This window comes from Panthera tigris, chromosome B2, assembly GCF_018350195.1.
Source record: "Panthera tigris isolate Pti1 chromosome B2, P.tigris_Pti1_mat1.1, whole genome shotgun sequence".
NCBI lineage: Eukaryota > Metazoa > Chordata > Mammalia > Carnivora > Felidae > Panthera > Panthera tigris.
The window spans coordinates 68,034,389-68,322,746 of NC_056664.1; the positions used below are offsets into that span (position 1 = coordinate 68,034,389).

General features: G+C 38.2%; 2 protein-coding genes and 1 pseudogene across 9 annotated transcripts in view; 1 reads left to right on the forward strand and 2 right to left on the reverse strand.

Moving 5' to 3' along the window:
* The window catches only part of MYO6 (myosin VI), a 143,253-nt gene extending 126,365 nt beyond the window's left edge, over positions 1–16,888 (forward strand). For 2 of the 7 annotated variants that reach the window (XM_042986692.1, XM_015541063.2), the window contains 5 exons: positions 7,998–8,101; positions 9,024–9,155; positions 11,509–11,535; positions 14,345–14,569; positions 15,085–16,888. In XM_042986692.1, coding sequence (XP_042842626.1) covers positions 7,998–8,101; positions 9,024–9,155; positions 11,509–11,535; positions 14,345–14,569; positions 15,085–15,284 — 688 coding nt within the window. In that variant the 3' untranslated portion in view covers positions 15,285–16,888. The remainder of the gene's footprint in view (positions 1–7,997; positions 8,102–9,023; positions 9,156–11,508; positions 11,536–14,344; positions 14,570–15,084) is intronic. The other 5 variants (XM_042986693.1, XM_015541065.2, XM_042986696.1 and 2 more) reach the window with 3 other exon arrangements.
* A 5,856-nt stretch (positions 16,889–22,744) lies between these two features.
* Positions 22,745–152,882, reverse strand: IMPG1 (interphotoreceptor matrix proteoglycan 1). 2 transcript variants are annotated; one of them, XM_007090131.2, is made up of 17 exons: positions 152,816–152,882; positions 127,766–127,999; positions 118,689–118,855; positions 118,393–118,421; positions 113,634–113,698; positions 112,961–113,040; positions 107,140–107,292; positions 101,348–101,406; positions 96,765–96,785; positions 94,862–95,109; positions 93,399–93,475; positions 92,449–92,527; positions 52,261–52,760; positions 49,099–49,318; positions 30,112–30,307; positions 24,268–24,340; positions 22,745–22,893 (listed from the first exon to the last, which is right to left on the reverse strand). In XM_007090131.2, the coding sequence occupies exons 1-17, from the start codon at positions 152,880–152,882 to the stop codon at positions 22,816–22,818; spliced, it is 2,346 nt and encodes a 781-aa protein (XP_007090193.1). In that variant the 3' UTR covers positions 22,745–22,815. The 2 variants fall into 2 exon arrangements, with proteins under 2 accessions (XP_007090193.1, XP_007090194.1); XM_007090132.2 differs by lacking the exon at positions 127,766–127,999.
* A 20,188-nt stretch (positions 152,883–173,070) lies between these two features.
* Positions 173,071–174,953, reverse strand: LOC102950700 (annotated as a pseudogene).
* Between the last annotated feature and the right edge of the window lie 113,405 nt (positions 174,954–288,358).

Genomic DNA, 288,358 nt, shown 5'->3' on the forward strand with positions numbered 1-288,358 from the left:
TTTGAGTCCAGTATTTGAGCTCTTTACTAACATTTCACCATAATTAAAATATTTTCCTGGGCTGTGGCTCTTATAACTGCAGACTCAGCTCCGCTGCTCTTCTCTTCCTTGCACCTGTGTTATGTTGGAATGGCTGGGAGCCTTTGAGTGTAACTGAGTAGTAGCTGTGGCAAGCTCCTATGAACCAAGCTCCTATAGCTGCCCTCTCTGTTTGTGAGGAGGTACTGCAGTTGACGGAGCTGGCTTCATTACAGCTGAAGTTTGTTTCTAATACTCATTATTGCAGTCAGTATTGGTATTCATGGCCAAGCTTTATGTTTAAGCCTTAAAAACATTAAACTATATCCAGTTCCATTCCATATAATATGTATAAGATACTGGCTCATAAGTGGACTCCTTCTCATCTGCAGAAAGGTGCACTTCTTAGGGTGCCTGGGTGGCTCTGTTGGTTAGGCTTCTGACTCCTGATTTTGGCTCAGGTCATGATTTCACTGTGAGTTTGAGCTCCACGTCGGCTTGGGATTCCCAAGCTTCTGGTTGGGATTCTCCCTCTCCTTCTCTTTCTGCCACTCCCCTGCTCGTGCACACATGCTTTCTCTCTCTCTCTCTCTCTCTCAAAAATAATTTAAAAACTCAAAAAAACTTATTTTTAAAAGGTGCACTTCTTCCAAGGGTGAGTGGTCTCAGAGAAAGAGTGGATCATTCAGGACATTTAACATAAATGATAAGTTACCTGTGGTTTATGTTAAGCAGAATTAGCTATGTAATGGGACCACTACTAAGTAATTGGGACATATTCAAGCAGTTATGACTTGAATGGCAAAAGAGTTAGTTTTAGTTTTCCTGTGAGACAGTTTCTGGGTTGGTGTCCCCTCCTCTGGAATGCCCCTTTAAGCTCTTTTCCAGGAAAGCTTTTCCTGACCCTCATATCCTCATGAGCTCCTTCCCTTCAGAACCTCCTGGTTATTTTATACTCTGTACTACAAGCATTAGCACTTCATTATGGATGATGTCCTATACATATTTTCCATGTTTGATAATTTCATTGTACTCCATGGGCTACAAGTAAATGTTTTTGAATGTTTATTTCACCTTTGTTAGCACTGAATTATTTCTGACAAATTTACGAGTAAGAATTCTTCAAGTAATCCTGTTCTTCATATATAGTATGAGTATGTCATTCTTGGGTTTTGTGGTGCATTAAAAATATATGCAAATGGATTCTGTTGCATTAAACAATTTCAAGTTACTTTTCCAGGTTGGATTCCCATCCAGTAACTTCTAAGTAAGAATTGTTTTCTACATAATATGTTGTAAAATATGATCTTAATCAATAATCACACATATGATCCTTGATGCAAAGTGATGATTTCACATTACCTAAAATTATGAAATAATATTCACATTCTGTGAAAAAACAAGCACACTTCACACTCCATGAATTTTCTAATCTAGATGTAATATATTTGCTCTTTAATTTTCATTGAATGCTTTTAATATGCTTTTCTCATAATTTTTAATGAAAATTTTAAACATTAAAATTTTGAGTGATCTCAGATTAAATAAAGGTAACAGTTTTTTGTTTTTTTTTTTTTAATCAGTAAAGTCATTGAAACAAATTTGGCACAATCTAGATTTTCACAATTTGGAATTGGTTTTGACATTAACTAAAATACATTATTTTTCACAGAAACAGTGGAGCAAGACCCAAAATGACACCGTATGTCATTTCTCTTTTCAAAATTTGATTTAGTCATACAACCTTTTTTTTTTTTTTTTTTTTTTTTTTTTTTAACAAGTTGTGGTTACTTTTTAGGAGAAATAGTTTCCTCATCGGAGTAAATTTTTGTTATTTTTTTGCTTATATTTTATGTATACTATATATATTTTAATATGAACGTGCTTGCTCACAACTGGGACAAATACTCCAGATGTTTTTATTCATACATAGCATCACCATAAATGCGACAGCTACAAATGCAAATTGATAAAGGAATGTTCTGTTGGTGCCATGAAATTTTGAACAGGACTTTGTAAAGTTCTGAACAGAGTTGAGTTGTCTCCTTTCCATACAGTAGTTGCATTTCTGGAAAAATTCTGTGAATATTAAAACCATGGGGAAAAAAAACCCCTGTATGTTTGTGTATATGTGAGTTTCACCTCTGTCCGGTGGACATGCCAATGTCACATGGGACACTGGGCAGTTGTTCCTTGTGCAGGACATTTGGCACCCCTGGCCCTTCACCTCCTCAGATGTCAGCAGTATACTTTCACCACAGCATTGATACCACAGGGCACCAAAAATTTTGAAAACATCTCTGGGTGCTATTTCCCTCCATTAGGACAACAGCTTTATAGTTACTGTTTGAGCTGGAATTAAATAAACCCCGCAACCAGTGTGTAAGGTGACTGTTTGCATATAGTTTGGGAAAATTAGAAGGAAAAAAGCACCTGGGTGCAGGAACCATTGCTGCCTAGTCTCTTTGGTGCAGCTCCTAGAGCAGTAATACAGGGTCAGGTGAGATACTGAATCAGTAGAGACTGCCATCCAGGGTAGTGTTGGGGCATATGGAGAAATCTGTATATCATCAACAGGCCACATGGTAACGAGCTTAGAAAGGCCATGAATTCCCTTAAAAAACCTGCTGTGGGAAAAGAAATGGAGGAAAGTTTAGGAGAAAGAGATGGTAGAAACAGAGATGCTCTTGGATACTAAGATAGAAACCTTGAGGTAGGGTGATAATAGAATTAAAAATATTTATTAAAATCATGCTGAGTTTGAAAGTTAGAAAATTCTGACTAGCCTAAATGGAGATTGATAAGTGAATTGCTCAATATATAATTTAATACATATTTCTGTTTATTACTTTGTATTTATTATCCTTGATCATCAGTTTTGAAAGATTACTTTTTCTTTGACTGTGCTTGCTTGGATAGTCCTCCTGTCAGCCCCTAATGTTCATTACAAAGAAAGAATTACAAAGGTCCTTTACTCCTTTAAATCAGGGTCAGAGCTCCTGATAGGCATCCAGGAAACTGCGCCCTGATGCAAACATAACCATTTTCTTTTCTTACGATTTTTGTTGATTTGTAAGATTTTGAGGCTGCCAGAGTCTGATGAATGGAATTAGCTGTGAGAAAATGATTAATTATGAAGGAAGAAAGAAAAAAAAATAGGAGAATAAAATAATGAAATTAATGAATTGTTGATGAACACAATGAAACATCTATCCCATTTCACAGAATTAAACAAATATTGAGAAAAGTTATACTTCCCTGAGGAATAAAAGAAAAATAAGTTTTGCCTTCAGGAAATGTTTATCCTTGGAAAGTCAGAATACTTCTGGTGTTTAATTTAACAAGCACTTGGTGCATTTGAATTCTTTTATTTTTTTAAAGCATGCTTTGATTTAGAATTTTAGAGTTTAGAATATATCAGAGTTTAAACTCTGACACCATAAAAAAGATCAGCTTGGTTTACCACTGTTATGCCTTGTCTAATATTTACTAAGCAATCCCAGTGTAAAAACCCTTGTGTAGAATCTATATCCTGCCAAGTTTCTTGTGTGCATTTAGAACATGCTAATTACATTCCATACATAAAGCCTGGCTCTCATGAGATTTTATCTGAAAGTTCCTACTGCAAAAATGGAGTTCAGACAACTTTAACTGTATTTAAACAAAAATTTTGCTGTATTTTATGGTTATATGCCATCTTGAAAAGTATGTTATAGACTTTTACAAAGTAAAATGATAGTGAATGGTTAAATCAATAATCCTGTTAAAACATACATTTTAAATTATACTTTTAGATCTTTTAGGTAATTTATATAGTTGTCTTTATAAAACTATGTTGTATTGTCATTTTTCTTATAGGGAACAGATGGCGAAAGAAATGTCAGAATATCTGAATAGGTTAGTGCAGTGGAATTCGGGGAAATGAGTGTCACCTCAAAGTCACATTTTTTAAATCATTCTTCATTATTTGGACCGGAACCTGTTACATGAATAGTCTGTTCTTCCTTGCAAATTTTCTGTACAAGAAATGTCACTTCACCCTGATGCCACCCTAACAGAAAAAGCTAAAAACCAGGGTTCTTCTAAATGGGTGATACTCAGTGGGGAAACGGTTGGCATTTTGGATGGGACTGTTCCTTGTTGGTAGTACTGCCCAGTTTGTCACTGGCCCTCACCACCTCAGTCTCGGTAGAGGAACCTTTCCTCTCAAACGGAATGAAAGTTTTGAAACTCTCCATGGAGGTGGTGCTGCCCCACAGCCCCTGTCCCTTCCCTGGTGGGAACTTCTGTGCCTCCTTGAAGGGGAAGTAGAGGAAGAGTGTGAGAGCCTTTTCACCATAGCACATGGTTTAAAAACTACTGATGTAAAAATTGAGCCACCAGAGAATATGACTTCCCAGCAGGATCTGGTCCTTTATAAGAGGATATAAACAGGTAACGTTTTAACTGTCAGTTTTGAAGTTACAGAGTTAATTGAAAGTGTTAAAATTAATATATTTTTAAAAATCGGAAGTCAGTTTTGCTACTACTCTAGCATATCATTTTTATGATTGTCTTTGTAACAAACCTAAATAAGCAGTAAACTCCACCTTTACTTCACTATTTTAGTAATTCCAGAGATGGGAGAAAGCATTTAAATGCATTTCGTTCATGTACTTGGGATGCTGAATATGTTTTTTAGCAGATGTATTTTTGTTTGACATAATATGAATGAAAAGGTAGTAATATTAAACCATATTTTAAGCAATAATAATTTGAATTCAGTGTTATTTTTTAAGTATCAAAATATGCCTTATGTATATTGACACCTCATGGGTATTCTGACAATCTATAAAACTACATTATGTAAATTCACTCTTTTTCAAAAGAAATTAACAAAAACCCATAATAATTTTCAGCTGCTCTCCTCGAAAAGACTCTTAGAAGACCTAGGAAGAAAAGAGAATTTTTTTTTTGTTAGTTTACTGAATGGTGGCTTAGAGATATAGAAGAGTAAAAAGAATATTTGAATAATGTTAAAGCTTAATTTATTGCTGAGGGTAATAGAGAGACCTTGCTGACACGCAGCTGGCTCTTTTTGAGCAAAGCAATTAAGAAGAAAAAACTACATGGAAAATTGCCAGTCACACAGCTTATGAAAAGGATAGATTCTGCAATAAATCTAAAACAGGTTTGAACCGTAAAAATGCAAGACCTAACTGGCCACATATTCTTCTTTAGCCAGGCTTATATGTTACTAACAGTCATCATGTCTAACAGTTATTAAGTACATAGAGTGAAGTGTGCTATTTTTTATTCTCTACAATGAAAGCATAAAGAGGCCTTTTAAAGAGGCAAAAGTGCCTTATTTATTTCATTGTTAAGCTTAATATTAAAGGAATAATTTACTTTATTTCAGGAAGAAGTATACATATTTTCAAATATCATTTCTCATTAAGTGGTAGTGTCTTGACTGCCAAGATTGCAGTTATCTTTCAGAATGTAAAATAATGAGAAAATATGACCTCATTTTCAGGTGTTATACCTTGATCATCCCTCTTTAAGAGGAGATATTTTCCTCTTATGTGGAAAGAGGAAATGATAAAGGTGAAATTTCTGTGTGATACCTGAGAAGCAATATTTTAGTTCTTTAAAATTTAGGTCTTTTCATATTTGTGCCATCTTTCTTTTTTTTTTTATGTCTTGAAATGTGATGTGTTTAAATTCTTCCTTTGTTACATTGATCTTACTTATAGCTTATTCTAAGTGTCTGCTGTGTGACAGGTGTCATATTTTGCTGAAAAGTAATGTTTATTGTTAACAGAAAAGAAGTTTCCAAGTTTTCTGAATAGTTATTTCAAGTTATGTATATAGAAACAAGTTGTAAGCCCTGAGTAGCACTGCTATGAAAAAGTTGAATTTATCCCATTTTATTTTTTAATTTATTTTATCTTTATATATATATATTTTCTTTCTTTCCCTCTTCTTTCTTTCTTTCTTTCTTTCTTTCTTTCTTTCTTTCTCTCTCTCTCTCTCTCTCTTTCTTTCTCTTCTCTCTCTCTCTCTTTCTTTCTCTTCTCTCTTTCTCTCTCTTCTTTCCTTCCTCCCTCCCTCTTACCAGTGTTCCTACTATTATTTGTGCCCTTTGAAATCTCTGTTAGGCCTCATGAATTAAAAAAAATCTCTTCCTTTAATTATTATTATTTTTTAAATTTACACAGGTCTGTGTCAGCAGGTCCTAGCGTGAAGGGTTGGCCTAAGTGGGTGCTCATTAATGTTTGTAGAAGGAATAAAGCAAATAAAAGAAGGTAGAGTCAGGACTAAGACTAGGACTTCTAGAGTCAGAGCAATCTGGGTTTCAATCCCAGGTGCTACCATTTACTAGCAGTGTGGGGACCTTGGGCATAGTCTTTATCTCACTGCTCTCAGTCTTGTCTACTGATTTTTCTTTTTCTTCATCATGGTAAGTGTACTCTTTAATCCCCATCCCTTATTTCATCCAACCCCCACCCCACCACTCGGTTAACCATCAGTTCTGTGTAGTTAAAAGTCTGTTTCTTGGTTTGCCTCTTTTTCCACTTTGCTCATTTGTATCTTCAGTTCCAAATATGAGTGAGATCATATGGTATTTGTCTTTCTCTGACTTATTTCACTTAGCATTATACTCTCTAGATCCAACCATATTGTTGCAAATGCCAAGATTTCATTCTTTTTTATGGCTGAATAATTTTCCAGAGTGTGTGTCTGTATGTGTGTGTGTGTGTGTGTGTGTGTGTGTACGTACGTACCATATCTTCTTTGTCCATTCATATATCGATGGATACTTGGGCTCCCTCCATAATTTACTAGTTGTCATATTACTTGCTGAATATGAGGGTGTGGTTTTATCTTCTTAGAGAACTTTTTTTTTTTCTTCAAAAAATTTTTTAATGTTTATTTATTTTTGAGACAGAGACAGAGCATGAACGGGGGAGGGGCAGAGAGAGGGAAACACAGAATCGGAAGCAGGCTCCAGGCTCTCAGCCATCAGCCCAGAGCCCGACGCGGGGCTCGAACCCACGGACCGTGAGATCATGACCTGAGCCGAAGTCGGACACTTAACCGACTGAGCCACCCAGGCGCCCCTTAGAGAACTTTTCTAAGTGTTCTTTAACACAGGGGTTTCCCAACTCCAAGCAGCTCTTTTAGCCCATCTTTCACAACTAACGGCAGTGGGTTGCAGTTTGGCTACTCACCTATGGACCCTGCATCAACCACATGCCCAGGGAGGTTCTGAGCCAGTAGCTTTTGTTGGGACTTGGCCGCCTGTAGCTTCTGGTAGTCTGTGGGTGATTGTACTGTGTGCCTTTATGGCTCATAAACCATTAATGTACTTCTAATGATTTTTAGGAAATCAAGAGGATTTTCTTTCTGATTTTGAGGAATATATATAAATGTAATTTTTAACATTAAGTGTCCACTTATCCATTAGTTGGAATATTTAAACTGAAGTCTGGGATAGGTCCATGGTACCAGAGTTTTAGAATCAGAAGTTCTGATTGAAAACATAATATGGCTATTAAATGGCATATTGGAAGATTTTAATTTACGTAGGAATCCTGTAGTATACCATTCTTTAAAAAAAAATTTTTTTTTTACATTTATTTATTTTTTGAGAGACACAGAGAGACAGAGTACAAGTTGGGGAGGGGCAGAGAGAGAAGAAGGCACAGAATCCGAAGCAGGCTCCAGGCTCCGAGCTATCAGCACAGAGCCCGACGCGGGGCTCGAACTCACAAACTGTGAGATCATGACCTGAGCCAAAGTTGGATGCTTAACCAACTGAGCCACCTAGGCGCCCCCGTAGTATACCATTCTTAATCTCACCTGTTAAAGATACAAAAATATATTTTTTAGTAGTTATTTCCAGTTCTCAGACTTAGATTCACCTTCTTGCCCCTTTAGTCAACATGTCCTTTGTGCTTCTATTTTAAACATGTAAAAATATATAATAATTGCAGAGGTCCTGCTGTACAAGCCACCAAGGCAGCTGCTGGTACCAAGAAATACGATCTCAGTAAATGGAAATATGCAGAACTACGTGATACCATCAATACTTCTTGTGGTAAGTGTATGGAGAAGATGAAAAATTGGGAAGCTCCATGGCTAACAGGTAAAAAAGAAATACTTAGACTGGAGCAAATTTTTTTTCTTTTTTGGCATATAAATTAATATAAACCATTCTCTTTGTTATTCTCACCTTGAAATAGCGACCTAGTTTACTCACAAAAAAAGACTTTATGTTAAATTCATTTTGCCTGTCTCTTATATAGGTCTAAGAGGGAAAACAGAGAGAAATTATGATTTGGTCTGTATTAATGACTGACCCTTCTGATGCTATTCATAATACTTAAATACCTATATATCAGAGTCTTGACCTACATATGCAAAGTAAAAAATGGCAATGCAGTACTTTCTTTTTAAAGCTATTTTTCTTCCAACAAAGCAGTAAAATACTATATCCATATGATTCTACATAATTGTGTTCTTGTTTAAATCACAGTGTTTGAGTTTAGGATGCTAGGCCTATGAACTCAGGTGCCATAAGCGTACAGAGCTTGTTATGTTTTCTCCCTCCTCACTGACTTTGCATAATTACAAACATAAAAAATCTGTTGCATTTAAATACACCTTGCATTTGAGCACAGTGACTCTGACTTTGGACAAGTGACTTCACCTCTCTGATTCAGGTTCACTCATAAAAGACTTATTTATTTAGCCCAGCGTTCTTACGTAGAACAAATGGTATAGTAATAATGCATAAGAAAATGCTCTGTAAATGTAAAAGATAATATTACTGTAAAATGCTCATCTTTATCAATAATATACTTACTTTTGATTTTGTACTATTTAAAAACAAAAAATGTATTTTATTATATGTGTAAATATATATAAGTTTATGCCACAGAATAATTATGTTAGACAACTAAATTAGGATGCTAATTCCTTTTTTGGTGGGGGGGGTGCTTTTTCTATATAATCCATAGATATTGAGCTCCTGGCAGCTTGCAGAGAAGAATTTCACAGAAGACTAAAAGTGTATCATGCTTGGAAATCCAAGAATAAGAAGAGAAACACTGAAACAGAGCAACGTGCTCCAAAGTCTGTTACTGATTATGGTAAAAACAAATCTGTACTTTTAAATGCTCCAGAGTATCTATATATAAATATATGTAACTATACATAAGACATTTGGGTAATATATAATACAGATTTTCTTGTACCATGCAGCTGTGAATCACTGAGCCTAACACAACCACGGTGGCTTATCTTTCATAGCATTATTTCTATTAATATGTCTTTAAAGTCATATTTATTGAGAAGTATTTGAATTTAGTTGTTAAGTAAACTCTGGAGGTAAGAATATTCTTGTCTATACTGAAGTAGTTGTGCAGTATTGTTGTAAATATGTATTTTTTCACATATATGTATATACACATGCAGAACGATTACATGTGGAAATGTAAAGAGTTTCCATGTTTAATGTCTTTATTTAAAAAGTGTCATTCCCAATAGTTGACAGTATAGTTTCACAATGCATGACCCAAGTTGGCTTAGAAAATGAACTCTCAGTTATATTTTGCCTTCCTCACTATCTTCCAAGTAAATAAAAGAAAGCAATGTTTTATTAACGTCAATTAAGTGGTACAATTTTAGTATTTCCAAGTTGTTGCAAAGAATAGATTGAGTAAAGGAAGTAATTGTTAATTAGAGAGATGTAAGTGCTAGTGATTGCTTGGTGGGGGCGGGGGGTGGGGGTGGTGGTGGTGGTCATCAGTCAGAATATAATGCTCTGGAAGGGCAAAGAGAGAGAACCCAGAACTAAGAACTGGCAGTTTGAAGGCCTTCTACACAATTATATTCTTGTGACCACCACTCTCTTCTCTAACTTACAGATTTATCTCTGGGATTTGAATATATCAGGATGATTCCATTACCTGTTTACTGTAACAAGTTTCTAACCACAGTTTCCTTTGTTTTCTAAAAATGTGAATAGGCTATTCCATTTAGGTATAACCTTTTTGGCTGTCATGTTCTAATTATGGCCTTTAGCTGATAGGTGTTTATTATGTTTTTTTTCCCCCAAAATGTATACATTTGAATGATTGCACTTCTTAAAACAAGAAAAGTAATGTTGTAATATAGGGCACATATATTTTTAATGAACACACAAATATTTCTTATAGTTTTAAACCAAACTTTGGTACTGTACTCATCCAGCTTTACCCCCAAAGGGGCAAATGACACATGCTTACCTTGTGTGAACACACCTTACTGAGTGTGTTCTTACACTGTTTCCATTCATAATAATACTATTTGGAAGAACAAAAGAGTAGATTAAGAAAATTTCCCAAGAGTCCCATGTAGGTATATGAACAAATTTATGGAATTTTATGTGAACACACAGTCCACATGTATGTAGCCTTCATTAAATTTGGTTATGGGACATTTTCAGGATAAAATGTAACTTCTGCTCTGAAAGTAGTTATTGTTTTCTTTATTTTTTTTCCCATGTAAAATACATTCTGACACAGGAGTACAGTTAAAAGGAGGTGAGGTGTACTACGATACTTTTAACAGCTCAGTTGAGAAAATTCTGTACCTAGGTAGTTTCCTAGAGGGGTAGGTAATAAACCTTTAAAAGGAACTACTCTGTAGTTTAATATTTACAAGGATAAGAATTCCTTAATTTGAGAAAATAAAGTGACAACTTATGATTAACAAAAATATAAGTAGCTGTTACTTAAGAATAATACTTGACAGATCATAGTAAAGTCTTGTAACTGGGAGTAGAGAGAATCAGACCCTCCTCCTATATGCTGTACTGGGTGAGCACATTCTCATCACATTTACTATGGAAAGAGATTTCCAGAAATAATTCTTAGGGCAGTGGCAAATTACCCGGTAATGATTTACAGTATTTAGTTGCTTAAGACAGTAACTTTGGAGAGTAGTTTTGTTTCGTAGTTACTAAAATAAAAATTGAATGAGTTTAAGATTCAGGGAATTGAAAGAAATTAGAACATACTGAGTGTGTATAAACATGGCAGTGCTTTTTCTCTAAGGCATATATTTTTTTGATGAATTTAGAAGTTTTTTATTTCTACAAAAATTCTAGTAATGCTTTGAAGGTACTATAATATCTGTTATTGAGTCATCATGTTGGATTTTTATTTGAATATTACTGTATCCCAAAATTACAAATGAAATATATATTTTTTTGAATTTAGATCCTCTTTATATGTCCATAAAGCAGAATTTCCTAAAATATTATCAAAATAGCTTTTTTTAAAAAAAAATCAGAAAGGAGCATATACTTGTAGGTAATTATGAGAATATTTGGCTGTGGATAGGATATTTATGTATTAGTCACCTCCTTGATTGATGGGAAGGCTTTATAAATGAGAAGAATGCTCATTTAACAGTTTTGCCACTTTTATGTTTTCTTCAATGTAAAATATTTATTCACAGATTTTGCACCATTTTTGAACAATTCACGTAAGTCATTGGGTTGTAACTTATGAGCTAACTGGAAGATGGGTTAAAAATACTTTATAAAGTACTAACTTCTATTAAACTTTGTTTTGCTACAATTTTAAGTGGAGTTGTACTACATTAATGTTGGTTTGGCCATACTAAGATATTTAATTTGAGATTATGCTTTCATTTGGATCACTCCAAAATACATATGCAGAACAAAATTAATCTGTTGTTTTATGAAATCGTTTCCTTTAAAAAAAATAGCACTTTAAGCTGTGAATATGCACTGTTCTTATTGTAGCAAAACTCAATAAGCAGCTGATATTTTAGAATTAAGACTAACTTTAGGTGCTGGTTTCGAACACTGTTAGGGTATCAACATTTCACTCCAAAGACATCTGAATTTGTGTGATAATCTATACAGGTTTAATAGGGCGCCCCCTAAGAGAAGAAGGAGATTATTCCGTGACTTGTATAGTGTCCTGTGATGCATGTTTTTGATAATTTAAAAGCTTTGAGTCATCTTAGCATACAGTAAATTTTTTTTGCAGTCAGTTGAGCAATAATGATTTGGATATAATGCCATATTTGTTTGCCAACTTGTTGGACCTGATTTTTTTTAAGTGCTTCTTGTAATTTATAGGGCCACATTTAAAACATTTCATACTTTAGGGGCGCCTGGGTGGCTCAGTCGGTTAAGCGTCCGACTTCGGCTCAGGTCATGATCTCGCGGTCCGTGAGTTCGAGCCCCGCGTCGGGCTCTGTGCTGACAGCTCAGAGCCTGGAGCCTGTTTCAGATTCTGTGTCTCCCTCTCTCTCTCTGCCCCTCCCCTGTTCATGCTCTGTCTCTCTCTGTCTCAAAAATAAATAAACATTAAAAAAAATAAAATAAAATAAAACATTTCATACTTTAAAGGTGACACAATTGGATGTGAAAAAAAAGTCGTTTATTAGTTTCAAACTTTAACAAATGTTTATTTCGACAAAGAGAGAGTGTGGGAGGGGCAGAGAGAGAGACCCAAGCAAGCTCTGTGATGCAGAACCCAGCTTGGGGCTCAATTCCACGAATTGCAGGGTCATGACCTGAGCTGAAATCAAGAGTTGGGTGCTTAACCAACTGAGCCACCCAGGTGCCCCTAGTTTCAGACTTCTAACATCCGTATCTTTGTACTTATCCAGATGAATATTTGTGGAAATTAAGGCTTCCTTAATGCAATGTTCAGTTCTCAACATTAGTTTAAAAAAAAAGAAACTATCAAAGACTTTCCCTTGGATTTCTAAATTTTACCCAATATATTAAGGTACAGGAGGCTGTTATTTTAAAAGAAAAAAGGTTAATTTAACAAGTGGCCATCAGTATCCTAGTAAGTTCCCTGTCAGTTCGGTATTCTGTTACTGCTTAGGATGGAGGGAAAGTTTTTTTTTCTTATGCTTTTAAAATTTCCTAATTTGGGGTTAGTATATTTTCTGCAAAGTAGGAAATTTTTAAGTTAAAATGGAAACACTAAACTGTAAGTAGTTTGGAGGAACAAAGAGTAAATGAACTCATGTCTATGAACATGCTGCAGGCGGTGTGTCTCTTTAAAGTCACTAACAAAACTGGGCTTTGGTGTCATTCTTTCCTAGGCATGTGCAGCTTTGCTAACTGCTTTTTGCTTTCTCTGGTTTGCACAGAAATAAATTCAGTTGCTATAAAGCCTTTGCTGTTGGTGTTAAAAGTAGAATAAGAGTGTTTCCATCCTTTCAGTATTTGGAAATTCTTACAAAAGCCATGTGGCCTTCTTGACTTACATATATTCTGTAATTTTTCATTGACATACTTAAGCGTTTCAGTGAGGTTCTTAATTGAGCTGCAGTAAACGGTTGGTCTACTTTTAAAGTTGTGAGTAAAAAGCATATTAAACAGACTTTCTGAAATTATGCTGCTGAAACTGCAAAATTATTGCCCAGGGAAGTGTTTGTATTCGTAGATAAAATAAAAACCTAACTGTTTTGTAATGAAAATTGAGCAAGGGGAAAAAATTGATATGAGTGCCGGGTCCAGTACTAGCAGAAAAGCAAGGGTTTTTCTTTCTCTTTCTCTTTTTTTTTTTTTTTTTTTTTTTTATGACAAAAAGAACCAAATATTGTATACTTCCCACTTATTTCAGTGGATTTTATCCCAAGAGAAAGAGGATTTCAGGAAAGTTCATGCTTACTGTTTCAGTTTTGTTGTTGTTGTCATGAAGTTGTCTAGTAGTGCACTGTAGTAGTAAAAGATCTGTTCTGGCCACAGTTTAAATCCCAAAATCAGTTGGCAAAAGAGCAAACTTTTGTCTTCCACTTCCACTTCTGAGGAAATAGTAATTAGATTGACAGGTATCTATAATTCTTCACGTTTGTGAAATTACCATTCATTTGTTTTATCATGGGTAGTCTCATGAAAGTTATTCTGTGGCCTTCAGCTTTGAACTCTTTGGAGGAAAATTGTAAATCCTAGCAAATAATACTGGTTTGCTTTTCTTATTTTAGGTTACTGATACAGACATTTGTGGGAATCTGCTTGGGCTTGTTTGCTGTTGGTGTTACGGTGGGGGTGAGGGGGAGTGGTGTGTGTGTATGTGTACTTGCAATGTTAAGCAACATCTTTAGGGAAAGAAAATTCTAAGAGATCACACTCTACGTTTTATTCACTTCTAAGTAATTGATATTTACATGTGTTTTAGATTTACTTTTAGGAACCCCTCTTCTTCTCTTACAAAATGTGTGGTGCATTTTAGGAGTAAAGGCTGTTTGCGTTATCCCCTGGGCTGCTGGTGTAACTTCCCTTGCTTGTTCTTTGTAATAGCTCAGCAGAACCCAGCGTCTCAGCTTCCTGCCAGGCAGCAGGAGATCGAAATGAACCGACAGCAGCGCTTCTTCCGCATCCCATTCATCCGCCCTGCCGACCAGTACAAAGATCCGCAGAATAAGAAAAAAGGCTGGTGGTACGCGCACTTTGATGGCCCGTGGATTGCCCGGCAGATGGAACTCCATCCTGACAAGCCGCCCATCCTGCTTGTGGCTGGTGTGTGTGAGTCACGTGGAAAAAGGATTATAAACCCTCTGAAGGAAACAGCCTAATATACAATATTAATAATCCATTAAATTTCAGGACTGAGGGATGGAGTTTTGCAGTTAAATTAGACTTCCAGTTACTTGAGGATTAATTTATGATGTGAAATTGTTTGGATTAATTATGTCCTCGTAGAACACATAGAAACTTGTCTGTGTCCTTAGAGCCTTATCATTGGTATTTAATTATATCAGTTGATTTATAATTGTTTAAAGAAATGTAGCATTTTTATTAAGGTTGATAACGTGTTTGATCAACTGCAGTGTTAGTACTTTCTGAAAGGGTCCTTGGTGGAAGACAAATTTAACTTGTTTCTGGTGAACTTATTAAGGAGATTTCTGTCTTAGAGGAAGAAAACAAAGTTTTAAAAGTTCTCGATTCTGTGAGAATTGGTAACTCTTTCAGGTATAAAGTCTATAATAAGTGCCTCTAAAGAGATACATGCTTAATTCTCTGATGTCTCACCTGCGCAGGGAAGGATGACATGGAGATGTGTGAGCTGAATCTTGAAGAGACAGGCCTGACTCGAAAGCGTGGTGCTGAGATTTTGCCAAGACAGTTTGAAGAAATTTGGGAACGCTGTGGAGGTATCCAGTACCTCCAGAATGCAATTGAGAGCAAACAGGCGAGGCCCACGTATGCGACGGCCATGCTGCAGAACCTGTTAAAGTAGATGGTGCACCTGACCTGACAGCTGGGAGCCAGGCTGGGGCACTAAGTAGGGTGTGTGCCCCCCGAGATTTGACCTTTCTGTGACCGTGTTAGAACTGCTGATACAAAGTGAACAGATTTTATTAATCATGGCTTTTTGTTAATTTAAGGTAAATTATGGTAGTGAACTTGGGACCTAAAAATTGTTTTCGTGTATCCAGCTGTAACTGTTAAACCTCTCCTCCCTCTAATACTGGTTAACACTTGGACAGATTCTGACATTTCTCATTCTTTGCCAACAGACTGCCTGAAGTCCATTGTAATTGTTCTCTAGGAAAGGAAATGTTTTAAAAACTCAAAATACTGACTTTGCAAGGATGGCACAGAACCATATAACTGGAATAATGAAACCTTAGGTTAAATTTTCTTGTGAAAATTAAGTCACTTAATCAAGGCACTGATGCTTTGATCTGGAATGCTGTGTACTTTTTTAATTCACTTTTTCAGAAATTGATGGATATTTCCATTGAAAGTGGAAAATTTTTTTTCCTCCTCCTTTGTGGTGTGGCTTAGTTTGAGTAAAGCAATTCACCTGAACTAGAATTCTAGAAAAGAGCCTGAATGTATTTGATGTACTCTGCGATAAAGAAGGTACTCACAGATTTATTTTTCTTTTCTATCATGTTTTGTTGCTATATAAGAATATTTTCTTACAGTCCGTGGACAAATAAAGGAAATTCAGGCCATTTCAGTGCTTAAAAGTTTTGAGATAACTTGTTTCATTTAGAAAAGGAAATAGGTTTTCGGTGGCAATGTGGCTTAACTGGACTGAATTCAAATTATTCTTTCAACTTCATCTCAGTTGCAATTTTTGTATCAGAATCTTGTCCAAGTTGTTTCGTATGATTTAAGCTAGTGTTCTGTTTCAAAATATCTTTGTTTTTGAAAATGTCTAGTGTCTTTTTTGGCCTTGAGATTTTGGTAATTATAGAACTGTTTTGTAAGCTTTGTAATTTAAAAGCCCAGTACTTGGTAATTGCTTATTTCATGTAACTGACGATTTAATTTTTTTCTTTGTGTGTTAGTTTTGATCAAATGTCAGCAGTTTCAAATTTAATATTTATGACGTTATATTAGGAATTTGGAGACAAAAATACATCATGGAGTTATGCTGATATAATGATAGTGAGTCGTGTTTGTATTTTAGAATAAAATTAGAAAAATAAAATTATTCTCTGTACTTTTCCCCCTGATTTTTAAAGACCCTAGCCTTTGAAATGATTTCCAGTGATTGTTTTTTCTAGAAAGAGTACCTCAGTCAGGAAGATCTTTCCCAGCTGATTAGATTAATGCTTGTGAGAGCCACACACTTTTTTCTGAATTGTTTTTCTCATAAGATGTGTCTTAGTACAGAAATATTTATTTATTATGATACTGTGCAAATGATTGTCTCCTGTTAAAGAAATTAAATTGTCCTATCTGTGCTATTGGGAATGTGAATAGGATTATCTTCTGAAGGCTGTATTACTGTGGAGATTCACCCACCCTTGGGTCATTTGGTCCCTGTGATTGGTGCAGAAGGTCTGGTTACTGAAAATAAACGACCTGTTCTCTCTCTTCTCATCACTTGCCTTTAATTGGTGTTTTTATTTGTATAGGATAGTGAATGATGAGCTTAACTAGTAGCAAATAAAGTCCTTGAAGAAAATTTAATAACCAAATTGACTTTTAATGACTTATCCCTTTAGTACTGTTTTCAGAAGGAGTTTTATGTATCTCCTAGATACATTTAAGCACTAGATGGAAAACCCATCAAACAGGTTAAAATTACTGTAATGAGAGAACTTAATGTTTGAAAAATTTGTAAGACACTTATCACAGCAAAGCATTGTTGCAAGTCTTTCATTTTTTATTTTAATAGCTAATAAAATTACAGTTTTAAGCCATTTTGTTGCTAATTATGTCACACAGCTGTCCTAGAACTTATCTATTTAAAGTTGTCTCCTGAGTTAATTTTGGCTACCAGGAGAATTGCCCTAATTCAGATAGATTTACAGTAACCTACATATAATAGACACACACACACACACACACACACACACACACACACACACATTCCCCTTTGCTGGAAAAATTTGGGAGCCTGTCAGCCTTTAAAAGAAGTAGCAGAAATGGTGTTCTAAAAGATGTGGATATAGCTGTTTTACAGTGTTCACAGTCAAACCCATAAACGTTGTGTGAAAACTATAGGAATCAAAAGTCAATTTCTATTTAATGTCATTTGAATTGAGATTTAAAATTTGAAATTTCAACCAGTGTACTGTATATTAAGAACTAATCTCTTTTTTAAAAAATTTTTTTGAATGTTTATTTTTGAGAGAGAGACAGAGCATGAGCGGGGGAGGGGCAGAGAGAGAGGGAGACACAGAACCTGAAACAGGCTGCAGGCTCTGAGCTGACACAGCACAGAGCCTGACACAGCCTCACGGACCGTGAGATCATGACCTGAGTCAAAGACGGACACTCAGCTGGCTGGGCCACCCAGGCGCCCCAAGAACTAATCTTCTCTTAATGGGTTTTCTTACTCAGTACATGTTCCTTCCTTAGTGTATACTTTACAAAAGTAGACATACATAAAATACTAAGAATGAGAAGGAAAAATTCAATTTGATTATAATGTAATTCCTAATTCCACTAACACATTTGAGATCTGTATTATGAGCTATGGGTATGCACTGAGAGAAAGGAAGTTTCTTTAATACACACATGTCAAGAGAACAGTGAATTTTCTTTGTTGTAAAGTTGAGTAGATGGCACCTTCTCAAAGGATTATGTGAGGAAAAAATAAAATAATGCACGTAGGAGTATAAGCCTACACAAGAGACATTCTATTGTAACTTACATTCTGCTTCCTATAATGTCTTTTTAATAGGTCATTCTTTCCTGTAACACAGTGAACACTTTTGTTTTGCAAACAACAAAGAAAATATAATCTTACATGGAAAATAGGCAGGTGGTATTTGTGGGAGCTTAGCTAGAGAATAGAAGAAACAGGCAGGAATAATAATGAGGATTAATTGTAGAGCTCTATTAATTGGGTTTTTAAAAAAATATTTTAATTCACAGGTTATTACTATGGTTCTCAGGGGATCCAGATACGTAGCTCTTTGGTTTCTTTTTGTGAAGGACTGTAAGAGTACTTGGATAAGTAGAATAAATATTTATTGAATGAATCATCAGTTAATACAATGTTAGTGGTTGGTCTGCCTCCTTTTACAGAGGAGGTAAAAGAAATCCAGAGGGATCAAGTAATTTAATTCTAGACCATGAACGAGATATAAATATTTTTGCTCCAATCATGTGGAACAAAAAGAATAAAAAAAAATTGTTTTGAGTAGCCCCCTGTAGATTTACAAAGGGTTGTTCCTTTGTCATTCCACATCTCCAGAAGGTGTGACATATTCTATGTTTCATTACCAGAAATAACAAGTATTGAGAGTTTACTTCTCCCAGAAGACTAACAAGGGAGGAGAGGGCAGAAGATACTAAAAATGAGAATAAGGACAAGTCGAGGGGAACGGTTGTAACAATAAGGAAAGAGAAGAGGAACAGTGATGGAAGAGAAAGAAATGGGTCTGCCCCTGAAAACTCTACTTCCCCAAGTTGAACAACACTGATACATTTTGGGTGACAAAGCACTCCTGATCTTTGCTGAGTTTTAGAGTGAATTATATGTAGTATAGAAGCAGAACCTGTGGTTATTAAAACTTGGGTCACAGTAGACCTGGTGTATAAATTCTTAGCATATAGAAATGGCACCGCCACACTGGAGAAGATGAGCAGTGAGTAGACATTCTGTGCATAAGCCTCATGGAGGGATAGAGTTGGACAGACTCTGAGAGGTAGAGTCTACCCACGTCAGTACCAGATCATTGAATACAGTTACGTTCAGTTCACATCAGTGTATTCTTCCTTCCCCATCACCAACTTAATAGATGAAGTAAGTTTGGTTGTCAGACTTCCCAGAAATCTTTCAAAAGATAATCAGGAAAAAAATGTACATTAAAATGAGAATCTTTAATCCTAATTTGTATCTATGCAGAATCTCACCTTCAAACCTCAGATTGGCTTATTGTCCATTTTCTTCTCACTTTTGAAAATCCATCTAATTGCAACTGTTACTTAATTTTTCCTCATTTCCTTAAAAATGTATATCTGATTATTTCCTAAAATACTGATGTACTGGAAATAGAAATAATAAATGCCGTCTATGTAGAACTTCCTCTTGCATCTTGTGCTTTTAATACAGTTACAGCGTGTTAAAAACAATTATAAGCATTACATTTGTTGCCCCACGTCTCAGATGGAATCAATTGGAGAAGTCTGGGGTCCTGAGCTGGAACCCCTGTGCTAGATGGCTGTGGGAAGAGGCAGTGGAACTCAGGTGACTGACTGGAATATCCTTGAGTTTTGGTCCTAAACTTTTATGGGTTTCCCATCCAGGGAACAAACAGGACTAACCATATGCGGTCTACAACTACTCACATTGACTATGATGAAGTTTTGGGGTAATGGGGGTTCATGGGGTCTAGAGCCAACGGCCAAGAAAGAATTCTTGAAGACCTCTTTGGTGCAAGAAAAGGTGATTTACTAGAGCGTGGGGGCAAGATCCATGGGCATGAAGAGCTGCATGGGGTCATAACAGGTAACTCCTTATATACCCTCAGGTTGGGAGGGGGTCAGGGATAGAACAATCTCTAAGGAATTTTGGAAGCAAGGTTTCCAGGACCTTGAGGGGGCTAGCTGTTGCTAGGGAAACACCATTTATTACCTTTTAATAAAACCTCAGTCATGAGACCCCTAAGATGTATATCAGGGGGCTTGGAGTATGATTGCTAGCATATATCTTTGGGCAGTTGGGATAAAGGAAGTAGACTTACAGGATCCTTGAGGTTGGGATAACGTTAGGCCAAGATTCCCTTTTGCCCCCAGCAAAATGTCATCATTGAGGCAGCTGAGCTCCTAGAGGGAGGTCAATGGGCTGTAGGCAGTAAGGGAATTTGATTTTACCTTTGCCTTAGTTTCCCACATTACCACGGCAAGCACTTAAATCCCTTTCCTTGGTTCTTGGGCAGCCAGGAGTGTCCGAGGAATATCACCCATATTCCACCTGGGGGTGGGGTGCTGTTAGACTGTATTTTGCCCTCAGCTTGCCCCACGCTCCCTCATCAACTAGAGAAAACCCAAATCTTGGCTACCTTTCCCCAGGTCCTTACCAATCTGTCTGTGACATGACAAAGGAAGTAAAATCTAGGGATCCAAAGAAGAGGCCTTCTTGCTGAGACTTTGAATGTAGCCTCCATAGGCTACTTCCTGCCTCTCATTTGGAACCTAATGATCCAGGTGGGGTTTCTGAGAGTGCAGGTCAACAGCTCTTCTCTGGCTGGTTGGAAAAGACCAATCTGAAAAGTGGGTGATCCAATGAGTGAGAGACACTGGCTTCAAAGCAGGACCCTTTTAACAGAATGAAGTGTTCGCCTACTTCTCTTTCCCCATCAAAAACTACATTCCTTACTCTTGTTAGAGCACAACTGAAATGTAGAGGGTGGAGGGCACATTATGAGGAGGTGATAGTGTTAGAATTTAATTTTTTCTCTTGATGGAATCGTTTTCAAGTGCTTTTGGTTGGCCTATCATGCTTCTAACAATCGTGTTTTCCCTTGGGTTCCAGAGATAAGTGAGTAGGTACGTCTCCTACCACCGTTCTTTGTGGCACTTGATCACCATGTCACAGTTTGAATTCCTTCTCCCAAATCACAGGTCCTCACTTTAGGGGACGATTGGGGGTGGGAATAGGGTTGAGAGCCATGCATTTATGAGGCCAACAGGAGTGAATTTGCAAGGGTTTGTAACCAGGAGGGGATACCACTTCCCAAAAGAATATGTCTTCATTAGGAAATACTTGTTTTTATTCTTGAAGTTTTACTGCTAAAATGGTGCTGCCAATGTTGAATATTTTCTCATCTTTTGATAGCATTAAAATCATGTGTCATAATCCATAAAGCAAATCCAGGGAACAGCTACTAAAACACAGATCCATTTTATTAAAAATCTATGAATATAGTGCTTACATTTTATTGAAATTAAGGTTTTGCAGCAAATATATTAGTAGTGGAACATTTGAAATAGATACAGAGAAATCATTTTTCATTAAGTAGCACGTTTAAAAACTGACTAAACTGGATTACTTTGATGCCAATCTACCTGTGCACACAGCAAAGTTAATGTCAAGAAGTATTCAATAGAATTATTAAATTTTAGGAAGACAGTTCTCTGTGGTGGAAAATAGGAATTGGTTATGTCACAAAGTACAATGTAATTTTTCCCCCCAACATAGTGTCTTCCTTTAAAATAGCTTTATGCAGGGGGTGCCTGGGTGGCTCAGTGGGTTGAGCGTCTGACTCTTGGTTTTGGCCCAGGTCATGATCTCACAGTTTTGTGGGTTCAGGCCCCACACTGGGCTCTGTGCTGACAGCATGGAACCTGCTAGGGATTCTCTCTCTCCCTCTCTCTCTGCCCCTCCTCCACTCATGCTGTCTCTGTCTCTCTCAAAAATAAAGTTAAAAAAATAGCTTTATGTGGTAACAAGAAAAGTTAGATTTCCCATAGTATATATATCTGAATGCCAGTTCCTTTTTCTATCAAAGGAACAATTCAGGGGCGCCTAGGTGGCTCAGTCGGTTAAGCAGCCGACTTCGGCTCAGGTCATGATCTCGCAGTCCATGAGTTCAAGCCCCGCGTCGGGCTCTGTGCTGACAGCTCAGAGCCTGGAGCCTGTTTTGGATTCTGTGTCTCCCTCTCTCTGACCCTCCCCCATTCATGCTCTGTCTCTCTGTCTCAAAAATAAATAAACGTAAAATAAAAAATAAAGGAACAATTAAGAAATTATTGGCAACAAAACAATCTACTGTGCAAGCACTAATTTCTTGTAAAACTAGTGTGCCGAAGAACTGAAGGTGTGTGTGTGTGTTTGTGTGCATGCGTTACAGACATTAAAGTGCAGAGCATATATACCCTCACCACTGTTTACATACTGGATACATCTGTGTTTCAGAGAGACCTGCATCTCCTTGCATACATGTATTTCACGTGCACTGTAACACATGAAGAGCTTTGCTTCCTGATATATTGTTCAGCCTCCCCAAAACAATAGGTAAGTTGCACTTGTAAATGATCTGTGAGTAGTGTTTTGAGGGCAGCTGGAAGCAAACCTGGTTTGCTGTCACGACCATCGGTCAGTGATTGTGTTTTGCGCTTTGATAATAAGCATCTTTTTTATGCAGAAAGTATCAGTCATCAAGTTCACAATTCTTCCCTATTTGAAATATGGTGTGTGTTGTTTCTCAATGTTGACTATATGCCTGGATTCGGATGACCGGTAAATATGCCTGCCTATGTTTTCAGAATTTTCACAGAGTGGACACAATTTTCCTTGAGAAAGCAATCCATTTCTCTTGAGACAGATTAAATTATAATCTGCATAGTTTTAGTTTTTAATTTCCTTCCCAATCTTGATAGTTAAATTCTTCATATCCGTCAGCCAGTAATTCAGAATCTCTTTTCCTGATTATCTGGAAGAGAAATAGTTTCAAGAGCTTACGAAATGCCATCTGAGGTCAAATCAATATTTCATTCTAATATTGCCTCCGCTGGTGTTTGAAAGAGTATGCTTGCCATTTAGGATATCTTCTTTGAAAGGTTTGGGGATGCCCTCCAAAATATTCCTAACTTTATAACCTAGTAGGAATGTATTCCATCTCTTCTTAAACCCATTTAGATTCTCAGGCTGAAGCATCTCTTAAAGCAGAGGGGGCAGTTTGTGAATTAAAGTCACCACCTTCCCTTCCAACCTCAGCAAACATGATTATTCCATGCTGCTGCTTCATTTGAAATGTGGTCCTTAAATCTACCTGGCACTCTAGGATTTACTTAGCGTTTGCTTCATCCTGGACATTTTATTAATAGCAGACATGGTGTTTCATTGTTATTTTATGGCTCACGACTGAACTTCTTCTGTCTTTCCAATTTCCTTTGTTTCAGGAAATAAATACGGCACACATTAGTCCCGTGTGCACCTGGCTACACGGAATTATGATTAGTATTTGGTGTGGTTGCCTCAGCATCCTTGATTGTATATTGATGGTAATAACTTGTTTCAAGTACAAGCTTTGATGTGTGTGTTTCCATCCAACACTATAGATCTCGGGTAGAGTGGGAACTGGCTGATTATCACTCCCTTTTACAAAACATCAAAGACTAGGTACAATTTTTGAAACTAGGCAATTTTAGGATAAGAGTTGTCCAAGGTATTTTCTCGGAAGGTATTTTTTTTAATCTCTATATTTAACCTGGTTAGAGATAAGTTATTTCCCTTTGTAAAACAGAATTATTTTAGTCAAATAAGTTGGATGAATACTTTGAAAGGGATACCTAGGACACTGGAAGGAATATTTATCTGAGGATGGAATTATAGGAATTTTTGAAGTTACCCATTGTTCACAAATCATGTGTCTTCTATATATTTCTCTACATAAATTTTTGCTTTTGCTCATTGTTTGAAATCAAAAGAAGATACAAGAATATGCATAAAATGATTCAGTTCCAAGAATATGAGTTATTATGAAAATTTCAACCTGTTGCAATGCATTTGATAAATGGCCTGTATATTTTTATAAGAAAAAGTGAATAAAATACTTGGCTTGTTTTTCTGTTATTTTATTACTTTGTCTACACATTTCAGATAATGCCAGCCCTCTGTCTCTATCTTCCTTGCACCAACAAATCCCCTTACAATACCCCCTGCCCTTACGTACTCAATTAAAAAGCCCGGCAAATAAAGGCAAAGTGCTCTTTCTTATCTCTCTTTAAAACAAGAGTCAGACCTAGACATAGTTTAAATTTTCTTAAAAATTCAGTAAAACCAACATGTAAAAGTATTACTTTACCTTGTTATTTTGCTGATGTTGGAATTTTTTAACACTAGTTTTGTATGCTTGATTTTTAGAGTGACCTGGTGACCTACAAAAGAAAGCAAAAATATGGTATTTTATTTCCTGGGCTTATCAACATTGAGAGCAACTACAACTTGCTACTATTTTTGCTTTAAAATGATGACAACAATGAAAATGGATTGCCCATTCTTGTAGGTGCTGCCAGTGAGAGCTGAAGAAGTGTGCTCTCTGCTTCTGCCCCTGAGTCCCACCTCCCAGTTGGCTCACCGTCCTTGGGCAGCGGTCTCGGAAGGCCTGAACAGAGCTCGAGAGAAAGATGAGGGATAACTTCATCTCGCAAAAAGTGGAATTATTTATTTTCTGAGTTATTTTTAAAGTCGTGAGTCGTGGTTGTTGAACAACAACCACGTGTAATGACATTTGTTTGTACAATTTAAAAACAAAAGTTACTTTATAATTTGATGTATATAATTCCACATTTTTTAACATACATATTATATAATTTCTGGTAGTGTATACACCTTTTGCACCTTGCCCTTTCCCTCTCTACATTATAAAATGGGTATAATATTTGGGGGATGTTCTGTGACATATATTCATTCCCTTATCAGTAAACTGTTTTCTTTCTCCCAACATTCTGTCCATAATAATTTCAGGGAAAGGCGTAGAGATGGTATCACTATAGGAGGAAGGAAGCTGCTATCCTGGAGGTGTAGTCTGAGGAAATAAGTTCCTTGTTCCTTCAGCATGTTTGGTTCCTACTTGCCCTGGTTGGGTGATTTGGAGGCTCTGAGAATACTAAGGGATGTGTAGGTGTGTGGGGTCAGAACTGAGAGATCACAGGTGAGGTAAATATGAGATAGAGGCTTTCCACAGGGCCTGGTGAGGCAGGGAGAGTCTCCACCACCCCCCCCCCCCCCACTCCCCATACATCTAGATACCATCTTGGAGAAAGGATAGGAAGGGAAAAGATTTTTAAGGCTGATTATATATTCCAAAGGAACTGAGTTGCCTAAAGTGATTGCTTCAATTGTTAATCAGATGAAGTTTTAAAAATTAGATTGGACTATATTGAACTCTAACTCCTCCCTCTCTTGGCTCCTCCCCTCACCCCCACTCCTGCATCCAGTGGAGAAAGTGCTCCTAAGGGAGTTAGGAACAGCTACAAGAGATGAAAAATGGACCCCTCCCCCATCTGAGGTGTAGCAAGTGAGTAAATCTGGGATCTTACTGTAGTAAGACAAGTACTTCCTTATTATAAAAATCTCCTCAGAGATGTCACTTTGCATCATCATTTCCTTAATCTGGCTCCTGTATTAGGAGCCTATTAAATTAGGCCCATTAAGCTGAAGGACAAAGTGAAAAGTTTTAGATCTGAGGAGGAAAAGTCATAATTTATTTACTATTAGATCTAGATTTGTATTTTTGGAATATGTATAATAATTGTGATTAATGAAAGTCAAACTCATTAAGCTTTTAAAAAAGAGACCTTTGAAAATGAAAATTTTGTTTATTCTTGGGAGAATTTTTGCCAAGTTCCATACAACTCAATCTATCTACAGAACATCTACAATTGAAGGAAAGGAAAAATGTATGGAGTACAGTCATAAATACTGAATGGAGGAAAAGAAGGAAGAATAAAGGTGAAAATACAATGAATGAAGGCCTGGCAGTGGAATGACAAAGAAAACAAACTGAAAATGTTTGTTGTGACTCAATGGACTCATCTGTTCAGCAAGGCCCTTGCCCTCAGTACAATTTCCCATCTCTCCCTTCATTTTCAGGTAGACTAACAAAATCGCAGCTGAGTTTACAATTCTTGAGAGGGTGCTGCTTTTGGTGTTACATCACTTTCATGTCCTCCACAGATGTGCTTCTGCGTTTAGGCTTGCATTCCAGACAGGGAATCTCAGGTTGTGTTTAGGGGGCTGCCCTTTGTGGATAATCATCAACCAGCTCCAACCATGCTAGAGGCAGGGTCGTTTACCCAGAAGAGCGTCTCATTTATCCCTCACCTAAACCAGTGGATGTATTCTGATTATCCCCCTTATCTGAATGAGAAATTTGAGGTTTAAGGTTGCCCAGGGTCACAACTAGTTGGGGTAGAGCTGGAATTTTAATTCCAAAGCCTCCAGACTTCATCACTGTCTTTGTCTATGGTTGATAAGGTCTTAAATTGTCATGTAAGTAAACCTCATATAAGTAAACTGTCAGAGTCACATAAACGGTGGCATCCTGTGAGGAGCAGGAGGAGGTGGTGAGGATCCAGGGGGGCCCCTCAGCACCACTATGCTCAGGAGTCTTCCACGCTGTCTGAGGCAGCGCGCGAGGGCAATGGGAATTGTCCTCATGCTGAGGAGATCCGAGTTTAGCATTTAACATTGAGCAATTCTTGAGGCACCTGGGTGGCCCAGTCGGTTAAGCGTCTGACTTTGGGTCAGATCATGATCTTGCAGTCCGTGAGTTCGAGATCCACATTGGGCTCTGAGCTGTCACAAGCCCAGCATCAGGTTCTGTGCTGACCGCTCAGAGCCTGAAGCCTGCTTTGCATTCTGTGTCTCCTGCTCTCTCTGTTCCTCCTCTGCTCATGCTTTCTCTTTCTCTCTCAAAAATAAACATTAAGAAAAAAAAAACACTGAGCAGTTCTTCTTTCCACTGTTAACTGGAATAGTAGCTGAGTGCATCTGTCATTCCACATATGCGCTATGCTTTTCCTTACATCTTTGAGTGAACCATACAAAATTGCCAATATTTGATGATTTGTTAACTGACAGAATGGTAATGCCACACAGTTGAACCTACTATACTTATAAGTACATAGTTTAATTATTAGGTTATTACATAAGGTCTATTCTGCAATTTACTTTTCTCATTTAATCAAATGTCTTTTTTTTCCCCTATGGCAGCTCCAGTAGAGCTATATCATTGCTTTCTAACTGCTGTGTTCCTTAGTGACTGACACACTATGCACGATTTAACTCTTTCTCCATAGATGGGCATGATTCAAAGCAATGATGCTGCAAACATTTCTATAAACATATCTTAGTGCACAAATGCAGTTATTTTTGTAGGAATAATTGTCTAAAAGTAGAGTATCTGAATCAAATGAAAACTTTTATGGATACTAACAAATATTTCTTGATAAAAGGTTTTTCTAATTTATACATCCACCAGCAATGCTTGATAAACTCGTTTTCCTTGGGGGTGCCTGGGTGGCTCAGTCGGTTAAGCATCTGACTCATGATTTCCGCTCAGGTCATGATCTCACGGTTCTTGGGTTGGAGCCCCGCGTCGGACTCTGTGCTGAGAGCTAGAGCCTGGAGCCTGCTTCGGATTCTGTGTCTCCCTCTCTCTCTCTCTGCCCCTCCCCTGCTCGCACTCTGTCTCTCTCTCTTTCTCTCAAAAATAAAATAAACATTAAAAAAAAAAAAAAAAGAACTCATTTTCCCTGACGTTACCCATACTGGATATTATTATTTATTTATTTATTTATTTTTACCAAACTCACAAACTCACAAATGCTATCTCTATTGTTTTTGGATTTCCCTGATCATAGTGAGAGTGAGCATCTTTTCCTACGTTTTCTTGGTCATCTGGATTTCTTATATGAGTTTTTAAGATATAAAATAGGTTGTAAATATTTTTCTCCCACCTTCTTAATATGTTAATTTTATTTGTGGTGACTTTTTTCCTGTAGAAATCCTCTTCTTAATGTCATCTGGGATTGGTATCTTAATTAGGGAAGGTTTTTTTTTTTTAAGCCCAGGATTATTAGAAATGGTTTTAAAGATAGTTTTCCTCAATTTTCATAGTTTTGATTTTAGATTTGAATCTTTGATATAGAATGATCTGTGTAAAAAGTAATTTTATTTTTTTCTAAATAGGAGGTCAAATTGTACTCTTACCATTATTGACCAGTCCATACTTTCCACTGATTTGAAATGCTCAAAATAAATTCCGGTGCCTGTGTGGCTCAGTCGATTAAGTGTTCAACTTTGGCCCAGATCATGATCTCACAGTTCATGAGTTTGAGCCCCACACTGAGGTCTCTGCTATCAGCGTAGAGCCTGCCTGTCTCCCTCTCTCTCTGCCCTTCCCTGTCCCCACCCCCCCCCACGCCAAAATAAATAAACATTAAAAAACTCCCTAAATATAAGGATCTATTTGGGTCTTATATTTATTCTGTGTATTTATTGTCCTAGTGCTCTAAATATTATTTTATGTATTATTCTCTTACAGAGAAATCTCTCCATCATTGTACTTCCAAGATTTTCTGTTGTTCATTTTCACTTCTGGAGGATTTTAGGAACAATGTCAGATTCCATTTAGAATCCTGTTGTGATTTTAAGTGAGATTAACCTGGAGAAAGTTGACAGCATTATCGTAACCCTCACTCATCTAAATGGACATTCTGTGCTTTATGTTCTTTGTAAAGATGCTTTATAAACGTAATTTCATATGCCCCCTGCAGGAACCCAAAAGGTTTGATTAGTCTCAAAAAGGTTTGATTCAATGAGGGAATCGAAATTCTGAGAAGTAATTGGTTCAAGGTCACTTGATTAGTAAATTGCTAAGCCAAAATTTTAATCACAATTTGACTCCAGAATATTGCTTCTTAACCATTATTGGATAGTTGTCTTTAATGTGTCTTTAACTTTAAAAGAACAGGGTTATGTTTCAAGAAGAGAAAGGCTAAATCTTTCTAGGTTCTTTTTTTTAAGTTTATTTATTTTGACAGAGAGAGAGAGAGCAGGGGAGGGGCAGAGAGAGACTGAGAAAGAGAATCTAAGCAAGCTCCCTGCTGTCAGGCTCCATCTCACAACTGAGATCATGACCCTAATGACTGAGCCACCCCGGCGCCCCTCTCTTGCTTCTTTATTGAGGAACTGATGACCATGAGCTCCCTGGTGGGAAGTTAGAGACTGTGGCCACTAGAATGAATAAGAGGACAGTTTTAAAAAAAACCATGATGATCTACTAAAGTTAGGGGTACAAGGTGGTCTAAAAGCCTGAGGAAATGTTCAGGTGTATGTATTTGGAAATTCATGACTGGGAAAGGTGAGACAGGCTCACGAAGAAACTCTCCGAGGTCAGAGTGCACAGTGTGGACCTTATCTGGGTATCACAGGATTTGGAGAAGAATCGGGAGGCTTCATGTTCCCTGACCATTCACAACGCCACCTACACCCTAAAGTCTGGGTCATGAATCCCTCCTCCTTTTCCCTCTTCTTAAGAGCTTCTCTTAACCTTTCTGTTGGAAATAAAGATTGACTAAACACAGCAGACCTAAAGAAAGGACTACTATGTAATCATTAAAGATGACGGTATGGAAAATATTTAATGCCATGGGGAATGTTCTAAGTACAAAAGCTGAGTATAAAACCAGAAGCCAGTCTGATTCCATTTTGCTTTAGAACATTCTATGTAAACATTCTGTATAAACATATACATCAAAAGATAATAATAGCTAATAGGGTGACTATCACATGATTTTTTATCTTCTTGCTCATAATTCTGTATATTTTCCAAATTTATTATGATGAAAACTGTCTTTACAAATAGGGGGAAAAAACCAAATACACACACACGCACGCACACACATGCACACACACCTCAACACCAATTAAGGTGGTACACCCAGACGTACTGCATCAAAAGAGAGCCTAGCAGGGTCCAGCCATGTGTTTGAACAAGTCCTCCTCTGGAAGATTTTGATGTTCACTGGAGATTGAGAACCATGTGAGTTTAAAGGGCCATATGCATTCATTCTAATGATAGGTTTCTCAAGAGCAAGAGTAACAAATCCTTGGGTCTATAAAGTTACTGTACTTGACCTACCTGCATGGAGCTCCCTTTCCCTGGATGACCTCACATCCCTCTATGGGGGTGCAGAGGCCAGAGTCCCGGTGGTCCAGGTGCGCCTGGCTCTCATACCCTGGTCTGCAGCGACACTCTGCTTCCTTGGTCCACTCATTTTTTACACACTGGGCAAATTCGCCACAGGCCAGGAATTTGCAAGGGTCTGCTTGATCAGCTGTAAGATATGGGACAGATTTAAAACAATTTTTTTTAATGTTTATTTTTGACAGAGAGACAGAGCATGAGTGGGGGAGGGGCAGAGAGAGAGGGAGACACAGCATCCCAAGCAGGCTCCAGGCTCTGAGCAGTCAGCACAGAGCCCGGATATGGGACGGATTTTAATGAATGCATGGATTCCTGAGCAGTGGAACAGGCAGAAGTCAAAGGCAAGAGACCAAATATATTTGCCATCACTCCATTTTGGACTGGTTTGTACAGCAGTGATAACAGACTGGAATGAAAAGGGAAACACACATTTCTGTGTCTTTGAGTTTATGACAATGATAACATATTTACTCTGAATATAATCATGAACAAACTTGGTGGTGCATCAGAATCAACTAGAGGCCTTGTGAAACACAGATTCCTGGCCCCAGCCTCAGAGTTTCTGATGCAAAGGGTTTGGGATGGGGACTGAGAATCTGTAGGTCTAGGGAGGTCCCTAGATGATGCTGATGCATCTGATCTGGAGAGCACACTTTGAGAACCACTGCAGTAGAGAATTAAGGTTTTTTGTTTGTTAGGTTTTTAAAGTAAGCATTTTCTGCAGCAATGAGTTACGAAAGTATATATTTAAGATCAGGTGTATACCTTGTAAAGTAGTCAAGTAGTCGTTTATGTGGACAGTTTTGAGAACTCAGGACAATTTACTGCTTTAAAAAATATCTTTCTCTTAGTCCCTTGCTGATCCCTCTGGCCCCAGTGTTAGAGATCTTTCCTTTGGGTTAATCGTTTTTCCTCTATTAAAATTCAAGTGGATCTCTAGTTTCTGTTTTGTTTTGTTTTGTTTTGTCACTGTTCTCTTACTTTAAATTCTGTAGCTGTGTCTCAATTTTTTTTTTTGTAAATGAGAATCTCAGAGTATTTAGCTCAGAAGGCCTGTGGCCCCTGCCAGCTCTTCCCTGTTTTTATAGAACTAAGCACACTGAACTCTCAGGCAGAGAAGCAAATGGCCTGCGTCCCCCAATGCTGATGGCAGAACCAGCCTTTGGGCTGAAGACACTTCTTCCTTCTGCCCTGGAAGGAGCTCCTGCTGAATCACAGCAGCCATTTATCTTTCAGATTGTTCTTTCAAAAGGAACATACTCCATGCAAGGAGCTAAGGCACAGGTAGCCGTGCATAAAGCTATTCTTCCAAGAAGCCTAGGGGAAGGTAAGAAATACATACAGATATTTCTATAGGAAAAGCCCCATACCTTGTCCAGTGTAAGAGCTGTAAGATGAGCTCTAAATACAAGTTAGAGAAGAGATCGTTGTTTCAATTATTTAAAGTGAGTTGCATTTGTATGCGCAAAGACTAGGAAAGGCATTCCAGCTGGACCCAGCAGCATGAACAGAGGCATAGAGGAGGGAGAGCAACAAATATGAGAAAAGAGAGTTTGGAGGCAGCAAAACCTTGTGGACTGGAAGGAAGGGAACTAAGACTGGAAAGGTAAGTTAAGGTCAAACTCTGGTAGGTCTTGAATGCCATGCTAAGGAATTTGGACTCTCCAGGCAGGTGGGAGCTATGGAGGATTTCTGGGCAAGGGAAGGGTATGATCAGAATTGTGCATTAGAAGACATGTAAACACAACTTAGAATTGTCAGAATTAGGATGATTTCAGTGATCATCTTGTCCTGTATTCCCCAAGTGGGAACATTTGCAGAACTCTAAGTCAGCAGGATTTAATAGGTTTTATACTAGAAAGAGGTTGGTGCCTAAATAAGTACTTTTTGTTTTCGTTCTTTGTTTTTTTAATGCAGGGTGAAATAAATGTAACAGGTTTCTTTCTCTTTCCCTGGTTTCTCTCTTTCTTCCCTCCAATCTCACCCTCTTCTCCTTTTACTTTTAAATCTCTTTAGGGTCATTAATAAGCTAATGTCTACTGTGAATCTTCAAGTGGAGAAGAACATAGCTGCTTTGCCGAATTTGTTGCCCACATAAGCTCTGTGTAGGGTCACTGGGGGGACATGGCATGGGGTGAGAATTCCAATAAACACCTTCATTCACTAGCCTGATCCAGTGCCTCCCTGTGGTGGAAGAAGTGATAGTGAGGTAGATTAATAAAGCCAGCCCAAGCTGTGGGCATGAGCACTTCCTTGAAAACATATACCTGGGTCTCCCAGCAAGGTAGACAATGCTAGAAGACTTTACGTGAAGTTCTATTGCTCTGCAGCTTGAACAAACAGGCCTGACTACTGTGAACTGGCTTTCTCTGCTTCAAAGTTCCTAAAGTTGGCCATGTTGTGGGATCCTTGTCATTGTTTAGAAAATGATTCAGATTTACCCTGACAACCCAGGTGATTCTCATGCAGGACCTGGTTTAATAAATAACAGCTGTCAGCAACTTTACACTCAAGACTTTTAGTCTTGAAAACACAAGTCAGGGAGGAATAGAGGCTCCACTTCCTTCTCTCTGCAGTGGAGAAATACACTAACTCGGAAAGCTGACTCAATGTACAGATTCTAGTCCTCTGAAGAGTAAAGGTGTGATAACCAAATGAGTTTCCCATTGAAAAAATATTACCGATTTACCGTAATTTCTTTCGGCCCCGCCCGACATTGTCTACGCGCCAGTAAGGCTGAACAGAATGCAATCAGGCAACGTTGGGGAAATAAATTTATCCAAATTTGGGGGCCCTGGATCAGATATATTTGAAGAACAAATGCACCTTGTTTATAAATAACTTGCTTTTCCCATGGTATTTATTCAGGACAGGTCTAGAGAGAAGTAGGAGACTTCAAATCACTGAGCTTAGTTTTTGTTTGCTATGTATACCTTCTTGGGTACTAAGACAACATTCACGGATTCAACAAATACCAACTGGGCCCTTCAAAATCTGCAGCAGGAAGAATTTCAGACAAACTAATTGCTTTAGATTTTTATTTTAGCCTTATATAAAATTTGACATGTTAGAATGTTAGAGCTGAAAGGTATTTTAGAACCTTCTCATGAATTTGTTCACTTTGCAGGTGAGGAAGCTGAGGCCCCAAAGTTGAGTGTTGCAAAGACCACAGGCTGTTTGTGTTGGTCATCTGTGTGAGAGCAAGTCCCAGGGAAGGAAAGAGCCAGGAGGGGTAGCTGTGGGACCACAGCAAGTAAAGGCAATTGCAGCGAGTTAGAATTGTACCAGAAGACACAGTATTTACAATACTAATTTGCAAAGCAGCCCATACCGCTTCCATTATTATACCTTAAAAATACTTTTCCTTGGTGTGCTGATGGTCCTCTACTTACCACACTTGGAGGGGCACCTACAGCTTCGGGCTTCAGGCAAAGACTGAGAACTGGCTGTGAGCTGACTGTGGGAAGGAAGTGCCACGGAAGAGAAGAGACTGTATTATGAACAAAAGTTTAGTAGAAATTTCTTTTTTTTTAAAAACTCTTTTCAACATTTACTTATTTATTTTTGAGAGAGAGACAGAGCGTAAGCAGAGTAGGGGCAGAGAGAGAGAGAGGCACAGAATCTGAAGCAGGCTCCAGCTCTGAACTGGGGCTCGAACTCATGAACCTCAAGATCATGATCTGAGCTGAAGTCAGATGCTTAATCCCCTGAACCACCCAGGTGTCCCTAGTAGACATTTCTTAAGTAAAGCTTTCCCTATGCTTTGATTATTTTCTTTCTTTGTCATATCTTAAAGACATTTCTCCTTAGAATGACGGACTCATTCATCATTCACTGTAGGCCACACGACTCTTTTCCTCCTCCTTAACACATCCCCAGTGCTTTGCACAAAACAAAAATAAAATCAGTCTGAACTTCTCGCTCTCTGTTCTTGATTTGGTCAATACTGATAATGTAAACATTATGTAGTAAAAACCTGAACTGCTCTGTTCTGAACGCAATCTGTAGCTTGGAAAGAGAGAGTTCAAGGAGATTTGAGATCAACAGTTGATTAGGAAGAGAACAATTAGATGTCATTTTCTAGAAGAATATTTTCAAGTCATAATCAAGCTGTGTGTGGATTAGAGGAAGGGAAGTCTCCATGATTGGTGTATAGCCTAGTTGGTCTATAATTGCCCTAGCTTCCTGGATTTGCTTAAGCCCTCTTTAAATACATTATTTTTATGGTGGGCTTTATAGAGAGGTTTCTTCACGAGCCTGTATCATACCCACCAAGTATGACTTGGTGTAGCCCCTGGGCTTACTATAATTGCTAGCTGGCAAAACGACCTAATTTTCTGTCCTTCACGTAGGGAGCTCTTCTGCACAGCAAATTTGACAATCTCTGTCCAGAGTACTTGGTCTTAGTGTGTTGAGCAGTGTCAGGGTCTGCGAGTTTGCAGATGGTGGGAAAGTTCCATGTCCATCCTGGCACCAAGAGGTCCTAAGCCTAGTCTTTAGCTTCCTATGTGGATGCCAGAGGTAGTCAAGGCACTGTCATTCCATTTCAGGACTTGTTCCCAAAGTAGTCCTAGGGATCATGATCCTGTACTCCAGCTTCACCAGGAGCGCAGTGACAATGATTTACATAAACAGGGAGCTCACATTTATCTACAGCCATTTTGTGTTTGGCATTGTGTTGGGCACTTCAAACAAGCCTTCATTAATATTCACAACTTTCCTAAGTAGATACCACTGGCCTCATTTTCATAAGCAAGAAAACTCAAGTCCATGTTAGCTAGTAAGTATAATCCCAGATTAACATCCACATGTCTGCTTACAACGTTCAGCTTTTGATATCATTCTAGTGGTTTTCAAATATGGGGTTTCCAGGAGAGACCTTAGGGCTCCAATGGGCAAACAAGGGATGGGGGCAGGCAAGCATGCCAGCATGCCCACTTGTACGGGTTTACATATCAGACTTCCACGAATGCTTTGAACAAAGGCTCTCTTAACTAAACCGAAGTTCAAAACCATCGTCTGCCAAAACTCCTCCACTAGACAGAATGTTTCCTTGTACAAAGTACCGTCTGACACCACAACTCCACATTTGTTTCTGTTGCTAAAATGTAACAGCAATAAACATGGCTTGAAGTAAGTGAGCTGTCACATGGGGCTTGGAAATACTTGTATCATTCTGAGATTTCCAGTGTAAGCACATTTTATGTATTAGTTTCTTACCTGGATTTGCTTATATAATGTCTTTCGTCTGTATGCCAAAGGTCCTGAAAAGCATTCCCAACTGGTTGTGGAGGAAGGATGTCCCCTAGCTCTTCATCATGTGATAAAAACCATTTAAATAAATGTTCTTTGCCTGCAGGGAACACTTTGAGGAATTTTACAGTTCACATTAAAAGTCCTGTCCTCTCAATAGATGCTAAAAAAGCACTGGACAAAATACAGCATCCTTTTTTGATAAAAACCCTTAAAAAAGTAGGGATAGCAGGACCATATCTCAAGATCATAAAGGCCATAAATGAAAGTTCCACTGCTAATATCATCCTCAATGGGGAAAAACTGAGAACTTTCCCCCTAAAGGTCAGGAAGGATGTCCACTCTCACAACTGTTATTCAACATAGTGTTGGAAGTCCTAGCCCCAGCAATCAGACAACACAAATGAGTAAGAGGCATCCAAATTGGCAAGAAGAAAGCCAAACCTTCACTCTTTGCAGATGACATGATACTCCATATGGAAAACCCAAAAGACTCCACCAAAAAACTTCTAGAGCTGATACATGAATTCAGCACAGTTGCAGGATATAAAATCCATGTATAGAAGTCAGTTGAATTTCAATACACCAACAATAAAGCAGCAGAGAGAGAAATCAAGGAATAAATCCTCTTTACAACTGCACCAAAAAACATAAAAAACCTAGGAATAAACCTAACCAAAGAGGTAAAAAATCTATACACTGAAAACTATAGAAAGCTTAGGAAAGAAATTGAAGAAGACACACACAAAAAAATGGAAAAACAATCCATGCTCATGGATTGGAAGAAAAAATATTGTTACAATGTCAATACTACCCAAAGCCATCTACACATTCAATGCAATCCCTATCAAAATAATATCAGGATTCTTCACAGAGCTGGAACAAACAATCCTAATATTGGTGTGGAACCAGAAAACACCCTGAATAGTCAAAGTAATGTTCAAAAGAAAACCAAAGGGGTGTCTGGGTGGCTCAGTTGGTTAAGCGTCTGACTTCGCTCAGGTCATGATCTCACAGTTCATGAGTTTGAGCTGACAGCTTGGAGCCTGGAGCCTGCTTCAGATTCTGTGTCTCCCTCTCTTGCTGCCCCTCACCCGCTCACTCTCTGTCTCTTAAACATAAATAAACATTAAAAAAAAATTAAAAAAAAAAAAAAAAGAAAACCAAAGCTGGAGGCATCACAATTCTGGACTTCAAGCTATATTACAAAGCTGTAATCATCAAGACAGTCTGGCACAAAAACAGCACTCTGATCAATGAAACAGAATACAGAACCCAGAAATGGAGCCACAAAGATATGGCCAACTAATCTTTGACAAAGCAGGAAAGAGTACCAATGGAATAAAGTCTCTTTAGCAAGTGGTGCTGGGAGAACTGGACAGCGACATGCAGAAGAATGAACCTGGACCACTTTATTACACCATACACAAAAATAAACTCAAAATGGATGAAAGACCTAAATGTAAGACAGGAAGCCATCAAAATCCTAGAGGAAAAAGAGGCAAAAATCTCTTTGGCTTTGGTGACAGCAACATCTTACTTGACATGTCTCCAGAGGCAAGGGAAACAAAAACAAAAATGAACTATTGGGATCTCATCAAGATAACAAAGCAAAGGAAACAATCAGCAAAACTAAAAGGCAACTGATGGAATGTGAGAAGATATTTGCAAAGGACATATCAGATAAAGGGTTAGTATCTAAAATCTATAAAGAACTTATCAAACTCAACACGCAGAAAACAAATAATCCAGTGAAGAAATGAGCAAAAGACATGAATAGACACTTTTCTGAAGAAGACATCCAGATGGCTAACAGACACATGAAAAGATGCTCAGCATCACTCATCATTAGGGAAATACAAATCAAAACCACAATGAGATATCACCTCAAACCTGTCAGAATGGCTAACATGAACAACTCAGGCAACAACAGATGTTGGCAAGGGTGCAGAGAAAGGTGAACCCTTTGTACTGCTGGTGGGAATACAAACTGGTGCAGCCACTCTGGAAAATAGTATGGAGGTTCCTCAAAAACTTAAAAATAGAACTACCCTATTACCCAGCAATTGCACTACTAGGTATTTATCCAAAGGATACAAAAATGCTGATTCAAAGGGGCACATGAACCTCAATGTTTATAGCAGCGCTATTGCCAATAGCCGAAGTATGGAAAGAGCCCAAATGCCCATCAACTGATGAATGGATTCAGAACATGTGGTATGTATATATAACAGAATATTACTCAGTGATTAAAGAGAATGAAATCTTGCCATTTGCAACAATGTGGACGGAGCTAGAGTGTATGATGCTAAGGGAAATAAGTCAGTCAGAGAAAGACATGTATCACATGATTTCATTCGTATGTAGAATTTAAGATACAAGACAGATGAACATAAGGGAAGGGAAGCAAAAATAATATAAAAACAGAGAGGGAGACAGGCCATAAGAGACTCTTAAATACAGAGAACAAACTGAGGGTTGCTGGTGGGGTGTTGGGTGGGTGGGAAGGGCTGAAAGGGTGAGAGGCATTGAGGGGGACACTGGTTGGGATAAGCACTGAGTGTTATATGTAAGTGATGAATCACTAAACTCTATTCCTGAAAAAAACTATTTTGATTAAAAACAAAAAGATCATGGTCCTGTTCTCCAAGCAGCTTATACATTCATAGGTTCTTGATGGTCCAAGAGTGTCTTTTTCTAGTCATGTTTGTCAGGCCTGAAAACAGACTCTCCTGGTCTGCTAGGCCTTTGAGGGTCTCAGGAGCTCATGTTACCAACTCCAGTTCCTAGCGCACCGCCCTCTTCCCTCTCGCTGCAGAGTGTCCTGTCACTTGCTCGGAACCTTGGGGCTGTGAATTGATTGACGGCCTTTCTGCCCTGTTCTTTCTCTTCTTTATAATTTCATTCTGCCCTTCTCTTACACCCTGGCAACACTCACGTGTGGGACAGGAAGTGAAGTATCCCCTTTGATAGGGTCCTGTCCTAAGGCAGAATTTCAGCTCTGTTTGGCTGAAACTCAGGCTTCACCTGGGCTGAGGGCCCCTGAGGTCTTTTTGTGGACTTCCCCTCCTCCACCAGGCCCTTTCAATGTGATGAAGGCTAGTGTTCGCTAGATGGCGCTCAATAGCAAAGAAGTAGGAATAGATTTAAGGGATGAAATTTTAAGAGCCGGGACTGCTTCCTCCTTAAAAACCACTGTGCGGTGAGCGCCGGTGGAGGAAACAGAAGTCTGGAAGGAATTGGCGCGGTGGCGGAAGGAGCTGCAGGGGACGGCTGATAGAGCCATTATTACTCTGTGATTACCGCGACAGATCCGGCCTGGACGCCTGGGGGAATGTGGTGGAAACTCCTGGATCATCTTTTCCCATTCCCAAAAGGCACAGCTTGGGCTGCGGAGTTCCCAGGCAGGCGGGCCCGCCGCGCCCTGGCGCCCAGAGTGACCAAGCTTCACACCTGGACGCAGTGACCAGATTTCCCACGAGTCGGCATGGGAGTAAACCTGGCCTCGCGCGCGCCCGCCCGCTGCGGGGGCGGGTGGGACGGGGAGAGGAGGGGGGGTTGGGGTGGAGGGGTAGGAGGAGGGGTAGAGGTCGGGGCAGCTGTAGTGCCCTTTCTCCAACCCTCCCCGCCAGCTCTTAGCCAAGGCTTTGAGGTCCTGGTTTCATATGTGGGGAGGAGGGGAAGCGTCATTTCTTTGCGTCCCAGTCACTGGTAATCTGCAGGGCCCAGGACACATGGCTTTAGCCCAGCATACTCTTAGGTGCTGAAGAACGTGTTTTAAATTCTTTTATCAGAATAAAAAAAAAAAAACCCACCAATTAATATAATCCAAGTTGGATATATTCATCTTTATACCAATGCAGTCATAGGATATACTTTTCAGTATTTTTATTAATTAATATTAGTATTTTTATTACTATTCATGAAAGGCCTAGTTAAGGCAGAACTGGTAGTCTGTTTCCTTCTCAAGATGTGAATATTACTTTAATACAGTGCTTGGTGCTTAGCACTTAGTAATTTGAATAAACATGGCCCTCCCCTGAGGGTTCCTTTGAGATACGATGCAGGGGCCTCACCTTCCACACTGGCCCACCTGCTTTATTTTCCCAAATCCTGAGAATATTCTGGGATTTGCTGCACCAGCAGAGGGAGTGAGTCTGCTTATCTCTGCTGTCAGTGCAGAAGCCTCCAGGAAATGCTCTGGGCACTTCCCAGTGACTGGCTGTGGTCTTGGGAAAGTAGGTTAGCATCTTTAGGTCTCATTTGGCCCTCCTATAAAATGGGTTCTTTAAACCAGACGATCGCTAATGTCCCTGCAGCTCAAATATAAATCTCCCATTCTAGGTGTCCTACTGGAACAAGACAGCAGGAACATTAGCTGGACACGCTGGCACAAACCTCCAGAACTGTGGATGGAATTCAGTGATTAAAAGAACTTTAAGCGGCACCTGGGTGGCTCAGTTGGTTAAGCATTCGACTCTTGATTTTGGCTCAGGTCATGATCTCACGGTCCTGAAACTGAGCTCCACATAGATTCTGCGCTGATCATGGAGGCTGCTTGAGATTCTCTCCCTCTCCCTCTGTCCCTCCTTGGCTCTCATGTGTGAGTGCTCTCTCTCTCCAAAAAAGTTTAAAAAAAAAATAAAAGAACTTAAAAAAATCTATATATAAGTTAGTGCTTCATTGTTTTATTATTTTATTATTGGCCAAAACATGTTTAGCTTATGGCTTCTTGCTGAAGGGCTGGATTAGGGTGAGAATAATCATTCAACAATGAATAGCACACAGCATAGCACCATCCATGTGCTTGAAGCTTAATACACATTTGTGGAATTAAATAAATTAGTAATGGGAGTTCTTTTCTGGTTTAAACGGACGTGTAATATGAAAAACCTTGAATTTCACTTTAATTTGCCACCATTCTCAAGAACAACCACTACCAACTATGTATAGTAGGCTCTCAGTAACTCTTTTATGAATGCATGTGTGAATGCCTTTCCACATCTTGCCCCGGATGAGAGGTTCCAGAATTATTTCTGCTCTCGGTCATTATTTATATCTACCAAACTGAAATGTTTTGGGTGCATGGGTGTTAGGGCCTGAGTGTCCCAGGATCAGCTGGCAGAGGGAGCGCTCAGATAGCAGGGGCTGTGGGAGGCTGTGCAGCTGGGCTGAAGCCCAGGCTTCCCTGCAGGGTGTGCATTAGGGGGTTCCATGAAGGACTCTAGGAGCATCTTCAGGAAGCTCCATGGGGAGGCTCAAGTGTGGGATGAGGGCATGAGTTGAAACTCGAGAGGGCAAAAGGTATCTGGCAGTCCAGCCAATACTGGGGTTCCTTAATGAAAGCAGGTGTTAACGGAAAATCCCCGGGGATGGCATCCCAGGGAGCACAGGACAGCAACAGAGTAGAAACAGGAGACAGAGACACAGGAGATGGGGCCGGGGCAGAGGCTGGGAGAGTATCCTGGAAGGAGAATTCCTGTGGCTGCTTCAGCTTGGAAGGGACCCCCTGGCAGAGCCAATAACTCAAATATAGGGGACATTAGGAAGTTTGGGACTTTTTTCTCTCCTCTCCTCTGTTTCTTTTCTTTTTTCTTTTCCTTTTCTTTCTTTTCTTTTTTCTTTTCTTTTCTTTTCTTTTCTTTTTGTTTCCTTTCTTTTCTTTTCTTTTTCTTTTGGTATTCTAAGAATGTAACAAAATATTATAGGATATTTCACTTGGTGAAATGTGACACCTAACAGTTCATTCAGGATTAATTAAACTTAAGTGTGTTGTCACTTTTTCCAAATACATTAAAAACCCTTTGTATACCCAGCAGGAGGGTTGATAAGGCTCTTTTTATAAAGAGGCAGTAAACAGACTTGAAGCAAGCACACAAAACTGCCATTGAGTTCCGGTGACAGCACTTGGTGACTGTGTGACCCGTAAAAGGCAAGTTACTTGCACTCCTCTGAAACACAGTTTTTCCAACTGTGGAATGGGGAGAAATCATACCTACTTTGCATAGTTATTTATTAAGATTAAAAATGTCGATAGTGGCTATTACTGTTTTACTGTCATTGTTGTGATAAGTGACATCTACCACTTTTCAGAGCTGGCAACTAAATGCAAATCTTTCAAATTATGCAACTTTCCAGAGAAAATGAGTTTGCCGATTCACATTCTGGCTGGAAGCATCCTGGATGCCAGAGTCTAATTAATTTCAATGTTTACCATTTACCAGCCTTGAAATCTGCCCATATTTGAGGAGACTTCTTAGGAATTCAAGGAGAGAATAAGTTAGAATAAGTGTGTGTAGTTTTGCATGTTTGAAATCTTCAACCTGCACAGCTAACTGGCATAAAAGCCCTACATGCTTCTAGAGAATTTTCATAGCAGCCTAAATGAAAGACGATGCTAGTTGCCAGAGATGCTGGCAGAATAGTGAGCAAGCTGTGATTTATTCAGTTTTTCAGTTGATAAATCACAGATAGTTCTAACATTGGTTTATACTTTCTATATCATAGATTCATTTATTCAGGTTGTTTTCAAAAGGTGAATGGCAAACCACACACAGTAATGACACTGTGTCGCTTCTACTCCATGTCTGTACCTCTGCAGATATTATTTGGCCTAACTGATTAATAGCCCTCATTTAGAGGACACATCCAGGAATTCAGATGCTGATCTGAATGTGGAATGATGCCCCCCTAGTAGTCTCATGAGAAGTTTCACAATGTCTCTTCTCTTTGGTCTAAATGTAACAATGGAATAATACTTCCCCCTTCTCCGCATTACTACCACAAACTACATTTCCACCCTGACGTTAGGCCAAAAGAAAATAAATGAAAAAGACTTGATTGGATTTTTTGTCAAATTTTGCAAATAGAACTAAATAATTGGTCTGTCTGAGCACTGCCTGTAAATATAATAAACTCAGGGCATAGAGAGAAATGGTAAATCCTCTGATCAAGACTGCCTTCCCCTTGCCCTCTGCTTGACTAACTCTAGACCCCTGACTTCCCCTTTCTTAGTTTGGAAAACTTGTAATTGTAAATTCATTCTCTGCTCGTTTGAGATGTCCATCATCTTTGAAGCTTCTTGCCAGTATTACAACTCAAGAGTGTCTTTCTCAAGGACCGAGGAGCCTCTCTTTTGAAATGTAACCACCAAAGAGGATAGCACCCCCTATCTCCAGTGTCTGTGGGAGGGTAGGAGCCTTGCTCTAGGTTGTAAGACAGGAGGTGGACAGGGCATGCTGACCTTCCCATTTTCCATTTCATCCCAACCTCACTAAAATCTGGCCTCAGCTCTTGCCACTCTAGCAGATTGTTTCTGCGAAGGGTTCTGATGACCTCTGAACCAACTTACATGGCCTCTATCCACTGCTCTCCCGCTCTTCTCTTTCCTCGGCTTCTGCAACACCGTCTTTGGCTCCTTTCACCAACAATCCTTCTATTCCCCATTAAGTGTTGGGGTTTCTCAGAGATTCAGTCCTGATTCTCCTTTTCTCCTGCCCTGTACATTGCCCTGGGCCATTTTTTACCTGTTCTCTGATTTCGACTGAGGTTTCCCAAATGTATACTTTCAGCACTGGCCTCTGGTCTCTAGACAGCTACTTCATAGGATGGAGGGCAGTTCACCAAATGTCCATTTCTGTAAAACTCATCTTCCCCAAAACATTTTTGGAGTATTTTTATATCCTTAAGATAGTTTATTAATTTTTGCTTTATTTTTTGCATTAAAACATTTAAATGAATTAATGTATCCACCTTTTGTAGCTACCTGTATATTTTTGCTAAGTAGTTTCCAAATTGGAAGTATTTGATGAATGATAAACTCTACGTTTTTATTTTGTAATTTTGAGAATACTTTAAGGGCTGTTTAGTACTTAGTTTGAAGACATTTTGAGTTTTACAAGATTTTATTAAAGTTTAAACTGTAAAAGACCAGTTATAAAAAAAAAGAAAATAAAGAAAAGAAAAGAAAAAAGAAAAATAGGACACCAAAGTAGATATAAATAGATTGAACAGGAGCTTTTAGACAACCTGGCTTTAAACGTGCTGGCTCAGCACACCTTTCTCTTCCTTCCAGGCTGAACTCTCTTCCTTCCCTACTTTGTGTCCCAAGCTGCTATCACAGTGAAATAACTGAAGTATCCTGAAATTTCCAGAAGTGTCTGCATCTTCCTCCAGCCGTTTTTGGAGGAGCCCCTCCTCAACCTTCCTGCCTGTCCTCTCCCCCCAACCCCCCACTCCCAGGATTTGCCAAGGTACCACACTCAACATCGCCATCTATCTAGGAAGCCTGCCATGACATTCCCTGGCCTCTATAGAATTAATTGCTCTGTTGTGCTTCATAACATTTCTGTTCATGACCTGATTATTGTATTTAGTAGACCTGATTAGAACTTTTTGTATATGTGTCTGTTTCTCTTGGTTGGTAGGCTTTAGCTCCTTGAGGGCAGGGATTCACCCTGGGGGTTCTGATGCCTGTAATAGTATCTGACTGGTACCAGATAACCCCTAAGTGTTTACTGAATATATGAATGAACAGGGTCTCAAATCATGATTGCATTGTCATTGACTTGTCTAACTTCTCTGTAACAGCAAAAATAAGGGCCAGAGGGAGTAAGAAGCTGGTGGTTTAAGAAAACCATCCAACATTTGGAAATAAGGAGAGCAGTTGACCACATAACCTTAAAAGTCGTGCTGGAGCACTAACAATCCCCTCTAGTAAACAGGGATCACCTGTGGGCAACCTTGCCAGCTGCCTACATTTTTATGGTTTCTGGGCTAAGACCAGTTTTAGTTACATAAGTACCTACATAATATCCTCGATTTTGCCTTTTGGCTCCCAAAGCCAAATATTTACCATCTGGCTCTTTAAGACACACTTTGCCGACCTCTAAAAGGCAGTAACTTTGATTTACCATTTACTTTTGGTTATAGCATTTTACAACTCCATAGAGTTAGAAGTTATTGTATAGAAAATGGGTAAGATAAGATGATTATACTTTCTCTTCTCTATTTAGCATACCATTCTTAACTCACCATTCTCCTTTTTTCTCTGGCTATATAAAATTCCCATTTCCAGAGCCTCTTTAGACCAGATTCGTCACCCTAATGATTCCCTTATTAATGAGTGAAAGCAAACTTTCACACCTGTTTGTATGAAAATTATGTTTTTTCATGTTTTAAGGGTTATGCTCTGATAAGGGTTGGAGGAGGAAGGGATGGTGGGGCTGGAGGCTCCCAGGATGGGGCAACATTGGACACTCATGAGGCAGGAGATCCTCCGGTGTTCTATAGCCTAGTTCTGATCTCCTGTTCCTCCCAAGAAGATGGTAAGGGAAGGGCAAGGGATAAGACACATAGTAAATGTTGCTGTATTTGGCCATCCTGGTTGGGAGAAGGTTAAAATTATAGGATGCCTTCTCTGTTTTCCAAGGATAGATTCCTGGGATTTTCTTCCATAGACAAAGCTAGGTATTTATTCCTGGCATACAGTATTTCTAGCAGCTGTCCTTCTTCTCTCTAAATATTTCCTCTTTAAGTTTTCTTTCAACGAGAGTTTTCTCAACAGATTGGGCCAGTACTAGTGAGTTCAAGCAAACACTGGCAAGAGCAGACCTGAATCGGGGAAGTTTCTTGTATTTGCTAAAATGACCTTCCAGAATTATCTGGGATTTTGATTATAAGTGCCCCTCAGACCTCTTTTACTACATGCTGGGGGATGGGTACTGCTGTACCCAAGCCTTAGACACTAGAAAAGACTATGCCAGCAATAGAGCCACGGACTGTGTAAATTGAAATTTGAGTCCTTGTTGTCCAACCTATGTAATTATTTTCATTTGGGGTCCAGGGACCTGAGAGGAAACACGATTAGTTGTTGTACTAGGAGGACATTTTAATCAGCTTGCTTGTCAATCACCATGACAGCTTACACTCCAATATACCACCAAAAGGAGAAAATCTGGATCAGCCAGTCACATTGAAAACCTGGGAGCAAAATACCTGTCATATTCTAGATTAAAGAAAGAAAAAAGGAAGAAAACTATTGAAAATCATCTGCGTTTTAAAATCTAGACACTCATTTTTCTTTTCTATTATCATAATACTAATATTGTACCTATTTCCTCAAACTAAAATTATACAGGATGATCGATGCTAGGAACACTTTACTGTAACTACAGGGCATTTGTTTGTTTGTTTTAGAATAGCACTTAAAAAAATTTTTTTTTAATGTTTATTTTTGAGAAAGACAGAGCATGAGCGGGGGAGGGGCAGAGAGAATCCGAAGCAGGCTCCAGGCTCTGAACTGACAGCACAGAGCCTGACACGGGACTTGAACTCACAAACCTTGAGATCATGACCCGAGCCACTCAAGATGCTCAATTGATTGAGCCACCCAGGTGTCCCTGGAATAGTGTTTTAAAACTCAGCTTCAAGAACTTTTATAAGATAAGGAGATTAATAGATGTAAGAAGTTCATTAACTGTGTTCAGAAGCAATGGTTTTGGGTGTGTTAGGGTCTGGACTGTCCCTGCCTGGATTGGACCAGGGTGTGAACAGGGATAATTGAGGATGAGGTGCGAGTGTTTGCGTGTGTGTTGTCTAAGTGGGTGCCTGATGGCTGCTCGCTCTTGGGTGGCCCCCTCTCCCTCCTCAGACCCTCCAATGGTAGCTCTTGCTGCTGCCACTGACACGTGTGTGGCTGGCATCCTGCCTCTCCAGCTCTGGTCTGACAAAGTTTCTCCTGGACCAAGCTCTACTCAGCCTCCCCTGAATTCTCAGCTTGGCCTCCATTTTTGGGCTCTAGTGTTTCTCTTTGTTGTCCAATTTTAGCAAGAATCCCGCTGAGCTGGCTTAGTTAGAATCCCCCATCCTTTACATCTGATCACCCTCAATGTCTAATCAGGTTTCTCATTCTCCACCCTCCCTCAGGTGATGTGCGATCATCCTGGCCTGCCTTTAGCAAGAATCCTTTTAGGTTGGGTTAGCCAGAATTCACCCCTTACCCTAGATGTTTCCTCTTGGTAAGTTTCCATCTATTGCCCACCACGCTGCTCTTTGGCTATAAATTCCCACTTGCCCATGCTACATTCAGGGTTAAGTCCATTCTCCCCCACCTCAAGGCCCCACTGCAGTGGTTCCTACACACATCAAGATGGCCGTCCTTGAATAAAATCTTTCTCGCCATCTTAACAAGAGTCATTGAATAATTATTTTTTGATGGTACTGGCTGTCTTCATGGATGCTCAGCCCTCGCCACCACCAACTACCACAGGCTGTCTTTCACTGCCCGAGACCAGCCCAGAGGGACTAGAATTCTCTACTTTTTAGAGACCAGGTCTCAATGAAATGGGACTTAAAGGAAAACTGTGCTTTCTGCATTATGCCTTAGTGATTTCCAGACTCATGGAAATTTGCAGCTAAGTGTGGCATATCAGAAAGTGCTCATTACAAAGTCTTTCTGAATAAAAAAGACATATGTCTGATCCCAGCATCCTTCTAAAGTGTCCCTCTTTGGTCATCCTGCAAGTTCCTTTGGGCAGGGACTGACTTTCATTCATCAACGTGTGATCCGGTGGTGGATGGATGTTTATTGTTTTGGATCAAGCATGTAGAATGTAAAAGATGGTCAAGGTCTGATAATCAAGCACTAGCTGGTTACCTGGGTGAGTCTACCCTTGCCTTTGGTGAAATAACTAAACCAGGATCTCTAGCTTCAGGTGGAGAAGCGCACCTTCACTCCTTGCCTGTCCCTCCTTGCCTGCTCATACCTTCTACTTTCCCCACCTCCCCACTGTTGGGAAGGAATGCTTTTGGGGGCAGGTGGACCCAGTGGCCTCTCACAGTAAATAGGAGCCCTTTTAGATATTGGATTTATCCATTTTGATTTAGATAGGGAGTTCATAAAGTTTCTTGTTATTTATTTTTAACTTTTATAAAATCTGTATTTGGCTTTCTAATTCTGCTGGGTGTTGCAAATATTCTTTTAGTTAATCCTCATGACTGTTTACTATCTCTTTTCCAGTTGTGGAAATTGCTGATGTTAGTACATAGGATTCACATTCAGGACTATGGCCCTCCAAAGTCATTGCTATGCTGTGTTTCCTTCCAACGTCACTAGGGCCTTATGCATCCGTGGCAATGTACCGCCAGCTTCCTGCTCTCTTTCTAAGGTACTACTTAAGTGGCACCTCCATTGAGAAGCCAGCAGGACACCCGAGTTCTCCCCTGTCTCAACTTGGCTGTTTATATTGACCTTCTCATTTGTCGGATGGGTCTCTAAGCAGATTGTCAGCTCTCCAAGGGAGGAAGGAAGAGAGGAAATTGGCCCCTCACCTCTGTTAGGCTTTCCAAATTCTCCTATGTAAGTCCCTGTTCGTTGCTTTCAATTGACGGAGGAAATTGGTCTCCTGACCCTAACTGCCAGGCACTCCCTGGTTCCTTCTCAGTTCTGAGGTAGTTTTTAGGGGGAGAGGCAGTATATTACCAGCATTTAGGAGGTTTTTGATTTCTTAGGGGGTCCTCAGGGCTTTCTTAGCTGCTCCTGTTCAGAGGTAAGCACTCCCAGGCTCAGTGCCGAAGGGTGATCTGTCTTTTTAATGACGCCTTACTAAGATAGGAGGCAATTTTCTTAAAGTTGCTCAAAGTTCTGCTCTGTCAAAATATGTGTCTCCCAACTGAGCCTCTTTGTTTGCATTTTGCCCAAGGCCTTTTCCCTCTGCCTTCATTGTTAGTTTACAGAAAGCCAGAGAGGATGTTAAAGATTCACTTCACTAATTCATAGCCAATTAGGAAGCTTTGTGTTGAACCTGACTGGAAGGTCTCATTGGCCGTAGATTTGGAGCCTTGCCCCCTGGCACTCCAGGGAATTTAAAAAAACTTCCCTTGATTGGTTAGAAAACAGAATTCTGAAACTAATGGTAGAAACAGTTCCCAATTTGGGCATAGCTGGTTACAATGGTACACACACTATGTTTTATTATCAGAATGAATGCTTGCTTTCTATTAGGTAGCTCTGGGCTAACCCCCATTATCTTTAAGAGTCGTCTTCACATCTAACACTTCTTTGTTTTAACCCACACATGGAGCCGATCTGGGGTGTACAAATGGGAAGGGACATTATTTTCTTCTTTCTTTGGTGATAGTGCAGTGGCTTTTTCCCAAGTTTGCTCTAATGATTAGTTTTCTTTCCTCAGGACGCTGTTTCAGTTTCATCCTGAATTGTGTTATTACGAGGAAATGCTGATAGTTAACTATGACTGGAAGGTTTCTTAGGTAGAAACCCTCCAGTTGTTGCAGTTTGCTCAGAAAGTGCTTCTGCCTTCCAGCAGAATATAAATTAGGTTGGCTGTGGCAAATGTTAAAAACAACAACAACAAAAACAGTCTCTTAAGACACTGCAGGAGTTGTGTTCTGGGGGGGGCGGGGGAGGGATTAAAGCTCCCAGATTGTGAAGGAAGAGGTATGCTTGTTCCCTACTTTTTGATGTAAGAAAACTTGAACCTGCATATTTTAGGGCCCCACCTTTCTAACAAGGTGATCCATTAACTTCCACAATGTTATTTTATCAAGTGTGACTTTAATTTGAATTTCGTGGCCTCAAAGTTGAACTGTTTGGTAAACAAACAAACAAAACCAAAACCTCCCACAATTTTCTGGGTTGGAATATCTTACCTGGTTCGATGTTGAGAGAGTAGCTGTCTATCTCCAGGTCAAGTTGTTGGGCTGCGGCAGAACGAAAATCCTCCAAGACCCCCTGCACAGCCTTGGTGAGGTTATATGGCACCGACTTAGCAAACTTCAACTTGCTATTCACAATCACACTCCCATTTCTGAAGTTAAGAATTTCAAGTTGCTTAAATCCCGTAAGATTGGAGCGTAGATATGGAACCAGCTGCAGAATAAAAGATGGTTGACCCTTAACTGTGTTCTAAGTGCTCAGATGCCGCTAATTCCATTTATACTCACTTCTCATTATCTGAGGCATACATTTCGACTCCTGTTTGTTTTTATTTTTGTGTCTGGATTTAATGTGAGACCAGAACACGACTATTTAATGATCTGTTTGCAGTGATTATGTACCATATTTCCACCTTTCTATTTGTGTATTGAGATGGATGGGCAGTGATTTTCTTCCTGATGAATTGTGAGAACAGAGGATTTTTAAAAATCTAGGCCAATGCTATCAGCAAAGCAGGACTGCCAGGTTCCGTTATCAAAACAAAACAAAACAAAAAACCAAGTAAATAAAAACATGTTCCAAACTGAGCCCAGGAGCAGACTGACCTGCTGCTGTATAAATGGGACATTTATTTAGAAGCAACCAATTGAAATGACCCTATTGAAATAACAGCTTACATATCAGCTTGTCTGTCCATGCAGGACATGTTTCGTGGTCAACTCATATGCTGTGTAGTAGAAACAGCAGGGAACTGGCAGTCAGGAGACTTGGGTGTCAGTCCTGGAACTGTCCCCAGCTATCTGTGTGACCTTCATCAAACCATTTCTCCATTGCATTGTACCTCAGTGCCCTTATCTGAATTGTGAGGAAGAAGAAAAAGTGGTTCCCTAAGGACTTTTCCCAAACTGTAATTTAATAATCTGAAAAGTAGGCCCCAGGGCATTGTGTTTCAGATTCCCACACCTGCCTGTTGGGAGACATAGCCATCCCTGAGATCATTTTGCAGAAATGTCTGAAGCTCAGCAGTATCTTGCCTTGTTCTTGGCCCTGAAAGTTGGTCCCCTCATTCATGAAGTGACATCTACAAACACAGCACACAGATGCAAGCTAAAATCTCCCGGGCTTGGCCCAGATCTACTTTTTTTGCTGCCTGTCCTCACCCCACCAGGATTTTAACTCTGACCCTGCCCACATTCCAATAGCCATGATTCCCCAGCACCCCCCAACCCCCACAGGTTATTGTAAAAATAAAATGAAATTTTATACAAAATGTAGAACTTCTTTTCTCAGTCTACTCTTGGTACTCTCCTACTTACATTGACTGGGCTCATTCTTTGTGTCTTAGCATTGCGTTGGCCTCTGGTGGGATTCCCTGTCTTCATCTGGTATGCAGATGACTAGCTGCCCCCGTCTCCCCAATCCATTTTCTTCTTCACTGGCATGAGGCTGCCTTGCTGGAGACCACATTTCCCAGTCTCCCTTGCAGCAAGGTGTGGCCTTGTGACTAGTTCCCATCAACAGAATATGAGTGGAAGGGATGAGGGTAACTTTGGTATCACTTGCTTAGGAAACTGCTTGCCCTGGGCCTCTTCTCTCAAGTGGAAACAGGGATTTACCAATGCCTCAGCCTTGATTGTGTGAATGAAGAAATAACATTGGGGGCTGGCAGAATTATAAGATAGAGGAAATGTGAGTCCCTGGATGGCACTGTAGAGCAGAACTGCCCTATCCGTCACGTTGAAGACAAATATATAAACTTGAATCTTAAGTTACTATATTCTTTTTTTTTCTGAAGTACAGTTGACACACAATGTTATATTAGTTTCAGGTGTACAACATAGTGATTCGACAAGTCTATGTTATGCTGGCCACAAGCGTAGCTATGATCTGTCACCACACTTAAGTTACTATATTCTTGATCTCTTCACTATGGAAGCTTAGTATGTACCCTCATTAATACACCTGAGCTAGGTGCACTGGGTCTCTGTTCCCTGAGATTGTCCCAGTATCTACTTACCACACTGGGGTGTGTGTGTGGGGGGGAGGGGGGGGACGGGGGCGGGGAGATAGCACAAAGTCTTACCTTAAAACAAAGTTTTCTTTTAGAGTTCACTTGAAGACTTGGTTTTTATGTGGCTTTAATTTGCATGGTTACTTAACTTATATGAAGCTTACAAATATTTTTCTGGTATTTTCAGAAATTCTACAATTTTTGTGATATGCATTGTGTACTTGACTTTAATTGGCTGTACAGAGGTTATCAGAGAGTTGAGCCTTTCTTATTATATACATTTCTCTTATTGTACATGTAGAAAGAAAATAAACATGAGTTTGGGGGGTATTTTATAATCAAAGATATATGCCATCATGATCATCATTTCACTTTCTTTGTTAGGGATCAGGGATGATAGCCATTTAGCTATTTTTTAGTTTTACAGGAACTTAAGAGCTAAGAAAAGAGTCCTTACACTTGAAGTCTTGGCCTCATCTGTTGTGGACCTTTCTAATTTTGAATCCTTCCATTTTGATGGCTAGAAAATAGCTTGTGGCGTTATAACCTAGGAAAAGTTTGCTCCTATTGCTTTTAAATTCCACATCCCATGCTTGAATGGCTATGTACTATCCCTGGGAAAACTAAAATAGTAAGAACTATAATGGGGGTGCCTGGGTGGCTCCGTTGGTTAAGTGTCTGACTTTGGCTCAGGTCATGATCTCACAGTTTGTGAGTTTGAGCCCTGTGCTGGGCTTTGTGCTGACAGCTCAGAGCCTGGAGTCTGCTTCGGATTCTGTGTCTCCCTCTCTCTGCCCCTCCCCCTCTCACACTGTCTCTCTTTCTCTCTCCCTTTCTCTCTCTCTCTCAAAAATGAATAAACATTTAAAAAATTTAAAAAAAGTAAGAACTATAATGAAAAGACCTTAAGGGTAAGATCTCATGAGGCTGAGTGGCAGTGTCTGTCCGGAGTGTCTACCACAGAACTTACTTGCTTATTGGATCTGAATCCATCCCCACACTTTAGCTGAATGCCTTCAGCCACAGCTATCTCAGAGGCTTGTCTCTCTCAACATTCACTGCTCAAGACAGAGAGTGATTATATTATAAAGTAACAACAGAGAAAGGAAGAACACACAGAGAATCGGAAGCAGTGCTTACTCACCAGCTGTGTGAATTGTTGCTCCAGAGCCTGGTACTCTAGAGAGCTCTTATTGAACAGGTTGTTGGAGAAGGGCATGTTAGCGACTCGCAGACTGAAGAACACTACCAGCTCTTGGCCCTTGCTGGCAGTGGTCATAGAACTAGTGGTGATGTACTGTAAAGCTGGGCTAGGTGTGATATTCTCCAAGAAACGATCCGGGGTAGAAACATACCCACTGAATCTTGGTAGCTGAGAGGAGGCAGGGGCATCAGATATATCCATTACATCTAAGTCTCTCACTATTTCCTGGCTGCCTGATGATGCAGATGGCTGTGAAATTTCCAGAGCCGATTGGCTGATGGCAGAATAATCATCTGTGGGGATGGTTAGTCCTGGGATTAGTACTGTTTGGTCGACGGGCATTATGTCTGTGACACTTTGATTAGTCAGAGAGAAGATGCTTGAGGCAGTAAAGAAAGGTAGAGTGTCTGATAGGGAAGCAGGCGGAGACCAAGAACTGTCTGTGGAAAAAGCTTCCGAGTCCAATTCATTATATCCAAGTATTTTCCACAAAGAATAGAAAGAAAGAAAGGAAATCCAAAGTCAGACTTAACTTAAACAAACAAACAAACAGCATTTGCATTGATTGTTTTAACGTTTAAGGAGTTGGTATAGAAAGGATAGATAGTCCCTTGTCCAAACCTAGGGAGAGAAAGGGTGGGTCCTTGTACCCATTTTGTTCAGGCCCAAATAGTTCTGGGAAGATGACACTAAAAGACCACCAGTAACCAAAAATTTCGGGAATTTCTGCCTAGCCAGATACAACACACCTAGGGACCAGCTGGTAAAAACTGACAAGGTCACCAGGTGTTGCCAAAACACAGATGGCATTGGAACATATTTGGATCCCACACTGCCATCTGGAACTCCCAGCCAATTAGCTATGCAGTTTGGGCCCAGAAATTTTATTCACCTTCCAGTCATGCAAGCCTGCATTTTATGCATCTGGATTTTTTTGGATACCAGTGAACACATTTTGGTAGTTTTACCACTTAAAACTTAAATTATGCTTTTCCAATATTGGATAATCTGACTGAATAACTTGCCAATTTGCAAAATGATTTTGCAAAAGTAAAGGTGTGGGTGACACATAAAATGTGAACATTGTATTGGCTATACATCTTGTTAAATATTTGATAGTATTGAAAGATCTTTTCACTTTTACATGAGTATACCTTGATAATTTCTACCACCACTTTGCATTTCTTCCTTGGGTAGGAACACATTGAACCACCAAAGTCTACTCCCTTTTGGGGACAAGATTAAAATCAGTAAGTATTTATGAACTAAGAAAGTGATCATATGAAACTTTCAGATAAGAGATTGGTGGGTTATTAAAATATTTCAATAAACCTAAATCCAGAGCCACTGACAATATTTAAGGCATTAGGCAGATCAAAACAAGGAGCTTTCTGTGATCACTTCAGCAGCATTTTGGCAAATATGTGGGAAAGCCGAGTTGAAATCCAAATGCTAAGCATGATGAATGGACTGTCTGGAGGCAGATATAATCTTTGGACTCTCAGTCAGCTAATTTACTAGAGTGCAATCACCCAAACTGAAACTCCAAGTGATAAACAGCTCTGAAAGGTAGAATCATATTATATTTATTAGTTTCTTAAAATAAAATCTGCCTGCTGGTGAATTGTACCCAGATTTCAGAGAAGTACCCTCTTTTCTCTTGCTTGGGGAGAATGCTTAGGTGTGTTTACCCATACTTCATTCAAGTGTCATAAATGGTGTTTTCTAACATCCACGATCTCTCTGGATATACACCAGTTTTATTCAAATCTTCATTGCCATGGACTAAACATTTGTATCTCCCTCAGATTCATACTTTCAAGCCCTAATCTCCAATATGACAGCATTTGGAGGTGGGTCTTTGGGAGGTATTTAGGTCATGTGGGTAGAGCCCTCATGAATGGGATTAGTGCCTTTATAAGAAGAGATGCAGAGACACGATTTCTCTCTCTGCCACGTAAGAGAAGGCATCCTTCTTTCTGCAAACCAGAAAGAAGTGCCTCACCAGGAACCAAATCAGCTGGCAATTTAATCTTGGACTTCCTGGCCTCAGACACTGAAAAATAAATTCCTGCTATTTAAGTCACCTAGACTATGATATATTGTTAAGGCAGCCTGAGCTGGCTAAGACATCCATAGAAGGATCTGGGATGAGTAAACGAAAAGGCTTTGAGGGCTATCCGTGATTTGATTGGACTTCTTCGTGTCATGGGGAAATAAATGCTTACAAACCTGTGTTCCTATGACGTGATGTTGCTGCTTCTCTAGATGATAAGGGTCTGGGAAGAAGCACAATGATAGAAATCTGCATTCTGTTTCTGGGACAGCATCTTATTACTCACACTTTTGTTACTGTATAGATGTTAGCCAGATTAAAATGGTCCACTGCCTTATGTCATCAACCAGTAAAAGTGAATTCCTAACCCCTTCCCTTTGTAGCACCTTAACACTCATCTTTTACACTCAAAATAAACCTAAACAAGTCCTTTCACTGACAGAACAGTTGGCTACTTAAATGTAGGATTCCTAGATGAAATACTAGATGAAAATTGTTCGTTATTTATCTGAAATTCAAATTTAGCTGGGCCTCTTGTATTTTTCTTTGCTTATTCTAGCAGTCCTACGTAAGTGTGGTTTTAAAAAACTCTACTCTCTCTTGGCTTGAGACTGAATCTATTAAGGCTATAGGTCATTCTTTTGAAATAAAAATATTGTTGCATCTCAGCACCACTTCTAAATGTATTTTAAATAATGATCTTTTCATTAGATCCTTATGTAGAAATTAGACATGGCAGTGATACAGGCCATTTCAACATGAAGTTTTTACACTGCAACAGAGAAGTCAAGCACTGAAAGCCATTTACTTTATCATGAGGTATGCAAAATGAGCAGACTCATAATAACATGACTTTTAGCTTTTATATTACAGTGTGTGTGGGATTCCTGTGAGGGTGTGGGTTGTATTTATATGTCAGTGTGCATGGTGGGGTTGCTGGTTAGAATCCCAGCTGCTGGGTAGAGAGGAAATGGTTAGTTTGGTCACTTTCTGCATGGGAGACCTGTCTAAAAGCAAAGGCTGCAGAGACATTGGTCTAAACCAAAGTAGATGAGCTCAGGTTAAGCTGAAGTCCACAGTGAGAGAAGCCAGTAATGGGTTAAGATGGGCACAGTGGGGGCAGCCAGAAACCCTACTGGTAACCAGAGGAAGGCAAAGCACAAAATGAGCAAAGTGTGACAGACAAGTGCAGATGAAAGAATATTTTAAATGTTTCTAGGAAAAGATACACACACACTTATGTCATAAACATCAGTAGCCATCTATTTTATGTTTAAAAATCTAAAAAGAGATTCCACAATCTCTTTCAGATCTTCAAGTGGCATGACCAGCAATTTCTTAATTCTATATCAAACAAATCCATTCTTATTTATCATGACAAGAAAGTTACTACCTTCCTTTTGGCATATTATAGGGACAGGAAATAAGTGTTTATTATACATGCATTGAACAGATAAATACTGATGGACTACTATGTGCCAGGCACTGTTCCAGGTACTGGAGTATATCAGTGAGCAAAAGAGTTGAAAGTTTTGGCCCCAAGGAGCTTTCTGTCTAGTAGAGGAAGACAGAAAGTAAACAAGTAAACAATAGGAAATATGTAGTATTCCAAGTGGTGATAAGTGCTATGGAAATAAAGTAAAGTGGGAAATGGGTGGGAATGTTGGGTTGGCAATGTATACACAGCGGTCACTGAAAATCTAATATTTGAGCAAGATCTGAAGGAGGTGAGAGAGTTTAGCCATGCGGCAAATGCAAATGAGCAAGCCAAAGAAAGAAAGGTGTTTTTCATGTTTCAGTAACAGCTGGCTGGGAGGGCAGCATGGCTAGGATGGCGTTCTATACTTTCAATTAAGTGTGAGCGTGACAAAAAATATTTTCAAACACTCAAAGCCTCAAAAAATCCCTCCCAGATACCCATTTTCAGGATGTTTTCACCTAAAACAATGGTAAACCAAGAAATAGGAAGAAATGGGATACTGAAAAAAACTTAGGGAAACCCTGAAAGGTGGTGAAGGGGTCTCTCAAGGAGATAGGTACCCCAGGTGTCTCAAGAGACAAGTATATAGAATGCTTGTATCATCAAACCTTCTGCTATTGCAGTCAATTTTTTAACTTGACAAAACTGTTGGAGGATATGCTCCAAAAGACAAGATAGTAAACACAGAGAGAGGAAGCCTGAAGTCTAGGGATCAGGGAATCCAACTCAGAAGAAGGCCAAGGAAATTCTAAGGATGATAGCAAAGGGAATTTTCAGGGGACAGCTTTCTGTAGGCTTAGAGAGTAGCAGTCTAGACAGAAAGAGAGGAAGGTCTCCAAACATTGGAAGTGATACATTACCCGATGTGGAAAAATATGTTAGAAAATTCAGCGGAAAGTTTGAGAATAATGACATTAAATACAAAGAAAACTAAGCAAATAAAAAAATCAAAGAAAACATTAACTCTAGGAAAACAGAAAGGAAACATAGAGCAAATAGGTCAGTGGTGAATATGTAAGTGATGAATATTGATTTAATAAGTATTGCCATATTGGGAAGATGGGGTGGTAGAAGAATGGTATTGTAAGAAACATAAACCTTTATTGACAAGAATAGAAAGACAATAAATGATATACATAACTGATGACTCAAAAATGCATAGCATTTAAAATTATGGGAAGAGTAAATTCCAGAAGAAATTGCTAACTGAGTCAAAAGACTACTTTTGGTAAGTGGGACTGCACAGTGGGGAGATGTGAAGTAGGGAATTGCTGTATTTTTCAGAACACTTTAATATGACTTGATCTAAAAAAATTAAGTGCTTATTTGGGATAATTGTATATTCAAATGCAGTTCTAAGAAATAATAGTGACATCAGTAAAAATGGCAGAGTAACTCCAAAAGCCAAGTTGACCTTCACATTTGAAAGTTACAGCTAGTAAGTAGTTGTGATATAATAAGAAATATACATTTGGTCTCTTCTTCCACTTCCTAACACAGAGCTCCTAAGTCCCTTGTAATTTACTGGGTGATAGGAACATCTTTCATTCTAGTGAGGTGAATGTTGGTGGGTTCCTGGATAGCATCAGGATGGGGGCTGGCCACTGGAATGACCAAGACAGGATTAGAAGTTGGAAATTTCACTTCTATCCTCCATCCTCTGAGGAGAAGTGAGGGGCTGCAGATTGTTAATAATTGATCATGCCTATGTGTTGAAGCCTCCATTAAAATTCCTAAACTGTGGTTTTTGTAGAACTTCTGGGTTGGTGAATACATCCATGTGCCAGGAAAGTGGTGCACTCCAGTTCCACAGGGACAAATGCTCCTGCACTTGGGACCTTTCCAGAACTCAGCCTATGTATCTCTTCACTTGCCTGTTCATTTATATTTGTTAGTATGTCCTTTATAATGCCTTAATGCAGCTAAGGGTTTCATTGAATTCTGTGAACCATTATAACAAATTATGAAACTTGAGAAGGTGCTTGTTGGAACCCCCAATTTATTTTCATTTTTCTAAATTTTATTTCTTTTAATAAAAATTGTATATATTTAAGCTAAATAACATGATTTGACATACATATACATAGTGAGATGGTTATAAGAGTCAAGCTAACTAAAATATTTCCTCACATAGTTACCATCTTTTTCCTTGTGAAGAGAAAGCTACTGAAATCTACTGCCAGCAAATTTTCAATATTAAATACAGTATTATTAACCACAGTCAGCATGCTATACAGTAGACCTCTGGACTTATTTATCCTCTATAACTGTGACTTTATATCCTTTGATAAAATAGTCCCATTTCCCTCACCTCCCTGTCCCTGGAAACCACCATTATGCTTTCTGCTTCTAGGTATTGACTTTTTAAGATTCCACATATGAGTGAGATCATGCAGTTTTTTTTTTTTCTGTATCTGGCTTATTTCACTTAGGACAATGTTTTCCAGTTGCATCCATGTTGTTGTAAATGGCAGAATCTCCTTTTTAAAGGCTGAATAATATTGTGTTGCGTCACAGTTTCTTTAACCATTCATCCATTGACAGATACTTACAGCTCATTGATCAAAAGTACAAGTAATAGTCTGGGACTTGCATCTGAAGTGGGGGGCAGTCTTGTGGAGCTGAGCCCTTAACCTGTGGGGTCTGCGCCAACTCTGAGTAGTTAGTGTCATACTAAAATTCACAATAGCCAATTGGTGTCTGAAGAGTTAGAATATTGGTTGATATTAAAAACTCCTCCACACAGTTGATGTTAGAAGTATTGTGAATAGAGAAATAGTTTTTCTTTTAGTAGCTAAGCCCTCAGGAACTGTGACATGCATGAGCCCTTCTTAACACAATTGGAGCACCTGACTGGCTGGCTCAGTGGGTTGAGCATCTGACTTCAGCTCAGGTCACCATCTTGTAGTTCCTGAGTTTGAGCACCACATGGGGCTCGCTGCTGTCAGCACAGTCTGCTTTGGATCATTTCTCTCTCCCTCTCTCTCTCTCTCTCTCTGTGCCTCTCCCCTGCTTGTGCTCTCTCTCTCTCTCTCTCAAAAATAAAAAAAATTAAAGAAACCCCAATTATATCATGATACATCCCGGCTAGCTAAACGACACATCAAAACAGAGAACTCAGGAATATAGAAGCTATGGTAGAAGGTTTGAGAGAGAGAGTGCTAAATCCACTTAAATATGGAAATCTGCCAAGAAGCCATAAGAATTGTGACTGCAGAATCAATTCTAAACTTAGGAAATGTGACAATTGTAAAATAGTCACCTAACTACCAAAACTTGGGATGTAGGGGGGTGAAGATGGCTGGACTATGAGTGTTTTTTTCTAAAGCTTACTTATTTTTGACACAGAGAGAGAGAGAGAGAGAGAGAGAGGCAGGGAGAGAGAATCCCAAGCAGGTTCCACACTATCAATGCAGGGCCCCACGTGGGGCTCCAACCCACCAACTGTGAGATTAAGACCTGAGGTGAAATCAAGAGTCAGATGGTTAACCGACTGAGCCACCCAGGCGTCCCTGGACTATGAGTGTTTTGATAAATTTATCTTTCATAGCAGTACATCAAAGATGCTGCCTAGTGTTGGTATATATAATGTAAATGATAATGACTCCAAGTTGATATTTTAGGTAGTCTTTCTTTAGGGATCTCTTAAGAATGAGTATGTCATGAAGTAAGGAAATATTTATCTAAAACTGAGCAATTTTTTGCTCTTCATTTCAGTTTCTTTTTCTTCTGTTAAAGTCAAGTAAAATTACGTGCAGTCCATTTTATTAGGATGGCATTACAGAAAAATTCCATTTTTGTACAAGTACTTCAATCTATCCTTTTATCTTTTTAATTGTATTGAGAGATATCTGAAATGATAGGTATCATTTAATTATTTCTGAGTAGAAAAATTGCAGCATCTTTATTTCACTTTTTTTTTTGTAATTTTCTCCATCCTTTAACATTTTAAATAATAAGCATGAATTATTTTTTGGAAAATAATGGTAATTACCATCTTAAAAAGCCTATTGTTTAGTCATTCAACAGAAATATATGTCTATTGTTTTTCTCACAGATATTATTTTTAGGTTTTTGTAAACCTCAGATTAAATAATAGCTTCGTGGTTATCGAGAGTGAATGTGAAATTTCAAATGTATCTACATTTTATTTTATTTATTTTTTAATGTTTATTTATATTTGAGAGATAGAGACAGAATGTGAACAGGGGAGGGACAGAGAGAGGGAGAGAGGGAGACAGAATGTGAAGTAGGCTCCAGAATCTGAGCTGTCAGCACAGAGCCCGACGCAGGGCTTGAACCCACGAACTGCGAGATCATGACCTGAGCTGAAGTCAGATGTTTAACTGACTGAGACACCCAGGTGCCCCTTTTAAAATTTTTTTTCAAATGTATCTACATTTTAAGTAAAAGTCTTAAGCAGAGATACGACAGAAACAAAATATTTTACTATCAATTCTTTACGGTTTTTAATAATGTTAAAATAATATCTGGATTAAAACTGAAAATGGTAAGAATCTTAATTTGTAAACCCTGGGAACTTTATTGTGTTTTCTTACTATTTTAGTTAGGTGTTTCTATGAGGGTATGCCTCAAAATCTAGTCTTAGGGGCCTTCTGGGTGGCTTGGTTAAGCGTCCAACTTTGGCTCAGGTCATGATCTTGGTTTGTGAGTTCAAGCCCCGCATCGGGCTCTGTGCTGACAGATCAGAGCCTGGAGCCTGCTTTGGATTCTGTGTCTCCCTCTCTCCCTTCCCCTTCCCTGCTCATACTCAGTCTCTCTCTGTCTCTCAAAAATAAATAAATGTTAAAAAAATTAAAAAAAAATCTAGTGTTAGAATCTTGGGTGGCAGGATTGAGGAATATTTATTTGGCACCTGTTATGTTCTAGGTACTATACAGGCATATTTAAAAAAAAAAACAACCTTTCCATTTACTTTAAGCCATTTTATGTTTTCCAACTGATTATACACTTTATATTGGCTACTTGATGTGAATTACTGTAGTCTTGAAGTATCTAATTATGTCTTCTCAAATGATTTGATTTAAGTGGGTAATTAAGAGAGGCAGCCTAAGGCTACAAAGATGAGCGTCCCCTCAACCAGTGGTCACCATTACAATGAAATATGCACATCTGTGTATTCTATTATGGTGCGTTCTTCTTCCCAAATCATCAATCAAAAGGTACATTTTTTTTTTTGCAATTTAGTTTATTACACCTTTCTCTCACTTAAATAAAACCTGAATCTGAGAATTCTTAGACTTAAACTCTGCCTTATATAATATAAAAACTACACAGCTTGGGGCTGCAGCGCACCTGATTACCTTCTCTCTTCACTGTGAGTAACCTATCTCTAACAACTTTCATTTTAAAATCAGTCCTGTAGGGGCAGCACACCTGGGTGGTTCAGTCAGTTAAGCGTCTGACTTCAGCTCAGGTCATGGTCTTGTGGTTCTTGTGTTTGAACCCCGCATTGGGCTCTGCTGATAGCTCAGAGCCTGGAGCCTGCTTCAGACTCTGTGTCTCCCTCTCTCTATGCCCTGCCCCCTCCCCCCCATCTCTCTCTCTGTCTGTCTCAAAAAATAAATAAACATTAAAAAAAAAAATTAAAGTCAGCCCTGTATAAGGCGATTGTGAAGATGCATTTAGAAAAAGCCCATCTATGTCTTTCCTTCATTTGTTGGTGTCCTTAATAAAATTTTTGATTGTCTTCTCTGAATACATAAACATTTTAGGACAAATGAAGTAACTGTTACATGGTTATGACATGCAGCGATGTTGTAACTTCTAATAGCATGGTCATATTTCAATTCTGAAGGACTTCTGAATTATTTATTCCAAGATTATTGAAAAGGTTGTGTTTTTCCACTTCTGGCTTGCAAGTGAAATAATCAATTTATTTTTCTCTCTATTAATAACTTCGTATATATCTAAGGAAGTAATAAAGATTAAGATAAAATAAAATGTGAATTTAGAACTATGGAAAGCACACAAAATATTATATTGTAGACAGTCTCTAATATGGTCACTGATGACCCTTAATTTCTGTTATTCATATCCCTGTACAGTAGTAAACTGCCCCATTGAAAATTACTGCTGACAATGTTGAACTTTAATCTGAACTTTTCCAGAAAACAGCTATGGTTAACAAGCCTTCATCTCAAACCTTTTGCTTTCCGAAATCTCCCCACCATCTTTTTTGTTCTGGGAAAGGGCTAACTGCAAAGAATCACCTTTCTTCATAGGACTTAGGGAAGACTTGCTGTCTACGCTTTCCTAAGATTCCCATAAGCCTCACAGATGACTCCCTTAGATTTTATAGAACTCCACCTGCTTTGAGACAACATGGATGGACCTAGCGGGTATTATACCAAGTGAAATAAGTCAGACTGAGAAAGAGAAATACAACATGATTTCACTCGTATATGGAACCTAAAAAAGAAAATAAAGGAATTAACAATGGAAAGCAGAACCAGACTATAAATACAGAAAACAAACTGATGGTTGCAAGAAGGAAGTAGACAAAATGGGTGAAGGAAAGAGAGAGATATAGGCTTCCAGCAACAGAATGAATAAGTCATGGGAATAAAGGCATAGGATAAGGAACACAGTTAATGACACTGTAATAGTGATATAATAAGACAATGGTTGCCACACTTGTGGTGAACACAGTATAATGTATAAACCTGTCAATCTCTAAATTGTGCCCATGAAACTAATGTAACATCGTGTGTCAACTATACTCAAATAAAAAAAAAAAAACCAACAGCAAACCCATCCATGCTTTTCTTTGAGACATTCCTCATTAATGAAGTGCTCTCCCTATTGTAACAGTATGAATAAAATTGTGTCCTTAATTATCTGGTATATTTTGTTTTACACACTGCTCTAAGCTCTAATTTTATAAATTATATGTAGGTATGCATTCTTCATTGATTCTCTAAACCAATCATTCCTCAGTTATTAAACACCTACTATGTCCCAGTATAAAATGGTGATTTAAATGAATTGCTAGAGAGGACTTTATGGTTATTTTAAAGGCACATTGCCTTTAAGTCAAGGACTGGAGCAGCAAACCCAGAAAAGAAAATTTCAGTTAATCCACTGATTATTTTTATAGAGAATCAGTGGAATCATTGTTTGATAATTTAGTGGAAACTTGCTTTCTAAAGGTAAGTTTTCTGTATACTCAAGAAAGCACAGAAGGGTAAAAAGGCATTAGACTTAGAAAGTTTGAATATTTGATTCAGTTCTTCCTTTACTTCACTCAATCATTAATTCATTTAACACATATTTATTGCATATTGATATGTACCAGGCTTTTTGCTAGGTCATAATAATAGCTCCTATTTTTTTGTTACTTAGTACATACCAGGCACAGTTCTAAGCATCGTACACATTAACTAAATCTTCACAAGAAGCCCATGAAATAAGTACTATAATGACCATTGCACAGACGGAAAACTGAGGCACAGACAGAAGTTATTTAACTTGCCCAAGGCTGCAAGGCTTTGAGCTGGGGTTTGGAGGCACATAGTTAGACTCCAGAACCCATCTTCCTGGACTGCTGACGGTGGGATGATGAACACAACAGACCTGGCCCTTGTCTTCAGGGAACATTCAGTCTTCAAGCGTTAACTATCTGATCACAAGTAGGTGTTGTGAAAGAGGACACTCACAGTGCTTTGGGAAGCATAAAAGGGAGACCTGATTTTCATTTGCTGGTAGAGCTGCATTTGTGAAATAAAGCTGGTAAGAAGACTTGTGCTCATGGCCTTAGGGATGTGGTGAGGAGCAAAGCCAAATATGATCTAAGAAAGCAAAATTAACAAGTGCAATTCTTTAAACCACAAGCTGTGCTCATTTGCAGAAAAAAACTGGTGTGTATGTTGGAGATGCCAATCTGGTTTCAGGAAAGTCTCTTCAGAGAACGACCTTAAGCAATTTTTGATTGTGAACTGCTAAGATCAAAGCAAGTGTTATTTCTTAAAATAAGGCAAACATTTCAGTGCAAATTTGGAAAACTGGTTACTTCACAAAAAATTTTCGTAAGAATATCATAAAAATACTGAAGGTAAGTTTAATGATGATTTTCTTAATTGCAATAAATATTCAATAGTTTAAATGAAAATAAAGTTGGTTTAAAAGTTAAGCATGCATTTTATTTACTTATTTTTTTAATGTTTATTTTTGAGAGAGAGGTGGGGAGTGGGAGGGGTAGACAAAGGGAGACACAGAATCTGAAGCAGGTTCCAGGTTCTGTGCTGACAACTCAGAACGTGATGCAGGGCTCGAACCCACAAGCCATGAGATCATGACCTGAGCCGAAGTAGGACAGTTAACCAACTGAGCCACCCACCCAGGCGCCCTTTAAGCATGCATTTTAAAGGATGATCAGACTTGGTTTTACTGCAGAGTTGTTTTCCTACCAGTCAATGAAAGCAATGCACTATGGATAGGAATTTTAGAAGGATGCTGCATTTTCCTTTGGGAAGGTGGGAAGCTATAAAATCACAGATGAATTGGACCTAAAATGGAGTATCTCTATTGGCTTGGAAATGCCTGTCCCAGGAGTATATGTTCTCTGAGGGCAGAGTCTGGGTCTTTCATTTGGGAGCATCTTAAATAGAGTACTTTGCACATGCCCAATAATGACTCATGTTTGGTCTGTGAATGAGAAGCTGGAAGTCAGAGGTCAGTTAGTGGTGGTCAGTCACTGGTGTGTGCCAAGTTCCTGAAGCAGAGATATGTGATGAAATAGGGCCTGGCCATGCCCTAAGCATATTGGAATAAAATGAATTCTGTTCAGAGTAGATCTCTAATGTCCTAAAAAAGTTAATGTAGTTTAGTTCACGCTGGGAAAAATTGTGAAAGATTGTGACATGAGTATAAAAGGTTATTAGATGTCGGGATGCCTGAGTCAGTTAAGCGTCTGACTTCCGCTCAGGTCATAATCTCAAGGTTCTTGAGTTCGAGACCCGCATCAGCCTCTGTGCTGACAGCTCAGAGCCTGGAGCCTGCTTCGGATTCTGTCTCCCTCTTTCTCTGCCCCTCCCCCACTCATGTTCTATCTCTCTCAAAAATAAAAACAAACATAAAAAAAGATTATTAGGTGTCTTTTCAAGAAAATACTGAGCATCACCTGGCAGACCTTTGGAGGTTAGGTACTTTTAGAGGGTTCTGTGCTTTTTATGGTCTTTGGGCTATTTTAAAACTCTATAAGCTATACAGAAGTAATGGCAATGCAAATAATTCGAGTTCTCAGAGATGCAAGCAAATTTTACTTGGATGGAGATGCCATTGATTTCCCTCCTATGGGAGAGGTGATTCTAAGCTTTCTATTTTATTGCTGGGTGGATTTTGACAAGTTTTAGATCAATTTGCAAATTTGTGTCAGCATTCTTGATTGCCTGTATCATGGATTGGCACATTTTTTTTTCTGAAAAGAGCCAAATAGTACATATTTTAGGCTGTATAGGTTCTATGGTCTCTATTGCAATGACTTAACTAAGCTGTTGTAGATCTAAAGGAGCTCTAGTAAACCAATGGGCAGGGCTGTGTGTGTGGTGAAATTGAATTTCATACAATTTTCATGTCACAAAATATTATAATTCTTTGATATTTTCTAGAAACAAAAATAAAAACATGTTTATCTTGTTGGTTGTGCAGAAATAAAAATAACAATCTGCTTATCTTGCTAGTTGTGCAGAAACAAGCATTAGGCTGGACATGGCCTATAGGGCTATAGTTGGCTGACCCCTGGCTTTAAAATTTTTTTTTTTTTACATTTATTTGTTTTTGAGAAACAGAGTGAAACAATGCGTGAGTGGGGGAGGGGCAGAGAGAGAAGGGGACACAGAATCTGAAGCAGGCTCCAGGCTCTGAGAAAGTGGTCAGCACGGAGCCTGATGTGGGGCTCGAACCCACAAACTGTGAGATCATGACCTGAGCCGAAGTTGGATGCTCAACCGAGGTGCCCCTGATCCCTGACTTTTATTTGTCTGTTCTGTGCATTCTCCTTTGAACCAGTTGTAACATCTTATTGGTTCCCTCATTAACTAACGAGTTAAAATCTTCGACATGTGTTCATTTTATATTTGAATGAGAGTCTTGGTTTTATCCCTTTAAAAAATTATTCTTTAACGTTTGTCAAAGGCAGTTAATGGAATCCAAATGAGTTATTTGGAGAACATGAATCAAAAAACTGATTCTCTGCCCTGAGTAAATATTAGAATTCTGGGAAGTTTTCAGACCTGTATCAGTAGCTGGGCCTTTTTGCAAAGGAATTAATTTCATTTAGAAGAGGGCCCTTACAGTGGTATGTTTGAAAAACTTTCCAGGGCATTCTAATGTGCAGTCAGGACTGAGAACCAGTAAATCTGAGGAAGTTGCATGTAAAAAAAATTCTTGGTGGGGCGCCTGGGAAGCTCAGTCAGTTAAGCATCTGACTCTTGATGTTGGCTCACAGTTTCGTGAGTTCAAGCCCCACATTGGCTCTGCGCTGACTCTGTGGAAGCTGCTTGGAGTTCCCTCTATCTCTTTCTCTCTGCCCCTCTCCAGCTCTCTCTCTCTCTCAAAATAAACAAACTTAAAAAAATTAAAAAAAAATTCTTGGTAAGGGGTGCCTGCGTGGCTCAGTTGGTAGAGCATGTGACTCTCAAGCCCCATGTAGGGGATAGAGCTTACTTAAAAAAAAGAAAAAAAGAAACTGCCCAAAAAAATTTTTTTTTGAGAGGTGCAACTCTTTTCTTTTTAAGTTTATTTAAGTTGAGAGAGACAGTAAAAGAGAGAGTGTGAGTATTTATTTAAGTTGAGAGAGACAGTAAGAGAGAGAGTGTGAGTGAGGAAGGGGCAGAGAGACAGAGGAACAGAGAGAGAATCCCAAGCAGGCTCCGCACTGTCAGTGCAGAGGCTGATGTGGGCTCCAACTGACAAACCATGAGATCATGACCTGAGCTGAAATCAAGAGTTGGACACTTAACCGACTGAGCCACCCAGGCATCCCCTGCTAAAAAAAGTTCTTGGCATATGGAAGGAAAATTGTTACTTTATGACATACAACATACATTAAATAATGGCTAGAGTGCCTGTGATATTAATAAGGTTGTGTAATCTTTTAACTTACAGTATAATAGAAAAATCCAATTATATAAAATTATACATTATTCAATTAATTTTTAAAAAATTTTTCAATTGTTTGAAAATTGGCAAATTAAGATTATTGCCAAAGACTTAAGCATAAGTTTTCACTTATTGGAAGTTCACTTTATTCAATAAAGAATTCAAGGTGGACTAAAGACCTAGCAGTGCTAATAACAACCTATAAAGTGTTATGATTTTCTACTCTTTCTCATGTTTTTTATTTTTTATTTGGATGAGAAGACCTGGAGAGACTTTTTAAATTTGTTTTTAATGTTTTTATTTATTTTTGAGACAGAGAGAGACAGAACATGAGCAGGGGAGGGGCAGAGAGAGACACACACACAGAATCTGAAGCAGGCTCCAGGCTCCGAGCTGTCAGCACAGAGCCCGACGCGAGGCTCGAACTCATGGAGTATGAGATCATGACCTGAGCTGAAGTCTGACGCTCAACTGACTGAGCCACCCAGTCAGACTGACTGAGTCTCCAACCTGGAGAGACTTTTTTAAAGTGGGAACTCTAAATTCTCCAAATCTCAAAGTTTCAAGTGACTTTGTGGCACACTCACTAATTGTGATAGCTTAGCTACAAAAATATCAAGTAATTTTATTGTTATCTGACATTTTATACCTTGGGAAGTTTTTTCCCACATTTTATCCAAAATCATCCTCAAAAGTTTTAGCAAATATTGTAACAGGTGATTACAGTGCATACAAATTTGTAATTTATTTCCCATAACAAACCAAAACTTTTCCCATTATTTGACTCAACATCAGTTACTTAAATAATAGATACAAACCTACAAACCTTTCTTTGGCTTTTTGCCTCTGTTCTCCCTTTCCTCCATCCTGTGTGGTCTGTGTGTGGCCCCCTCTTTCCTGACTCCACCATTCACATACAGCGAAGCTGGTCTGCTGAGGCAGGGAGCCTTTGTATCAAAGATTATGAATTTTTGTTCTTTCTCCATCTTTCCTTTTAATAAGTCCCAAAATACTCTTTAATTTCTGGCATATTTTGTTATTGCTTTCTTTTCCCAGGGCTCATTCTTTATGTCATTTATGTCTGTTAACATCCCTTTGAGAAATGGGGTTGTTACTCTAGTTACAGACAAAGAATCTGAGGCTGAGAAAATTTAAAAGTCCTACTCAAACTTAACTTATGACACAGCACTAAAGTTCAATTTTCGTAACATACCCATTTGATTTCCACAAAACCCCCAAAGTTATTGATGTTGTCCTCTTTGCCAGGGCTTTATTCATTCAAGTATGCATACTTGCATTCATTAAAAAAAATCACTAAATATCTGGGGCACCTGGGTGCTCAGTTGGTTAAGAGGCCAACTCTTGATTTTGGCCCAGGTCATGATTTCATTGTTGGTGAGCTTGAGTCCCCGCATCGGGCTCTGCAATCACAGTGCAGAGCCTGCTTGGGATCCTCTGCCTCCCTCTCTCCACCCCTCCTTTACACACGCATCCAAGTGTGTGTGCGTGCACTCACTCTATCTCAAAGATAAATAAATGTTAAAAAAAAGATCACTGAATATCTACCATCTTCCAGGTACTTGTAAGACACTGGGGCAATAGCAATGAACAAGATATATACATTCCCTGCCTTACTGCTTATAGTAGCTAAAAATACGATAATAGCTCCAGTTTACTGAACATCTTCTATGTATGTATGTATGTTATTGTACCTAAAGATCACATCCAAGTTTTAAGGTGCTATCACTCCGTCTGAGCAGATAAAGAAACCGAGGTATAGATGAATAAATTTTTAGTATAACTATCAGTGCATGAGTACTTAATAAAGTTGTTACTCGGGCAATATAGTCATGGTCTCAAAGAATAATGGGTAGTTTGGCACAGTGCTAGATGTAATATATGTTGTGAAGAGTTGGATGGAGAAAGGGTGGGGGGTGGGGACATCCAATGAAGTGGTGCTGCTGAATCTTTGTGAATTATAAGCTATTTACAGACAGAACAACGACCCTGCCAATCAGCAGCATATGAATTTACTAACACATGACATAAAACAAGACATCAGCTTTTCACTTTTCTTTTTTTTTTAAATTTTTTTTTAACGTTTATTTATTTTTGAGACAGAGAGACAGAGCATGAACGGGGGAGGGTCAGAGAGAGAGGGAGCACAGAATCTGAAACAGGCTCCAGGGTCCGAGCTGTCAGCACAGAGCCCGACGCGGGGCTCGAACTCATGGACCGCGAGATCATGACCTGAGCCGAAGTCGGATGCCCAACCGACTGAGCCACCCAGGCTCCCCAAGCTTTTCACTTTTCAATAACGAATCATTAAACCACTTAAACCACCATTTTCCAGGTGGCATAACTATCTTTACGTGCTGGGAGAGGCAGCCTACTGACAATGCCATCACTTCCTTTCCATTCTGGTTAGGGAGAGTCTGGAAGCTGAGATTTGTGTAACTTCTAGCAAGGAGTCCAGAGAGACCTTTTTGTCATGAAAACACTGTAGAAATTTCAAGTTAAGGAAAATTATGTCAGGTGCATTTTAACAATTGTGAGTCTGACAATGTAGCAAAACCCTTGTTTATATTCTCATAAAATATCGTAATAAAAGAGTAATTATATTTACTAGCAATAAACTTTTTCTCAGAAGAGCAGCTTACCCTGTTAAACCCCAGGCCCTGATGAGGCGAGTGCTGAAATTAATGAGCCAAATGGAAAAATTCAAAGAGTGAAGAGTCAAAGTACTTATGATAAGAAAAAACCTATTGAAGTGAGTATGAAAAATGGGAGTCTGATTCCACACTGTATTGGGGGATTAGCTACTTGGGTTTCTACCTGAAGAGTAGGTCTCAGCAACCATGCCTCATGGGTTTCAAGCAAGAGAGTTTCAGACACAATCACACGCTTATGGAATGGAAAATTTTAAAAAAGATCTACCAGAAAATGAATAAATTTGAAGGAGAAATTGGGTTCATGAATACTAAAAAGAGGATAAAATAGATATGTATAAAAGACTAACTTATCCTGATTTAATATTATGTATCAAATCTTGTGAGACTTTTTTTTCCAGAAAAATTTAAACATGAGTATGAGTATGTCAGGGAGAGAAAACAATATATCCAAAGTCCCAGAAGTGGAAGACAGCAGGGTACCCCTAAGATAGGGAGTAAAATCAGCATGGCTTGGGCAAGGGTTGGATGGGTGGAGAGAGAGAAGGGAGTCTTGGGTGACTTCTAGGTTTCCAGTTTGGGCACCTTCATTGGAGGTTGTTGTATTCATTGAGACCAAGAACAGAGGTAGAGAAGCCTCAGTGTTTTTCATTTACAATCCACAAAATGGAGAGAATCAGCTATCCTGTGCATCTTATGGGATGGTTTAGAACTGAATTAAATAAAAAGGCATGAAAGAGCTTTGAAAGTGGTGAAGCCTAAGTGTAAGTTCTAGTTCGAGCTCTCACTTGGAACAGTAGTTCTCTAAGTGTGCCCACAACCCCCCAACGGCATGAATCCTCTGAGAGTTTGTTAGAAACGAAAATTTGCCCCCCCCCCCCCACCCCAGACCTACAGAATTAGAAACTCTTAGGGAAGGGCCCAGCAATTTGTTTTAACAAGCCCTCCAAGGGATTCTGATTTGTGGAAAAGTGTGAGAACACTGGTAAAGGAAAGGTTCTACAGTTCATTATGGGAAAGTTTCCAGTGACTGAAGTACTCTGATAAAGCCCAGCCCAGATCTGCCCCTGAGGAGGATGTCAAACAACATCGTTCTTCTTCCTTCAATCTTTCCAGTTCCTCAATCCACAGGTGTCTCTTTATTATATTTGACTTAGTTAGGTCAAGAAGAGCTATGTGAAAATTTATGTTTAATACCCAAATCTGTGAAGTCTGCAAAAGGGGAACTCTTCTTTAGAATTAATTTAATTATAGGCAGAGAAATTCAATTTTAGGCAGTAGCTTTGTACTCTACAGAATAAGAAATTCATAATGTAATCACACTGAAGTTCCTTTAGAAATGTTCTTTCATTTGACATTTAAAATGCTTTTTATATCAATGAATGCCATTTTGGAAAGAAATGACATTTTCTGCTGTGTATCTATAGAACTTGTTAAAAAGCAAATACATGTTAAAAAGCATGTTTGAATTTCCAGGATGTTGTCAATTCAAGCTGGTTAACACCTTTCTTTGCTTATTTCTTAATGGAATATAAATCTCCCATAGGAAGAGAACTAGTTATGATCATTTTTAGTGTTTTTGGCCAGGTTATGGTTGCAGAAGATATTTGTATTTCAGCCACTTAAAGCAATCACTTACTGCCTCAATGCATTTTGTAAGTTGCTTCTGTAAAGACATATTTTGAGGATATTCTTAGAGTACATCAAATTCTATCGGCTAGAGGGAATCATTACGTGCAAAGAAGGGAGGAATGAAAGAGACTGGTTCTAAATTTCTGATTTTAAAAGACAGTTTAGAAGCATGAACTTTTTTTGATACTTTAATCATTCCAGTTGGAGTTATTTAAGACTTAAACTTCTCAGCATATATTCATCCCTAAGTGATCTACAAACACTCTTGAACTGCTTTTAGTGCATTTTGCTAATTTCATGTTCTTGGTATTGATAATTATACCTAAAATATGATATTTCATATGCTTAATTTTACAGCAGAGTTTGAAGAATTTGCAAGATTTATTAAGAGCAATGAACTTTGCTTGAAGAACTTGTAGACTAATCACACATTAACATTAATTCATAAAAAAATTCAAGTTCATAGGACAGTGCAGATGGTGGGAAGGGGGGCAGGATTTATAGCATCCTGCAAAGCCTGAATGTGGGAATGTGAACATTAAAAGAAAATCTGAATAATTCAGGCAACAGTTTATTATTTATTATCTGAATAAAGAAAATGTAGTCAAACTCTCCCTACTTGTAGTGAAGAATGCCCGAATCATTACTGTCTAAGCCAATTGTCTCCTTCTATTTTTAACATCTTAACTATGGTTAGAAGATAAAACATTACATTAATGAGGTTCACATTTTGCATCTATAACCCTGTAGTAACCAACCGTAGCACTCTTTGATTCCCACTGTCACACACACACACACACACACACACACACACACACACACAGCTGGGAACATCTCCTTATTTAAAATCCAGGGACATCATCATTATCATTAACATCCATCCATCTTCTATCATCCATCCACCTCCATCCATTTTTCCATTCATTTATCTAGACAGTGTCTCCGGGGCAGAGGAAGACAAGATAATGGTTAAGAGTTAGTATAGAAAGATAGAGTGAGATCGCTTCAATTCAAGGACAGCTGAAATGGACCACTGCATCTAGATGCTAGCACTAAATGAGAACTAGCCCAGGTGATTATGCTGCTTATTTGTTGAAAATGACAGATTTGGGTATACATGAAGTCATTTCCATGGGAAAATAAGCAATTCTGTAGCAACTTTAAAAGTACTTAATACATAGGAAGAGAGCCTCCTGCTTTTAATTAAGTTCAAATAATAAGGAAATAATTTTGAAGTACAATGACCTGTGCGTTTGTGGTTCTTGCAATATTGGAAATGTAGTGACTGGGTAGCAAGAGCTCTTGGTTGATGCTGCTGAGCAATGTTTCATGATGTGGCTACAAATGCCATATTGCTACCTGGTGATGGCACCCCTTATGAATTGGGCTCTGAGCTAATCCTGAGCTGGGTTTCCCTCGGTCATTCCTTGCCCCCTCTTCTCTTAGTTTCAGGAAAGCAGAGCTTCGTCACTGACCCTGGCTCAAAGACCTCTGTACCATCTGGTTTCTGGGTAGGTTTGGTCAACGTGAGCACTGGCAGGCAGGGGTCGGAAAAAGTGGGGGCTATTTCTTTTCCTCTCCGTGGGCTTCAAGTCACTGTCCTGGCAACAATTCTCTCTTCTCTGTGTCTCCAGCTCCGACTGGATTAGGTACTCCAGGCTTCCAGCTTTCCCCAGATAAACTGGATTCTGGTAATGCCACTTGCTGCTTTTATCTCTTTAGGCTAGGGGCAGGAATGGTGCCTGCCCTTCTTAATCTTTGGGTAACCTTTTTGTTTGGCCTCTTAGTCTTCCTCTATATGAGTAACACATTCCCTGCATTAAAGTCCCTTTCTTGTAAATAGTTTGAACCGTTATAAACTACTGATGTTTGACTCTTTTGACCTATAAAAATGGCAACCTCATGCCTGAAGTAGTTTCTGTTTCTTTCTGGTTGGATTCTGACTGCTATGAGTCAAGTAAGGAAGGGATGCTCCCCACCAAAAAGGGACTTTAAAATGCTGGCCTTGGCAGAGAGGATGCAGTGAGCAGAGAGCAGAGAGGCCCAGGACACAGGACTGCAATGAGTGAGGAGGCATTGGGCAACAGAATCACCTGGCCAATCCAGGAATGGGCACAGGGAGCCAGCATTTTCCAGGTGGGACCAGATCAGAGATTATAATCTTAAATAGACCAGTGGAGTCATTAGGGAAGAGAAAATAGAAAGCTGATTCTAGAACCCTACTGAAAAGTATTTATATTTCAATAAATGCATGGAAAAATTAATACATTTCTCATCCAAAATAATGCTTGATTGATTTACAACAGATTCTTTTATCATCCTTATAAATGCCCCTGTTTATATTGTTTATGTCATTATCTGGGCTCTTTCAACCCTACCACTCTGTTTTCTGGCCCTAGGATGCTAGACAAAGCTTGGAGAGCAATTCTGCTTGTAGAAAGAACATGGTTTTAGCAAGGCTTAGTTCTGTGTGTGCTGAGCCTACTGGATCCTGAGGCAAAAGGAAAAATGGGCAGCCCTGCACACATTGATCATAATTATCCTCCCAGATTTTAACCACCTAGACAAAGTTAATAAAAGCACTACAATCCAAAAGCATATGTGAAGCCCCATGTCGTTCCAATCCATTTACAGCTATGTCAACCCTTAAAAGTTTGCCTGAAGGGGTAGACAAGGGCAACACGGGCAGGAACAGTGGTGGACTAGAAATGACTGTTCATTTAATACAATGATGCAAGGTTGTAAAATAAACAACAGCTTTCTTCATTTAAAATTTTGATATTTTAGTGTGCCTGGGTGGCTCAGTCAGTTAAGCATATGACTTCAGCTCAGGTCATGATCCCACAGATTGTGGATTCGAGCCCCATGTAGGGCTCTGTGCTGACAGCTCAGAGCCTGGAGACTTCTTCAGATTCTGTGTCTCCCTCTCTGTCTCCTCCTCCTCTATTTGCTCTCTCTCTCTCAAAAGATAAACACTTAAGAAAATTTTAAAACATTTTTGGTATTTTGTTCATCATGACCTTTTGAATTTATTTGGTTTTGGAAATTTTACATTTAAATATGACTACCAAGTTTTTTTGTTCCCTTTGAAATTTTGTGCATGAGGCTAGTGTCTTACTCACTGAACCCTAGACCAGCTCTGCTTGGGTTCTACACATTACACATGTACAGAGGGGGAGTTGAGATTAGGTTGAGAGGAAGAAGAAAGAGAAAAAGTCAGGTGAGTCTTGTAGGAATTCATGAGAGGGGATTCTGAAGAGTCCTGATATTCCAGTATAGGCTGGAGGTCTCAATAATTATTACAATAAAGTCTGAGGAAAAAACTAGGTCCATCAAATCCTTGTAAAATGGGCTTTGAATTGGTGGTGAGGCCACTGAAGATACAGATAGAGATGGGAGTCTACATAAGGATATTTTATTGTAGGCCACGGGTTTGCCAAGAAAATTTGAAATTGGAAAAGTGGCCTCAGAGTACAAGAGAATGACACTGGTAATACAACTTGTTATTACCAAGCAAAATAATGAGGGCTGAAAGATACCCTTACAGGCATGTTGCTACAAACTGTATATCGTGTCACACAGGATCTCTTGGCCAGCCTGTGCTTTGTTTTTTGTTTTTAATTCTTTTAATGTTTGTTTATTTCTGAAAGAGAGAGAGAGAGAGAGAGAGAGAGAGAGAGAGAGATCGAGGGAGGGGCAGACAGAGAGGGAGACACAGAATCCAAAGCAGGCTTCAAGCTCTCAGCTGTCAGCACAGAGCCCGACACGGGGCTCCAACTCATGAAATTTGAGATCATGACCTGAGCCGAAGTCGGATGCCCAACCCACTGAGTCACCCAGGTGCCCCAAGCCTGTGGTTCGTAAGAGGAAGCAAACAGTTCCATCAGTGAAGAGAGAAAGTGAGACTTCCTGAGGAGAAATGAATTGAGAAATTCATTTGTCTGTGTGTGGAGGCTGCAAACTGCATGAAAACAAAACAAACAAAACAAGCCTACAAACCTCCAAAACCTCAGATGACTCTCCTGAAAACAAGAGTTTCATATCTTTTGTATATGATGAAGCAATGGATTACATTGCTCCAGAAATGAGGCTTTTCATGTATAATTAAGTCTCAGGAAAGTCTTTTCAAAATCATTTTTTCTTTTTCTTTTTTTAGCTAGGAATTCAGGGCACTCATCCATGAGTCATGAATGCCAGGTAGAGATTCCATTTTCCATAATGAATATTAAGGCAGTTAGGGCCTAGATATTGCACTACTCCTGTTTTTCTATGGTTATGCTTAACTTCCCTTTTCCAAGGAAGAAAAACGCTCATTGGGAGAGGTGTTGGGTGAAAAGGTTTGCCTGAATGAAATACAGCTGGGCCTTCAGCAAGGGTCTCCCACCCATCTTCCCCCCTCTGATATCCCCCAGGAAGATGGGTAGGGTCACCTTTCTGTACTTCAGTCTAACATTAAAATCTTGCCTTAATTTTTTTACTCTCACTTCCATGGGCAGTCATTCCAAATACTCACCCGCTTAGGGCAAAGCTGGAATCATGAGTAAAGTTTATAAGAAAGTTAGCAAATTACAGGTGCACAGTGCAGGGGTTACTGTGTCTATGTCCAATTTACAAGATGAATCTGCTTCCTTGAGTCAGTTCTGCTTTTCTCTTTTCCCTGAACTAGGAGATGCTCTGTCCCACTGCTGATCCTCGATCAAGCATTACTCTCTTGATTGCATTCTCCCAGGGAAATCCTCCAGCTGCAAGCCGTCCTCCCCTCTAGGAGGGCCCTGTATTGCCAGTACTGGTGTTTCACCCTTCCTGCCCAGCACCTCCCACTGCTGTTTTACTTCCAAGGTCATTCTTCTTATTCAGAATCTCTTTTGCTGCCCTCCAGGTCCCATGGTTAAAACAAGTATTCCCAACAATTAAAAGGCCCTTTTAGCTATTTCAGTTGTATTCTTTCTTTTTTAATGTTCATTTATTTAGTTTGAGGGAGAGCAAGTGAACAGGGGAGGTGCAGAGAGAAAGAGAGAAAGAGAATCCCAAGCAGGCTCTGCGCTGTCAGCACAGAGCCCCATGTGGGACTCGAACACAGGAACCGTGAGATCATGACCTGAGTAGAAGCCAAGAGACACTAAACTGACTGAGCCACCCAGGCGCCCCTCAGTTGTATACTTTCTATTTCATTTTCCTTCTAGGCTTCCTCTTCCTCTCCACTGCCCAGTCCTTGCAGCTGTAATACCTCTTGCCCTGCGCCTTGAATACTGTAAAACATTATAGGTACTGTAACCACTTCTTTCTAAGCGTAACATTCAAAATATGCTTAAACAAAAAGTGGTACACATCATTTGCTTAGTACCCTTGAGTCACTCTGGCTTTCAAAGTTGAAGAAATTTCCCAAAAGATCATTAAAAAAATGTCACAAATGTACCACTAGAAGACCAGATGAAAATTATGGCAAACTCTCATGTAGAGACTCTAATCAATAGGAAATGTGTCATCATACACAATGAAGGTCTGGATGGAGATTCTAGAGAGATAAATTTTCCTACACTCTAAACATATGCTCATTCAAAACAAACAAACAGATAGATAAATACAAATATATATATTTATTTCTCTTTCTGCAAATGCTTTTTAATTTGTTCCATTTCTATAAATAAAGTTTGGTAAGTTTTGTACATGCTGACTTTGGATGATACGTACTAAGCATTTTATTAAAATTTTGTGGACTAGCACTTGTACTAACCTGACAATACAAAGAACTTGCCAACTAGCAATGGAGAGTTGTTATTTTTCTACCTTGATCATTGCCAAGCAACAAAAATAGAGGTAGGAGAAACTGAAAATCCTCTTATATTTTGGTTTACTCAGTGGTCAAAAGATGTTCTTTTTTTTTTTTTTTTTTTCTCTCCTGAGAGGAATAGGATCTATTTAAAGATCAGGGGCCCATTTTCCTGACATTTGCATTTTTAACGTCAGATGCAAAGGAGGATGGGACCTGCCACTTTGAATAGAACTCCACGACAAGTGCGAAAGTTTGCTCAGCTGCCTGTGTAGACTACCCTTGTATAAACTGACCACAGCACCTAACTTGTAATCTACGGACACCTTTAGAAATTCAGTTTCATATATATATATATATATATATTTTAATTTTTATGTTTGTTTATTTATTTTGAGAGAGACAGAACAAGTGAGGGAGGTGCAGAGAGAGAGGGAGAGAGACAGAATCCCAAGCAGGCTCCTTGCTGATGGCACAGGGCCCGATGTGGGGCTCGAACTCATGAACTGTGAGATCATGACCCGAGCCAAAACCAAGAGTGGGAAGCTCAACTGACTGAGCCACCCAGGTGCCTCTGCAGTTTCATCTTCTTAAAACTGAAAACCTACAGGAGACTATTCATGGGAGTTTCTATCCATGTCCTCCAATCCCCTTACAAAATGCCACTCCTATTTCTACTTGAAGATTGCTAGAGATGTCATTTTCCTTCAGCGCAAGAGTTGCTTCTTTGATTAAAGTGCTGATTATTTGGTAAAACTGTGATTCTCCACAATTGAATCCAAGGTGACATTCCTTCCCCATAGTCTCAAAAGTGGCTTTGTCTGCTCCTGGTTACTCTCTGGCCTCAAATTATTTGCATGACTGGTGCCTCATATTCTCTGTAAAGGCAGACAAAAGAGGGGCAGCATCACTTGCCTTCCCCCCCACCTCCCCGCAAGTTCTATCACCTTACATGAGTCCAGATAAAGGTGTATGAGACAGAGATCCTCGTAGCTATGAATGCATCATAGCCCAGTAAGTTGGGAAGGGATACATGGTGGAAATGGGTGACTGTGAAATTGGTTAGATGCCACTCTGCCCATCTAGCCTTGTCACCCTGTACCTCTCCTGTCATGGTTTTCTTCTGGACAGCTTTCCCTTTAGTCTCATTCCATTGCGAGGTGTGTATTTCTTGCCCCTTTTTCTTCTACCATAGGCTCCTTTCAATTCTACAAATACTGAGTACCTATTATCACTAATGACATACATCTTTTCCATTATTATTAAGGGCATTCCATCAGGCAACGTGTTTTTCCCTTGTACCAGATGAATTGTCCAAATTATGACCTGATTCTACCTGTTCTAGTTCTGGCTTTGCAATTTTTTTTTTGGCAGATCTAATGTATGAAGCACCCTCTGTTTTTTAACCTACTATGCAGAGCTCATTCAAAACATACTGTGATGGTTAATTTTATGCATCAAGCTGGCTGGGCATAGTAAACAGATATTTGGTAAAACATTATTCTAGATGTTTCCATGAAGGTATTTTTTAGATGAAATTAACATTTCAACCAGTAGACTCTGGGTAAAGCAGACTTCCCTCTCTATTGTGTGCAGGCTTCACCCAACCAGTTCAAGGCTTTAATTAAAAATAACCAAAAGACTGGGGCACCTGGGTGGCTCAGTCAGTTAAGCATCTGACTTCGGCTCAGGTCATGATCTTGAGGTCCGTGAGTTAGAGCCCCGTGTTGGGGTCTGTGCTGACACCTCAGAGCCTGGAGCCTGCTTCAGATTCTCTCTTTGCCCCTTCCCTGCTCATGCTCTGTCTCTATTTCTCTCTCTCAAAAATAAATAAACATTAAAAACATTTAAAAAATAACCAAAAGACAAAAAAAATCTGTCCTTCCCAGAGGAAATGGAAATTCTGCAAGCTTACTTCTTCCCTGGGTCTCTAGCCTGCCTATCTATCTGGCAGACTTAGACTTGTCAGCCTCCATAACTGCATGTCGATTCCTTAAAATAAATCTTAATCTCTGTCTGTCTCTTTCTATGTCTCTCTCTCTCTCTCTCCCACTCTGCACACACATACACACACACACACACACACACACACACATACACACACACACACACCATATTGGTTCTATTTCTCTGGAGAACCCTGACTAATACCGTAGTGAACATTTAACTTACCTGTATGTAAGGTTCAATTTAGCTCTGTGTAAAATTCTACTCACTTAAGTGGAGGCTTCCTAATGCATACTAGAAAACTCCTTTTCTCGGACTTGTATTGATTTTCAAAGAGAGAAAGAGAAGAAGGGAAGGAGAGGGAAGAAAGAGACACAGAGAGACACATACAGAGAATATATTATCCTTATGTTCTATTAGGCTTTTAATTCTAAGGTGGGGAGAAATTTGGTATCTCATGAATAACATGGATGACCACGGAGGTGTTCAACTCTGTGATGATCCAGACCCTTTAATCCATCCTTCTCCTCTACCCATCAGTATCTAAAGTAGTCCCTGGTTTATGTTATGCTATGTTATGTTATGTTATGTTATGTTAAAACTTTATTTTATTTTTAAACTTTATTTTAGTTTTTAAAATAAAATCTTTCGTATCTCTTCTTTCTTCCCCTCTACCATGGCCCTGAAGCTTTACATCAGATATGGGACAAAATCCCTCACTACTTTTCATCCACCAAGCTGTGGCCAGACTAACTTTCCTAAGCCCCATTTTCATCATTCTCCTTTATTTCCTGAAAACTCAGAAGAAACTTTTTTCTGACTTTTAAGGCCCTGCTTATCTGTATCCTTTATGTATACAATTCTCTATATCATACCCCAACCTTTGCATTTTTTCCCATGAAACGTAATCTACTTGGAGGGTCATCTCCCTTTTCTTTGGCAAAGTCCTATGCTCCCTTTGGGACCCATGTACAGCTCTGTGTGTGCCTTCTTTAATGCCTCTGCTTCTCACTGATTTTCTTCTCCTGTGACCTAAGACAGTTATATTCAAAAGTTTCGTCCAGAAAAACATTTTAAGTAGTCTTCATATGTTATACATAAAATCTTACACTGTTCCTATTTCATATATGAAGGTCTTGAATAAAGAAAATAATGGAGGGGCACCTGGATGATTCAGTGGGTTGAGCTACTGACTCTGGCTCTCGCAGTTCATGAGTTTGAACCCCACAAAGGGCTCACTGCTATCAGGCTGTCAGTGCAGAGCCTGCTTCGGATCCTCTGTGCCCCTCTCTCTCTGCCCCTCCCACTCTGTGCGCGCTCTCTCTCTCTCCCTCAAAAAATAAATAAAACATTAAGAACAAAAAGAAAATATGAAAATAATGGAAAGTGCACTGTCATCTAGTGTGAACTTAATCTTTTTCAGAACTATTCTCTCTGCTTGAACAACCCTGCTGAAGTCCTGGTCCTGTTGTAATTAAGAGTTGTCCAACAAGAAATTTTAATTTACCCCTAAATCTAGGTCTTGGAAACATTGCAGACATATGTGGCTGTGTGTCCTTATCCTAATGATAGCATTGCGTTATTGATGGTGATGTATTTCCTAAAATATTTTCCCCATGCATTGTCACCTTAATCTTTCTTCTTTTTGCCTTACTTTTCTTTCTGAAAACTTTCTCTACTGTCCACATGTAATGATGGAGTGATATGTTTTTAAGTTAAGATTTCTGTTAAAGTTGCTACAATGGCTTAGTTTTCAAATTCATTTCAGGGCTTATTCATGCAGAGACATTCTCCTAGTCATTAGAGCTCTTTTCCACTGAGGGATGATCCAGGGACCAGAGCTCACCAAGTTTGTTCTCATTGTTTCAGGGCCACCAAGTGTGAAAGGAAACAGAAGCAAGACGGCGTCCAGATCATCTGTGAAGGGGCCGCAGTGCTCGGTGGTGTGGGGCACACTTCTTGCTGAGCCAAGAGCTGCTGGTTTTCTGGCACCGGTGCGGTGCTGCCATTTCAGCTACACTGAGTGAAATACAAATACAACTGCAGTGTGCGAGCGGCCACTCCAAGAAATGAGAAGGGGCAAGGCAGATGCTATACCATAAGTGAAAAATATGACAGATACCAAAAACTGAAAGTAAACAAACAAAAACCATGGGGTTGTTAAAATGGAACCTTTAAACATTTTTTTCAATGTTTATATTTGAGAGAGAGAGAGAGAGACAGAGTGTGAGTAGGGAAGGGACAGAGAGAGAGGGAGACACAGAATTCAAACCGTCTCCAGGCTCTGAGCTGTCAGCATAGAACCCACAAACCGTGAGATCATGACCTAGGCTGAAGTCGGACGCCCAACCGACTGAGCCACCCAGGCGCCCGTAAGATGGAACCTTTAAAGGGGGATCAAGTCCACATAGATGCTACTAGCTCGATAGATTTAAAGTAATCTGGAGGGCACCTGGGTGGCTCAGTCAGTTGAGTGTCTGACTTTGGCTCAGGTCATGATCTTGTGGTTCGTGGGTTCCAGCCCCACGTCGGGCTCTGTGCTGACAGCTCAGGGACTGGAGCTTGCTTCAGATTCTGTGTCTCCCTCTCTCTCTACCCATCCCCCATGCTCTCTCTCTCTCAAAAGTAAATAAACATTAAAAAAAATAAAGTAATCTTGGAAATAGTTTCCTAAAGCAGGTCAAAAAGAAAATTCCTGAGTCCCTATGAATCATTATATTTACTTATTTATGCAGCATAGTTTCCTATATTTATTGGTCTCTTATTTTCTCTGTAAAATACTGGACAGAGTAATCAAAAGCATTGCCAATAGTGGATACTTATCAATCTTCCTCTTTATGTAAATGTAAGCCAACAAAAATGGATGGGAGTGATAAAAGTGACCACGTCAAGGATCTGAGAACCAGCAAAGGCTGGCTTCTGCAAGCATGTGCTTGCTACTTGCATGACCATAAAGTGGTGACAGGAAGGAAATATTTGGACACCTGAGAGTTCACTAGCCTAGTACAGTCACTCCGGACACATACATAACCACTTCCCACTGAGAAACCTGTAACAGACACTGCTCATTAATCAGGTCAGGCTTTCTTGCTGAACCTATTCATGGCTTCAGAATTCTTCATAATGATTTTACCTCTTAAATACCACTCAATCAAATCACTTTTGTTCATCTCCCCTTCTATCACCCAAGTCCAAGCTATCAACATTTCTAGCCCAGATTGTTAAGACTCTTCTAATTGATTGCTTGGATTTTCCCACCTCCGGCCAATTTTCCATAATGCAGTAAGATCTATTTAAACTCAGATTTGATGTATCATTCCTTTTCTTACAACCCTTTAATGATTATAAACAGGGCTTATAAAGCTCTGCACTGTTTTCTAACTCTCTCCAACTCCTTGTGCTCTAGCTACATTGGCTTGGCTTTCCTTCAATTTGCCACACTACTTCCAGCTTCCCCTACTCCCCTCAGCCCAAAACATTCTTCACCAGGCCTCCCCAATTTTTGTTTTTGTCTTCCTGTTATTCATATCTCAGTTTAAATATTATTTCCTTAGGAAAATCAGTTGACTATGTAGAATTGATAATAATAATAAATATACATATACATATAATTCATAAATTGTGCATCCTTTTTTTTTTAGTTTATTTGTTTTGAAAGACAGAGAGAGAGAATGCATGCAGCATGAGTGGGGGAGGGGCAGAGAGAGAGGGAGAGAGAGAGAATTCCAAGCAGTCTCCTCGATGTCAGCACACAGACCTTGACATGGGGCTTGATCTCATGAATGATGAGATCATGACCGGAGCCAAAATCAAGAGTTGGACACTTAACCAACTGAGCCACCCAGGTGCCCCTACACAGTATTTTTTGTATCAGCCAAATTTTGTAATAAACTTTTGTGTGCATATATATCCCTGATCCCCCTTTTTAGGATCGGTTATTAAAAATTTACCAACATACCTTTGATGAGCTCCAGTGGTCACAGGGCTAATTGTCTGTATTGGTTTCCTTCCCTTTCTTGTTTTAGTTCCCTGTTCCTTTACTGGGATCCTTGTTTCCTGGGATCATCTCCAAAACACCTCTTTATAATCAAATCCTCATCTGAGGATCTGTTTTGTGGGGGACTCAAACCATGACAGTCATGGAGTGTATGCTTTATCTACCATTTTATCCCCTGTACCTAACAAGCATGGCATAAATAAGCACGACATCCCAGAGAGCCACTGCTAACCAGGTGAACTTGTTGAAGTCTTTTCACTCTGGCATACTGGCACATGGAGTCGGCTTGGGTCTGTGGCCTACAGTACCCCTGCAATTCATCTGTGATGGGCCAGTCTCTCATGTAAAGAATTGTAGGGAATCTATATGGGGCCCTTGGAAAAGAAAAATCAATGTGTACCAGTGCCAAATGAGGTAAAACCAGACAGTGAACTTAAGTGATACGAAGGAAAAAGAGAGCTCCCCTGAGGAAGGAGGAAAGAAGAAGCAGTGGTGGCAGGAAGGTGAGATGAAGTTGCTGAGAGTTACTGAACACTGCTTGGAACCTAGCATCCTCTGAATGTGAGCGAGTGTGGTCAAGGGACGACTGTGAGGGTGGAAGGAAGGGAAAGATGAAATTTCTTTTTTAAAAAGAATGTTTTACTTATTTTTGAGAGAGAGAAAGAGGTGGGCAGGGCAGAGAGAGAGGATCAGAAGTGGGCTCTGCACTGACAGCAGTGAGCCTGATGCGGGGCTTGAACGCGTGAACCAAACTCACGAATCATGAGATCACGACCCGAGCCAAGGTCTGACACTCAACCGACTGAGACCCCAGGAGCCCCGAAAGATGCAATTTCTAATGGCAACTGCTTCTGCCTGCTGTTGTTTTTGCAGGATTGGCGGAATTTAAAACATGTGGTCTCAGTTGAGGCAAATGATAGAAAGAGATTAAACAGATTACTATTCTGCATAAAACGGTAGGATCATAATTTGAAGAGGGAGTTGGGAAGAGCCTGGAAAAGGAATAGTCCATGAGGGACGTTTTGAGAGAGTAGAGGGCTGACCAGTGTGGTGCAGCAGGGGAGTAATACGAAATCCTTAGAAGGCAGAAAGTCAGAACACAAATTTTCTTGGAAATTGCCGAAATTTGGGGCAGGGCACTGAATTTCCCAAACTTAAGTTTTGTAGGGCAGTACTATGTCACCTGACATCTAGGTTAAATCTAGAATGACCGGATTTGAGAGCTGGAAGGACTTCAGTTCACTGTTGATCTTTCCCCAGGCATTGTGAAGATTACATCTATGGACAAAGTGTAATCGCAAGCCTTTGCTGAACAGCGATTCTGTCCTTCCTTCAGATGGTATGTTCCTCTTGGATCCTTCTGAACAATTTTTATCAGCAGTGTATTCCTATTACGGAAGCTTACTATTTGATCCTCAATTTAGACGTACAAGAAAGAAAAGGAAAAAAATATTGACCACAGTGGTTTAAAGTTCAGCTGAGTTTTTCTTAGAAATCTTTCCAAGTCTTAACCATTATCCTTTCATCCTAAAGTAGAGAGATTTAAATAACATTTTTGCCAGGCCTTCATGATTAAGAGTTAGGATATGAAAAGTTTTTGGCTGGCAGAGTGGCTGACTACATATTTCTTTCACTTCATACCTACATGTTAATCTTTGTGGTAGTTAGTACATCGTACATGGTGGAGCTGATTAAAGTTCTTCAGCCCTCTTATTTTGATAAAAGTATTTACCTGTGAGGAATATCACTTTACATCACCTTACATGTAGGGTTGTCTTGAGCTGTGTGAGGACTGACACAGAGTGGGGCATAGCTTTAGTCTCAGTTTACAGTCTGAGACTAAAAATAGTGATAGATAGGTTCATTAAGTTCAACAACAATAACAAATAGTTATGAAACCCCAGTCATATGCCAGACACTGTGTTAAGTGCGGTTAGAGGCAGGATTTTTAAAAAAGTTTATTCATTTATTTTGAGAGAGAGAGAGAGAGAGAGAGAGAGAGAGAGAGCAAACAAGCAGGTGAGGAGCAGAGAGAGAGGGAATGAGAGAGAATCCCAAGCAGGCTCCACACTGTCAGCGTGGAGCCTGATACAAGGCTTGAACTCAGGAACCATGAGATCATGACCTGAGTCAAATCAAGAGTCAGTAGCTCAACCAACTGAGCCCCCCAGATGCCCCAGGATATTTTTTTTGAACATGTTGTTTCATTTCAGGAATTCAGTCTTGGGGGGATACCAGACATGCATATATATAATTTCAATACTGAGTGGTAAATGGTTGATGGCACTATATATACTTTTTCGTTATGGAGTCAGGGAACAGATGGTAATTATGAGTCTTTTCAGAGAGCAGTTGGGAAAGCTTCACAGAGGAGGTGGCATGTTAGCTGGAACTTAAAGCATGAGTAGGAGATCATCAGGCTAAAAGAATGGAAGGGAATTATAGGCATGAGAGAAAAGAATTTGTGCAAAGTCACAAAAGCATAAATATGGAGGACGTATTTTGGCAGTGGTGGGTAGTGTGAACAGAATAGACAGCAGACTACTGTTTCTGGATCACTGAATTGGCTCTCTCAGAACTTCTTAGTAGGTAGGGCAAAAAGGGAAATAATCAAATTATTCCTATCAACTCTGACTTCCCTGGAGGTATTATGATACACAAATTCATTCATTTATTCCTTCAGTCACTCAACATGTATTAATCGCTTGCCTAGTATGTGCCAAGCATCTGGCTGGGCACTGATGATATTGCAAAAAGTAGAGACAGACTGAATCCTTAACCTCGTGGAACGTTAGCAGCTGTGTTCTCTGTTGAGTTCATTCAGTTTAGCTCATCCCACTGACTCCTGTCAAAGGAGTCAAATGCTGTGTGAGATTAAGAAAACTTAGAAATGTGTGGTTATTTTCATGTATTACCTAGATGGGATGTGACAGCCAATTTTATGTATCAACTCGACTGGGCCACTGGGTGCCCAGATATTTGGTTAAACATTATTCTGGGTATGTTTGTGAGGGCATTGCTGGATGCAGTTAACATTTGAATATGTAGATGGAGTAGAGGAGATTGCCCTCCCTAATATGGGCCTCTTCTAATCAGTTGGAGGTCTGACTACGGACAAAAGGCTAAGTGAGAAAGAATTCTCTCTCTTTGCTGGACTGAACTGAGGCCCTGGTTTTCCTGCCTTTGGACTTCAACTCAGACTGGAGCTCATGCCATTGGCTCTCCTGGGTCTCCAGCTTGCTGGAGTGTATACCTTGGGACTTCTTAGCCTCCATAACCACATAAGCCAATTCCTGATATTAATCAGATATAGATATTGATATAAACCTATTGATTCTATTTCTCTAGAGAACCCAGACTAATATAGTGGAATAAAAGACAAAACAACGTCCAGTAGCAGAATAGCTCTGCCTGAAGTCTGCTTCTTCACCATTTAAAATACCGCAATTTATTAAGAGATCTGGCTTACAACTTAAATGGAATGTCCAGCAAATGAAAATAGTGTAACTTGGAAGACAGAACACTGAGGAGATAGACCACATGATGATTCTAATGAGTGAAAAGAAAAATGTATTGCTGCCTACACACATCTAAAACAAATAAAACCACACCAAACCACAAAACAGTTGATAAAACTGGGGTGTCTGGGTGGCTCAGTTGGTTAAGCATCTCACTCCTGGTTTTAGCTCAGGTCATGATCTCACGGTTTTGTGGGCTTGAGCCCTGCACTGCACTCTGCACTGACATTGCAGAGCCTGCTTGGGATTCTCTCTCTCTCTCTCTCTCTCTCTGTCCCTCCCCTGCTGGCACTCTCTCTCTCTCAAAAAATAAGTAAACGTAAAAAAAGTTGATAAACTTTGTTTTAAATGTTTAATTTTTCAGAAAGAGAGAGCACAGTGGGGGAGGGGCAGAGAGAGAGAGAGAGAGGGAGACACAGAATCTGAAGCAGGCTCCAGGCTCCAAGCTGTCAGCACAGAGCCAGATGCAGGGCTTGAACCCACGAACTGTGAGATCAGAACCTGAGACAAAGTCGGACACTTACTGACTGAGCCACCCAGGTGTCCTAATAAAATTTTTGGGTGAATGCATGTTATGAAGAAGATAAGATGCTGGGCTTCTCTGATACTTTATACTCTCATTTTTATGAAATAGGAGTGATCTTAACAATTAATTGGCTCTGTAAGAAAAAATGGCTTAGGATCAACTACCACAAAAAATGTTAATAATGAGAGATCTCAGAAATTTATACAAGATAACAATTCATTTAGTGTTCTAGAGGCATATTTTGCAAGTACTTTATCTCAAGGGATTAACTACTAAACCAAACTGCTTAAACTGAGAGATTTCTATGAGTGTTTTATTGAGATTTTAATGGCTTGGTGGGCGTTTGGTGACACTAACCTTAAAAATTTTCCAGGCTAAAATTATCTCAGTTCTGCACCATGGTGCAGAACTCTGGAGTCCTAGTTGTCATTTTACTATGCATGGGAGAGACTAAGAACTGTCTTATGAGGGAGGGAAGCTTTGGTCTTGTCTAGAGTGTTCATCCCCCCCCCCCCCATTTCCATGTAAGTGAAATGCCTTTTTATCAAGATACTTCTTAGTTAGAATCTTCATTTTTCACTAAGACATGGCATTTCTCTTCCCAGCTGAGCTGATTATGAAAGCATATGGGTCTGCCTTTAATTGGCAACAAGAATATTTGCACTTTAAGCCCATGTCAGCAAATGCAGTGCTTCTTGGTCAATACTAATCAAAAGCTGAGTTATGAAATATAATTTTTATTTATGGAACATTGACTAAAAGTTATGCAGCACATTCGTTCCTCTAGATACTCTAAAATCAATCCTTGAATTAAGGCAGACAATCAGCACCTCGCCCCTCATAGAACTGCTATAATGAACTGTGCTTTGGAATTCATTATGCATCTCCAGTGAAGGAAGTGCTAAGAAACTCAGAGGCAAACTCATGAGCTACCCAAAGCACACTTAAAGAACTTTATACTGTTTATTGTATACAATTTTCCCTACAGATTCATCTGTTTTTTAAAAAAAAAATTATTGAGGTTAAAAAAACATAAAATTTTGGGGGCACCTAGGTGGCTCAGTCGGTTCAGCGTCCAACTTCAGCTCAGGTCATGATCTCACCATCTGTGACTTCAAAGTCCTGCTTTGGGCTCTGTGCTGACAGCTCAGAGCCTGGATCCTGCTTCTGATTCTGTCTCCTTCTCTCTGCTCCTCCCCCACTCACACTCTGTCTCTCTGTCTCTCAAAAATGAATGTTAGGGGTGCCTGGGTGGCACAGTCAGTTGGGCATCCGACCTCAGCTCAGGTCATGATCTAATGGTTTGTGAGTTTGAGCTCTGTGTCAGGCTCTGTGCTGACAGCTCAGAGCCTGGAGCCTACTTCGGATTCTGTGTCTCCCTCTCTCTGTGCCCCTCCCCCACTCACACTTTGTCTCTCTCTCTCTCTCTCTCTCTCTCTCTCAAAAATAAAGATTAAAAAAAATGAATGTTAAAAAAAAGAAAAAAGGAAAATAACAAAATTTTAAAGTGAACAATTCAGTAATCATGAATTCATAAATTCACAATGCTGTACAAAACACCACCTCTATCTAGTTCCAAAATTGTTTTATTACTCCAAAAGAGTTTTTTGACTTTTTTTTTTTTTTTTTTTGCCTGGGTGGCTCAGTTGGTTAAGCATCTGGCTCTTGATTTTGGCTCAGGTCATGATCTCGGGGGTTCATGAGATCGAGCCTTGTGTCTGGCTCTGTGCTGACAGCACAGAGTCTGCTTGGGATTCTCTCTCTCCCAATCTCTCTCTGCCCTTCCCCCACGTGTAAAAAAATCTAATAATAAGCCCCAGTGCAGGAAGTTGAGGAGGAGGAATCAGGAAATATGAGAAGAACCAAGAAATCATTTTGTGGAAGCCAAATGAAGAAGGAGTTTCAAGAAGGGAGTGGTCAACAGAAGCCCTTGACAGAAATATCATGTAAAATAAAGATGGAAATGAGGCTGCTAAATTGATTAATTAGGAAGCCACCAGTGATTTTTGTGGAAGTTGTGTCCTTGTAGTGTGCGGTTAGAGGTGAAACTGGTGAAACTAAAAAACAACTGACAGCATAGTGACAGAGACAGAAAAGAAGCTGTGGTCGGAAGGCAAAGCAAATTTGAGGGAATATTTTTTTTTAATGAGGGTTACTTAAGCTAAACATAATTTAGTAGGTGGAGGAAACCTGACAGATAGTCTTGGCTATGCAATCAGCTACAGCATGACCTTGAGCAAAGCACCTCACATTTCTAGTTTTGATTTTCTTATCCATGAAGCACAGTGGCTGAACTAGATTATGTCTAAGATTCCTTCCTGCTTTAGTGTTCTAAAGGATAATCATGAGTGGAAGGAATATATAAATATAATGAAAACAGTAAAGCAATTTTGAAAGTACAATAACATACTCATCATATAGTGTTATTTTTATTAATCTACCTGAAATGCTGATCTTTAATAAGGTTTTATGATATCATAATGAAAGAAAGGAATCCAGTGAGCATTTACTATCACAAACAAAAAGGTTTGTTTTGTCTTATACAATCAACTGTTAAATAATTAGAAAGTCATAATAGTGGTTGATGTGGATTGTAGTTGATTATAAATGGCCTTAAAGTTTTTGAAATTTCTCCCATCAAGAGATAAGGTCTATGTTCCTTCCCCCTGAATTGAGATAAGCTCTATGTCTGTCTAGCCATTACAATGGGAGGCAGTGACACTGATTCTGAGTAGTGAAGAGAGTGAAGGCTTCTACCTTCTGCCTCTTGCCATATTAACTCTTTGAGCCCATGCTGCCAAGCTTTAAGGATGTCCAAGCAGCCCTGTTGAAGAGTCCTACATAGAAAATAAATGAGCCCCACTCCACCCCCCACCAACCAGCCAACAGCCATGGTTGACTACTGATTTGCCAGCTATGTGAGTGAACCAACTTGGACAAAGATGTTCAATACCCATTAGCTTGAGATACTCTAGTTGACACAACATGGAGCATGAAAAAGCTGTTCTCACTGATCCCTGCCCACATTTCAGATTTATGAGCAAAATAAATTATTGCTGTTTTAAGCCACAAACTTTGGGGATGGTTTATAATGCAGCAATAAGTAATTGGATCATGCAGTTAACATTTATTCACTGGTAATCATGTAAGCCAAACATAATCTGTATGGGTGGTTCTTCTTCCATGCCATATATGTATTTGTGAAAACCCTTGTATCTCACAAAATTGCATACTAATTGCACATAGAGTTTATGAGGAAAATAGGATTGAGGTTGATCACTCAAAACGTGTAGAATTTTGAAAAGAGAGTCCTAACTAAAACAGTAACAATCGTATTTAAAAAACATCAGCCATAGCACAGTAATTTGACATCTGCTGTAGACACATTTTTTCCAGATAACTTTCCTCTGGCAAGGGAAATAAAAGCAAAATGAAACTATTGGGACTATACCAAAATAAAAAGCTTTTGCACAATGAAGGAAACCATCAACCAAACAAAAAGGCAGCCTTCCAAATGGAGAAGATATTTGCAAATGATATATCTGATAGGGGGTTAATATCTAACATATATAAGACTTATACAACTCAACACAAAAAAACCCAAATAATCCAATTAAAAAATGGGCAGAGGACTTGAATAGACATTTTTTCAAAGAAAACATACATATGGCTAATAGACACATGAAAAGTTGCTCAATATCACTACTCATCAGGGAAATGCAAATTAAAAGCACCATGAGGTATCACTTGACTACCATTCAGGATGGCTAAAATAAAAAACACGAGCATTAACAAGTGTTGGCAAGGAGGTGGAGAAAAAGGAACCCTCATGCTCTTTTGGTGGGAATGCAAACTTATTCAGCCATGTGGAAAACAGTATAAAGTTTCTTCAAAAAATTAAAGATAAAATTACCATATGATCCAGTAATTACACTATTGGGTATTTACCCAAAGAAAATTAAAACACTAATTTGAAAAGATGTATGTGCCCCCATGTTTATTGCAGCATTATTTATAATAGCCAAGATATGGAAACAACCCAAGTGTCTCTGGATAGATGAATGTATAAAGAAGATGTGATATATATATATATATACACACACACACACACACACACATTATATATATATATGTATATACATATATATATAATGGAATATTACTTAGTCATAAAAAAGAATGAAATCTTGCCATTTACAATAACATAGATGGATCTAGAGGGTATAATGCTAAGTTAAATAAATAAGAGTAAGACAAATACCATATGATTTAGTTTGTATGTGGAATATAAGAAACAACAAATGAACAAAGGAGAAAGGAGACTAACAAAAAAACCACACTCTTAAGCGCAGAGAAAAAATTGTAGGTTGCCAGATGGTAGGTGCCTGGGGGGTCGGTGAAATAGATAACTCAGATTAAGAGTACGCATATATTATTGAGCACTGAGAAATGTATAGAATTGTGGAATCATTATACTGTACACCTGAAACTAACATAACACTGTGTGTTAATTATAGTTGACTAAAAGAATGTTTTAAAGAATGGAAAAAATTTAAAAATATAAACCATAACAAATCTTTACTGTCATTTGCACTTAGAACCATAGTGCCTCTTCATCAGCCTTATAACCTGGGGTTCATGTTTCCTTAAAGACGTTTTTACCTACAGTTTCAACATACAGCTGTATAAAGTGGAAAGCATAGGAGTTCTTAAAGGCACTAAATCAACTCCTTCTTGCACTAAATAAGACTCTGCTACAGAATTTTCATTTTTTTTCTTAAGGTCTTCATAAATTGCTAAAAATTTCTCTTCAACTGTGATAAAGCTTAATTCTATTGTCTCAAAAATAAACATTTTTAGAAGTTCAAAAGTGAACCAAGAGGATTTCAATGTTTACTGACATTCTTACTTATCAATTACACATGAGCTAATTGGCATGAAAGAAACCACACAGAAGAACAGATGGTATGAATGGTCAGGCTGTAAGTGGTGAACAGAGGACATATATCGATTGTAAAAGCCCAATCCTCTGTTGCCATAGTCCCTTGTTGTGGACTTTCGTCTTAGGATCTACCTTGTCCTGATGGACTTTAAGTTTTGAAGCCTCATAGAGGTGGCTATTTTGTGTGGGTAGCATTTGGGACGGCTTTGATTTCAGTTTCTTTCACCAGATCCATCAGGGAAGGGGTGTCAGTGCTCTGTGCGGGCCCAGGGCCTAGAGCTAAGGGAAGGACACTGGCAGAAGAGGTTAAATGGACTGCTTTTCTGCTAGAAATGCTGGTGTGAGGAAACCTTGTCCTGGGTCAAGGATGACTTTGTCACTGGTCTTGGAGGGAGTGTCATAGATGGTTTCCTCAAAGAGGAGGTCGTCAGCTAACATAGACTTTGTGGTAAAAAAAAAAAAAAACTCACCAGGAGTACTGTGTCCTGTTTTGTCCACTGTCTCAAGCCTGGATTGATCAAGAGGAAGTTCTGGACTCAAAGTAGCATCCTAAAGAATGAATTTAGAAAGACAGATGTTAAGAAGTGACATTTCCCTGTATGTGGGAAGGGTTACACTCTATTTTTTTCCTTCATTTAAATATAAGCAAATCATGTTATAGTTGATTTGAATCTACGATGGATTTTGATATAGGATGTAATACAGAAATTTGTCCTGAAAGGAAAACATGCATTGATACAGTGGTAAAATATGATCAACTGCCTTCTTGACTAACTGAATCTGCCTAGGTAGGGTTAACTAAAAACTGAAATACGATGAATTGCCAATCATGTTTGAATTTATGAATTCCTTCATTTAAAGAGGGAATAGAGCCTAGTTAGCACTTTCACTTATCAATATCCCAGTTTTTGGCATAAATTAAATGGATATAGCTTTAAATGAAATATAAAAATTATTGCAGAATTTATTATTTTTACTTTTGAAGACATTATACTTACAAAATCCTCACAGATAAATAAAGGTAAGACCTTAAGATTTAAGAACAAACTTATAAAGTAAACCTATGCTTACATTTATTTCTCAAAGTCAAAATTAAATTATATATTCTGCTTTAAGTATTCTTTTCAGTTCATGAACATGTGCTTGTTTTATCAAAACAGCAAGTCCTGACACTAACTGAAACAAAGATCTAACTATGGTGAAGAGAATTTTGAATTTTAGGGTATTTGAAAAGTAAGTTGTATCCTATTAACACAGAAAATATAAATGGCAACCAAGTACTGCCTGTAAAAAACAGAAAAAAAATATAATTAGCATTGCAAAGAAGATTTTGTTCTGTTCAGTCCTTAAGTGGATTTTTTTTTTCTTATGGAAAGCTTCATTCCTATTTGAAGAACGAAAGAACAATAAGCTCACTTACCTTTGTGATATCGGCAAGGAGTGTGGGCAGCACTGACTGGAAGTCGGGATCGGAGCCTGGCAATGACCCCAACAATTCTGCAGGTGAAAAATCACAAGGTTTGAGTATTTCTTTCTTTTTCTTTTTTTCTTTTGTGGTTGGGGCACTAAAACAGTCAGGGTTGAAAATGTGGCAATAATCAGTTTTTAAGGAGTGGTGTAGCAAATCATTTAGAAATCAGCATCACATACACTAATAGTCACTGATATGAGTAATAAATTGAAAGACAAATGCGGGGGTACATCTTACATGTATATGTGATAAGAACAGTTATTAAAGTAGGCTTTTAGGATGTTTAGCTTTACTGTATAGATTTGGATCAAGCAGGCAGGTTGATTGGCTAGGCCAGTGGGGATGAAGATACAACTAAGCTAACAAAGAAACAAATAGCTAGAATAAATGCTGGAACCAAGGGCCATTTGCAGATTCTACTTCTACCTTGAAGCCCGATTCTCAGAACATCTCAGAAGTTTGAACAGAGATAAACCAGAGTACCAAATGGTCTCTGAGATGAGTCTGAAGCTCACCTTTTCTTGCCTAGGAGATTCCCTTGCCTTGCATGTTGTGCCAAGAGACCTTTTGGTGTTTTCCAGTGTTGAGTTTGACTGCCTAAACCAGAGAAATAGAATTGGCAGAGAATGCCAGTTTCATGCCATGTCATACTAAAATGGCATTTCTAGTGTCCATCTATTATGCCAAGAGTGCTGGGCTTAGTGAAGAGTTCTAGGCTCTTGGGTTCCTTCAGCTACCCTCTGAGAATCCTGAGTGTGCCTGATGATCTTGTTGACTTTCTTAGATCCACTCTTCTCTTCTCTCCCTGCTACTCTCTGCCCTAGGATGTTGACTTATATGGACTGTATCAATGGTTTTTTGCTCTCTGGCTTTGGGATGGCTTAGACTATGAGGCAAACCCCTAATGCCTAGAGGTAGTAATGGGGCCTTGCTACTTTTGGCTCCAGAGAACTGTCCTATTCCTTTGTGTATTAGGAAAGACTTTATAAATAGTCCCTTTATCAAACTCTCCTCATGTCATCCTATTCTATTCTAATGTGCCATCCATTTCCTTCTGGGACTCAACCAATTTACTGGGTGAGGGAATCTGGGTTGTGCCAATGGAACAGAACTGTCCATGGGTGCTTCTTTCTATCTGGACTCCATTGGATGACTGTAGTTGAACTACTGAACTGAAACTCTGGGCTTCTCCTGGACCTATTCTTGATGTGAAGTAGCACCAAAGGCTCATCCAATGAGACACAGGTTGGAGTGAGGAAAGAGAAATGATACCATATGTGATGTGCCTGTAACACAAATGATTGACTCTATAAGGCCCAAGTTAAAATGACAGTGACCCTGAGACATTCTACACCTCCTGGTGTCTCTGTCAAAATGAGGATAAATCCAGAACTATGAAATCACCAACTGACCATCAATGAACTGAATTGTTTCCACATCCAAGGATTTGTCTTCCTCTAGTGCTCTGCTGATTAGCTTTTTGAGGTCTGAAGCTGTGAGATAGATTTCTGGTTGCTTGTCTTCCTCCATCATTCCATGAGGGACTCCTTCACTCTCAATTTTGTTGGAATCAAAAGACAGGAGGTTACTCGCAGGGCTTTTTGCATCTGCAATGTCTCTCTTAAAGATGGCCAAAAGTCGCATCTCTGTGGAGCTTGAACTGTAGACAGCAGAGGACACATTCCACCCAAACCCGTTGTTACATGCCTTATAAAGACAGTCACTGTGTTTCTATAAAGATTCAAGACAGCTTCATCATCTTTGCTGATGGGCTCTTAAAGAATATCTCACTTCAAAGCTAGTTTAAATGTTTATTAGAAATTTGAAATGTGGAAGAAGAATTGACCTATATTTTAGTCCTTAGAATGCCAGGTTGAAGAGGGGCTACTAACTGCATCAAGTGATCACGGATTTTTATTCCTTCTGAAAAAGCGTTAATTGTCAAGAGTTGTTATTACTGACCAGTAGTTTTGGTGGTGTTACAAGTAAAGTCATGCAGTGCCAATCAGCAGGAAGGATGAATTGTCCTTTTTTCTATAACCTTCTTCAGGAAGGTCTATGAAATAGCAATACAGGACATAGAAATGGGACAAGAGTATGTACATATTGTATCAAGTCAAAGCTTCAATTTTCAGGTTATTTCTCTTCTGCTTCTTTCAAGAAGTATTTTTTAATTAAAAAACAAAATTCTAAAATAACATAATCTTTTTCCTCAAGCTGCTTTTAAGATAACATCTTGGAAGAAAGGTGTGAAAAAAGAGAAAGGGAAGTACTATACGATTAACTATATTTATTATCATATTTATTGATTTAATGCCTTTTTGCATATAAAAATGAAATGGGATTCTCTGTAGCTTTGTCCTCCATGATCAGGTTTTACCTTTCAATTTATGCCATAAATCCACACAAAGGGATGCAAGAGTGTTTCAAAGGCCACAGGAACTGATAATGTTTACTCTTGGCAATTCTTTGGGCCACACAATCAGTCAGAATCTACAGTTCATTATTTCACTAGTCAATTATAGGAGCCAAAGCTGGATTCTTATTACTGAGCTCTCCATGGTATTGTGGGCTCTGTCCCAGTTCAAACTGACCTTGGAACCAAGGAGCAAATTAGTTTCTCTCCTTTATTCCAGACTTAGGTTGGCTGCTTATACAAGTGTGTATTCAGACAGACAATTTCCCATCACAAATGACATTTAGGAAACTGTTAAAACACGCTTGCCTCAGAGAAAGGCATTTTTATGTTTTTCTAATTAGATTTTGAATTTTACAGGATACACTTTCACTGATCAAGTCATTGTTCACGTACTTATACAGTAATTTTGACTTAAGAGTTTTTTTAGTATGAAATAATTGCTTAATTAATTAATTATTTTTTTAACATGGTTAAACTTTAACATCAGCAAAGACATAAATCCAGCTATAGATCCATATTTGGTGGGACCTCAAGCTCATACAAATAAGTGTCTGTCTTTAAGAAAAACAATACAGCACATGGAGATAAAATTAAATACAGAAATGAATCTGTTTAAAGTAGAGAAGAAATTAAGAAACAATAAACATGTCTAAAAGCAGACACATAACTCAAGCATCACAAAATTCTGAATATATACATATTTCATTAGATATACCTCTGTAGAACTTTTTTTCTATTATTGTTTACAGCAATTAGTCTCATTTAAATAAGACACCAATAAAAAGCCATGGGCTTATCCCAGACTTTGTATGTAAAAATTACTTATAAAAGATCAGTATGTAAATCTGTGGGAGAAAAGGCACTATATTTCAAAATATTAGAAAAGTCCAAATTACCCATCTTTTCCTTTCTTTGGTCTTCATTTCACCAGGAGCAATGGGAACATGCAAGGGAGAAATAATTTTTATGAAATTTATTAAGATATTCAATGAATCATTTCATATATCGGGGGAGGGGAGAGAGAGAGAGGGAGAGAGATTTCTTTCTATTGTGTTCCATGTTTGCCCAGGAATGTGTTGAAGGAAACACATTAAACTTCCATCAGAATTTGGATGGAATTGTGAGAGCCACATAAATCTCAGGAAGTAAACACCATTATATGATGTTTCTGATTAGGATTTCAGCCTTAGTTCATAGGCTGTATGTACTTTTGGTCTTCTTTGTAAACTCTTTGATTTCTTCATATTCTTCCCAAAGAGGCTGCAAATATATCCAATGCGTCTTACATTTTGGGTAGTGCTGGTGCCAGGAAGTTTTTTTGGAAAGTATTTTATAAATGGATTTCTCACCCTGTGAATAGCATTAAATGATTTATTTAATCCTGAAGGTAATTTATCTGAGACTGGACACTGGAACTGGTGTTTTGTTGACTGATTGTTTTTCAAATTGTTTTAATCAGTAAGCCTTGAGGGAGTGGTACAATTCATCATGGAACAGGTTGCAAGAAAAATAAACACCTGTTTACTGAGCGGGTGGTCTGTACCAGGCAGTTTATATGCATCCTCATTTAATCTTTTTCAACAACACAATCCCCATTTTACAGAACAAGGAACACACACAGAAAGGGAAAGTTGGAAGGTGGCAGAGCTGAGATTCAAACCCTATCCTGCTTGATTTCAAGTCTGGGCGCATTGGCCATACCACTGCCTACTCATCAAACTTTGGTCATCAAACTGACAAATATATTTAGGACTCCTCTGGACGTATATATGAATTTAGTTTAGAAGCTATATTCAGTTTTCTCATTTTACCTTTCAGGTGAAATTTGTTGACAAAGACATTCTCTACATATGAAGGGATTTGTGTTACTGCTCTTTCTGCCTGGGGTATGAATTCATTGAACTTTTGTCCCTTGGTAAAATGACTGAAAGAGACTTTGCTATGATTTTCCTTCTGTGCAAGCAGAGGAGGATCCATGACTCTCTAACTAGGGCTGCTCTGTGGGGCCTGCCTCTTGCTTCCTTTCAGCAGTGGCTTGTAGTTTGGAGAAGTAGGGCTCCCTGGGCCAAGCACCTAGTTCTGCTCATTTTTTTTTTAAAAAATTGCATTGAAATGTAATTGTCATAAAACAAAGTGCACATGTTGACGGTGTACAATTTGGTAAGTTTGATATTATACACCTGTGAAACCATTACCACAATCAAATTAATTCCTCCCAAAGGTTTACTCACGCCCCTCTGAAATCCTTCCCTTCATCTTTTCTGCCTCACCCTCCCCAAGCAACTACTGATCTGTTTTGTCATTATAGATTAGTTTGCATGTTCTAGAGTCACACAGAAATGGAATCATAATATATTTATTTTTCTCTGTATTCTTTCACTCAACATACTTATTCTGAGATGAAACCATATTGTTGTATATTATAATAGTTGCTTCCTCTTTTGAGTAGTAGTCTGTGGTAATAATATTCCACAATTTGTGTATCTATTGCTCTGTTCATGGATATTTGGGTTATTTCCTACTGTTGCTAATACAAATAAAGTTGCTGTGGACAACTGTGAACTAGCCTTTGAAAGATTCTACCCTCCGACTAGATTAAATGGTTGGTAATAGTTTTCCACATTGCTTTAAAAGATAAAGCAATATTTAAATTTTTTTAACATTTTTATTTATTATTTTTGAAAGACAGAGAGAGAGACACAGCACGAGCAGGGTAGGGACAGAGAGAGAGGGAGACACAGAATCCAAAGTAGGCTTCAGGCTCTAAGTTGTCAGCACAGTGCCTGACGCGGGGCTGGAAACCACCAACCGTGAGATCATGACCTGAACCGAAGTCGGTCGCTCAACCGACTGAGCCACCCAGGTGCCCCAAGATAAAGCAATATTTAAAGTTGATCTTTTTCTGTGACTCCTTAGAATTGTGTTAATCATAGACATCCTCATAACTTCCCAGTTGTGTCTGGGAGAATTAAATGAGGTCACTGATAAAAAATGTACTTATGAAATTATAGATCAGGTTTTGTACAAACGAACTAAATACAGTACCAGGAGACTCATAGTGTTTTGGGGGATCTGGCTCCATGAGGAAGCAATTTCCTTCATTCTAAGTTTACTTTACAATATTCTGAGCATTGTTAGTTATGATTAAAAGCTTGCCATACTTATAAGCATATCTTTTATGCTTAACAGGGTCCAACTGTTTTCTGGGAGACTAAATATTCATTCCATAATGGAGAGCATTGGGAATATATGATCAAATTTATTTTATAAACATCTTTGGCAGAAATAAGAATAAACTCTTACAGAGATAAACACATGGGAAAGATGCAGCTTCAGTAGATATATCTTTAAAATCTTTATCTTGCAAAATTTCATCATCCTTAATACTTTCATTTTCTTCTAAAATAGATTTTTTTTCATTATTAGGTTTTCATTTATTTGAAAGGAGGGCATAATGTCCACTTGAAAGGACTGTTCCTATCATTTCCCTCAGCTTTAAATGCAACATCTGCTTTTTAGCTGCAGTGGTTTGTCCAGAAGACTTTGCCATCTATGCAGAATATTCCACTATCACCTTTTATTTCCCTCTAATCCATCTGATTTCACATGGAATATTGTGGAGCAGCATCTTGAAATAAGGAAAAATGAGTCTGCTTTGGTACATATTAAGGGTTTCATCTTTTATAACTTTCACTTTTCAATATTTTCTTTCTCTGGAGTCACACAAATCAGAGGGGCCTGATATCTTTGAGAGAAATACACCTGTAGAGCTCGCCCGGAAGCTATTCTTTGTGGGTCTGTAGACTTGCTCTGGGCAACTTATAGCTTTAACACAACAGATGGTGAAGGGGCCAGGAAATACTTTGGGGGAAGCCTTCTCTACCCACTTTACAAATCCCCCTTGGTGTGGGGAATCTCATTCTGTCATGCCAGGGCTCACATATACCCTGCGGCCATTAAAAAATATGTCCTATTATGGCCCCATTGGTAGATGTTTTGAATGAGAACTTAGACAGAAGATGCAGGTCACCTGAGTAGCTCAGTGGATTAAGCTTCTGACTCTTGATTTTGGCTCAGGTCATGATCTTGCGGTTCATGGAATAGAGCATGATGTGGGACTCTGTGCTGGCAGTACGGAGCCTCCTTGGGATTCTCTCTGTCCCTCTCTCTCTCTGCCCCTCCCTGCTTGCATGCTCTCTCTCTCTCTCTCTCAAAAATAAACATTTTAAAAAAGGAAAAAGGATGCTAAACTTCTTGTCAAAAATCATGAACCCACCTCAATTAGAGTGTTGAGATGCTAATGGATATAGGCCTGCTTGTGGGAAAGCCGTGGGAACATAACTGAACCCTGCATGGCACTGTTTTTCAATTTCATTTACTTTATTTAAAATTGTAATTTAGAAAAAAATAAAAAAAATTTTTAAAAATAAAATTGTAATTTAGTGGGGCACCTGGGTGGCTCAGCCAATTGAATGTCTGACTTTGGATCAGGTCATGATCTCATGGTTTGTGGGTTCGAGCCCTGCATCAGGCTCTGTGCTGACAGCTCAGGGCCTGGAAACTGCTTCAGATTCTGTGTCTCCCTCTCTCTCCCCCTCCCCACTCAAAAATAAATAAACATTAAAAATTTTGTTTTAAAAATAAAAAAAAACAAAAGAAAATTGTAATTTAGAAATTTTTGTGTGGTAATGCATTACTACAGTTTAGATGTCAAAATGATAATAAAAGTATATTCTGGCGGTGGGGGGGCACCTGAGTGGCTCAGTTGGTTAAGCGTCCAACTTCAGCTCAGGTCATGATCTCACGCTCATGAGGTTGATCCTCTCGTTGGGCTCTGTGCTGACAGCTCAGAGCCTGGAGCCTGCTTCGGATTCTGTGCCTCCCTCCCTCTCTGCCCCTCTCATGCTCACACTCTATCTTTCAAAAATAAAAAAAAAACATTAAAAAAAAGGTATATTCTGGGAAGTCTTGCTTCCACTTCTGTCCCTTTCTACCCTGTTCCTTCAACTCCCTTACCCCTCACAGATACTTCTTTTTATTAGTTTCACCTGATTCCATAGGGTCAGCCTGATTTGTTTAAACGATGATGATATTTAACATTCGATAGGGAACCAGAAAATCAGACACCAAGGTAACTAATTGCTACTTATTTTGACCTGTCTCTACTGAGGTGTTTTCCTAGGAGGTTCGTTAATGACATTGCCAAGGACAGCAGATGAGCTCTCTGCAGAGAGCAGTGTTTCTGGCTCCAGAGGGAGGAAGGAAGGAACACAGCTCTTGTGTTACCCCCTTAAAAAATCACCTAGAGTCATGTTCTAATTAGACAATTCCTTTATCTGAAAGGTATTCAGTTTTCAGGATTCGACAGGGCTAAACAACTGGGGGGAGAAAAACCTTATATTCCTCATGACACTGCTTTTAAAAGAGGATAGGGAAAAAGTAATTTAAAAATTGAGAAGAGTCCGATCCTCTTACTTACCTAAATCCTAGCACATGGATTTCTTTGAATCCTGGAAATTTCTTAAATACCTTTTGCATCTGCAGAAAGAAAGAAATTTATGAAACGCTCTGGCTGTACCAGGTCAGATGTTACCTAACTGAAAAAGTCTCAACACTTCTGATGAGTTAGGGGGAATAAATGAAAATGGAAAATTGAAGCAACGATTGAGGCCAAACGCTTTGTTCTTGGTAATTTCTGAAACCCAGAGGAAAGTGTTTTGCTATTTATTTAAAAGCTGCAATTGGGTAGTTCTGATCTGCTTTCATGGTTACTTTATATAAAATATGAAAAAACTTTAAGGTGGCACTTGGAAGAAACTTTTTTGGCTACAGTATTTTTATTTATACACAAAGAATAACTATAATATTTTCTGAGTTGAATTATGTGATTTGGAAAATATGTTAAAGAGGTTACTAAAGTCAAAATGGCTGCTATATCTAAATAAAATGGTACAGGCAGACTCTAATAGGTTAGATTCACTGGTAGATTTATGTGGACTTTATAATAAATTTTCTTAATTAGTTTGACCTTGCTAATGAAGCATATTATAGGAATATTTTATAATTGCTATATTCAGTTATTCCTGACCCACTATGGTCTGGCTTCTGCCTCTGGATTCACCCAGTGGGGAGGATTTTCTCCAGGCTGTTGTCTCTTGGCTCTCTCCAAATCCAGTGGCATTTTCCATTTCTCTTCCATGGTGTGCCTGCTTATTTTCTGGTTCTTCTTCTATCTCAACGACCACTTTCTCAGTCTTCTTTACTCCATCTTAGTCTCGTCTGCACTCTCTGCTTTAAACATAAAGATGCTTAGCCTCCTTATCTCACCCTCCCACTTATTCAGTAAGTTTGACTGCAGGCACTGTGCTAGGCTCTGGGGACACATTGCCACATAGGCGCTGCTCCGTCCAGCTTACTCCCGCATGGACTGGGAGGCAAGAGAGACCAAGAGAAAAGAATAGTATTAGTAGCGAAGCTTGGAAGGGAGAGCATGGTGAAAGTGAGGCTGAGGTGAGCAGGAACCTGGCACCACCTTCCCTTCCCTGTGCCCACTCCCCTCTGCCCCTCCTTGGGGATCTCATTTTCTGCCATAGCTTCACTGATCACCTGAGACATAGCTTTGAGTTCTACATGTGAATATCCCAACTTTGCCACTAACTAAATACATCCAAACCAGAGTTATTCTCTTCCTTCCAAATCCGCCTTTCCTCCAGCGCTCTCTATCCCAGTCAGGTTCATAAACACCTATCGTCTTCCATGCCAGAAGACCCAGCAACCCTAATACCTTCTCTCTGTGCCCATCACATCCATTCATTAACTCCTGGTAGTTTGAACCCCATAAACATTTTGTTTCCATCACATTCTTATTCTCATGGCAGGCATACCTTCCATATCTCCCTTTTTATATTGCTGAAATGGTTTTCTAGGGGTGTGTGAGGAAAGACAGCAGAATTTTTTTTTTTTTTTTTGGCAGGGGGAGGGGATATGCTAGGGCAGGAGGAATAGAGATGTCTCCTTGACCACATTTTTATTTCCAAGGTAATCATTCCATATCTGTTGTTCTTCACTAAAAATCCCTTGATGGGCTGCACTGCCAATTGAATAAGTTCCTTGAGAATGGCATTTAAGGTCCTGCACATTCTAACCTTCCATTCCCCAAGCACTTTATCATTTGCCCTTCCTGTCATCATTACCCTCTTGGCCAATATTGTGTCCTCTCGGGACACTAAACTAACACCTATCTTCTCCTCAAATTACAACATGGACTTCCTCCAGACCTCTATGACTTTTCCCCCTTTTAGCCCAAGATGCAACTTCTATCTTCTGCTCCTTGACTGCCTATACCACCATATTTCAAAGCCAGCTCAAGCATATTCTCTATTGAGAATTTGTAGAGCCCTAAAGTCAGGCTCAATGATTTCTTCTCCCTACTGCTCTAGAACTTGTTACAGTATATCCCATAAAACAGTCTATGAGCTGCACAATGGCTCCTTCACTGAGATTATGCTCCTTGGGCTCAGGGACTGTGTCTGATTCATCTTCATCTCCCTCCTTCCCAGTACCTAGCAGGCCGTTATCCACATAGCAGGGACTCAGCAAATTTTGTTTAATGGACTTGAGTGGATCTCTTCATTCTCTAAACTCATCAACATGCTGCTGCATTGTCACTGTATCTAAAATTACTGCTGATTCCATATTATCTATGCCAAGGACTAGGGCAGTGATGCACAGATAATCCCCAAATCACTTACATTGGCCTTTGAAGTGTGTCATAGATTTCTTTTTCCAGCAGGCTGATTTACCAGCTAAATCATATTTTCTTACACCAATATTAAAATTAGTTTTCATTCCCTCAGTATATAGTAACTGCAGCGAGGAAGGTAGCCTAGGTTTTGGGTGCTGAGATAGCTGTGTAGGCCTGAGTTTAAATATTGGTTCTGTTCCTTTCTAGCTGTAAGACCTTGAGTTTATTGCTTCATCTCTCTGAATACGATCTCCTTAGTCCAAAAAGGATAACAATACCTGTATTATAAGGCTCCTATAAGGAATAACTAATAAATGCCTGACACACAGTGGGCAAAGAGTTGATGATATTGTATTTTTGATTAACTTAGTCTCTATATCTTCTACTGGATTACTAGCTCCTTGGTAGTCCAATTTTCTTTTACTTCCTCAGTAGCCACATAACTTGGAGCCTGACAGGGGCAGAGCAAGACTTTAGTCAGTTGTTTTTGAAAGACCCAGTGAGGGGAAAGGACAAGATGAGGGTCCCTGTAGGGGTCAAGGGCAGGGATGCTGAGTACTAAGCTTCTGTGCCTCCATGACCACCCCCACCACAGGCTTAACAGAGGAGAACTAGGAGTTTAGGTCTGAGGAGATGGTCTTTGTTACCGAGACAGGTAGGAAAGAGCTGTGTACATGCCTCAGGTCTGCTCTGGCTTTCTGTGACAAATAGCTTTTGGTCCCCAAGGCAGTTGTCATGCCATTCCAGTAACAACACCTTAGACTAGATGTTTAAGTGTGAGCAGCAGTTTCTGGAGTGGAAGATTCGGACCCTGACTTGTCCTTCTTTCGTGTCCAGGATACCAGAGGCGCTGTTGTATGGATGAAAACAGTCAATCAGAACAGAACTGCTCCCATAGAAGCCCGCAGCTGCAGCATGGGCAGTGGGGAACATCTCCAAGGAGAGCCTTCCTCCCCTCCAAGAGTGCTCCACAGCACTGGCTCCAGCAGAGAGGAATTTTGTTGTTCATGCCCTCTTTGTGAACTTGTCTGTGATCGATTAAGACTCAGCTCTGCTTAGGAGGGTGCAGAAGGCATCTAGGGAGGAGATGACAAAGGCCTTCAGTTAATTCTGCCAAATAATCTTCTGGGGACCCTCCAATTACGGAGTGCTAACCATTAAATTGCTAATTAAGTGCCCAGTTAACCTTATTAATAATACTAAATGCACAGGGGCCTCCCTGATTCTGCTGGAATGTATGTTCAAGGGGCTATAAAAAGGCAGCCGTATTGAGTTCTCATGAGCGTTTGCACAGGAGAAAGCATTCAGACAACAGCTAAGCATTCCTTTTGACATTTATATTAAATTGCTCATTAGGTTTATTGTGGAAATTAAATTACTTCAAAGCACTGTCCATTAATTCCTGATTAGGCCTGAATGGCTCTGCTAATGCAAGTATGGGCGGTGGTGGAGTGGGTTGGTTATCTGTTGGCAAGCTGCTGGGTGGTCTGGACTGCTCAGAAGCCTGGAAAGGGAACAGATGCTCTAACCAGAGGGGCTCCATCTCAGAGAAGCCAGTGACCATGCAGAGGAACCCGCAGGACTGATGTGATGGGTCTCTGGAACAAGACCCAGCAAGACATACTCTTATTTGGCTAATAAGTTTTTCAGAGTCTAGAATGGGCATGTTAATTTGATGATGATACAAAAATCCCTGTCCCATAAATATTTATTTGGGAAAAATAGGAAGTATTGCATAATGGTTAAGAGTAGGGGTTCTGGTGCCAGGCTGCCTGAATTGGAATCTTGGCCAACTATGCAATTTTGAAGATACTCCGACTATACTAAAGATTTTCTGAAGAGAATATTTCAAGAACAAATAGAAAGTTAACAGACTATTCTTTAATTCATTCTATCTAATAATCCGTGTCTAAGTACTTCTCTGGTTCATAAACACCCCATGCTGATGCTTTCTCTTTGAAGTTTGTAGAAATGATTCTTTACATTTTATTGACTGAACGCTGATGCAGGAGGAAGTTGGAGGTTTAATATTTTTGCCTATTTATCTTCTCTCCAGTTGAGAGGAGGTAAGCACCGATTTCTCCAAGTATGACAAGTAGGGGCCTGTTGGTTCCCTGGCCATGCTGAGTGAGATGCTTGGGCACCCAGGCTCTCCATAAATGAAGTTCATGGTTATGTTTTCTTATGAATGCTTCTATTTTCAGTTGCATTTCTACGGTCACTGAGTAGTTAACTGCATCCCAAGCTCTGTATTAGGAGGTTAAGTCTTCAGAGATGAAAGAAACAGTTCCTGCCCTCAAGGGGACACTCAGAGCCTGAAGATAGTGAGGGTGGCAGGTGAAGAGGGAGAAACAGAGACAACAAAGGCCACAGACATGTAAAGAAACAATCTCAAGACAGGGTGATAAATGTTGTGGCAACAGTGGGCACCGTGTTTTAGCTCAGAGGAGAGGCACTGACTGAATCCAGAATGGTTTGAGACGGAACTTTCCTTGATGAAGTTTTGTAAAATGAAACTCGGGGAAAGGACATTCCAGACAGATGAGACAACACAGGGAAAGGCTAAAGGTGAGAAAAGATTTGTAAGCAGTTTGTATTTCTGTAGAGTGCAAAGGAGGGGGATGGGAAGGATGGGAAGATGAGGCTGGAAAGGAAGGCAGGGCTTTTATCATGGCGTATAGATGCCACGGTCAGCAGAGTAGCTTAGATTCATCCTGCAGGAAATGAAGAGGCAGGCAGATATGATGAGAGTCCGAGATGGAAGAGACATCTTGGAACAGCTCCGAAGTTTAGTGGACGACATGGACAACATTACTGCCTTACACTTATCACCCACGAAGAGTGTCATGTCATTAAATTGCATCAAACTGCAAAAGTGGATATACATTATGTAAGACAAATATGAATTAAAATTCATATTTCAACCCAGCATGTTCCCTAGTTGGTGCTTACATGAACATTTTAGATGTATAGAATACCTGTGTAGTGGCTCTCTGTTAAAGAAGGTTTAAAGACCTACTAATATTTAAAGAAAACCTAAATGTAAGTGACTTTTAAGACAGAGAAGCTGGAGGAGCTCCTGGGTGGCTCAGTCAGTTAAGCATCCAACTCTTAGTTTTGGCCCAGGCCACGATCTCGCTGGTCACGAGTTCGTGCCTTGCTTCAGGCTTTGTGTTGACAGCTCGGAGCCTGGAGCCTACTTCAGATCCCGTGTATCCCTCTCTCTGTGCCCCTTCCCTGCTCGTACTCTGTCTCTTTTTTTCTCTCTCAAAAATAAATAAACATTAAGGGAAAAAAAATTAAAAAAAAAAAAAAGAAGCTAGAATAGAAAACTTTTCTAGAGATGAATTTGCCCTAACATTTTGGGACCCATTGCAGTTTTTGATTGAAATGAAAGCAGTTTTGGTTGAAAATGAATGCCTGGTCACAAGAAGTTGGAACTATCAGTTCAAAGGATTTAGGTCCTGTTGGCTCCCAGATTCTGAGTCATGACTTGGGCTGTGGTTGTGTGGGGTGGGTTCACTTACCTGGAGTTGAGACTTGGCCGCCAGCTCCTGATAATGTGGGGACTGGGAGTCAGCGAGCTCTGCCGTGAACCTCTGGTTTGCTAGAGTGATGCTCAATTCCACCTTCTGCTCCAGTGGGCCTTTGTATACCTTAGTGGATTCTATTTTTCTTTCCTGAGTTAGAAAATAAAAGGTCTTCTATTAATATAAACTATAAGTATATGGTAATACTATATAATATATATTGATATTGTCTCAAAAAGTGGATAATGAAGGCTCAAGTGCTTTAAAATTTTTTTTAGCGTTTATTTATTTTTGAGAGACAGAGAAAGACATAGCACGAGCCGGGGTGGGGCAGAGAGAGGATTAGACCATTCGTGCCTAAACTTCATATTAAAGAATCCCAAGCAGGTTCCAGGTTCTGTGCTGTTACAACAGAGCTCAATGCGGGGCTTGAACTCATGAACCATGAGATCATGACCTGAGCTGAAGTAAGACACTTAACTGACTGAGTCACCCAGGCGCCCCTCAAGTACTTTTAGAATTAAAATCTTATTAACTAGAAGTGTTCTCTGAATTTCATTGAGAGACAAAGTACCAAAGCTCCAATGAGTTAACTATTTAGAATCCTTGAGGACACTGTAGTGTTAGAACTCTGTGCTCTTCATGAAAACATTTGCACACATGCACACACACACATAATTCATATATACTGTTGGAGCATCACTGAGATTGTGCCACACTCTTGTGTAACTATGAATGCTCTTTGATGAAGACTGGATTATACAATATAACCTATGTGATGCTGAGGTATTATTTAATACAATCTTCTTTAGAGAAGAGTCTAGACTGGTTTAATGAGACCATTTGTGCCCAAACTTCATATTAAAGCTAGTTAGTGAACACTGTCAGGTCAAGAGAGGATTTGAAATATCTCTCAGAAGGAATGGCATATTTGGGCCACCTTTGGTAGCATGTGGCTAAAAATAGAAATACTCTTCTGAGGACCTGGATTTGGCCAAGGGGTCATCCTTTTTGCCCTCTGGACTGGGAACAAGCAGGAGTCTCTCACTGTTCTGAATTCACATGGGCTCCCAGGGCACAGAGCAAGCCTGGAGCTGAGTTTCAAACTTGGGGTGTGACAGATTTTCAGTATTGGGTACCTAGATGATTGTGAAATCTGAAAGGTTTTTAAAAGAGTAAAAAACATGTCTGTGGAAAATTGAATTTCTTTGGTAATGCACTTAGTCTTTTATTAGTGACATCAGCTATGGAAGTTGAAAGAGGAGACCAACCAATGGAAAATGCCATGAGGGACAAAACTCATGTGGGTGGTAGCCAATGTAGTTTCTCCTCATTTCATATTACAAGCCCCTCTCTTCCATGGCAGTGGACAGACACACACCTCTAACTTTAATAGGGCACATGGAGGATGCCAGACTACTGACGTTTGTTTAACGAAAAGATTTCGTTGATTCATTCATCAAAATAACACATAAGCATCTGTATGGGTGTAGGACAGTGTTAGGACCTGTGGAAAGTTAGAAGAAAAATATGGCCTATAGCATTATCCTCTACAAGCTTACCATTTCACTAGGCATATTTAAGTTCACATGAGATATTTAAATAAATTCTTTAGATGTATTAGTGAGAAGTCTTCTTATTTATCCTCAGCCACTGGATTACTGGATTAATTTTCCACGCCTCTCAGCCAGCACCCTCAGTAATACTTTATTACCTATGAGATAAAAATTCAAACTCTTTTTCCTGACATTCAAGGCTTTCCACAATCTGATAACAATCTGCTTGAACAATTTTATTTATTTTATATATATTTTTTCATTAAAATTTATTTTTTAACTCAACTACTGAGTGGGCCCAAGTACAATGTCTTAAATTTTTTTTAGTTTTTATTTTAATTCCAGTTAGTTAACATACAGTGTTATAATAGTTTCAGGTGTACAGTATAGTGATTCATACATCACCCTGTGCTCATCACAACAATTGCACTTGTTAATCCCCATCACCTATTTAACCTATTCCCCCACCCACCTCCCTCTGGTAACCATTGGTTTGTTCTTTATAATTAAGAGTCTTTTTCTTGATTTGCCTCTCTCTGTCTCTCTTTTTTTCCCTTTGTTTGTTTTGTTTCTTAAATTCCACAGTGTGAAATCATATGGTATTTGCCTTTCTCTGACTGGCTTATTTCACTTAGCATTATATTCTCTAGCTCTATCCATGTTGTTGCAAATGGCAGGATTCATTCTTTTTTACGACTGAGTAATATGCCATTGAACCACATCGTTATCCATTCATCAACTGATGGACACTTGAGCTGCTTCCATATCTTGGCTACTGTAAATAATGCTGCTATAAATATAGGGGTACATGTATCCCTTTGAATTAGTGTTTTTGTATTCTTTGGGTAAATACCCAATAGTGTGATTACTGGATTGTATGGTAGTTCTATTTTTCACTTCTTGAGGAAACTCTGTACTGTTCTCCAAAGTGGCTGCACCAGTCTATATTCCCACCAATAGTGCACGAGTGTTCATTTTTCTCCACATCCTCACCAATACTGTTGATTCTTGTGTTATTGATTTTAGTCATTCTGACAGGTGTGAGGTGATATCTCATTGTTGTTTGGATTTGCATTTCCCTGACAGTAAGTGATGATGAACATCTTTTCACATGTCTGTTGGCCATCTGTATGTCTTCTATGGAGAAACGTCTGTTCATGTCTTCTCATTTTTAATTGGATTATTTGTTCTTTGGGTGTCAAGTTTTGTAAGTTTTTTACATATTTTGGATACTAACCCTTTATCAGTTATGTCATTTGCAAATATCTTCTCCCATTCTGTAGGTTACCTTTTAGCTTTGTTGATTGTTTTCTTTTCTGTGCAGAAGCTTTTTATTTTGATGTAATCCCAGTAGTTTATTTCTGCTTTTGTTTTCCTGGTGCCAGGAGACATATCTAGAAAAAGGTTGCTATGCAGAATATCAAGGAGGTTACTAGCTGTGTTCTTTTCTAGGATTTTTATGGTTTCAGGTTTCACATTTAGGTCTTTAATCCATTTTGAATTTATTTTTGTGTATAGTGTAAGAAAGTGGTCCAGTTTCTTTTTTTGCATATTGTTGTCCAGTTTTCCCAACACCATTTGTTAAAGAGACTGTCCTTTTCCTACTGGATATTCTTTCCTGCTTTGTCAGAATTAATTGACCATATAGTTGTGCATTTATTTTTGGGTTTTATATTGATCCATGTGTTTATTTTTGTGCCAGTACCATACTGTTTTGATTACTACAGTTTTCTAATATAACTTGAAGTCCAGTATCGTGATGCCTCCAGCTTTGCTTTTCTTTTCCAAGATTGTTTTGGCTATTTGGGGTCTTGTGTGGTTCCATACAAATTTTAGGATTGTTTGTTCTAGCTCTGTGAAAAATGCTTGTGGTATTTTGATATGGATTGCATTAAATGTGTAAATTGCTTTGGGTAGCATCAACATTTTAACAATATTTGTTCTTCCAATCCATGAACATGGAATGTCTTTCCATGTCTTTGTGTCTTCTTCAATGTCTTTCATCAGCATTTTTTAATTTTCAGAGTACAGATCTTTCACCTCTTTGGTTAGCTTTATCCCTAGATATCTTATTACTTTTGGTGCAGTCATAAATGGAATTGTTGCTGCTTAAACAATTTTAGTCTGTGTCATTTCTCCTTGCCCTGACTACCAGATAGCTTGCTAACTGTTGATGAGATACCACATTACTTGTGCTAGTCTCCTGACCGGAGAGACCTTCCTCACTGCTCCCCATGCTCACTTCCAGTACTAAAACATAAGGACACACACACACACACACACACACACACCATATACACACATTTTTTTACTTCTTACTAATACCTTATGGTTCATTTAACATAATATTTCCTCTGATCATTTAGGGTAGAAACCTTTGCCTCTTTCTAATCTCTTGGAGCAGTGAATAATATCTGAATTTCTCATTTAGTACGTATGTCATACTCACCTAGTCTTTTTATATGCTAATCTTGTCACCCCACATATAATCTCCTCGAATCCAGTATGATTCTCATAGTTTATTAACTCTCCCAAAGTAAAAAAAAATAATGTGGTCATTTATGCACAAAACTCTCTGTGAAAATACATGATTAGCAGTCACATCCTTTGCAACCTGTCCTGGCTTATCATTTTGCTCCATTCTATATATCTGCCATCTTCAAGTACACACTAAGACTATTTTGTTGTACTTATTTGCATTATATATTTCTTGAAGGCAGGAACCATGTCTTATTCATCTTAGAATCTTTGGTACATACCCCAATGCCTGGCACATCAGAGGATTTTAGTAAAATGTTTGCTGAGCCAAAGAATGAGTGATAGATGTGGGTGGTAAAAAAGGTAAGAGGAGGATTTAATGAATATAAAATGAAATGTTCAGGGGATATTTACTGCAGAAAGGGGGACATATATTAGATTTTGAAGAATATGAGACATAAGTAATACGAGAAAAGAGACAGTGAACTAGAGTTGTCTTTGAAATTTTATAGTGAATATATTTAATCTCAATGATTTTTTTCAACAGCACTTTTCACTGTTCATGGAATAGTATTTTGGAGAAAAATGGAACAATTTAATTATTTGTTTAGAGCAATAGTTCCAGCAAATCTGCAGCCATCTGGCCTACAGGCCAGCAGGGTTCTCATCCCTGAATTTTCATGTAGAGCTGGTGAGACTGAACTTCTTGCCCTCACTGTCTGGGCTTTGACCTTGCAGAGAGGTTCACAGGGAGGTAAGGGCCAGCAAAGTTTCTCAGACCACAGGGAAGTATGTGTCACCCCTGGACTGCCCCCTGCTGAACTTGCTGCCCACAGTGTGCTGCCATGATGCTGACACTCCTGGGGAAAGAGGGCAGTGTTTCCTGGCTTCAACATCAAGTGTCTGGCTCAAAGATTTTGAAGTGATTAAAATGTCCCCCTTTTCTGGGACACCTGGGTGGCTCATTTGGTTGAGCATCAGACTCTGGCTCAGGTAATGATCCCATAGTTTGTGGGTTCGAGCCCCATGTCAGGCTCTGTGCTGACAGCTCTGAGCCTGGTGCCTGCTTTGGATTCTATGTCTCTCTCTCTCTGCCCCTCCTCCACTGGTGCTCTGTCTCTGTCTCTGTCTCAAAAATAAATAAAACACTAATTTTTTTTTTAAAAAATGTCCCCCTTTTCTGACAACCAACAATTAATTCTGTAACATATCCTCTCCTCCTGCATTCCTTTCACACAAAGAGAGCAGTGGCCAGTGCTTCTCTTTGCCTGTGAATACCATTTACTTTTCTGCATTTAACATGCAGGATTTCAATCATTTTGATATTTATCTGACCCATTTATGCTGGCCATGCCTGGAAGCAAAACTTCTACCCTTAGTGTCAGCATGAGAGTACACTTTGGTGAAGGAGCTTGACTGATTGGCTGATTGACTGACTGATAGGTTTATCCATTCATTTATTCTAATGCTTGGGGAGTACTTGCTATATATGCAGTTCTGTTAGGTACTGGGGAGAAAAGGGCCCCTACCCTCCTGGAGTTTATAACTAAGTTGCTTTTTATAATTCCTCTCAACTTATTCTAGGTTTCAATCTGGTTTTTCCCCTCAGTCCCTAGAAGAAGTGAGAATACTGAATAGAACAAAGTCACTGACTCTTACTTGGAGTGATAAAAATGCAGCACTAATAATATGGAATGGCCAGTTCATCCATTCTCTTTTCTTGTTTTACCAATAAAACAAAAACAGGCATGTGAAGAGTTAGATTGACTCTCAGAACTTCTTACTGTTGTAGGCATGATGGTGTCGTTGAGGAATGTGTCACCAAGAGTGAGAGGGAAGGGTCCAAGTGAGACACTGGAGACATCTGTGGAAATTAAAAAAAATTATGGGCACAGAATGAGATTGGAGAAGTTTATATAAGAACAAAGTCAAAATTTCATATACTCTTTCTGTCATTCTGGAATTTACAGATATGAGCTGCATTCTTAACTCATTTAAGATTACATAAATATGTTCTTGAGAAAAATACAACTCATACTTTTGGTCCGTTGAATTCTCCATTCTCATCTAGACCCAAGTTTGGTGCTATTCTAGATACGTTTCAGTTAAATGGTTTGCCAATGAGATCTGGTTAATTTTTCTTTTTGTGACTATATAAAGGATGCTTATCTTGAATTTATTTGTTTGAAAATATTGGCGATGATTGTCTCCAAGTTGTAAGATAATGGGTGATTTCACTTTACCTTTATTCTTTTCTAAATTTTCCAAGATTTATACAATGAACCTAAATTATTTTATACATTTAGAAATATCAGTTATTTTTAAGAAAGTATATTATAAATTTTGTCAACTTCAATTAAGGATTGCTTTTTAACTAATATACTTCCATGATAATTTTTTCCCTTCCCTCTCTTTCATGATAATCAGGAACAGGTGAATGAGGAGGTCTAAGCTTACCTGGAGAAAACACAGGGGTTTCACCAGGTGCTCCTAATGTCTTCTCTGTAGAGATTTCATCTTTTCTATTAGCACAATAGGAAAGAGAAAAGAGATGGTGAAAAGGAGCTTGATGACAATAGGGGAAATTTATTTACTTTTCCTATACTCAATAGACTTAAAATTAGAGGAAAACCCTGTAAAACTGGGTTTGCCTATTTTTTCAATATAGAAGTAATCTTCAAATATATTTCCATTGAAGACAAATTCAAACAACCCCTGAAAATGGTTATGTTTGGCTCCAGGGCTTTCCCATAAGCACTTTTCATGTGGTTCTGGGGAGCACTTTCATTGTGGGCAAAACTGGTCTTTGGGCTTGATGTTTTATAGTCTCATTGTGCTTATACTGTGTCCTTAACATCAAAGATAATTGCATGACATGATCTATGTGTGACTGAATATTCTTGCTAAAATCTCAGATCCTCAAACCTGCAAATCCAGGGAATGCTTAAGTTTATCTACTAGAGTAAGTCTTGTGGTTACAGCAATAGGAAAGAGAGAGATTTCTGGATAGTCCAGATACATTAAATCCTATTCTGGACACACCCATTGCCTGCAAGAGTTATGGGTAGCTTTGCAGGCTATGCGGTGGCCATCTGGAAAATATCTAAGGGCAAGTCCAAGGGCATGGTTATAAAGCTGTCTGCATATGATGTTGGCTCATTCTAGCAAACTCTATGTAGAAAGGAATAGCAGTAGTGATATCTTTTTAAGCTCACTGAAAGATTTGTTACTATTAGCTATTAGGTTTTAATAGCTCGTGTCTATGTTAGTACAATGTAGTCATAGTTGACCAATATATTTGATTCAATTTTCTGTGGCTCATGCTGATGGCAAGACCAAAGGGAATGGATGGGTGCTATGCTGTTATAGAGACATCTAGATTGGCTGTAGATAATGAGACCATCTACATATTTCTAATATACTCAATTCGGCCAAAGTGCTAATAGGGATGGTATACAAAGTACCATCTGTTGGCCTGGCATGGCTCTGACCAGTCAGAATAGATGTAAACATGGAGGACTATATTGGCGCACACAGGCTAACTATAAATTCAGACTGTTTAGGAATGAGGTATTCTTGTTCTTTTCTGCTGGTATTGTGCTATGTGCTTCAGAAATAGTTTGTATGGATATCATATTTATAAAGATCTCATATCAAACATTAGAGCATTTGTGATTTAGACAATTTTCCTTTTTTTCCACTTTATAGGTCTCGTTTATAGAAAGATCTTTCCTACTATTATAACTTTGGTATCCTTGTTTTACCTTGCTGTTAAAAAGAAAATAACCAAGAATAGTTATTAAAGTGCTGGCTATTGCATTAGTTACAAGTCAACAGCCCACTTTGCACAGGACCCTGTGTCAGATGTTATTTCCTTATCCTCTGCCACTGGGTATGATTCTGCCACAACAATGGCAATCTAGACCATCACTCAAAAGCTATAATTTGGGAAGCTGGGACATTGGATTCTTCCACTGGCTTTTATTTTAAAGTAATTTGAAGCTGGCAGATTTATGGGCTACTCAGATGAGAAAATTTTCTGGTTTGTCTTCCTGGAAAGGTTGAAAATAAGAAACAGCTTGCTTGCCTCCTCTCTTAACAACTTGGTAATCGTAGCTAATGTACAATGTTTGTCTCTTGCTCCTTAGCAATTCTCTCTAGCAATGTTGGTAGATGCAGGAGTGGATGGGATGATTCTGTTTCTTTCTCTTTCTGTCTTGGGTAGCTGTTTCCTATAATTTTTAATGTTTTTCTATCAACTCTTGGTACATTCTGTTGTATTTTTTCTTATGGGTGGATGACCTCTGCTTTATTTTCTTTTTCTTTTTTTGAAAATTGGAGGAGTAAGTATCATACTATATTTATTTATTTAAAAAAATTTTAATGTTTATTTATTTTGAGGGAGAGAGTGGGGGGAGGGGAAGAGAGAGGAGAGAGAATCCCAAGCAGGCTCCGTGCTGTCAGTACAGGGCCCAATGCAGGGCTCAATCCCATAAATTGTGAGATTATGATCTGAGCTGAAACCAAGAGTCAGATGCTCAACTAACTGAGCCACCCAGGTGCTCCAGTATCATCCTATATTTAAATAAGAAGAGTGAATATCTCTGTGTCTTGTGAACAAAGTTAATACTCTAGTACTAAGATTTTCTTCAATCACATTATTCCTTCTGGTATCAAGTTTTTAAAATTTCTAAAGAATGGCTCAGTAGACATATCAATTAACAAAACACATGAGGACTTTGCTCAGGTCTGTGGTGGTGGGTGGAGAGACATAAAACAGTCCCTGCCCTTGAGGAGTTCAAACTCGTACAGGAAAATAGAGTAAAGCAAGGAAGTGTTAAATAAAAATGTAGGTGCCAAGGGGTGCCTGGGTGCTCAGTTGGTTAAGCATCTGACTTCGGCTCAGGTCATGATCTCATGGTTCCACGGGTTTGAGTCCTGCGTCGGGCTCTGCTGACAGTTAAGAGCCTGGAGTCTGCTTCAGATTCTGCATCTCCCTCTCTCTCTGCCCCTCCCCTGCTTGTACTCTGTATCTTTCTCTCTCAAAAATAAATAAACATTAAAAAAATGTAAGTGCCAAAAACAGTGCAAAATTCAAAGCAGGGAGATATTGCTGCAGGCTCAAATAGGCTGTTAAGACATCATGGGGTCCATGGAGGAATCCACTAAGAGCTTGAAAGGAGAGTAGGATTTGGATAGGTAATATGGAAAAGGCAGGATCTTCCGGGCAAGAGGGAAAGGCTAGGGTCCAGAATCCAGCATGAGTAGGGTGTGGTCTGTATGCAGTGAGGAAGGGCATGGTAGCAGCAGTGGGATCATGGGTAATGGAGGCAAAGTTGGAAAGGTCAGGGGTTGAAATGCCTCAATTGATTAGTTTGGACTCTGTTTCCGTGAAGGTCCTGGCAGGAAACAGATGGCTCACTCATTGTGGGGTAATTTGAACAAAATTTAAAAAAGGATTACTTGCAGGCTGCCTAGGTGGCTCTCAGTTGGTTAAGCGTCCGACTCTGGCTCAGGTCATGATCTCGTTACTCCAGGGTTTGAGCCCCGTGTTGGGCTCTGTGCTGACAGCTCAGAGCCTGGAGCCTGCTTCGGATTCTGTGTCTCCCTCTCTCTCTGCCCCTCCCTGGCTCATGCTCTGTCTGTCTCTCTCAAAAATAAACATTAAAGAAATTAAAAAAAAAAAAAAAAAGGATTACTTGCTAAGTTGTGGGAAGAGCATAAGAGTAATCATAAGGCCAAGTGCCATACCAGGGCTGGTTAACAGTGGGATGCTCAAAACACCCCTAGCCCAGGAGGGGTGAGAAGATGGAGCGGTTACCACGATAGAGACAGAGAAGGCTCTGTGGAAAGGCTGCCTGACAGGAGCTGAGATGAAGTTGAAGGAGGCTAATAGCCCTTGAAAACTTTGCAGGTTGGTGGTTGAGGGGAGGTGATAAATTTACTCACCTCATTCTGTCCTCACCCTCTGATCTCCTGCTCCCCACCGACTATTCCCACCGAGGAGTCAAGGCAAGTGATTCCAGCCTCTCCACTCAGCTTTCTGTACACAGAGCATGAGGGGGATTGGTGGGCAGAGGATATTCAGAAGGGTAAGAGGAAGATGTGGGAATCTTTTGAAAGTCATTGAACAGGCCTCAGTGTAAGAAAAGGAATTTTTCAGACTTATTAATCCAGCAGCCGTTATGCAAGTTAAAGAGGGGAAGAGGTTAGAGGCAGGGAAATCCATTAGGGAGATCAGATTTGACATTTTTCACAGTGTAAATTAGTAAGGTCCTGGAAGAGGTTGTTGGCAAAGGGAATAGAAATGAAGGAACAAATGTGAAAAGCATTATAAAGAATTGTCAGTAATTTATACAGCAAAATTTGTGTCTCTCTTAGTATTATCTTCAGATTTAGATTTCTAAATGTTATAAAATGTATGTGATTTGTGTTTAGAGTTTGTCTCTTTTCTTTAATCATTTTACTAATGTACTTTTCCTTGCCTTTTAAAAAATTTTGATTTTCTTATTTGATATTCAGTTCTTGTTGAGAGTATAGCTTAGTGAGTGCTTCAGTAATTTAGTTTGAGAAATACTAACGCTTTACAGAATACCAAATAAGACTTCAAAATTCCGGTTGTTCTCTGATTGTGTTAGTATTTCCCTGATGTAATTAATAGTTTATAATAAATTTAAAAATCAAACTATTTTTTAAAATGTTTATTTATTTATTTTTGAGAGAGAGAGAGAGGGAGAGAGAGAGAAGGAGCACAAGTAGGGGAGGGGCAGAGAGAGAGAGATGCAGACACAGAATCCGAAGCAGGCTCCAGGCTCCAATCTGTCAGCACAGAGCCCCATGTGGGGCTCGAACTCACGAACTGTGAGATCATGACCTGGGCCGAAGCTGGACGCTTAACCGACTGAGCCACCCAGGCACCCCAGAATCAAACTATTTTAATTGCTCTATATCCCCTAAGTGAAAACACACTTTAGATACTTAGCACATAGTAGTGAATCCGTTTTATCTGCAAACATAGTGCCAACACCTGTCTCAATCTTTAGGGCCTATCCATTTCCCCTTTAGATACTCATTTACCTTTAGCGCAATATATGCATAATTTTCTGTCAAAATAACCTACACAGACCTCAGTGGCTGACATAATATCATAGCTCAGTCTCCATTATATGATCTTTCAAAAGTCAAGAGCATGCAGCATTCTATTTTGGGTACTTACCTCTCAGGGAAGTGTCTCTGTTTTATTCTCTGCAGAAAGATAAAAAGTAATTTTACCAGGAGAAAAATGTCAACTGAAGAGCTAAAGTCTATTTTCATTCCCTTTTCCCTTTAACTTCACTTCAACCAGGCTGTATAATGTTATTGTGCAAGAATAAAATTCTTGTTGGCCTTATCAGGTATCTCTAAGCATTTCTTCAACTAACCTTTATGCAGGAAGCCAATTCAAAAGGGGCGGGGGCTGGAGGACTGGGAGCTATCCAGGCCGTGTTCTAAATGTACAGCGTTTAGGCTCACCTGCTGAAGAAGATCCAGGTGCTCCTGGGAGTTGCTGAAATTTTTTCCAATGTCAAAGAGGCAGAAGGTCTCCTGCTGGCAGATGCTGACCCAGTTCTGGTATTCCCCTGGGTCAGGGATGCGGTCCAGAAAGATCCGATATGCTTCCCACACTGCTTCCTGACACACTGCAATGCAGTACCATTCATTAGGAGTAGAAAATGGCCACATCCTAAAATGATCCTTGTTTCCCAGCCCAAGCATAATCTTAGAACATGGAATATTCTTTCATGGCTTATGTGGATATGCTAATTTATAGGCCATAGAAATCAAGTCATTTAAAAAATATTTATTGAGCCCCTATATATGTTATGGAGAAAAATAAAAGAAGGAAGATAGGGAATAGAGTACGTATGTAGGTTGTAGTTTAAAATAGGACAGCTGAGGAAGGCCTCACTATAAAGGTGACTTCTGAGCAGTTTGGAGAAGACCTCAAGGCTAGAGAATGCTCTGAGCATTGAAAGAACAGCAAAGAGGTCAGTGTGGCCAGAGCAAGGATGAGAGTAAAGGAAGATGAAGACAGAAAGATGTGATGAAGGGAGCAGGGATGGCATAGGGCTTTGTGGACCAGTAACTTCCAAACTGGGGCAAAGGTACCTGGCTATATTTAAAGACTTTCCAAGGGGTAAACAGACACACAAACAATTTAAATAGAATCAATTTCTAGGTCTCATTTTTTCCTATCATGCTCTCCTAAAGCCAGTCTGCCTAAGGATACACCTTTCCTTTTCCCTTGGGTCAGCATCCTCCCCCATTCATCCATCCCTAACTTACTGTGGCACAGTGCCTCTCGGTCATCACACAAAGGGACGACATGAAATAATAGTGTTGAGGTTAAGAAAGCAAGTGAACTGAGCTGAACATGTTTTTACAACAGGGTGGTTTCTGATTCTTTGCTTTCAACACATTACAAGTCCTAATGGAGTTGACAGCTGACAAGCCATTAAAAATGACAGATCATGATGTGATTGTTAGCATATAATGCTAAAGGAACTTAAAGAATAAAGATATTACTGTAACAAAACTCCATCTATTTCTATCTACTTATTTTACGTAACAAGTTTTCTCTGCATTTAAGTGAAACTAAGGAAAAGAATAGAGATAAAATTGATCCTAAATCCTGTCTCATTTTAGCAAAACATAATATGAATAATAAGTAATGGTACACGAACTAATAGAGGAACAACACCAAAGTAACTCCATCTAAACAGAGGCTGAAGCTAATGAAGCTTTAGCTATAGGCCCTTCATTTAAACTGGCCTCTTCCCCAAGTCTTTGTATTTATAAACATTCCCCTAATTTTGTATTTATAAACATCAGTACTCACAAAAACCTATATCGGATCTTATATCTGCCAATATAAATTTACTTAAATTTTTTTGTTAAATTTGTATCTATTTGGGGGCACCTGGGTGGCTCAGTCAGTTAAGTGTCCAACTCTTGGTTTTGGCTCAGGTCATGATTCCGTGGTTTGTGAGATCAAGCCCTGCATCAGGCTCTGTGCTGATGGCATGGAGCCTGCTTGGGATTCTCTCTCTCTCCCGCTCTCTTTTCCCCTTCCCTGATCATGGTCTCTCTCTCTCTCTCTCTCTCTCTCTCTTTCTCTCAAATAAATAAATTTTAAAAAAGGCCTTAAAAGTTTGTATCTGTTTTAATCAATTATATATTAAGAGTAATTATAAATGCAATTGAATCCAAAAGAAATTTCTTTGGAAACATAAAGCCTACAGTAATAGGAAAAAATAAAATCTGTAACTTAAATTTATATACATATTTTTGTTACTGAGAAGTATGTTAGAGTAGCCAATGACAGACTTTCAAGCATAAAATAAACTACATTAAGATAAGACTGAAGTGGGGAGTGGAGTAGAAATGTAGGTGTGTGGAGAAAAAGGATCCACGTTGCATTTCCTACCGTTAAGAAGAGTACATGAAGGCATGTACTTGTTGAGTATTTGATGGTAACAATTGAGTGGCTATGGTAGATTCTACTGGATGCATAAAAATTCTCTAGTTTTTGTTTTATTTTCAGTATCGATACTTACAACTCATCAAAAGTTACTTTCGATAGTATACTTATCCAATTATTTAAACTTACAATGAAAACCTTTGGATGTTAACTGAAACCCATGTAAAGAGGTGCATCATTTAAAAATTATTTTACAGGATTAAGTGAAGGAAAAATAGTTAGATGACATCTTTCATAAGCAATTATAGTATGTTGATTTTACTTCAGTAGGAATGGGAAGCAATTGGAAGCTTTAGGGCAGAAGCTGACATCATCTGACTTTCTAAAGAAACTGCCTGCCTGCTGAGAGAAGGGACTGGGGGGAAGGAACACAGTGAGAGAAGACCAGTTTGGAAACTCTTACTCCTATGCTTTATTTCCCTTCACTCCCCATTTTTATATGTCTGGAGTTTTCTTAACTTTCTGTTTTAACAGGCAAAGAGAATTCCTGACCAAAACAAGCTCAGATCATCTACCAGCAGCAACCTCACCAGAACCCACAAAGCCAGGAGTGGGTGCTGTCCCCACCAACCCAAATGTGTCATTGAGTTTTCCACATCTGGGGAAGTGACAGGGGTCAGCACACCTGGAGAGCAAGCCAATAGCCTCACCAGGAGAACCCACGTTTGTGAATGTTATCTCTCTCTCCTGTCAGGCAAGGATTGGAGGGTTGTAATGCCTCTCCCAATACCAGCCATCATGCAGTCTTTTGATCTTCACCTCTACTCAAGAGTCTACATATCACGCAAAAAGGAAACAACACTTGAATATTTTGAGACTTACCCAAACCTTAAGAGTTGTGTGTCCAGTCCAAGCAAACCAGTTGTCCTTGCTACCCTTCTCATCTGTTTACTCCACACTTTCTTTTGGAGGCGTTACACTGACCTTCCATCTCTACCCAATGCACCTGCTAATTTAGTTCAAAACACATTTAATTGCCAGAGATAGAGGATTTCCATGTATATAAAATCAACTAGCGCTGCCTTTCGGGTCTTAGTGTTGGAGACTTTCACTGATAATATCTGTGTGTGGAACATCTGGAAGAACATAATATGATAATCCTTCTATTTACTAGTCTGACATGTCTGTGGGCATGTTGCTTTTGGTCTCAGATTAAGTCTTCCTTTTATTTCAGTCCAGTTTAAGGTTTGTTTTTGGTGCCTGTATCTTCCTAGCTCTGCTCCTTTCTCTGCTGCCCTTTCTCCTACTTCAGGGACACACAAGACCCCCATCCCCATTAAAATCCATTTTTCACAAAGGCTCTGAGAGAACTTTCTACCCGAAGCACAAATACCTGAAGCTGTTTAAGGAATTATTTCCCGGAGAGGAGAGATCACAGTCAACACCACAAAAATATAAAAAGCTATAAGAGAATATTATAAAAAAATTATATGCCAACAAATTGGGCAATCTGGAAGAAATGGACAAATTCCTAGAAACATATGAACTACTAAAACTGAAACAGGAAGAAATAGAAAACTTGAAAAGACCAATAACCAGCAAAGAAATGGAGTCAGTAATCAAAAATCTCCCAACAAACAGAAGTCCAGGGCTAGAGAGCTTCCCAGGAGAATTCTACCAAACATTTAAAGAAGAGTTAATTCTTTTCAAACTGTTCCAAAAAACAGAAATGGAAGGAAAACTTCCCAACTCATTCTGCAAGGTCAGCATTACCTTAATTCCAAAACCAGACAAAGACCCCACTAAAAAAAGATCTACAGGCCACTATCCCCAATGAACACAGATGCAAAAATTGTCAATAAAATATTAGCAAATCAAATTCAACAGTACATTAAAAGAAACATTCACCACAATCAAGTGGGATTTATTCCTTGGTTACAAGGGTGGTTCAATATTTGCAAATCAATCAGTGTGATACACCACATTAATAAATACATATGATCCTCTCAATAGATACAGAAAAAGCATTTGGCAAAATACAGCATCTATTCTTGATAAAAACCCTCAATAAAGTACGGATAGAGGGAACATATATTAACATCATAAAGGCCATACATGAAAGGACCACAGTTAGTATAATCCTCAATAGGGAAAAACTGACAGCTTTTCCTCCTTGGTCAGGAACAAGGCAGGGATGTTGACTCTCATCACTGTTATTTAACATAGTACTGGAAGTCCTAGCCTCAGCAACCAGATAATAAAAATAAATAAAAGGCATCCCAATTGGCAAGGAAGAAGTAAAACTTTCACTATTTGCAGAGGACATGTAGAAAATCCAAAAGACTCTACCAAAAAATTGCTAGAACTGATACACAAATTCAGTAAAGTCACAGGATACAAAATCAATGTACAGAAATCAGTTGAATTTCTATACACCAATAATGAAGCAGCAGAAAGATAAATAAAGGAATCAATCCCATTTATAACTGTACCCCAAACCATAAGATATCTAGGAATAAACTAACCCAAGAGGTAATAAATTTGTACTCTGAAAACTAGAAAACACTTATGAAAGAAATTGAAGATGACACAAAGAAATGGAAAGACTTGCATGGATTATAAGAACAAATATTGTTACAAAGTCTATTGTACTCATTGAAAAAGCAGGAAAGAATATCCAATGGAATGACTGTCTCTTCAGCAAATGGTGTCAGGAAAACTAGACAGCAACATGCAGAAAAATGAATCTGGACCATTTGCTTACACCATACACAAAGATAAACTCAAAATTGATGAAAGACCTAAATGTGAGACAGGAAACCACCAAAATCCTAGAGAAGAAAATAGGCAGCAACCTCTTTGACTTTGGCCATAGCAACTTCTTACTAGACATGTCTCCAGAGGCAAGGGAACTAAAAGCAAAAATGAACTATTGGGACCTCATCAAGATAAAAAGAAGGAAACAACCAGCAAAACTAAAAGGCAACTGACAGGATGGGAGAATATATCTGCAAATGTTATATCTGAAAAAGGGTTAGTATCCAAAATCTATAAAGAACTTAGCAAACTCAACACCCAAAAAACAAATAATCTAGTTAAGAGATATATACTGGAATATTACTCAGTCATAAAAAAGAATGAGATCTTGCCATTTGCAATGATGTGGATGGAGCTAGAGTGTATTATGCTAAGTGAAATTAAGCCAGAGAAGGACAAATACCATATGATTTCGTTCATATGTGGAATTTAAGAAATGAAACAGGTGAACATATGGAAAAAAAGAGAGAGAAGGAAACCATAAAACAAACTCTTTAAAAAAATTTTTTTTAATGTTTCACTTATTTTTGAGAGAGAGAGAGAAAGTGCAACAGAGTGCTAGCTGGGGAGGGGCAGAGAGAGAGGGAGACATAGAGTCTGAAGCAGGCTCCAGGCTTTGAGCTATCAGCACAGAGCCCAATGTGGGGCTCGAACCCAGGAACCATAAGAGCAGAAGTCAGATGCTTAACTGACTGAGCCACCCAGGTGCCCCAACAAACTCTTAATCATAGGGAACAAATCGAAATTTGCTGGAGGGGAGGTGGGTGGGGGATGGGTTAAATGGATGATGGGTATTAAGGAGAATACTTGTTGTGATGAGTACTGGGTGTTATATGTAAGTGATGAATCACTAAATTCTACTCCTGAAACTAATATCACATCATATACTAACTAATTGTAGTTTAAATAAAAACTTGAACTAAAGAAAAAAAATAATTTCCCTGAGGCATTGTAGTTTATAGTGATTAAAAAGTTAAGGATGAAACAGGGACCAGTAGCTTTTCTTTAGACTTTTTGAGGAGCAGGGTTTTTCTGTGACTGCTTTGATGTCATTTTTCTGGCCTCTTGGAAGTTTAAGCACAAAGGAGGAGGTGCAGAATCCTCCTGTGACTGGGAGAACAGGAGCACAGTGCATGCCCTACCAGGAAAGCCCCTTATCCTTACCAAGGGAGCATAAGAAGAACCCCTTGAAAGTTGAAGCATTAAAGGATCTCAGGGCTGGGAGGAGTCTGAAAACTTCTGAAAGCTGGATTTTTCTAACCCTTTAACTTAGTTGTTAAGTTATTTAACTTACTGCATCATCCTTCCTTGAATCTACCAGAAGAGATTTCCAAAGGGATTCTAGGCAAATCCAGAACCTTGCCTCTCTAGTCTTCCCACAGTTGCTGGCCAATGCCTGAAATCTGGCCACAGAGTCTCAGTCTTTCTCTTGAATCACATATGGTAGGCTGTTTGGCGATGTGGGAAGAACCCTAGGGAACATGTGTCCTGGAGGCCAGGCATGCCCTGGGATAATTATTTACATTTGGAAAGATCAGGTTAGACCAATGGTATGTAAAAACATCCACCACAGGGTTGGGTATGCATTAGATGGAGAGATAACACACTGGAGTAGGAGTCAATGCTGGGTTCTAACTTTGCTCTGCCACCAATGATGGCTCTGACTGAGCATGTCACCTCACTTTTCAAATGTGTACAATGGGGGTGTTGGCTAGATATTCTCTAGACCAGTGCTTCTAAAACCTTAGAGTGAAAATGAATTACCTGGGAATCTTATTAAAATACAGATTCTGGACGTGGATATGGTGGGGTGAAAGTAGGTCTGTATTTCTAACAAGTAGCCAGATGCTTGTGATACGACTGATCTATGGATGACAAATGGAGAAGGAAGAACTAGGATTCTATCTTAAACTTTCTCTAAGGCATAAATTAATGTGGAAGGAAGATCTAGCTTTTGTGGTTGGGAGAGGTAGAGAGAGAGAAGAAGAGAAAGAAGAAGAAAAGGAAGAAGAAGGGAAGGAAGAGGAAGAGGAGGAGGAGGATAATGGGGACAGGGAGGTGTAAAGGGAAGAGGAAGACGGGGAGGCAGAGGATGGAGAGGGGGAAGAGGGAGATACAGAGAGGGGTAGGCGGTTTGAAGGGAGGAAATCAAAAGCAGGGAGTTTGCCTGGGTAGGAGCCCAGGGTTCCCCTGGGAGACTACCAGAAACACTTGTGGTCTTGCATTTGTGCTTTGGGATGAGCATGTTTATGATTCTACCATGAGGCTCAGAACACGTTCATTTGTGGTGCTTTAAGTATTGGAAAAACAAATATCTCAATATTTCATTTGCTTTGATGAATGTGGAAGCTTTCTCTCCTACGTGTGAAAGATGTCAAAAGATAATTTTGTAAAAGCAGCAACAAAAATGGTAAGTGGGTAACTCTGTCAAAGGAATACCACGTTGTAGCTAGGTCTTATTTCTTGTTTCTTTGGGAACCAATTTGTTAGACTGAAGAACCCATGCTGATGAATAGTAAAATTTCATACCACCCAGGGGCAGCCATAAAGATAATGGACTGCTGTTGCCACGGGGAGAAAAACAGTGGTTTGTTTCATCCAGGAAAGCAAAAATGCAAATGGCAAACCTAATCAAGAACGAAGAGTTAGGGATACAATTCAGAGTTAAAAACTTGGTTATAGCAATAAGTAGCCTATTTTCTAAATACCTGCGATGAATCCTATTTGTGAATGTCATAAAGAATTAGAAGTTACCTTAGAATAGCAGTATTGTGTTCATATTCAATGTGATGCATATACTATGTATTTTACTTCCATCCATGAACAAATAACATGAAATATACCAGTGTCATTATCTGATCAATGTGTAAACACATTCAAAATGAATAGTTTATACATGATTGTCTTTTCTTCGCATGCCCAATGGCCTGTTTGCTTCCTGTGTCCATCAATAGCGTTTACTCAGAAACTGCTATGCAGAGGTGCTATGCTAGAACCTAGGCATAATAATATAGTGTACTTTGTTTCCTATAATTGGAGTTCTCCTTCTGACTGTGATCCAGTACTTGTCATTTCTCTGTGAGTATGGCTTCTGTCAGAAAGCAAATATCTGTTCCACATAAAATGAGACATACGAGGAACATAAGGCTTGATATTTTTGAGACAGTTAGTTATACCTCCAAAACCCAGTAAAAACTCCCCAGACTAACTCAATCTCTGTACATTTTACAGATGTAAATACTCAAGAATTTTGTAGGATGTTAGTATCATGAAATGGGTTCTCTGTTGTCATAATTTGTAATACATCGCAAGCTAGAATTGAACCAGCATGCACTAGTTAATGGGCTTGAAATAGAGCAGGCTGACTGTGCTTTTTAGGAATGGAAACAATTATCTAATGTGATGAATGAAGGTGGACATCAGAAAACCTCCTCAACTTTCACATGGAAGATGAATTGAATTTAGGTTTCAGTTAGATATTTTTGCACTATTTGGAGCAACCTGGGGGATTTAATAGTATCTACTAAAGGTTCTTTTTTGTGTTCTGTTTTTCATTTAAAGAAGAAGCCATGGGGACTTTTTCATCTGTAGTAAGTGAATGACAAGGATAGTCACTGATGGCTGTGGTATGCTTGAAGTCCATCATGATTTCTGAGAAAGCCCCAAGAATTCTGTTATGCTGTCTTGGGGTGAAAACTGTACTTTAACTCTGCTGGAAATCACAGTCATTGTGTTGTAAATCCTGATAACATCCCTGCATTATATCTCAGTAACCACTGTTAATTTGTGACTCCTGTGCACTTTGGATGTGCCTCCAGGTTTCCAAACTTCAGCACTTTTTGCTGGGTCAGCAATAAACAGCTTAAACTCAACAAGAAAGGAGAGAGCATCTGGATTGTAATGTTGCTTTTGAAAAATGAAATCCTAAGTCATAAATCAACTTGCTCAGATTCCTGACGTTGCAATCATTCTGTGCTTCTTACTTAACAATGATAACATTAAAATTCAATATTGGGCTTTGGCAAAAATAAAACCAAGTGGTAATACTCAGCGGCCAAGGCCCCCAGGTGACTCATTAAATGCCTTAATAGTTCTGGGTTGCACAAGACATCATTTTAAACATAAGAGCAGACATCTACCATAGTTCTGAATGTTTACTATTCATTACTCTCTGGTCAGTTGACTGATTTCTGTAACTCTTGTGACTAAATGAGAGACTCTGGAAGTTTTGGGCTAAAGACAATGTATGACTGAATGAAAAGGAAGGGATAAAAAGAATGAGAGGCGAAACAGGTTTCATCTCTTTCCTTACCTCTCAATCTATAATAAGCTTGAAGACTGGCTAAAATCTGTTTCATGGATTCCTGTGGACAGACTTTAACCCCGGCTGGGAAAAATGTTGATCTTTTGGGTCGATGCTTGGCCAAATCGAATATTCGTTTCATGGTTGACACTTTGTACATTTTTGTAGTACTTTCAGTTGTTTCGATTCTTGGGGCATTGTCTACATCTTTAGTTTCAGAATGGTATGTTTTAATGGAGAGATCTGTAAAAGAAAAATTGATTCCTGGTGAATATATACATTGATATATGTGAAACATATGATAAATGAATGGAACAAACTAAAAGTTATAATCCTCTGGTTTATTTAAGTTCTACTTTGGAGCAACTGCCGAATTCCAGTGACAAGGCATTTTCATAAATAAGGGAATAGCATAATGAGCTGATCAAGTGTATTTAAAAAAAAAAAACCAACATCTCAAATCATCTTGCCTTTAGGAACTGCCAAATATTGAAACCATTTCCCACACATCTCTAAAAATCACTCCCCACTTAGCACTCAAGCCTCCCGAGAGATGCCTCTTTTGATAGACATTATATTTCAAGTGGGTAAAGATAGCACATTGTGGTACCCAGAGGTACACTCTGGATGAGGAAGTGGAGAGCTTCTAAAAACCTAGGGGGAAAAAATGCAACAAACAACCTTCCTGCCTGTGAATGGCAGCGCTAGGATTTCTGTGGGCGGGGCTCAGAGGGTGGCAATCTGGTGGCAATCTGGTGGCAAGTGAGTTGGGGCAAGGACACATCTTAGAGTCAACTTTACAGAGCAAGTTTGATATTTTATGGAGAGAGGTGAGAGGAATGAAAGGGAGTATGAAGAGATCAGGTTGGCAGAGGATTTAACTCCCTGAGCCATTTCATCCTGCTGGCACCGCTGTGACTGTTAGGGTAAGGTCTAGACTTCATTTTTAACTTTCTGGACCTCTTGTAACAATAACTTACATTCACGGAGTCCTTTCTTACTTCGAATTTTTTTCCTATGTGTCATATTATTTCACAAAACTCTACTGTGTTGATGAAACAGATTATATGTTTCTGGGTTTATCACACAGTAGGGTACTGAGGCTTGGAGGTGTTGGAGCATGTTAATAGCGGTCAGATCTCAATTACCTCTCTCCCACTCCACCTCTTTCCTTTTATGTCTTCCACTTAAGAAAGGAATAATTGATGAACAGTTGGGACCGCTCACTATGGCCCCTTGAGACCCTAACCATGTGGCTTACTGAGACTTCTATTCCCATTTTAGTAAAGAAGCATCTCAAACTCTAATCTTCTGGCATAGACAAGGGAATCAAGCAGAAATCCAAGTAGGGCAGCTGCGGAGGAACTCAAATCTTGCCACAAAGCATAAACGTCCCTCCTTCATTACAGGAAATGGACTGAGTCCTGTGGGAACACATATTCTCTGTCATTTTGAGGCGTCTTACAGTACTCTGTCAATCTTGGACAGTGATAAATTCCCAGGAATCTCCAGGAAGAAAGGGAGCTTATGGATTAATTTGCTCACCCAGCCACACATCTAACCAATAAATCATCATCTCTGAGTAGAATGCAGGCATCAGCAACTTTTGAAGGTCTCTAGGTGATTCTAATATGCATGCAGGTTTGGGAAACCACTGCTCTAAGGATCTGTAAGAGCATTTCCAGGGGACGAGTCAAGACAACCCATGTCAAAATGGCTTAAACAATAAGGAAGTTATTATCACATAGAAAGGAAAGCTAATGGTAAGGAATGCCTGGTGAAAACAAAGCTCTGACTCTGCCTTTCTGCCACCGTCTCACTCTCTTTGCTCAGTCCCCTCACGTGGTGATTATATCTGTAGGCTGGCTTCCACTGAATTAACCATGCTTGCCCTTGTTCATTTTGAAAAATAACCTTTTCCTACAGTGTGGCTGACTTATGCCACATGCCTGGACCAATACCAGTTGCCAAGGGATATACCAGTGCCATTGACTTGAGTTGAGTGATCATAGAGTAGGGGACTGAAATTACCCTGAGTGGCTCGTTCTAACTGTGGAGGAGGTGGAGGCCATTTTCCTTGAGTTAGGCTGGCTGCATGGCTGAGTGGAAGGTGCCCACTGAACACTGGCAAGTGCAAGAAGGAGACAGGAGCTGAGTATACATTGCTCACTGAAGCTGGTAAAATGGGAATTTTAGTTTAGGAATGTTAATTTCTAATAACCTTTCACACACTCACAGATTTCAGTGTAGGTCACAGAAAAAAGTTTTTGTAATTACAATTCATTTGCCACTAAGATTAGAAAAAAAAATGTGGGTCATTAGATAATTCTAGGCCTATCCAGTATGGTAAGCACAGACCATGCTTTGGGAAACTGTACTCTTCATTCATCCTGCACATCTTCTCACAGTGCCTGCCTGTAATGTTGGTCCTGCTTTCCACTTTGTCACCCCTACAATATCCTGCCCTTTGGGGTTGGTCTGGTTCTTACTTTGTTTTTTAAAAATGTTTATTTATTTATTTTAAGAGAGAGAGAGAGATGGAGAGTGGGCAGGGGAAGGGCAGAGAGAGAGGGAGAGAAAAAATCCCAAGCAGGCTCTGTGCTGTCAGCGCAGAGCCTGATGTGGGGCTTGATTCACAAACCATGAGCTCATGGCCTGAGCCGAAATCAAGCGTGGGATGTTTAACCGACTGAGCCACCCAGGTGCCACCTGTTCTTGCTTTTTAATGTTATGCTCTGTTAGAACCCGCTGAATAATTTGCTTTGGGAATAGTATTTACTTCATCCTGGCTCTGGGAACAGTGCCCCTGTCCTGGAATTGTTCCTACTTGGATTCTTCTGGATCTTAACACTTTGCTCATATCCAGGCTTGCTCACATAGGACTGCTTGATCCAGGTCTTTGGACTTCATTCTACCAGGATAGGATTAGAAGGAGGTGAAAAAGTTCCAGATTTGCTCTGTGTCCCAGAATCCCATGAGCTCTGACCTGTTCCTTTTTCCCCACTGGGATCAATCTTCCCTATTCTTCACATGTCAAATACACATAGCCAGTGATCAACAATGAGGGTGAATTAGGGTGAAGTGAGACTTGGTTTGCTTGGGATATCCTGGTTTATTTGGAGCTATCCTTTCAGTCTCAAATGTATCCCTGTTTGGAAAATACATTATATGGTCACTGAATTTTTAATATCTCCTTGGTAAGGGAGACCCATGGCAAATATCCTACAAATGATTGTCTCCCTCATCTAGGAAGCACTTTTTTTCACTTTAAAAATCTCTACTTAGGTAATTCTGTGTGTTGAAAATTACCTTCCAGTAGCTTCTGCACAGTAGTCCTATCTCTGCCCTCTGGAATAGCAAAGGTCAAGTTGACAGTGCCTCATATTTCCTCTACGCTATGCATTTCTCTACTTTAGGTTAACCATCTTCCACCTTTCTCTGGTGTCCTTTCTCACATGAGTAATAGACACTTCAGCCTGTGTTCCTTTAGACACATAGAAATGACCACAGGGGATCATTTGTGATGATACTATCACTTGGGCAGGGATCAGAATCTTCTGCCTGTATCTTGACCCTAAGTCATCACTAGAAAAGAGGTAGGCAAAGTCTCTGAGAACACAGACTAAGGGTTACCTGTGTTCAAAAATATTTATAGAAGATGCCACACTTACAAAGTCTGTGTCTTTCCCAAGGAATTCAAGTAAAATAAACCCAAAATTTAAAGATTGAAACATGGAATGTTACAGATTTCAATGAGGTAAAAAGAGCTGATATTTATTGGTGCTAATGAAAGCACTCTTTGGTAAAGCAATGAGATCACGTTAGATGCTGTCCTCCATGTTGCATAAATAGTAATGTTGAAATTGAACTGAACTTTGATTCTCTGGATGTATTTTCATGTGTCTGATATTTTTAGTTTATATAAGTATTTAGAAAGAATAGGTAAAAGTTTAATGAGAATGAATTGATAGTTGAGTGACCTGCTATAAAAAGGAAGCATATTTAATAAAAGATTAGAAAATTTTTTCAGGCAGAAAATCCTTGACAAAACATGAGTATAACCTGTATGTTGATGAATTGGCTGCCATCAACAACTATTTCTGGGTGAAGTTCAGAGTTACAAAGAAAAAGAAGGGCAAAGTGGTTTCAGAAAAAAACAAACAAAAACTCTGTATCTTTTCCAGAATACAATATAATAAGAATTTGGACAAAAATAGATACAATTGTACTATATTATATTGTAGATTAATCACCAGGAAAACAGTCTAAGCCAATAGTTTTTGGAAACAGTCATCTCATTGAATGAGGAAAAGAAAAAAATGGAAATTAATATATTTGAATATTCAGAGCTTCTAAATACACATGAGAGACAGCTAATATTCATTGCTTACTTTCTAAATTTAATTTAAATATGTTCATTATTTACGAAAGAAAAATGTAGTAGCAACAGAAATTATATGTTTCTTGTTTATTCAAAATGTTTTGATAACACCAGTGGTACACACGGCCCTTGCTCTGTGACTCACTAGCTATACAGTTGGAAGCACTTGACCTGTCTGTGCCTGAGTTTCCTCACCTGTAGAATGGGGAGTGGTGGTGCCTCTCTTCCAGGGCTTCTGTGATATTAGTAAATGAGTTACCACCTGGGCAGCACTTAAAACAGCATTATGCACAGGGTAAGTGCTCAATAAAAACTCCTTTATTCAATAGTATATGCATTTCACTCCCTGGTATTACTTTTCCTTCTAAACATGTTCTTTCGTGACACTTCTCCTTAGTCCTTAGACAAGACTATGCTCATCCTGGAAGACTTCCTGTACTTCCATCCTTCAGTGCTTATCTCCTATTTGTCTGTTCCCTCATATCGGCGGGCCCTTCTTTTCCTTCTTCCTTCAAGGGCCAATTTCTAAGCTTTCTTTCCTTTTCCACTAAGCTTTCTCAGACCTCATATTCAGAATTCATTTATTGTTCTCTTGTATTTCATTTGTCCTGTCCACCTACATTATTGCAACCTCCCTTTTAAATTTCTTCTCCCTGCTACAGTGTCTAATATCAGAGATTTTGAGCACAGTCATCTTATTAAAGATAATATCCTAAGTGAAAAGATAAATAAAAAATTCCTCTGTGAATGAAACTCAAAAGAACAGAAAGGAGATGGGTTATGCATAAAGTGTATTTTAGTAAAGTCAGCATTCCCAGGTACTTTCAATTTATCCAAGAGTAAATAAATAATAATAAATGGAAACAATTAAGACCATGGGTGTCAATGTGAAAGAATATTAATATTGCTTGGCTCTTTAGGATGACAAGTCCTCAATTCCCTTGCCCCTGAATAATTGTGCTTGATAGGTAAAACTTTATGTTAAATTCAGCCCTCTTCCTACTCCTCACTTTGTACCCTTGTAGCTGAACGTGGATGGAGAAAAATAACCATTTGGACTCACTTAACAAATTTTTTTTAAAGTTTATTTATTTTGAGAGAGAGAGTGAGCAGGGGAGGGGCAGAGAGAGAGAGAGAGAGAGAGAGAGAGAATTCCAAGCAGGCTCTGTGCTGTAAGCATGAAATCTGACATGGGGCTGGGACTCATGAACCGTGAGATCATGATCTGAGCCAAAAGCAAGAGTCAGATTCTTAACCAACTGAGCCACTCAGGTGCCCCCAGACTCATGTTAAATTTATGATCCATAAATAGCATCACACTATGTTTCCCTGGTCCACTGAGTTTCTCACTCTCCAGGAGAACTACATACAACTTTTCTCAGATTTCCTGCACTTCTGGCCAATTCTCACTTTTAGCTGATGACCTGGTTCCACATTTTCCTGAGAATGAGGGGAGCAAGAAGAGAACTTTATCAATGCCCAGCATTGCATCTGCTCACTGACTGCATCTGCATTCACATTCCAAAAGCCAAATACTCTGCTTTCCTTCCTGTGACTATTTGATGAGCAGTCTATTCCTATTCAAGGCCAATTCCTTTACTTGTGTACTGTCTGTATCCCATCCGTTTACACCTCTTGAGGACATTCTTCCAGAAACTCTTCTATCACTTGCCTATGTTGGTATTTCCCTTCTTCTTGCTGGATTACTCCAATCAGCCTACAAACACGCTATTACTTTTCCTTCTACTTAAAGGATTCTCTTGATGCCATTTCCCCTCTAGCTATTGATCCATTTTTTTTTCCATTCCACAGCAAAAGTCGTTGAAAGATCTGGCTTTACTGCTTTTCCTAAAACAAAGTAAGGTCCTATATGGGTGAAGATTCCTCTGATACCACACATAAAAGTATCAACATTTCCTCCCTTCATTCTCTTTTTTCCTCTATTTTTTTAATTTTTTTTTTATTTTTTAGAGGATTGCAATGTGTGCTCATAGAGCCTGGTGTATTCAACATGCTAATGTGCCACCTCACCAGATGGTGTCGCTATCTAACACATAATGTATACTGAAAAGGGAATGTTGGAAAATCAACTGCTATTATCACTTCTTTGAGTTTGGGATTATACATGTTGAGTACATTTGTTGATGGGAGTGATGGTGAGAGTGGTGATTTCTCAGCAAAAGAGACCATTTGAGGAACGGCTGAGGCAGCATGGTGGGATGGGCTCACAATGAGTTGGGAGGTTCTCATGAAAGGTGTGGCAGGAAATATTTAGGTGGGCAGGAAATATTTAGGTGGGTGTCCATGGGCAGGGCTCCTTCCAGCAGGCTAAGAAAAGTGGTTGACACCAAAAGTTTAAATTGGGGAAAAACTGAGAGCTTTCCCCTTAAGGTCAGGAACAAGACAGGGATGTCCACTCTTGCCACTGTTATTCAACATAGTATTGGAAGTCTTAGCCTCTGCAAAGAAATAAAAGGCATCCAAATCGGCCAGGAGGAGGTCAAACTTTCACTCTTTGCAGACGACATGATACTCTATATGGAAAACCTTAAAGATTCCACCAAAAAACTGCTAGAACTGATTCATGAATTCAGCAAAGTTGAGGATATAAAATCAATGCACAGAAATCAGTTGCATTTCTATATACCAACAATGAAGCAACAGAAAGAGAAATCAAGGAATCAATCCCATTTACAATTGCACCAAAAACCATAAAATACCTAGGAATAAATCTAACCAAAGAGGTGAAAAATCTATACACTGAAAACTATATAAAGCTTATGAAAGAAATTGAAAACGACACAAAAAACTGGGAAAAGATTCCATGCTTCTGGATAGGAAGAAAAAATATTGTTAAAATGTCAATACTACCCAAAGCAATCTACATATTCAATGCAATCCCTATCAAAATAACACCAGCATTCTTCACAGAGCTAGAACAAATAATCCTAAAATTTGTATGGAACCAGGAAAGACCCCGAATAGCCAAAGCAATCTTGAAAAAGAAAGCCAAAGCAATCTTGAAAAAGAAAACCAAAGCTGAAGTATCACAATCCCTGTCAAACTGTATTACAAAGCGATAATCAACAAGACAGTATGGTACTGGCACAAAAACAGACACTCTGATCAATGGAACAGAATACAGAACTCAGAAATAGACCCACAAATGTATGGCCAATTAATCTTTGACAAAGCAAGAAAGAATATCCAATGGAATGAAGACAGTCTCTTCAGCAAGTGGTGCTGGGAAAACTGGACAGCAACATGCAGAAGAATGAACCTGGACCACTTTCTTACACCATACACAAAAATAAACTCAAAATGGATGAAAGACCTAAATGTAAGATGGGAAGCCATCAAAATCCTCAAGGAGAAAGCAGGCAAAAACCCCTTTGATCTTGGCCACAGCAACTTCTTACTCAACACGTTTCTGGAGGCAAGGGAAACAAAAGCAAAAATGAACTATTGGGACCTCATCAAAATAAAAAGCTTCTGCACAGCGAAGGAAACAATCAGCAAAACTAAAAGGCAACTGACAGAACAGGAGAAGATATTTGCAAACGACGTATCAGATAAAGGATTAGTGTCCAAAAATCTATAAATAACCTATCAAACTCAACACCCAAAAAACAAATAATCCAATGAAGAAATGGACCAAAGACATGAATAGACAGCTCTCCAAAGAAGACATCCAGATGGCCAACTGACACATGAAAAAATGCTCAACATCATTCATCATCAAGGAACTACAAATCAAAACCACAATGAGATACCACCTGTCAGAATGGCTAACATTATTAACTCAGGCAACAACAGATGTTGGCCAGGATGTGGAGAAAGAGGATCTCTTTTGCATTGCTGGTGGGAATGCAAGCTGGTGCAGCTACTCCAGAAAACAGTATGGAGGTTCCTGAAAAAATTAAAAATAGAACTACCCTATGACCTAGCAATTGCCCTACTAGGTATTTATCCAAGGGATACAGGTATGCTGTTTCGAAGGGACACATGCACCCCAATGTTTCTAGCAGCACTAATGCTAATCAACATTAGCCAAAGTATCAAAAGAGCCCAAATGTCCATTGATGGATGAATGTATAAAGAAATGTGGTGTGTGTGTGTATATATATATACATACACAATGGAGTATTACTCACCAATCAAAAAGAATGAAATCTTGCCATTTGCAACTACATGGATGGAGCTAGAGGGTATTATGCTAAGTGAAATTAGTCAGTCAGAGAAAGACAAACATCATTATGACTTCACTCATATGAGGACTTTAAGACACAGAACAGATGAACATAAGGGAAGGGAAGCAAAAATAATATAAAAACAGGGAGGCAGACAAAACATAAGAGGCTCTTAAATATGGAGAACAAACAGGGTTACTGGAGGGGTTGTGTGAAGGGGGATGGGCTAAAGGGGTAAGGGACATTAAGGGATCTACTCTTGAAATCATTGTTGCACTATATGCTAACTAATTTGGATGTAAATTTAAAAAATAAAATTAAAAAAAAGTTTACATTGGGAGGATCTTTTTTTTTTTTCCTTTAGCCACTCTACCCTGGAGCTAACCCAAATCCTGCAATCCAGTATAGCTATGACAAGTTTAGAAATTTCCAAATATATAGAAAAGGAAATTAATGAAATGACCACTAGATTCAAATACTAAATTAAAACATTAATTTATTCTAAGGAAAAATCAACTATGTCCAAGGGTGAAGTGGCAGGTCAGAAATACTAGGCTTTTGATTCCTCATATACTGTTTTAAAATTAGATTGACTAAGCATATCTACATGCTAATGTGAAAGCTAGCCCTTCAGTCAAAAGTATTTTTTCCACTTAGGTTATAGGCTGGTGGCCATGTGGCCTTGATGTTGACTGGCATCCTGGAAGCCATGATAGTTCAGTTCACCTCCCTGTCATATCTGCAAAGAGTTTATTTTTTTTCCTTTCTGTACCAAAGTTGGCCTCCAGCTGTAGGCTGCTTATGAAGTTTTCATTTTAAGTAAGGCTCAGTTTTGCCCACCAATCAGTCTCTTTCTTGGTTATATACTCAAGTGGATCCTTATCAACCTGTTTGGACCACTCCTTATCAAACTCTTTTCCAGAAGGCTATTTTCCAGCCATCTAACCCTGCAGGTTTACAATATAGTATTACTGTACACATATTGTGACGATAAAACAGACAACAGGAAAAGGAGAATGGGGCTTTTCCGGCAGCATTGTTATGAAAGCAACAGTCACTGGTACAAGCACTTAGCGAACCCATTATGTTTCCTAAGGGAGAAGGCCGGAATGCCTTAATGAATGAATTAACAGAAGTAGAGACAAAAATTACTGGAATTCCTATAGAACAAAAATCTCCATTTGAAGAACAGAATTCCACAGAGAGAAAGTAGATAACATTTCAGGACCAAATCAATGACTGGAAATTTTCAAAAATAATTATTTAATCTTGCATAAACTTTCCTGATCTAAGTCCTCCACCCCTTGTGGGGAGAGATAGAATGGCATATTGAGAAGGGGAGGGGTGTCAAAGATGACTGGCCTCTCTGTCCTGGGAGAGGAGAGAAACACAGTGGAAGTACTTGTCATAGTGTGTGGTGTGAAGGTCTCAGAACACAGCTGCTTTCATCTAAAGCTGGGCATCGGTTTATAATGGACCCTGGCTGAGGTCCACACACAGCCACTACCAGTTCAAGTGCACTGTCCCTACTGTAATTCCAGAACCACACGCATGCCCTTGACACTCAAGTGTTCTCAAGGTACATGGTATTGGGTCACAGATTGTGGGAACTACAAGATGAACACATTGCTACTGTATAGAGGGCTAAATTTACTTGAGAATTTTAGCAGGAAAGTTTAAAATGTTAAGAACTAGAAGTGATTTTCATATGAATACATAAGCAAAATCAGCAAAATCCTTTTTCCCCCAAATAAGCCAGTCTTGAAAGTTAAGAAAAGTAGGATATTTCTAGAAGCTGTGGTTAACTGCAAAGTATATTACTTTGAACAAATGGTGAAGGGAGTTGGTTTAGTGCTACGGTCATGTAAACAGAATGTGAAACTAAGGTGAGAACAAGTATGTTCAAGTTGCTCGCCAGCCTAGCTGAGGCTTGTTTTCAGCTGAAAAGAAACCCGCATTTTCTCTAACAACTGGATTTTTTAGTACCCCTCAAATCATCCTGGGTAGGCAGCTACCCTTTCCATGTAAATGTGGGACCAATTCCATTAAGCCACTTTTAATCATCTCATCCCTCCATTAACTTAAATTCTACTAACCTTTTTTCCTTTCTTCTGCTTCCCAATTTCTAAAGCATCATGTATACCTTTTGGCACAATCTCCATAGGTTTCAGAACTCCTTCAAGAGTTTAAATAAATACACAGGTTATGGACAAGAGAAACATAATGGAATATTACTAGTAAGTCTGATATGTGGATGCCCAGTTGCAATTGTACCTCACAAATGTATGGGACATTGCAGTTTAGAGCATTTCTTGAGCACGGCTTGATGCAAATATTGAATGGCATGGAAACCAAAGGGTTACACTTGAACAGTCCCAGGTAATTCATAAGCCAGAGGCAGACTGAGGCCATGATCTGCTTGGAAGTGGGTGAAGAAGACAAGTGGCAGGAATTCATAGAGACCTACCAAGAGCTTACAGAAAAATTCCCCCCAATTCAGGAGTTAGCAAACTCTAGAGGCTGGGGGTGCCCTATAAAATATCAGGGAACAGGAATGTGGATTTCCTTATGAGACACATTAATGATATGTGCCAAATCCCCACTTTCCTTTTGGTTCCAGCTGTGCTGGGTTGCTGGACCATGGGATATCTTTCTCCTTGCGTTTCCAGGGGTGCTATATACTTGGAACATAGTTATTAGAATATTACAATGTCTAAAGTATTCATAGTAGAATTAGTTCTATTTAGCTCAGCATCTCTGTTTTCTAATTTTTTTTGCTGCTTGTATATTGCAAACCATGAAACACACTATTCCTATTTTTAGTGCTCTCATGCAGACCTGACCTTGGAGTATATGAAAGTTCTGAGTAGAGAGAGAATTGCATGTATAGCATTGGTGCATATATTTCCACACAAAAGTGATATTTTTAACTGCTCAAGAACAGAATTGGAGTAGTCAATCAACAGAAACAGCTGTAAATCTCTGCTTGTTAAACTTTCTGAGGCACAAGGACCCATGTTCATATAGAGAGGAAAGATGAACTTTGTTTTGAGTACCTGTGGGATTCAAGTTATAGTAAGACAGTTCTGCTTTTTTGAGTCACTTCCTGAACTTGGGCAGATAATCTCTATATGTGTTAGGTTTCTAACCTAAAAGCATAGTTTTGGATTAGTATGTTCCATGTAATATTTGGCACACATTAAAGGCAAATGGACAAAATACTCCTGTTAAAAGCAGAGATTGTCAGACTGCATTAAAAAAAATATCCCACTCTATGCTGTTTTCAGAGATACACCTAAATGGAAAGACATAGAGAAGTTGAAATTAAAAGGGTGGAAAAAAAGTAATAACATGCTAACACTATCCAAAGGAAAGTTGGTATGGCTATATTAATACTGAAGGAAGTCAGAGCTATGCTGGTAAATATTTAATAACCAGTTCTTGGGGATAGATGAGAAGGCCTGATTTGTAGCATTCGCCAAATTCCATGTGTTAATATTCTTTCATGGCTGATTTCAAGCCACTGACGTGACATTACCAAGCACTAACTTGTGAAAAGATGTATGTAATTGGCTCCTATAAGTTAGTAAGAGTCAGTTCCAGGATACTAGTGGACAAAGTTTCTTATTTGGCAGAAGGTATTACAAAGAAAAAGAGTAATATCATATTGATAAGAGTTTAAAAGTCATCAGAAAGAGGTAACAAGTTGCAATTTTATGCACTTAATATTATGACTTCAAAATATAAAATAGGTTGACAGAATAATAAAGAATAATAAGGAAAGTAAATAACAATAATAGCAGGTAAATTTTAAGGATCTTGCTTGGTAATTGATAGAAAAAGCAGATAAAATAAATAAGAATATAGATGATGGAAAACATGAGTAAACTTGACCTAATGGACACATGTGGAACATTTTAAAATAAAGACAATATGTAACATATAACATGTTATATATTTGTAATATAAAATATTCCTTCTTTTCAAGCACAGGGACAACATATGCAGGTATTGACTATATACTGAATTCTAATGCATGTACATTATATTCTCAGCCCAATAGAGAAGTAAGCTAAAAATCAATTTTAAAAAACAATCAGAATATCTCCATGTATTTGGAAACTAAAAAAAAAAAATCCTTATAAAAAACCCATGACAAGGGAGTAATAATGCTACATAGTAGAAATATTTTTATCAAATGATAAATATCAGGGAACATTTTATCAGATGATAAAAATACTGCATAATAAAACTGTGGAATATGGCAACATGGCAATATCAGTATTTGAAAGGTAAATTTATCTTATGAGAATGCTTACTTTAGAAAAAGAAAAAAAAAGCTAAATATTAGTGAGCTAAATCCATCTCAAGAAGTTAGCAAAAGAAAACAAAAATAAACTCAAAGAAAATACAAGAAAACAGAGAAGAATAGAGATTAAGAAAATGTAAAACATAAGACAATAACATAAAGAAAATATAAAAGCTAAAAAATTTCTCCTTTGAAAAAGCTAATGAAAAACAAGAAAAAATAAGATTGACGAGGTAAGCAAAAGACACAATCCTATCAGGAGCAAAAGGAGGACATCATTACATTTTCTATAGCCATGAAAAAACACAAGAGGATATTATGAATAATGTTGTCAATAAATTTGAAATTTTATATGAAATGGATAAATTTCTAGAAATATACAAGGTACCGAAACTAATATAAAAAAGATAGGAAATCTCATTACTATTATAACCTATAAAAAAGTTGAGTCAGCAGTCAAATATCTTTCCATAAATATCATTCTCTAGCTTTATCAGAGAGTTCTATCAAATATTAAAAAAAAAAAGACAAACTTCATTTTCATAAAAAGTCTTACAAAACTTGCCAAGGAAACTAGGAGATAAAAAATAATGATCCACTCTTGCATATGAATATGAATGCAATAATTTGAAATAAGATATTAGCAAATGGAATCCAGCAGTGTGTGAAAAACGGTCATGACCAAGTTGGATTTATCTCAGGAATGTATCTCAGGATTTAATATTTGAAAATTGATTAAGGCAAGTTATTACATTAATGAATTAAAAGAGAAAAACCAGCTGGTAATCTAAATAGATATAGAAGTGTACGCTATCTTTCCATATTCATTAATGATTAGAACTCTTAGGAATAGAAGGGAACTTTAAAGGAAAACCCTGGTATAGGGCATTTACAAAAACAAAACATGCAAAATGTAAAACAAGCATCATACCCAAGTAAAGTATGAAAGCATTCCCTTTATGATCAGTAACAAGGTAAGAATGTGTTCAATCACCATTTGTCTTTAATATGCTGGATGGGTTATTAGGAACAGTAAGAAAATACAAAAAATAAAAGATACAAAGACTGAAAAGTAAGAACTCAAATTTTCTTTATTCATGAATGAAAAAAATTTAATTATTTACATTAAAAAAATTTTAACTCCAAACAGTTGCTAGTGAATTTTCAGAATTAAGATTGTTCGGCAAAGCTAAGGGATATAAAACCAATTATTTTTCTACATAGAAAATGTAATAAAAATGTCATTTACATGATCACAATATAAAGTAGCTGGGGATAAGTCCAACATATGTAAGCCCTTTAATGAAATAAGCCTGCAACTTTATTGTAAGATAATAAAAGGAGAGATATTCCATGCTCTTAGATAAGAAGACTTAACATTACAAAGGTATCAGCTCTCCCATATTAATCTACAGATTCAACACAATTTCTTCTCTTTTTTTAATGTTTATTTATTATTGAGAGACAGAGAGACACAGAGTGTGAGCAGGGAAGGGGTAGAGAGAGGGGGAAACACAGAATCTGAAGCAGGCTCCAGGCTCGGAGATGTCAGCACGGAGCCCAATGCGGGGCTCGAATTCCCAAACTGTGAGATCATGACCTGCCCCGAAGTCGGACGCATGTATAGCAGTCGGTTAAGACTGGGCCACCCAGGTGCCCTTAGATTCAACACAATTTCAATTTCCTTAATAAAGTGTTTTGTAGAACTTGGTGAGCTAATTTTAAAATCTATTATGTAAGAGTGGAGGGTCAAGAATAGCTTAGACACTCCTGTAAAAAAGAGAACAAAGCCAGGGACACATGGTTATAGGATATCAAGATCATTATAAGTTTGTAATAATTAAAGCAATGTACTATTGGTTAAGGAATAAAAAAAAATGGACAAAATCATGTTCATGAGAGAAGGGATATCACAGAGCAGAGAGGAAAGCAGAAATTATCCAGTAAATGGTGCTAAAACAATTGATTATCCATATGGAAAAAAAAAAGAAATTCTCTTTCCACTACATCTCTCTCTTTCTCTCTCTGTCTCTCTCACACACACACAAAATCAATTTCAGTGGCTTAAATATGAACAGAAAAACTATATGATTTGTGTAAGACAATATAAAAGAATATTTTCATGACTTCAAGCTAGGGAAGGTTTTTTTTTAAGCAGGACAGAAAATCCTCACAAACTATGAAGTTAAAGGATGATAAATTCCACTCCATAAAAATGAAGAATGTCTGCTCATCAGAGGTTACCGTTAAGAAAGTAAGAAGATAAGCTACAAACTGGGAGAAGATATTTGAAAGGTATGCAACTGCAGGACTAATATTCATAACTTTCAAAGAACTGTTCTAAGTGAGTAAGAAAAGATATACATCCTAATGAAAAAATGGGCACAATTTTTGTGTAAGCATTTTGTAGAAAAGGAACAATATAGGAAAAGATACTGAAACTCATTAATAATGAGGGAAATACAAAATAAAACCTCAATGAAATACTATTTCACTACCACCCTCTCCTCACCAAAGATTGGCAAAATAATAATAATAAAAAAAACTAAACTAAACTAAACTAACTAAATAAATAAATCAGGCAATACCAATATGAAGTGTGTTGAGTATCTGGAACAAAAGGAGTTCTCACTCAAAATGGCACAAACAGTTAGGAAAACAGTGTGGTGTCACCTGGCAAAATTGAAAACACACCTGCCTCATGACAACAATCTCCTACTTAGAAGGGAGACAGAGAGACAATGAGAGTCCCAGACTCTGGAAACCTCCTGCCTGCTGTGAGTCTCAGAGGACACATACAAAAGTGCAACAGCCAAGTCCATCAACAGAACAATGACTACAGGTGGTATCCTGCACCATCTCAGGCCCTCTTAGCCTCACCACTCTCTCAGGCCAGCTCTTCACAAACTCTGATCCACCACAGGAGACACAGCCCGCAGCTCTTTGCCTCATAGATGTTTCATGGTGTCTGTTTTCTCCTGCCCCAGGATTTTCTGCTGCTGCTGCGGCATGAGAAACATCAGGACCCGCCCACTGTCCATAGATGCGCACACGTCTAGTATGCAGGAAAATGCTAATAATGGCCTTTGAGGCAAATTTTAAGATCTTTTCTATTTACCAGCAAGGCTCCCACCCTGAAAATGCACTCCTTAATGAAGAATAACAGGTAAACTTTTGTCTCAGGGTCTGCTAAACGCAACAATGTGGGTGAATCTTAAAAACACAATGTTGAGGAGTGCCTGGGTGGTTCAGCTGGTTAAGCGACCAACTTTGGCTCAGGCCATGATCTCATGGTTCTTGAGTTCGAGCCTCACGTGGGGCTCTCTGCTGTTAGTGCACAGCCCACTTCAGATCCTCTGTCCTCCTCTCTCTCTGTCCCTCCCCCGCTCATGCATGTATGTGCTCTTTCTCTTAAAATAAACATTAACTCCCCCCGCCCCCCACCAAACCATAATGTTGAGACAAAGAAGTCAGTCCTAGGAGAACACCCACAGCATGATATTTTTTTAAATATAAGAATCACAGAGAAAACCAAGAAATATATTATTTAGAGAATACATTTATAACTGGAAACACTAATGACAGGCAATGACATGATTAGCACAAAATTCATGACTGTGTCTACTTTTGGCACAGAGCAAAGGGGCAGAGACCCTGCAAGAGCAGAGAACTTCTAAGATACCATCAATGGCTTATTATTTAATCTGGAAGATGACCATTTTATACTATTCTCCAAATGTCACAGATACGTTCTGTACATTCTTAACATATATTTATGAGGTAAGGAGATCTGCAGAAAGCAATGAGTGTCACCCATGGCAGGAGGACTCAAGCAGTCTCTACAAGTGTGGCTGGAGAGGAAGGTGGAGGCCAGATCACCAGGACTCTCAAGTGAAATTACCAGACTTCATTCTGAAGGCATTGAGGGGAATTTGGAAGTTCTATTCTTTACTCCTTCTTTTCCCTCCAACAGTGAATGTGGTAAACAATGAATAACAAAGCTAGTTAAAGCTCAAGAAATACGAGCCATATCTGGGATAAGTATTGACAGGATATGCCACTGACTGACTAGGTATCATGGGCATAGGAAATGGAGAAGTCAAAGGTCAGAACGAGAGGAGGCTATTATCCATAGTCCCACAGCAATGAGGATGAAAAGGCGAAGCTGGATTAGAGAAGTGCTGTGTGCTGAAATCAATAATGCTGTGGCGTGCTGGATGAAGCAGGTTCACATCGGCTCCCAGCTCCTGAGAGCCGAATGTGCACACTCACGTTAGGTGTTGTCATGTCGGTAGATTGAAACTGGCCATGGCAAAAGTGTTTATTTACACTATGGATACTGACAAACACTATGATTACAACTTTTTATCTCTTGAAGAGATTGTTGCTGAACATTTATCAGCAGAGCATTTGATAGGATTTGATGACAACCTGGATATGAAGAGGATGTTGTCTTACATGATACCCAAAATTCCTGACTTTAGAGATAGAAGATGACAAAATGACATGGACACAATGCAGGAAGCAGAGGTTTATGCTAGAAAAGGGGATTCTGATGATACGACTGAGAACAAGATGGACATGGTTCCTGCCCTCATGAAGCATTTAATTGAGTTTTAAGAGTGTGCATTAGGATACTCTGTGCAGCTTTTAAAAAATACATATTCCTGGGGGCGCCTGGGTGGCTCAGTCAGTTAAGCATCTGACTCTTGATGTTGGCTCAGGTCATGATCTCACAGTTTGTGAGTTCAAGCCTGGCAGTGGGCTCTGTGCTGACAGCCATGGAGCCTGCTTGGGATTCTCTCTGCCCCTCTCTCTGCCCCTCCCCTTCTTGTTCTCTCTGTCTCAAAATAAATAAATAAACTTAAAAATGTATATATTCCTGGGGCAACTGTGTGGCTCAGTTGGTTAAGTGTCTGACTCTTGATGTTGGCTCAGGTCATATCTCACGGTTTGTGGGATCGAGCCCTGTGTCAGGCTCTGTGTTGTCAGCATGAGTCCACTTGAGATTCTCTCTCTGCCCCTCCCCCCTCCAAATAAATAAACTTAAAAAATATACATATCTTATAGCCCTAATTTCTGTAGAAAGGTTAAAAAATTTGAAACAACACTACAGAGGAAATGAGGATACAAACCACCCTGTCAACTCTATTAAATGATGAGACCACTCCCTCCAAACCACAAATATATTTATGATAAAATATTTACTAAAGAGAGGAAGATTAAAACAGATCCTCTGGTGGCCCAATAAATAATGACCCACATATCATATCTTTCCAGAAGGGCACTAAATCATGCTTCTCAAACCTGGTTGCACAATAAAATTGCCTGGATGGCCTTAACAACCATTCTAGCTTGGGTCTCACCCAGACAAACTAAATCAGAATCTTCAGAGCTGGAGCCCCAGCACTAGTGTTTTTACCAATGTTGAGAAATGTTGCATTAAGTTTTTTAGACTGGGAAAATGAAATCAGTGGAAAAGGAGACAGGCAGAGGAAGGTCGTAGGGGAATGGGCTGTAAGTGGAGTTAAAGTCATAGGTAGACAGAAGTAACATTAGCAAAAATATGAAATCTTATCTCTCTGAAACAAGAGAAAAGGAGACGAGTTTGGATAAAGATTGAAAGAAAGTTTGAAATAGAAAAAAGAGGTATCAAATGAAATCAGATGACTTTAATCTTCTCAGTACGAAGAAAGAAGTGGCAACAGTGATGGAAATCATCAGACTCATCTTAGGATCTAGCATTTATCGAGCAATTTTATAGGAGATAACTCACTAGGAACTTCATAAACATTACTTCACTTATCTTCATCATACCATATGAGGAAGACACTGATATTATTATTCCCGTTTTATAGATGAGAAACCGTAAATGGGAGGTATCTGTAAGATTGAGCAATTTGCCAAGGTCGCATACGCAGTAAGTGACAGTAAGTGTGACAGTAAGTGTGACATTTAAGTGTTCTGTGGTGAATGCGGCCCTGTGAGAGCCTTAAAGCCTTTCTTTTCACTGTGCCGTTATGTGAGTGAGGAAGAATCAGGTTGCTGGCTCAAGGAGAGAGAGGTTGTGGAAACTGGATGAGGGGATTAAGTCAGGGAATGAGAGATGAGTAGGACTGTGAAAGAGCATGGAGGGCCCAATTGTGGTTATGGTGCATGGATTTGTTTCACGTACGCACTTTGTTTGTTTTGGATTCTTATTTGGCAGCTCAGAAATGAGAGTGGGAAAAGTGAAAGTTAAATTTACCCAGAGTGGGATTAGCCAAGAAAATGGGGCAGGAGGTCAAGGAGTAAGGTTTATATTGTACCAACAAGAAGAGTGTTGGGAGAGGCTGGGAAGTGCACTCCAGCATGGAGCATTAATGTGTGGACACTGAGGCCTAGATGGGCTGCACAACTGGAGGAACTGGGAGAGGCTGCAAGACTGGCGAGTTTTGATGAGAGTAAAACTCATTTTTTCAGAGAAGGAAGGAAGAGAAATCATTAGAAAGGCATATTTCAGAATTATAGATCTCTAGTCTGAAAATATTAAAAACCTGGAGGTTAATTTTCAGGGTTTTGATTGGGAAGTATCTTTGGTTTCAGAAGAGACTTTCCGAACGTGTCAAATCATATCCGTTAGGCCAAGTTCTGCTTTGAAATACATAACATAATCATAAATAAGCCACTTACTGATAAACTTAGACTTTAATGGTGGGCATTTAAAACGATACCATGAATAAATGACTGCATTTCTTTAAGGAGTTCAAAATGTCACACTTTTTTCCTAATGAGTAATACAGCTCCAAAAATTATGCCTCTAATTTTAGGGTAGAGCTGATGATATAGCCAGCTATCCTGAGATCAGTCATGCAAATAGTTATGCAATAGAAATGGCCCAGAACCAGAAATCATCTGGTGTTGTTAACAGAGGAAAGCTGGCTGTTGACTTAACAGTAACTTAAGTGTATTAATTTCACTCATTGTATTATATTGGACTGATTAATAGACTAAGCACATGTACGACAGGACTAAATATAGCTCAAATCCCAGTTTTGGTTCTAATCTTCCCACCTCAAATGATTTTAGGAGTGTTACTTAGTATTCTCTGCCTTGGGTTCCTGGACAGAAATAAGCAGATTGTCTACCAGCCACTGAAATTTTAAGAAGATTAATTAAAATTTGCCTGAGCTTCTTAAAAAAATCAAATATTTAAGCTAAAGGATTATTAATATGATTGCTACCTACAAAGTGTTTTGATCAGGCCTACAATGGGTTGTAATAGTGCCCTTGGGTTTCTTATTTGGGCTTAATTAAATGTAACTTTTATTTCTTCATAAATGAAGCGGGAACCTTAAGACAGACAAATTAGCCCTACATATGCTATTTCTATATGAAGTTAAAGTATTTCTGAAATGGAAACTTTTCATTAGTTTCAAGGTCCTGAATTTTCTCCATAAAATTTCTTTCAGTGTAGTTTCCTTTAATCCTTCTCCTGGGGGAGCAATTATGAAAATAGATGCCGGTTGCAGTGAGTGAGGGGACTAGAGATGGCTGAATGAAGAAAACCAAATTGGAATGAATTAAGATGACTTTCCAAAGGCACACAGAAAGATACTGTTTCCTCAAGAATGACTAAAGGTAAATGGAAGAATACTTATCTACTGACTATAACCATATGCTTGGAAGCATTTATCACTCTTCTGTAGTTCCTTCACACTCTTCCCACATTCACTGTGGCCAGAAGAGAGGTACAGCAGGGAGAGTACATCCCCAATAAATAATTAATAGTGATGCATGCTGAGGTTCACACTTGACAGTGGCATTTCCATAGATGAATTCTCATTACCATGGCTATGCCAGTCAACCTTATCAACTCATTGTAGGATTAAGCTTTGGCGTGCAGGTTGCCTTGGTCCAGAGCACCTTCCTTCCTTATTAAAATGGCTGCATCTGACTTGGCGCTCTTGATTTGTGAGGTTGAAATCCCAGTGACACCATCTCTTTCTCTCAGACAGTGAGCTCAGACCCAGTGGTTGCTTAAAACTGTCTGCTTTGGAAGGCTAAAACTCACATTGTGGTCAAATACTTGCCTTCCTTTCAACAAGCTGCTTTGCTGTATTCCGAGGATTGGTATAACCAGTTCCTTCCCCACAATTGTGGAAGTGTCCTTTATACCCTGAAGTAGGAAGAGGCAGTATAGATGGAGACCTCCATCATCCTGGAGTCTGGTTACTTCACAATATAGCAATGATGTTGGAACTTTTACTGTGGTCATTACCACATACATACTGAATTATAATATAAGCCCAGAGACTCATAAGAAAGAAAAAACTTTGTTGCTTTAGATGGATTATTTTATTTTTATTTGAGAGACAGGGAGAGAGATAGAGAGCATGAGTGGGGGAGAGGGGCAGAGGGAGAGACAGAGAGAATCTTAAGCAGGTCCCACGCTCAGTGCAGAGGCTGATGTGGGGCTTGATCCCATGACCCTGGGATCATAACTTGAGCTGAAATCAAGAGTTGGATGCTCAACTGACTGAGCCACCCAGGCACCTAGATGGATTATTTTAAAACAGCATAAAATCTGCTGTGAATATGATTGTGTTGACAAAGGTATACAGGATCCGAATTTTCAGAGATGATTAGCATGCAAATACAGTCAATATGGCTGCACACTTATGGTTGATAGAAGTGGCCAAGAAAGCAGCAGGTCATGTCAGTGCTGCTTAATTAGTTCACATATATGATAGTCCTTTAGTGTGGTCGTTGATATAAGCACAGAGGGGCCACAAGGCAGAAATTGCTTTTGATTTTTAAAGCGAGTATTTAATCTAAAAAATGGCTTCAGGTGTGCTGCCAGAGTCTGCTCAGTTGAACACAAAGCGTCTTCAATTTACAGAGCCTTGATTATAAGGCCACCTTTTCAGATACAATTGAGCAAAAAGTCTGCCTTGAACCTTTTGAATTACACTGTCCTGAGACTGTAGCAGAGATGAACGAAGTAGAGGAGCTGCAAAGTTAATGTGACTGTCAGTGGGCAGCTCTCTCAGGTATAGAAATGAATCCACATTTTCTGTTAATGGAGCCACAGTGAGGGAAAACACCTTCCTGGGTAATTTTATGAAGTGAGAACATATCCCAGTAGTAAAGGCTTAGCAAGAAGTAGAGTGTCTTCAATTGCAAATTTTCTGACATTCATAGCTACAAAAATAATTACTCTACCTTGGTGACTAACTTACTTAGTTAAGGTTTCATTTAGTATATCCAAATGTAATGCAAAAGGTACATACTCTGATACACATTATTTCCATTTTAGGACTTGCTAAGGGTGGATTTTTTTCTCTTTCTCCCACACATTGGAATGCCACAAGCAATTAGATGAAATTATTTATGTGCAATGAAAAGGTAAAACTGTAAAGCAGTGCTGTGCACATCAGATGCAACTGGGATGCCTATTAGGAATATGAGAGGCACCTTGGTATCTTGACAAAATAATTGTTCCTTGAAATTATTGAACTGTTCGGTTGAGTAAACAATTTTACATAGTAAAGGTTTTGAAATCAAAGTCATTTCACTTTTGTGTTATCAGTGGGAAAACTACATTCAGAATTGCAAAGCTTAAAGTAAAAATTTTACAGTATTGGCATGTCTTTGGGTCTCTTAATATTTTATGTCAAGCACAGTATTGGGTAGCTGGTAACCACTCTGTGGAACTCAATTGGGAAAAATCACCTAACAGCATAGGAAAACTTTCGAGAAGCAATTTGGTATGAATCAAATACTATAAAACTGTTTATGCTTAGACCCAATTTTTTACTTTAGTCAATTTATGCTAAGAATCTTAAATACTAAGAGAGACTTATATAAAGATGTTCATTGCAATGTTATTCATAACAATATAATTAGAAACAATTATTTCTCTTTTGTTGGCTAGTATGTAAAGCAAATCATGACATATCAACTGAAAGGAATATTATGTAGCCAAAAAAAGACACATGTCAAAACTAGACAGCAATGTAGAACATTCATATAATGGAACAGAAGTGCAGAAAGCCTGGTATAAAATTGTGCTACTGTAAAACTGCAATCATGTAAAAATTAAATAAGTGTACATAGAAAAAAGACCGAGGGAACGTATATCAGTACCAGCATAGGTTGTGTTTGGATGGAAGTTCTATGTGCAATTTTTCATGTCTTTTTTGGTTTTTTAAATAATCTATAATTTTTTAAAAAGAAACTCTCGAATTTGAACACTCAGTGGATATGTTTAACAGCTAGTTGTATTAAATTGAACTTTTCTTCTCACTCCCCATACTGTTTTCTATGTAAATACACTCATGGTATTTCTATGTAAATACACTCATGGTTAATTAGTTACCAACGGGAATCCAGTCAGGCTGAAGCACATAAACTCTAATTAATGTAGACCTCAGTAATTGGAGATTAACAGAAGTTCACAGATCTGAGATTCTTACAGAATAAAAAGTCCCAAACAAGTAAAATATAAGGATTTTTTATTATGCCATTAATTGTACTTTGTTTCATAGAAACTGGCATATAACAAATTATAGGTTTTGGTGAGCTTATTTAATTTAACTTTATGCAAATGATTATGCTATTTGTAATTGTAATGGTTGATATATAATGTATGAAAATAGCAAAAATAGTTAAATTAGTTAACACAATTAATTAAACAACAATGACAAACCCAAAGATGATTTGCCTGGTCAAGTGTGTGAAATAGACAGTAAGCTTGTTTCAGCAAATTAAACTCAAAATACACTAGAATCCCATCATTTGTTTCTAATGAAAATGTTTTTATAAATGTAAACATTGATATATAACTGACAATTGAAAGGAAAGGTAAGTAAACTTTTGTTTCATCCACTATCATTTACAGGTTGAAAAACAAAAGGTATTTTTATATACTCTTTTATAGAATTTTTTTTCTCCTTCTAAATGCAACCACTAAAAAGTAACATATAAAATAACTGACAATTAGTTATTTTGTGACTTACAAATGCAACAACTCTTTGTTTTACTTTCTCTGGACATTTTCAAACCAATAATTTGATTAAAATGTTAATTGTCTGAAGCTATGTCATCCTTACGGAAGAACCAAACATTACTGATTTCAAATGTCTTAAAAAGACTATGTTACAATGACTAAGTTTATTCTTAAAAAAAAAAAAGTGAAGCTTTCTTCAACAGGATTTTTGAAAATACATTATTTTTCTTAAATATGCCTGCTTAGTGGCTTGCTTTAATTTTAAATTCATTTGAAGATTTGCCATAAGATCATGCACTGCCTCGTTCTTTCATGCATGCAACTTCAAAACAGAGAGGGAAGCAAACCATAAGAGACTCTTAAATACAGAGAACAAACTGAGGGCTGCTGGAGGGGCGTTGGGTGGAGGGATGGGCCAAGTGGGTGATGGGCATTAAGGAGGACACTTGTTGGGATGAGCACTGGGTGTCATATGTAAGAGATGAATCACTGGGTTCTACTCCTCAAGCCAAGACTACAATGTATGTTAACTAACTTGAATTTAAATAATAAATAAATAAATAAATAAATAAATAAAATAAAATAAAATAAAATTTATCAGTGATCTTAAAAAAGCTAAAAAAAAAGAACATGCACTGCCTCATTCTTTTATGCAAACAACTTCAAAAACAACCATGTTTCTGAGTTTGTCATTATCATGAACTCTGAAGACAAAGCCCCCTTGCTATTTTTTAAGGAAAAGCAACTCAAGATTTAATTATGAGAAGGTAAGAAATACATTTGTTGTCTGATTATAAATAGCTTAAAACATTAGCTTCAGTAAATATTGCATCAACCTTTATATTTTATTTGTCAATTTTAAGAGATAAATGGAATGGTTTCATGGATCTACTAATGTTACTGATATTGACATAAATTTGTATTCGATGTTTTATAAAGCAAAAAGGATGCATTCATCTCTCTTATTTTATTAACATTAATTGCACTTAAAATTATGAAGTAAATTTTCAACAACGTGAAAACCATTTCTGACAATCATTCAATCAATTAATCAATATTTATTTAGGGCTTACCATATACTAACCCTCTGAGACATAATGGTGAGCTTGTTGATTTTGAATGTTCACTTCTGCAAATAGATTTTATAGATAAGCAATTTTAAAAATAAACAAATATTCAAATAACTTACCTTTGGTTCCTTGAACCTGGAGAAAAATCCAGAAAACAAAAATAGCCCTTCTAGTTTCCAAATACATTCTGGCTCTTGTGCATTGGCAATTCTGGTAACAATCACAGAACAGTCCCAAATCTCATTAAAAAAATAAAATGACAGAAATATGAAAAGTAATTAAATACTGATGCCAGCTGAGAGAGGATAACCTTCTTGGTTTACCTTTATGAGGGTGCTAATTTATGAAGAACATGAAGCAATGTCTGTTTCTGGAATAATCTACTTATCTTCCCCTCAGGTGTAATCTCTGCTTAAGGGCCAGCTGGAGGAACCTTTATCTCATTAACCTTCTGGAGGAGCATCTGTCAGCCTAGCTCCAGGATCCTGAACGCCATCATAAACAAGTGTCCACAGGCAGAAGAAAGGCTTTTTTCTTAGTTATTCACCTGTTAGAGTGACACAGGGAGCCAGGGGAAGTCCCGCCAAATGCAGAAGAAGGCTGACAGTTAGGGTCAAATGTTTTCCAAAATGACATGCTCAAGGAACATCCATTGAAAGAGCTTAATTGTTATCCTTCGAAATATGTGCTTATTCAATATGTGTTAGTCTCTGGAGGCAGCAAAGCTGTCTTCATTCTCATAGAAGAAATGCATGGCTTTGTAAGTTGCTTTCTTTCTGGCATTACATACAGATGACTTTTTGGGTTTAAGTCTGGTTTTAACTTTTTAAAATTTGTTTTTCATATACAGAATTTAAAGAGTCCAATAGTTCTACAAGGTTTGTGAAGAGTAATGTATCTATTCCTCCATTCAAAGGAAACCACTTTTAAGTTTTTAAGCTAATTCTAGTATTCTTATTTGTACCTCTACATAGTATGCTTCTATGACTATTTTTTTGTTTTTTACTTTTATGCATTAGTAAGTAGATATGGAGATATCTACATACACACTCTCCCCTCTCCATATACATGTAGTCATCCTGTCCTTCTATCCACCTCGGTATTATTGTATTTTCAGTTTACCGAGTGTTCAATTTTATGTTTCTGTGACTGTATACATGCTATATATAGCTGAGCTGTGGAGTACACTGTGGTTATTAACATGTATTGAGAGCTAAGTTGTGACAGACACTCCTCCTAGACATTTCCATAGATTATCCATATATTCCTTAATATGACTTTATGAGGTAGATACTATTATGATCTGTTTTATATTTGAGGAAGCTAAGGTATATATATGGCAGAGCCAGTATTTGAACTCAGAGCCTGGTTTCAGAGCCTATACTTTAACTGCTACCCCATGATGCTTTTTGCAATTCTCTTACTTTTTCCCCTTAGATTTTATAAACAAAACAATAAGTTATCCCCAAATATTACCCCAGATATATAAATTTCCTGTTTTTATGGTTATAGTCTTCAGATAATCTGTCTTTCCCAGGACTTGCTGAGCCCCTTCAGTCTGTATTGTTTCTTGTCTTGTTATTGTTCACAGCGGTCATCTGGGGATCCTCTTTCACAATTACCTTGGAGACGGCTTTTACCTCTCTTGTGTTGGGTCACGAGTTTTCTGGATCTTATGTTGCCTTCTTTCGTAACCTAATGTCTTGTTTTAGCAGAGCATATGCTCCAGTATACTGCTGAAAGTTCACAGTAGATATATTTGAGATCTTTTATGTTTAAAAATGGCTTTCATCTATCCTCATGCTCGATTGTTAGTTTGGCCAGCTCTATACACTTAATGTCTGTGTCCTCCTAAAATTCATATGCTGAAAACTAACTCCCAGTGGGATGGTATTTGGAGGTGGGACATTTAGGAGGTGATGGGGTTATGTGTGTGAAGTCCTCATGAATAGGATTAGCTCCCTTACAAAAGAGGCACCAGAGAGCTCTTTTGTTCCTTCCATCATGCGAGGCACAGTGACAAAATATGTATGAACTAGGAAGCATGCTTTCATCAGATACTGAATATAAGCTTGCACCTTGATCTTGGACATCCCAGCCTCCATAATTGTAAGAAATAGATTTCTGTTGTTTATAAACTACTCAGTCTTTGGTATTCAGTATGCTACCATTTGGGAAGCAGCCCGAATGGATGAAAAACAACTGACTATAGAGCTCTAGGTTGGGGGAGTGCCTGGGTGGCTCTGTCGGTTGAGTGTCTAACTTCATCTCATGGGTTGAGTGTCTGACTTTATCTCACGGGTTGAGTGTCTGACTTTATCTCATGGTTCGTGAGTTCGAGCCCTGCATCATGCTCACTGATGTCAGCGTACAGCCCTCTAGGGATCCTCAGTCTCCCTCTCTCTCTGCCCCTCCCCTGTTCATGCTCTCTCTCTCAAAAAATGAATACACATTTATCAAAAAAAAAAAAAAGAAAGAAAGAAAGAAAGAAAGAAAGAAAGAAAGAAAGAAAGCAAAGCAAAAAGAATTCTACGTTGGAAATAACATTCACTTAGAATACTGAAGACATTAATCCATTTTCTTCTAGCTTCCTGTGCTACTAAAATCTGAAGTATTTTTTGTTCTTAATTCTTTGTATAGGATCTTTCTAGAAGATCTATAAGATTTCTTGAGAGACAAACAGATAGACAGAGAGGGACAGAGAGCAAGAGAGTGATAGAGTGCTTCTCTACTGCCAGTTTAAGATTTGTCTTTCCAGGTCTGCTACCATTTATCTGTGTTTTAGAACTTTGCTTAAACCCACATGTTCAGCTTAATAAAATTATTATGAAGTGAACAGTCTAGTAATATCTAGGTGAAAATACAGAATATTTTTTTTAACGTTTATTTATTTTTGAGACAGAGAGAGACAGAGCATGAACAGGGGAGGGTCAGAGAGAGGGAGACACAGAATCTGAAATAGGCTCCAGGCTCTGAGCTGTCAGCACAGAGCCCGACGCGGGGCTTGAACTCACGGACTGCGAGATCATGACCTGAGCCAAAGTCGGCCGCTTAACCGACTAAGCCACCCAGGCGCCCCTGAAAATACAGAATATTAATAGCACCTTAGAAGGACCCATGTTCCCACTCAAAAACACAAACCTTTCTTCTCCATTAAATATAATCATTATGCTGATTTCTATAGCAATCACTTATTAGTTTTCTTTATAATTTTACTGCTTATCTACACATCTGTCAGCACTGTTGTTTAGATTTTCCTATCCCACTACTATTTATTGAAAAGATCATTATTTCCTCTACTGTTCTTTAGTTCCAACTTTGTCATAAATCAAGAATACATATGTTTGTGGGTTCTCTTTCCTATTTGTCTACTCTTGTGCTGCATTATCTTACTTACTGTACCTTTTTAGTATGTCTTCACATCTGTAGAACAAGTTTTCCCATCTTGTTCTTCTTCAAAATAATCTTGTTTACCTTTGGTGTTTTGAATTTTTATATACATTTCAGGGTCAGATTGTCAAGTTCCACAAAAAAGGTTTGCTAGGATTCATAAATAGGTGATGGAGATGAAGGAGTGCACTTGTGATCAGCACTGGGTGATGTATAGAAGTGCTGAATTAGTACATTGTACACCTGAAACTAATATTACACTGCATGTTAGCTAACTGGAATTTAAATAAAAACTTACAAAAAAAGAAACTACACTGGACTGTAGATCAATTTGGGGAAACTGACATCTTTACCATGTTGAATCTTCTAATCCATGAACATGATTTGTATATTTATTTATATATTTATATTGTTTCTTTAATTTTGTCATTTATATTTCATTTGATTGATTTTTTGAAATTTTTAAGTATTGATATTTTAATTTTATTATAAAAGGTATTATTTTCAAAATTTTATTTTCAGTTTGTTATTGCCAGATGTAAAAACATTACTGATTTTTGTATATTGATCCTGTGTGCAGTGACCTTGAGAAACAAATTAATGAATTCTAATGGGTTTTTTTTTGGTTTATTCTTTTCAGTTTTCTACATATACTATTGTCATTTATGAATAATAATTGTTTTCCTCCTTTCCAATTCTTACACATTTTCTTCCTTTTCCTTGCTCTTCTGCACTGGTGAGGACCTCTAATAAAATGTTGAATAAAATGGTGATAGCAGGTATGTTTGTTTTATTTTTTCTGGTTCTAAAAGGAAAACTTACATTTTATCATTAAGAATAGTGTTTGTAGGGAGTTGAGGAAGATGGCGGCGTAGGAGGACGCGGGGCTCACAGCGCGTCCGGCCGATCACTTAGATTCCACCTACACCTGCCTAAAGAACCCAGAAAACCGCCAGAGGATTAGCAGAAGGGAGTCTCCGGAGTCAAGCGCAGACCAGAGGCCCACGGAAGAGGGTAGGAAGGGCGGCGAGGCGGTGCGCGCTCCACGGACTGGTGGGAGGGAGCCGGGGCGGAGGGGCGGCTCGCCGGCCAAGCAGAGCCCCCGAGTCTGGCTGGCAAAAGCGGAGGGGCCGGACAGACTGTGTTCCGACAGCAAGCGCGACTTAGCGTCTGGGAGGTCATAAGTTAACAGCTCTGCGCGGAAAGCGGGAAGGCTGGAGGACAAAGGGAGGGAGAGCTGCTGAGCCCCCGGACGGCAGAGCTCAGCTTGGAGGGGAACAAAGGCGCCAGCGCCATCTCCCCCGCCCATCCCCCAGCCAAAATCCCAAAGGGAACCAGTTCCTGCCAGGGAACTTGCTCGCTCTGCGCAAACACCCAACTCTGTGCTTCTGCGGAGCCAAACCTCCGGCAGTGGATCTGACTCCCTCCCGCTGCCACAGGGCCCCTCCTGAAGTGGATCACCTAAGGAGAAGCGAGCTAAGCCTGCCCCTCCAGCCCCCGTGCACCTTGCCTACCCACCCCAGCTAATACGCCAGATCCCCAGCAACACAAGCCTGGCAGTGTGCAAGTAGCCCAGACGGGCCACGCCACCCCACAGTGAATCCCGCCCCTAGGAGAGGGGAAGAGAAGGCACACACCAGTCTGACTGTGGCCCCAGCAGTGGGCTGGGGGCAGACATCGGGTCGGACTGCGGCCCTGCCCACTAACTCCAGTTATACACCACAGCACAGGGGAAGTGCACTGCAGGTCCTCACCACGCCAGGGACTCTCCAAAATGACCAAACGGAAGAATTCCCCTCAGAAGAATCTCCAGGAAATAACAACAGCTAATGAACTGATCAAAAAGGATTTAAATAATATAACAGAAAGTGAATTTAGAATAATAGTCATAAAATTAATCGCTGGGCTTGAAAACAGTATACAGGACAGCAGAGAATCTCTTGCCACAAAGATCGAGGGACTAAGGAACAGTCACGAGGAGTTGAAAAACGCTTTAAACGAATTGCAAAACAAAATGGAATCCACGATGGCTCGGCTTGAAGAGGCAGAGGAGAGAATAGGTGAACTAGAAGATAAGGTTATGGAGAAAGAGGAAGCTGAAAGAAAGAGAGATAAAAAAATCCAGGAGTATGAGGGGAAAATTAGAGAACTAAGTGATACACTAAAAAAAAATAATATACGCATAATTGGTATCCCAGAGGAGGAAGAGAGAGGGAAGGGTGCTGAAGGGGTACTTGAACAAATTATAGCTGAGAACTTCCCTGAACTGGGGAAGGAAAAAGGCATTGAAATCCAAGAGGCACAGAGAACTCCCTTCAGACGTAACTTGAATCGATCTTCTGCACGACATATCATAGTGAAACTGGCAAAATACAAGGATAAAGAGAAAATTCTGAAAGCAGCAAGGGATAAACGTGCCCTCACATATAAAGGGAGACCTATAAGACTCGTGACTGATCTCTCCTTTGAAACTTGGCAGGCCAGAAAGGCTTGGCACGATATCTACAGTGTGCTAAACAGAAAAAATATGCAGCCGAGAATCCTTTATCCAGCAAGTCTGTCATTTAGAATAGAAGGAGAGATAAAGGTCTTCCCAAACAAACAAAAACTGAAGGAATTTGTCACCACGAAACCAGCCCTACAAGAGATCCTAAGGGGGATCCTGTGAGACAAAGTACCAGAGACATCACCACAAGCATAAAACATACAGACATCACAATGACTCTAAACCCATATCTTTCTATAATAACACTGAATGTAAATGGATTAAATGCGCCAACTAAAAGACATAGGGTATCAGAATGGATAAAAAAACAAGACCCATCTATTTGCTGTCTACAAGAGACTCATTTTAGATCTGAGGACACCTTTAGATTGAGAGTGAGGGGATGGAGAACTATTTATCATGCTCCTGGAAGCCAAAAGAAAGCTGGAGTAGCCATACTTATATCAGACAAACTAGACTTTAAATTAAAGGCTGTAACAAGAGATGAAGAAGGGCATTATATAATAATCACAGGGTCTATCCACCAGGAAGAGCTAACTATTATAAATGTCTATGCGCCAAATACCCGAGCCCCCAGATATATAAAACAATTACTCATAAACATAAGCAACCTTATTGATAAGAATGTGGTCATTGCAGGGGACTTTAACACCCCACTTACAGAAATGGATAGATCATCTAGACACACAGTCAATAAAGAAACAAGGGCCCTGAATGATACATTGGATCAGATGGACTTGACAGATATATTTAGAACTCTGCATCCCAAAGCAACAGAATATACTTTCTTCTCGAGTGCACATGGAACATTCTCCAAGATAGATCATATACTGGGTCACAAAACAGCCCTTCATAAGTTTACAAGAATTGAAATTATACCATGCATACTTTCAGACCACAATGCTATGAAGCTTGAAATCAACCACAGGAAAAAGTCTGGAAAACCTCCAAAAGCATGGAGGTTAAAGAACACCCTACTAACGAATGAGTGGGTCAACCAGGCAATTAGAGAAGAAATTAAAACATATATGGAAACAAACGAAAATGAAAATACAACAATCCAAACGCTTTGGGATGCAGCGAAGGCAGTCCTGAGAGGAAAATACATTGCAATCCAGGCCTATCTCAAGAAACAAGAAAAATCCCAAATACAAAATCTAACAGCACACCTAAAGGAAATAGAAGCAGAACAGCAAAGGCAGCCTAAACCCAGCAGAAGAAGAGAAATAATAAAGATCAGAGCAGAAATAAACAATATAGAATCTAAAAAAACTGTAGAGCAGATCAACGAAACCAAGAGTTGGTTTTTTGAAAAAATAAACAAAATTGACAAACCTCTAGCCAGGCTTCTCAAAAAGAAAAGGGAGATGACCCAAATAGATAAAATCATGAATGAAAATGGAATGATCACAACCAATCCCTCAGAGATACAAACAATTATCAGGGAATACTATGAAAAATTATATGCCAGCAAATTGGACAACCTGGAAGAAATGGACAAATTTCTAAACACCCACACTCTTCCAAAACTCAATCAGGAGGAAATAGAAAGCTTGAACAGACCCATAACCAGCGAAGAAATTGAATCGGTTATCAAAAATCTCCCAACAAATAAGAGTCCAGGACCAGATGGCTTCCCAGGGGAGTTCTACCAGACATTTAAAGCAGAGATAATACCTATCCTTCTCAAGCTATTCCAAGAAATAGAAAGGGAAGGAAAACTTCCAGACTCATTCTATGAAGCCAGTATTACTTTGATTCCTAAACCAGACAGAGACCCAGTAAAAAAAGAGAACTACAGGCCAATATCCCTGATGAATATGGATGCAAAAATTCTTAATAAGATACTAGCAAATCGAATTCAACAGCATATAAAAAGAATTATTCACCATGATCAAGTGGGATTCATTCCTGGGATGCAGGGCTGGTTCAACATTCGCAAATCGATCAACGTGATACATCACATTAACAAAAAAAAAGAGAAGAACCATATGATCCTGTCAATCGATGCAGAAAAGGCCTTTGACAAAATCCAGCACCCTTTCTTAATAAAAACCCTTGAGAAAGTCGGGATAGAAGGAACATACTTAAAGATTATAAAGGCCATTTATGAAAAGCCCACAGCTAACATCATCCTCAACGGGGAAAAACTGAGAGCTTTTTCCCTGAGATCAGGAACACGACAGGGATGCCCACTGTCACCGCTGCTGTTTAATATAGTGCTGGAAGTTCTAGCATCAGCAATCAGACAACAAAAGGAAATCAAAGGCATCAAAATTGGCAAAGATGAAGTCAAGCTTTCGCTTTTTGCAGATGACATGATATTATACATGGAAAATCCGATAGACTCCACCAAAAGTCTGCTAGAACTGATACATGAATTCAGCAAAGTTGCAGGATACAAAATCAACGTGCAGAAATCAGTTGCATTCTTATACACTAACAATGAAGCAACAGAAAGACAAATGAAGAAACTGATCCCATTCACAATTGCACCAAGAAGCATAAAATACCTAGGAATAAATCTAACCAAAGATGTAAAAGATCTGTATGCTGAAAACTATAGAAAGCTTATGCAGGTAATTGAAGAAGATATAAAGAAATGGAAAGACATTCCCTGCTCATGGATTGGAAGAATAAATATTGTCAAAATGTCAATACTACCCAAAGCTATCTACACATTCAATGCAATCCCAATCAAAATTGCACCAGCATTCTTCTCGAAACTAGAACAAGCAATCCTAAAATTCATATGGAACCAAAAAAGGCCCCGAATAGCCAAAGTAATTTTGAAGAAGAAGACCAAAGCAGGAGGCATCACAATCCCAGAATTTAGCCTCTACTACAAAGCTGTCATCATCAAGACAGCATGGTATTGGCATAAAAACAGACACATAGACCAATGGAATAGAATAGAAACCCCAGAACTAGACCCACAAACGTATGGCCAACTCATCTTTGACAAAGCAGGAAAGAACATCCAATGGAAAAAAGACAGTCTCTTTAACAAATGGTGCTGGGAGAACTGGACAGCAACATGCAGAAGGTTGAAACTAGACCACTTTCTCACACCATTCACAAAAATAAACTCAAAATGGATAAAGGACCTGAATGTGAGACAGGAAACCATCAAAACCTTAGAGGAGAAAGCAGGAAAAGACCTCTCTGACCTCAGCCGTAGCAATCTCTTACTCGGCACATCCCCAAAGGCAAGGGAATTAAAAGCAAAAGTGAATTACTGGGACCTTATGAAGATAAAAAGCTTCTGCACAGCAAAGGAAACAACCAACAAAACTAAAAGGCAACCAACGGAATGGGAAAAGATATTTGCAAATGACACATCGGACAAAGGGCTAGTATCCAAAATCTATAAAGAGCTCACCAAACTCCACACCCGAAAAACAAATAACCCAGTGAAGAAATGGGCAGAAAACATGAATAGACACTTCTCTAAAGAAGACATCCGGATGGCCAACAGGCACATGAAAAGATGTTCAACGTCGCTCCTTATCAGGGAAATACAAATCAAAACCACACTCAGATACCACCTCACGCCAGTCAGAGTGGCCAAAATGAACAAATCAGGAGACTATAGATGCTGGAGAGGATGTGGAGAAACAGGAACCCTCTTGCACTGTTGGTGGGAATGCAAATTGGTGCAGCCGCTCTGGAAAGCAGTGTGGAGGTTCCTCAGAAAATTAAAAATAGACCTACCCTATGACCCAGCAATAGCACTGCTAGGAATTTATCCAAGGGATACAGGAGTACTGATGCATAGGGGCACCTGTACCCCAATGTTTATAGCGGCACTCTCAACAATAGCCAAATTATGGAAAGAGCCTAAATGTCCATCAACTGATGAATGGATAAAGAAATTGTGGTTTATATACACAATGGAATACTACGTGGCAATGAGAAAAAATGAAATATGGCCTTTTGTAGCAACATGGATGGAACTGGAGAGTGTGATGCTAAGTGAAATAAGCCATACAGAGAAAGACACATACCATATGGTTTCACTCTTATGTGGATCCTGAGAAACATAACAGAAACCCATGGGGGAGGGGAAGGAAAAAAAAAAAAAAAAAAAAAGAGGTTAGAGTGGGAGAGAGCCAAAGCATTAGAGACTGTTAAAAACTGAGAACAAACTGAGGGTTGATGGGGGGTGGGAGGGAGGGCAGGGTGGGAGGGAGGGCAGGGTGGGTGGTGGGTATTGAGGAGGGCACCTTTTGGGATGAGCACTGGGTGTTGTATGGAAACCAATTTGACAGTAAATTTCATATATTAAAAAATAAAAAAAAATAAAAAAAAAAAAAAAAAAAAAAGAATAGTGTTTGTAATTTTTTATTTAACCTATTATGGAATAAGGAAATTTCCTTATTCCTAGATCACAGAGTTGTTTTTTTTTTTTAAATAATGAATGGCTATTGAATATTACTTGATTTGTAGATCTTTTGAAATTATCATAGATTTTTTTCACTTTTATCTCTTAACAGTGTAAAGTACATTGATTTTTCTAATGCTAAACCAACCCTACTTTCCTAGAGTAACACTAAGTTGGTTGTAGTGTATATTAGTGTTTTGTATATATTGCTGGATGCAGTTTGCTAATTTTTGTTTAGTCTCTTAAACATCTACATTCATGAGTAAAATTGCCTTCTTATGATATACTAGTAGATTATGGTCATAAAAGGAGTTGAAGAGTGTTAATTCTTTTTCTAGTCTAGGAATAGTTTTGCTTTTTCTTTTAAAGCTTATTTATTTTTAGAGAGAGAGAGAGAGAGAGAGTGGGGGAGGGGCAGAGAGAGAGAGAGGCAGAGAATCCCAATCCTTCTTCTATATTTAAAAAACATTTTTTTTCAAGTTTATTTATTCATTTTGAGAGAGACAGACAGTGTGGGGGGAAGAGGCAGAGAGAGAGAGAGAGAGAGAGAGAGAGAGAGAGAGAGAGAATCCCAAGCAGGCTCTGCACTGTGAGCACAGAGCCTGACGTTGGGCTTGAAGTCAGGAAACCCTGAGATCATGACCTGAGCTGAAACGTAGAGTTGGGCACTTAACTGACTGAGCCAGCTAGGCACCCCACCAATCCTTCTTCTATTTTTGGAAGAGTATGAGAAGGATTGGTGTAAATTCCTCTTTAAATGTTTAGTAAAGGGGCGCCTGGATGGCTCAGTCAGTTAAATGTCTGCCTCTTGGTTTCGGCTCAGGTCACGATCTCACAGTTCACTGGATTGAGCCCTGTGTTGGGCTCTGTGCTGACATTACAGAGCCTACTTGGGATTCTCTCTCTCTGTCTCTCTCTGCCCTTACCCTACTCCCCTACTCGTGCTCTCTCTCTCAAAATAAATAAGTAAACTTAAAAAAATAAATGTTTGGTAAAATTTACCTGTGAAACCATCTGGTTCTGCACCGCACTTTTTTTTTTGGTTGGGAGATTATGATTACTGATTCAGTCTCCTTGCTTGTAATTGTTCTGTTCAGATTTTCTATTTCTTCCTGATTCAGTCTTGGTATGTTACATGTTTCTAAGAATTCATTTATTTTTTTCTAGGTTGTCCAGTTTGTTGGCATATAGTTGTTCATAGTAGCATTTTATGATTATTTGTATTTCTGTGGTATCAGTTGTAATTTTTTTATTTATAATTTTGTTGATTTGGGTCCTCTCTTTTTTTTCCTTGATTAGTCAAGTTTGGTTTGTCAATTTTGTTTATCTTCCTTATTTATCTTTATTCTGTGTATCACATATATTCATGTTTTCCCAGCCTTTATCCATATCTTTTGTTTTGTCATATTAACTTACCTTTTATTTCACTATTTTCTCATCATCTAGATCTAATTTATTGTTCTTAATTTCAGTTATTCTATTTTTTTCAGTTCTGAGATTTATTATTTTTTTAACTTTTTAATGTTTATTTTTGGAAGAAAGAGAGAGAGAGAAAGAGAGACAGCATAAGTAGGGAAGGGGCAAAGAGAGAGGGAGACACAGAATTCAAAGCAGGCTCCAGGCTCTGAGCTGTCAGCACAGAGCTGGACACGGGGCTCAAACCCATGAACTGTGAGATCATGACCTGAGCCGAAGTCGGGCGCTTAACTGACTGAGCCACCCAGGCACCCCGGAGATTTCTATTTTGTACTATTCCAATTCTATTTTATCTCTTTTTAAAAAATAGTTTATACCTCTGTGCTAATAATGATGTCTTTCATCTCACTGAATATCACAAAAATAGACTGATAATTCCAAATTCTGCAACTCTGGGGGTTGCTTCTACTGTCTTTCTCTTTCTGTTTTCCTTTCTTCTTTTTTTAATGTTTAATCATTTTTGAGACAGAGAGAATGAACAGGAGAGGGGCAGAGAAACGGCAGTGGGGCAGAGGATCTGAAGTGGGCTGTGTGCTGACAGTAGCAAGCCTGATGTGGGTTCGGACTCATGAACCATGAGATTGTGACCTGAGCTGAAGTTGGACACTCAATCGACTGAACCACCCAGTAGCCCTTCTCTGCTTTCTTAGTCATATTGCTTTATCTCCTTATCTAAGTTGTTATTTTTTCTTACTGTATGCCACACATTTTTATTTATTTATTTATTTATTTATTTATTTATTTTTGCTGCACATTATGGTTTAAGACTTGTACTACAGTAAGCAAGACAATCTGGTACTGGTGAAAAAATATACACAAAGATCAAAGGAAAAAAAGGAGTAGGCCCACACAAACACAGCCAATTGATTTTTTGAGGAAGATGAAAAGGCAATTCAGTGGATAAAGGATTATCTTTTCAACAAATGGTGCCATAAACAAAAAGCCAAACTAAACCAAACGAAACAAAAAACCCCTGAAACCCATGGAAAACAAGTAAACCAAAAATGGACCTAGACACAGACATTTCATCTTACCCAGAAATTAACTAAAATCTTACACATTAATTTAAAATGCATGTAAATCTTCTAGAAGAAAATATAGGAGCAAATCTACATGACCTTAGTCTTGATAATGAGATTTTAGATACAACACAAGAGCATGATCCACGAAAGAAAAAAAATCATAAGTTGGATTTTATTAAAATGAGAAATGTCTGTTCTGCTAAAGATACTGTAAAACAAAATTAAAAGATAAGCCACAAACTGGAGACAAAATATCTGCATAACACATTTCTGATAACGGACTTGCATCCAAAATGTATAAAGAAAACCTAAAACTCAACAACAAGAAAACCTAACAACTCAGTTAAAAATGAGCCAAAGATCGGAACAACACTTCACCAAAGAAGATATACAGATGGCAAGTAAGCATATAAAAAGATGCTCGACATCATTTCTCATTAGGAAAATGCAAATTGCAACATCAATGAGGTACCGCCACACCCCTATTAGAATGACGAGGAACCAAAAACAAAGCCCTGACACTACCAGTTGCTGGTAAGGATACAGAGCAACAGCAACTCTCAGTCATTACTGGTGGTGGTGCACATTGGTATAGGCACTTTGGAAGATGGTTTGGCAGTTGTTTTGTTTTGTTTTGTTTTGTTTTTACAAAGCTAAATATATTCTTACTATACAATTCAGCAAACTCCTAGGTATTTACCCAATTGATTTGAAAATGTATGTTCCACATAAAAGCGTACGTTTGAGGGACACCTGGGTGGCTCACTCGGTTGAGCTCAATCTGACTTTTCATTTCAGAGTCATGATCCCAGGGTCATGGGATTAAGCCCTGCGTTGGGTTCCATGCTGAATGTGGAGTCTGCTTAAGATTCTCTCTCTTTCCCTCTGCCCCTCTACCCTGCTCACGTGCATGCTCTCTCTCTCTCTCAAAGAAAAATGGGAACAAACAAACAAACCCTGCATTTAAATGTTTACGGTAGCTTTATTAACAATTTCCAAAACCTAGAGCAACCAAGATGTTCTTTAGTAGGTGAATTAATAAACAAACTGTGTACATCTATACAGTGGAAGTCTATTAGCAATAAGAAGTTCTGAGCTATCAAGCCATTCAGAGACATGGATGAATTTTGAATGCATATTGCCAGGTAAAAGAAGCCAGTCTGAAAAGGCGACATGCTGCATTATTCCATTTATATGACATCCCCAAAAGACAAACAGGTAAAACAGATTAGTGGTTGAAGGAGTTTTAGAGTGCATATGTGCTTTGAATAGGTGAAGCATATGGTGTTAGGGCAGTGAAACTATTTTGCATAATACTGTAATGTATACCACTACGTTTTTCAAAACCCATAAAACTTTAAAGCGCAGGAGTGAGTCTTAAGGCATTTAAATTTAAGAAATTGTTAGGTAGACTCTATGCTATGCGACAGTTCACATTGTGACAAAAGAACCTAGCTACACTAAAAATGTATGAAACAATCTCATTGAAAGGGGTGGGGGAAATAGTTGACCTAAATAACTTTAGAAATGAGTGGAGTCTGTAAGACTAGAGACAAAAGGAACTGAATAGAAGTAGTACACTCTGGTTGAAAAAAATTGTCTTCAACAAGCATATGAGTTAACAATTCTAAAACAACTATAACATGTATACTGGAATTGAACAGTTAAATAAATAGATGGTAGATAGTGGGAGACAGTTTTCTTACTACCGGAGTGGAAGTTTATAGGTAAGCGAGGGGAAGAAGAGGAAAGAATAATCCATATGGTAAAGGAGTACAGTTAGACACATGAGTATAAACTCCTGTTTAGTTCAACATATATGGATATACAATATAAATCGATACTTTATAAATAAGTATAAATATTCTGGTTAGGATATACATGTTTCCTTTCTCCATCAGCTGTGAGAGTCTAGAAGCAATGACACAGCAGTAGCAATGAGCACACTAACACTCAGATCTTGATTTATAATGCCATTCTTCAGTAAAATCAACCAGGACTCCTTGGAGAGATGGCTGACTCTCAAACTGGAGCAGGACACATACAAGATGAACCCAGAATGTCTTGTAGTGCCAGAAAGTAAGGAAGTGCTCAAACTAAACCAAACCAAACTAAACAAACAAACAAAAAAAAAACCAACCAAAAACAAACAAAGCCCCCCATAAAACAGCAACTCCACAACAATGGCAGGATATGAAAAGGACACAGGAATCAACCAAAAGGGCTCCCAATGTCCAAAGCTGGAGAAATTATAGGAATAAAATGAAGTAGTCTTAGATTATAACACAAAGTATAAAATAAATATCCATGAGTCTATAGTGATAAACTATTGAAAAACTCAATAAATGGGAGGTAATAGACAAATGTCCCATGCAGAAGAATTCCTAATAATTTATATAGATAATTTATGTCCTCAAGGAGCATAACTCCTATTCTTTATAAGTATGACCCGTGTACAGTGATTTCCTTCTAGAGAGTACAATATGGAAAGGAGGATAAAGTTTAATTTTATACTAGAGAATCCTGACGAACATAACTTGGATCAAGGTCAACATCAACAGTGGAGTCATGTTGATAGTATATTTCCTTCATATGGGATGATGAAAATGGCACTTTAGCTCTGTGGTCTTTCTCCAAAAAAACCTCATAGCCCAGTATAATCATGGGAAAAACATTAGGCCAATCTCAACTGAGGGACATTCTACAAAATATCTGACTGGTATGCTTCAAAATTCTCAAGGTCATTATTAACAAGAAAAAGTCTGAGAAACTATCACTGCCGAGAGGAACCTATGGAGACATGATGACTAAATGTAATGTGGTGTCCTGGATGGTATCTTGGAACAGAAATAGGGCATTTGGTTAAAAGAAAAAGAAAAAAAAACAAAAAACAAAGAAAATCTGCTTCACGTATGGGCTTCAGTTGATGATCTATCAATATCGGTTCATTAAATGCAACAAATGTACCACAATAATGAAAAATGTTAATACCAGGGAAAACTATGTGTGGGGTATATGGGAACTCTCTACTATCTTCACAATTTTTCTGTCAGTCTCAATCTATTCTAAAATAAAAAGTTTACCAAACATATAAAAAATAAGTTTATAAAAAGAGTTTGAAGTTTGGGTATCTCCTTTTAGGTAGGATCTTCCTTGCTTCTTCCATCCACTGAGAATTAGTAGCAATCTGAGGTCAATTCGATAAAATTTCTGAGTTGGAGATTTTCTAGACTACACAGATAATTCAGAGTTGGGCTTTACACCTTTGGCTGAGGCACGGTTCCTTTGTGTTCACCTTTGTTCCTAGGACGCAGCCCTTTGGGTTACTAGGGCTTTGCCATCTCCTGGACTCCCAACTTTTTCCCTTCCTGTGAAGAGATTTTAAAAAGCACTTCAGCCTTTGCCTTTCTTACAGATTTGCAAATGTTCTGGCGGGCAGAAGTAGCCCCCAAAGCTAGGTTCACTTGTCTTGATGCTGATCTATAGATCTTCATTCTGGTAATGCTTCATTATTTTGTTAGTTCTCTACTCCCTTCAATAAGATGATTTTAGATTTCACCCAGCGTGTCTACATTTCCTCAGCAGGAGGACTGGTTCAAATGACCTAATGGCTTTACCTGCTGCAGAAATTCTAAAATTTTATTACTGTTTTCTCCTTTCTCATTCTGTTTACTGTTATGGCTTCCTATTTAAAAAATAATCCTTTATTATTATTTCCTGGGGGTACCTGGCGGTAATGGGTTTTTAGCTTTCTTCTTTAACTACAGATTATTTTGGTGATATTAAAGAAAATTAGAATCATCAAATTGGTGTAGTGTCTTACTTAGAGTAGCATATCTGAAAATGAGAAATGAGGTAGGTGAAAAATGACTTTTAAATAACCACATCTAATAAAAAGTATATGAGGACTTAGAATAGATACAGACTTATATATAAATACACATAAATATTTATATATATTATATATATATATATATATATATATATATATATATTCATATGGGCTGGAAAGCTGGTAGCTGCTAACAAAATATTTTCTCTCTGTTTGCTGTATCCTGTGCTATATTTATGTTTCTAACTCTATTGTGAAACATAAGTACTTTTTCTTTGAGAGAAAGCAACAATTTTAAGTCGTAAAAACAATTTCCACTTCATAGTCTCCTTAACAAAACATGTTGCTTAAAGGAAAATGTGGTATAGATAACTTTGTGTTCTTAAAAATACCCTATGTCATTTACATGATTATAGAGATACTGAATTTATATTATGACAAATATTTAAAAGTTTCTCTTGACAGCAGTACCTTATTAATTTTTTCCATTTTTAATTAAAAAATCTGGGTAGCTAATGTTGATAACTGCCACTTAGGAAGCAAATAAAAATGATAAACACTCATTATTCCTGAAACAATTCTTTCTGGGACCATCAGGTCTTTTTCTAAGTACTGTTATATTTAATTATGGGTCACTGTTAATCAATCCAGAAATGCTTCTTCAAGCTGGTGACTGTCAACAATCATTATATATTCTTAAAGAGATTAGCATTCTCCTTTATTTTCTGTCAGAATTTCAGTGGTGCATTTAAAATGTACAAGGTAGGGTAGAGAGGGCAGTATGTTTTTGCAGATGTATTCTTTCATCTGAATTCAGTAAAAATGAGAAATGGTTACCAAAATGAATCAGTTAATTTCATAAAGAAATTATTCCATTTGTTAATCAAAATAGATATAATTTTTTTATATTCCTAGTAAATGCCAAGATCTCAATTAGGTACTTTATATGCATAGATGACATGTTCCCAGCACCTCTATGAGGTTAAGTACTATTTTTATTTTGCTTTACAGATGAGGAAATTGAGGCTAAGAGTTGGTAAGTATATTTCCCAAATATGCGACCAGTAAAGGGGAAGCAGTGTTTTCAACCTAGATCTTTCTGACTCCCAAAGCCTATGTTCCCCTTATTCTCCTCATTACATTCCTTTCACAGGGAAAACAGATGCTAAGAAAGTAACTGACACTCTTCAGACGAATTAACAACTAGTGGGTCCTGGTCACCAATTCCTGTGTGTGTGTGTGTGGGGGGGTGTCTCCTTCATACAAACAATTCTCAGCAACCAGCAGCTGAGTGCCCCTGCAATTCAATTCAATTCTGCATATAGCAGAATTGCATCATAGCATCAAGTCCCTGCATATAGCATCACGTCCCACAGGTGGAGGGCTCAGTCCTACAAGACCATGCCCCTCCTCACTTCAGAGGCCAGCTGCAAGTCCAGGTTGTCACCTGGGCTTCTGACCGACTGGCTATAGATTGAAAGTTTCAATAACCCCTCTTTGTGCTCAATTAATTTGTTAGAGTGGCTCACAGAACTCACAGAACCATTTTACTTACTAGATTACCCATTTATTATGAAAGAATATAACTCAGGAACAGACATGCAAGAGATGCATAGGGCAAAGTATGGGGAAAGGGCACGGAATTCCACACTTGTTCCACGTACGCCGCTCTCCTCAGATCTCCACGTGATCACCAACCTGGAAGCTCTCCAAGCCTTGTTTTTGGGTTTGAACAACCAAATGGAGGCTTCATTACATAGGCACAATTGATTAAATCATTAGTGATTGAACTCAATCGCTAGCCCATCTTCCCTACCTGGAGGTCAAGGGGGTAGGACTGAAATTTCCGACCCTCTAATCACATGGTTGGCTCCCCTGGCAACCAGCCCCCATCCAGAGGTGGGGGTCCTGAGCCACTCCATTAACATAACAAAAAGCACCTTTCTGGCTCTCCTCACTTAGGAGATTCCAAAGGGTATTAAGAGTTCTGTGTTGGAAATGGGCGACAAAGACCAAATATTTATTTCTTAATATAAATCACAGTATCACAACAACATTGAACAAAAAGAGAAGCTAATGAAAAGGCTCACATCCAAAGTCTAGCGTTTGCATTGGTCTTTTCCTTCACATTTCATCTACTGATTTGGACATCATGGGTAAAGTGACTACATAGGAATCTGGTAAGTTTCCATCTCTGGAATCTTTTCTTTGGTAGACAGGCAACAGTCTGCTTAGCATCCTAGGGATTGTCCCCGCAGTTCAGATAGGCAAAGGGGATTCTTGAGGTATTTCATCACCATCAAAATGTGTGACGAATGAAGAGTGGCTGAACCACTTCTAGAAGAAATGAATCCTAGGAGGGGCAGGTAGGCAGTGCTATGAGTGTTAAAGCCTTGATCTTGGGAGAATTGGTTCTATTATCTCTGACAAAAACCCAGTGTCCTCTTCTGTACTTCCGGGTGTCTTTCTTGTTAATACAAGATTCACACCACATAGCTCTGAAAGTTTCCCCTACATTATTACCCATATCTTAGGAAGAAGGGATAAAACACACAGAAAGAAACACAAGGGTAACATCACTTACAGTTTCATTTAAGGTGGGCTCCTGTCTTCTGCATTTACCCTCCTGATCATCTCATTTTGGGAGTCAGCTAAAGACCACAGGATTAAACGAAAATGGTTGCCTAGGCCACAACGAGGGGAGGAACAAAAGATGGAATCTGACAAAAGAGGCAAACATGGAGGCAGGCAATAGTAGGGACATGGGATGACAGTTTTAATGAGGGACAAAGGTCCTGCCTCCTCATCCACCTTCATTATTTTCTCAGAGACTTTTTTGATGAATCCTGATGTGGGAGGACTTGAATGGTCTCTTCCTCTTGTAGAGACAAAGCAGGCCAGCCTTTCTCCCAAGACTCTTAGCACAGAGCTCTTTTCTCTCTCCTTCTTGCCCTACTCCAAATACTTGGTAATAAATATGGTAATGGATAATAAATTGAACTAGTCCCTCCTTGGGAAAAATAATTATAAGCTGGACACTATAAAAGCAAGTATTTTTTTTTTTAATTTTTTTTTTAATGTTTATTTATTTTTGAGACAGAGAGAGACAGAGCATGAATGGGGGAGGGGCAGAGAGAGAGGGAGACACAGAATCAGAAGCAGGCTCTAGGCTCCGAGCCATCAGCCCAGAGCCTGACGCGGGGCTCGAACTCACGGACCATGAGATCGTGACCTGAGCTGAAGTCGGACACTCAACCGACTGAGCCACCCAGGCGCCCCAAGTATTTTTTTTTTAAATTTTAAAAGTGTCGATCTGTATGCATTCTATTTATTTTTTCACAGTCTATGCAGCTTTTATTTCAATCAGAAAGTAATCATATATATACATATATATATATATATATATACACATATATATATACACATATATATGTATATATATGTATATATATATATGTGTATATATATATATATAGTCTAAAGATAGTATAAAAGGTGAATAAAAAGGCCCACAAGTCTAGTTGGGGTGGGGACAGAAGGGTGGGCTCGTCCAGTATTGTATCTGGCACCTCAGGAGGAGGAACAAGGACAGAATCAAACAGAGAAAGGCTTGAAGGGCATAGGGCAGGCAGGAAACTGCCTGGCAGGCTGAGCCTGCTCACCACAAGGCAGGAAGAGACCCTGAGACCACTCATATGGCCAGCCTGGTGTGGACAGGCCTAATGCAGGCCAAGAAGAAGCCAAGACCCAGCCTGGATTTTCTTTTAGCACGTTCAAACTTCCACAGTGCTGTCCACAACCCCTGAGAAGAGCTGGTCCTTGGAACATGGCCAGCCCTGTCACACTGCATTGATGATGCAGCAGGGTCTGCATGCAGATCATGTCATTCATCTCAGACCCCGAAAGACCTGTCATAGGATGTGCTGGAGACTTTGGTCTGGTCTGGCATCAAGATGACTTTCAGGGCACATGTGGTGCCAATGAGGCTTGTTAGGATCGGCACCTGCTACCTAGACTTGATGTCTCATACGTGAATGAGGTTCTCTTAGATGCCACTGACAATGTGGCCATTCATTGTGCCAATACAGTAGATGCTGCTACCGACATCTACAGGATGTGGGTGCAGTTGAGGGTCCAGATGTCCCAGCTCTTGATTATCTGGTTAGAAGCCATTGTGCATGTAGCTCTGGATGGTGACCAGGGCCTGCACCCAGGGGTTGAGGCCTATGAGCATCTACTTTAACTTCAGTTCAGTGCCCATGATGTCCCACACCTAGATGTCCTTCAGGGAGCTGAAGAGGATGCTGTATGAGGATACCAGTGTGTATACCAATTGTCTGGGCTTGGATCATGTTCACCATCTGCAGGTTCTGGATGTCCCACATGATGTACAGTCTGCTGAGCTACCATAAAGCCTGCGCCTCTGGAGGCAGAGCATCAGCACAATGCTGTCATGGCCCTCCAGCATCTTCTGGCACTTGTAGATGGCACAAGTGTCCCACAGGTCACCCGTGGAGCAGATGTAGAGACACCAGACAGGGCCTTGTTGGCCCACGCAGGTTCTTTTGCACTTGAAGATCTATTGAGGGTCATAGGATCCTAGGATGCCCACGTTTAGCCAGATATTGATGTAGGATAGCTTGTCACGGACATGTCCCTCCAGAACTCCATAAGGTCCTCTCCGAGCCTGGTCTTAATCCAGGACATCAAACTTGAGTTTACGCTCTTCTCTAGCTGGTTAATCTTCTGTGAAAGCTTGTCCACCATGGAGTGCAGAAAATCATCTCCTGGCCCTTTTGGGTCAGCACCACATGTATCTTATGGAAGCTATCAGCCTTTTGCTGCAGGAACTCCTTCAAGTACATCTCATACATGTCCTGATTTCTCACGAACATGCACCTGTACTTAGAGTGGGGCTACTTGACATACCTGTATTCCTTGAGGGGTCCTCCAGGTTCATCTGGACGAGGGGCTGGCAGCTAGGGCCATTGGAGCACCACACAGACCTGCAGTCACAGCAGCCCTTGTGATCCTTCCAGGCACTGAGCTTGGTGGCAAAGAGGCCCCCACAGGAGGTCTACCTCAAAGAGGGTGGGCTTCCTGCCAGCCACCCCTGGAGAGCTATGTCTGCAGAGAATGAAGAGCTCCTGGATCTATGCTCCAGTGCAGTTTTGTTCACTACCGCCATCAGCTTGGTGTTGTCCACAGGACACTTCTCTGACTTAAGATGAATCTTCGATAAAACATGTGCCTCTATGTGCTGATCACAGGGTCCCTGAACACACCGCAGCAGAGTTGGCTACAGAGCTTCACTGAGGGCTGCTCAGCAAACACTAGCGGCTCCAGCTCCTCCTTATACTCTGGGAGCAAGAAGGTGGAGCACAGGGACAGGCTGGACTCAGAGCACGGGCAGCTGGAAGAGATGGCAGCGCACGATTTGGATTCAGACTGCAGGGTGGTGACGGGGGCACGCTGTCTTCCTTATCCCGAGGGGAGCAGGTGTGGGTGCTGGAGGAAGAGGGCACCGTGTGGTGCTGTCTGTGCACGCAGGTCTCATTGGCTTTTGCAATGGTAGTGACAGCTGAAAAGGTGGGTCCCAAAATCTTCTCCATTCTGGTCGTCCAGTGAGGTCTGAGGTGGAAGGGTCGTTAGGCTCCACAGAGAAGCAGGGACTTTTGCCTGACCTCATGCTCATGAGCAGTATCTCACTCACGTAATGTCTCCCACCGGTGGCCACCAGAGAGGGACAATGCCACTGTCCAGCTTTATCAGGCCCCCTTGGCTTCCTCCCTAGAAAGGGACCTGTGTGCATTTTACAATATAGCATTTTCAAAATGTTTATTAGCCACATCTACTAAGAGAATCAACAAATTAAATTTGGTATCAGCAAGTTACATATATTCTCTTGTATATAATGTCATGATAAATGTTGCACATTGTAAGAGCACAGGCACTTTCATCAATGACTTGAATTTTACAGACACTACACTCAGTTTAAATGACGGTGTTGAAAGATCTTTGAGGTCTGAATTTCTCCAGTGCTCACTGCCAGACTACTGAGATGCACAGCAAGGGAGAGTGAATAGTCAGCAGGGTCAAGGGCTGCAAAAAGAATGAAGAAGATGAGCACGGAGGAAATGCAGTTGGATCTATAATAGGGAGGAATCCATGACCTTTGGGAGAGCATTTCAGTAGCATAGTGGAGAAGGAACTCGGCTTGCAGTGCATTACAGAGTAATTGGGTAGTGGAAAAGAGTGCATGAGACTTCTCTTTATATAGTGTAACAGTGAAAGATGACACGGAATGAGTTTGACAAGCTAGCTGGGCCAAAATACATTTTTTAAAAAATATTGTTAATAGGCAGAGCAGGAGGCATGGGTGAGATGTGCATCTGTAGCAGAGTTCGGGGGTGTGGAGAGAGAGAGAGAGATAGAGACAGAGAGAGAGAGGCACTAGCACAAAATTCCCACTAGCAGATGCTCTATCTAATAAGCACTTACCCTTAAAGGAAGTTTCCAAAATTGCCTCATTTTTGTAGGACTCAAAAGAGTTTTAGAGCATGAAACACAGACATTTGCCCTGGAGGGGCTTGTCATTTAAAAGCAATACAGTGTACACAGAGACAATGAAATGGAGTTATCAGTTAAGCACCTTTCAAAAGATGTTAGCCAATACAGTCTAACCATAATAAAAAACACTGAATGACTTTGTTCAATTTATTCACATATTATCCACGTTAGGTAGGTATTATTATCATTTTGCACATGAGGAAAATGAAGCTTAGGCAGGCTACAGGCTAAGGAAGTTCTTAATGTCTCATGGTTAACCAATGATTTAAGACTAGTCTCTCATTACAAGCTAGGATCCCAAGCTGGTAACGATCAATAGAAATATTGAGTGAAACTTGCAACTTGAAATCTCAAATGAGAATTGAACAATGTATCTTACGATGTCTGCATCTTATTTCAAAATATTTTGGGATAGGCACACATGTCTGCACATGTATTCGTGTGTGTGTCTCCCTGTGTGAGTCTGAGTTACATGTTAGGTATCACCAGTTGCCTGGTTGCAATGCATACTCTAGCAGAAAGGAGGGGATAATCAACATTTACTAAAACAGGATGTAATCCAGAGACAGCTGTTATAATCTTTAATAATCTAATTCCAAATAACACCAGATTTTAAGATATTAGCATAATGAAGGACAGAGATGGATACTCATTGGTGAAATTAGTGGCTTGTTAATTAGATAATGGATGTTGGAAGCAGGCATCCATTAGTGAGATTAGTAACAGTTGAAGACCGTGAACTGACTGAAATACTCTAGAAATACTCCCTGCCTCGCCATGAGTCTAGCAAGTCACCCTTTATTGTTAGAAGTTGGAAGCTTGATCCTTGACAGTCCAGATCCAGCCAGTCCAGCCAGATCCAGTCCAGATCCTTTTTGTCCAGCCATCTCTTTGGAGTGTTGTGGTTGACTGCTAATGCTCACAAGGCTAACTGAATTCTTCTAGAATTTTCTCACATCTGTTGCAAAGAGATTTCACTGGGCTTACAGAAAAGGCTATATGATTTATTGGAAGGTCTGCTAACTAATAAATGTTAATTTAATTATGGTCTGTATATATGAAAAATTTTTGTTGAATTCTTTTACTAAAACCTGGAAATAAGATTGTATGGAAATAGTAAACTCTCACCCACTTTCAACTCCTGGTGTCCACTATTATCTATTAAAATTAACTTCTTTGTTTTTAACCAAATTGGCTTAGGTCAGTTAGACATTTATTTCTGTGAATTTCCTTTATAAATTCCCTTTCCAACTTTTAGAAAAAGCATTTCTCACGTTATTTTTTTTTTTAAATTTTAATGTTTATTTATTTTTGGAAAAGAGAGGGTAGGGGCAGAGAGAGAGGAAGACAGGATCTGAGCAGGCTCTGCACTGTCAGCACAGTCCAATGTGGTGCTTGAACTCATGAACTGTGAGATCATGGCCTGAGCTGAAGTCGGATGCTTAACCAACTGAGCCACCCAGGTGCCCCCATCGTGTTCTTAGTATCTCTACCCTGATGACCGTGTCCCCAGACTCTACCTGTCTGCCCTCCAGCTTTACTGAGAATACAGATGCAGTCAGATGGACAGTCCTTCTGTTCCCCTTATCTTCCATCATCAAATCCTCCAACCTGCCTGTATCTGCCTTTACCTTTTGTCTTTCTTCTTATGACAAGGGAGAGAGTGTAGCTTCGCTTGTGAAAGGTGAGCCTTTCCATTTAAACTTAGTATCCTGTCTTGCTTTGCTGCTTAAGGACTTCATTTCTGTGGTTTATTCACTCTCTTGTGAACCAATTTCTCCCTTTCTGTTAGATTATTCACACTAGCATACAAAATGCTCTAGCATCTTCTACCCTAGACAAAACAAAACAAAAAAAATAAAACTTATCTTGATCCTTTTAAGCAATCACTTTATTTTTATATCCCTATACAGTAAAAATACATCTTTACTGTTTTCACTTTTTATTCTTTTAAAATTATTAAATAATTCAAACAGAGAAAAGTTAGGGAATAATATAATACATGCCTATGAATGTACACAACTTATGTCCATCTTCATAAACTTTTAATGGTTTTCTATATTTGCTTTACCTTTTAAAGAAAAATGTTACATCAGTTGGTTGAGTGACCGACTCTTGATTTCAGCTCAGGTCATAAGTTCACGGTTCATGAGATCAAGCCCTGCATTTGGCTCTGCTCTGACAGCACGGAGCCTGCTTGGGATTCTTTCTCCCCTTGTCTCTCTGCTTCTTTCTTGTGCACACACACACTACATCTCTCTCTCAAAATAAATATTTTTTAAAAAGGCAGAAATGTTATAGATACAATTGAAATCCTTCTCAAATGCATTTTCTCCCATCTGCAATGGTAAAGATTAACCAGAATTTTGTGCTCATAATGCCTATACATGTTTTTGTATATTACTACTGCACAAATATATATCCACAACTGAGAGTTACACTTTATTCTCTACTGATGGATGTTATACCAATTTTCACCCCACCAACAGTAAATGAGAGATTTATTCTGTTTATTCTGTTATATACTGTTCATACTGTTATTACTTTATATTCATGACAACACTTGAATCAGCCTTTTTTTAAAATGTTCATTTATTTGTGAGAGATAGAGACAGAGTGCGACTGGGGGAGGGGCAGAGAAAGAGGGAGACACAGAATCTGAAGCAGGCTCCAGGCTTTGAGCTGTCAGCACAGAGCCTGATGTGGGGCTTGAACCCAGGAGCCATGAGATCATGACCTCAGCCAAAGTCAGATGCTTAACTGACTAAGCCACCCAGAACCCCCTGAATCAGCCTTTTTAATTCTGTCAAACTGGTGAGTTTGAACTGTTATTTCACTATGATTTTAATTTGCATTTACCTGACATCTAGTAAATTAGGGCATCTTTTTATATTTTTTTTGGCCATTTTTTAATTGCCTATTCATCTTTTGCCCATTTGTCTTAACATCTTGAATGAATAGATGATCATTTCTCCCTGCTTTATAACGCCACCTCTATCATATACTATTTCTTGGATCTCTAAGTTGTTTCAGTGGTTCAGTGTTTTATTTGTAGAATTCCACATCAAGAGCACAAGACCCTGGAGCACCTGGTGGCTCAGTTGGTTGAGCATCTGACTCTTGATTTTGGCTCAGGTCATGATCTCACAGTTGTGAGTTGGAGCCCCACATTGGGCTGTGTGCTGACAGTGCAGATCCTGCTTGGGATTCTCTCTCTCTCTCTCTCTCTCTGTCTCTCTCTCAAAATAAACAAATAAACTGAAAAAAAAAGCACAAGATCCTACTGTAGCTTCATAAGAACTCTTAATCTCTGGTAGAGAATCTCCTCCAGTACGTTCTTCAAAATACGTGAAGACATTTTTACTTCTTTGTGCTTTCATATGAATTTTAGGGATTTTATGTCAAGATTACGAAAGCCTGGGAGATTTTCATTGGAATTTATTTGGCTGTAGAGACAAAATTGGGCAGAAGAGAAATATTTATCTTGAGTCTTATCCCTAAACATGGTATATATCTCACTTCTCTATCCTTAAACATGGTATATATCTCACTTCTCTCTAGTGCAGTCTTATCAGGCTTCTTTCTCCACCACTCCATTGACTCTGGTTTGGTTTTCAAGATCATGAACAACTTGCAACTTGCCAAATCTAATGGTCACTTATTTGTCCTTTTCTTACTTGACTCTTTGGTGGCCTTCAGGCCTTTGTAGCAGCTTAGCTTTCCTTTAGTCCCAGTTTAGAGGTCACTTCCTCAGAAAGTTCTTTCCTCATTATTCAGTTTAAAAAGCCACACAGTGACATAATTCATATTGCTTTATTTTGATTCTCTGCAGGGTCCTTATCTCTATTTTATATTGGCCTTTACCAACCTCCTTGACTTACACCATTTCCCCTTGTTAATTATGCTTTCTTTGATTCCTTAAACACATCAAGCTATTTTTACATGGAGGCCTCATACTGCCTTTTCCCTTCTCTCTAGAGCTCTCTTATCTTAAAGATATTTGCTCGACTTTCTTTTTCTCATCATTTAAATCTCTATTCAACTGTCTATGAACTCCCATTCATCATCACACCAACCCAGTATATTATCTTAAATGTTTGGCTTCTGATTGACAATTATTTTATTAAAGTGTTTGCTTGTTTACAGTTAATATCTCTGTAGTCCCCTACCTCCATATGTGCTACACTAGAGAAGTAACCATGTTAGTTTATACACATTAATACCAGAACACCACCTGGTACCAATTTGGTGAATAAAATAAGTCACTCTATAGCCTAAGACATAAAATTCACAATTGTGTATGAAATTAAAGCACCATACCTATGAACTGACATTAAAAAAGGATATAGGTATTAGATCTAGCAAAATAAATTATTATAGTTGACATATGGCTTTGCTAAATTAACAAATAATTCTTTAAAAATATCACTTGGGGGCACCTAGGTGACTCAGTCGGTTGAGCTTCCAATTCTTGAATTCAGCTCAAGACATGATCCCAGGGTCATGGGATTGAGCCCTGCATCCAGCTCCACACTGAATATGGAGCCTGCTTGATTCTCTCTCACTCTGCCCCTCCCTTCCATTTCACATAGGCATGCACACTCTCTCTCTCTCAAAAAGATATTATTTGGATGGATTAAATACAAATTGTTATATACAGATGTTAAATAATTTCTAAATAAAATATAATGTGAAATATCATAAATATAATATTTATAATATAGATATTATGTAATAAATATATAAATATGTAACATAATATACTAAACATAATATATTTATATTAAATATAAATATATTTATATATTACATAAATATAAACATATAAATATATAATAAATATTATATAATATTTATATTATAATATTATGAATATAATTATATAATATTTATAATATAATATGAATATAATATTATATTATAAATATTATATTTATATTATAATATGAATATGATATTATATTATAAATATATTTATATTATAATATGAATATGATATTATATTATAAATATATTTATATTATAATATGAATATGATATTATATTATAAATATTATATTTATAAAACAATAAAACGTACACAAGTATTATATCTGCTATTTCTAAAAATAATCAAGGAGATTAGAGAAACAAAATTAAGGTAAGAGATTAACCTGCAATGAAATGATTATCCAAACTTCACATAAAATGGTTGGAAAACTTATTTCTAAACATTCTAACAGCCACTCCAAAGAAAAACTTTAATCAGTCACATGATTCATGCTGTCCACAAGATAAAACAGGACAGTACATTAGGGTGCCTGGATGGCTCAGTCAGTTAAGTGTTTGACTCTCGATTTCTGCTCAGGTCATGATCTCCAGTTAGTGAGTTCAAGCCCCGCATCCGGCTCCTCGCTGACAGTGTAGAGCCTGCTTAGGATTCTCTCTGCCCCTCCCCTGCTAGCTCTCAATCTCTCTCTCTCTCTCTCTCAAAATAAATAAACTTTTTTCTTTTAAAGGACAGTATATTAGAAGAGGCCTGAATATTCTCGTAGCTAAGCCTGGAGAGACTTCTCCCATGAGTTGTTATAAAATATTCATCAGTAATATTTGTACAGCTAATAAAATGAGGTGTGCCATTGAGCTCGTCCTTATAATGTTCTTCAATATATGCTAAAGACATATAGCATGGCCCAGAGCAGTTGAGTAAAATACTGCTATGAAATGAAACAATCACATGGTCTGGTTCTTCAGCTTAACAGAAGGTCTAGCAAGAAGGCTGGATGGCAAATCCTTCAGGCAACCCTCTGTAAAATGTCATCTTAACAACTGATCATCTAATAGGTACTGTCCAGAGGAAAATCTGAAGTTATACTCCATTCCATACACCTGAAGAGCAGGTATTTTGTGTTATTGGACCAGCATGACCCATGTGCAATAACTATTGGTTGAACTGGGAATAAGGTTAACATCCTTTTGTGAAGTCCAAGCCCCTAATGAGGATACATGTAATAGAAAGCTGCCTCCAGAGAGGGAAAAGTCAAGATTCCTCTCACAAAGCAGTCCTGGTTCTGCTCTGACACAGAATGAACGGGTACCCTGGCCAGGGTTCTATACCACAGTCCATATCTATATAGTCATGATCCTATTTTCTGGATGCATTCTTTACTGCAAGACTGGAGCTAAGCTACAGATCAGATGCTTCTTCACAGAATCAGACTTACCAGTTTCAGAGATCTTGGCTTCAGTTAGCTCCGCAGGTCCCTGCCCAGGTGTCCCATCCTGGAGACAGGCCTTCCTCAGCAATGTGAACTACTCCTGGTTTCTGCAGGCTTAGAAATCTATCTCCTTTCTTCAAAGGTTCCTTGGCCACACCTGGGCTACACCACTGGTTTCTCTAGCTACCGCTGTCTAGCACTAGTTTGTTCATTTACTCAACAAATATTTATTATATTTCTCAGGGTATCACATCTTGAGGCACATGGTGAATATGCTAATTCTGGGATTCCCATTAGATGACCAAGTTGTACTGTATGTACAGTTGAATAAACAAGTATGAGGTTGTGAAGACAGGTCAAGTCTGAGAATTAGGTGTATATCTTTAAGCCATGAGGTTACTTAGGAATGCGAATGGACAGGTAGACAGAATATTACCAAAGTCCCATTTTAATTTGAGCAACATCGAGCGCTTGGTTGGCTTCTGCCTCTGTCAAGTACTTCTCTGCCCCAGCAGCCATTTTCCTGCCTAAAACAAGCCTCCAAAAATCCCTAGAGATAAGTTACACGGGTCTTCTATCCTAGGTTACCTCATTTATTTGCTTTATATCATACGTACTTAATACATGGGAAGACAGAGGACAGAAGCAGTACTCCAAAGCTCTTAAAACCCCAATTCAAATCTATATATTTACTCCTTGACCTCCCTGCAATATGATTCTCCATGATCAGTTCCCTGTTAGGGCTCTTAAAACTAGAAACAAGACTCACCAGAAGTCCTTCTGGGTTGTGATTATCCTGAGTTTCGTACCTTTTTAATCTCTCTTCCTCACATTTGATAGGTGGTGGTAGAGAGCTTGCTAATTGTTCTCCTATTACTAATGCTGGAAGAAATATCAGCACTTTAAGCCATGCAGTCCAAAGTGTACACTGACGTTCATATTTGGCTCTACTGCAGGGCACAAGTCCCTACAGAACAGTGTCTTTGCTTGCACCCAACAGGGTGTGAGAGTATCCTGCAGAGGCAAGTTGCGGAGTGTGGCAGAAGACACTGTCTAAAGTAGAAAGAATTAGCAAAAATAGTTATAACTTGAGCATTAACCATGTGGCAGACGCCCTTCTGTGTTTCTTGTGTCGTTTAATACCGCGTTCTTCAATGGGGGTGTTATCGCCCCCTGGGGGCATTGTGGAAATTCGCAGAATTGTTTTTGTAGTTAATAGTGATTTGTGACAGGGCCAGGGATGGTAGACTTCCTGCAAGGCAAGGGATTGTCCCACATAATAAAGAACTGACTTCACGCAATTTTCACAGAAGTGTCTCTAATGTCCCATGGCTATTTCTAGTTTTATAATTTTATAAATTTTTAAGCCTAGACCCTACTATTGTTTTTGCATTTAAACAGAAAGTAATTTGAATTTAAGCAGTTCTAAGATACAGACATTTCCAAGACTGTGTCTATCATATAAATTAGGAGAAGATGAGAAGATTGTACTTTGTTTTATTTGGAACCTTATTGACAGTCTTTTACTATTTTGGACATTGTGTCTCTGCCTGCAGTATGTGGCTTATGGTTATTATAGCTGCTGCATTAATGGTAATTCTGTGTTTATGTGCAAGAATGGGGCAATTTATTATATCTTCTAGAATAATCACATGGGAGCATTTGCTTATTGACAGATGTTATTATATTGCAAATTACCTTTTTAAAAATTTCTTCTTTATATTACAATTAAGGCATTACATTAATTTAAAAAAGAATACCCTGGTAGATAGCATTATCTATGAAGTTCATTTCAGGATTTTTAAGAGGATGTTACTAAATATTTGTAATATAGTGGGCTGCATTGAAAACTACCGATTTATCCTCATGACAGCCTCATGAGGCAGGGGACTACAGTTTCCTCCATTTTCAAATAAAAAAAATCGGCACAGATTATTTAAATAACTAGCCTTGGTCACAGAGCTGGTAAGTCAGGGGCCAGAATTTGAACCCAACACTCCGGATCCCAGAGCTATACACTCTTAAGCACTATTTTTCTGTTTCTTATCACAGGAAGCTAATAGAAATATCAGGCAAAAGAGGGCAGAATTCTGGACAGGTGTTGAGAGGCAGGGAGTGTGTGCTTCTTAAAATGCAGATGAGTGCACAGTCTCCATGCAGAGTGAGGGGCTTGTAGCAGGCCTGGTAAAAGTTACTGAGAGACCTGCTGGCTAGTCTCAGGGGTTTCAAGTGAAGGCAAAATTGGCCTGCTGATGCCCATTCTGAGTGACAGGAGTAGAGCTGGGTGGATTATTGTGAATTCCAAGGTTCCTGCTATGGACGACCACGGACCCATGATCTCTGCATCCCACCAGGAAAAAAAAAAAAGGTGGACAATCCACTGATAGTTTTGAACTCATGACAGTGAACTCATGACATGTGCCTACTGGAATCAATATTATTCCCTGGCACATTCAATATTCAACTTTTAGCAAGCATGTAGTAAGCATGTAGCAAAGTAAGTCTTTGCTAGACTCCAGAAAAGTTAAAGAAAAACTTCATTCAAGTTCCCTTACACGTTCTTATGCACGTATTTAAAAATCAGACCAGCAAACAACCTTGATTTTTTTCTCAGTCTGAGTTTATCCACATATTTTTTTTTTTTTCCATATGCTAATACCAATGGGCTGAATTCCTTCTTGGTTGATTGAGAATTTCTCTTTGATTTAAAATTGACAGGGGTGTCTGGGTGGCTCAGTGGTTAAGTGTCCGACTTCAGCTCAGGTCATGATCTCACGATCTGTGAGTTTGAGCCTCATGTTGGGCTCTGTGCTGACAGCTCAGAGTCTGGAGCTTGCTTTGGATTCTGTGTGTGTGTCTCTCTCTACCCCTCCTCCACTTACTCTCTGTCTCTCTCAAAAATAAAGCATTAAAAAAAATTAAAATTGATTACTGAATCTTGGAAATCAAAGAAAGTTTTCATGTGTAAACACAATTCTTTTTTTTTAAAGTGGGTCAAAAATGCTCGGTGTGGCCTTACTAGATCAGGAATGGTATGTTAGAATTCTGCCTGTCTGGATTTATTTTGTGCAGGCCTCAACTGCCCTGCTTAAGTTTTCAGTTTTCCAGAAACTTCTTAAGATGGTGATGAGTAGGGTTCTAATGAGCTGAAACCTTCTTCCTCAGCTACAGTTTTGACAGGTTGTCTCTAGCTGGAAGAGACTCTTATTGAGGTTAAACAGAAGAGATGCAGCATGCAGAGAAATCTGTAGATTAGTGTATTAAAATGTATCTGCCTCTTCTATTTTGAAATAACTGTTCATGGCAGTTCTTGACCTATTTGTTGACAAATCACTCCAGACTAATTAGATAAGAGGCAGCTGTATGCACACTTTAATTGGCTGCTCTTGCCCCAAAAACTTGACCAAAACTTTTCCTTGACTCACTACTGTGAGCCTAATATTGCTATAAATCTCTTAATGCATTTGAACTTTGTGGGCCTTTTAAAAGCCATGAAATAGATATATATGCTAAGTGAAAACATCTTTATGTATCTGTAGGATAGGATTAAAAGAGGGAGAAATAGATAGCAGTAGATCTCAGATTGAGGTACTGTGCCAGTGCTAAGTTTATCTGCGGCATTTTTGCCTATGTAAAGAATACTAACAAGGCATTAAGATTACTTGTTTATAATATGTTTGGGCACCAATACAGGAGCTGGCAAAGATTATTAACTTTTAGGAATGAGTGATAAACATTTATCTTACTTTAGAATGTGAAGAACTGAAACCCTTTTAAAAATCTGATCCCAACTTAGAGATGGCTTGTACTTTCTTGGATAATTTTATTTATTTATTTATAATATTTATTTATTTATTTAGAGAGACAGAGGGAGAGCGTGCAGGGGAGGGGCAGAGAAAGATTGGGAGAGAGAATCCCAAGCAGGCTCCATGCTGTCACTACAGAGCCTATTGCGAGGCTCGAACTCACAAACCTTGAGATCATGACCTGAGCTGCAACCAAGAGTCAGATGCTTAACCCACTGAGCCACCCAGTGTGCCTCTCTTTTGATAATTCTTAAATTAGCTATTTGGAACTTGGAAACCAGTTGTTTATAATACTATGTGATTTTTTTAAAGTGTTTTTTGTTTTTTTGGTTTTCTTTGAGAGAGAGTGAGCATGCATGCCTACACAGAAGTGAGGGAAGGGCAGAGAGGGAGGCAGAGAGAGAGAAAATCCCAAGCAGGCTTCACACTTTCAGCACAGAGAGCCCCATGAGGGGCTCAAACTCACGAATTGTGAGATCATGACTTGAGCCAAAATCGAGAGTCAGACGCTTAACTGACTGAAACACCCAGGCATCCCTGTGTGATTTCTCTTTCTTATAGTCCAACACCAGAGGTCAAGGAACTTTTTCTCTTAAGGGCCAGACAGTAAATAATTTAGGCTTCAGGGCATCACAGTGTCCCTATGATAATCACTCAGGTAGTAGTGCAAAAGCAGCCATAGACAGTACCTAATACATGGGCATGGCTGTGTTCCAAAACATATTCTTTAGGGACACTGCAATTGAAATTTCATATGATTTTCATGTTACAAAATACTATTTTTCTTTTAATTTTTCCATTTATTTAAAATTGTAAAAGCCATTATTAGTTCACTAGTTGTACAACAACAGGTGGCAGGCCATGTCTGACCCCTGAGCAGCAGTTTGCAGACCTACGATAAGCACAGAAGCGGGCTGTACTTACAACACTAAAGAACGTAACCAAATATATGTTAAAATACTTGAGACACTTGACGTTTGTACAGAAAAAAAACATTTTAAGTCTAATCAGAAATGTCAAGGACACATCTGTTACAAAATGATCTAAATCAAGTTGGCTCTGCATTATCAACGGATATATTTCTACTGGTATATGGGACAGAGGTTATTATTTATTATTTGTTGTAGGTGAGGGAGGGCTATCCATCTCCCACTTCCATATCCAATAGGCAGGTTACAGGGAAAGCATATCTTACATCAGATTCTGCATATATATAAACACCACTTAGTAAGTGGCACAAATGTAGTTATCACCCTGTCCTTGCAATCTCAATGCAATGCTATTCTCAGGCACCTAATACCCTTCATGAAATGTACACTGCAAAGAGAAATTCCTAAATTCCTAGATAACCATTAGAACAGAATTCTGTTAATGGCAAAATGCAGGACATAAGAGAACACTCGTCCAAGAATGTCACTTTAAGGGTAAGCTATGGGGTGATCATATTTATACCCCAGTGATTGCCGAGGTACACATGGTATTTCTAGGGAATCTATATGTCTTGAATACCTCTCGTTTCACCATGGAAAAGTCATTTCTAATATCTCTTTTGCTAATTAACAAACCCTCTAATGCTGATAGGAATAGTTAAAAATACTCGCAGTGGCTGCCTCTGGAATACGGGCTCGTGATTAGCACCACTCAAATACTAACCATCCACCCATGCAGTGAGCCTGAACAGGGGCCATTAAATACAAGTTAACATTCAGTTACGATTAAAACTAACATACGTACACACCACAATTTCTATGCTCAAGTATTTAAATAGTAATTTTAATTAGTAAATTTAAATAGTAAATTACAGACAATACAATATTCTTTTAGGGGACTACCACGGCAAAAATGATTCCTTTTCCCCTTAGCAGTCTATCCTCTGAAAACTGAGAATAGGGACTCTTTTCAAACATGGTTTGTACGGCTGTCCATTGGAAGGGGCAAGGAAAATTCTGGGTGGGAGCGAGGACAGAAGTTTTAAGGAACTGGAACTGCAAAATCTTTGAGCACGCGGACTTCTGGAAGCAGAAACCTACGCGACTTCCGGGTCAGACGGCCATACGAGAGGATCGTGAACTGCTCTCCTCTCAGGAACACCCCAGTGTACAGATACATACAGAACAACTTCCTCTGAAAAAACCCTAAAAACTGGCTGAGCAACTGGTATGCATTGGGTGAGAGACCGCCACAACAAAGCAGGTAGGAGAAGCTGGGACGCAATCTCGCTGTAAACCTCACCCCACCCCTGGAGTTGGAAATGCAAAACCTGGAACTTTTCTCTGAAGAGCAGAGGGTCTGAACCCTACATTGTAAATCTCCAACTTTTAAAACCTGCACTTGAAAGAACCCCCCTCCCTCCCAAACATCTAGCTTTAAAAATCAGCGGGGGTCCCTCCGTCCAATAGACCCACAAACTAAGATGAACTGAGACAGGGCTCGAAAATGGCCTGCGCGCTCAGACTCACCCGCTCCTGGGCCCAGCGCGGAAGCCGATGGAACGGTGCGGGCCTTGTGCGGCAGAGGCTTGTCTTGGGTGTCCCGGGCACCAGGCATCTGATTTGACACATACTTGGGGACCTGCTGGGGTGCTCTCCAGGACGGAGACTAGTAGGTGCCGACTTCACGCTGGCCCCCATGCCCTGCTCCAGCAGGCAGATGCGTCTTTTTTGTTCTTTCCGGCTGGGTGCCATCCTCCTGCCCTCCCTCTGCTGTACTCAGCGCCAAGTATCTCCCAGAGGGGAGTGTTCCCCCGCGGCTGGTGTCCCGGTTTTACGTCTAGTGCTTCGGCTTTACGTCCGACCCCTTAGGTTTTTGCTGCCGCCGCCACGGGGTGCCTCTACGTGGCCTGACTGTGGTGACCAGCGGGGCTTACTCCTGGGTCTCCCACGACTGTAACCAATGGACAAAATATCAGGAGGACTAACCTTCTCTCTGTTCTCTCTGTAGGGGTTTTGCTTTCTGTCTCTCAAGGGAATAGAACACAGTTTTACACCTTTTTTTCAGACCCTGAAACGCTAGTGAGGTTTGTAAAAAAAAAAAAAACCAAAAAACCAAAAAACCAAAAAAACAAGATGAAAGCTTTGTAAAGTGGAAAAGAGACAGTGGATGAAAATAACAAACAAAAGTATTCTTGCTGAATCCTGTCACGGTACACTGGATTCAGATGGAATTGTGGGTGATTTTTTTTTTTTTTTTAATTTCTTTCTCTATTTAAAGTTTTTTTCCCCTTGCAGTATTATGGCATTAATTAGAATGTTACCAGATCATTATCCTTGTTAGTTTATTCTTTCTCTATAACCACATTCTTACAATTTTATTTTGTAAATTATGCAATGTGTGAAACATATCCGAAAATAGAGTTGACTTCATGGGCTAATCTTTCAGCCATGTCCTCACCTCATTGCTTCCCTCCTATATTATTTTGAAGAAAATTTCGTATGTTCTTTCATCTATACATATTAGTGTTTGTATCTCTAGAAGGTAAGGACTCATTTAAAAAATAACTGTAATTCCGGGCGGCTGGGCTGCTCAGTCGGTTTGTGCCTGGGACTTCCACTCAGGTCATGATCTTGCTATTGCTGATCATGCAGCGTTGGGCTCTGTGCTGACAGCTCAGAGCCTGGAACCTGCTTCAGATTCTGTGTCCCTCTCTTTCTGCCCCTCCCCTGCTCACACTCTGTTTCTCTCTCTAAAAAATAAATAGACATTAAAAAGTTTTAAAAATTTAAAAAATAACTGTAATTCCAACGTCACACCAAAAAAAATCTAACAGCAATTCTATATCATCAAACATGCAGTGTTTATATTTCTAATTATGTGACAAGATCCAAAAATTGTAAGTGATTGGTATGCATTTGAGTCTCTTCTAATCTATAACCTCTCTCCTTTCTTTTCTCTCTCTTCCTTGCAATTTACTATCTGAAGAAACTTTTGTAGTTTTCCCATAATCTGGGTTTTTCCTGATTATATTTGATTTTGAGAATTGGCCTTTGTTTTTAAATATTTTTATTATATTTTGTTATGTATCCATTGTATTTCATGTTGAAGTTTATTTATTTATTTTTAAATATACAGAAGTATAGAAAGAAATATTTTAATTCCTCTTCCACTCTGAGGGTAGTTCTGCCACTAGATCCCTTTCACTTTTTGAGATAGTGCTCTTGAGGTCTCTTCTTAGGAACGAAACTATTCCAACAAATATCTTCCCTGTTTCTTCCCCTCCGTCATTCATTAAACCAGTGGTTATTAGCACGATAGTTCTGTCCCCAAGGGCTGTTCTAGAAACTTATTGGGTTTTTTCCAATTAGTTTCATGGTCAAATGGTTGAGGGGGTGGGGGAAGTTAATGGACATGGCAGGCAGGGTCTGAGAGGTTAGATGTCTTACAGTATGTGGCACCATCCTTCACAGTGAAGAATTGTCCCATGTATTGCACTGCTTTTGAATGTTAACCTCAAATTCATGTAGGTGAAAAGTTGTTTATAATTCTGTGATACTGGATCTCAGTTCTGTTTTACCTATAACCACAAAGTAAATTTTTCCATGGTTTTTATTATACATTGAATTTCCTACAAATACAGTTACTGGGTAAATTGAGGGAAGGTGGCAATCTATTTTGTTTGAATTTTTCCACTTGAGAAAACTGCTAGTAGCATTAACACTCGTGGGTTTTGAACGCCAGCACAACACAGCTGTATTGTGTGTTTTTTGGCTTTTGCCTCCACCAGGATACCTCTAAGTACAAATATATAATTACTTCATTATGTCTTCTCATCCAAAGCATTGCCTCCCCAACTGCAATGTGAGGATGCTATTGTAGCCTGCCCAAGCAGCTATGTTGTGAACCAGTATGATTTTATTATAATTGTTATATCTCCTACTTATTATAGTTGGGGCTTTCTATGAATTATTTTGAAATAATATACATAGGTAGGTTATGTTATCTATGGAATTTATTTTAGCATGGTATGGTGGGACTACAAAATATTTGTTACAGGGGTGCCTGGGTGGCTCAGTAGGTTAAGCGTCCAACTTCGGCTCAGGTCATGATCTCAGTCTGTGTGTGGGTTTGAGCCCCGTGTTTGGCTCTGTGCTGACAGCTCAGAGCCTGGAGCCTGCTTCGGATTCTGTGTCTCCCTCTCTCTCTGCCCCTCCCCTGCTCATGCTCTGTCTCTCTCTGTCTCAAAAATAAATAAAACATTAAAAAAAATTTTTTTTTTAAAGTATTTGTTACTAAAGTGGGAATTGGGCCCGATGGGATTGAACTGCACAGATTTAGACTGGTGGGGAGAGTCAAGGCCACACTGACCAGTCAGGGATCACTGAATATGCAAAACATTTTTTAAAAATGTTTATTTTGATGGGGGGAGGGGCAGAGAAAGAAAGGGAGAGAGAAAGAGACACAGAATCCCAAGAGGCTTCACACCCAGCATGGATCCAGCCCGATGCTGGGCTCCATCAGAGATGATGAGATCACCACCACAAGATCACAGCCTGAGTCAGTGTCAAGAGTCTGCAGCCCAACCGAGCCACCCAGGTGACCTGAATATGTGAAACATTTTAACAGTGGAGTTTGCATAATAAGATGGGGACATTTTAGATAGTGCTTGCTTAATATGCTGGAAACCCTTCTTTACAAATGCTTTATCTAAATCAACTTCTTCAATGTTCATTATGGCCCCTGAAAGTAAAGGGAATCATTACTCTTCCCTTCTCATAAATGAAAAAACAAGGGACCTAGAGGTGAAGTAATTCACCCAAGGTCACATAACTAGTAAGTGCCAGAGCTGGGATTCAAACCCTGGCAACGAGGCTACAAAGTCTGTTTTCTTAACCACTGCATTTGAAGCACAAGTCACTGAGCACAGAGGAAGGAAAATCAACATATTGGCAGAAAATATACAGGTGGTAGATTTAAAGGGCAAATGGATATGCAATTTCGCCTTTTAGAGACTTGTTGAGCTGAGTTGGTGGTAGGGTGGGAAGCAAACCATTAAAGTGCATACTAGTTCCCTTGAGGGGCTCAAAAAATATTTGTTGAGTGAATGAAGTACTGTATAGGATTGGCTGCAGTTACCTTAGAGAAGTGGAGAAAAAATTATGGAAGCATCTTAAAGTTAACAAAGAAAGTAAGACAAAATTTAGGCATCTATTCTACACGGACTATACCAGGTGCCTTTTGTGAAGCACAGCACCCCAGATGTGTGTCTGGTTATCCTTACCATATGTATCTTCACTGCAAGCATTTTCATGGTATAACTAATTGGCATAAGGTCATTTTACTATAAAAGATAAAATCATGAAAAAATAAAAAAGGGACATTCATTCAAAATGACATCCGACATGAAAAATAAATAACAAAATTAAAAAGGCTTTATTGAGAAATTAAAAAAAATGAATACATTTAAAATTGTGTAGGTTCATGGCAATGCTGTGCAAATAACTGATTTTATTTTGTGGACTGTACCAAAGCACTTGTCTTCAAGGTTTTTTGTTCATAATATTATACTTTTTTTTTTTGGTTTGTCTCCTTGTTTGGCTTTCTTTCTTTCTTTCTTTGTTTCTTTCTTTGTTTCTTTCTTTCTTTCTGAAAATTTCTTCCTTCATTAAGAGTGGTATCATTTTCCAAATACTAGGATGCTTATTTGTAACTGAGCCTTGTACTGTGTTGTGAAAGCCTTCTATGCTGTTATTTGTTCTTGGCATATTGTCACATGTCCTTTGATAGATGTTCCAAAATTCTGGGTGAAATGTGGGTTCAAAACTCTGCATCAGTGTATAGACCATAAAGGCTAAGATTTATATAGTATAAAAATGAGAGTATTGCTTCAACGGAAAAAGGAAACCAAACTGTCAACCAATTGTTGAAACCAACAAACTGTCAAACCAATCTTTCATCCAGTCATTTATTTATTTTCTTATGGCAAAATTGTCTTATATCCAATTAGTTATGCAGTGAAAATGTTTGCATGAAAATCTTTCAGTGAAAATGCTTTTGGCAAAGAAGCTTACTGCAAAAGTAGCTAGAACCAATAAGAATTCCAAGTGGGAGTTGCTTAATTTGCTTACTCAGGACCACAGAATTTTAACTACAAATGTTAATTGGGATACATCTGGTGCAAATATCCATCTTGGCAATATCTGACTGGGGCTAGAATAGAAGGGAGATGTTTTTTAGCATAGATTTTTATTTTTTTTAATTTTTTAATTTTTTCATAATGTTTATTTATTTTTGAGACAGGGAGAGACAGAGCATGAACGGGGGAGGGTCAGAGAGAGAGGGAGACACAGAATCCGAAACAGGCTCCAGGCTCTGAGCTGTCAACACAGAGCCCGACGCGGGGCTCGAACCCACGGACCGTGAGATCATGACCTGAGCCGAAGTCGGACGCCCAACCGACTGAGCCACCCAGGCACCCCAGCATAGATTTTTAAATAAATTGACAGAATTTACATTATATAATGAACTATATACATCACATTAAAGAGTTAACTTATATATAACAGATTTCCTCTAATCTCTCCTGAACAAAGAGTTGGTGGAGCTACTGTGTAGAAACAGCTCCAGGAACCATCTTTGTCCTGGTCTTATTGGGAGTCCTCTCTGATTTGCCCCTTGATCATCTGCAGTGTACTTCACAAGTTTGGGTCACATGTCAGCCCTGCCTGACTGACTGTTTCCCTTTGCTTGCTTGTGTCTACACCTGGCCAATGTTTCAAAGTTCAGAGTTTAATTATACATTTTTATCAGTGGTATTGCAATAGCTCTAGCTATTGCATAGATTGGCATAAAGGGGGAACTTCAGGAGGTTTATCCCCTTCATTTTCTTTGTGTTTTCTTTGCAGTGCATTCGTAGGACAGCAGATCTGCTTAATACCTCGGTCATCTTCTGTTGCTGTATGAATACAGTACAAATAGAAGATTTTGACATTTGGTCATACCATTAAGTTTCCACTTTTAAGCCATGAATAAGAAAAGAATGCTGGAAGTGATTATTCTCAATTCCTCCAAAGATGATATATTAACAAATAATGTTTTAGATACAAAAGAGACATTAATTTATTACATACATTAAATGGCTTAGGAGGACATTGGAGTTTAATTATGTCATGGAATTTATTGAGAGCAGCTCTAAGAGTCTAAGAGTCTGCCCTTGGCCAACAATTTTCACTGAGCTGCTCACTAAACAGCCATATTAGATGTTGCTCCATAGTTATTATGGAATTAGTTTTAGAACTGTACCATTGGGTCCATTTGAACATCACTCCATCTCTCAGTCTTATGGCTGACATGCACTTGTTCCTTAGTACTTGATTTGCCAAGTTAACTACTTTGATGTCATTTTTAGTTAACTTCCTGCTTCTGACTGTTGGCTTCATTTTTTATTGCCAGGAAAACTGTTTGCCATTTGAGGTTAATAATGAGTAGTGATCTTAGTCTTTGACATGTGTCTGAACCCTCTATGACTGTGTACTAAAACTTGTGGGGAACTCATGCCAGGTGTGTCTCTGACTTAGGGTTGGTCTTATCTAGAAGAATCTTCTCAATGCAATCAAAGGCTATATGATTCTAAGTTATTTCCTATAAAAAAAAGACTTCTTAGCTTACTTTTAGAAAATTTTTCCTTTCTGGTCTTTATGAATCCCTTTTGTTAAATGTTCCCTTTACATGCATGGTGCCCTTCATTCTCACAAAATATTGTGAAGGAGAAAATAACAACTCCTTTTTAAAGAAGAGGAAACCAAGTCTTCATGGCTAAGGAGCTTTAAGTCATTTTTTTTGTAGACCTTCAAGCTTCCTATATAATTTGTCATCTTATCCTGTCAACTCTACCTTTACAGTGATTTTCAATTTTATCCCTTCGTTTCTATTCTCCCTGCAACTGCCCTAGAATAGCACCTCATTAACTCTCTCACCTGGAGTAAGACTTAAACAGCTCCCTAACTGGCTTCCCAGCTCTATTTCCTGTCTTCCATTCTTTTTACAGTCTCTCACTAGAGATACTTTTTTCAAGTACAGAATTTATCATGCCCCTTTACTGCTCTGACTCTTCCTACCCACCCCTCCCCCCAAATTGATAATAGAACAAAGTTTTTAAAACTTTTGTGTGTGACTCATGGTCTTCACCAATCTGTCCAAACCTACCTTTCTAGTCTTCCTTGCACATCATGTCTTCAGGCATTTTCTACCACAGTAGAAGCATACTCTTACTGTTTCTAGAACAAATCCTCTGACTTGCAGGCTTTGTGTGTCCCCACAGTTTCTCTTGCCCTCTAGGCCTTCCCTTCTCTTTCTTACATCTCTGCCTATGCAGACCATCCCAGTCTCTCAGTATCTAGCCAATACTTTGAAAACTTTGTGGACTCTAACTGAGCTGAGCAATCTATACTTTGCCTTCATACCCTTCAGAATTTATACTTTTCATGACATTTACTGCCTTTATTGACCCTTCATTGTAGTCCTTTGTGACCTTTCCTATCCCTTCAATCCCTTCATTAGGATGCTAATAGAATCCTAACCCCATAGTTAACAACAATGTCTTCTACCTTTAAATGTCCTCTAGCACTTAAGACAGTTCTTTGTATATATCAAGTACTCAGTAAACATTGGTTGAGTTTAAAAAGCATCCTCTTTTAAAATGCACATATGCTTGGAAATATTTAGAGAAAACCACTTGAACATTCACACTGCTGTTTAGTGGTTCTCAACTGGGGGTTCCTAGGAATCTGCGAAGATGGCAAATGAGGCTCTGAGCTACTTTCAATATTTTAATAGGCCTAATGGGAATCATACCTTTATCTATAATGAGGCTGGGAGGCTAACTAAAATATCAAATTTCTTTATTTTTGTTTGTAATTTTATTAACTATGTCAGAATAGTATTAATTTCTTAGGATAGGAATATTTGGTAGCAATAGAATATACTCAAATTAGTATAAGGAAAAGGGGAACTTTAATATGATATAGGGATATTTTGTACAAGCCCACAGAAGGCAGTACAGCTAGTTCTCATAAAGGGTTGAAACCAGAGAGAGAGAAATTACTGAAAATGAAGATAGCAGTCTTAAGAATTCTTCCCCAGGGACCTCAGGTATTCCCTTTGCTTCCTGTTGACATCAGTTTCATCTTCCTCTCTGCAGACTGGGTACTTAGGTTCTACTAACACACGGCAGTTATAATGTCTAAATCTATTTTAAAACACTTTAGTGAAGATAGTATGTGTGTATATCTATCTATAGCTGTACTTACACACACACGTATATGTAGTGTATATACAGCTATATATGCAGAGTTGCTATTTGCCTGAGGGGCCATTAATTGAATTTTAAGTACTCAATCAGGCACTGCTCCCAGAGACTTGGCAACATACCTTCGTCAGCATTTGAAGGAACTTAACCAGAAATCCACACTCCAAAGACAGCTCCTACAAGTTGCACACATATTTACCTCAGCTTAGCTCTAGATAGTTCTAAAATTAGCACAAAGGGCATGAGAAATGACTTTGAATTAGTTAAATGTGTGATGTTTAAGATACAGGGATTGGCTAGAAATATTGTGTATGTAGCCCTTCTTTGTATGATCAGGTATATTTTGGGAGGGGCATTTCTTGTCTTAGGGCTCCATTTGGCTCTGTTTTTGGGTTCTGTTGTCCAGTTGTGGTAAGAAGTTTAGTTCAATCCAATGCTAAAATATTATTGCCTCTACCTTTAGTGAAAGAACCTAATAGTCAACTTATTTTAGGCCAGTTTGCAATGAGGGCGTATCACTGTAACTCCAAAATTAATCCTGTCAAAGCCTTGTACTGAAGGCTTCCATATCGTTTCCGTTTGCACATAAGGTTTCTATATGTACAGAAACATATAGGCCCTTAGATTCCAGATAACTGGAATATCTCAATTTTCTTTCCAGTTTCTCTGGAAAGAGGATTGATTGGCTCATTTTGGGTAAGGAGCCCTGGCCCAATCAGCAGTGACCAAGGAAGTCTATGGGTTGTGTAATAGTTCAACAGTGCTAAAGAAAGCCTCTCACCAGAAGCTGTGGGTGTGCACTCTCTGAAAAGAAGGTCTGGGCTGGTTTATGGGTAAAGGGTAGATTTCATAGAAAGGTGTATTGACAACGTAAGTTCTTTGAGATCTCATGTTGATCAAATTCAAAGCTCTATGTCTTTGATTCAGAAAAGGATATAAAATTCAGGAGACTTAAAAAAAAAGTTTTATTTATTTTGAGAGGGAGAAAGAGAGAGAGAGAGCACAAGCCAGGGAGAGGTAGAGGGAGAGAGAATCCCAAGAGGTTCCACAGTGTCAGCATGGAACTGGACGTGGAGCTCAAACTCACGAATGTGAGGTCATGGACTGAGTCGAAATCAAGAGTTGCGCTTAACTGACTGAGCCACCCAGGCACCCCTCAGCAGACATTTTTTATTCAAGTCGAATTTTACAAACAGCAGGGTTGACTGGTAAAATAATAAAAGGATTCTTGATAGGTAATAGTTTTTCTTTTAATAGCTTTTAATAGCTGTTAATGGGTGAATTTTCCAGTGGGATGGAGATTGCTCCTTAGAAGAAGAAGGCACTTCCTTGGAAGGTAGGGAAATCAACCACTTGGTCATGGGACGAGGGGCCCAGGTGGATAGAAAGGAGAAGGATAATAAAAAGCAGGACCTAGCTGGCAGACTATTTTCATATTTATATGTAAGGCCAGCTCTGTCTGCTTACAAGGCAAACAGCAAATAATACCCAATTAAGTTTTTTTTTTCTTTATGGGGAAGGACTCTGACATAGAGTGTGATTGTGACAAGGCCATTCAACAGACCAAGTGTTTGTTGTGCAAAATCTGTTTTGATTAGACTAGTGAGGCTGTTTCTATGGACCATCTGCTGGGACATATAGTTTTGTTAGTCAGAAGCCTTATTTAACTTGCATCTTTGAAAAAGGGGGTTGCTAGGTAAATTAATGGATTAAACAAGGGAAATGTTATGCTGATTGAGAGTGAAGGCCTTCGGCTGAAACATTTGCATTCAGACAATGGATGCACTAATTATAAATAAGTTATCAGTTAAAGTGCTTTCACAGCTCCCCTTCCCATGACAGTGGTTTCATTGCTTTGTCCTGGAATGTTTTGAAATGCAGTTTCTTTAAGAAAAGTTTTCTTCCTCAACATTTCCAGTAAGTTAAATGACCTTTTTTTTCTTCCAATTATAATGAACCACAGAGGTTTTACTGTATTCAAAACCTTGAATCCAAATAATAGCAGTTTCAGGGAATCATTATGGTATTTAAAGGGGAGGGAGAAGGCAGGCCAAGGCAGGAGTATGATAGGAGAAGATAGGATTAAGTAGGCAGAGAGGGAAAGATTAGGGCCTGAGGTCCCTGGGTGGGAAAAACACCTATTTTGGAACAATGCCGGGAGTATCTGACCACAGCAAGCCTCCTCAGATGTAAGATTCCTTTTAAGAATATAAGACACCACCTACTTCCCCTCAGGTTTCCTCTCTGGAATTTGACAAAAGACCTAAGTATGGCCATAGGCCACCCCTCACATAATGGGAACAAGCCAATCAGGAATGGACAATCCAGCAGGTAGAACTGTCAAGCCAATAAAGGTAGAACCTGAGAAGGAACAAAAGGGGAAGGGGGAGGGCTGACCAGAACCTTATAAAACAAGCACCCTTGCCTATAGTCCTCCGGCATTCACTTTTCAATGTCCCTTCTCTGTAAAGAGAAGTTTCCTTCTATTCTTACTTTCTAATCTTCTACTCTAATAAACGTTTGCCTGCTGCTCATTTGTGTACACCTCTTCATTCTTCAAAGCGGCCAGACAATGAACCCTGAGTATTGTGATAAGAAATCCTGCAACAGGAAGGGATGAAAAACATTGCAAAGGGAGCTCAAAGTGGGGAAGATAGAATGGTGGAGACGAGGGAAAGGAAAATTAGAAAAAAATATGAGAGTGTAATAGAGATTCAAGGAAGAAAGAACTGTGAGATATGAAGAAGAAGGGAGAGGAAGCAAGGGTAGACCTAGAAGAAAGGGTTTGTTGAAAATGATTGGCTCTTCATATTTTTTAGCCATATGGAAATTAAGTTGAAATAGAAGTAGCAGTGACCTCGGAAGAAATATCTTTCAAACGAGGATCTCTGTTACTATGGTAGGGAGCATCAGAATGGTATTGGAAGACAGGTAACTGCATAAGAGTCCCTTTGCTCTGTCCTTCCCAGCTAACTGACCATATCTACTAATTGACCATGTCTACTCAGACTGAAGGCCTCAGCACAGATCTCTGTTAATCAGGCTTCCTGGAGGCAGTGATGTGGGAAAAAAAGGCACAAGGAAATGTCAGATAAAATTAAATTTCCTTATAACCTACAGCCCACTGGCAAATACTTGAGGCAGGCAGAGTAAAAGGTTTCTCCAGGAACTCCCTGTGGTTTGAGAGTCTATGGCAGAATTGATGCTACTTTTTTTCATTTTCTAACCTGGGTCTGTTTGGGGCAATGCCTGCCATTAAATTGAGGACCAGTCCAAAGGTGACTTCTCTTAGGCTGCTGAGATTGATTTCCTGGTTCTAAGTTTTCCAGGGAAATTTCCACTCTTGAAGAGGTCATTTGGAAGCAAGAAATTAATGAAAACCTCTCTTATATTTCCTTGGCAACTCTGAGAGTCCAGACTTTTTGGTGGATTGGGGCTATATTAGTGGCTCCTTTAAAATCTACTGTACATTCTGCACTTATCAAGTAGTACCTGGACTCTGGGACCCATTATGCTAATGGATGCTTATTTTCTCACCTCACTTCCCTGTCAAAGATTTTCCCTGAAGCTGGTTTCATTATAATTTTAAAAATACCATCTGTCTGTCTAAGAGTCTTTCCCCTCTCTTTTGGACAGATTTGTATCTGATTTCTTTCACACAGTTCTATTGAACTTCTCCAGGTGCAGAGAATAGCCACTATACAGCTTCTGTCCAAAGTCATCTTTTTTCATACTATTGCTGTGCAACTGTTGGGGGAGTTTGTCACTATTAACCTTGGGCTTTGGTAGCAGCGATTAAGCTCCTTTATTGGTTTATCCAGCATGACACCAGCATAATTTACATCACATCCTTGTCTATGCACAGTTCATTGCTTTCACCCCTATATCTGTAAGCATAGCTTATGAGTTTTTTTTCCTCACAGTACCTTGGAGAGATGTCCTTGTGTCCTTTGTATTTTGCACCTGCATGTTTTTCTGCCTGTGGTATTCTTCTTTACTCATGCATTACATGCACTTCAATGACCTGTGTACTATTGTGTTGGTTCTAGCCAATAGCTCACAAAGGCCCAGATGTATTGTTTAATTGCCTTTTCAGCTATTAACATTTTTGGTAGTGACATCTTGGAAATGAAACATAAGAAAAATGTGGCCGTTTTCTGGGTGACCACTTTTATGTTGGTTTTCTTTGGTTATTTCCTAGGAAGATTTCCTCTTGCCTATAGTCTTTGAAAAATACACCTTACTTCCTTCTAATGATTTCAGTTATTCCCATATCCTTCATTCTCTAATCTTTCCCAGAGTTTTTAATGTGCATATAAAGTGTGTTTTTATGGGGTGTTTTGTTTTATTTTTAAAGATAAAAATCTCATATATTTAGCTTTTGTTTTATCCTCTTACTTTGCCCTTTCATTATTCTGCCTTTAGGACTTAGAATATTTATATCCCAATGACTAGACAAACCCATTTCTTTTCATGCTTTAAACAAGGCAAAGTCAATGCTACTAATATTCATGGGTGGACAACTGTCCAGAGTTCATAACATAGAGTGCGAATCACTGTCATTTACTTACCAAATTATTTTAGAGTACTTTTTATATCCTTACATTTGTTGTAGAGAATAAAAGTCACAAGGTTCCTAAATAAGGCTTCTCTGATTATATGCCTGCATTGCAGGAAAGAGAGGGCTCACTAACCAGTGGCTGGGGCCCATCATATCCAGTTCCTTAACATGAAAAAATGACAGACTTTTCTTTGGTACATTTGGTAGCCAGTACCACCTCCAAGATTTGCTTTATGGTTAGCAGGAGAGAGGTTGTCTTCATGACCTTTGGGTAGGGAAGATGGTATAACAAGATGCTCATCAAAGATGGGCAAAGTGGATCTTGTAGTTCTACCTTGTTTCAAAGTCTCTTTGAAAGCATTTGATGACAACATTGGAAAAAGTTCATAGTATTTGTCTGGTAAAATATTTAGGATCTGTAGAAAGGGTAGTGCATGTGTCAAGGGGAGTAAGACATGAAATCTCCTTGGTTGAGATCTTTTGTTTTAGAAGATATGATAAGAGGTTCTGTTTCTAGCAGGGTCAGGGGCAGGGATTGATTTCTCATCACGTGGTAGTAGAAGCTGATGTATGATGGTGAGCACAAATTATGCTCAGGAGCTTTACGTCATGGACAAAATGTAAAATTATAAAATAAAAGTAAATTGCTGTTGTACCTTTGAAAAGTGATAATACTAATCTTGGACGGCTTTTAAATTGCTTGCTGTCAAATCTAGTGGCCTTTACTTGGTTATCTTTATCTTATTGAATGTAGTAGAAACATCTGCTATCATAGATTGTTTTAGTTTTCCCCTCTCTTGTTTCTCTTGTTTTTCTCATCCTTCTTTTTCTACTTGTTTCAATAATTTCCATGGGTGCTGAATGCAAACATTGCCCAGGGCTTTGCACTAGCGCCTCTTTCCTCTTTCTGTTTTATTCTGGATTCCCCATTGATTATCACATTTCTGGAGACTATTATTTTTTTTTCTTTAAACACATCTTATTTTCTTTCTTTAATTTCAGTGCTTACTGCCGTTGTTGTAGATGATGGCAGCATTGTCCCCGTTGGCCTGTTTTACTTCATGTTTTCCCACGCCCGACCAAAAGGCAATAATTTGTCAAACAAGTCTTCATAGAAAACCACCCTTGTTACTTGACTGTCTTGCTCAAGATTATGGCTAGGTTGTCTGTTACCCAGCTATTGAAGTCCTGCTTTCAAGTTCCCCCTGAATCTGCCTCTTTTGTTCAGTCCCTGTGCAACCACATTCTTGCTGCTGTCCCATTTACACCCTGCACTGTACTTGAATCTTAGTACATACTATACCAACTCTGTCTCTCTTGCTTGGAAAAACCTTCTTCATTCTCCACATACACATCGTCTGTATATAAATTCCATACTCACCCATGTAAACAAAGAGGATGTCAAGTCCTAACTCTTCCTTGACATCCTCCTGATTACTCTAGACTTTCTTTTATGGAAACTCTGAGAGTTTCCTTACCAAGAGATTAAAAGCATAGGGTAAGAACAGATTAAAGGATTTATAGTAGAGAAAAATTTTGCCCTGTTTGTGAGACAGATCGGATGGTTGGTTTTTCTGTTTATTTTGAATCTCTTAGGATAATTCAGTGGCTGATGTTGATTTATTTGTATCTTCTATGTGATTTTATTTGAGTTCTATTTGGAAGTTTCCTGCCAATTCTGCTGAATTGCGACTCCAGTGACTATGTGGACTATGTGATCATGATCCACTCAGGCAGTACTAGCTACTTAATTTGTGGGGCCCAGTGCAAAATAAAAATGCAGTGCCCGTTGTTCAAAAATTATTAAGAATTTGAAGAGAGTGATAGAGCGTTAAACCGATTATAAGGCCCTGTGACTACAAGGCCGCACACCCATGGAGTTGTCTCTCTCTCCTTAATATATTTGACTAGTATATTCCTTATCAGTAGAATTTATCTTCTCATGGTTAGAGGCTCCAAACCAATGCATTTATTAAATATATTTAATATATTGCCCATAACTTTGAGATACTGATGCCTTGTGATATGAAAATTTTAAATTCCAAAGGTGGTTGTGAGAGATCATGAAGTCTTAGAAGGCAGAGGTCAAATTGACTACACCTTTAAAACTCCAGGAGCAAGTTCAACATTTCACATAAGGCAAAATAAATCTTCGTGGAGGGGCAATAACCTTGAGCATCTTTCTGGACTTCACACCAGTGTGCTAGGAACTTTGAAAGGAAATTAGCTGTAGATATTGAATAGCTATTAAAGCCTTTTGACTGAAAGAAGCCATCCCAACTGAGGAATAAGTTCTGGGGAGTCTAGAGTGACAATCAGATGCATACTCCAGATGCTGTCCAGTGGGCAGAGCAGTGGCAGTATTTGGACATTATGTTGGGGACAGGGGAGGGGCAAGGAGGAACCCAAGCCCAAGCTGGGTAAGCATCTGGGGTGACTGCTGAGAAGTGAAGGGATTCAGGAATGGAGGCTGGTAACTCATGTGAGCTATCAGCTCAAGGATTGAATGCTCTTGGAAGAACAAGATGGTTGGTTCTATAACAAGATCACACTGCCATTAGTTTTATTTATGAATGGGGAATGAGAAGTGCAAGTAAAAAGGGCATAAATAGGATGAGCCCACTTGCCTCAAGGAATATATATTGGAGGGTGTTTTCATTCCTATGAACCCATCCTAGAATGCCTTGCTGTCACTGGAGACTGATAATCTTGTTTTAACCTTTACAGGTATACTATAAGAAGTGTTTCTCCTGCACCAAGGTTCAATAGAGTCACAAAAGCAGCTCAAGCCTCACCAGATTACTGAAAGTCCAGTTCTCCATTAGTACTTTCTGTTCCCAAGATGGATCATGAAAGGATACACCCATACTCTCTGGAGGTGATGTGTCTCCTTTGTTTGCCTGCACCTCTGCTGCTTGGGCCTGGGTGCTGCTGTTGATAGTTCCCCTGTGTTCATTACTACAGCTTATGCTGCTTCCACTACATTTCTAATCTTACGGCTGCCACCGTTGCCATCCACGTGGTCATCACCACTATGTCTATGCCTAGGTTCTGGGTCTTTCACCAGCTTGCCTCTGTACTGTGGCAGTTGTGCTTGACATGCTACAGATTGTTTTGTGCTCTCACCTGGGCCTGGGCCGTGGGGATGATGGCTCACTCTGTCCTAACATAGCCAGGACTATTGTTTGCTCTGTTTCACCCTCTCGGGCAGTTGGAGTTGTTAGAATCTGCGAAGCACTAGGTGTGTTCTACCCTGACTTGAAAAATCCATATTATTAAGATTCCTGGTACCTCACTGGCCAGGGAGTGAGGAGGATCCTCTTCTGCCTCCCCATCTCTGGCTCTGCAGCTGGAAGTTCTCCCTGAGCCTCTGTGCTCAGCCTGTTATTTCTCAGGGGCTACCTGTCCCAGAATCCCAACATAAAAGTGAGGGTGATCACGTAGATAGCAGTGGTGGTGGCAATAAAAGTGGAAATTGCAGTGGCTTCTTTGACAGATATAGATACCCCTGTCTTTTGGCTTTTTTTTCCCCCACAGGAAATTTAGGAGAGCCACTGGCCAAATTAACTCTGCAGGGGATCTGCAAGGCCAACCTCAAAGATGGTTCTGAATGAATTGGAACAATGCTGTTATCTTATTTCCAAGACAATTCAGAACCTCTGTGGGCAATTTGTGCTCCAAAATCCATGGTTGCTGACTGTGGCCAATTACACTGAGTGCCCTGTATCACAGACAAAGAAGGAAATAATTATGGAACTTTACCTAGGGAGGGATCTATAATTCAGTTTCCTAGGACTGGTGCTGGAGAACATCCAGGTAGTTCTGAACGTTCCTTCAACACTTTTTTAAGAAGGTCATAATCATTGGAACCTTTTATTATGTTGACCTACTTCCAGGATAAACTTGAGCAAATTGATTTTCTTCTCTTCAGAGCATAGATTCAAAAATTTCCTCATGTTTTTACATAGTCAGCTCTCTTGCAATTATATAACATTCATACCCATTTATTTTATTATTGTTTTATCTTTCCTGGCACAATGAAAGCTTAATGAAGGCATGGAGTATATTGGTCTTTTTCACCATTGCATCCTTGGCATTTACTAGAGTCTCTGGTAAGCAGGTGCTCAATAATATTTGTTGAATGAATAAATGAATGAATGATGGTAACCCAGCAGTGCCTTGGTTTCAGACATTCAGATATATCCATAGGACTGTAGGGACAGGCCTACCTTATTCGCTATAGGGAAGGAAAAACCTCTTTGGAGGGAATTCAGTTGAAAGAAAGTGATCATCAAGACATAAACTATGCTCTGGGTGCCTGGGTGGCTCAGTCGGTTGAGTGTCTGACTTCAGCCCAGGTCATGATCTCTCAGTTCATGAGTTCCAGCCCCGCATTGGGCTCTGTGCTGACAGCTCAAAGCCTGGAGCCTGCTTTGGATTCTGTGTCTCTCTCTTTTTATGCCTCTCCCCCACTCAAGCTCTGTCTCTCTGTCTCTCTCTCTCTTAAAGATAAACATTAAAAAATTTTTTTTAACAAAAGACATAAACTATGCTCAAAGGACAGTGGAGTAGTGTCATAACAGAGGAGAGATTTTGGTAATGGCAAATGTTGTCATTCAGGTTGTACCCTGATGTGGCTTCCCAGGCTGAGCTTTAGGGTAAGAGAGCTCCAATTAAAGTGGAGTGAAAACTAAAGGAACTGTAAATCAGACATCAGTTGCATTGATGCCAGTAGTTTTTACAGTGCCAGCAGAGAGCATTAGAGTCTTGGCTCGGCTGGCAGATGGCACTCCTGTGACACTGCATGGTTGGCAGGTTCACACTGTCAGCACCTGGGGTGGACAGCATCTGTTTGGGTGTCAAGGGCACTGACAGTTGTGGCACTGCCTTGGTGAGCAGAGCAGCAGTGGTGCCTCCCATAAAATGATTCTGGGACTGGCGGGATGTCTTAGGAGAAGAGAACATGGAGGATGCATGGCCAACTGAGAGGCCCCATTCTCTGCCACGAAATACCTATTTGATACTGCTAGGGTTGCCCAGAAATGTTGGTGGAGAATTTGAGAGGGAGTGAGTACTTGCAGGTCAGCTTTGGGGAGAGGGGAGGAATTGGAATTTTGGATGGTTATCTCCCTCCAGGTTATCTCCCTGCCTGTTGCTCTCCCACCCTCCCATTTTCCCCTGGATTGAAGTGTCCTGGAAAACTTGAATTAATAAAGAGAATCTAACTGGTTATGGCTGGAGTTATCTCCACCTGGAGTTTCGGCACAGGGGGTTTTGTACCCTAGTTGTGGCATCCATATGCCTTGAGATCTGGGAACCTAATTCACTTCATTTCAGAAAAATGAAGCTTTTATTGAAAAAAGAAATCCTTAGCTTATCACAACTAGTAAAAGAAGTCCTGTGGCAAACCTCCCTTGTTTACCTGGAGAAAAATTGCACAGCCTTTTGGGTTACGCTTGAGATACCATAGAGCAAAGTATATATATGATGTTGGGGCTCCACATTTTAGCAGAAAATCATTTCTACTAATAACCAGCCTTAACTTCTCTTCTGCTTGAATTCATTTGTGCTGTTCATTGGGGTTCTGACATGTTGAGACCCCATTCCCCCTACAACTGAGAATCTCATTTAGTTGACTTCCCTCAAACCTGCCACACTAACCATTTTTTTTTAATACCTGAATGTGTTCCCTATGTAAGTTTTCATTTAATATTCCCAGAGCCCAGTGGTTAGCCCCATGCACATCCAATTTCATTCTCATCAACTCTAGTGTGCTCTCAGCCTGCAGAGCTGGCTGACTTCTCCTGGAAACCCTTTTTCTTGGGCATGCTAACTGAAAAAAATCTATAAATTTGCCCACCCCAAGAAATTGGTCAGGTGTGCTGTATTCACCAGGCTTGTCAAACGCTGTCAGAGTTAGCAAATCAGAAACTGTAGACACATTTGACTTTTAAGTTATAAAAGGCAAACAGCTGCATACTCTCTGATCCTGTCATCTCTGAATATTTCCAGAAACAACAACAAAAAAGAATTTTATCTTGAAATTTGGCAGGGCAAAGAAGTAAACAGACTGGCTCTCACCTGAAATCCTTTCCTGCCTCTCTTCCCAGGGGAGTTAACATGCTCTGCCTACAAGTGGCCTAAATCTTAAAGAATAAGTTGCCTTCTGTTCAAGGTGTTAGGTTTCTCCATAATTTTTTTTTCCATCAGAAAATGAAGCCAATGACTCAAGGGGATCAGTATTATTAATTATTTGTTATACTGGATCACTGGTTGAAAGTGATTGTTTCTTCTTTAATCCCAATATATTCCCCCTGCCTCAGTATTACCCTCTTTGCATCTGCAGCATGCAGAATTAGAATGGTGTGATAGGGAGGTTCAGGAAGCTCAGAGAGAGAGAAAGAAAACCTTTTGTTCTTGTTAGCCATCATTTCACACTCCAAGGAATAGTCTACAATTTGCTATGGCTGCTTTTTGTGTGATATGTCTTCATTTTTTACCTGCCTCCAAATTATGCACGCCCTCACATCAGGAAGGGGTGTGTGTGTGTGTGTGTGTGTGTGTGTGTGTGTGTGTGTGTGTGTGATCATCAGATTTGGCTCTTGCAATTTCATAATGTGGTTCCTGGTAGAAATTATAGGAATTTCTAATGAAGTTGCTGGCAAGGTAACAGTGTATGTTAGGTAACTAGAAAGGTTGTTCTTCATTGTTAAAGTAGAATCACATGTGTGCTGAGGTGAGGCTGAGCCAAAATGTTACAGTGACTCTGTCACTCTGATTAGACTATCAAGGATGAGCTGAAGTAAAAAGTATAAAATGAACTGAATTTGATAAAGTGTACAGTTGTCTGTATCAGCTGAAGGCTCTGTGTCCCTGTCATCTAGGGGGAAATGTGTAACAACTCTTCCAGCAGCTTATGCTTTCTAGATGGCAGGGTTATGGGTAAATAGCTCAGGGTTGGACTTGCGAGGAGGGATGGGAAGCCTGTGGGTCAGACAGTTCCCAAGGCTGGACTCTGATTTTTCTTCCAATGATATATTCCTCTAGCCATGTGTATGGGTAAGTAATGCTAGCTTCTTAACAAGAAATTTCCAAATATGTAAGCTCAGACATGTTAGATGTTTACATCTCGCTCCAAAGTGGCTGACCCGGACTGGTAGGTTGTGCTCGCCTTAGCTGTGACTCAGGATGCAGGCACTTTCTAGACAGGTAATTATAGCTTATGAAGCTCCACAGATGATTCTGGTTTTCAGCCCCAGATAGCTAACAAAACCAGCAACACAGCCAGAGAAGAGCATTTTATCAGACAGCTCTTGAAACTGTTTTCTTACTATGAGTTTGAATTTTTGCAATATCAGTTATTCGAATTCACTTCTCCAATACAATCTCCACAGGGAGAATACAAAGTATAGTCTCAGTCTCTCTTCAAAAATACTGATCACCCACCTCCAACATTACATGTATGTCTGCATTCTGGACAGCTTCTCAGTTCTTTGCAGCATTTTTTCCCGAGGATGGCATTGGTTTTTGTAATTTGTCTTCTTGTCAGAGAAACAGGCAGGATTTAGGCTTTAGTGTTCTGTAATTGATCATTGTTTTAGTGCTCTGCTTTAACTGAATAGGAATAATTATATTTTATAACTTTTATTGACTTATTGATCTTTGATTACATATACAAACATTATTTATGGATTGAATTATATGATCTCTGTACATATCAAAGATTTTCCAGATTTTACAGAGAGTTTTGATTGTGAAAATAGTTCTAGAGTCAAATCAGGCAGGAATAATCTTATGCTAGAGAAAATTCTTATTTTTTTATTTCAATATATGAAATTTATTGTCAAATTGGTTTCCATACAACACCCAGTGCTCATCCCAAAAGGTGCCCTCCTCAATACCCATCACCCACCCTGCCCTCCCTCCCACCCCCCATCAACCCTCAGTTTGTTCTCAGTTTTTAAGAGTCTCTTATGCTTTGGCTCTCTCCCACTCTAACCTCTTTTTTTTTTTTTTTTCCTTCCCCTCCCCCATGGGTTTCTGTTAAGTTTCTCAGGATCCATATAAGAGTGAAACCATATGGTATCTGTCTTTCTCTGTATGGCTTATTTCACTTAGCATCACACTCTCCAGTTCCATCCACGTTGCTACAAAAGGCCATATTTCATTCTTTCTCATTGCCACGTAGTATTCCATTGTGTATATAAACCACAATTTCTTTATCCATTCATCAGTTGATGGACATTTAGGCTCTTTCCATAATTTGGCTATTGTTGAGAGTGCTGCTATAAACATAGGGGTACAAGTGCCCCTATGCATCAGTACCCCTGTATCCCTTGGATAAATTCCTAGCAGTGCTATTGCTGGGTCATAGGGTAGATCTATTTTTAATTTTCTGAGGAACCTCCACACTGCTTTCCAGAGCGGCTGCACCAATTTGCATTCCCACCAACAGTGCAAGAGGGTTCCCGTTTCTCCACATCCTCTCCACTCCAGCATCTATAGTCTCCTGATTTGTTCATTTTGGCCACTCTGACTGGCATGAGGTGGTATCTGAGTGTGGTTTTGATTTGTATTTCCCTGATAAGGAGCGACGTTGAACATCTTTTCATGTGCCTGTTGGCCATCCGGATGTCTTCTTTAGAGAAGTGTCTATTCATGTTTTCTGCCCATTTCTTCACTGGGTTATTTGTTTTTCGGGTGTGGAGTTTGGTGAGCTCTTTATAGATTTTGGATACTAGCCCTTTGTCCGATGTGTCATTTGCAAATATCTTTTCCCATTCCGTTGGTTGCCTTTTAGTTTTGTTGGTTGTTTCCTTTGCTGTGCAGAAGCTTTTTATCTTCATAAGGTCCCAGTAATTCACTTTTGCTTTTAATTCCCTTGCCTTTGGGGATGTGTTGAGTAGAAAATTCTTATTTTAAATGTAGCAGAACAGGGTTGTGTCTTACTTCATCTTTTTAAGCTTGTTCCTGATTAGTTTTAAAATATTTTTTAAAATTTATTTATTTTGAGACAGAGAATGTGGAAGTGGGGTAGGGGCAAAGTGAGAGGGGAGAGAGAACCCTAAGCAGGCTCTGCACTGTCAATGCAGAGCCTGATAGGGCTCAAACCCACAAACCTTGATATCATGACGTGAGTCAAAACCAAGAATCTGACACTCAACTGACTGAGCCACCCAGGCACCCCCCTGAATAATTTTAGATGAAATAGACATGTGACTTCCTGCAGATAGGATTCCAGGTTTTTCCTGTGCTCATAACAGGGACTACCTTTCATAGTGGGGTGGCATTGTGAAGAATTAACTCAGCCTTGTCAGGAAGAACATCTGAATATTAATTAGTTCAGAGCCCCAAATCAACATTTTAGATAAATGCTGGAACGTAAAGGTGGATTATATAATATATTATGCAACAAGTAATATTATTTGGCTAACTAAGGGCCCGTCTGTGATTAATATCTTGTTAGACATGAATTCGACACTGTTCCAAGTTGTTTTGTTTGACAGGTCAAAGTTCCATGGTTGTCAAGGTGGTAATTGCAATTTTCAAAATCTCTGATTCCATTGCCATTTCATTTGTATTCATGGAGTGATGTTCAATTACATACACTTGGGACATTTGACCAGCATTGGAGCTCATCTCTGAAAAAAGGCTTGAGTACTCTTTCAGTGGGTACTCCTGTGGCATTTCACATCTGCAGCTATTCAAGGCTGTAAATCAGACCTAGCAATGGCCCTAGGAAAGAAGCATCTTTCTTATATACACTTCACACTGCAGCTGTCCAAACCAAGAGATGTTCTTTCAATCCATAGTATAAAATACCTACTCTTCAAGAATTGTTCATTTGTATAGTTCCTATCATATCAATTCTTCTCAAAAACCTCGGTGGCATAATTGATCATTTAGAGGGATAGTAAGGGAGAACTTAAGCAGTCATCCTGTAAGATTCTTGCAAATGTATTTATGTATCAAGACAAATCATATTGATTTGTCTACATACCTAGAGTGTTTCACCATGCCCTGTCCTTTGTTTGAATTTCTTTTAAAAACCAACAACTTTACCTTCCATCCTCAGCTTTTACAGAGGTCTAGTAAAAGGAATAACCATATGTGGAAGTTTTTTGTAATAGTTTTTGTTGAATGGCTTTTGAGAACGTGTCCATTGTACTGCTCATTGTCTCTTACATAAATATCTTTGTGACAAAGCCTGCTTGAGAGCTGATGAACAGCTATTCATTATTCGATGAAATTATATGTCTATTAAACTAATTTTTATAAAATCTTTGCTCTGGCTTTTAGGAAGTAGGTTTTTAGCCAATTCTTGCACCTTTTCTTAGTCAAGCTTTTCATTGTTGATATTGTTTCTTTCTTTTTGTTTTTCTCCATTTCTTTATTCACTATTTTTTGTTTTTATGTTATTTCTTAATTAATTTGAATGTTGGATTTGGTATCATTTCTGTTTTTATGTTATTTATTACTCATGAATTCAACTTTTTTTTTTTTTTTTTTTTTTTGGCTATTTTGTGGTCCTGCTATGTTGCAGGTATAGCACTAGGCTTGTGGGGATAGGGTGGGGTTAAAGAAGACATTCCTTGCATCTTAAACACTTCAAGGGTTTTCAGTCCTTACTTTTATTGTGAACTGCCTCAAAATATTTTGTAACAATTTAAATGTAAATATGTACCCCATCTCTCTCTACTGATGTGACACCAGCTTTCCACTCTCCTGCAAAAAAATCTCTCTGTTTGGATCTCAAAGCCTGCAGACCATGTGTGATTGCTTCTGGGTGTGTGCCTCTTGTCTTCTGTCATTTTCCCTCCTCAGATCTCTGTTTCATATTGCTCTTCTGAGCCTCTTGGAGGCATCCCTCTGCTGCTGCTGCTTCCTGCTCTTGGCTGCCCCCTCTCCAAACCATCCTGCACCAAAGCCACCTTGAACAAAAATGCGCTGTCAATGTGGGTAGAATCTCTTTCCCTCTCTTCCCCTCCTCCTTACCTCAATCTGTCATGATAAACCAAAAATGTTGTGTTGCTTGCCCAGTGTTGTATAGAGACTTCTATGAGAGAACTACATCTTAAAGATTTTCTTTGCAGCTCACTCTCTGGGACTCTGACTTTTGCCCTTCTGGCTATTCCAATCCCCCAGAGTTCCTAGTCTGTCCTAGCTTTGTGTTTTATACAGACATGTTCATTATAATCAACTAAATGTGTTGAATGAGTATAAGCTGATATGGGATTTCAGAACTTTTCCTCTACTATTGTCAAAAAGTCTGTCTATTACCTTTATTCCCGTTGGTCAGCACTTCAAATAATTTGGATGATGACATTTTCTATCACAGTTACATAGAGGAAAATTACACCTAATGGTTTAGTGACTCACTGAAAAGAACCCATGACAATCTTTCCAAAGCCCTTATTCTTTTTTTTTTTTGTGTGTGTGCAGATTAGGAAGGCAAGCCCTGATTTTTATTGAAGAGTTGGCTTTTCCTAAACCTATGTTATTTTCTTTGGTGATTATCATGACACCACAAGAAAAGGTAGTTAATACTCTCTGACTCTAATACACAGTCAATAGGACAATTAATAACCTGCAAGCAAGTTGAGAAGACTTGTGATGTTAGTATTATAGTAGGAGGAACTCAGCATTACACCAGGGAACAGAGAAAAATTCAATATAAGCAATAAGGGAAATAAACTTTTATTGAAAAAATTTTTTTAATGTTTATTTATTTTTGAGAGAGAGACAGAGTGCGAGTAGGGGAGGGGCAGAGAGAGAGGGAGACACAGAATACTAAGCAGGCTCCAGGCTCTGAGCTGTCAACACAAAGCCTGATGCGGGGCTCATACCCATGGACCTCTAGATCATGACCTGAGCCGAAGTCGGACACTCAACCAACGGACTGAACCACCCAGGTGCCCCAATTTTTTAATAGAAAGATATAATAATAAACCACATAATCTTTTGGTTATCTTTCTGGTTAGCCACTGATACTCCCAGGAGAGCTGCCTGAAGCCTTTTGCTGAATTATTTATTAATTTAATGTCAGAGATGTAACTAGACTTTGAATTTTGTAGGCAGATCAAAGTACTGTACTATACTGATGACTGGGAGGGGAACAGGCCAAGAGGTGAATAGGTCTTAAACATGTAAGAAATCATCACGAGCCATGCCTAAGAAGTGATTTAGTATAGTATGTATCAGCTCTTCCCAGGATTTTGAAAGATAACTTGTTCTTGAAAATGCCAAAAGAACTCTATGTTACCTTTATCAGTCACAATAGTAGGGACACTTTGAGTTTCTGAGAGAAGAGATTTCTTTAGCAGAAACTAGACTGTGCCCAGTTGTTGGAGGCCCGGGGAAGTAAAGATCTGCAAGAGAGGATTGAGGAGTCACTAACCAGTCTGCCTGATAGACCAAATGACTGAACAAATGAGCTTGCAGGGAAATCTGCAGAGCAAGCACATCCAGCTGCCCAAGTGGGACTGAAAATGGGCAGTCAGGGAGCGATGCCTGGGAAGTAGCTGCTGTGTCTCATTGTAGCCAAACATTAGGTGGCTGGTGGAATCAATGACTGAGAAGACAGGCTGGATGTAGAGTGGAGGAGAGTTGAGGCCCACTGGGCACTTCTTCACCTGTCCGTAACAGTATCTTACCACAAAGATTTCTGAGAGCAGTTCCTCTGCTTCACCTCTGCTTTCCAGTCTTGTGCAGATTCTTCTTTTTGGCCAACTCTAACTCAGGAACATTCAGAGTAGGAAACAATGGGAAACACAATTCACAGCTTAATCGGGTCGACACAGCAAGATCCAGCAAACTTTTGCACCCATAAAAGATGCCTCAGCTTTGTCCAGAGGATGGAATGTAGTGGGAAAGAATTCCCATGTTCATTTCCACAACACTGTGATTCGCACGGGGCCAAGGCCAGGTGATACCTAGTTCATATACCTGGTTTATACCTTGTTCATTATACCTGGCTCATAATGGCAGCCCTGGCAGCTATCATAGTGCCTGGCTTAGAGGAGTTGCATAAATACACATTGGATAAAAATAACTGATTGTAAGTCAGAAGCTCTGAGTTCAGTTCTGTTTCTGCCACTGTATCAGTTGTCTGAATCTTGGCTCTCAGCTTCCTACTTGTCCTTTTATAGTCTCCTCTGTATTACACATGGCTGGAAGTTGAAAACCCATATTTCCTGGAGATTTTGACTTAGCCAATGGAACATTGCATCATAAAGTAGAAGAAAGAGAGAAGCTGTATTTTTTCTGCTTCTGGCTTTGACAACTGCAGGAGCAATGGTAAGTGACTATGGAAATTAGCAGTGAAAGCAACCAGTCTGGAAGTTTCAGCAGAACTGTTGGCTTCTGGTTTCTTGTCCAGAGGCACATGGATTCACACAGTTCTGCTCAGTAGTGTCCATTGGCTGTGGATATTATCAGTTTCTTTTCTTCCAGCTCTAGTGATGGTAGTGGTTTCCTGACACTACTGATCATCTCCATTTTTGTCCTCTAGCTTTTCCAACACTTTGGTAACCAATTCCTTATATTAAATCACTTTTGATAGAAATAATGAGTATGGTTGCTGTTTTTCTAGATAGATAACATGTGATGCCACCTTCTTCTAGCCTTGGAACCTTGAGCATTTGACTCTCAATTACCTCAACTTGAAAATGAGGTAAAAATCTAATGCAATACAGTTTGTAAAGGTTCCCTAAATATTATAAACTACTTTTCATATGTAAGTTGTTACTAGATAACATAATTTTTCTGGAGGGAAAGTAATATAGTGTTTGAATGCATGGGCTATGCATGGGTTCATAGTCACTTCAGTTACTGACCGGCTGTGAGAGGTTGAGTGAATAGTAGTATACTTCTCCAAGTGTGTTTTCCTACATATAAATGAGGTGATAATAGCACTTATCTTACCAGGTAGGAGGTACTAAGTGAGGTACAACATGTAAAGTGACTCAGTGTCTGGCACATCATAAATGCCCAATATTGTTATTATTATTCTGTGTAATTAGTGACGGTAGTGTGTAGTGTATTATGGGGGAGAGTTGTAGGATGGATCCAAGAGAGAACTAGCAATCAATCTGAACAAATGATCAAAAATAGGTTAATGTAAAAACCAATTTAGTTCTGTGAGTTAATAGACAAAACAGAGTAAATAAACTTTTATGGTTTTGAGAAAAGAATGATGAAAACCACTTCTCCAAATTCCTAAATATCAAAACACTGATCTGCGCTGATTTTGAAAATATTTACAATTTATTCATCCATCGAGACTGTAGTTATTCATTGTAGATAAGTTTAAAAATACATAAGCATAAAAAGAAAAGGATAAAATATCCTAACTCTAGTACCTGGATACGACTATGTTAATATCTTGTTATAGGCCCTTCTACTCTAGACCTTGCTTTAGTGATAGATACTCACACATACAAGACAGATATGTATATATCAGCAGCTCTTGTTTTGGGTACTGTATGAAATGTTTGTTTCTTTTAAAATAATTTAGATAACTCAAGAAAAATGGTCTAATTACCCACTGAGGACATGGCTCTGTGTCTAACCTACTATCCTGCTTTCAGATCAGGAATCAGGAAGTCGTATTTTTAACTACTTTATTCAACTAGAATTAAAAAAAATTAACATCAGTGTTAAAATTTGAACTCTTGATTGCTACATCTCTTCTGAGTCATGGTGGTTAGCTTTTTTTTTTTTAATTTTTTAATGTTTATTATTTTTGAGAGAGAGAGAGAGATGGAACACAAGCGGGGGAGGGACAGAGAGTGAGGGAGACACAGAATCTGAAGCAGAGTCCAAGCTCTGAACTGTCAGCACAGAACCCAATGCGGGGCTTGAACAAACCTTGAGATCATGACCTGAGCTGATGTCAAATGTTCAACTGACTGAGCCACCCAGGCACACCAGCTTTTTTTTTTTTTTTAAGTTAGTTTGAGCTTTAATTTTTTTTTAAAGTTTATTTTATTTTTGAGAGAGTGCGAGCAGGGGAGGGGCAGAGAAAGAGGGGAACAGAGGATGTGAAGCAGGCTCTGCACTGACAACAGTGAGCCCAGTGTGGAGCTCAAACTCACGAACCGTGAGATCATGATCTGAGCCAAAGTTGGATGCTTAACAGACTGAGTGAGCCACCTAGGCATCTCCATGATGGTTAGCTTTTTAAACAAAGATTCCTGCTTCTGGTGTTAGCACCTGCTCAGGCTTGGACTACATTTCTCAATCCCTCTTTTATCTAAGGTAGAACTGACTATATGACTGGTTCTTACCAGCAGAAGATAAGTGGAAATGACACGTGTTGCTTTTGATCTAATGCAGTTGAGAAGTGAGTTTGCTTTCTCTGAGTTTTCTGTCTGGTTGCTGGGGGATGGTGGAGCCATGGAAGGAAGTCATGTAGGCCCTGAATCATTACGTGGAGGAAAGCTTTTGGCATACCAGTAACACATTAGACTTATATTAGTGAGAAGTAAGTTTCTGCTGGATCAAGCCACTGAAATTAGCATTATCTTAATATACATCTCGAGCCCACATTGAATGTTCTTTCTTTATCCTCTTCCTTCTCCTCAGTGTCTCTCTCGTATTATTGATCTTTAAATTTTCCACAGTTCTTGTACATAGCAGACAATGAATGTTAATTACACTTAATTAATGTTAATGTTAATGGTTCCTGGACTAGTATAAATCCTTAAAATGAGCTTGAAACAGTTTTAAGGTAGTCTCAAGAAAAATGCAATATTCTTACAATGTAGTATAGACTAAGTACAAGAAAACTTTTATTATAACTAGAAAGAGACTCATAAAAATAAGTTCAAGTGGAAGATTTATTCTCTATTTCTAGAGGCACTTAAAATAGAAGATTGGAAAAGGTGGCATTTTTTTTCTTTCTTTCTTTCTTTTTCTTTTGTGGCAGGGCAGGTCTTAAAACTGAGATTGCTTTCTCTTCTCTTTTCATTATCTTTCTTTACTGACCCCTTTCTTTCTTGCATTTTTCTAAACTTTTTATGCCTTTTTAAATAGGAGAACACCAGAAAGCTCTCTTCAATTAACCCAAGTGCACTTGACAACCATCTTCCCAAGGGCCTGTTCCTGAATTTGATAGGTAAACGAGTGGTGAGTATTTCAGACCTGGGGGAAGGCACTGTCATGCCTGGCCTGTGTGGAGATTTTTCAGCTGACGGGCCTGCTGCCATCTCTCACATCACTCTGAGGAGGCATCTCCCCTCTGAATATGCAGATATTCTACTCCCAGACATAAAAGATCCCATCTAAATCAATCATGCTTCAAATCTCTGAGTGGAGCTTCTGTCAGAATTAATCATAATTTTGAACCTGACCCTCAACAAGAGGAGAAACTGTGTGTTCTAGTTTACTTTCTTTCAATAGCTGTTAGTTCTACTATTTTGTATTTAATTTATTAATGACTTCAAATAAAATGTATTTATTTTTTGTTATGTGAAAAAATCCAAAGAGTTGCTGGATCGGACTGGTGGCATGAAGAGCATTGTTAGAAAACACAGTCAACTTCTGTGATTTCATACAGTATTTCTTTGTACAATAATCATCTAAATGGCACTTTAAAAAATTTAGACCTAGGCTCATCTCAGAGCCTTTACCTGCCCAGTCAACTTCCACAGATTCAAAGAAGCTTGGAAATAATGATCACTAGTTATGTATTCTGTAAGAACCACAATTTTGTGTATATTTGCCTAAAGTTTTGCTAAGGTGAAGAAAAGTTCAGTGTATTACTACCAGATGTACAGCTAAATGCCTAAGACAGAAAGACAAAGCCTGGCTCCTGTGGGCAGAGAGCTCTGAGCAATTGCATAGAACCAGAAAGACAATATTTCAAGTTTTTCTGTTTATTTATTTATTTTTTGAAAAGTGGGGGTGGGAGAAAGAGAGAGAGAGAGAGAAAGAGAGAGAGAGAGAGAGAGAGAGAGAGAGAGACAGAGAGAATCCCAAGCAGGCTCTGCACCAGCAGTGTGGAGCCCCATGTGGGGCTCCAGCCCATGAATGGTGAGATCATGACCTTAGCGGAAACTGAGAGCTGGATGCTTAAACTGAGCCATCCAGGCTCCCCAGGAAGACAATATTTCAAATAAGGGGTCTCATAGCTGTATGATAATTGACTTTCTAGAGGCATGACCCCATGTGTATATTTATTTTTCAGCATGTGAATTATGCCTTCTTTAATTTTCTGTCTCCAGTGTTTAGTAGCAACACTGGAAAATAGTAAGGGATCTCTGTAAATGTCTGTTAAGTGAAGTACTTAGATTCAGAAATCCTGGATTTAGGTTTCTTTGTACTGCTTATCACTTGCGTGCATTCTTTCATTTATTCATCCTTTTATTTTTCTTTTCATTCTACCACCATTTATGGAGCACCTATCCCATGTCAGATGTTGTGCAAAATGCTGGGACTATAGAGATGAATGAGAGTCATTGGTGCTCTCTCATTATCTAAATGGAGAGGTAGGGGGGCAGACCAAGCCTAATGTCATGTGATAAAATTTGTGAAGGCGTGAGCACACCCTGTCTCGGGAGGAGGTAGGGAAGGAACAATCAAAGCTAGTTTCTCTTAGGAGAAGTGATGCTTGGACTGAGTCTTAATAAATGAGTTGGAGTCTGCCAGGTGGACAGGAGTTAAACTAGAGGGGAGGTGTCTTATGAAGAAGCCACCTATGCAAGGGAAGGGAGTTAGTGTATTGGAGGGAAGGGATGTGACACGGTGAGGGGTATGTATGGGACCATCACAGGAGTTACCCTTGGAAATTAAGGGGTAAGATCATCACACACTTTTTATCCCATGCTAAAGATGAAAGATGAAATAATTTAAAGTGTGTGTGAGTGACATGGTTGAATTTATAAGTTACTTCACCTGGTAAGGCTTCTTTTTTTCAGCCATATAATGTAGAGAGACTAGTTATCTCTGAAGGTTGCTGTGAAGATTGGGTGAGATGATAACTTGAGAATATTCTAGAACATGTGAGAGAAATGTTAACCAGTGTTATGAATGCTAACAGCTCATATTTATTACGGACTTATTTCTCTAAGTATTCTATGTGGAGTAAGTCATTTATGTATTTATTTTTTTTAATTTTTTTTTTAACGTTTGTTTATTTTTGAGACAGAGAGAGAGAGCATGAACGGGGGAGGGTCAGAGAGAGAGGAGACACAGAATCTGAAACAGGCTCCAGGCTCTGAGCTGTCAGCACAGAGCCTGACGCGGGGCTTGAACTCACAAACCGTGAGATCATGGCCTGAGCCGAAGTCGGAAGCTTACCCGACTGAGCCACCTAGGCGCCCCTGGAGTAAGTCATTTAATTCCCACAACAATACAATGAACTCTTAATGTGTAAGTGGGATCCTTGCTTTGTATTGTCTTCCCAGTAGTAATGCTGGACTTGGTTTATTCTCATTTAAAAATTGTATTGCTCTTGACAATTGTTCTAGAAGGCCTTTAAAATGATCAGAGTAACTGAAGGACAAAGTGGTTTATCTTACTTTCCTCCCAAATCACCCATAGGTAGCTATCAAAATGAGTTCTCTGACTACCATTTTTTTTTTTTTTTTTTTTTACAAAGGTGGACTAAAAACCAAATTATTGGTTGGAGAGGACAAAGAAATAAGTTGTATCAATCAATGTCTTTCTCTTCTCATCCTTTCCTGTCTCAAAATAAGATATCCTCACAGTTTAAGGCTGCTTTCTGGAGATGGATGTGGCTCCTCTTGAATCATGACTGAGTTGTGAGAGGTCTCTGCCCAGGCCCTGACCATCAGTGGTTTCCAGGGTTGGGTCAGGTCTCAGGCCATTATCTGAATAGACAGAATATGTCAAATAAGACCAATCTTATTTCTGGGATCTGTGATAGCGTTTTCTGCCTATTCATCAGAAACAGATCTCCTCCTCAATCTTTTCTCTCCCCTAAGATTGATTTATTAGAAGTAGTTGATTATTTATCATCGGTTTATTAATCTTTCACGAGTTCAGAGACATGAACTCTTTTTTTTTTTTTTTTTTTAAGAGAGAGGGCACAAGTGAGCAAGGGGCAGAAGAGAGAGAGAGAGAGAAGTGGGGCTCACCAGGAGCAGGGCTCATGCTCACCTGGAGTGGGGCTGCAGCTCACCCTTTGGGGGACTCGATCTCATGAACCAGTGAGATCATGACCTGGGCCGAAATCAGATGCTTAACTGACTGAGCCACCCAGGCACAACCAGAGAAGTGAAGTCTAAATACTATAGGCTTAACGGCTTTACTGTGTGAAGGGAGACAAAATTTAGTAGATTAGAATCTAAAAGTAAAACATTCAAATTCAGGATATTTATTAAGACTCTCATTTTCCCTTTTATCCCAAGCTGAGATAATTATAACAGTATTCCTAGAATTTTTAGAAATTCTGCAAAGAGCAATAGCATTTTCTAAGTAACTGCTTTTGTTAGGTACTTTGTGCATCAGGGTGTTTACTCAGGGTGTATCTGTTAACTTAGGGTGATGCTTATTAACACTTATGGGAATCAAACTTTTAATGTTAGCTCCAATATATAGCACAAAACAAAAACAGTAACATGAAGGACTTCTAAATCTTCAGTTAATAAGTCAGTTAATTGGTTAAGAAAGAGAAAGAGTATTGAAGACAAATTCTCTTTTATCACAGAAAATCTGCTCAGAGTTCTGGGTCCTCAGATAATGAGGAACATACTATCTAACTTAAGTCTTAAAAAAAATTATGGTCAGTTAACTTGTGTTGCATTCCGAATGATGATGGTTATTTGTTGGCATCCATAGTCTGTGTACAGTCTATGAAAGGACATACAGATTTTAAAGCAGAGTCATAATTTCAGTTGCATTTGGCATACTTTGGGTCTTTGATAAAAATTTTTTAATGATAAAATTACATTTTTAATAAAAACATATTGGTGGTAGTTTTCTATAAAGGAAATTAGGAAGTAGCATTTTGCTGCTATTTTTCTAGGTTGCTACTAAATTGCTCATGGTCACTTAAAAATTGCTGGGCTTCATTGGTTCACTTGTAAATGTAGACATCTATCATGCTTTTACATTTCCAGCAGTATAAAAAGGTTTAATTACATTTCTTTTTCAATATCTTTTGAAATTTTTACAATTTCAAAGTAATAGGATTAATTTAACAATACCGTCTTTGCTACTTTTCTGCGGTCAAAAGCAGATACCCACTATGCATGCTTTGAAATTTCTCACCCAAGGTTTTGAAATAGAAGCTGCTTAATGGAGGTTACACATTTCCATATAACAGTATAAAATAAACTTTTGATGAAGAGAAATGGATGGCACATGAAAGTCTAGTAAAGGACTGGCTTCATTGCTTCATCTACAAAACCTCACTGAATAAGAGTATTCTTCAGTCCATGAATAATCATGTAGACCATTTATCTTAGCAATGCCACAGGGAAACAAAAAGTAAAGCAACAAAGCCTTTTGAAGTCTGGACAATCTGATAGGAGACAGTAATCTGTTTATGACATATAGCTTCAGTGCAAATACATGTCCAACAAAGTTTCAACATTTTACTGCAGCTAATTTGCAACAAAAATACAAACTTGCTGACTGTATTAATAGGTGAGTTTTTTGAAGGTGAACAAGCGAAATGATACTTGGTATTTATACTTGCTATATGTAGTTATTTTAAGTTTTCCTTTTCACTCTGAGTATTATAAACAGTAAGGTCTCATCTCGGATTAACCTCTCCCTGAAAATGCAACACACTTTTCTGGAACTTCTCCTAACACTCTTTTTTAAGTTAATGCAAGCATATTTGAGTCCAAGTGAGGCAGTTCAGAAAAGTCTTCAGAAGTGGGGTTACCTGGATGGCTTAGTCGGTCAAGTGTCTGACTTTGGCTCAGGTCATGATCTCACAGTTCATAGGTTCGAGCCCCATGTCAGGCTCTGTGCTGACAGCTCTGAGCCCGGAGCCTGCTTAGGATTCTGTGTCTCCTTCTCTCTCTGCCCCTTCCCGCGCTCACACTCTGTCTCTCAAAGGTGAATAAATGTTAAAAAAAATTAAAAAAAAAACATCAACCGTATTGTGTTCATTCACACCTTTGCATTGCTTCATTGAAATAGATAATCAAAAGTTGACTATAATCATGGCTATCATTCTGAAACAAGGAAGATGGAATTGTATGTCATTGGCTAAGCCTAAGTGCATGTGAAATGGTCCAGGGGATTTCAGAGGAAAAAAAAAGAAACAACTACAAATTTCCCTACAGAGTGTTTAGGAAATTTTAGGAAAATTAAGTCCTACTTTATCAATTTCTTTAATTAATTAATTTATTCATCCATCATTTTCTGAGTCTCTACCATGTGGGGTTAGGTGCTATTTAGTCTATGCAAAAAGAAATAATCTTTTATGCAAGAAACTTCCAGTTCATTATTAGTTTTACAGGTTTAGATTGTATACCTTAGAAAGAGGTTTTGTTAAAGAAAAATGGTAATAAAAAACGGTATAAAATTGTTTTTGAGCTGGGCTGTTTTAGAAATATGAACTTAAATACTGAGGATGTGATAATGTGAAAATAAAAAAGAAATAAGCACTTTTATCAGTGAGATACAAAGAACCTGATCAATACCAGATAAAACTTCTGTCTCTAGGTTACCATAAAAATAAAATGTTGAAAAAGCAGCTAATTAATATTTTATTGTCATGAAGCTAAATCACCAGTTGTTCTGATTTTTCTTGTTGCATTTACTAATCATATGGAAATCTGTCTGACCCCCTCCTGACTAGGAAGCTCAGAATGACACAGTTGTTTTGGCTTCATGTAGACACAGAAACCACTGCAAAACAGGAAGATAAGAAAATAGTGTGATTTTTAAATAGGTTGAAAGTATAGAACACGGCTAAAAAATTCTTGTCTACAAAGAGGGTAGCAGAAGTAGTTTTTCTAATTTATATGAAAATCTAAGGTGTCTTATTGTCCTTATCTGTGAGAATTCAGATCGCTTCTGCAAGGTGATAACCCATTCATTTAAGTTATGATCAGAAGCATCATAAAGGCAGACTGATAATAATTTTTTTGTGAACTGCATAAAGTTCTATAAAACTTCAAAAATTCACTTTTGGATGCATGGATGATGATTCAGAGTGGCATCTGAAAAGATGGTGATAAAACAGACGGAATGTTACTTATTTTTCTGACTTTCTGTGGCGGATGGCTTGAATTTTCTGAGCTGTGAAGGGTAGGTAAGCAAATTTGCTTGTGTTTTAGTGCATGTGTAACTGGTGTAGCATACCTACGCAGAAATATGTCTGTATAGGCAGAGTTTCTATAATGGGCTCAGTGCCTGGTTTGCCTACTCTGATGGCTTATCTGGGTTTTGACTGCAAAAGTCAGGAAGGATCTCTTCATTTAACTTCTCCATCTGTGCCTATATTTGGAGGGATGTTTGTAACTGGGAAGTTTATGGGGCCAATAGAAAAGCCTAGTGGAGAATGCTTGACTCTTCAGGATAGGATGAGAACAGAGCTTTTCCCCTGCCCTGTGAATCCAAGCCTCCTTTCCTAAGGGACTGTTAACACCCAACACCCCCAGCTTTTAGACAGTTTATTCAAGTCTGTTTCTGAATTTTTTTTTTTTTTTGCACTGCCATAATGTTCTGAAATTTTCCTGTGTTTCATGATGTTTTTGACACATATAATTCTTTTTTTAAATTAAAAAAAAATGTTTATTTATTTTTGAGACAGAGAGAGACAGAACATGAACGGGGGAGGGGCAGAGAGAGAGGGAGACACAGAATCTGAAGCAGGCTCCAGGCTCTGAGCTGTTAGCCCAGAGCCCTATGCGGGGCTCAAACTCAGGAACTGTGCGATCATGACCTGAGCTGAACTTGGATGCTTAACCACCTGAGCCACCCAGGCGCCGCGACACGTATAATTCTGATTCAAGTTGTCACTTCCTTATATTACAGACCTTTTGTGGAAGTTGTGAAAAATGATGGGTTCCTGATATGTAATTGCTCACATGCTCTCCCTCCCTCCCTCCCTCCCTTCCTTCCTTCTTTCCGCCTTTGCTCCTTCCCTTCTCTTTCTTTCTGTTTAAAATGTTTTAATTCATATTTCACAAAAAGTTTGTAAGACTCAAAGTAAGTGTAGTCAATAATATTATGATAACATTGGGTGGTAACAGATGGTAACTATCCTTATCATGGTGAGCACCATAATGTATAGAATAGTCAAATTACTATGTTGTGTACCTGAAAGTAATGGAACACTATATGTCAACTATACTTCAATAATAGAAATTTTAAGAAAAGACTCAGGGAGATAGCTTTCAGTCACAAGTGAATGAGACAGTAGTAATTCAAACTCTACTGTGGGAGCATATTTAATACACACTCTGTTATGAGTTATTTATACAATGTTATATACAAATAATTTAAAATGTGCAGGCAAAGTTCATTTTTTTTAATTAGATCTGCATGTGGAAGACGCTTGTGATCAAATTGCAGATTAGTAAAGCCAATTTCAAGCTATTCATATTTTGACTATAGATTCACCAGTACAAGTAGGTTAACTAACAAAATAGTAATCCTCAAAGATTCTCTCTTTGTCCCATGCTCACACATTTGTAGTATGAGTCTATTAGATAATTTCCCTTCTTGTAGTTATTTTCCAAATTACAGCAGTTATGCATTGAGTTCCCTATGCATTTCCCCTATTTTCTTTATTTCAGCCTTCCCATACCTTGCCATTCTCTTCTTTCTGGAAAAGAACAGTGCAATGATTTCTATTGCCACAACTGCAGGAACAGCAATAATGCCAACTCTTAGACCTGGCAATGAAAACTCAGGTGCTTTTTCATTATCAGAGTAAATTAGAGTTTGACCAGGATCCAGATTTCTTACTGTTTACTTTAAATATCTCATCTGTATACACGATGTTTGTAAGGAAGCATTTTATAAAATTTTCTGTTGATTAGTAATGGCCTTTGTTCTTTCTTTGTTTTTTGGAATAGTATTTTTTAAACATTTTAAATTGTGATTCATACTAAGAAACATTCTACATTGTGATCCATTACACAAATATATGTATGTATATTAATGAAACAAAAGTGAGTTCATGAGATAGTATTTTCATAATTTGATATACAATGCACTCGCTTATTTTTCTATTCTAGTTTTATCTATTTTACTAAACAACATGGTTTGGAACCACAAAATTGATTTTCTTACCTGCTACTAGATCAGAAACCTCAACTGATAAGCAATTGCTTAGAAACGCATCTTTGCCTTCTCTCTGACTGCTCTCTGCCTTTGAGCTCTCTGCTCCCTTACCTGTTTCTATGCCAACACCATGCTGTTTTGGGTTCATTCCTTTTGGCAGGAGGGTGACTTCCAGAGCTGGATCTGTGTTGAACATTTTACACTCATGGTTGGAACCACAGCCACCAAGACACCTGCTGTAACATTTGTCAAGTATCCCTCCTGGGAAATACTATAGTATTCTTAGCAGCTCAAAGTTCACTTTGAACCATTTCATCCCATTCATTGTTGTATGGGCTCTATGTGGACTGTGTGACATATTTTCCCATTCTCTGACAGTGGTCCTGCTATACTCATGTTGAGTCAGGGATGTACATGGGGCAAAGTGGGCTAATACACTTCACATTTCATTCTGACTTTGTAATCTATAAGCCATGATAGATGATGCCAGGGAAAATGCATTTTTTTCTCTTGGGCTTATTGAGATATTATTGACATACAATATATGTAAGTGATATGTTATACAATGATATAATTACTTTATATATATGTATATATGTATATATATTTAGTGAAATGATTAAAACAGTAAGATTAATTAACACCACCAGCACCTCACATAATTACCTTTTTTTGTGGTGATAACATTTAAGATTTACTCTTTTAACAACTTTTATGTGTACATTGCAGTATTGTTAATTGTAGTTATCATGCTCTACTTTATTTTATTATTTTTTTTCAATATATGAAGTTTATTGTCAAATTGGTTTCCATACAACACCCAGTGCTCATCCCAAAAGGTGCCCTCCTCAATACCCATCACCCACCCTCCCCTCCCTCCCACCCCCCCGTCAACCCTCAGTTTGTTCTCAGTTTTTAAGAGTCTCTTGTGCTTTGGCTCTCTCCCACTCTAACAACCTTTTTATCATGCTCTACTTTAGATCCTAAGAACTTACTGATCTTATAGCTGGAAGTTTGTACTCTTTGACCAACATCTCCCCATTTCCCCCACCTCCAGCCCCTCTACTCTCTATTTCTATGAGTTTGGCCTTTTTACATTCTATATGTAAGTGAAATCACGTAGTATTTATTTTTGTCTGTCTGAGTAATGCTACAATGAACAAGGGGATGCAGATATTTCTTTGAGAAAGTGATTTCATTTCTTTCAGATATATACCAGGATGGGATTGCTAGATCATATGATAGTTTATATTTAATTTTTTTATGAACCTCCCTATTGCTTTCTACACTGGCTATGCAAGTTTACATTCCCACCAAAATGCACAAGGGTTCCTTTTCATCCTTGACGACGCTTGTCATCTCTTGTCTGTTGATAATAGCCATTATAACAGGTGTGAGTTGATACCTTGCTGTGGTTTTGATTTGCATTTCCCTGATAATGGGTGCTGTTGAGTAACTTTCCAAGTACCTATTAGCCATTTGTATATCTTCCTTGGAAAAATGTCTGTTCAAGTCCTTTACCCATTTTTAAATTGGATTGTTTTTTGCAGTTGAGTTGTATGAATGTCTTATATATTTTGAATATTAGTCCCTGCTCAGATATACTGTTCACAAACATTTTCTCCCATGCTATAGGTTGCCTTTTCATTTTGTTGATTATTTCTTTTTCTGTGCAGAAACTTTTTAGTTTAATAGTCACACTTAATAATTTTTGCTTTTGTTTCTTGTCCTTTTGATGCCATATACAAAAAAAAATCATTGTCAAGACCAATGTCACGGAGCTTTTTCTTTCTATTTTTTTTCTAGTAGTTTGACAGTTTGGGGTCTTACATTGAAGTCTTTAATCCATTTTTTTTCTCCTTTTCTTTTTTTTTTTTTTTCTGGAAAGGTTTATTAATGCTTAAGGTCGGGTAATTGTCCCAAAATAAGACAATATTTAGATTTAATACAATAACTGTGACTAAGACAACTAAAGTGGCTGTTTAATCTATAATATAAAAGCTGAGCCTCATTTTGTCATGAAGATGGTTAACTTATCATTAAATTTATATTTAACAGAGTAGAGTCAGACAGAAGAAGAAAAAAAAATTTATTTGAACAAAGGTGAAGTCAGTTAGAGACGGGAGCAGCAATATGTTAATAAAAAGATGAGTCCAAGAATACATAGCTTTTCAAAAATTAAAGATTCACTTGATACTCTGATAGGCTAGGTGTGACTCTTCCTAAATGATGGTAAGATATCCAAATACTTTTTTTTTTATCTGCTCTGTGGTATTGGTGTTTGTAATATGAATAGAATAAAAATCATATAAAACTAAGTATATAATACACACATGCATTTGCCAGGATGATTGATTACTGTTAAATGGTTTTTGAGATGGAGTTATCTGCTCGGATACTTATTCTCACTTTCAAAATAGGAAGAAAGAGATTTAATTTCCTTAGTGGAGGGAAGACTTTCCAGAAAAAAATCACCCAAGTTTAATGACTGGCTGAACTGGTGGGTCTTTGTACTTTTCACTGCCCAAACTTTAGTGATTTTTTGTTTTTTATTAATGGAAATAATTGAGCGGAACAATTCATGACATATCTTTCATGGCATTGAAGCCATTCTATCAAATATTATAAAAATTACATTTCACCTGATAGTGGACATTAAAAAATGATTTTCTTGAGGAACAAAAGCTCAGAGCCCAATATTATCACATCTCTCTGCTTAGCTTATTGCTCTATAAGAAATTGTATCTTTGAAAAATGCCAGCAGCTATTTTTAGAAAGAAAAACATATCCACTGTAGTCAAAAGAAAAATGAATACATGAAACTGCTATAGAGAATAAAACAGACCTCTTAAAATTTTATTTAATTAGTTTACTTCTGGTGTCCCATACTCATTTTCAATTCTGATGAAAAAAATTTTAGACTTTTTTCACATTTAACTTTGAAAACAGAATAGTGAGAACTTCTTTGATAACATTCATGCTACAATTATTTTTTCTTGGTTTCTTTTTATCTATGTCTGAACTTTAAATGTATCTTGGCATAATGTCTACTTAGTAGTCAAAATACAACCAAAGTTGGTGATACCAGGAAATTGCCTATGTCATACAGAGTACACTTTTTAATCTTTCACTGTTGAACTTAAATTTAATGGGGGGAGTAAGTCAAAAGTGATTGTAACCTAGAGAATAAGTGATCATTGCTAGGCTTACAAGCTTGCGTGGGGTATGATGGAAGCAAAAGGAAAGAAAGCAAATCTAGACTGCCAGCTGTGTAGGTGGAACATGGGTTAAGAAAACCATATTGGAGGAGTTCTTGGCCTGAGCCGAGGGTTGAAGGAAGTGTGGAGTCCAGACAGAATGCATAGGAGGTAGGAGGGAACTGTGTCAGTGCCCCACGATTGGCACAAAGAGCCCAGTGTGGAAGCTGAGAGGTGGCACTAAGGAGGAAGCAGTGGCTAGATTATGACAGACTGTCCATGCCACACACTAAGACATTAGAACTTTGCCTTGAAAGATTTGAGTGGATGGATGAAATGACTAAATTTTGTACTTTAGAAAGATGCATTTCTGTACTGCAGGAATCATGATGATCCTCATTATAACAGGGATTCTTTTAGTAAGTACTTGCTATGACCCAGACATTGTTATTTTATATAACTCTTAAGCAACATTACTCATTTTACAACCTAGAAAATAGGCTCTGAATGGTTAAACTACTCGCCTAGAGGTATATAAATTGGAAGTGGCCAAGCTTAGATGTAGACCCAGATATAGCCAACTATAATTTAATCTCCCTATACACTATGCAGCCTGTCTTCTACACATCCTAAATTTAAACAGATCCAAAAAAATGAACTTTCATAAACTCTCAAACATATTGATTTTCAGAAGTTGTCTTATTTTCCATCATTTTGCATTAGACTTGGCCAATTACATGCATTTATTGTTTTTCTGAAAAAACAAAAAACAAAAAATCCAGAATGTCATGGAAAATCCAGTTTATTGACAAGCTTAAAGTCATTTATTTAAAATCCAGTTTATTGACAAGCTTAAAGTCATTTATTTAAAAAAAATTAATGTTTATTTTTATTTTTGAGAGGGTGGGGAGAGAGAGAGAGAGAGAGAGTGAGAGGGAGTGATCAGGGGAGGGCAGAGAGAGAGAGAAAGCGGGAGATATAGAATCCAAAGTAGGCTCCAGGCTCTGAGCTGTCTGCACAAAACCTGATGCAGCATTCAAACCCATGAATCATGAGATCATGACCTGAGCGGAAGTCAGACTCTTAACCAAATGAGCCACCCAGGTGCTTCGGAAGCCAGTTAAAAAAATGTTTATTTATTTTGAGAGAGAGAGAGAGAGAGAGAGAGAGAGAGAGAAAGTGAGTGGGGGAGGGGTAGAGGGAGCAAGAGAGAATCCCAGGCAGGCTCTATGCTCAAGGTGTAGCCTAATGATGTGGGGCTTGATCCCATGACCTTAAGATTGTGACCTGAGCTGAAATCAAGAGTCAGATGCTTAACTGACTGAGCCACCCAGGCACCCCAAAAGCCAGTTTGATGACACATTGTCAGCTTGCAGGAGGAAGAGAAGCCTAGTGCTTGGGGACAGAGAGACCTATGGTGGACCCAAAACCAACTCAATTTTTGCATGAGAACTTGAGGGGTGGGAAGAACTTAAACTTTTTGATCCTCAATTTTATGATTGGAGACATAGGAATAATATTAGCTACCTTTTAGGGTTGTTATATAGATTAAAAGAGGTAATGTATATAAAACCCCTAGTTTAGTGCTTGAATAGATTATTATTCCCTCTGATTCATGAATTTTAACTTGAAAATATGGGACACTTTGGAAAAAGTGCCTCAAGTATATTTGGGGAACATACAGCTGCTATAACAGTTGAGTCTATTTAAGAGCAATGATAATTTTGTTGAAAACTTCAGAAGGCATGATACTTACATATGAATGGTACAAAGATCATTGACACTAGAATTATTTTTTTATTGTGGTAAGTCTATAAGGATTAAGATATTTATTTATCATTTTGAAGCATAGAAAAAAAATCCCACAAGAGAGGCTACTTATTGAAGAGTAGAAGAATAAAATAAAAGGATGCCATATAAAATAGTTATAATTATAAAGCTGGTAGAACCAAGAGGAACAGAATAGCAAGCTGTGGAGTTATGAGAGTTTAAATATGGGTTAACAGTGTGATAGCAGAAGTAATGGAAAAAGCTCAAGACAAGAACATGGCTGTAATAGTCTATGGTAGTGAATGTGAAGTTCCTGTATTGATGCAATACTTTAATTTTATTTTAAGGAATATTATTTAATGTGATCTGGGAACTCGGGCTAGAAAAGGGTTTTATGAGGCTTGCAATTTCTTTTGGTTGGTATTTCTTGTAGGGACATTTGGTCATATTGCTTTAACTAAAATCATAGATTAGAGATTAGAATTGGTATATTTAGATCAATCAATGCTTTTTTGCAAGCACTAGGCTGTAATTGCTTTATGGGGAATCAAAGGAAGCTAGATGGAAAAAGGAAGTAGGCAGATGAATTATCACATGAACAGAATGTGAGCATGGCTGAAGGTCCTATGTGACCAAGAAGATGGGCTCTAGTTGAAAGCTCCCAACCCAGACTGCCTCTGGGGGGTAATCATTCAGTCTGGGAGAGAATGCTCATTACCTATGAGCACAAATATTAAACTGCAAACAACTACTAGTCTTTTGGGGAGAAACTAGAAATTAGAATCATATTTGTAGGTTTTAAAGAAAACATTGAATATGATTTTTGGTTATCAAAATAACAAACAAATCAGTTTTCCTTTATATGCTAATTCTTATGAATGAATCACTTCATCCCTCTACTCTCATTCTCTGAACACAATTGTTATCTAATTCAACCACGTGGAAATTAGTCATTTACTTCATTGTAATCCACCATGTATTATTTTTTAACTCATTTTTGGTTTAGATTAATATTCAAGAAACATTGATTGGTTGTAACGTTTGCTTTCCTTGTTTTGCTAAATTTATCATAAGCTCTTCCAGACAAGTACTAGGTCTTATTGCACCTTGAGACTCCAAATTTCCTAGCCCTGTGCCCTGCAGTGATTATTACTTTTGGATTAATTGAAAATTGTTTGTCCTGACAACTGCAACTCAAATACAAGCAAGCAAAAAATTTCAAATAAGTTGGGGTGCCTAGGTGGCTCAGTCAGTTAAACATCCAACCTTGGATAGTCAGTTAAGCATCTGACTTTTGATTTCAACTCAGGTCATGATCTCATGGTTGGTGGGATTGAGCCCCATGTCCAGCTGTGTACCAACAGCATGGAGCTTGCTTGGGATTCTCTCTCTCTCTCTCTCTCTCTCTCTCTCTCTCTGCCTCTACTCTGCCTTCTCTCTCTTGTTCTCAAAATAAATAAATAAACTTAAAATTTTTTCAAATAAGCCAAATTCTAAATGATTAAAAACTTGATAAAATAGCATATACATTCTCAGAAGCATTTTTTGAATAGATAATGATATTTTAATTGAATAGTAATTCCACTGAATAAACACAGTGCATAATAAAATAGAACAGAAACTGGACTTGTGTGTGTACTGTTTCTGTGTGGCTCTGGCTTATTAGGAAATCTTTCGAGTATTTTTTTTATAGCCTTTTTTCTTTAGGGCAATTTAGGTTCACAGCAAAATTGATGTGAGGAACAGAGATTTTCCTTTATATCCCCTGTCCTCACACATACAGAGCATCTCCATTATCAACAATCTCCACAAAAGTAGTACAATATTTAAAATTGATGAACATACATTGACATTATCATCAGAGTTACATTAGGGTTCATTCTTGGTGTTATATATTCTATGGGTTTGGACAAACTTATAATGACAAATATCCATCATTATAGTATTATATAGTGTAGTTTCACTGCCCTGAAAATCCTGTGCTTTACCTATTCATCCCTTCCTTCTTCCAACCCCTGGCAACCACTGGTCTTTTTACTGTCTCCATAGTGTTGCCTTTTCCAGAATGTCATATAGTTGGGATCATGCAGTATGTAACCTTTTTAGAGTGGCTTCTTCGCTTAGTAATATGTGTTTAAGTTTCCTCCATGTCTTTTCATGGCTCGATAGCCATTTCCCTTTTTCACTGAATAATTCCATTGTCTGTGTATACTACAGTTTATATTTATCCATTCACCTACTGAAGGACATTTTGATTGCTTCCAAGTTGGCAACTGTGAATAAAGCTGTTATAAACATCCACGTGCAGGTTTTGTGTGGACATAAGTTTTCAACTCATTTGGGCTCACCAAGGAGTGAGGTTACTAGTTCATATGTTGAGTAGGTTTAGTTTTGGAAGAAACTGCAAATCTGCCTTCCACGGTGGCTGTACCATTTTGCCTTCCCATCAGCAGTGAATGAAGAGTCCCTGTTGCTCCGTATTCTCACCAGCATTTAGTGTTGCCAGTGTTCTGGAGTTTGACCATTCTAATGAGGTGTGTAGAATGGTGTCTCATTATTGTTTTAATTTGCATTTCTCTGATGACATGTGATGGGGGCATCTTTTCATATGCTTATTTTCCACCTGTATATCTTCTTTGGTGAGGTGTCTGTTAAGGCTTTTGCTTCATCTTTTAATCTGGTTGTTTGTTTTCTCACTGTTGAGTTTGAAGAGTTCTTTGTATATTTTGGATAACAGTCCTTTATCTGGTTTGTCTTTTGCAATTTTTTCCCCCAGTTTGTGGCTTGTCTTCTCATTCTCTTTACATTGTCTTTCACAGAGCAGAAGTTTTTTAATATTAATGAAGTCTAATTTATTGATTCTTTCTTTTATAGATTGTGTCTTTTGTATTGTATCCAAAAAGCCATCACCATACCCAAGGTCATCTATATTTTCTCTTATGTTATCTTCAGGAGTTTTATATTTTTGCATTTCATATTTAGACATGTGATCCATTTTGAATTAATTTTTGTGAAGGGTAAGGTCTGGGTCGAGATTCATTTTTTTAACGTGGCTGTCCAGTTGTTCCAGCATCATTTGTTAAAAAGACTCTTTTCTCATTGTATTGCATTGTTCCTTTGTCAAAGGTCAGTTGACTGTATTTATGTGGGTCAGTTGCACTTTTAAAGAGTGAGATATGAGAATTCTGAATTAGCTGTTACAGTTTATATTCATTTATCATTGTCTTAACCACAAATATTATGTGTAAGGCACTACAATGAGACTTCAAACTGTTCCAAAACAGGATTCCTGTTCTCATGCAGTATAAGGCTGATCACGAAAATTCTTACTGGGTATCTCTTTTTCAGTCAGTCCTTATTGAATTGTCTCCAGTGATTAAACATGTTTTTGATCTTTTGATTGAAAGAATTTAACTAAAACAACATCTTATTTGGTTCCATGTACTAGAGTGGTGTTCTAGGGAAGGAGGTATTAGAGATGGAGAGAGTAACATTTGCTTACCTTGAACTGTGGAAACTCAGTATCATAGAGTGACATCTTAAAGGTAATGTCAAATACTATCTCTAGGGGGAAATGAATTCCGTAGGAGACAAACATCTTGCCTTGCCTCTCTTTGTAACAAGAGTCCATTTCTGCGTTTCTCTATGGCTCACAGTTTGGGCTAGAGGAACATGAAACATCAGTAGCTTCTAACTATTGTTACTGATTGGAGGAGAGCAATGACACATGATCAAAGTAGTATCTTGATCCATCAACACTTCCTGGTCTTTTACAGCAGACTCTTAGTTGGTCTTCCTGCCTTTCTTCTGACAATGCTCAAATACATTTTCTACGTGTCAGCTAGAATACTCTTCCTAAGGAAACAAGCAATGCTTAATTGTTTTACTTTTCTGCCTACAACACATAAGTAGCAGCCCGCTAGCACAACATCTGAAGCCCTGGCTATTTCCTTGGGCTCATCTCTTGCTATGCTCAATGCCCCTTTATGCTCCAGGGATTCTAAACTACTTGGGGCAACCTGTTATATGCTACAGTGTTTTTGAATACTCTTCTCTCTTTGGATGCTATGCCATTTCCACCTTCTTTTCCAGTTGAATTTATTTCAAGACAATCCTTTATATAGGTTAAATGTCAATAAAAATTTTATTTAAATAAAAACTGCTCAGGTGCTATTTCTTTTTAGAAGCCTTCCTGAGCTCCACAGGGAGATGTAATCATTCCTGGATCTCTACCTCTGCTGTTGTTGTTGTTGTTGTTGTTGTTGTTGTTGTTGTTGTTGTTGAATATGCTGTACCCCTGCTTTTAAAAATCATTCACAATGTAATATTGTATTTCAATCATTTATTTATATGTTCTATTTCAGACTATGGGAAATCTGAGGGCAGAAATCACTTTAGCCTCTGGTAATGGTGGTGTTATCCCATTGGCCTCTGGTAGTGGTGGGGTTATCCCATAGGACTCTATAGAAGCTAATTAGGCTGAATTACGTATCAAAGAATCATGAACTACTAGAATAGAACAGACTTGAGTTGGAGCAATGAGAAAACTGGCCCCAGTCAGCTGAGGGCCAGCTACAGGTTTCCTTCTGGCACTAGATTATCTTCCTCATCATTTGTGATTCTTCTTAAATTTACCATGACTTTCCTAATGGCACTAAATAATGGTATAAGGAAATGACCCAAACACATGCCAGTATATATGACTGACTGACTGTTTGATAATTTGATCCAGCAAAAATGACTGAGTGGATAATCAAAGGTTCTTAATTAAAATATGACTATGGATCACTGAGAAAGATTTCCCTTAACATATTTGTGCAATTCCTACTGGGTGCCAGTAGTAGGCATATTGGGAGATGCTGGGGACAGAAAAGACAAGTTTGACATCGTCCCTGACTTCCCAAAGCCCATTGGCCAGGGGGGAGTCTAGACAGTAAACAAAAACTAGGCTACTAGGATATTTACTAGGAATACGATCAGTGTAGTAAATAGGATACACTGAGAAAGGAGCTGGGATACAGGAGGTGCAGGTTTTTATATGATGGAAACATGTATGGGGATGCCTAATACCCATGCAGAGTAGGCTTTTCTGAGGGAGTAAGGAAAGCTAAAGATGATCTCAAGCAAGACTTAGGGGTGTGGCATAGGAAGAGTGATGGGAGGACATTTATTGTTCATCACACTGCATCATACACATTTGTTTAAATTTCTAGCTGGTATATATTCTAATTATATTCTAATGGAGGAATTATTTTAAAAAAAGTTTTTAATGTTTATTTATTTTTGAGAGAGACAGAGACAGAATGTGAGTGGGTTGGGGCAGAGAGAGAGGGAGACACAGAATCCGAAGCAGGCTCCAGGCTCCAAGCTATCAGCATAGAGCCCGATGCGGGGCTCAGCCTCACAGAGCTGTGAGATCATGACCTGAGCCGAAGTCAGACGCTCAACTGACTGAGCCACCCAGGTGCCCCTAATGGAGGAATTATTTTAAAGTTCACTATATATTTGGTGTTTTACTCTATGTAAATATCATTTGTAGTACATAGATGCACAGAAGGGTAGTAATAGACTTGTATCATTTGTATATTGGACATCTCATTGAAAATAATTTTCAAAGCATGATTTTCTTTCATGTATAGTTTAATAAATCATAAATCATTTAAGTGATAAAAATACTAATTAATTTTTTCCTTCCTCTGTCATAAGACATTAAAGATAGCCTAGAGGAAGAGGGTTAGTTGTTGTCATGGTCATTAGCTATGTGAAATTGAAATTAGAAAGATTCATCGTAGAACACTCAGGATCAAGTTTTTGTCCCCTAGTTAGTTCCTTATCCCTTACACATATGGAACTCATAGATTGACATTAATTTTATTTATTTATTTATTTATTTATTTATTTATTTATGTATGTATGTATGTATGTATGTATTTATTTATTTTAAAGTTCGTTTTATTTGTTTGAGAGAGATAGAGACGGCATGAGTGGAAGAGGGACAGAGAGAGGAGAGGGGGAGAGAGGGAGAATCCCAAGCAAGCTCCCCGCTAACAGTGCAGAGCCCAAGGTGGGGCTTGAACTCATGAAACCATGAGATCATGACCGGAGCCACAACCAAGAGTTGGAAGCTTAACCGACTGAGCCGTCCAGCACCCCAACATTAATTTCAATATTATAGTCATGTTTCAGCTATAAAACATATATTATTTTATATTATTCTATTAATAAATGATTCCATTAAGATTTGTGAAGAAAAAAAAAGTAAAGTTTGATAAAGAGTGGTTATGCCAGCTTCAGAATGGGCCTGGGGAGGCACAATCTGTACACATCTATCTTTCTGTAGGCAGCTCCTCTCCTGCTCCAGTTAGCTAAGCTTTCTCTTTACTCAGGCATGGTATTATAACAGAAAAGTTGTGTTTGGTCTATTTGGGCTATTGTAGTTAGATTATGTTTGTAGCTGCTAATTGCCAAATTTATGGTAATACAAATTACTTTTTTAAACTAACCTAGCCTTGGTGTGTGCTCTTATCTTAATGTTTATTTTTGAGAGAGAGAGATAGAGTGCGAGCAGAGGACAGGCAGAGAGAGCAGAAGACATAGAATCCAAAGCAGGCTCCAAGCTCTGCACTGTCAGCACAGAGCCCAACGTGGGACTCGAACTCACAAACCATGAGATCTTGACTGAGCCAAAGTCGATGCTTAACCGACTGAGCCACCCAGGCACCCCAGCTGTGTACTCTTATCTTCAAGGATTTAAAAGGGTCTATTAACAGTTTTCCTTACAGCTACCTGTTGACATTCAAATACACCTTGCAACCTGATTTCTAGGTCTACTTTGTAATGAGGTTGCCATCCCAGGTCTCTAATTTAGGATGTAAAATGGCACCGCAAACTGTGTACACATCCATGAAGGGAGAAAAAGAGAGGAGAAAGTCCTAGCTTGCTAATCAATCGCATGGGCTTGTTTAGGACCTGTTATTTTCTGCTTCTTCAGCACTTTGAAGTGTCATTACTCTGCAGGATTGGGGCCCTTTATGACAGGAACATTTTAACCCTCTGAATTTTTTCTGTCCCAAAGATTGCTAGTATTTTAAAAAGTTATTTTATGAAGCATGACTCACCTGGGAAATTCGTTGATGGCAAGAATGTATCGCTATTTGGCTTTTCTACAAATGCCGGTTTCCTCAATGTTCTTTTCAGAAATTTAACAAAGAGCAAACATCACTTCCCTTAATATTTCTCTAGAAGCTCTTGTTGGTGGTATGAGTGCACTTGTAAATTGTTCCAGAGAATAATCTCTCAGTAGGAGTGCTGAGGAACAGCAAAACATCTCACTGGATACCTTTAGGTAGTAAGTGAGGATTATCTCTTATTTCTCAAAACTATACCAATTACAGGGGGAAGTAAAAATCAAGGGCCTAGAATAAAATGAAAGAGATATTTTTTTCCAGTAGTCACCTAATTCTCTCATAAAAATCTAATTTTGCCAGTTCCCTGGAGTCAGCTTTGACCTCTTTTTTGTGGGCGTGGTTCTGTGAGAATGGAGGGACTTCTGTCCTGAGGGTATAGATAATCCCTGTTACTCCTCCGGTTCTTCCTAACACCTGTGAGGCCCAGAGCAAGAGTGCAGATGGACAGTCACATACCATATGCCTAATCAAAATTATGTAAAATAAAACTGGTTTTTAAATTAATTTTAAAAATCCATTAAATTTTACTTAGTATTTTATCAGACTGTTTGTAATTCTAATCAATGTTCATTTAGTGGGCAATGGGAAAAATTAGTGTATCGTTTTATGAAGGCTAGACCAAGTAATCTCAGAAATGGCTATGCAGATTGATGACATCATGTCCATCATGGCAAAGGATGAACAAATACTAAAAAAAATATTTCATGCTAGGAAAGGTAAAGTAGTACTGTTGTATATGTTTATCAAATCTTGAAAGCTCATGTCTGACTGTAGGAAGTTAATAACATTATTGCAAAGTTTAGCTCAAACTGTCTTGAATCTAGTAACATCATTCTCTAATACTACAATTGTAAATTTATAGACCTTATGGAGATCACACGGAGCTTTTCATTCACACAAATCATCTCATGATTATAACTTAAGTTTTAATTCAAACATAGTTATGACTATCAAAGAGGGGATTCAACTTTTCTACATTTGGCATGACAATGGAAAACGAAAATCAGGAAATATTGACATAAAGATCATATCTTCAGGTTGGACCCTGAAAAAAGAATTTGAATGTAGGTAGTTTTATTTGGGAGGTGATCCCAGGGAACATTGCCAGGAAAGAAAGCAAGCTAATAAATGCATTAATAAGCAGATCGCCACTGTGGGTAACTGGACCTCAATGCCAGTGTAGACCTTTTGGATATGTGTAGAACATATCTGGGTGTCCTACCAGAAAGATAAGCAAACCTGGGTTATTTACCTACTAACTTCTGTCCATCACAGGTTAAGGCTGCTCCTGAAGGTATCAACTTTCCAGCATTTCTGGCCTTCCAATTGAAACATGCTTCTTCAATCTAAGATATTCCTCAGGTGGCATTATAGGTACTTGGAATAAAAACTCTTGGTCTGAATGAGAATGACAACAGCTGAAGAATATGGTGATAACATGTCTAGTACAGAGGTAGTCTTATGTATGAGGAGAATTTCCAGAATGCAGAGAGAATATGGGAAAAAAGATAATGAAAACTGGAAAAAAAAACCCAGAGGACTTTTTCAAATTTGACTAAAGACTTCTATCTTCTTGCTACTTAGATTAGTCCCACATAATGAGAGATCAAAATGTTGATATTTAAGATAGTGGGAAACTGATGAGAAAGAAAGACCACTTGATACCATGGATTTAGTGCTTCCACGCTGGGTCTAACCCATGTAACATTATTAAAATAAAATATATGAATCCATTTATAGGTCAATTTTTTATGAATTTCACTATATTCTAAATTTGTAATAAGTATGATGAGTTTAATGGAGGAACACGTTAGCTACAAAAGAGTTATAAACATTTAAATTGGGATAGATAATGCCATCCAAGAAAAGGGGATATTAACACCTTTTTCCTGAGCACTGGTATGGCATTGGCAATTTAATACATAAATAAGTTAATTTCATGAGGTAAAGAGAAACTAATAAGTGGCTTTAGAATGCCAAAGTGAGTTTTTTTTTTTTTCAGATTAGTTTACCTGGATTAACTATTGTGATGTTATAATTCACCATCAGACATTATCTGTTGTTCAACATAAATGATTGTAAAAAGAGAGGTAGGGGAGTGTACTTGTAGAAAGAGGCAGAAAAGCATTTTGAAAAGTAATTGCTTTATTTTAAGGGGTTAATTTCATTAGTATTTATTTAAGTGTGGATTGTGTTTGATAGTCTGATTGTTGATGATGTATTAAAATAGGTCAAATTATCTATTTTGAATACTATATTCTTGGTTTTGGAAAAGTTATAGTGATGTTTCAATTTGAATGGTATTATTTTGGAGAAAGATTCTATTTCAATGACAATACAATTCCTGCTACTTAGGGCAAAGTTTTGGCATTTTTTTCAACGGTAGAATTCTGAGTATAGCTTAAGGAAAGGGCAAATCTGCATGATGAAATTTAGCAGTGCCATTAAAATGCTGCAAGTATGCTAAATAGTTTGTTCTTTTTCACTGTTAAGCCTTTCTAATAAAAGAGATTCAAAGAAAATCATAAAGATGATTAAAAACTTAGAAAAAATGACCCATGAGGGAAAAGGTAAAAGAACCAGATATTATTTGGCCTCAAGATTGAAGGTCATTTTCATAATTGTCTTCAAGTACTTGTCTAACATTTACCTAAAGTGTGGTACTCTACACATATATCTTCACTAAGAAAAATCAAAGGGAAGGTGAGCTGAAATTGTAGTATAATGAATTTAATTAGATTGTAAGGAAAGATTTTGAGAGGAACAGTAAAGGAACTTAAAAGTTATAATGATCAACTGATGGAAGCTTTGGGTCTTCTGTTGAGGGCTTTAAAATATAGGAGATAACTTCGTTTGATACTGTTTTAGGAAAGAGGAATTAATGAAATGACTTCGTATAGCTCTATCCACTTTTGTAACTGTTAGCATTTATCTGGCCATTTCCAATTTGAACAGTCATTTCAGTATTCACATTGCATACTTTCTGGGCAGCTTTTCCTGTTTATTTCTAGTCATTTTGTTTTATCATGAAAAAGTAACTTTTGGGGAAGCTCAGTTGGTTAAGTGTCCAACTTAAGGCTCAGGTCATGATCTCATGGTTCATGAGACCCAGCCCCACGTTGGGCTCTGTGCCGATATCACAAAGCCTGTTTGTGATTCTCTCCTTGTCTCTCTGCCCCTCCCCCACTCACACACACTCACAAAATAAACAAATAACTTTTTTAAAAAGTAATTTTTATTTTTATTTTTTAGACTTTAGGTTATTTTAGACTAATTTTAGATTTCCAGAAAAGTTGCAAAGAGAGTACAGTGAGTTCCCATATATGCCACACCCGTCTCCCCTATTGGAAAACATACTGGTATGTATATTACATTAATATGGCATATTTGTTTCAACTAATGAACCAATATTGATACCTTATTATTGACTAAAATCCATATTTAATGCAGCTTTTCTTCTTCTAATTTTTTTTTTTTTTTTTTTTTTTTTTTTTTTTTTTTTTTTTTTTTACCGACTGTCCTTTTTCTCTTCTAGGAACCTAAACAGTACACTGCATTACATTTAGACATTCTGTCTCCTTAGATGCCCCTTACTTGTCACAGTTTCTCAGACTTTCCTTGTTTTTGGTGACCTTACCAATTTTAAGGAGTACTGGTCAGGTATTTTGTAGAAGATGATTGAAAACATGACCCATCGGGGAAAAGGTAAAAAACCAGACATTATTTGGCCTCAAGACTTAAAAATCATTTAGTTCTTTAGTCTCTCATTAGGGATTTGCCTGATAGTTTTCTTCTGATTAGGCTGTGGTTATGGGTTTTTTGAGAGGAAGACCACAGAGGGAAGTATCATTCTCATTACATCATACAAAGGGTACATGCTATCAAGATGACTTTATTGTCGATGGTGTAGTTTCTGTTGTGCTTTCCCATTGTGTAGTTACTCCTTTTCCCTCCTTCTTTTCATTCTGTACTCTTTGGAAGTAAGTCACAATGCACAGCCACACTTAAGGATTTGGGAGTTATGTTCTACTATGTTCTATTCCCTGAGGGTTGAGTATTACATAAATTACTCAATTTATGCACAGAATATTTGACTCTTGTAATCAATCAGTCAACTAATTAATTCAGTCATTTATTTGTGGAAGGTGAAAATTTGGTATTCATTTTACTGCATGGATTACTATGGCCTTCTCCCCTTACTTGTCTGTAACCTCCCTCTCTGACAGTGAGAAATGTGACTCTACAATCCACCATCATTTACTTAAATATTAATTCAAGTTTAAATATTCCTTCCTTTTCAAAATTCAGCTCAGATCCTTTACAAGGGAGTTTGGATCAAATTTCCATGGCATAGTTGATCTCTATTTTATTTTATAGAAATTATTTCGGAAAATAGTAAAGACCAAAAGCTTCCCAGCTTCTATATGTTGTTAGCATAATCTTGATAGCAAAACCAGATATTAGCAATACAAGAAAAAAAATTAACTTATGAATGTAGTTGCAAAAACTTAAATAAAATATTAGGTAACCAAATCCAGTAGTCTATGAAAAAAAGTAGTGTAACAGTATTATGTAAGGTTTATTCCATAAAAGCAAGGATTGCTCAACATACGTAATCTATTGAGAATAACTATTGATAACATATTGATAATAATTTATAATTATTAAACTAAGGAATAAAATAATAGGATTATCTTAATTAGTGCTAAAGAATCATTTGTTAAGGTTCAAAACCTATTTATTGTAAAAACTCTCAGCAGATGAGGACTAGAAAGGAACATTTTTACTTGGAAAAGATTTGATACTAAATATATTTAATGGAGAAACTTTACATTCATTTATTTTAGTACTAAAGTCTTGAATGTTATCTTAGAAAATAAAGGACACATAAGCATTGGAAAGGAAGATATAATATGCAGATTATATAATTATCTGCTTAGAAAAACAAAATCAACACACTCTTAGAATTAATAAAAGAGATCAGAAATGTTGCAGGAGAAAAAAATCAATCTACAAAAATCAGTGGCATTTTTCTTATCAGCAATAATCATTTTATTATTTTCCTTTTTAATTTTAGAGAGAGTGGGAGTGTGGGAGAGGGGCAGAAGGAGAGAGAGAATCTTTAGCAGGCTCCATGTTCAGCGTGATCAAGCCCGACCTGGGGCTTGATCCCACGACTCAGGGATCATGACCTGAGCTGAAATCAAGAGTTGGACACTCAACTAACTAAGCCAAATTGAAACCAGGCACCTCAACCATTTTCAATAACAGAAATTATTAAGTCTTGGGAATTAATGTAACCAAGATTTCCATGGAGAAACTATTAAAATGCTTGGATGTAGGGCGTTGAAGGGGCCCTGAGTGTCAAGAAACAAACAAGGTAAACCCTAAAATTGCCTCAGCTTACTACCTTGAGAGACTTTTAACAGTGGAAATAAGTTAGAAATCAATAACTGAAAGATCTCTTGAAACTTTCCAGCATATTAGGAAGTGAAAATATGCACACCTAAATAATCTATGGGTCAAATAATAGAATTAATTTTTGGGGGCATCTGGGTGGCTCAGTTGGTTAAGGGTTCAACTTTGGCTCAGGTCATGATCTCACAGTCTGTGAGTTCAAGCCCCGCATCAGGCTCTGTGTGATGGCTCAGAGCCTGGAGCCTGCTTCAGATTCTGTGTCTCCCTCTCTCTCTGCTGGTCCCTGACTCATGCGCTGTCTCTCTCTCTTTCTCTCAAAAATAAACATTAAAATTTTTTTTAATAAAAAAAGAAAAACTAATTTTTTGGAGTATGTAAAAATGATCACACATAATCAAATTTTGTGATGCAGCTAATGCAGTATTGGGAAGAAAATTATCACTATCAACTGTATTGCTAGAGAAGAAAGGTCATAAATCAATGACCTCAGCTCCTACCCAAGAATCTAGAAAAAGAAGAGAAAATGAACCAAAACCTGAGAACAAGGAAGGAAATGATCAGGAAATAATGAAGTTTAGAATGGAAATCAATGAAATAGAAAACAAAATTAATAGATAAAATCAATACATAAAAAACTAATTCTTTGTGAAGATTAATAAAATTGATAAATCTCTAGCCAGAGTGATCAGCAAGAAAAGACAGAAGACAAAATTGCTAATGTCAGGAATGAAGAAAAGGACTTTACCAAGGATTCTATAGCTATTACAAGGATAACAAGAAATATTATGAACAACTTTATTGAATTAAATGAAATGAACACATTTCTTGAAAAATGCAAACTATCAAAGCTCACTTTAGAAAAAAATAGATGATCTTAAAAACTCCTATGTCTATTAAAGAAATTGAATTTATAATTAAAATCTTTCACACACATACACACTACAGTCACAATAATGGCTCCACTGGTGAATTCTACCAAGTATTTCATAAAGAACATTAATTCTATAAGTTGCTTTTGGAAAGTTGAAAAGGAGGGAATAATTTCAGCTCATGTTTTTAGGCAGTATTACTCTGATACCCAAACTAGACTGAGACATTATAAGAACAGAAAACTATAGACCAATATGTCTCATGAACATAGACTATTTTTTATTTTTAGTAAATAGAATACAACATTATATAAAAAAGGATACTACATCATGATCAAGCAGGGTTTATCCTGAAAATGCAAAATTAGTTCAATGTTTTAAGTTAGAGGTAATCCCCTTTTTAAAATTTATAATAAAAAAATAAAAATCATATAGTCATCTGTATACATGACAAGAAGGCATTTGATAAAACCCAACATTAATTCCTAATAAAAATTTTTAGCGAAGTTTAAATAGAAGAGAACTTACTCAACCTGATAAAGGGTATTAATGAAAAACCTACAACTAATATCACACTAAATAGTGACAGGCCAAAAACTTCCCCCCTATAGAGTAGGAATAAGGCAAGAATATCTGCTTTCACCACTTCCATTCAACAGTGCTGAAGGTTTTAGCTAGGGAAGCAAAATAAATAAACAAAAGGCATACATACTTGAAAGGAAGATGTAAAATTGTCTTCGTGCATAGGCAACAGGATAACCTGAGTAGAAAACCCTAAGATATCTACAAACAAATCTATCAGAAATAATATGTGAATTTAGCAAGTTTGCAGAATACATGATCCACATGTAAAACTTAATTTTATTTGTAAATACTAACAATAAAACAATTCGAACTTGAAATGAAAAATGTAATCTACAACAATATAAAATATAACATAGGAATAAATCTAAGGAATTTGTACAATATTTGTAGGCAGCAACTACAGAAATTATGGAATGAAATTGAAGAACTAAATAAATAGACGTACTGAGCAGAAGATTCAATATTTGGAAGATATCAAGTCTCTCTAAATTGCTCTCTAGATGCAATGCAATTCTTACAAAAATCTTGGCAGGGTTTCTTCTCTCCACCCTTGTGGCAATTGATAAATTGACTTTAAAATTCATGTGCAAATTAAAGGCATCTAGAATTGATAAATCAACTTTCAAAGAGAGGAACAAAGTTGGATAAATTATGCTACCTGTTTTAGACTTATATAGCTATAATAATCAAGACACTGTGGTATTGGTATCAGGATAAATAAGTCAATGAAATAAAATGGAGAGCCTAGAAAGAGACCCCTACATAAACAGACAATTGATTTTTGACAAGAATTTAAAGCTAATTCAGTAGAGAAAGGACAGATAGTCTTTTGAACAAATGTTACTGGAATTATTATATATCTATATGCCAAAAAAGGACCTTGGCCCATGCCTCTCCTATAAAATCAATTCAAAATGGATGATAGGTCCAGTTGTAAAGCTTAGAACTGTAACATTTCTAGAAGAAAATATAAGCGAAGAATCTTTGTGCCTTAGATTGAGCAAAAAGTATTTTTAGATACACAACCCAAAGCACAGTCTATGAAAGAAAAAATTGCTAAGTTGAACTGCATCAAAATTAAGACCTTTGCTCTTTCAGAGACATTGAGAGGATGAAAAGACAAGTCACAGACTAAGGGAAAATATTTGCAAATCACCTTTCTGATAAACACTTGTGTCCTGTGTATATTATGAAATTCCTAAACTCCATAATAAAAAAACAAACATCCGAATAAAAAACATAGAATGAACAGACACCTTATCAAAAAAGGTAAACATAACCAAAATCATTATTTTTTTTCCTGGACCATTTGAGAACGAATTGAAGATATGATGCCCTATCATCCCCAAATTATTTGGTATGTTTTCCCTCCAAAGAGGGATATCCTTCTACATAGACTTCGGTGTAACCATTCAAACCAAGAAATCACCATTGACATGTGAGTAGCATCCAGTCCACAGGCCTCATTCAGATTTTGGCAGCTGTTCTAACAATGTCGTTTTTCCTTTCTGATCCAAGGTCCAAATAGGGTGCCTCCTCATACCTCCTTGGCCCCTTGGCTGATTCCCAAGGGAAGGAAAGAAAAGCCTTTTAAGAAATACTGAATGAGAAGTACATTTTTTTAATTAAAACATTTTTTAATGTTTATTTATTTTTGAAGGAGAGAGAGAGAGACAGCGTGAATGGGGGAGGGGCAAAGAGAAAGGGAGACACAGAATCCAAAGCAGGCTTCAGGCTCTGAGCTGTCAGCACAGAGCCGGACACAGGGCTCCAACTCACAAGCTGTGAGGTCATGACCTGAGCGGAAGTCGGATGTTTGACTGAACCATCCAGGCACCCCTAAATAAAAAAAAAAATTAATTGTGGTTATATATAACGGAAATTTACCATTGTGTAACCATTTTTAAATGAAAAGGGCATTAGTGTTAAGTACATTCATATGCAATCAATCATCAGGATGTTTTTCATTTTGTAAAACTAAAATTATATCCACTAAACAATTCCCCATCCCCCCTCACTCCAACCACTGGAAACCACCCTGCCACTTTCTGTCCTAAATTCAACTACTCTAGGTATCTCATATACATGGAATCATAATGTATTGTCTTTTTGTGCTTATTTCACTTAGCGTAACATCCTCAAGGTTCACCTATGTTGTAGCATGTGTCAGAATTTCCTTCCTTTTGAAAGCTGAGCAATATTCCACTGTATGTATATACCACATCTGCCCATCAATTGGCGGATATTTGAGTTGCTTCCATATGGATATTGCCAAATTTCTCTTGGGGGTAGAAACATTGCCACCAGTTGAGTACTACTGCTTTAGGGTAGTACTATTTCTTTGGGAAGCCCCCATAACTCCCCAATCCTCTTAGGCTAGTCAGATTTCCAGGAAAGAGCATCCTTCGAATCACTTGTCTGGAGGGTAAAGATGTGGCTTTCAGATTTCTGAGAGCCCAGTGGGAGAAGCCTATTGGGAATCTCTGCATTCATATTGTATTCCTGCTCCATTATTTCCCTTTGTATAGATATGATAACTAAGTTCTCAACTGTTCCATATGTCCCAAACCAGAGACCCTTTGTTCTCTCTCTCCAAAAATAAACTTTCTGTCAAGATTGCAGGGGTAGGGGAAGAGGTAGGAAATTTAGGAATAGAAATACCTTTTTTAAAATGGAATCTTCCTTATTTTAGTCCTCCACTTCTACAAGCCCCTCTACCAGAAGTGCTTGGTGCTACCTGTTCCTGAACCTTTTGGAAATGGTATGCTATAAATTGGGTTGATTTTTAATTTTCCTTGTTACTGGCTTGGGATCTACCTTTCTTGATTCTAAAGCTTTTTAACTTCTAAAATTCTGTTGCTGTGCTCTTTAGTGTATTTATGGGTGTTGTCTTAGTCAGTTCAGGCTGCTATAACAAAGTACCACATAGACTAGGTGGCTTATAAACAACAGAAATTTATTTCTCACATTTTTGGAGGCTGGAAATCTGAGATCAGGTGTATTTATTTGTTAAAGAAATGTCTTTTACTCTGGGTTTTAGCAGTATTTCAGAAGGGAGGAAATTTAGAAATGTATTTTAATATTTTAACCCAAAAGATTCTATTTTGTTTTTAAAGATTTTTGAAATGTGTAAAACAGTTTGATCTATTTAAAAAATGTCTGACTTAGACTTACAAGAATAAAGTTCTCAGAAAATTTTATTTGTTTCATTTGTCAGTCTGCTTTTTTGTATATAACGTATTTGAAAGAGTCAAGTATACTGGGTAGGTAATTGTGATTTGAATTGTCTGAGGGAATTTGATTAATTATATATGAAAGTGGTATTAAATGTTTTAAAAGGATTAATCTGTTAAACTTATTAGTTATTATATGTTATTCAAAGAACAAGTGAAATTGAGGTTTCTATTTTTAGCCAAAATTTCAGAAATAAAATAAGATCTTTCCATTTCTCTTACTATGTTAAGTAAAGCTATTTTTAAAATGTATAAATTTTAATAAATATTCATCAAAATCTAGAAAATAACAGAGAATTTCTTTCCATGCATGAAAGCCTGCTCCTCCATCTCCAGATGTTACTTACCTATCACTTCAAAATAAGAGAAGATAGCATAAACATTGAAAAGTGAAAAGCGAATCATACTGTTTGAGAACAATATGCCTACGTAGAAATATAAGATAATACAAAGAAAAGCTAGACGACCAGAGACCATATAATTAGGATACAATATTTAGGGCAAGGCAGACTAGTTCTGAGGTTTTGCAGAAGAGTGTGAGATGAGTTTGGAATGGACCGGAATGTGGGCAGAAGTGGATGGAGAAATGTTTTTGAGAACAGTCAGCCCTTGGTTACAGGCAAGATATGGAACATAGGGAAAAGGAACTTTCATGGATGGCTCCATGAGTTCTGGCATAAGCAAATTTGGGGATGGGGTTTACTGAGATGAGGAAGAGTGGACTATGAGTGGGATCTGGCCATTAAGAGTTCAGCTGTAAAAATATTTTTTGAGATACCTGTTGGGTATTTCAATGAAAATATTGACTAGGATGATAACAGATACAAAGCTTGGAAAAATGATCTGGGCTGGCAATAGATGTTATTTCAAATCTTATGGGGAGGGAAGTTTGTTAGCTCACTCAGGAAGAAAGAAACGTATAGTGAGAAGAAAGGGAAGCCTATTTATAGTTTGTGACACATAATGGTAAATTAGTAGGCTGCAAAACCTATAAAAGTGTTACATCTTATATGATGGATTTAAACTGCATTCTGAACTTAATTTATTAGACAACACAGATTATTTTGATGTGTAAGAAACATTTTTCTTTATTTAGAGAGTATTTATTAAGCTACTTATGAGAATGGCACTATGCTATTAATGTGCTGTATAAATTAATTTAAACAAGCACAGTCTGTACCTTCTGTCAGGTTTAAAATACTCTCCCTCCTCCGCTTCACACATGGAATTACAAAGCCAGAAGGGACCTCAAGTCCATATAGTCTGAGCCCTAGTCTCTTATCTGGATCTCTCGTGTAGTATTTTGACAAGTGGTGGTTGACCTTTTGCTTGAATACCTGCAGTGATAAGGAATACTCACATTCATTCAACTTTATATTCTTTTAATTATTTCCTATAATTGTTTCTTAAAAATTTCCTCACACTGAACTGAAGCATTCTTCTCTGCATCTTCCAATCCTGATTCTTATTTTGCTTTAAGGGGCCATCTAGAATATAAATCTTGCAAATATTTAATGATTATTAGTGAGTTTTCTCATATATTGTCACAACTTCAACATGCAACGTGGCAGATTTCTGAGTTCTGTCTAGTTCTCTGATCCCTTTCTGCTATCATTTCTCTAAAATGTGACTCCCTGAGTGAACCCCAGTACTGTGGATGTGAACTGACCAGTGAAAATTTGGTCCTACTATGGTCCATCTTGTTTGGACACTGAATTTCTATTAATGTAGCCCAAGATAACTTTGTTTTTTTGTTTTTTTTTTTTTTTGAGCACAACTACATTACAGTGTTATCTCATACTGGAGCTTGAAATCTATTAAAATCCTTTTATGTACCAGCTGCTAACCATACCTGCTCCCTCTAGAACTGGTACATTTGATTTTTTTAAACTTAATTATAGGGCCTGGCTGTTATCCTGTGAAATTTCATCTTTTTAATTAGGCCAACCCTTTCAGCTTGTCAGGAATTTTTTACAGCCCGGTTTTGTCTTTTAGTACATTTGTTGGTATCAACCTGAAATTTTGTAAGCAAAGCTGACATTTTTGTTCAAGTAATTTTCGTATACGTTCTTTATCTTGTGCTTACAACACCAGGTGCAGTTTTTATGAAAGATCTTTCCAGTCGCTGGAGGCAGGGTAGCACCTGATAGGAAAGTGGGATGTGAGTTCCAGTTCAACCACACTAGCTGTGCAGTTTGGGCAAGTTCTGTCACTCTCTTTGTCTTTTTCTCCTTATCTATAAAACAGGAAGAGTAATAAGTGCCTTGTGGATTTTGTTCTGAGAGGAAAGAATAATTCCCATAAACCACTTAGCACAGCTCATGAATAAGATGGGTCTTGAGTATTAGGTTTTGGTTTTAGTAATTCCTTTCCAGTTGGGGGTCTGAGGTCTGGAAGGTTTAACTCACTTGTCCAAGGTGACAAGCCAGTCAGAGAATGAATCAGGACTTACTTAGTCTGCAGGTGCTAAAGCCAGAAATCATTGGATTCTAACTTTGCCATTTGCTAATTATGGAACTTTGGATTAGTTACTTAAATCTGCTTACCTTCAGTTTTCTCATGCACAAAGTGGAGAATTTAGTATATCAATCTTATCATTAGAAGAATTCAATGTATAACATGAATAAAACCCATAATGCCTTCCTACACAAAAGATAATCCCCTTTCCTATCTTTCTTAATGTATTTCTAACTCAAACCCATGGGAGTTAAATTGGATAAGATATGAAAAGCATTTAGGGTATGGTATGGCACATAGAATGCATTCAACAAATAAGAGCTAATTTGACAACGTGTTATATCTATGGGATTTGAGGAAATAAGAAACTATTTCTGGGTGATTCTCCTATTGTTTAATTAACATAAAATATAGTTTCACAGTGATTTAATTTTTATTTATTTTAAAACTTAAGTGTTTTAAATTAAAAAATATACCATTTGAGGTAATAGAATCAAGTGATATTTACATTGTTGAGGTCCTGTAGAAGTTGAGAAGAGTGAAATGGCAAAGTTGACTGTTGAACTCAGAAAAGATTTACGACAGAAGGTCCACTTAGGATGGGCTGTCTTTTACAAATGCAAAGTGTTTGAAATATTTTATCAAAGGAAGTACCCACTGGGGCACCGGTGTGGCTCGGTTGGTAAAGCATCAGACTCTTGATTTTGGCTCAGGTTATGATTTCACGTTTCATGTGTTCGAGCCCCCCATTGGACTCTGCACTGAAAACACGGAGCCTGCTTGGGATTCTCTATTTCCCTCTCTGTCTCCCTCTCCCCAGCTTGCGTGCACACATGTGCTCTCTCTCTCTCTCTCTCTCTCTCTCTCTCATAATAAAAATCATTTATTTAAAAAGTACCCATAAAGATTTAAAGAGAACTACTTTGCCTTTAACATGTAGAGGCAATTGCCAAATTATCAATGGGTTGGTGGGGAGGAACAGACCTGAAAGAGAATTTGAACTTTTATTAATTAAATAGGTACCTGGTAAACATTGATTTAAATGGATTTTAACAAAAAATGAAGTTACATTTCTGTACACATGGACTTACATATGAACTTTACTAGGGTAAAGATGTTCAAGCAAATATCTCCGGTTTCTTTCTCAGGCATTAAGCTCATGTGGAGACAGGTATGGAATTAGTAGTAGCATCTATACTGTATTTAATGAGTGTTTACTATGTACCAAGCACCATCCTTTACGTACATTTAATTTTTTTAATGTTTCTTTATTTTTGAGAGAGAGATGGAGCACGAGGTGGGGAGGGGAAGAGAGAGGGAGACACAGAATCCGAAGCAGGCTCCAGGCTCTGAGCTGTCAGCACAGAGCCCAATGCCGGGCTCAAACTCACAAACCACGAGATCGTGACCTGAGCCAAAGTTGGATGCTTAACCGACTGAGCTACCCAGGTGCCCCTATCCTTTATGTACATTTAATCCTTACAAGAAACCTGTGGGAAGATACAGTTATTATTTTCATTTCACATGGGAGGAAATGAGGCTCAGAAAGATTAAATACTGTCTTGGAGGCCACATAATGAGTCAGTGATGGAGCTGACATTGACTGAGAGAGTCAGATTTAAGAAATTGCTCTTAGTCATGTGAATACGGGAAAGACTCCTACCCAGCCGGAGAGGAGAGGTCATGGAGAGAAGACAGGTTTGAGAGACTGCTGGATTGACCAAAGGTCAGTCTTTGACCAAGTCTGAGTTTTGGTCTGATGTGATGGTATATAATTCTTTCAACATAAATACTGAGCAGCCTTAGGGAGTTTGGGCAACTATTGATATGCCCCGATTCGAAAGACCCCCCGAAAACAAACCACCAGAGTCCAGAGTCAAAGCCAAGCGGCAAGGGTCGTTTATTGCAGGTTCTAACCCCGTCCTCTGCGCACTCGTTGCCGGTGACGCTAAGAGGCCCCGAGCGAGGATCTTACAGCTTCTTTTATAGACAGGCACAAACAAGTTAGGGATTTTTTTTGTGGTTACAGAGCTGTTATTGGTTGACATTTAAATTTGAACACTCAGCAGAACTTGATTGGTTCCTGCCTTTAGGTCAGACCACAACTGGCACGCCCTGGCTGGTTCCGGGAACGGGGAGGGGGGGGGGTCTTTACTTTGCAGTTGTGAGTACACCTGGTAATTTTTCTCTTAGTCTCTCACTATAATCTACTTCCTGTGTCTGTTTCTGTACATGAGTTCAGGCGGGAGAGAGAACAAGACATTTACAGGTTATAGTTGTGCTGCATTTTTGTGCATGATTCTCAAAGCTCTTCTATTTGTGGCTTAATTCCCTCTAAAATGTAATTCAATCCTCCCCCCCCCCTTTTTTTTTTTGGCATTTCTTGCGATTTTTTGTTTCTGTGTAAATGTCCTTGCCTTCTCTTCCTGCCTTGCTGAGTCTCAGGCAGCATGGCGAGCATCTGAGTTAACACTGCACTAGTCAACCAGATTGCTCATGGACAACCTGTCATTAGGGTGTCTTGAAAAACAGCCCCTTAGGGTTGAAAGTCTATTTGGGTATACATTGTGTTGCCTGGTACATATCTGCCATCAGAGTTTAGGAAAAAATAGTTAAAGGAAAGATAAAACTTTTTCCTTGAACCAGTTTCACTGCTTAATAAACACCACACAGCACCCATCTTCAGGTGAAGGCAGTGGGAGTACAGACTGGCTTCAACTTTATTCCATGAGATATAAAGTGAAAATCAACTAAAGCAGAAAACACACACACACACACACACACACCAAAAAACAAAAGCATGGAAAGAAACAAAAACCTGTTTCTTCTGCATACTGTACTGAAGAGACAGTGTGAACAAAGGTAACATTTTTACCTACAAATTGGACAAAGTTGGCATATTATGAATTTTATTGGCCCATGGAAATCTGGAACAATTAATGAGTTCAGAGTGAATTTACTCATTTACAACAGCTTAAATTTTTTACAAAGAGCTGGATTATTAATGATCATATAGTAAGATAAATAGTATTGGTTTCTTCCTGATGCTGAATTACTTTAAAAAAGTATTAGTTTTACAAACTGGTGTCACTGATAAGTAAGGTAACAACTAAAGCTGTGAAGAAATGTTTATATACTTTTCTTAGCTGAGATGCTCATTATTTGCTGGGGCAAGATTTTGATGAAATAGCTGGTATTTAAGCTATAATTTGCCTGAAAAATAATCTATGTTTGATAAAAAGGTCTTACATATAATTCTTATAAAAATTCATAGTTTTTGCATAGTCAGAATATAAAGAACAGAAATAGCATGTAAATAGTATACATATTAATAACATGCAGTGACAGTAAAATGTATATATGACAATATTGTATAATAATTGAAGAAATTTTGAAAAAAAAGAGCAAGAGGGGCACCTGCATGGCTCAGATGGTTGAGCATCTGACTTCGGCTCAGGTCATGAGCTTACGGTTCATGGGTTCAAGCCCTAGGTTGGGCTTTGTGCTGACAGCTCAGAGACTGGAGCCTGTTTCAGATTCTGTGTTTCCTCTTTCTGCCCCTCCCCTGCTTACGCTGTCTCTCTTGGTCTCTCAAAAATAAATAATAAAAAGTGTTTAAAAAAAGGCAAAAAAAAGCTAGAGAGTCTAAGGAAAATAAAAATCACCAATAATCCTACCACTCAGAAATAAGCTTTTTTGGTGACTTGTAAATAATCTTTTCATAGTATCTTTTTTAATTGTTAAATTTTTCACTTTTATTTTTTGTCTAGCTGTATGAAATATAATTGACAAAAATGGTATATATTTAAAATGTCAGTGTGATGATTTCATGTACATATACATTGTGAAATGATTACCACAATCAAGGTACTTTCATATATCTTTTACCTCACATAGTTACCATTGTTTTATGTGTGTGATGAAAGCAGTTAAGATCTATTCTCTTAACAAATTTCAAGCATATAGTAAACTATTATTAACTGTAGTCACCTGGGTGTACAGTAGATCTCCAGAACTTATTCATCTAATAAGTTAAAGTTAGTACAGTTTGATCAACATCTGCCTATTTCTCCCACCATCCAGCCCTGGCAACACCTTTCTACTCTGTTTCCATGAGTTTGACTTTTTCTTAAATTCCACGTGTAAGTGAACTTATACAGTTTTGTTTTTCTCTGAATGACTTATTTCACTTAGCATAATGCCCTCATGTTTCATCAATGTTGTCACAAATGGCAGGGTTTCTTATTTTTTTATGGCTGAATAATATTGCATTGTGGATATATACCACATTTTGTATATCTATTCAAATTTTGATGGGCACTTAGGTTCTTCCCATATTTTGGCTATTATAAATAATGCTGCAGTGAACATGGGAGTACAGATATCTATTTGAAATTCTAATTTCATTTCCTTTGGATATATGTCTAGAAGTGAAATTGTTGGATCATATGATAGTTCTATTTTTAATTTTTGGGAAACCTCCAGAATATTTTCCATATGACTATGCCAGTTCACATTCCCATGAATAGTGTACAATGGTTCCTTTTCTCTAGACCCTCACCAACATTTGTTATTTCTTGTCTTTTTGTTAATAGCCATTCTAACAGGTATGAGGTGATGTCTAATTATGGTTTTGATTTGCATTTCCCTGATGACTAGTGATGTTGAGCACGTTTTCAATAACCTGTTGGCCATTTGTATTTCTTTGGGAAAATCTCTATTCTAGTACTTTGCCCATTATTCAATTGGATTATTTGTTGTTGGTTTTTTGTTTTGTTTTGTTGCTTGTTTTTGGCTATTGAGGTGGATAAGTGCCTTATATATTTTGAAAATTAACTCCATATCAGATACATGATTTGCAAATATTTTCTCTCATTGCATAGTCTACCTGTTCCCTCTATTGTTTCCTTTGCTATGCAGAGCTTTTTAGTTTGATGTAGTCCCAGTTGTTTGATGTGGTCTCTTTGTGCTTTCATTGTCTGTGCTTTGGATGTCAAATCCAAAAAATCATTGCCAAGACCAATATCAGGAAGACTTTCCCCTATGTATTCTTCTAGGAATTTTATGGTTTCAGGTCTTGCATTCAAGTCTTTAATCCATTTAACTATAAGGGAACTTTGAGGAACAAGATTTATCATTTACGAGTCCTGGAGGGCATAGGACACACCTGAGGACTGCACAGGGATGTGCTGGGGAAAGAGAACCTGGGGTTCTGCTTTTATTAGGGTCTGAACTTGTGGTGTCGAGAGCTACATGGCTTCATTTTATATTGGGTAATTTAAAGCGTAAGAATGGGAATTATGATACAGGAAAGGAGAAATGGAGTCACTCAAGTAGTTTGAAGAGGGACCTTCTTCTAGTTCTCTATCTGGTTGTTTTGCTAGTAGCTATGTCATATAGCTGGCGATATGGTTATTCAAGATGGATGTCTTTTGAAAAGGGTGCCTTGACAATCAAAAGCTGATTGTCAGGCACTTATACTACAATCAAAAGCTTAATGTCAGGCACTTACACTACTGTGTAGCAGTTCTCTTTTACTCTCATGTTGTATACTGTAGTATGAAAATACCACACAATTTTAATTTTAATCATTCTGTTGATGGACATTTGCATTGTTTTTAGTTTATGGTTATTAGGAATAGAACTGCTATGAACATTCTTCTATGTGTCTTTTGGCTAATATATGAATTTACTACCCTAGAGAATATTCCTAGGAGAATTGTTGTTTCATAGAGTAGGTAGGTCTGTGTTTAGCTTTTTAGTAAATACTGCCAAACAGTTTCCAAAGTGACTGTACAAATTTACACTTGCACCAACAGTATTGAAAATTCCAGTTGTTCCTTATCCTCTTCAACCCCTGGAATTACCAGTCTTTTAATTTAAACCATTCTGATGAGGCTTTGGTCTCAATTTTCTTTTTGCTGATGAATAATGATTTTGAGAATTTTTAAATTAGCTTATTGGCAATTTGGATGTACTTTTTCTGAAGTGCCTGTTAAGACTTTCACTCTTTTTTTATTATTTAAATGCAAGTTAGATAACATACAGTGTAGTCTTGGCTTCAGGAGTAGAACCCAGTGATTTATCTCTTACATATGACACCCAGTGCTCATCCCAAAAAGTGCCCTCCTTAATGCCCCTCATGCCTTTCACTCATTTAAAAACTGGATTGTCTCTTTGTAGAACTTCTTACATTTTGGATATCACTTTTTTGGCAGCTATATTTATTATGAATATCTCCCAGTCTGTGGCTGGCCTTTTCACTCTCTTAATGATATCTTTTGAGAATATTATAGTTCTTTAATGACTAGATAGTAGCCCAATATAAAAATACAGCATAGTTTTAAAAGTAAAGTAACTGCCACTATTTGTATATGGGCTATGATTCTATAAAGTAAAACAATACAACTTTTTTTTTTTCTGGGACTAGTTACTATTTTCAAGTTAGGAGTCTTTGAAAGTCTCTCTGAGAGCATTGTTGTTTCTAGACAGAATTGTTAAATAAGGAGTTTTAGTTTTTGCATACTTCCTACTCTTTTTTGAAACCTCCAACACATCTGTCTTTTAAATCCTTTCTTCATTTACTTAGGTCTTAACTCTGAGGTAATATGTTCACGGATAAGCACTGAGTACTCCAAGAGTGATTCTAGAGGCAAATCTACTGCATCAGCAAATAGAAAAAACTGCTTTCAGAAAGTTTTAAATTGCTAATTAGTAACTGATTTCTTTGAATCGGTATTGAGTTATAGTGGATTTTATCTCTGCAATGAGGCTGTAAGCCCCTATGTCATAAGCTTCTTTGGAATCAGACAGAGCTGAACCCTGTGCAGTCCCCCTTCATCTCCCACAATAAAGCTAGTTACTTCTTTCGAACTGTCAATGTACTTTGTGTTCAACTTTATTCAACTAATTTCACAATATTATAATGATTTATTTACATGTCTGTCTCCTCCTTTCTCCTCTTTCCAATCCATGCCCTGCCCCCAACCACCTCAATAAGATTCTATGAAAGGAAAGACTTGATTTATTCCTGTTTGAATCTTCAGTCCCTGCCTGGCAGTGTCTAGCACAGTCTACCAGTGTTTGGGGAATAAACAAAAAATAATTTTTCAGTAAATATTTGTTGAATTGTTAACATAATTTTTTGATCACTGAATATCTGAAAATGAAAGCTTATTGATCTTTTTTACTGAACATAGTAGATTTCTTGGCTTTTAACACAGAAGAAAAGTCTTTCATTTTATTGTAAATCTCTTACTCCACAGTGGAGTTGTTTTTGGGAGAGGGAGGAGTAGCTAGAGCTATATGCCTTTGCAGCCTGCCTGTGGCTAGCCATATGCTTTTACTTTCATAGTATCCTTTTTGACAAAAGTATGCAAAAAGTACACAAAAAGATGCTTTTAAAAAGCAAGTTTATTTTAAATATATGATTGTATTTGCATTTGTACATCTTCTTTCCCTTTGTTTATTAGAAAACAGGGAGGTGTTTAAAACTAGTCTCTGAGAAAAGGAGTTTATACTTCTAGTTTTATTTATTTATTTATTTTTTAACGTTTATTTATTTTTGAGACAGAGAGAGACAGAGCGTGAACAGGGGAGGGGCAGAGAGAGAGGGAGACACAGAATCTGAAACAGGCTCCAGGCTCTGAGCTGTCAGCACAGAGCCCAACGTGGGGCTCGAACTCACAGACCGTGAGATCATGACCTGAGCCGAAGTCAGATGCTTAACCGACTGAGCCACCCAGGCGCCCCTCTAGTTTTATTTTTTAATTCAGTATAATTAGTAGCGTTATATTAATTCAGGTGTAAAATATAGTGATTCAACAATTCTGTACATTACTCCGTGCTCATCCTGCTAAGTGTACTTATTCCTCTTCACCTATTTCACCCATCCCTCCACCCACTTCCCCTTTGGTAACCACCAGTTTGTTAAGAATATGTTTTTGTTTGTCTCTTTTTTTTTTTTTTTGGTTCATTTTGTTTTGTTTCTTAAGTTCCACATATAAATGAAATCATATGATATTTGTCTTTCTCTGAGTTCCATCTGTATTGATGCAAATGGCAAAATTTCATTATTTTTTATGGCTGAGTAATATCCCGTTGTGTGTGTGTGTGTGTGTGTGTGTGTGTGTGTGTGTACCACACCTTCTTTATCCATTCATCTATCGATGGATACTTGGGTTGCTTCCATATCTTGGCTATTGTAAATAATGCTGCAGTAAACGAGGGGATGCATGTATCTTTTGAAATTAGTGTTTTGATTTTCTTTGGGTAAGTATCCAGTAGTGGAATTAGTGGATCATATGGTAATCCTATTTTTCATTTTTTGACGAACCTCCATACTGTTTTCCACAATGGCTGGACCAGTTTCCATTCCCACCAATAATGCACAAGAGTTCTTACTCTCCACATCCTTGCCAAAAGTTGTTTCTTATGTTTTTGATTTTAGCTGTTCTGACTAGTGTGAAGTGATATCTCATTGTAGTTTGATTTGCATTTCTCTGATGATGAGTGATATTGAGCATCTTTTCATGTATCTGTTGGCCATCTGTATGTCTTCTTTGGAGAAATGTCTGTTCATGACTTCAGCACATTTTTAAACTGGATTATTTGTTTTCTGGTGTTGGGTTGTATAAAATCTTTATATATGTTGAATATTAATCCCTTATCAGTTTGTTATTTGCAAATATCTTCTCCCATTCAGTGGATTGTCATTTAGTTTGCTCACTAGGTTATTTGCAGAAAGAATGCTTTTTATTGTGAAGTTTTCATTGTGATGTAGTCTTAATAGTTTAATTTTGCTTTTGTTTACCTTGCCAAAGGAGACATATCTAGAAAAATATTTCTTTTTTATTAAAAAAATTTTTTAAATGTTTTTATTTTTGAGACAGAGAGAGAGCATGAGCAGGGGAGGGGCAGAGAGAGAGGGAGACACAGATCCAAAGCAGGCTCCAGTCTCCGAGCTGTCAGCACAGAGCCCAGCGTGGGGCTCAAACTCACGGACTGTGAGATCATGACCTGAGCTGAAGTTGGACGCTTGACCGACTGAGCCACCCCGGTGCCCCTAGAAAAATATTTCTACAGCTGATGTCAGAGATTATTGCCTATATTTTCTTCTAGGAATTTTATTGCTTCAGGTCTCACAATTAGGTCTTTCATCCATTTTGAATTTATTTTTGTATATGGTGTAAGGAGGTGGTCCAGTTTCATTCTTTTGCATGTAGCCATCCAGTTTTCCCAGCACCGTTTGTTGAAGAGACTTTTTCACATTGCATATTCTTGCCTACTGTGTTGTAAGTGTTGTAAATTAATTAACCATATAATCATGGGTTTATTTCTTGGATCTCTATTCTGTTCCATTAATCTATGTGTCAGTTTTTATGCCAGTACCATGCTGTTTTGATTACTGCAGATTTGTAGTGTATCTTGAAATCTGGGATTGTGATACCTCCAGTTTTGTTCTTTTTCATGTTGCTTTGGCTATTTAGGGTTTTTACGGTTCCATACAAATTTTAGGATTATTTGTTCTAGTTCTATGAAAAAATGCTATTGGTAGTTTGATAGGATTGCATTAAATCTGTATATTGCTTTGGGTAGTATGGACATTTAAAAAATATTGGTTCTCTCAGTCCATGAGCTTGGACTATCTTTCTGTTTGTTTGCGTCATCTTCAATTTATTTCATCAATGTTTTATAGTTTTCAAAGTACTAGTCTTTTACCTTCTCGGTTAAGTTTATTGCTAGGGTATTTTATTCTTTTGGTGCAATTGTAAATGAGGTTGTTTTCTTAATTTGTCTTTCTGCTACTTCATTATTAGTGTATAAAAATGCAACAGACTTCTGTATATTGATTTTGTACCCTGTGGCTTTACTGAATTAATTTATCAGTTGTAGCAGTTTTCTGGTGAAGTCTTTTGGGTTTTCTATCTATAGTGTCATGTCATTGTGGAAATTTTACTTCTTCCTTACCAACCTGGATGCCTTTTATTCCTTTTTGTTGTCTGATTGCTGTGGCTAAGACTTCCAGTACTATGTTGGATAATAGTGGTAAGAGTGTCCATCCTTGTCTTGTTCCTAATCTTAGAGGAAAAGCTCTCAGTTTTTCACCTTTGAGTATGATGTTAGCTGTGGACTTTTCATATATGACCTTTATTATGTTCGGGCACGTTCCCTCTAAACCTATTCAGTTGAGAGTTTGTGTCATGAATGGATGTTGTACTTAGTCAAAAGCCTTTTTATGTCTGTTGAAATAATCATATTGTTCTTATCCTTTCTCATATTCATGTGATGTATCACATTGATTGATTTGCAGATAGTGAAATACCCTTGCATCCTAAGAATAAATTCCACTTGATTATGGAGAATGATTTTTTTCAGTTTGCTAATATTTTGTGGAGGATTTTAAGTTTATGCTCATCAGAGATATTGACCCATAATTTCCCTTTTTTTTTGGTAGTGTCTTTATCTGGTTTTGGTATCAGGGTAATATGGACTTCATAGAATGAATTTGGAAGCTTTCCTTCCTCTTATTTTTTTGGAATAGTTTGAGAAGAATAGGTATTAACTCTTCTTTAAATCTTTGATAGAATTTATTAGTGAAGCCATCTTGGTATGGACTTTTTTTGTTAGGTATTTTTTGATTACTGTTTCAATTTCATGCCTAGTAATGAAATTTCATGCCTGGTAATGGTCTGTTCAAATTTTCTATTTCTTCCTGATTTAGTTTTATGATTTCATATGTTTCTAGAAATTTATCCATTTATTCTCTAGGTTGTCCACTTTCTTGGCATGTAATTTTTCATAAGATTTTCTTATAATCCTTTATATTTCTGTGGTATTGGTTGTTATTTCTTTTCTTTTCTTTTTGATTTTATTTAGTTGAGTCCTCTCTCTCTCTCTCTCTCTCCCCCTCTCTGACGAGTTTAGCTAAAAGTTTATAAATTTTATTGATCCTTTCAAAGAATGAGCTCCTGGTCTCATTGATCTATTCTATTGTTTGTTTTTGTCTCTATTTCATTTATGTCTGCTCTAATCTTATTTCCTTCTTTCTCATTTTAAGCTTTGTTCTTTTTCTAGCTTCTTTAGGTATAAAGTTAGGTTGTTTATTTGAGATTTTTTCTTACTTCTTGATGCAGGCCTGTATTGCTGTAATCTTCTCTCTTAGAACAGCTTTTGTTGCATCACAAAGATTTTGGACTATTGTGTTTTCATTTTCACTTGTCTAAAAAAGGAGTTTATACTTTTTGAAAAGAGATTAAATTGTTCCTTGTGAAATTATTATTGATTGTCTTTAGAAGGAAAGGAGTGGTCCAAATGGCAGATAAATATTCCTCTGTTTAATTTAAGCCACAAACTTCTCTTATAGTGGACAATCACCATGTATTAATAAGCATTTTGGGGGGGTTAGCATTTTGGGGTATAACCTTAGAGCTATAACTGGGGCTCTGAAGAGGACACAAAGGAGAAAAGACAAAGCCTCTAGCTCTAAGACTCCCTTAGAAGTAAGTTGTACTGTCTTGCTTTTTGAGGTTTGATATAATTCTAAGGGTGTGTAATGTAACATGAACTGTTCTCAAAGAACAAGTTATTTTGGAAAGTTAATTGTATGGTGAGTTTCTTTTCTTAATTATTTTATCTTATCTATTGGTAGCACTTCTGGTGTTTTCTAGGGCTACTTGTATATGTCCATACTTTACATGTTTTCTAAGAGTCAGAAGAGTATTAGTAGCATTGATCAGACCATTTCCCCCAAATATGGACAAATGTGGACCAAGCATACATATGTTCTTAAGAGTAGAAGGATATATTGAATGGTTCCATGACAACAGTTATGTGAAAAGTGCACATGATAAAGAATAATGTTGGAGAATAAGACTATTTGATATCAAGACTTATTATAAAGCTACAGTAATCCAGACCATATTGAGTTGATATTATGAAAAACATCAATAGATCACTGGAACAGAAAAGCCCAGAAATAGACCCATACTTATGTTGTGTTTACACCATCCATTCTACTTCTAGAAAACTAATTTTCTACAAAGTTGCAAAAGCAGTGTAGTGAAGAAAGAATAATGTTTTCAACAAATGGTATTGGAACAAGTGGATAGCAATGTGCAGAAAAGGGGTGTTGAATTCATATTTGAACAATGTACATAAATTAATGCAAAATGAATAATAAAAGTAAATGTGAAACCTCAGACTATGAAACTTCTAGAAGAAAACATAGTTTAAAACTTTTGTGACCTCGAGCTAGGCAAACATGTCCTAGATGCAGTATTGAAAACATGAGTTATAAAAGTAGTGATTGATAAGTCGGACTTTATCAAAATTAAAAACTTTTGCTCTTCAAAAGACATTGTTAATAGAATCCCACAAGCCACATGCTGGGATAAATATTTGCACCTCTTATATTTGATAAAGAATTTGTATCCAGAATATATAATGAGCTCTCAAAACTCAATAATAAGAAACAAGAAACTTAATTAAAAAAAGGAAACATTTAAAAAGATACTTCTCCAAAGAAGATAACAGCTAGGAAAAGAAGCACACAAAAAGATTCTCAAGATCATTATTTATTAGGGAAATACAAATTAAAGCCATAATGAGATATCACCTATACCTATTAGAAGAGGTATAATTAAAAAGGTTAATCATACCAAGTGTTGGGAAGAATTACTACTGCTGGTGGAAAGGTAAAATGGTACAACTACTTTCAAAAGCTGGCAGTTTCTTAAAAAGTTAAACATATACACACCATATGATCCATCCATTCCTCTCTTATGTATTTAACCAAGAGAAATGGAAAGACATGTCCATATGAAGACTTCTACATGAATGTTTATAGAACTTTAGTTATGATAGCCAAACTCTGGAAACAATTCAAATGTTCATCAAGAAATGAATGGTATGGAAACTGTTATACTACTGAGTAATAAAAAGGAACAGATTTTGAAACATAGTACACAATAAAAGAATTTAAAAATAATTATACAAAATAAAGGAAGCTGGACAAAAAAGAGCACATACTGTATCTTTGCATTTATATATAATTCTAGAAAATGCACACTAATCTATGGTAGATGGCAGATAAGTGGTTGCTTGGAGATGGGGTTGGAGACAGGGTAGGAAGGTACAGGAGGAAGGAATTACAAAGAAAATTTGGGCGGGGGGATAAAAGATATGTTTATTATTTTTATTGTGGTGATGGTTTCTTAGATGTATAAATATGTTAAAGCTTTTCAAATTGTACACTTCAAATATGTGCAGTTTATTATAAGCCAATTATACCTAAATAAAATGATTAAAAGAAAAATTAAAAATTAAAATAATTTACTTAAGATAAAAGTGCATAAGGTAAAAAAAGATCTAGTAGTGGTGTTTTAAAATACTTAAAACACTATTATGTGATATATTCATTAGAGGTAGAAAATTTAACTAGATCCCTCTGGAAGTTTAAATGTATTGATACAGGGGCATCTGGGTGGCTCAGTCAGTTAAGCATTTGACTGTGGCTCAGGTCATGATCTCATGGGTCGTGTGTTCAAGTCTCGCATCAGGCTCCGTGCTGACAGTTCAGAGCCTGCAGCCTGCTTCCTATTCTGTGTTTCCCTGTGTTTCTACCCCTCTCTTGCTCACACTATCTCTCAAAAATAAAATAAAACATTAAAAAATAAATATATTGATACAAATAGCACAAAGCTATTAATGGCAGCTGTGGCCAGAGAATCCAAAGAGTTAGCTTTGGGAGGAAGTCAGGAGAGTTAAGGTAGTTTTTAAAATTAATTTTGGGCACAGGCAATGAACGCCTTGGCACTATTTTTGAAACATAGTGTTTCTCATAAATCCCTTGTTAGATCACTTTAAAGAATTCATTAATAGTTTAGAGACTTTTTTAAAACCAAGCAGAGAATGTAATGAATATGCTTTACATACTTTATAGGAGATCTGTACCTCCTATATTGGAAGCAGTGAAATATGGAATAAGGGCAATATTCATTGAGGCCCCCCAAGTCAGAACTCAGAGCATAATTAAATTCTGTTTTGTTGCTAAAATTAAAAACTGAAAAAAATTAGTGTTGGGTCACCTATTTAAAATAAATACCTCTCACTTAACAATCTAAGTCTGTTTATTTGGCTCTAAATATAATGCAGAATCATCATTATCAGTGAAAGAAGGGGGCCAGTGGCAATGGGGATAGCCACAGGGGAAAATCTTTTTTTTTTTTTTTTTTTACAGGAGTGACATAATTTCAGCTGATACTAGTTGAGTGTAGTTTACATATCTTAACTGAAATATTAGTGTCTGGATGACAAATGGAAAGTCATTAGTCATTTGGCTGTGTTATTCATAATGACAGATTTAGAGGGGCAAGGAAAAACTTGTGTTAGCATAGTTTGCAACTTCCAGTAAGGTAATCTTACATATTGGGAAACTTAATTTCCATATGTGGAAAAAATAGTTAAGACCTGTATTGCATTTACAAATTGAAAAAAAGAATGGATGATAATCTGTAAAATGCTCTTGCTTTCCTGCACCTCCCTGGAATTTATCCTCATATATATAATTTGTAATACAATGTTGTCTAAGACTGAAGAGCTTTGCTTAGTGCTAAGTGGAATAAGACTATAGTAAATCCTTCCTGAGACAATTAAAAAATACTTGAGGAAGTTTAATTACATTAATAAATAATTTAAGTGTAGATTTTTTAAAACCTTATACCTTTGACCAGAAGCATAAATAAGTAAGCCATGAGATAAGTGGGTCTTGTATAGTAGATGTGAATACTGAAAGTTAAAGAACATAAAAACTCTAGAAAGCAGCACTGTCTCCCACTCCTTCTATTCTCCTTTTATTGCTAAATATGGTCTGGATGTAATTAAAACAAAAATTATGGGGCTGAGGTTTCATAGTGTAAACTCAAGACAAGAATAAATTTAATCTTTTCCAGCACCAATTTTAACTTGCCTTTTGCCAAATTATAGTCAGAAAACAAATTCTTTTGAATAAAATTTCAGGAAAAGTAAGAGGAAATTATATTACATACACTCTACGTATATATATATGTGTGTATATATATATATATATATATATATATATATACACACACACACACATACACTACATATGCACTATACATATATATACTACATATGCTTACATATGCTACTAACGTTAAACTGTGGTACAAAAGAACTTTACTTATGGTCTTCATGTTTTTGCGTAAGGTATCTAAAAGGTATTGCATTACTTCTAATTACCAGTTATAGGATTGCAGGGTGCTTTTTGTCAGTAAAGAGTTAGCTATATTTGCAAAAATAGACAAACTCACTTAGTCCCATTACCTGAAAAGAGACTTAGTCTGATTATTCTAGTCTTTCATAAAATAAATTCCAACATGCAGTTTCTTTAGACAGGAAAGGGGTTATGCCTTGGACCATGGCAAAATCAAATCAAAAATTGAAATCAGGGATATACACACATAGAGAATTAGAACTATAAATTGGCATTGTTGTATGAAGATCAAATAGAATCTTTTCCAAGTTCAATCTCTTCCTATTCCTTAAGTGAAATTGCTGATATATCTATATGTGGCTGCTCATTATCATGCTTTGACTTACCTCTTCCTAGAGTAATCCAAACCATGTCTCCAGCATTCCTTCCCACATGCCTCTTATCCTCTCTTTAGTCTAAATCTCTTACCTCACCCAGATGGCTACCTTACTGTCCTTCAGAGAACAACTTCTGCTGGGGCTTGCTCTCTCCCCAAGTGCCCTCCCCTTCCCCTTAGGTCAAAGACACATCTCTTTTGAAAAGCTATCCAGCGATTTCTTAATTCTCTGCACTCTATAACACATTATTTGTACCATACTCTTGGTACTTGATTTAATATAACATAAATAATTTTTAGTTAGTAGGCTCCTAGTATACAAGCATCAGGACATAGTATTGTGTATATAGTATCATTTTAACTATGGATAGAAAAATGTATAAAGGGGGGATTTGAAGAAATGACTATGATTTAATTTTTTGTATATATGTGTGTGTTTGTGTATAGATGCATATATGTGTATACATAGTTTTATACAATGAGGATATATATATATTCACAGGAGAAAAGGGAAAACAAGTTGAAAAAATATAAATGATAAAAGAGTCTCTCAGACAACATCTCATCACTAAGTTATACTATTATATAAAATAGGGGTAGGTAGTATATTATTTTAAGAACTTAAAATAATGCAAAAGTGAAATTTTTTTGATGAACTTTCAAGAAAGCAGGTTGAATGTTTTCATTACTATTGCTTCATGTGAGTGAAATTAAAAAGTATAGGGACGCCTGGGTGGCTTAGTTGGTTAAACATTGGACTTAGCTCAGGTCGTGATTTCTCCGCTTTGGGCTCTGTGCTGACAGCTTGGAGCCTGGAGCCTGCTTCTGATTCTGTCTCCCTCTCTCTCTGCCCCTCCCCCACTCACACTCTGTCTCTGTCTCTCTCAAAAATAAGTAAACATGAAAAAAAATTTTTAAAAGTATAATTCCACACAGATTATTCTTGCTAAAGAGAAATGTTTCTTCTACAACTCTGAGTAGTTGGGTAGAAAGCAGGTTACTTTAATCCTGAACTGACTCTTTGCAGAGACTCAAGGGGAAGGGAAGCTTGACATCCTAGTCTCTGCAAGCTCTTCTCTGCTGTGATGGGTGAGGCATGAGGATCTTTGTCAGAGCATATTAATGAATTTTTGGGAAGGGCAGCTGTGGGTAAGAGTAGGAGGTGAAGTGTTCTGCACAATGAAGTGAGAAAGTGGAGCTTCTGGAAGGAAATCCAGAAAACAAGCTGGGAAATGTGAGGAGACTCTGGAGGCTCATTGCTTTAATTGAAAAATACTTATGGAGTGCCTAACATAGGCAGGTATTGGAGATTCAGTAGTGCACAAAAGTGATAAAAATTTCTGCCCTAGGAGAGTTTATATTGTAGTGGGCAGGAGGCTGAAGCCTGAGCAGATTTGGGGGGCGGGGAGCAGGGTGGAATGGGGGAGCTAGAAGACTTTTAAGAAAAGGGATGTTCAGTGTTTTACGCATTGCCGCCACATTGTCCCCAAATTTCTAGCAAAGGCACAGTGTTTCCAAATGCCGTGTCAAAGAGATTTTGGGTTATATTGGGGCTGAGACAAAGCAGGGAAAAGAGATGAGGCTAGAGAGCTGGCAGCTCAACTAGACACTGCCATGGAGTCTTCTGGTCCTTGTGCTCATTATTGTCAGTACCTCTGACCATGCCTCACACTTCCCTGTTGTTGTGATGTGCTGAGTACTCCAGGAGCCAAGCCTACTACACACACTGCCTGTATCACAAAGCAGGCATCTCCTCCTTTTCTGTTTTACTCTGTTGGAGAGTTACCCAAGTCACCTTGCCTATGCAGTGATATTTTGCAAGGTTTGTCAAACCCAGTTGTTTCAACTTTAGTTTGTGGTCTCTGCCTCTTTATTTTCTCTGCTTAAAACTTTTCAATGGCTTCCCACTACCCTCAGGAAACAAGATATAAGAGACATGCAATCCACTGTCCACTGACTCCTGCTTTGGCCCTACTGGTTAAATTATAATTTAATTGTCTCTCCTCCAGAGAAGTTTTCTTTGACTTTCCTAGGTTAGATCTCCCTGTAGTACCCCTACAGTGCCCTGTAGTTCCTCACCTACTGATTTCACCCATACTAGCTTGCTGTATAGTGCCTAGCTTCTTTGTTAGATTTTACATTTCAGTTGTTCACCGACCAGCTTCATCTTGCCTACCTCTGTATCCTCAGAGCTCAGCACAGTGCAGAGTAGGAGCTTCATGGTACAGACAGCAGTCCCCATTGGCCTGGAGGTTAGTTAAAGTGACAGGCTCTAAGCTGTCTTTGGAATTGGCTTCCTTTCCCATGATCAAGGAGCTTTGTGCCTGGACAGGGTTTTCGCCACTAGGCTGGATACACTCCCAGGAGACTCATGGAGTGCTTCATGGTTATATATTCTGTTTGGCTTGTTTAGGCCCAGAATGGGACCTTGGGTGCAATTCATTTGTAAATGTTCAGCACACACACAAAAAACCACAGGATGCCCACAGAGAATTAAAAGTTAGTTAACCGCAGAGAACCAACAGCTCTGCAAGAGCAACCAATAGTGAGTGTCCAGTCACTAACTGACTTGTTACTACTCTCAGGGTAAGGAACGCAAACGCTTGCCTGTGATAACTGAGTTTTGCCTTTGGGACTTTGGGATTGTTAGTGTGTGTGCAAAATGACTTGTATTCTGGTAAGGCCCTGAGTTGTATAATCTATGCAGTTTCCTTCACCCACTGTATCTTCCCGAATTACAGCACTCAGTTTGACATGCAGTGTTCTGTTCACTCTTTACAGGACTGACTTCAGGGGTGTCAGATGTTTCTGCTTCTTCTCACAATTCATAATGTTCCTTCCTTTGATTTCTATACCCTGTCTCCTCTCACCCATCATCTGCTTCTTTGCCAGGGTTCAGTGACACACCTCTGGCTTTTTATATTTATTCATTTTTTTCTCAGCCAACATTCCTACAGAGAGGTTGTTATCATGTTTATGTAGACTCTGCCCTTGATGCATCTATTTTCCTATCAGAGGCTCCAGAACCCTTGGGGATCTGAGAGGGAGTGTGGGGAAAAACCACCTGTGTGAGAAGCTACTTAAGCTGCACAGCAAAAAGCCATTGTCTGTGTGCCTAGTGAGCTCTCCACATCAATCTTTTCAGTTCTACCTACACACGCTGGCAGCCATGCTGTGCTCTAATTTTGAGGGCAGTTTATGTGCTGACGGAGAAACACATCTACATCAAATCCTTTCCTTATCACCCCATAAATTTTAACAAACTGGGTGCAGCTAGGTCCTGATTACCAGAGGGTAATTTGGGGTGGTCTGTTTTTATTAACGCAAATATCAGGCGTTCTATCAGTTCTCTTTCATGTGCACCATCAGGCCACATGACGTATGCCAATTAAGCTTACAAAAATTGAATTTGACATGAATTATTTTATCTTGTACAGAGATATTTTCCTAAAGCCATTAATTAACCTATAAGAGAGAGAAAAAATTGGAAAAGTTACACATTTCTTTTTTTTTTGAAATGGATCGCGAAATCTAATTTGAATAACAACTTTAAGAAATTACATGCTGTTTCTACTTGATGTTACACAAAAGCTTTGCCTCCTCTCCTTGTTGGACACCTCCGTTGTCATGGCAACAGTTGCGATTTCACAGATGCAACAGTGCATTTGCTGAGCAGGAAGACAGGACCATTGTTTATAACAATAATTATTAAAGAATAGGTGTCATTAACATAAGACTCATTATCAAACGCATTAGAGAAAGGACAAAATGGAATGTTGATACCACATGAGATCAGGAAAATACTGGGAAGATAATAGCATAAATATATAAGACACTTGAGCATTTGAGCTTTTTTGTGTGGACTAATTCAGCATGAATATAAAAATGTATGGAATATAAATAAGGTCATTAAAATTTAGTCCTCCAAACTTAACCTCAGAAATAATCTAGTATAAACTCTTAACTTGTTCTAATGCAAAAAAAAAAAAAAAAAAGTACTATTCCTCAGCAAGCTGCATGTATAATTTCTTGTGGAAAATCAATGAACTCTAGAAATTTATATTGGTATCAGGAGAAATGCAGAGCTAATCATAAGGTTTCAAAATTTTCACCTCCTTATTAATGAAATAAATATATTTTCTCATAATATCTGAGAAGATTCTGACTAGAGTACATGTTTTTATGGTAATGAGCCATTACATCTAGGGAAGTAATCTCAATTGAGCAAAGTAATTGAGTTTTTAATACAATTTTTTCTTGCATATGTGAGATAACTAATTATTTCTCACTGAAAAGGAAGGTGAAGTTGAGCCAAATTGTGTTATTCTTGAAGGTATAAAGAATAACTCTGAGCTAAAGAGCAGTTGCTAGTAGCCCTCTAAACTCTCTTATTCATCCTTAAAAATCATCTAATAATATTCTCCTTTGGAATTACTTGAAAATAAATGGGCTGGGTAAGAGTCTTTCAATTTCAAGAGAACTCAGGATTTAGGTGAAGTGCTAATGAATAGTTCGTGAACCCATAGTAAGTCTGCCAACAGCTTTAATAAAGTCCCTGAAATGCTGGGGCATCTCTCTTGTTACAGTGTGATTATTATAAGGTTGTACTTTCAGTGACTTCTTCAAGGTTTAAGCTTTTCCTTCTCTAACATTTATAAGACATCTTCACATACCAGGCGTTACTAGATTTGCCGGTTTCGGAAAGTAAATGACATATTCCTGTCAATTGCTGTTGTGAAATTCCATCAGCTGTGTCTTCACATTGTTTCTAAGCACATTGTTGTTGTTGTTTTTCATTTTCCTGTTTTTGATTTTCCTTTTACTGATAAAAGATGATAACAAAATTGATATATGGATTGTAAGATCAGGTTCATTATTCCACATTGAATAATAGGATTTGATTTTTAGAAATGGAAACCAACAGGAAAATGTGGATTTAGGGACTTTCTATATTGCTTTACATCAAAAGTAACACTTAATTTAAAAGAGATTTTTTTCAGTATGTGGAGCCACTGACACTAATTAATGTTTCACTGCACAGAGTGGAGAAGGCATGAGAGGCAGGGAAGATTATGGGACCATGGTATAACCAAATAATGAGGGAGTTTGCAAATTTTATACCAAATACTTAATCAATGGGTGAATTAGAACCAACAACTCAATTTACCATAAACTCTCAAAAGGCCATCAATCTAAACAACCGGTGGCTCCACGTCTGTGGTGAGCATGTCAATAATTGCGATGATTAGCATGGCACACAGTTGTGAAGGTCACGCTAGTGAAAGGAAGAACATTTGCGTGTGTTTGAGTATATGGGAACCATGTATGCGCAAGAGGCAATTAAATATAGTGGTTAAAGGAATGATCTTTGGAGTCAGAGGGAGGGTTCTAATCCAGGCTTGGACTCTTACATGTTCTGAAACTTTAGGTAAGTTAAATCCCTATGCCTCTCAGCTTAATGCTGTAAAATGGGAATAATAATTTCTAATTCATAGGGTTGAGTATCAATGTGTTAAAAAACAATACCTTGCATATAATAGGTACTAATAGTTTTTGATAGGCTTAGTGAATTTTTGTATGGTGGAAGGAAAATATCATTACTCCTTTTAATTTTAATAAAAATGCTTTTGTTCTAGGAAGTAAATGCAGAAGAACTATAACTAAGATAATAAAATTTTTAAAATAGGTTTTTGGATTACTATACAGAGGCTTACTGTAACTCTTATGTATACATTATTCTTTACTGTCTAATGAACTTTAACGTTGTCAGTTGTAAACTTACCTGGACAATAGGCGATACAAAATTTTGAGCTTTCTGCTAGGGAGCTAATAAATATGTGAATATTGCATGTTACTATTTTTATTATAAATCAAACACTCAAGAAAGATGGCCCAACTATGGTTTGGTGCCACTTCTTTGAAGTAATTGCTGTCCTCACTCCTGGATTAGAATGCTCACGTCTGGATTGCTGCCTTACTTCATGCAGTGGTGCACTGGTAAACGTTTGCTCTCCCAACAACAACCGTAACAACATGACCATAGCAACCACAAAAGCCCAAACTTGTAGCATTTGCCAATTTTCACAGGGTAAATACTTCCACCATGGCTGATTTCAGCTGTAATTACTAAATATTTAACAATTAGCTCTCCAGTAGGAGCCAGCTCCTGCACATCCTGTGCCATAAAGTGTCTTAGTTTGAGAAGCAAATTTGATCTCATCTCCAAATGTAAAGTCAGTGGAAGGAGTGGGGTGCCTGGGTGGCTCAGTTGGTTAAGCGTCGACTTCGGCTCAGGTCATGATCTCACAGTCCGTGAGTTTGAGCCCCACGTTGGGCTCTGTGCTGACAGCTCGGAGACTGGAGGCTGCTTCGGATTCTGTGTCTCCCTCTTTCTGCCCCTACCCTGCTCATGCCCTCTCTCTCTCTCTCTGTTTCTCTCAAAAATAAGTAAGTGTTAAAAAAGATTAAAAAAAATAAAGTCAATGGAAGGAGCTAATATTTTCCTTATTGGAATGTCAAAGTGAGTACAAATGCTTGGGCACAGATTGATGGAAACATATGAAAGAAAAAGTCAGCTAATTACTTTTTTGGGCTTTTCATGCACATGGAAGTTCAAAAGGCAAAGACATCATGATATTTATAAGAGCTTTCTGTTGGTATTTATGATTCTGAGTAGGGAGCAGTTTATCTTTATACAAAGACATTATATATGCCACCACCCCACACACACTCTGTGTGTATAATTGGATTTTCCTTGATAATAATTGGATTAGCTATTAAGGCAGAAATTCACTAATCATATCTATATATATATGTTATATATATATTATATATAATTCTTACATTTATAAATACCATTAAATAATTTGTGAATGTATTTTATCATTTTTTTTTGGTTAAGTATTATAATCGATGCTATTTTGGGGAGTAAATTAGCACTAAATTACAGATGTCTGATGTAAAAGAATGTTCATTTTGAAAAGAGATGTAATTGAAATAATTGAACCTTTCATTATGGTTGAATTTTCCTCTTGTCTTTTTCTTTTTAGCAGTAATGATAGATTACAGAATTAATTTCTTTTACATTTTGTGGTTTGATTAAATCCCCTTAAATATTCTAGAGAGAGAATAAAAAAAAAAACCCAAAACCAAGTTTATTTAAAGTCCTGGAATTGACTTTCTGACAGAGCTTTCTTCCTAGGTTGGCTTTAGTAGAAAAGATAGGGGTGTGGATTTGAATTGCTGTTAGAGAAAAAAGTTTGGTCTGTACTCTTTTTGCAGGCACAGAATCAGGAATTATTTTAATCATATTCACAAACCTGTATTAAACACCTACATTATGCAGAGCACTGGGCTGGGAATGCAGGAGTGGGTGTTATTAGCAGTGTTTGGGGCTTTATTCCCCCTTGAGAAGTCTTGAGCTACATATAAGAGATGCACACACAGATTTGTGGCTGTTACATTACAATCCCCCAATTGCTGGAGAATTTCACCATATGTCAGAACTTCCTTACTCTGATAGTTTTAGCTATGCCAAGTTATTTTAAGAAATTGATGGGTGATCAATAGCAGAACTTTTTGGAGAGTCTTTAGGGAGGAAAACAAACCATGTCCAGGCATTTGTCCCAGGTACACATATATAACATAAAGGAAATCCATTACTGAGCCCATATGCCCAGACATCTCAGTGTCTCACCTATGTTATATGCTTCCTGTTTCAACTTCCCTATCTCCGTGATAATGCAAAGTATCGTCAGCATTAAGGAAGAGGAGTTAGAAATGTACAGCATCAAACAGCCAGAATACAGTCAGGATTTCAAGATGAATTCAGGTCAAACTCCCCTGGGAAGAGCAGTTCTCATAACTTGGTGCAGGTCTCAGTGTGAGTTGAAGAAATGAGACATTGAAAAAGAAGGAGAGAGAGAGAGAGAGAGAGAGAGAGAGAGAGAGAATCATTGATTTTGCAGGGCTGTTGATAGCCATGGCAAATGAGCTCTGTCATAGGAAAGAAAGGGAGCATCTCTGAAAATAGAGATGAGAGCGATTCAAAAATAAAGAGAAGAAAGCAAAGATTTTAGGGCATTTTAAATTTGATTTTTGGGAATTTGGATATATGTAATTCTTGCATATATGGCTGTAGGTAAATAGCAGAGAAATAAAATAGAGAAAGAAACTGGAAGTCTATTATTACACCCTGTTCAAATATTAAGTTATTTTTTTTTCCTACAGCATAATTTTTTTTGGTCTATAGATTTCCATCCTTTTTTACCACTAAATTCAAGAGCAAAGCTATATGTGGATGATAATGCAATATCCTGGCCCTGAATTTCAAACTATAGATGAATTTTAAAGTGAGATGAGTTATTTTAGCTGATACATCCCAGATTTAAACTCAGATGTTGTAGTTCACAAGGGAAAAATATTCATAATGTCCAAGAATCTATGCAAGGCAGAAGGAGTCAGCACAGGCTCACCTAGGTCATTTATTGAGATGTTTTCAAGGCCATTGATCCAGTCTAGGGAATGGAGCTAACATTTATGTGTACTTACTAGATGCTAGATACTGTGGTAAGTACTAATATTTGTATATATCCACTCTACAGAATTAGATTGTGAAATCATAGCTATAGGAAGGAGGAATTCAATGCTTGGAGAAGTGAAGCAGTATGTGACAGATTGTACAGGTAATGCTGGCAGATCCATATGGGCTTTACTGTGAGTGTCAGTGCTGCCCACTGGAGAATTCAGGTGTACAGGTGTAAGTTAATGGGGTTGGTAAAGCTCTTTTACACACCTTAGTTCATTAGATTCTGGGAGGTAGATATTGTTATTTACTTAGTTAGTTCAAGTATAGTTGACACATAATGCTACATTCGTTTCAGGTGTACAACATAGTGATTCAACAACTCTATAGGTTATGCTATGCTCACCACAAGTGTAGTTACCATCTGTCTCCATACAATGCTATTACCATACCGTCTTTCAGCAGCCAACATGTAAAAACACCTCTTCAAGCTAGACATAATAATGTCAGTATGGTTCAGGCTTGGCTTCTTCCCTCGTGGAGGACTCAGGACTGCTCTTTCCTGGTCAAGCAAAGCTTGAATTCCTTCACAAAGACAGGTATAAAGACCTAAATCCAAGGCCCAGGGAATGGGAAGAGCAGTGGTTAGTTTCACAGTGTGGTTAGAGGACTCCGAGTCCCTGAGATCCTCTCCGGAGGTCCCTAAGAGTCTTCCTTTTCCAACTACATATCTCTGGAGGCTGAATCTTCTTCATCTACTTCAATGAAGATAATATATCACTACAGGTTGAGTATAGAAAGCCAACATGAGGGTTCAGCTGCCTTCTGTTAAGCCAGATGTTAAAGATTCTTGAAAAAAAAAATACAACAATATCATTCTTCTCACATTTATTTTTGTTTTGGATAGTATAGCTATTTTTATATTTATTGTTATATAAAATAAGTAAACATTTAGTAATTTATTTTATATGTTAAATAACAGTTAATAATAGTTAAATATTGAAAAATTTTTAAATTTTACTTTTTTATATAGTAAATCCCAGTAGATAAAATCCACACAAACAAAATCTCTTTGGGTTCTCCAATTTTTAAAGTTTATAAGAGTCTGAATATCAAATATTCGAGAACCTATGATGTAGAGCATTGTTTCTCTATACTAGAACACACTTGATAAGATAAAATGGGTTTTCCTATGACTATTACATTTTGAAAATCCATCAATAATTTAAAACCCAATTTCATTTTCAGCAGTGGCCTATGTGGTCAAATTTTTGTCTCATTTATTAGTTTTCCAAATCCTCAAAAGACAAAAATAACCAGTCAAGAATATCAGAAATCTCAAATTCCCCAATTAATCAGATCAAATCAAATCTACCATTAGAAGTAGTCAGGGAAAATATGCCAGACCTTCATTTTAACAGTTTAATTGGACAATTTCGTTAAGTCCATGTAATCTTCATAATATTACTTAGGTCTCTACAAATTAGATCACAAATCTCAGTTAAAATCAAATCTAGCATCTATTTCATGGCATAGTTTGATTTAATTGATATGTCTTCTTTCTTGCTAAATAAAGTATACCAGGCTGCTATTTCAGTTATTAACCAATACCTTTACAAGCCAGTCCAGTAATTCTTGACAAAATCCCAGAATATTTTATCAATAAATAAAGTAGATGCATGTATTAAATTTAGAGTAGCACAGCTTTACTCTTTATAAACTCCACTGCAGACTAGGTGCTGTGTCCCTAATCTGCATGGATTAAAAAGCCATGTTGGTGTCACTAACTTGACATCGTGGGGTGTTGCATACCCAGAGGACCAAATAATGATAGAGAAAGGGGGTCTTAAAATTCTAAAATAATAAATGAATTGACCAATTGTAGCTGGCACATGACTACTCAGGAAGAGATAATATGAGTTAGCCTGCCTTGCAGTTATGAATGGTGAGTGACTAAGTCATCACCAATGACATGTGAATTAAAGGGATATTAGAATCTGTAAGGATAGAGGGGTCACTCCACTGGTTTGAGCTCCTGAATAATTGTGCAGCAGAGTCTATCTATCTGCTCTTGATTATCACATGAAGAAGAAATAAACTTCTATCTTGGTGGAGCCATTGTATTTTTGTCTTTGTTACAGCAGCTTAGCCTTCAGTGAAACTAATGCATATTCAAAATAAAAATATAGAATTTTGATATAACACCTCTAAGAATTTAACATTTAAAATTATATAAAAGGTCCAATCGGCAGACTTGATTACATTAATTTTATAATTTTAAATGTTTATTCTTTTTAAAAAAAAAATTTTTTTTTTAACGTTTATTTATTTTTGAGACAGAGAGAGACAGAGCATGAACGGGGGAGGGTCACAGAGAGAGGGAGACACAGAATCTGAAACAGGCTCCAGGCTCTGAGCTGTCGGCACAGAGCCCGACGCGGGGCTCGAACTTACGGACCGCGAGATCGTGACCTGAGCCGAAGTCGGACGCTTAACCGACCCAGCCACCCAGGCGCCCCTTAAATGTTTATTCTTGGGGTGCCTGGGTAGCTCAGTCAGTTAAGCATCTGACTTTGGCTTAGGTCATGATATCTCACGGTTCAGGGTTTGAGCCCCATGTTGAGCTCTGTGCTGACAGCTCAGAGCCTTGAGCCTGCTTCAGATTCTGTGTCTCCCTCTCTCTGTCTCTGCCCCTTCTTCACTCATGCTAGGTCTCTCTGTCTCTCTCTCAAAAGTAAAATAAACATTAAAAAAATAAATGTTTATTCTTTTATCAACCAATAAGATTTTAATAACTAAAAGTATTAGTAATTGTCCATTGCAAAGCTACACAGAAATAGATATTTAGCTCTTCATTCTAGCAAAACCTGAATGCATTATAACCCTTTTGCATTGAATTTATTTTTTTATGGCTGTTTTGCAGACTTATTTTAACTCATTTTGGGAAGGAACACTTCGATTGAAATTTTCCTAAAATTTCCCTACATCTTTCTCTATATCTTCCTTACCCCAACACACACACACACACAAAGATAGAATTGCTGTTTTTCATCCCTTACACTGGATGTTAAGTCTTCATTCTGCTATTGGCTCCCTGCACCTGGGTTTTCTGGCTTGTTGAACTTCAATCTACATACAGAATGAGAACCTTCAGGAAAATTGACTCATGGTAGAAAAGTTTTCTGTTCCTGGAAATACTCAAGGACAAGAGGACAAGAGTATGTGACAGGGAGATCAAGATGTCAGTTGTAGTTGGGACAAAGGTCTACAACATTTTAACCCATAGGATGTACTTGATATTCTCATGTCTGATACTCCCGTGGACTCACTTACCAGTGCCATGCCCAACTGACTAGTCATAACTTCATCTCTCTTTCCTTCTCATGAAAGCATACCAGAATGCCAGTGAGTGAGAAGAAAATAGACCAGTAATATTGCATGTGTTCTAATTTATTGCAAAATTCAAATATCTAAACTTTAATACTTTTAGTTATTATTAGCTCCAAATTATTTTTTATATTTCCCAATAATTGAAGTTGTCATCATGTTGTAAAATTCTTGATTTAAGAGTTTTAGACTAGGTATATTTTGAGGTTTAAAAAACAGAGTTAAGGAATTCCCAATGAATTCACTCTCAATATTAGCATAATCATGGTTGCAGTTTTTAGGTTCTAAAACTCTTTATAAACGAAAGCATAATACAACGCTTGCCACAATATATAATATACAAAAGAAACCTATGTTGTTTACACATAAAATGGTCTTTGTTTTCTATTTCCATTTCTAAACAATGATTGGTGGGATATGAAATATGACATATATATGAAATATATATATTATTTATATATATAAATAATATATATATTATATATTTATATATATACGTATGTATAATAAAAATAAACTCTGAAGCTTCAGGAAACAATGCTAACGAGGGAATGCAAATGTTGACCAAGGGGCTTTGTTTGTTGAATGTTCAAATCCTGATAATCTATAATTTTTACAAATTACTTTAGTTCTCCATACTATCTGATTTTGAAATGTCATCCTTTAAAAATGGCATTATACTTTTAACCTCAAATAAAAAATGAGTTCTATCTTCCTTCTATAAATAAAAGCCTATGACATTCACTTACTAGGGTAAATCTATTCAAGATTAAACTTTTTATTTTGGGCTCCCCATAGCATCTGATACTCTGTGTTTTCTAACTTATCACAGTCATCATAACTTCTTTAAAGTCCCCCTCTCACCTCTGCTGCACCGGAGACCCATGGGGGCAGTGACTATTCTAGTCTAGCTCACTCCTCTATTCCCAGCACTTGCACAATGGCTGCCACACAGTTAATTCCCAGCAAACACTTTAAAAAAATTTTTTTTAACGTTTATATATTTTTGAGACAGAGAGAGACAGAGCATGAACAGGGGAGGGGCAGAGAGAGAGGGACACAGAGTCTGAAACAGGCTCCAGGCTCTGAGGTGTCAGCACAGAGCCCAACGCGGGGCTCGAACTCACGGACTGTGAGATCATGACCTGAGCCGAAGTCGGACACTTAACCGACCGAGCCACCCAGGCGCCCCAAATTCCCAGTAGACACTTAAATGGAACAAATTGAATTGATCAGAATTAAGTCCTCAATAAACACCTCTCAAATGATTAAAGCTCAGTTATTTGGGAAAGAGCTCATAATTGAATAAAAGCAACATAAAACTCAGATTCAAAACAGTAATTTCAATTATGTTCTAATTGAAAGTGTAGCTGTATTCTTTCCTTAACCTTTTTCATGGACCGAGTACTCAGGCTCTTATGTTCTGTTTCCTATTCCTTGTAGACTGGTGCTAGCTGGGGAAAAAAAATCTAAATTTTTCTTTCTGTGACTGATAAACTGGATATTTAGAATCATATAATTTAGTTACATTAATCATCAAGTTTTTCTACGTCTCAGTTTTCCTTCTCTAAAATTAGGGAATTGTGTTGCATCTGTGCATCATTTATGGAAGGGAAATTGTTGTTTGGCAGTGAGCTTTAACTGCCTAGTCTCTGTGGTGATCCAGCTATTAGGGGAAGGTGCTAAATATAGAATTCCTCTGAGTTCTAGTCTCTCTCTTTTCAAAGGTAGTTAGTTTAAAACTCATAGTTATATCTCAGATATTCAGACATATAACTTTATTTCTCCACAAGTGTTCTTAACCTGTCTCTGAGCCCTGTTTTGTGTGGTGTAGGTGTTTAATCTTGCTCTTTATAGATAATGGTCTTTCTGGTTTCTGTCCAGATTCTGTTAGCCTCTTTTTGAGTAAACAGGGTTTTTCTTCCCTTCCTTTTCCTTTTCTTCTTCTGCTGGATCTGGCAGCAGGGGTGCCCTTGCTCAACAGCATCACATTTTTATTTAACGTTAGTCTTAGGGGAGAAGCCTCTGGTCCATTTGCTGTCCTCAGACCCCACTGATGAGGGGCTCATCTTCTTGGCATGCATCTGTCCACCTCTGCTCTTGCTGTATCTGCTGTCACAGTATGGCTGCTGCAACCTAAGGTTTGTTTTCTCTGCACTGCCAGTATACAGTGGTTCCTTTCCACTGCCTTTCTCTTACAGATTTGCTTGAAAACTTGCTGCAAGTCCTGTTCAGTCCCCAATCAGGGAAACTTATGCTCTCTGCCGTGGGGCCACTTACCCTGTGGTGACAATCCCAGTGAGTTTACCAGCTGGGCAGGTCATCCTTTGAATTCCCTCCTGGAGACTGAGAGAAACTCCAGGTATGTTTGTAGTATCTCAGAAGTCTCCCTGCCTACACCTGCCCCACCACCATTTCTACTCTACTGTGGCCATCTCTTGTCAGTTCGGGGCTTATGGGAAGATGGGTTCAGATTGAAAAAGAAGTTATAAATTGAATGGAAGGCGGTGAGGTAGTGACAATGAGTGTAGACGACAGGATAAAATTGTTTTTAAGGGAAGGTAGAAAAAGAAGGCATTCTGTATAGGGAGATTTGGTCCAGAGAGTTTGGCTTGCTAGTGGGATACAGAGTGAATACACTGCCTTCAACATCTCTCATGCATCGTCTTTCTTGTTTTTTGTTATCTGTGGAACCTTCTTCCGTGACTAAGTTTACATTTCATTTGTTTATTCAGCAAATATTTATTTTAACCCTACCATGCACCAGGTCCAAATCACCCACATTTGTACATTTTTGTCATATTTAATATGTTTTACTGTGAAATTTCAAAATAATGTAAAATTGATGATATAGCAAATGACTCCCCTCCAATATATGTGTTGGTTTGTACTTTAATCTGATCACAGGAATTGGATTTTTTTTTTTTTTTTTTTTTTTTTTTTTTTTTACTCCTACTGACATTGTGTGGCTGCTGCAACCTGAGGTTCATTCTGTCAGCATGGTCAGTGCCCAGTGGTTTCTTCCCATTAGTCATCGAACTAGGACCTAACTGGAATAAAACTGCTCTACTACCAGAAACTGTGTGGAAAGAGATGGATCCAAATTATGTCCAGGTATAAAGGGAATGAAGAAAGAGCTGTCTTAATATTTGTGGGGCAAGTTTCTGGTAGGATTTGGTAGCAATCACACAAGACAGAATAGGTGATTAAAGTTTGTCAACATAAACATTCATTCATATACATTTACTCTTGACCTAGAAATTTCCCTTCCAAGTAGATTTAGTGTCTAAAGGGGCATATGGCCTTTCCCCACCATTTTCTAGATACATGTGCATCCAAACTCAAGGTATGGTGTGTAGTGTCCTGAAAGTTGAGTGGAGGTGGAGATCTTTAACTAACTAACTTTAACTAAAAACAGTGTTCTTACGATAAAAAACAATTTTGGCAATAAATTAAAAAAAGCAACTTCTGGACTTTGTGTTTCAGAAAAGAAAAAGGTAGGGTTATTTTTGCGATTACTAGAAAATCCTACTTAAGTTATAGCAAGGAAAGGCAAGGGGAACTCTAAAGCCTTTATGTAATAGCAGAGCTATTAAAACATTCTAAAATAGTTTTATTCACCATGTAGTTAATAACCAAATGTAAAAATATGAGCAGCAAGAAGCATAAAGTAATTTGTTTTGGTAAATCATCGGAATTCTAAAAGTAAACTTCAACATTTGGATATAGCAAATATATAGACATGTTTGAATTAAACACAATGAACATATGGAAAGGTTTTACAACCTGAAACTACTCTGAACACTAAAAACTACCTCAAATGAGTGCAGCACAGGTATAGGGAGATAATATATGCCTTCATCTCTTTGTCCATCCCACTACTTCAGGTGGAAGCTTTCTTTACTATCTCAAGCATTGTCTTTGTCTTTAGATGATAGGGCAACAACAAAAGCTTTACAGGAGAAATAAGGTAGGAAAAAAGAGGATTCTATCATTCTTATAAAACCTATTGAGAACAAGGAGAGGAGGCTAACTTTAAAGCAGAGAGAGGCCCATATTCTTTCCTTTTCTTAAAATTTGCTACTTTTAAGAAAACAGAAACTTTGGTATCTTTTCTCAGGCTCTTAAGTCTTGAGTCTTTGGAGCTCACTCAGTATTAACAATAGTTTTCAGAAATGTGATCTTAGGTAATGGCAGTTTAGATAACAGGAGATTAATTTTCAAGTGGTATAGATTCTATATCACGTATTGAACTGCAGATAGATCAATTACTCACATGCAAATGAAGGGAAAATTCAAGGAGTTTAGATGAAGACACTGCTTTGGTGTTAATTCTTTTAAGCCCTGAGATATCACTTATGCAAAACACTGTTGCTCTTTAGGAATAATTTTAGGAAGGTTTAAGCAAGTTCATTATTACTGTAGAAGTTCATTATTACTGTAGACCATGACAATTTATTTATGCTTCTCTAATATTCAGTATGTATGCCTATCTAATTTCTAATCAGGAGACTTTGATAATGGGACCTTCATAAAGAAGTCAAAAACTGGGGCGCCTGGGTGGCTCAGTCGGTTAAGCGGCCGACTTCGGCTCAGGTCATGATCTCACTGTCCATGAGTTCGAGCCCTGCGTCGGGCTCTGTGCTGACAGCTCAGAGCCTGGAGCCTGTTTCAGATTCTGTGTCTCCCTCTCTCTGACCCTCCCCCATTCATCCTCTGTCTCTCTCTGTCTCAAAAATAAATAAACATTAAAAAAAAATTTTTTTTAAAAAGTCAAAAACCATTTTATTTAAGTACCGGAAATCATATTGCACTGTTATTTAAGATTATTTAAGATTTAAGCATTAGAAAGGATTTGAACCAGCTTGTGAGATTAATCATAGTGCTAAATATTATTATTTATTCTGTTACATGTCTACAAAGATAGTTTTATTGCCGGGTTTTATTCTACCATGCAGTCAACTGGTTTACCTTTTGCAAATGTCTATGCAGGAGGAATGCTTGTGGCTAAAGAATTCACACACACACAATCCCTAAATCCCCTGGCTTTATGAAATATAATTGACATATAACATTGTATAATTTAAGATATAAGCAAAGTGATGATTTGATATATGTATATATTGGGAAATAATTACTAAAATAAGATTAGTTAACACATCAGTTCATATAGTTACCTGGTTTTTGTTTGTTTTTTTGTTTATTTTGTGGTGATAACTTTTAAGATTTACTCTCTTAACAACTTTTCAATATGCAATATAGTATTGTTAACTATAGTCAGCTAAGTATACATCTATAGAACTTATTCATCTATAACTGGAAGTTTGTACCCCGTGAACCTATTCCTTCATTCCCCCCAACCCCTACCCATGGCCATCATTAATCTACTCTCCCTTTCTATAAACTTGGTTTTAATCTACTCTCCCTTTCTATAAACTTGGTTTTTAGTGATACCACATAGTATTTGTCTTTTCTGTCTGGCTTATTTCATTTAGCATAATGTCCTCCAGGTTCATCTATGTTTTTACAAATGACAGGATTTCCTTTGTTTTTATAACTGAATAATATTCCATCTACATACACACACACACGCACGCACACACACACGTGTGCACGCCCCACATTTTTTTTACTCATTCATCCATTGATGGACATTTATTTTCCTGTTTTGCCTATTGTAAACAATGCTACAATGAACATGGCTGTAGAGATAGTTCCTTAAGATACTGAGTTTCCTTTGGATATATACTCAGAACTGGGATTACTACTTCTTATTGTAGTTCTATTTGTAATTTTTTGAGGAACCTCCATACCGTTTCCACAATGGCTGCTTCAGTTTACATTCCCACCAACAGTGTACAAGGGTTTTCTTTTCTCCACATCCTTGCTAGCTTTTGTTATCTCTTTTTATAGTGAAGTTCCTACCAGGTTGTGAGGTGATATCTCATTGTGATTTTGATTTATATTATCTTGATAATTAATATTATTGGGCACTTTTTCATGTACCTGTTAGCTATCTGTAGGTCTTCTTAGGAAAAATTTCTGTTAAGATCCTCTGTCCATTAAAAATTTTTTTAATATAATTTATTGTCAGATTGGTTTCCATACAGCACCCAGTGCTCATCCCAACAAGTGCCCTCCTCAATGCCCATCACCCACTTTCCCCTCTCCCTCACCCCCCATCAACCCTCACTTTATTCTCAGTTTTTTAGAGTCTCTTATGGTTTGGCTCCCTCCCTCTCTACCTTTTTTTTTTTTTTCTTCTTCCCCTCCCCCATGGTCTTCTGTTAAGTTTCTCAGGATCCACATATAAGTGAAAACATATGGTATCTGTCTTTCTCTGTATGGCTTATTTCAGTTAGCATAATACCCTCCAGTTCCATCCACGTTGCTGCAAATGGCCAGATTTCATTCTTTCTGATTGCCAAGTAGTATTCCATTGTATATATAAACCACATCTTCTTTATCCGTTTGTCAGTTGATGGACATTTAGGCTTTTTCCATAATTTGGCTATTGTTGAAAGTGCTGCTATAAACATTGGGGTACGTGTGCCCCTATGCATCAGCACTCCTGTACCCTTTGGGTAGATTCTCAACAATGCTGTTGCTGGGTCACAGGGTAGTTCAAAAATTTTTAATTTTTTGAGGAACCTCCACACTATTTTCCAGAGCAGCTGCACCAGTTTGCATTCCCACCAACAGTGCAAGAGCGTTCCCGTTTCTCCACATCCTCTTCAGCATCTATAGTCTCCTGATTTGTTCATTTTAGCCACTCTGACTGGCGTGAGGTGGTATCTCAGTGTGGTTTTGATTTGTATTTCCCTGATGAGGAGTGATGTTGAGCATCATTTCATGTGTCTGTGGGCCATCTGGATGTGTTCTTTGGAAAAGTGTCTATTCATGTCTTCTGCCCATTTCTTCAATGGATTGTTTTTCGGTTATGGAGTTTGTTGAGTTCTTTATAGATTTTGGATACTAGCCCTTTATCCGATATGTCATTTACAAATCTCTTTTCCCATTCCGTCAGTTGCCTTTTAGTTTTGTTGACTGTTCCCTTTGCAGTGAAGAAGATTTTTGTCTCGTTAAGGTCCCAATAGTTCATTTTTGCTTTTAATTCCCTTGCCTTTGGAGATATGTCGAGAAAGAAATTGCTGTGGCTGAGTTCAAAGAGGTTTTTTCCTGTTTCTCCTCTAGGGTTTTGATGGTTTCCTGTCTCACATGCAGGTCCTTTATCCATTTTGAGTTTATTTTTGTGTATGGTGTAATAAAGTTGTTTAGTTTCATCCTTATGCATGTTGCTGTCGAGTTCTCCCAGCACCATTTGTTAAAGAGACTGTCTGTTTTTCATTGGATACTCTTTCCTGCTTTGTCAAAGATTAGTTGGCCATACATTTGTGGGTACAATTCTGGGTTCTCTATTCTATTCCATTGGTCTATGTGTCTGTTTTTGTGCCAATATCATACTGTCTTGATGATTACAGCTTTGTAGTAGAGGCTAAAGTCTGGAATTGTGATGCCTCCCGCTTTGGTTTTCTTCTTCAATATTACTTTGGCTATTCAGGGTCTTTTGTGGTTCCATACAAATTTTAAGATTGTTTGTTCTAGCTTTGAGAAGAATGCTGGTGAAATTTTGATTTGGATTGCATTCAATGTGTAGATTGCTTTGGGTAGTATTGACATTTTAACAATATTTATTCTTCCAATCCATGAGCATGGAATGTTTTTCCATTTCTTTATATCTTCTTCAATTTCCTTCATAAGCTTTCTATTGTTTTCAGCATACAGATCTTTTACATCTTTGGTTAGGTTTATTCCTAGGTATTTTATAGTTCTTGGTGCAATTATGAATGGGATCAGTTTCTTTATTTCTGTTGCTTCATTATTGGTGTATAAAAATGTAACTGATTTCTGTACATTGATTTCGTACCCTGTGACTTTGCTGAATTCATGGATCAGTTCTAGTAGACTTTTGGTGGAGTCTGTTGGGTTTTCCATGTAGAATATCATGTCATCTGTGAAAAGTGAAAGATTGACTTCATCTTTGCTAATTTTTTAAAATTTTTTTTATTTAAAAAAAAATTTTTTTTAACGTTTATTTATTTTTGAGACAGAGAGAGACACAGCATGAACGGGGGAGGGGCAGAGAGAGAGGGAAACACAGAATCGGAAGCAGACTCCAGGCTCTGAGCCATCAGCCCAGAGCCCGACGCGGGGCTCGAACTTGCGGACCGCGAGATCGTGACCTGAGCCAAAGTCGAACGCTTAACCGACTAAGCCACCCAGGCGCCCCCATCTTTGCTAATTTTGATGCCTTTTATTTCATTTTGTTGTCAGATTGCTGATGCTAGGGTTTCTAACACTACGTTAAACAACAGTGGTAAGAGTGGACATCCCTGTTGTGTTCCTGATATCAGGGGGAGAAACCTCTCAGTTTTTCCCCATTGAGGATGATGTTAGCTGTGGGCTTTTCAGAAATGGCTCTTATCGTGTTTAAGTATGTTCTTTCTATCCTGACTTTCTCAAGGGTTTTTATTAAGTAAGGATGCTGTATTTTGTCAAATGCTTTTTTTTTTTTTTTTTTGCATTTATTGACAGGATCATATGGTTCTTATCTTTTTTTTTAATTAATGTGATGTATCACATTGACTGATTTGCAAATATTGAACCAGCCCTGCAGCCCAGGATGAATCCCCCTTGATCATGGTGAATAATTCTTTTTATATGCTGTTGAATTCAATTTGCTAGTATCTTGTTGAGAATTTTTGCATCCATATTCATCAGGGATATTGGCCTGTAGTTCTCTTTTTTTGCTGGGTCTCTGTCTGGTTTGGGAATCAAAGTAATGGTGGCTTCATAGAAGGAGTCCAGAAGTTTTCCTTCTATTTCTAATTTTTGGAACAGCTTGAGAAGGATAGGTATTAACTCTGCTTTAAATGTCTGGTAGAATTCCCCAGGGAAGCCATCTGGTCCAGGACTCTTATTTGTTGGGAGATTTTTGATAACTTATTCAATTTCTTCACTAGTTATGGGTCTGTTCAAATTTTCTATTTCTTCCCCTTTGGGTTTTGGTAGTGTGTGGGTGTTTAGGAATTTGTCCATTTCTTCTATGTTGTCCAGTATGTTGGCATATAATTTTTCATAGTATTCCCTGATAATTGCTTGTATTTTTGAGGGACTGGTTGTAATACATCCATTTTCATTGGTGATTTTATCTATTTGGGTCCTCTCTCTTTTCTTTTTGAGAAGCCTGGCTAGGGGTTTATTAATTTTGTTTATTTTTTCAAGAAACCAACTCTTGGTTTCATTGATCTGTTCTACTGTTTTGTTTTGTTTTGTTTTTTGGATTCTATATTGTTTATTTCTGCTCTGACCTTTATTATTTCTCTTCTTCTGCTGGGTTTGGGGTGTCTTTGCTGTTCTGCTTCTAGTTCCTTTATGTGTGCCGTTAGATTTTGTATTTAGGATTTTTCTTGTTTCTTGAGATAGGCCTGGATTGCAATGTATTTTCCTTTTAGTACTGCCTTTGCTGCATCCCCAAGGGTTTGGATTGTTGTATTTTCATTTTCATTTGTTTCCATATATTTTTAAATTTCTTTTCTAATTGCCTGGTTGACCCATTTGTTCTTTAGTATGATGTTCTTTAACTTCCATGCTTTTGGAGGTTTTCCAGACTTTTTTCTGTGGTTGATTTCAAGTTTCATAGCATTGTGATCTGAAAGTGTGCATGGTATGATCTCAATTCTTTTACATTTATTGAGGGCTGTGTTGTGACCCAGTATGTGATCTGTCTTGGAGAATGTTCCATGTGTACTTGAAAAGAAAGTATATTCTGCTGCTTTGGGCTGTAGAGTTCTAAATATATCTCTCAAGTCCATCTGGTCCCATATATTGTTCAGGGCCATTGTTTCTTTATTGATTCTCTGTCTAGATGATCTGTTCATTGTTGTAAGTGGAGTATTAAAGTCCCCTGCAATTACCACATTCTTATCAATGAGATTGCTTATGTTTGGGATTGTTTTATATATTTGGGTGTTCCTAATTTGGTGCATAGACATTTATAATTGTTAGCTCTTCCTGATGGATAGACCCTGTAATTATTATATAATGCCCCTCTTCATCTCATGTTACACTTTTTAATTTAAAGTCTAGTTTGTCTGATATAAGTATGGCTACTCCAGCTTTCTTTTGAGTTCCAATAGCATGATACATAGTTCTCCATCCCCTCACTTTCAATCTGAAGGTGTCCTCAGGTTTAAAATGAGTCTCTTGTAGATAGCAAATAGATGGGTCTTGTTTCTTTATCCATTCTAATAACCTGTCTCCTCTGTTTGGAGCATTTAGTCCATTTACACTCAGTATTATTATTGAAAGATATGGGTTTAGAGTCATTGTGTTATCTGTAGGTTTCATGGTTATAGTGAGGTGTCTGGTACTTTGTGGTCTTTGCAACATTTCACTCACAGAGTCCCCCTTAGGATCTCTTGCAGGGCTGGTTTAGTGGTGATGAATTCCTTTGGCTTTTATTTGTTTGGGAAAACCTTTATCTCTCCTTTCATTCTGAATGACAGGCTTGCTGGATAAAGGATTCTTGGCTACATATTTTTCCTGTTCATCACATTGAAGATTTTCTGCCATTCCTTTCTGGCCTGCCACATTTCAGTATAGGTCTGCTACAACTCTTATGTGTCTACCTTTGTATGTTAAGGCCCGTTTATCCCCAGCTGCTTTCAGAATTCTCTCTTTATCCTTGTATTTTGCCAGTTTCACTATGATATGTTGGGCAGAAGATTGATTCAAGTTATGTCTGAAAGGAGTTCTCTATGCCTTTTGGATTTCAATGCCTATTTCCTTCCCCAGATCAGGGAAATTCTCAGCTATGGTTTGTTCAAGTACACCATCAGCCCCTTTCTCTCTCTCTTCTTCTTCTGGAATTCCTATGATCCAGATATTGTTCCATTTGATTGAATCACTCATTTCTCTAATTCTCCCCTCGTGATCCTGGATTTTTTTATCTCCCTTTTCTCAGTTTCCTCTTCTTCCATAATTTTACCTTCTAATTCACCTGTTCTCCCCTCTGCCTCTTTAGTCCGTGCTGTGGCCACTTCCATTTTATTTTGCACCTCATTTATAGCATTTTTTAATTCATCATGCTATTTTTAAGTCCCTTGATCTCTGTAGCAATAGATTCTCTGATGTCTTCTATGCTTTTTTTAAGACCAGCAAT

Coding starts and splice junctions, on each gene's coding strand:
- IMPG1 (XM_007090131.2), bottom strand. CDS start 152,882: ATGTATTTGGAAACTAGAAGGGCTATTTTTGTTTTCTGGATTTTTCTC. Junction 49,319..52,260: donor AGCAACAATTCACACAGCTG/GTGAGTAAGCAC, acceptor TTTATTCTGCAG/CTGGTTCCATATCTACGCTC. Junction 30,308..49,098: donor CTCTCTCAACATCGAACCAG/GTAAGATATTCC, acceptor CATATCTTACAG/CTGATCAAGCAGACCCTTGC.